Source organism: Thamnophis sirtalis, unplaced genomic scaffold, assembly GCF_051295495.1.
Source record: "Thamnophis sirtalis isolate CommonGarterSnake01/CBP01778 unplaced genomic scaffold, rThaSir2_p1.2 scaffold_6, whole genome shotgun sequence".
Lineage (NCBI taxonomy): Eukaryota > Metazoa > Chordata > Lepidosauria > Squamata > Natricidae > Thamnophis > Thamnophis sirtalis.
In genome coordinates, this window is record NW_028261386.1 from 13,695,635 (window position 1) to 13,983,992 (window position 288,358).

Below are 288,358 nucleotides of genomic sequence, written 5' to 3' on the forward strand. Positions count from 1 at the left end.
TTTGCTTGGGACCAGGAGTTTGCTTCATGCTCTTGGGAAGCCCAGGTCAGAACAGATGTTTGCATCTAATTTTGACTTTAAAATATCTAATGTTGGCTTTAAAGTCAGCATGAGGAATTTGGGGAGTTGATGTCTATACATCTTAAAGCAGGAACTCCCGGTCCACAGCCTGATTCCAGGCTGTGGAAATGGTGGGCGAGCATGCCATGTGCCCACATGCGAAACTGCATTTGCGAAAGCAGTGCGTACGTCTGCACATGAAAGCATCCCCTCTCCACCGCTGCTGCCAGTCAACCAAGTGGGAAAGTTTAGGGAATGATGTCTTAAAGTTCCTGAGGTTGCGACATACCACTTTATTGGTGACTTCCTCATTAGCTTACAGCATCCAACGCTTTTTGTGCCAAAATAAGTGTCACAAAGAAAGTTTTCATTCACTTTGCAGGTAGTAATAATACCAGGAAGAGTCTATAAATCACATCTCAGGAAATGGCCTTTTATTATCTTTTGTCAGAAGGACTCTAATTTTAATCCTTTTAGATTTTTTGAAGCCTGTCACATTTTATTTTCACAGGAAAACTGTCACACTTGATTAGAAGCACGCCTAAATGTGCCAATGGGTAGCCTTTTTTGGGGGGCGGGAACCCCGTACCTTATTTTGCGTTCCTGATGGGTTCCCCCCCCCCCATTTCTTTCAGCCCCGAGTACACCTAGCTTGAAACAGTGCACAGTAAACAGCCTCTTGGTACCTCTGTTGTGGCCAACATCTTGGTCAAAACTCGGTGTGCTTGGCTTTCTGGCGGTAAGGAAAGTACAATGGAGATACATGGAAAATATCCACTTCTGTCTGTGAAACCCACATCTGTGGCATCTGTTTTGCGTAGGAGCAGAAACAGTGCCAACCAGTGAAGCTGGAACTCCTGTCAGTTTTGACCCAGACACTTTGAGGCCTCTTAACCTGGCAGGTGGATAAATCCTCTTCTTCTCTTCCACCGCCACCCAGGTGTATCTTTACCAGCTGCAGCGGGTATTTTTGGTAAGAGAAGCTGCCACAGGGGATGTTCCCGAGATTTAACCTTCAAATGAGATTTAGGAAAGGTCTCCATGACCTGCTCTGCACGTTCGAGCACAGCACAAAATGTACGCCAACGTGGCTGGTGGCTCTTAATCCTTCGGCGAGGTAGGATTTCCATCTGCCTGGAGTTTCAGCACTCGGCATAGTTAACGCTGGAGAGACGTGTAGGTTTCCTCGTAGCATTTAAAATGTGGAAACACAAAAGCACACTCTTGACGTGCGTTTCTTCCTGTGAACCTAAGCTTAGTACATAAAATTGTCTGCCACAACGTCCTACCTGTCAATGACTACTTCAGCTTCAACCGCAATAATACACAGGCAAACAATAGATACAAACGCAAAGTAAACCGCTCCAAACTTGATTGCAGAAAATACGACTTCAGCAACAGAGTGGTCAACGCTTGGAATGCTCTACCTGACTCGGTTGTTACATCCTCAAACCCCCAAAACTTTAAGCTTAAGCTGTCTACCGTGGACCTCACCCTATTCCTAAGAGGTCTGTAAGGGGGTGTGCATAAGTTTGTGCCTACCCGGCCCTACTGTTCCCATTTATTTGTACTCATTTCTTATGTATATACCAGAAACCTCGCCCCCTTCACCAAAATGGCCATGCATAGCTTTTAGGAGGCTTTCTGAAAAAACGGGCCTTTTTTGGGGCCCTGTAGACGCACTCAACAAGCCTCCTAAAGGCTATTCATGCCCTCTTTTTGGAAAAAAAAAAACAGGCCCATTTTTGTGAAAAATTGGCTGTTTTTTTGAGGTTTGCAAAGTGCAAAAACTTTTTAAAATGTGCCTCTTCAAAACCTTGGTGTGTCTTATACTCCGGTGCATTTTATACTCCGAAAAATACAGTATATTCCTTGCAGACAACTGGTCATCTGTATTCTTTCAGCGGGTCATTAAGGTCACCTGAAGCTGAAGAAGCTTTTTGGATGAGAAGCGGGATGTCTTTAAAGAAAAAAACAGAAAGTCCTCTTCGGGAAAAAAAAGCACTTTTGGGACAACCATGACTTGGATGACAGAGAATCTCCACCGACAGCCTTGCAGTGGTTAGAATTTGGAGGGGAGGTTTCCAGAGAATGGCAAGGCTGTGGTTAAATATAAGGTAAAGGTTCTTCTTGCACATATGTGCTAGTCGTTCCCGACTCTAGGGGGTGGTGTTTATCTCCATTTCAAAGTCAAAGAGCCAGCTCTGTCCAAAGACATATCTGTGGTCATGTGACCGGCATGACTAAATGCCGAAGACACACGGAACGCTGCTATCGTCCCACCAAAGGTGGTCCCTATTTTTCTACTTGCATTTTTTACGTGCTTTCAAACTTCTAGATTGGCAGAAGCTGAGACAAGTAACGGGAGCTCACTCCGTTATGCGGTGCTAGGGATTCGAACTACTGAACTGCCGACCTTTCTGATCGACAAGCTCAGTGTCTTAGTCCCTGAGCCACCTATGTTAAATATGAAGGGCATCCTAAAAGAAGGCAAGGGCAAATCCCCTTTTGTGTTATTGCAGGGGGGAAATGACACAGATGCGATCATGATGTCACCATCAGCCAAGCTGCCCTTGTTTCTCTAATGTACATCTTCACAACTGAACTGACTCAGAGTAAATTCCAATTTGAGGGAAATCTCTGACGTCTTTTTCATCCAGTCACAAACACAGGAGGGGTCAATGTCTGTTTTTGAGCATCTTCTCCGTCCGATGCCGGTCACATCGCTAAGGTACAAACTAGGAATCTCGGATAGGATTTACTGCAAAGCTCCCTTGAGGCATCACAGAGTGGTGTTTTGGGCCCCCAGCCGTGACTGCTGATCGATTGGCACCTACGGAGAACACAGCAGCATCCCCTGCATTTGCATTACGAATCTCACACCTACGTAGTGTGTGATGAACGTGCAAGAATCAGGGCTGAGGAGCGGTGGTTATGGAACAATTTATATCTGGGCAAACCAACAGATGCTTGTTCAGCTGGCTTGTTTGCTTACATCCATTTCCTACCAGTTTTCCTCCTAATCAGAAAAGAAAATAAGGGCTAAGATTCCATCTGTTTATGCCTTTGCCCTTTAGTCAATACAGAATAGAATTAGAAGAGAGGAGAAGAATTGGAAGGGACCTTGGAGGTCTTCTAATCCAACCCCCTGCTTAGGCAGGAAACCCTATTCCAGGGGTTTCAAACTCGGGTCATTACGAGTATCGATTTTACAACTTTTTTTGCCATGGTCTCTGAGCAAATCACCTCTGTTGTTAAGTGAATTGCATCGTTGTTAAGCAAACTCGTCTTCCCTTGTGGATTTCGCTTGGCAGAACCATTCTGGGAAGGTCACATATAATGATCACATTGCGCGTATGTGCACACACACACACACACACACACACACACACACAGAGAGACAGAACGATGCAACTGCACTAAGAACACGCTGATTGCCAAGCACTTGAATTTTGATCGTGTGACCCTGGGGCTGTGACTATGGTCATAAGTGCAAGGACTAATGCTAAGTCACTTTTTTTTGGGGGGGATTGTTATTTTGGCCACTAAATGGTTGTAGGGAGTGTCTAATGGCATGAAGGAGAAACCAGTCAATAGCAATTCCCCACCCCTTTTTTTTAAAACAATGAAAGAGTATTTTGGGGTAATTTAAGAGATTGGAGGCTCATAGAAGGGAAATTCAACATTACAAAGGGGTAATTGAATTATTCAGTATTCCAATATTCGGATACTCTGTTATTCTTCATTCCTTTCCCCTTCTCCTTCTTCATCTCCCCTCCTTTCCCACCCTCTCCCTTATCTCTGATAATGACCTTGATAATTAGAATCCCCCTCCCTGTTTCTACCCATCCTCCTGTCCTGCCCTACCACTCTGACCTTTCCCCTTTCCCTCCCCAGCCCACTCCATTTTTTTCCTTCCCCTTCTTCACCCCCCTCCCTTCCTTCCTCCCTCTCCTCCCACCTCCCCTATCCCACTCCACCTTTTTATCCCACTCCCCTTCCCCATCTTCCTTTCCCCCTTCCCTGCCCTCCCTCTCTTCTTTTACCTTTCCTTCTCTTCCCTTCCATCCAGTGGTGAGTTTCAAAAATTTTTGGAACCTACTCTGTGGGTGTGGCCTCCTTTGTGGGAGTGGCTTGCCGGCCATGTGACCTGGTGGGAGTGGCTTGTCGGCCATGTGTTTTCTCTCTCTCTCTCTCTCTCTCTCTCTCTCTCTTTCCTTCCTTTTGTCTCTGTCCCTTTTTTCTTTTTTTCTTTTATCTCTCTCTCTCACTCTTTTTCTTTCTTTTTTATTTTTTATTTATTTCTTCCTTTCTTTCTCTTTCTCTCTCTCTCTCTGTGTCAGTCTCTCTCTCTCTCTCTCTCTCTCTCTCTCTCTCTCTCTCTCTCTCTCTCTCTCTCTCTCTCTCTCTCTCTCTCTCTCTCTGTGGGGCAGGGGTTTCAAAAAATTTTGGAACCTCTTCTGTAGGTGTGGCCTGCTTTCCTGGTCCACTGGTGGAAGCTCTTCTAACCAGTTTGGTAGATTTGACGAACCGGTTCTACCGAATAGGTGCGAACTGGTAGGAACCCACCTCTGCTTCCATCCATACCCATTCCCCTCTCCGTGTCCCTCTACCCCTGATCCTGACTCCCAACTTCAACCTCCCTCTCAGCCTGTCCCTTTCACCCTCACCCTCATCCTCTCGCCTTCACCCCCACCCTAACCCAAACTCCCACCCTCACTTACCCCTCTAAGATTTGACTACTAAAAGAGGGGAGCTTCCCCAGAGTTCAGGCCCTTTCAAGAAGAGAGAGTCAACCTGTTTTCCAAAGCACCTGAACGCAGGGCAAGCAGCAATGGTTGGAAACTGAACACAGGGAGAAGCAACATAGAACTATAAGAACAATCAACTAGTGCAGTGGTTCCCAAACTTGGCAACTTTAAGACTTGTGGACTTCAACTCCCAGAATTCTCCAGCCAGCTCTGCCAGCTCCAGCCAGCTCTTAGACCAGAGGTAACCCAATTCCTGCAATGGAATGTAACAACCAAAACTAGATGGAGCCTTTGTTTTCTTTGCAAACGCATTTTGTAGGAATCCATCCGTAACACAAGAATGCATCAGCTTAAAGGGGGGGGGGCAAGTGGTGTCCAAGAGTAACAAAAAATGATATGGTAGCCATAACCAGAAAATGGAAGCTCCCAAAGTGTTTAAGGGCTTGACTTGCATAATGGTGGATGCCATGTTGATTTTTTGACACCCCCTCTCCCCATGAACACACCCAATAGGGAGACCTCTTTAACTTGGAGTTGAATCCCCACCCCCCGGCCGTGCAAATGGCTGGCTAGACAGTGGTTCCCAAACTTGGCAACTTTAAGACTTGTGGACTTCAACTCCCAGAATTCTCCAGCCAGCTCTGGGAGTTGAAGTCCACAAGTCTTAAAGTTGCCAAGTTTGGGAACCACTGAACTAGTGGAACAAGTTGCCTTCAGAAGGTGCAGGTGCTCCAACACTGGAGGTTCTCAAGAAGAGATTGGAGCCATTGGTCTGGAATGGTATAGGGTCTTGTTTGAGCAGGAGGTTGGACTAGAAGACATCCCTTGTAACTCTGTTTTTCTGTTAATTCAGTTTAGCTCTTATTAGAATTACTTTTTCTACGTTTTTAGGTGCAAGGTACAGATATTACCAGTTTTCCCAGTTGCAATGTGTGGCTGTGAAAGTTGGACCATAAGGAAAACTGAACGCCAAAGAATTGAGGCCTTTGAATTCTGGTGCTGGAGAAGACTCCTGCGAGTCCCTTGGACTGTAAGGCGATCAAACCGGTCAGTCTTAGAGGAGATCAACCCTGACTGCTCTTTAGAAGGCCAGATCCTAAAGATGAAACTCGAGTACTTTGGCCACCTAATGAGAAGGAAGGACTCACTGGAGAAGAGCCTGATGTTGGGAAGGATTGAGGGCCAAAGAAGAAAGAGATGGCAGAGAATGAGGTGGCTGGATGGAGACACTGAAGCAGTAGGCCTGAGCTTAAATGGACTCCAGAGGATGGTAGAGGATAGGAAAGCCTGGAAGAACATTGTACCAAACATCCCTAACTTTTTGCCTCTGTATTAAGCTGAGTGTTGGCTGGAAAAAATATGGGCAAAGCAATTCCCTGTGGACTGAACTGAGAGCTGGTGTGGGAAGAAGGACTCTCTAAGTGGGACTTAGGGCTCCTCTATCACTGAATCCTAGACTTGTAGCATTGGAGGGGGCCACAAGATCATGTAGTCCAGCCCTCTACTAGGTGCAATAAAACAAATTTAAGTAGTTTTCCTAAGCAGGCCCTTGATTCCTAAACAGTAATGATGATGATGATGATGATGATGATGATGATGATGATGATGATGATGAAGAAGAAGAAGAAGAAGAAGAAGAAGAAGAAGAAGAAGAAGAAGAAGAAGAAGAAGAAGAAGAAGAAGAAGAAGAAGAAGAAGAAGAAGAAGATATCCATTCAGCCGTGCCTGATTCTTGGCAATTCTATGGCCGGGGTTTCTCCACATCTTCTAATCTTGCATTGCTTCTTTTGAGTTTTTCTATGTTCTGGCTAGTATCAGCTTTGATGGTGTCCAGCCACCATATTCTGTGGTGGCCTGGTTTACTTTTACTGCTAACTCTTCCAAACACAGTGGCTTTCTCCAGTAAGTTCCCCCCACATGACATGGCCAAAGTGAGAGAGATGCAGTGTTGGAAGAAATCTGGGTTCAGTTCCAAGTGGGGAGAAAGACACTGGAAACATGGTGGCTGTTTGGAAAGAAGGTTTAATGATGAACAGGATCACATGGTTTGAGATCCTGAATAGAAAAGCCAAGGGATGCTGAGATTGCCTGGGTTTTATGCCCTCTCTGGGCTTTTGAATTTGAGCTTGTATTCTGATTGGTTGTCAGATTCCCATGGGGCCGTGCATGGGTAACTTTGTAGGTTGTGTTTTTGAGTCCCAAGCTTGATTGATGTAATGAAAGGGCTTTGGGATTCCTATTATGGCTCTGTTTGAAGGAGGTAGATCTTTGTTATGTAGAAAAGACTGGATTCAAATAATTTAACAACCAGTTCTCTGCCCTAATGACCAGATAGCCATGTCTTGGTGGTCATGTGATTGGGTGGGTGTGGCCAACTCAACATCACTCATGTCGATGGGCGCTTTGCCTTAGCTGTTACAATGTAATAAGAGCTAGCCAGAGAGGCAGTTTCTGTAAGCAGGGCAATAAAGATTAGTCTAGAAACAACACCAGAATGTTTCCTTCCTGCCTTCCTTACAGGATTAGTCCTGTAAAGTGGAAAAAAACAAAATGAGATTTCTTCCAGCAAAAGGTTCTCCGAACTGCTTAGAAAGTTAACAACCGGTTCTCCCGAATAGGTGCAAATTGGCTGAGTCCCACCACTGACTGGCTCAGGCCTTAATGGCCCATTGACAACAGTGAGCAGGGCTGAGTTTCTGCTTCCCTTTCAGGAGAAAAATTCTGTCCTTTTAATATATCCTAAAATATCTCATTTTCCTAGGAGAGGGTGCTAACTTCCTACAGCAGTTTTGTGATTTTTGCCTTCCAGTGACATGTCTGGTGTTATGCATTTCAATATTTGCTAAGGAATACGCAGGAGATTCTTCCAACCGATCATACATGCTTCAGTTTTCATTTGATGAGTTCCCTCCCCTCTCGACATGTATGGTTGTGCGACTGTTGTTTACTTTTATTATTTGTATTTTGTTTTTTATGTTCCCCTTTTCCCCCCTTGAATTGTTCGCCACCCTGAGTCCTCCCGGAGAAGGGCGGCATACAAATAATAAAATTCTATTCTATTCTATTCTATTTAAGGAATAGAAAGTCGTCAGGAGAGGCTCTGGTGAATTAAGTCTAAAAACATACACAAGACAATTGTGCAATTAGGTGACATTTCCCCATCATTCTCCTCCTCCCCACTTTGCATCTTGTTCCTGATCATCAAACTTCATTGTCTATGACCTCATCCGCTGACCAGAATTTAAAAATAGAAAGGAAAAAAAAAACACCAGCTAAAAATAGTGTCCAACTAACTTGGCAGCAGAGCTGTGTTCGAAAGAAGTGGGAAAGGGGGGGGGGATGCAGCAAAGAGGAATCTCCTTTCAATTGAAATATTTTTGGAACAGTCCCCCCCCCCACTTCATGGATCTTGTTGGGAAGGAAACCTATTTGCCTGTGCTTTTTTTTAACTTCCTTTTCTTCCTCAAAACTTCTTATTTTCTCTTTGTTCTTTCCTTCCTTTGACAGCCCAAATGCCCAGGATTAAAAAAAATTATGCCTTTCTGTGTTTTGCCTTTAATTTCTTTTAATCCACTTCTTCCTCGGTGCGGTAGTTGTGTTGCAAGCTTTGATTAAGGTTGTTTCCTTCTAACTGGATTCTTTTTGCTTGATTCTAGATTGCTGGGGCCAGCAACCAGGGAGGAGAAATGTTGCTCCCCCACTTATGGCCTGAACCAGCAAGCAAACTACATTTCGAAAATGTTAATTCCAGAGAGTGATGCACATATGGCTTGCTGTAGCTTACTACCTGGGTGGGCAGATTTTAGGCTTATGAGATCTTTTCTGCTAAAACCCTAGAAATCCACCATCCAGGATTTGATGCAAAAGGGCATGAATGAATAGAATAACAGACCTTTAATGGGACCTTGGAGGTCTTCTAGTCCAACCCTCTGCTCGGTCAGGAAACCCTATACCATTTCAGACAAGTGGTTGTCAAATCTCTTCTTAAAAACTTCCAGTGTTGGAGCATTTACAACCTCTGGAGTCAATTTGTTCCACTGATTAATTGTTCTGTCAGGAAATTTCTCCTTAGTTCTAAGTTGCTTCTCTCCTTGATTAGTTTCCACCCATTGCTTCTTGTTCTACACTCAGGTGCCTTGGAGAATAGTTTGACTCCCTCTTCTTTGTGGCAGCCCCTGAGATATTGGAAGACTGCTATCATGTCTCCCCTAGTCCTTCTTTTCATTAAACTAGACATATCCAGTTTCCGCAACTATCCTTTATATGTTTTAGTCTCCAGTCCCCTAATCATCTTTATTGCTCTTCTCTGCACTCTTTCTAGAGCCTCCATATCTTTTCTACATTGTGGCGACCAAAACTGAATGCTGTATTCCAAGTGTGGCCTTACCAAGGCATTATATAGTGGTATTTACACTTCAAGTGATCTTGATTCTATCCCTCTGTTTATGCAGCCTAGAACTGTGTTGGCTTTTTTGGCAGCTGCTGCACACGGCTGGCTCATATTTAAATGGTTGTCCAATAGGATTCCAAGATCCCTTTCACAGTTACTACTATTGAGCAAGGTAGCACATATACTGTACCTGTACATTTTGTTTTCCTTGCCTAAGTATAGAACCTTACTTGTAACATTTGAAAATTGCTGAATCCACAGATTTACTTCAAATACAAATAGGCCTTGATATTCTTCATTAAAGAACCCTCTTCTCGCTAATCTCTCTTTTTCTTTATTTTTTTTCCAGCAAAAAGTAGGGAAAGGGGCAGTTGTCATTGTTATCTTTAAAGAATATAGTGTCAAAAATTCTTGTACGAACACTTAAGTTTCTCGGAGTTCTGTCAGTAGATCTTGATTTCTTTTCTGCCATTCTCTGGCTTGTAAGCTGCTTGCATCATTTTCATATATGCATAAAATAATTTGTGCATGAAAGAAGAAAGGAGCAATGGGACCCAATGCAACCGATTTAGAGGTAGGTAAGGAGGAGGAGGAGGTTTCAAAACTGCCCGGAGAGATTTTGAAGCATGCTTCAACATTCTAGTGACAACTGTTGTGTGCAAAAATATAGAAAATGAATTCATGCAATAACTCGAAAGAGGCTGTTGGAAGAAATATCCATCTGGGTTCGTTTCCAAGTGGGGAGGAAGACATGGAATCATGGTGGCTGTTTGGAAAGATGGAAAGATGGTTTTAATGGTGAACAGGACAACATGGCTTGAGATCCTGGGCAAAAAGGCATGTGTGTGTGTGTGTGTGTGTGTGTGTGTGAGAGAGAGAGAGAGAGAGAGAGGGAAGGAGGGAGGGAGAGGGGGGGTTATGCCCTTTGTTGGGCTTTGAATTTGAGCTTATATTCTGATTGGTTGTCAGACTCCCATGGGGCCATGCAAGGGCAACTTTGTAGGCTGTCCTGAGTCCCAAGCTTGGTTGATTCTTGCTGGGTGATGATGTAATGAAAAGGCTTTGGGATTAGCCCTCCATGGTAGTGGATCCATGGTAGTGGATCTGGGTACTTGAGAGACCGCCTACTGCCAATTACCTCCACACGACCTATTAGATCTCACCGATTGGGCCTCCTCCGGGTTCTATCTGCGGGTCAATGCCGACTGGCGACCACGCGGAGGAGGGCCTTCTCGGTGGCAGCTCCGACTCTATGGAACGATCTCCCCATGGAGATTCGTACCCTCACCACTCTCCAGACCTTCCGCACAGCCATTAGAACCTGGCTATCCCGCCAGGCCTGGGGCTAAGATTGTACCCTCCCGAATGGTATGAATGTTGTGTTTTCTTTTAATTAAGTGTTGTCGTATACGTAAAAGTTTGTTTCCCCTTTCCCTTTCGGATGTGAGCCGCCCTGAGTCCCCCCAGGGAAAAGGGCGGCATACAAATAAACTCCTGAATCCTGAATTCCTATTATGGCTCTGCCTGAAGGAGGTAGATCTTTATGTAGAATGCACTGGTTCAGGCCTTAATGGCCCATTGACAAAGGGGGGGGGGGTGTTGAGTTTCTGCCTCCCTTTTAGGGGAAATATTCTGTCTTTTTAATATTTCCTAAAATATTTCCTTTTTCTAGGAGAGGGGTGGGTGATAACTTCATACAAGGCTTTCCTAAAAATATTTCAGGCAATATTTTCAATTGTCTTTCTCCCCCAGACTTATCAACACAAGCACAACATCCAAACCCAAAGCTTAAAAATTCCAATGTATGTCTTAACCCTGAGATTTCTTTGTGGTCTCCTGTCCAAATACTAACCTGGTGTGATTAGTATTTGGAAAGGAAACCATTAGGAAATCTCAGGGTTAAGAAATATTTTGGAAGTTGCTAAAACTTCCCGAACTGGTCCGAACTGGCTGAATACCATGTCTGAAAGATTTGTATGATTCGTTTCTATATGTAAACTACATGAATATATTATTGAAAATAAGGATAAAAAAAAGAAAAGCAGCCATTAATTACCATTACCATTTGCACAACCCTGGTATTTTAAAATCCCACCAAGTGTGCTAAAAGAGTGTGGAGTTACTGAAGGGCATTGAAGTACATTACGTGGTTATTCCTCCGCCAACAGCAGGGGGAGCTGCTGCTGTTCTTGATTCAGATCTAAAGAACTTTCTGTTAAATGGATAGATCCAGAGGGCTCTATGAGACTTTTCCGATGAAGATTCGTGCTTAATAATCGTCTTCCTGTCGATCTATAAACCTTCCCCTCCCCTCACGCACATACCTCCAAACCTGATTGTATAAATAAGAACTTGGTTTATGTTTCTGTTGTACAAGATTATACTAATATATGAATTTTAATGCTAGACAGAGACCCTGGTTGACAGTGGGTTTACGTGGATTGTGACAGCTGAAAAGGCCACAGGCATTCCAGGCAAACTTTCAGTGAGCAAATGCCAGACGTGAAGAGGCTGGGCTCATCCCTGCATCCTGCTTGCTTTACGAGAGACATTTTATTGAGGAGTGAATTGCACGTCATAAATCAAAGAATAACAGAGTTGGAAGAGGCCTTGAAGATCTTCTAGTGCAACCCTCTGCTCAGGCAGGAAACCCTATACCATTTCAGACCAGTGGTTGTCCAACATCTTCTTAAAAACTTCCCAGTGTTGGAGCATTCACAACTTCTGGAAGCAAGTCGTTCCGTTGGTTATTTGTTCTAACTGTCAGGAAATTTCTCTTTAGTTCTAAGTTGCTTCTCTCCTTGGTTAGTTTCCATCCATTGCTTCTTGTCCTGCCTTCAGGTGCTTTGGAGAATAGCTTGACTCCCTCTTCTTGGTGGCAGCCTCTGAAATATTGGGGCACTGCTATCATGTCACTTCTAATCCTTCTTTTCATTAGACCAGAGGTAACCCAATTCCTGCAATGGAATGTAACAACCAAAACTAGATGGAGTCTTTGTTTTCTTTGCAAACGCATTTTGTAGGAATCCATCCATAACACAAGAATGCATCAGCTTAAAGGGGGGGGGGGCAAGGGGTGTCCAAGAGTAACAAAAAAAATGATATGGTAGCCATAACCAGAAAATGGAAGCTCCCAAAGTGTTTAAGGGCTTGACTTGCATAATGGTGGCTGCCATGTTGATTTTTTGACACACACCCCCTGAACACACCCAATAGGGAGACCTCTTTAACTTGGAGTTGAATCCTCACCCCCCGGCCGTGCAAATGGCTGGCTAGGCAGTGGTTCCCAAACTTGGCAACTTTAAGATTTGTGGACTTCAACTCCCAGAATTCTCCAGCCAGCAGAGCTGGCTGGAGAATTCTGGGAGTTGAAGTCCATAAGTCTTAAAGTTGCCAAGTTTGGGAACCACTGGGCTAGGGAATCCATTCTTTGCAGAAGTGGGACCTGATAACCACAAAAGGACACATCAATCAGTTTGATTGTCCATTAATCAATTAGATTAACAAAGTTGAAGGGACCTTGTAGGTCATCTAGTCCAACCTCCCACCCAAGCAAGAGATCCTATACCATTTCTGACAAATGGCAGTTCAGTCTCGTCTTCAAAGCCTCCAATGATGAAGCACCCACAGCTTCCGAAGGAAAGCTACCGGTATTCCATTGGGGGATTATTCTCACCGTCAGAAAGCTCCTCCTTATTTTTAGGTTGAATCTTTCCTTGATCAGTTTCCATCCATTATTCCTTGTCTGGCCCTCAGGTGCCTTGGAAAAGAGCTTGACCTCCTCCCAGGATGCAGTTTGACTGTCTGCCGATAAGAACCTGCATCAGAAATGCCCATTAATTATTTTTAGGGATGCCCATTCAATCAGCGGCTTCTGACAGCGACCCAAGGGGGTTTAACTATATGATAAGGAGTGGCAATAATGGATTGCTACATTTCATGCATCTTACTTCCATCCTAAGAAGAAGCATCTTGAATCCAGCAGGAGCTGATTTTAGGACGTCTGCATAAGGCTACCTCTGTGAAATTGGGGCGGGGGGGGGGGAAGCAACATTATCCAATATATGTTTACTTGGAATTAAATTCCATGGCAATCTCTGTGTACCTTAAGATTCGATTCACACTTAGCCAGTCGGTGTGTTGGCTTTCTAAGTTAAGCAAAGTCAGTTTGCTATGGTTTGTAAACCTTTTTTCAATTTTCTTGGCTTCTAACGCTGGGTTAAATCCAGCCTTGTAGCCTATTTAAAAACCACTATTAAAGAATCTTAAAAGCGATGTGCTGGTTAGGTTCACATCTCAGAAAGAGTGAAATTTAAGGCTAAGTGCTGGTGTAGAAATTGTTCCCCTTTATGCCTGTAGCACTTAAGAGCTTCCCTGCCCAAGTGCCAATGTGGCAACCCCTGTTTGGGCTGCTGGCAGGAAAGGCCACTTTACCCATGTTGCAACCTGACATACAGAACATGCAACCAAATCACAGCCTCCCTCTTGAATTCTTCAACCCTTGGCCCCAGCCGACATCCCTGCTGTTTGGGTTTCTGCTACCCAATGAGCCCCTGTTAGCCCATGTAGCTGGCTCTGTGTACCCCTTCCATGTTGTTGTTGTTAGTTGCAAAGTTGTGTCCGACCCATTGTTACCCCATGGACAACGTTCCTCCAAGCCTTCCTATCCTCTACCATCCTCTGGAATCCATTTAAGCTCACGCCGACTGCTTCGGTGACTCCATCTAGCCACCTCATTCTCTGTCATCCCTTTCTTCTTTTGCCCTCCATCGTTCCCAGCATTAGGCTCTTCTCCAGTGAGTCCTTCCTTCTCATTTGGTGGCCAAAGTACTTGAGTTTCCTCTTTAGGATCTGGCCTTCTAAAGAGCAGTCAGGGTTGATCTCCTCTAGGACTGAGCGGTTTGATCACCTTGCAGACCAAGGGACTCACAGGAGTCTTCTCCAGCACCATAGTTCAAAGAGCTCCATTCTTTGGCGCTTGACACATAGGATTTGTTTGGGAATCATGCGAATCTAGAAAACTATTATCTTGGGGTAAGTTACAATTCACTTACCGTGGATAAGCCATGGTTTATTAACTAAGCCAGTTGTAGCTCCAACAGAAGAGAGTATCTGTTCAGATCTGAACTATGAGGTTCCTGGTGCTAAGTTTACTTGCAGATGATTCATGACCCAACTATGTAACAACAGGACAAAGGAGGATAAGGCTTGCTGCCGATTTTGGTAGCGATGGGTGGCATTACTCCCTCTGATAATGTTGGGTCACAAAACACCCACATGCAAACAACCAAGCTCCGAGAGCTAAAAGGAAGCAAATGACTAGCTGTCTGCAAGGAATATAAATCCTTCCATTCCCCACTATCCTGTCAGAACCGAAGAAGCTTCTTGAATGAGAAGCAAAACATCTTCAAAGAAAGACCAGAAAATCCAGTTGCCTCTTGAAAAAAAAACATCATTGGGACAACCGTGACCTGGACGACTGAGAATCTCTACAGACTTTTAACCAAGCTCAGAGAGCACCAAGGATCCCGGCAACCACCTGCATTTACACAACACAGATCAGTCGGGAAACTGGACGCCCAGTTAATATCACTTTACAATGCCTTGGTAAGGCCACACTTGGAATACTGCATCCAGTTTTGGCTGCCACGATGTAAAAAAGATGTGGAGACTCTAGAAAGAGTGCAGAGAAGAGCAACAAAGAGGATTAGGGGACTCGAGGCTAAAATACACAAAGAACGGTTGCAGGAACTGGGTATGTTTAGTTTGATGAAAAGAAGGACCAGGGGAGACATGATAGCAGTGTTCCAATATCTCAGGGGTTGCCACAAAGAAGAGGGAGTCAAGCTATTCTCCAAAACATCTTAGGATAGGACAAGAAGCAATGGGTGGAAACTATTCAAGGAGAGAAGCAACTTAGAACTAAGGAGAAATTTCCTGAAAGAACAATGAATCAATGGAACAACTTGCCTCCATAGGTTGTGAATGCTCCAACAGTGGAAGTTTTAAAGATGTTGGATAACCATTTATCCGAAGTGGTGTAGGGTTTCCTGCCTAAGCAAGGGGCTGGACTAGAAGACTTTCCAACTCTGTTTTTCTATTTCTAAATTAAAATAGAGTCATTCCCAGCCATTGGAGACTTGGGAGAGAAAAACAGGTACACAAACATAGGAGGGTTGAAGACAAAGATACCCTGACCGAAGATAACCTAAATGTATAATACAGGGTACACTGTAGTCCTCAATGTACGACCACAATTGAGCCCAAAATTTACGTGGTTAAGTGAAAAATTTGTCCCATTTTATGACTTTTCTTGCCACATTTGTTAAGTGAATCACTGCAGTTGTTAAATTCGTAACATGCTTCAACACTGGACGTTTTTAAGAAGATGTTGGATAACCTTTTGTCTGAAGTGGTGTAGGGTTTCTTGCCTAAGCAGGGGGTTGGACTAGAAGTCCTCCAAGGTCCCTTCCAACTCTGTTATTCTATTCTACTCCATCTCATATAAAGCTAAAACCAAACTCATCATGGTAGATCGCCTGGCTTCCTCCTCACATGGCCCATCACACCCCCCCCACCCCACCCACCCCAATAAGAGAATCTGCTCCGGGAAGTTGCAATCCAGGCTCGGGCGGGCGCGGCGTGGGCGGACTTCACTCCAAGCCCCAAATCACAAATTGGGAAGCATGAAAAGGGCTCCTGCGGACAGCGAGGGCAGCATCTCCTCCAATCACAGCTGACCGTCTCCTCGCGACCACGCCTCCTTCTCCCTCTCTTCGCCTTCCGATTGGCCGAGCCGTGGGGAAAAAACAAAAGCGGGCACGAGTGCGCCTTTCCTATATACCCCATCTATATATATATGTGTGTGTAGATAGAGAGAGCGAGAGCGAGAGAGAGCTGAGTCGGACAAGGTTGCGTGGAAATGCGGGAAGGGAAGGCGCTGAGTTAGCGGCCGTTCCTCTCACAGTTTCGGGTCTCGTTGCAATGATTATTTATTGCTCTTCTTCTTCTTCTTGTTAAGTGTCTTCATCACGTTGGGCATCATCAACCCTGCCAAGCCGCCGATTATGCCAACCGGGCGCTAATGTTTCCTTTTGGCGGTCCTCCTTTCCACGCAGCGCGCGATTGAGCCATGGCTAAAAGGAGCTCCTTGTTTATCCGAATAGTGGAAGGGAAAAATTTGCCCGCCAAAGACATGTAAGTAAAAAAAAAAAAAAAAAAAGCAGACGCGTTTTCCTGGCCCTTTGCCCCTCTTTATAAATTGCCAGATTTCCCGGCTTTCTGCGATGGGTCTTCCCGTTGCAATAACGCTCGGTGTATTTTGCTCTCCAGGATCCCCTAACTGAGTTAGAGAGATTGTGTGTGTTCCTTGGCCAAGCCTGTATAGGATCGCTTTGCAAGGGCAGCCTTGCAATGGTCTTCTTCGCCCATCCTGGCGGGCGCTAGGGGAGTTCCTGGCTAGCTTAAAGCGGGGAAGGGTTTTTTTTCCTACGCTTGAATAACTTTACAATCTTTCCTCGCATTCAACCGGCGCTTGAGGGGGTGGGGGGGAAACAGCGCATCCCGGGAGCCTTCCTTGCTCTTCTTTTCCTGGAGCTCAAACCTGGGCTGCCATTTGTCAGAAATGGTATAGGGTCCCCTGCTTGGGCGGGAGGTGGGGTGGACTAGATGACCTACAAAGTCCCTTCCAACTCTGTTAATGCGTAAAGTGTCTGAGACATTTGCAACTGTCTTTAAAATAGAAAAGTGCAGAGTGAGGTAGGCTTTTCCTCCGAAAATGCAAGCTTGACAGGTGTATGTATTCATAGCTTTGTGTGAGACTTAAGAGACATTGGCCACATCAATTGGCATCCTTTCAGGGGTGTGGACATCTGGTCTCCAAATCCCAATAATAATAATAATGTTTAATGAATAAAATTATTATTATTATTAATAATAATAATAATACCCATTGTCATCGGGGCACTTGGCACCATGTCCAAGAATTTTACAAGATACATCAACAAATTGCAGTTTCCTGCAATAACACCAGCGGAACTGCAAAAAAACTGTGCTACTCGGAATATCTTATATTTTAAAAAGATACTTGGTTGATACCTAGGACGCTGGCAGCAAACCGTAACAACCATTAGCACCAGTCACTGATATTTGTAATGCATTTTTGAATGTTCAGTTGGCTGAGTTTCATGTTTAATGAATAAAGTATATAATAATAATAATACAGCCTGAATAAAGAAATCATCCTGGGCGGTGTGGGTGGGGTGTTCCACCTGTATTCCCTCACCCGGTAAGTGTCCGTCCACGCCGTTAAGATAATTTGCTGCGGTTTCTAAATCTCTACAGCTTTTTGTAATCTTATTTCTGCAAATTCAGATGGAAGCTCGTGGCATCATCTAAATTCGGTTCAGAATGGTATGATGTGTTCCTCAGATGCACAGTTCTAGCTGGTTATGGCTGTGGTTTTGAAAGGATGCATCTTTTAGTCCTTTCATTGGGATTCTAGCTCAATCAGTTTGGTCTGTTATGGATCCAGTGTGAAAAGGATGTTCAGAAATGGTTAGTTAGTCCAGTCGGCAAGTTTAACTGTGTTGAGTGAACACAGGCAATGAAATGGCCGTCAAAAAAAAGGTAAACACCTTTTTTTTTTTTTGCAAGATCTTTAAAGTTGGATTCGTGTGTGCCAGATTTCAACCTAGCTCTTGGGTCTCTTTTTCTTGCTGAAATTGGGAATTAATGAGCTTTTTAGAATTTCAGCATTATTTGATGTTGGAGGACCAGAAACAGGAAAAAAAAAGTACTATGGCTATCTAGAAAGAAATACGGAGAATCAAAAGGGAGAATATGCAGCAATTGCTATTCTCTATTATCTTGTATAGATCCTCCTGAAGGAAAATATTGGACTTAGAATGGTCTTTGCCATGGCTTTAAGGAAATAATCATGGAATTGGGAGGGTGTTCAAGAATCACCTAGTTCAACCCTTTGCAATTGCAAGAAAATCACTCACTCACTTAATCAATCAATGAACGGATTCTTAAAGACCTCCAGAAATGGAAAATTATATATATAGTGTCACAACCCCTGGTAAGCCCCAATTATAGGAGGAAGCTAACTGCTTCCATCATCTGTCAATCGGCTCGTCACAAGAGTCCATCACGACAGAAACCCAATATTTTTACTGTTGCGTTTGTTATATTTGTGTTTTTTTTTTAATTTGTGCTGATAAATAAATAAAGGGAGACTAGTATAGATCTATTTCAAGCTATTTAGCTCTCATCAGCTAGCCATACCCTTACTGGGATTCGAACCTGTGCTGTATGGTATCTTAGGCAAACGTCTTAGCCATTATGCCACAGGTCTCCTCCTTATCAGCTGAAGCCAGGGAAGAAGGTATATATTTAGTGTCACAACCCCTGGTAATGGCTAAGACGTTTGCCTAAGATGCCATACAGCACAGGTTCGAATCCCAGTAAGGGTATGGCTAGCTGATGAGAGCTAAATAGCTTGAAATAGATCTATACTAGTCTCCCTTTATTTATTTATCAGCACAAATAAAAAAAAAACCACACGTATATATATGTATGTGTGTATGTATGTATGTATGTGTGTGTATAGATGATATAGATATAGATATAGATATAGATATAGATATAGATATAGATATAGATATAGATATAGATATAGATATAGATATAGATATAGATATAGATATAGATATAGATATAGATATAGATATAGATATAGATATAGATATAGATATAGATATATAGATATATAGATATAGATATATATAGATATATATGGTTGAGGCACTAGAACCAGAAGACCCTGAATTTGAATCCTCCCAGAGGTACAAAGCCAACCAGGTGACCACAGTCCAGTCACTCCAAGCCTTAGGAATGAGGCAAGGACAAATCACTTCAGGAAAAACCTTGCCAAGAAAAGTGCAGGGTAGTCCTTGACTTGCAACCATTTGTTTAATGAAAGTTTAAAGTTACAACGGCACTGAAAAAAGTAATTTGTGATCATGTTTCATGCTTACGACTGCTTGTAGCATCCCTGTGGTCACGTGATCAAAATTTGGTTGCTTGGCAACTGGCATGTATTTAGGACGATCGCAGTGTCCCAGGGTTATCTGATCGCCTTTCGCTCCTCTTTTATTCCCTATGGGAGGGGCCATTCACCGTCCACCCATGGTCTTACTCCCAAGTCGACCCTTGTTCTTTAGCTGTTCCCTTCGTCTGGCAACTCTGTGCATGCGCACCCTGGGAACAGGCTCCAGCTGTTTGTCTGCCTCACTGATGTCTGACTCCGAAGGCAGCTGATAACTGTCAGACAGCCCTGGCCCCATCTCTGCCTCTCACACAGAGCCCCCATCAGAGCCTTCCCCAGATTCCAGGACTGGCCCATGTTCCTCCCCAACCTCCTCACTGTCCGATTCTTCTGTCATACTTCACTGGCCACCGGCAGGCCACAACCACACCAAAGACAAATTCCCTGTGTGTCCAATCACACTTGGGCAATAAAGAATACTAAATTTTGAAATTTTTCAAGATCAAGTAAATATTTCCTCCCTTCAGCGAGGAGTTAGAATGAGAAATTCACTGTACTCAGATGTCTCCATCAGTTGAAATCGTTCAAAAAAGGAGGGACAAGGCAAATTCAGGGACAATCGGCTCCTAGTTTTGAGGGTGTTTTGGCATCCCGCCTTCAGCCTACATGGAGGGGAACAACAGTAAAAGCTGTGTCGAAGCATCCCGACCATTTGGCCTGTGTATTGGATCATGCACACGTGAAGAGGGCACATAACACAAGACACGGCTTCTCTCATTGAGATGGAAACCTCAAGATCAGGGGAACAAGAGCAGAAGATGGCTACCACCTTCTGACCACAGAATGACTTTGGTTATTTATGGTGGAACAAAGCAAGGTTTTGGCTTTAAGGTAGACATGACTTTTTCACATTCTTACCCTTTCTGGCTTGATAATGCTAGACAGGACAAGAGCTTGATAGATAATAATAAATGACAAAATCACCACCAGTCAAATGCAGAAGCAGCTTTACTCGGAATAGCTTACATCTTGTGACAATATATCAAACGTCCATATCTGCCTATCTCAGGTCCTTGGGAAAGACTCAACAGGTAGATAAAAGTGCCAAATTCAGTCTCACCATCTGGGCTGACTGTGTGACGGATCATAAAAATAATATCAAACAATTTAAGCAGGAGATACATTAGTTATAGATATACATATATGCAAAATGTATGTATACTGTATGTATAAAGGTAAAGGTTCCCCTTGCACATAGGTGCTAGTCGTTCCCGACTCTAGGGGGTGGTGCTCATCTCCGTTTCAAAGCCGAAGAGCCAGTGCTGTCCGAAGACGTCTCTGTGGTTATGTGGCTGGCATGACTAAACGCCAAAAGTGCACGGAACACTGTTACCTTCCCACCAAAGGTGGTTCCTATTTTTCTACTTGCATTTTTATGTGCTTTCGAACTGCTAGGTTGGCAGAAGCTAGGACAAGTAACAGGAGATCACTCTGTTACGTGGAGCTAGGGATTTGAACCGCCAAACTGCTGACCTTTCTGATCGACAAGCTCAGAGTCTTAGCCACAGAACCTCTGCATCCCATGTATATGTATATAGCATAGCATTTACAACAGAGTATTATTTTATTGGCCAAGTGTGATTGGACACATAAGGAATTTGTCTCCAATGCATAAGTTCTCAGTGTACATACAAACAACAATATGATAATCATAAGATATCAATAGGAGAAAGTAATAGGAAAGATGGAAAAATATAATTTATTTATTTGGTTTTGTTGCTATCTATTCGTACAATTTGCTATTCTGCTGGGGAGGAGGTGTTGGAGAGAAATCCTATTTCAAACAGAAAAACACAATATATGAACAAGAAATTACAATAGGTCAGTTTTTGACATTGTTTCAATGTTGTGTGATGTTTGGCTGTTCCATTTGCACCATTCTTGATATATTAGTAAATTTCAAGTAACGAACTAGTGTATTTTTTAAAGTATTGTTATGATATTATAATTTTATTTTCTTTTTTATGGATGTAAATCCCCGAGAGTCACTTTGAAGTTGACAGTATGCAAATCAGATAATAAATAAGAATAGTCAAGAATATTCACGTTCTTTGCTTACAACAATTTATTTAAATTTATGTTAAGAATCCTGTGGATGCTAGCCAAAATATGGAAGTAAGAAGATGAGCTGAAGCCGAATGGATTAATACTGCAATCTCTTGGAAGGCATTTCTAAAATTGCCTTAAATTCTCAGGAAATATTTTCTGAGATATAAAACAAATACATTTCAGAATAAAAGGAGCCTCTTTTCATATTTTAAAATGAAAAATAAGATGACACTCCTTATTCCTACAAATGTGGCAGTAATTAATTTCTGTTTCATCTACCGGTATTTCTTCAACTTCTTTTAAAAAGTGGTTTCTGGCATACTTAAATTCTTCCGAAATTAACAGATATGAATACTTAATGAAATTAACAAGTTTCAGAAGGAGGAATGCCAAATAAGAAAAAACTTAATTTGAATAAACGGCGTAGAATCATTCTAAAATAATTTAAATTCAGTTTAATTTTTTTGAATATTTTTTTAAAAAATGTTTTATTAGAACTAAAGCTGGTTTGGTAATATTATTATAAAGCTTCTTTCAGATCAGAACAAACAGATCTTCCAAGTCCTATTATGCACAATTGTCATCTGATGGAATCTCAAAAGTGGACCTATGGATAAATGCATTTTTTGAAGGAGTTGCTTTCATTTCATGCTGACGTTGATTGTTAGTGGCCCAAAACCTACAGGAACAGGCAGCATACAAAGTAAATAAATATGCAAATAGAAGCTCAGATGATTTTTCATCTGAAATTAACCCATAATGTAAACTGATCATTGGGAAAATTGTTTGTTTGTTTAACAAATGGTATATCATATATGGACCAGCGAGATATATTAACATTTCACCCAGATTAATAAAACACAATAAAATATAGATGTTAAAAAGATCTATGTTCAAATACCAATGTCTGGGCCTTCTAATCATTGAAGTGCAGTATCAATTTTATTTAAAAAAAAATCAGATACTGGACCAGTATATCTTCTCAGCTTATAGCCAGTCATGATATGAGCTATAGATGGATGGGGAAAAATAATCAAAAAAATTTCAATCTGGTTTTTCCATGTATATCTTGTAGGACTTTCCCTATACATCTTGAAGACCATTGCAGGAGATCCAGGATGGATGTAGCATCCATCGCTGCCCCACCAGAGAGCACCCACAATCGTGATCAATGCTAGCTATATCCTGGTTTTAATAGCAATAGCAATAGCAATAGCAGTTAGACTTATATACCGCTTCATAGGGCTTTCAGCCCTCTCTAAGCGGTTTACAGAGTCAGCATATTGCCCCCAACAGTCTGGGTGCTCATTTCACCCACCTCGGAAGGATGGAAGGCTGAGTCAACCTTGAGCCTGGTGAGATTTGAACCGCCGAACTGCAGATAACAGTCAGCTGAGGTAGCCTGCAGTACTGCACTCTACCCACTGCGCCACCTTGGCTCAGGTGAACCTGAAAAGGTCAAATAATTTGGTTCCAGGGTCCTCTGTCCCATTACCTTATTAATCACCTTACCTAAAAAGGGAAGAATGAACAAAAAAAATTCCAATACTATGGTGTCCCGCAGTAGCGTCTTGAAAAGGGCCAGATCAAGTTCAAGCTGGACCACCCCTCACTCATAGCTGAACTTAGCAACTGTAAGTTTCAATAGGTCTTGATTAGCGAGGAAGGAGATGGCTCTAATACTCAGGTGGTCGTGGCCAAAGCCCTTAGGACAATGTTGGCGAACATTTTCAGCATTTAGTGCTGAAATGGGAGTGTGTGTATGTGTGGGGGAGCATGCAGGGAAGCGGAGCTTCCGGTTTCCGGCGTGTGCTTGTGCGATGGTCACCTAGTCTTCTGGTTCCTGGCGTGCATGCCCGTGCAAAGACCAGCTGGCCAGCGCACCAGAACCCGGAAGTAATGGTTGGCTTGCCCGGAGAGGTAGCTCTGTTTGCCACTTCCGGCATGTGTGCCATAGGTTCACCATCACAGCCTTAGGACTTTGTCCATTTCTACGGTTCTTCCCAAATAATCAATCCTCTCTCAGTGTCCAGCTCAAGGAAGGTCTGAATGACTTTATTCATCAGATACCTTGAACAATAGCCCTGCAGATGTTCCTCTGGCGGTTCCACCACAAAACCGCGGTAGACTAAAGCGCACTCGACGAAAGCGCGTACGTGATGTCATCACAGCGCGACGAAAACAGCACGCTGTGAGCGGTAAACTTAAAATTAATGCGTAAATCTAAACCTAACCCCCCCAAACCTAACCCTAAACCTAACCCTAAGCCTAACCCTTAACCTAACCCTAAACCTAACCCTATACCTAACCCTTAACCTAACGCTAAACCTAACGCTAACCCTTAACCTAACCCTAAACCTAACCCTAACGCTTAACGTAACTCTAAACCTAACCCTAACCCTTAACCTAACCCTAAACCTAACCCTTACCTTTATGTGAATCGGCTTGCTTTAAAAGCGCTTTTTAAAGTACCCTTTTTTCTCCGCGGTCGTATTTGTCGCGCTGCTGATGACGTCAGGTACGCGCTTTAATCGGGCGCGCTTTAGTGGACCGTGGTTTTGACGGGTCACGCCTCTGGCAAGGAAGGATCAGATCATCTTAAACAGGGCGTCTAGCTAACTATCTACATATGTGATGAAGGGAAAATAATTTAAATTTCACCATGCTTATCACCACAAAGAAAGCCTTAATAAAGGCTTTTATACAAATTGGTTAGATTTGCTCATCTCCCAGGGGCATTTCTGCCATTTCATCTCTTAAGAGTTCCTCTGAAAAATCAGGATCTGTTAACAGGGAGAGGTCACACAGGAATAATCCAATCCAAAACTGGACGTTCCTCTCATTTCAAGTGGCATTTAATAATGCAGTTGAACTGCACAGCCTAGCCTCAAGAACCAATGATCTCTGAAAGCCAACAAGGCTTGGAGCAGACCGATTAAACAGGTCCCAATTCTTTTCCGAGTATGAGTACATCAAACAGTGGGTTTCAAAACAAACCTACAGAGGAACTGAATTCTGAAACCCCTTGTACCAGATAAGGTACACTGTTAAATGCTAGGGTTTCCTGCTTGAACAGAGGGTTGAACTGGAGAAGCTCCAAGGTCCTTTCCAAATCTATTATTCTGTTATTCTGAAAGGTGAAAGCCAAAATATATCCCAATGATAAGCTGCAAGAGAGTCAAAAATTAAATCTGCTTTCCCCAAGAGTTGTAATTTATAGATGAAAAAGTTGAAGAATGCCCCTGTCAAAGGAAGCTATTGAATAATGAATAAATGTCCTTAAAGTAATGTGAAGGAATTAAAATAAGAAGAGCTCCTAAAATATCAGTCATACCATTTGGAAGTAAATGAATCTTAATACACAAAATAATTATGGACCGTCTGTCTAGATCTCTTTTCATTTGTGTCAGAATTTGGAATGATTTCAAAACTTGGCAATTAAGGCAGCTTCTTAAGAATCTTTTTGTTTTGCCAAAATAAAGGCATAAAATAAAAGCAGCCTAAAACTCCAATGTTAGAAAAACGCCAGAATTATCGCTGGGACTGAATGACATCAAATCTGATTTATTTCAAATTACAAAGTAACCAAGCTCTCACGTTAGATTAAAAATGGAATGTTCTGGCTTATTTACCGTATTTTCACCCATATAACCCGCCCACGCAAATAACCCGCCCACGCATATAACCCGCGGGTTTTCCGGATCGTGTAAAATATCTTCCGTATACCCCGCCCACGCATATAACCCGCCCACGCATATAACCCGCCCACGCATATAACCCGCGACGAGTAAGAGAGAAGGGAAACAGCTGAGATGGGGGGGGAAGAAACGGAGAAACAAGCCTGCGCAAGCTGGGGAAGAGGAAAGGAACGGAGGAGAAGGAAACAGCTGAGATCGGGGTGGGGGAAGAAACGGAGAAACAAGCCTGCGCAAGCTGGGGAAGAGGAAAGGAACGGAGGAGAAGGAAACAGCTGAGATCGGGGTGGGGGAAGAAACGGAGAAACAAGCCTGCGCAAGCTGGGGAAGAGGAAAGGAACGGAGGAGAAGGAAACAGCTGAGATCGGGGTGGGGGAAGAAACGGAGAAACAAGCCTGCGCAAGCTGGGGAAGAGGAAAGGAACGGAGGAGAAGGAAACAGCTGAGATCGGGGTGGGGGAAGAAACGGAGAAAGAAGCCTGTGCAAGCCTCCGATCGTGTAAAATATCTTCCGTATACCCCGCCCACGCATATAACCCGCAGGGGGGCGCTGTGCATGTAAAAACCGCATATAACCCGCGGGTTATATGGGTGAAAATACGGTAAACGTAATATTATATGCACCAATAGGCATATTCCAGCCACCCAATAGCACATAAGCACTCTGTAAACCCCTTCTCAGAATTTAGACGCTCTAAAGCAGGTGTCAAACTTGATTTCACTGAGGGCCGCATCAGGGTTGTGTTTGACCTCAGGGGACCGGAGTGGGTGTGGCCAGGGTGGGCGTGGCCAGTTCAACATCATTCATGTCAGGGGCGCCTGTCGTAGCCTGACTGCTCTGCTACCCAAAACGGTCTCCCAAGCTCCATTTCAAGCAGAGGCACTGCAGGCTAGTCGCTGGGCCTTGAGTTTGACCGGATCCGATTGCCGGGCCCTTGAGTTTGACACCCCTGCTCTACAGCAAAATCTGAAAGAAAGAAAGAGGAATTCTTGATATGTAAAAGATAAAGATGAAAGAGTCCCTGCGGATCTTTACTAGTCGTAGCTGACTTTGGATGGCAGTGTTCATCTCATATTCTTGATATGTACCACTATTTAAATTTAAGAAGAATTTAACTAAGAAGAAATCAAACCATTAATAACCTAGCGCCGTGATAGCGAAACTAGGGCACGCATGCCACAGGTGGCACACGGAGCCATACTTGCTGGCACAGCAGCTGTCGGCTCCGGTGCACATGCGCACATCGGCCAGCTGATTTTTCGCCCTTCCCAAGGGCCAGGCGAGGCCATTTTCGCCCTCCCCAGGCTTCAGGAAAGCCTCCAGACTGGAAGACTGGAAGTTTGTTCCTGAACTTCCGGTTGGGCTATTGGGGCCGTTTTTCACTCTCCTCAGCGTCCAGAGGCTTTCCTGAAGCCTGGGTACTCTGTAAGAAAAAGATTCACCATCACTGACATAGCAATTCAATTTCTCCTCTAATCTAGAGGATTGTATAGTCCAGGGGTCCTGGGAGTATCATTTGATGATTTTCTGGAAGTTACTCCTCCAAACCCACAGGTGTCTTTTTCCAAAAGGTAGCTGGACTTTCTTTTTTCTTGAAAAAGGTTCGCTTCTAATCCAAGAAGCTTCTTCCATTCTTGGATGAGAAGCAAAATGTCTTGAAAAAAGCACCTTTAAAGAGACAAATATGGCCCGGATGACTAAGAATCTCCATAGACATTTACTTCTCCAAACATGTCTTCCGTTATCTGGAATACTATGTACTGCTTTTAGTTTGAAGGATTTACTTCCTGACCTGCCACAGCATACAGAAATAGCCAGTTTGCCATGCTTGGAAGCACAGTTTCATTTTTTTTAAAATTTAATTATTAGTGGCAGGCATGGTGGCTCAGTGGTTAAGACTCTGGGCTTCTCAACTGGAAAGCTGACAGTCCAGGTTTGGGACCAGAGCTCCATGCAATGGGGTGAGCTCTCATTTCTGACCTAGCTCCTACCAATCTAGCACTTTGAAAGCATGCAAGTGCAAGTAGATAAATAGGTACCACTTTGGTGAGTGTTCTGTGACATCATGCTGGCCACATGACCACAAAAATGTCTTTGGACAGCGCTGACTCCGTGGCCTTGGAATGGGGATGAGCATTGCCCCCTATAAACAGCAATAACATCATCTTCATTGTCATTTAACAATCCGATGATCCCTTGTGGGGTGGACTCTGGGCAACTGAATGGAGCTAGCAGAGTGTTTTAATGGCCAGATGCCGTTCCTGTCGCCAATGCTGAGTTTCATTCAACAGATATATTCTCAGTGTATCCAGAGGGAGAAATGTTTCCTAGGATCCAACTCAGCCTCCTGATCGTAAGATGACAGCTCACACCTAGGCTACTCATTACAATGACTAGTGGAGTAAAATTTGCAGGGACTCCTTTACCTTTATTTAATTATTAAATTTATATGCCACCCATCTCCCTGCCCAGAGTTCCCTAGAATGCTCTTCATAAGTGTCCAATAATCTCCATTCCTTTTGTAGCAAAGCAATTACAAGAGGCAGGCCCTGATTGTCTGATTATCTTTTGCTGAGAAAGGAACTATTATTTTTCAGTTTGGAATCAAAAATTAAGACTTCGAATCTATAAACTCTTTTCCTCTTTGAATCTTGAATAGAAGAACTACTGTAGGATTGTGTTGCTTAATTTATGCAAATCTAAAAGGCAATAGTTTACTGATTTGTCATTTTTCCCTGGGAGCACTGACTGATACAATTCAATAAAAAAATATCCCTGAAGCATAATGTTTCTTCAATTTAACAAAAAAACAGAGATCTATATCATTTTAGAAATAGATTTTGTACATGAAGTGTTAACTCTTTTTTTTTTTTACCCTTTTCTCCTAAGGATTTAACTTTAAATAATTATTGCTTTTTGGATAAGAAGCATACAGTGTACAGTAACACAGCTGAATTAATACATTTGCATATTCCATGCAAAGACAGCAGGATAATTGAATCCCTATGAAAAAAAATCTTAGTGTTCCTGTTCCATCTGTGTAATAAAATCTTTACAGTTCATTAGAGGTACATCTAGAGACAGTTTAAAGGAGGTACAGTATTTAACTTGTTCTTCAAATAAGGGTATCCATTTCCAACAACTGTGGTTGGAGATAGATAATGAGGAACGAAATACCACGACATAACAATTGTTTAGAAGTGGTTTTTGTATGCAAGAGAAAGAAAAGGGTGTTCACATTGGAAAGGACGAAAAGGTGCTTGGAATCCATAAATTAAAATTGTGTATATAACCTATACAAAAATTGTGTGTGTCACAATTGAGAAAGGAATTTGACTTAGATTCAGCAGTACGCACAAAAAACCAAAATGACATCAACACGCAAATATGCCACAATTACATACTTATATCATGATAGCTAATCTGAGTTGCAGCATTGCATGCTGACATCATCATACTCTGTGTGTGTGTGTGTGTGTGTGTGTGTGTGTGTGTACACAGCATGGAGGCGTAATGGTGAAGACGTGCATCTCCTACTTGGAAGGTTGAGGGTTCAATCCTAAATAGTGCAGATGTTTCTCTCCTAGGGTGCAAAGAGAAAATATCTGCTGCGAACTCCACATAGGTGTCAGGAAGGGCATCCGGCCAGTAAATTCTCAGCTCCATCCAGGCGCTCAGCTCTACCTTGAATTAAGGGATTATGGGATCATTAAAAATGTGTGTGTGTAGTTTGCTTCCATTGTTTTTCCATAGATATCCTTTCTCAGTTCCTCCCCAATTGTTGTTTGATCCATTGATACAGAAATGTAAAAAAAAAATTAAAGATGCTTTTTGCATTTATGCAGTGTTTCCACAAAAGCAAGCCCCCCCCCCTGCACACACAAACCAACCCTTTTAACACTAGGCATAATCTGAATTCCATATTCATATTTTTAATTATTTACTTTTTAAAAAGAGATTAAAGTATGGCATAACCATGGATAAACCTAACCCTCTCATGTTCCTCCTGCCATATAACTCTTGAATGCCATGATCTCTTTTAGTTTGACCAGGGGTGGGTTCCTGCCAGTTCTAACCTCTTCTATAGAAGAGGTTCCACAAATCTACGGTGCCGTTTAGAACGGGTTCCAGCTCCCTCCCCATCATCAAGATGAAGAGCGAGAGGAGGAATTCTGGGAGTTGAAGTCCACAAGTCTTAAAGCTGTCAAGTTTGAACACCCCTGGGGTTTTTTTTTCTAAAGGGTTAGGGGTGCAAATGTTTTGTAACTTGACAGCTTTAAGACTTGCTTCAATGCCAGAGTTCCTGAGCCAACATTTTGGTTGCTAAGCAAGAGTGTTGTTAAGTGAGTTTCACCACATTTTACAAGTTGGCCATGCCCACCCAGTCACATGGCTGGCAAGCCACTCCCACCTGGTCACATGGCCACCAAGCCACTCCCACAAAGCAGGCCACACTTACAGAAGAGGTTCTAAAAAATTTTGAAACCCACCACTGAGTTTGTCTGCTATAATTTGGCAATTATAGGGATGAAAAAGGAGACAAATATAGGGCAGAATATAAATCCCCTTCCCCCCACATTTTTTCAAAAGTCTTGAGTCATTCTGCACATCTCCAGAGACATATTTTTCTAATAACAACTCCTCAAGTACAAGACACACAGCGTGGTGGAAACTGCCCTTTGCCTTACAATATCATACCCAAGTGTATAAGAAGAAGAGTTTGCATTACAACACTACAGTCCATGTGTCCTCACTTGTTTCCCCTCTTTCCCATCTCACACGCCTACGCACAACTCTGTGGCTGTCCTTCCTGCCTTGAATTCTTTCTGATACCTGAGAAGGAAGGCTAAGCCTTTTAATGTTTTAAAAAGGACAGCAAGAAGCAACCCTATCTGGAAATGTCATGATGCCCCCTTAAACACTCCAAGCTGGAAAAAAAGAGATTCCTGGGTCTGCCTTTCAATACACAGCCGTTTCCTCACTTTCTTCTACTTACCAGTCTGCATGTGTGACGTTGAGAACTGAAAATGTGCAACCTGTTGCCACAAAATGGGAAGTCTGGCTGGTGTTGACATATAGAAGGACTTTCCTTGGATGATCTCAAGGTAGAAAAACAAAATGCCCAGGTACAGTATATGTGGTACCTTGCTCAACAGTAGTAACTGTGAGAGGGATCTTGGAATCCTAGTGAACAACCATTTAAATATGAGTCAGCCGTGTGCAGCAGCTGCCAAGAGAGCCAACACAGTTCTAGGCTGCATAAACAGAGGGATTGAATCAAGATCACGTGAAGTGTTGATACCACTTTATAATGACTTGGTAAGGACACACTTGGAATACTGCATTCAGTTTTGGTCGCCACGATGTAGAAAAGATGTGGAGACTCTAGAAAGAGTGCAGAGAAGAGCAACAAAGATAACTAGGGGACTGGAGGCTAAAACATGAACGGTTGCAGGAACTGGGTATGTCTAGTTTAATGAAAAGAAGGACTAGGGGAGACATGATAGCAGTCTTCCAATATCTCAGGAGCTGCCACAAAGAGGGAGCGAAGCTATTTTCCAAAGCACCTGAGGGCAGAACAAGAAGCAATGGGTGGAAACTAATCAAGGAGAGAAGCAACTTAGAACTAAGGAGAAATTTCCTGACAGTTAGAACAATTAATCAGTGGAACAGCTTTCCTCCAGAAGTTGTAAATGCTCCAACACTATATATTTTTAAGAAGATGTTGGATAACCATTTGTCTGACGTGGTGTAGGGTTTCCTGCCTAAGCAGGGGTTTGGACTAGAAGACCTCCAAGGTCCCTTCCAACTTTATTCTATTCTATATTCTAGAAGTACATTTGAGTATGGGTAGTTCTTTTTTTTTATTATAATTTTTTAAAAAAATTATTACATAGACAACACATACACACAATAATAGAAACAAAAAACACAAAAAAAAAAACCACACACACAAAAAACCCATCATCACATACAGCATGTTGTTTGGTTACAAGTGCTTTAACATTTATCATTCTTATACATTTATTATTTCATTTAATAGGTTATAATATACTGTTTGGGTTGCTTTGTTTACCATCCCTTCCTCCTGTTGTAACACCACCTTATTTTCCCTTTCTTTTCTCGAGTATGGGTAGTTCTTGACTTACCACCACAATTGAGCCCAAAGTGTTGCTGTGAGATATTTGTTCAGGGAGTTTTGCCCCATTTTACAACCTTTCTTGGCGGAGTTGTTAAGCGAATCACTGCAATTTTTAAGTGAATAACATGGTTGTTAAGTGAATCAGATTTCCCTCATTGACTTTGCTGATTAGAAGGTTGCACAAAGTGATCGCATGACTCCAGGATTCTGCAACCGTCATAAATATGTGTTGGTTGCCAAGCATCTGAATTTTTATCATGTGACCATGGAGATGCTGCAATGATCATAAGTGTGAAAAAATATCATAAGTCATGCTGGGTCAGGAATTTAAATTCACAGATTAAAGGACCATAGTTCCCATCCTAGAGGCGTTATTACATGATGTTTTGAAACCTGAAGGAATGGGCTATTTGTTTTGCCTTTTTAAATAGTTCTTTTATTAAAGATTATAATTACAACGATAAAACTAATACAAACAGAAAAACTAGAAGAATTAAAACAATACAGGACTCAGAAAAGAAAGAAAAAAGGAAAAAACAAACAAAAAAAGAAAAAATAAGCATATAGTAAAAATATAAATAGGTATATACGGGTGACTCCTCATTTTCATCATAATATAAGCAATTTTAATTTATCTTATTACTCTTAAAATAGAACAACTGTTCTTCCATTATCCCATTCCTTATTATACAAAAAATCCACCAAGCATCACCGTTTTATCAGAAAAAAAGTCCATTGAAAGTTACCAGAGTGACATTATTTTAACCTTGATTGAATAAACCAATTTAAATTTCTTTTATTTCTAGCAATATTATTCTACAGTTCCTTCCTTCCAGTAATGTTACTGAGTTTGACTTTTTTCCCCATTTTTCTTTATTCCTTCTCATAAAGTTCTTCAAAACTTTAAAGAAGCCTGTTTTGTAAATTTTGCTTTATTTTGCAACTGTAAATCAAATTTAGATGTTCTCCTTTAATTGCAATCTTTAGTTCCATGTTTAAAATTTTATCGTACTATGTTTCAAAACAATAGCATTTTTCCCACGGGAAGGATTCTTTTTAATTAATTCCAACTCTTATTTCAAGTTTATGTGGACCATTAGTCTATTTATATATTTTTTAAATCAAAGTTTTAGTCAACTTTTTGCTGTTTATTCCAAAAGGAAAGGAAATACGTTCTTAAATTTGTAGGTAAAACTTCTTTCATTAAGGATTGAAGGAACCTCATCAGCTGCTGTAAAAGTTATCAATTCAAAGGTTTCTAATAGCTGAAAAGCAGTTAACAAGCCAATTCTGAAAGTAATTAGAAAAGGAAATACCCATATTTTTCAGACGCCTCCATTCTGTCCCTGACAAAAAGTGGGGGGAGAGAAACCCGAGTGGGTGATTCCACGCAGAGGGCGCGCGCTCCTGTGTTGCACGGTGACACATGGGCTTGTCCAACCGAAAGAGACGGGTGAGGGGCGTGGGAGGTGGGGCGGTCTTTCCCACATGCCAGAAAATGTGCTTCTTTGGTCGCCCCACAGGGAGACTTAGGGGCAAGGCGGAATAAGCTTGCAGGCCGAAGGAGCTCTGCCTTTGCCTCAGGAGAGGGTCGGAGGGGCGTCCGGAGAGTCAGGACGTTTTTAAAACGCCGTGGGACGCGGGACAAATTGTTCAAATGTGGGACTGTCCCGCCGAAAGCGGGACATCTGGTCACCTTAGCCTACCAGCATCCATGGTATTCAGCTGGCTAGCTTCCTGACTTGCAACACATGTTTACAAGGTCAGCCAATGAATAGGTATAGCAACTAAGTCAGCCAATGAGGGCTCTTTGAACTCTGAAACACTATTTGCGTGTGAGCAACAAGGAGACAGGAAGGAGCCTGGCTTAGCTGAGAACCGAAAGTGAAACTTTTAGGTTTAGGTTTAGGTTTTATTAAACATTTATAGGCCGCCCTTTTCCCTGAGGGGACTCAGGGCGGCTTACAATAATAAGGGAGGGGAGTGCAGAACAAAACACAAAAAGAAAATGTGAGTAAAAATAATTAACGGTAAAAACACAACATTCATTCAGCATTCGGGAGGGGCGAGAGTAAAGTCTTATCCCCAGGCCTGACGGGATAGCCAGATCTTGAGGGCTGTGTGGAAGGCCTGGACGGTGGTGAGGGTGCGGATCTCCACGGGGAGATTGTTCCATAGCGTCGGAGCTGCAACTGAGAAGGCTCTCCTCCGCGTAGTCGCCAGTCGGCACTGCTTGTGTTCTGCTTGTATTTACTGCTACCTTGGAAAACCTGATTTTGGTATTGTATTGTATATTATTATTCTTTTGAATCCTGCTTGTGTGTGCTTTCTGAATGTGACTGCTGCTGCAAACTCTGACCAGCCAGGTCAGCTTCAGAACTTATTGCAGCCTGATTCAGCGCATCTGATTTACGGTGGATCGGACTGCCAGAATACCCCCAATCAGCTGTTCCAGGCTGCAGGGATTGCCACAGACCAGCCTGCCTCCATGCCTCACGTTTTTGGCCTCTGGTGGGGGTAAGTGGGGCTACATTCGCTGTATAAAACGCACCCAAATTTTCACTCTCTTTTTTGGGGGGAAAAGGTGGGTCTTGTACTCCCAAAAATATGGTATGTGAATTTAGTGGTCTTTCAAAGATCCTGGATAGAGCAAGATGACTATTCCTTCATCTCTCAGAGCTCTAAACCCGCTGGAGTCTTCTGTCTTGAAGTCCCCTCATAGGGAACAATTGTCTGGAGCACTTCTGGCCAATCTTGTCCTCTCCTTGTCTGGAGAGGAATTATAAAATGTACTTCTTTTTTTGAAATACCCATGCTTTGTTTTCTATAAAACCACTCAAACCAGCTACAGGGAGTTGTAGGAGATGACCAGGCTGACTGAGGGAGGGGTCAAATGCATCATAAATCATGAGTCCGTTTGCACCCACGAGAGATCTAAGTCCAGCCCTCCTCGAATTCATTCTACTCTTATCTCCCGCTAACTTCCCTTGGCCATTAGTAGTTCAGATTCTTGTAGAGAACTTAAGCTTGCAATAAATCTTTATATTCATATGAACTATCCGGATCTCTGATTTTCCTGGTACTTGACAGTAGTCCTGGTTTAATAACTGCCTCATACATCGACTAGTTGCAAATATGATAGTAATGAAAAAGAAACTTTGCAATTAATCATCACATTTATGACCCTCGCAGGGCTGTAAAGCAAAGGAAAACTGTGCTAAGATCATAAGCACAGTTGTAGTTCCACTTACTGACTGCTTCATTTAGTGGGACTGAGTTGCTGGTCCCAGTTATTGTCACTGAACGAGGACTATCTGTATTCTGCATTTGGAGTAGCATTTTGCACATCCTATACATATGGATGGATGTAAATCCATCAGGCTTCGCTCACTTTATGTTAGGCATTTTCCACAAACCTTGCATTAAGCAAATTTGCATAAAGTGAAACACTGAAGCAATGGAAAAAGGGGAATTGTAGAATATGGTGTCAGGTTTTGTAACCCATTTGCATTGACAAATAAGGTTATAAATTTAGAGACTCCTGTTCTTCAGCACTGCATTATTCAAACAGTGAAAGCTTTCCTCCACCTGAATTTCTAATGTGCATATTTATCACAGAAGAGAAAGCAGTAAAACCTATCACCAGAACTACGAATGTTATGTAGCATTCCTTGTTAAGCTACACACAGAACATTTGCTCAGGTTAAAAGCTTTTTTCACCAGATTTGGCATAATACAGGTAATATATAGTACACTTATGACCGCAATTGAGCCCAAAATTTCTGTTGCTAAGCAAGTCGTTAGTTTTGCACCATTTTATGACCTTTCTTGCCACAGTTGTTAAGTAAATCACTGCGGTGGTTAAGTGAATCCCATGGTGGTTAAGCGAATCTGCCTTCCCCCATCGACTCTGCTTTTGACAAAGCTGGCTGGGCAGGTGGCAAATTCCGATCACATGACATTGCTTGCCTACATGCTGGTTGCCAAGTGCTTGAATTTTGGTCACGTGACCATGGAGATGTTTCAACAGTTGTAAGTGTGAGGACTGCATTTAAATCACTTTTTTCCCCTGATAGTGTAATTTCGAAAAGCCAGTTGTGAGAAGAATAGTGTGGTGCTAGAGGAGCATAGAAGCCACAGTAAAAGGACCCTAATGATCTCTTGAGAAGCAAAGATAATAAATGGTTAAATTGTGTGTCACCCATAGAAGTGTAAAACACGATCAAATAAATCAAGCTGACAGAGGAATGGAAAGATTAGGAAAGTAGCAGCATAAATTCTAAAAACAGTGATTCCGTTTATGTTATTCTATAAATATTTTTGCAACATGAGCAAACCTAACATCCATAATTTCCAGATGACGTCAGTTATTGGGAGGTTGTCAGGGTGAGTAAAGTTGCTTTACGTTTTATTTTTATATAATATACAATAGCAGAATTGGAAGGGACCTTGGAGGTCTTCTAGTCCAACCCCCTGCCTAGGCAGGAAACCTTATACCGTTTTAGACAGATGGCTATCCAACATCTTAAAGACTGCATTCACAACTTCTGGAGGCAAGTTGTTCCACTGATTAATTGTTTAACTGTCAGGAAATTTCTCCTCAGTTCCAAGTTGCTTCTCTCCTTGATTAGTTTCCACCCATTGCTTCTTGTTCTACCCTCAGGTGTTTTGGAGAATAGCTTTGTTCCCTCTTCTTTGTGGCAGCCCCTGAGATATTGGAAGACTGCTATCACGTCTCCCCTAGGCCTTCTTTTCATTAAACTAGACATTCCCAGTTCCTGTAACCCTTCTTCATATGTTTTAGTCTCCAGTCCCCTAATCATCTTTGTTGCTCTTTTCTGCACTCTTTCTAGAGTCTCCACATCTTTTTAAAATCATGGCAATACTAAATGCAGTATTCCAAGTGTGGCCTTAACCAAGGCATTATAAAGCAGTATTAATACTTCACTTGATCTTGATTCTATCCCTCTGTTTATGCAGCCTAGAACTGTGTTGGCTTTTTTGGCAGCTGCTGCACATGGCTGGCTCCTATTTAAATGGTTGTCCACTAGGATTCCAAGATCCCTCTCACAGTTACTACTATTGAGCAAGGTGCCACCTATACTGTACCTGTGCATTTCGTTTTTCTTGCCTAAATGTAGAACCTTACTCTTTTCACCATTGAATTTCATTTTATTAGATAGTGCCCAATGTTCAAGTTTGTCAAGATCCTTCTGTATCTCGAGCCTATCTTCTGGAGTGTTGGCTATTCCTGCCAGCTTGGTGTCATCTGCCAATTTGATGAGTTCTCCATTTATTCCCTCATCCAAATCATTGTTGAAGATGTTGAAGATTTATTATTTATTTTATCTTGTAGCATTCTTTGACAAAGTAACTAAAGCAGTGGACCAGTAAAACGCTCCCCCCCCCCCCCCGCTACTACCAGTTTGCTCGTTCCAGGCTGAACCGGCAGCAACCCACCTCTGCTTCCAGTATTTGAGGGTCACAAGGAAGAAGGGGACAATCTATTCTCCAAAGCACTTTGAGAGCAAGAGAAGAAGTAATGGATGGAAACCTATCAAAGAGAGATCCAATTTAGAACTAAAAAGAAATATCCTAACAGTGATAAAAATTAATCAGGGAATTAGTCTGCCTTCAGAAGTTGTGGGTGCACTATCACTGGAGGTTTTTAGAAAGAGATTGGATACCCATTTGTCCAGAACACTTTCCTGCTTGAGCAGGGGGTTGGACTAGAAGACCTTCAAGGTCCCTTCCATTATTCTGTTATTTATTTTTGGGCTTGGAGGAGAATGTTGCCCACTTTTAATCTGTTCACTTTCTGTTCTGCACTCATCTTCTGAAGAAGGGACCCATTTCAGATTTCTACTTACAAGATGAATCCCTTTAAATTTTACATTAGAACTCTATGGCGTCCATTCAGAGCCCTTATTTGCCAGTATGGTTTACTGGAAAGCTCTCCCTAGCTAATTGGAGACCTTGTGGCTTCATCAACAAAGCATAAAATTTTTCAGAGAGGAAATGATTTAACTGTGACCTTTTAAAAACTGTTTATTCAACGATAACTGCGCCAAAGGCCTCTAGGAAGAAAACATGTTTTGTTACAGGCTGATGCGTTTCTCAGTTTATTTAAGTTTGGGGTAGAAAAAAATGAGATAAAGTATGTTTTAAGGTTAACAAATAAGACTGAAAAATTAGGCTGTCATTTACTCTAGAAAGCAACTTACATCTCCTTTTCTTTTATGAACTCCTGCTAATTTTAAGATTGAACAAATAAAGCAATTGCAAATAAATCAATTGCATATTCTTCTCCCTGCCTCTATTTTTTCCTCCAATTTTTGATTATTTTCTAAAGTTTTAAGACCTTTGAGCGGAGTTCTAGCTGATATCTTGTAAACAAGAACATCCATTTGTTTAACTCAAGATGTCATGAATCTACACTCAAATCCCACTTTTTTAAAATACAAGTTTCACAGGTTAAAAAGCACAAATTTTGCTCCGGCAACTGCGGGCACCATAATATCAGGCCCCAAATCCCAAAATGTCAATGTATTGATTCTTCCAAACAGCGCATTTCTACATCTGCAGACCGGGGGTGGGTTCTGGCAGGCTGAACCACACTGCTGGTTCGCTCGTGTGCGTGCTTGATGCTCTCTACATGTGCATGCGCAGTGCAATTAAAATTGTTCTGCGCATGCACAGAACTGAAAAACAAGGTGGCGGCACCAACAGTGGTGCCCTGGAAACTGGTTCGGGGGTGTGGCAGGCCTGGGTCGCTGCGGGTTCCAGTGACCCAGGCCGCCGAACCACTACCGGTTTGGCCGAACCTATCGAAACTGGTAGGAACCCACGACTGCTGCAGACAGAATCTTGCCAGATTGAGTACTCTTTATGCAACTACCATATACTCTGACAATTATTAGGCAAGGACAGTCTTCGCTCTCTTTCCCTCATGCAAAATATATAGCCCACTACATTCCATTATAATATTTACTTTGTTTTACCCTCCTTGTAGATGTCCTTTGTCACAAGATGGTAGTCAAGAAGGGGCGGGGAGTAAATTACAAAAGCAGCATGGCACTGTTGCGATGCAAGCTTTGCAACTTTTGTACTTGTGTTGTGCATCTGGGTAGGAAAGGAGAGGAACTTTTATCATCCTGGTCCGACATTGCTTTCATTGTTTTTGCAAAAGCTTGAGATCTTATGTATGGCTCTGGGTGAAAGAGCTGCCTGCCTGATTGGTTTTTGACTTTAGCCCCAGATACCAGAGGAGCAGAGGTGGGTTGCTAATTTCTCTACTACTACCGGTTCAGGGGCACTCCTGTGTGTGCTCGCGCATGTGCGCTGCTTCTGTGCACATGGATGGGTGGGCGGAGCCTCCTGCAGCTGCTACTACCAGTTCGCCCAATCCGAGCCGAACCGGGAGCAACCCACCTCTGCACTGGTGTGCTTTACTACACTTCTGGCCATCTGTGGGAAAGGAGGAAATGTAGAAGGAGCAAAAGTAGAAGACTCAGAGCAATCACTTTGCTTATCTTGCATTGTACACACAGTCAGGGCTGCAATATTCAACAATGAGTCAAAGCCACATAGAGGCCACATAGGTGTTGTTTACAGTTTACAAATGATTAAATGAAACCGTTGAACTATGGGTACTAAGAATAAGATGCTTTTGTTTTACATTCCGTTGTTCCCTATCTCAACGCTTGCCATTTCCTGAAAACAGTGCGGAAGCTTACAGCACATCTGTGCTGAGTGGATCATAGCTTTGTTGTGTGACTATATGTGCCCATTTCCAAAGCACCTGAAGGCAGGACAAGAAGCAATGGATGGAAACTAATCAGGGAGAGAACCAACCTAAGAACTAAGCAGAAATTTCCTGAGATTGAAAATAGAAAACAGAATAACAGAGTTGGAAGGGTCCTTGGAGGTCTTCTAGTCCATCCTCCTGCTTAGGCAGGAAACTCGATTTCGATTTTATTGTATTTCTATGCCACCCTATTCCCAGAGGGACTCTACACCACTTCAGACAAATGGTTGTCCGATCTCTTCTTTAAAACTTCCAGTGTCGGAACATTCACAACCTCTAGAGGCAAGTTGTTCCACTGATTAATTCTTCTAACTGTCAGAAAATTCCTCCTTAGTTCTAAGTTGCTTCTCTCCTTGATTAGTTTCCACCCATTGCTTCTTGTTCTACCCTCAGGTGCCGTGAAGAATAGTTTGACTCCCTCTTCTTTGTGGCAACCCCTGAGATATTGGAACACTGCTATCATGTCACCCCTGGTCCTTCTTTTCATTAAACTAGACACACCCAGTTCCTGCAGCCGTTTTTTATATGTTAAAACAATTAATCAATCAATTAATCAGTGGAATGATTTGCCTCCAGAAGTTGTGGGTGCTCCAACATTGAAAGTTTTAAAGAAGGGATTGAACAACCATTTGTCCAGAATGGTATATAAGGTATCCTCGGAGGGGCTTAGTCTAGAAGACCTCCAAAGACTTCAGTGATGGACAACTTCTGAAGGCAAGCCATTCTACTGGTTAATTGTTGTAACTGTCAGGAAATCTCTCCTTAGTTCTAGGTTGATTCTTTCCTTGATTAGGTTTAGGTTAGTTGTCTTCATGCAACTTTTGTAGTCTGGCTGAGATATAAACCTGCCCATGTTCATACATCTTGATATCCATTAATCAGTCAAAACAACCCTGATCAATCCTGGTTGCACGTTAAAATGACATCAGAGGAATTGGGAGATTGTCTTGAAATGCCATAGATCTTGTTTTAAGAAGCTCTGCCCCTGGACACAAACTCTGGTAGTTTAAACTAAGGGACTCTTAAGACGGATCTATATATTACACCAGTGTTTCTCAACCTTGGCAACTTGAAGATGTCCGGACTTCAACTCCCAGAATTCCCCAGCCAGCGAATGCTGGCTGGGGAATTCTGGGAGTTGAAGTCCAGACATCTTCAAGTTGCCAAGGTTGAGAAACACTGTATTACACTATGCTTTGCTTCAAAGCTTTTTGAATAAGACAACCTTGTTTCGGTTCAGTGCGGTAAACGATAGTTGCAAAACATAGTGGCTGCGGTTTGCATAATACACTGACTCCAAAAGGGAAATAAATAAGTCATAGCTTGGCAAGATATATATGATGCTGTCTTAGAATAAAAGATTTTACACTAGGAAGAAAAAGATCAGTGGAACTATTTTGGCTGGGGAATTTTGGGAGTCATGATCCCAATTCATCTGCATGACACCATGCCAGGAGCACTGTAATGCCAGCTGGATAACATAGAACCGTGATGGTGAACCTATGGCACCCAGAGCCCTCTCTGTGGGTAGGCGCACCGTCACCAGCTGCTCTTCGGGTTTCCAGCATGCATGTCTTTTCAGCTGGTCTTCGTGAGCGCCGAAAAGCAGCCTGAAAACGCCCCCCCAAAAGCCTGGAAAATGCCCCCAAAACAGGCATGCGCACACCGGGCAGCTGGACTTTGGGGTTTCTGGTGCAAATGCATACACAGCACAGGTACAGTATAGGTGGTATCTTGCTCAACAGTAGTAACTGTGAGAGGGATCTTGGAGTCCTAGTGGACAACAATTTAAATATGAGCCAGCAGTGTGCAGCAGCTGCCAAAAAAGCCAACACAGTTCTAGGCTGCATAAACAGAAAGATAGAATCAAGATCACGTGAAGTGTTAATACCACTTTATAATGCCTTGGTAAGGCCACACTTGGAATACTGCATTCAGTTTTGGTTGCCACGATGTAGAAAAGATGTGGAGACTCTAGAAAGAGTGCAGAGAAGAGCAACAAAGATGATTAGGGGACTGGAGACTGGAAACATATGAAGAACGGTTACAGGAACTGGGACTGTCTAGTTTAATAGAAAGAAGGACTAGGGGAGACATGATAGCAGTGTTCCAATCTCAGGGGTTGCCACAAAGAAGAGGGACTCAAACTATTCTCTAAGGCAACTGAGTGTAGACCAAGAAGCAATGGGTGGAAACTAATCAAGGAGAGAAGCATCTTAGAACTGAGGATAAATATCCTGACAGTTAGAACAATTAATCAGTGGAACAACTTGCCTCCAGAAGTTGTGAATGCCCCAACACTGCAAGTCTTTGTTGGATAGCCATTTGTCTGAAACGGTATAGGGTTTCCTGCCTAGGCAGGGGGTTGGACTAGAAGACCTCCAAGGTCCCTTCCAACTCTGCTATTGTATTGTATAATTATATTCCGGTGGGGGCACTCGGTGCTGAAAAGATTTGCCATGACTGACATAGAACAACATAGAATAACAGAGTTGGAAGGAACTTTAGAGGTCATCTAGTCCAACCCTCTGCTTGAGCAGGAGAATCTATATTCTATATGGTGACATGGTTTCTCAGCGTTTCTCGGTATCAAAACCTTTAAGGGATTTCAACTCCCAGAATTCTCTAGCTAGCTTTGAGAAACACTGGTTCAGTGGTGAGCTGCAGCCGGTTTGGACCGGTCCAAGCGAACCAATAGTTCCGAGCAGTGGCTGGGCCCGGCCACCTGCCCTGGCGCTATCACGTCCTATATAATCGCTTGTTTCTCAATGCTGCATGTGTGCTCACATTTTCAGCTGTGGGCAAACTGGTTTTTACAGTAAGTGACAATAAGTACAATAACCTCTGCACTAGTTTATATATAAACCAAGCCGTACTTTTCTGGGTTTAGGGGAGAGGCATTCCCACTTGTGAGTTTTCCAGTTGCAGCGTGAAGTCATGCAGTCTGAGTAAGTTTGTTTGCTCTTTTGGGAGGGGCCAGAGTCTGGGAACAGGGACTGAAAATGCAGAAATGTCTTGTGACGAGCTTCCCTTTCAGAAATGTGAGGTCTTCATGTTTAGGAGGAAGTCGTGTGTAGGAAAATGCATGATTTTCTACTTGTGTATCCTACTGTCAGAGGATTGAGTCATTGCATAAATTTCTCAGAACCATCATTGTCTCCCATGGGCCACACTAGTCGGGCCATGATGGGTTTTTTTTCCCAAGGGTTTCCCAGAAATTGTGGTATTCTGGATGAAACATCAGCATCAGCCATACAGCTAGTCCTCAACTTATGACAGGTAGCTTAGCAACCGCTCGAAGTTATCATGGACCCCTCCCAAAAGGTACTTATGAGCTGATTCCAAAGCTCCAATGGAAACCCCTCCTCTCCAGGGGTGGGCTTCAAAATTTTTAGCAAAGAGTTCTCTGCCTGGTTGCTGGGTGGGCGTGGCCATGGTGGGCGTGGCCTAGTTGGACTCCTGCACCATGGCGGGGGGGGGGGATTTTTGCCCTCCCAGGGCTCTGGAGGCTTTCTTTGAGCCTCCGGGAGGGCAAAAATGGGAGGTCCTGTGGATGCTGGAAACGGGCCCACTTCCGGCCTTCCCAAATTTCCGGTAGACCTGTTTTTCACTCTCCCCAAACCTCCGTGCGGGCCCTGCACTTACCTGCATCCAAAAGGGGCCACATGGGGACTCCTGGGAGGGGCAGGGTGGGGTGGACGGGGCCAGCCAGGAGTGGGATTTGGGGGTTTTCCGAACGGCACAGAATCTGAGCTAGAGGTTCTCCCGAACCCCCAGCAGCCCCCTCCTGCTGTAATTCAGGTGTTCAGCAACCAGTCTGCATTTGCTGCTATTAGCAGTCAAATGACTGCAATTGACAACATATTTTGCTGTAAACAAAAAGAAAAAGAAAAGTGTTTACTTCTGGTTTTCAGCCAAAACTCTCCATAGCGAACAGTGGGTTAATTTAATTACCATGGTGAGTTGCTTACCCACCATTGCAATAAAAAGTCGTAAAATCAGGTCGGTCACATGATGACCTGCTCTACAACTGTCATGACTTATGACGATAATGGACAAGCTCCATAACCATTACTAACGGTTGCAAGTTGAAGACTATCTGTATTCTGAACACATTATCATTCTGGTAATGTTTTGACCACCTCTACTTAAATCAGACAGAGGTTGGGGTTTTCATTTTCTTCAGTGGAAGAAAAAATAGGAGAGCTTTAAAATCTACTAATTTAGTATAGAAATGTTATTTCTGATTTGAAGTGTTTTAAAGGAGTTTTTAATTAGCACCCCTCCCTGTGGTTTGGGCCTTCTGTTGGACACTTCTCTGAATAATTATGCTGCATGTACTGTTTAAAACATCATTTCCACCCTCACAGTGATTATCTCAGCTTTCTGTAACGTGGTGCTCCCAGAATTCCTAGCAAATTTAGCAAATAATGGCGAATTGTGGTAATTAAAGCAAACACATATCAAAAGCAGTTGTTCATGAAGTAAATTTCTCCTTGTAATATCTACTGTTTTAATAAACCAAACCTTTATCTTCAGACAACATCCTTAATTAAGGCAACCCAATGTGATTGTATCAAAGTGAGATCTCTGATTATGATTTATGGCACAGTGTATTATGAAAATAAGGCCAATAAGGCTTATGGTCAAATCCAACAGATTATAATGTGGCACTTTGAGGGTGTATCTTTGCCACCATAAAAGAATGTCCAAAAATACTTAACATTTGTTGAGCACTTAAGTGTTGCCAGGATTCACATGTTGTATTCAGCCTTGATTATTTGAACTGTGATTTATTGAATAAATCACTATTGATTCAGTTTCTACAGCACAGTGTATTACAAAAAAAACAAATAACATAGTACTAATCAAGGTTTGTTGTTAGTTGCGAAGTTGTGTCCGACCCATCACGACCCCATGGACAATGTTCCTCCAGGCCTTCCTGTCCTCTACCATCATCTGGAGTCGATTTAAGCTCACGCCTACTGCTTCGGTGACTCCATCCAGCCACCTCATTCTCTCTCGTCCCCTTCTTCTTTTGTCCTCAATCCTTCCCAGCATTAGGCTCTTCTCCAGTGAGTCCTTCCTTCTCATTTGGTGGCCAAAGTACTTGAGTTTCATCTTTAGGATCTGGCCTTCTAAAGAGCAGTCAGGATTGATCTCCTCTAGGACTGACCGGTTGATCACCTTGCAGTCCAAGGAAGTTGCAGGAGTCTTCTCCAGCACCATAGTTCAAAGGCCTCAATTCTTTGTCATTCAAGCCTTTCTTATGGCCCAACTTTCACAGACCTACATTGCAACTGGGAAAACCATAGCCTTGACTATACACATTTTTGTTGTCAGGGTGATGTCTCTGCTTTTTTAAAATCAAGGTTAGCATATTGCATATATGCAGCTTCTGTAACTTAAGATGTATTTCTTAACATTTCTCCACCACCTACCGTATTTTTGGAGTATAAGATGCATCGGAGTATAAGACGCACCAAGGTTTTGAAGAAGCAAATTTTAAAAAAGTTTTGCACTCTACAAACCCCCCCAAAACGGCCTGTTTTTCACGAAAATGACCCTGATTTTTGAAAAAAAAAGTGGGGGGCGTGGATAGGCTTTAGGAGGCTTATAGAGTGCTCCTGGGGTTTGAGGGAGGCAAAATTGAGCAAAAAACGGCCCATTTTTTGCTCATTTTTGCCCTCCCAGGAACACTCTGAAAGCCTCCTAAAGGCTATGCACGGCCATTTCGGTGAAGGTGAGGGGTTTGGGGAGGCACAAAATGCTGTATTCAGTGTATAAGGTGCACCCAGATTTTCAGCCTCTTTTGAGGGAAAAACGTGCGTCTTATACTCCAAAAAATACGGTATCTCATTTAAACGACTCGGTTAAGCATATTGTGAAGTATGGCTATTGTAGCAAAGGGAGTAAGAATGTGGTGATGGGAGATGAAGAACAACTGGTACATGTACCACAAAGATCAGGTCTGACCATCAGAGAGGTGGTACGTATTGAGTTGATGAGAAATCCTCTTTTGCAGATCTTGGATAAGAGCCACCAGGCTTGATAACAATAGCAATAGCACTTATATACCGCTTCACAGTGCTTTGCAGCCCTCTCTAAACAGTTTACAGAGCCAGCATATTACCCCCAACATCTGGATCCTCATTTTACTTTGGAAGGATGGAAGGCTGAGTCAACTTTAAGCCGGTGAGACCTGAACTGCTGGCAGTCGGCAATAAGCAGACCTAGCCTGCAGTACTGCATTCTTATCACTGCACAACCACGGCTTGATAAGACTGATGGTCTGAGAAAATGGCTGGATTCCCATGTATCCTAAGAGCTCGTCCACAACAGTGTTTTCCTAGCTAAGACCTTCCTGGTTGCAGAAGAATCTTCAGAAGGCAGTGATCTGCTGGATTGCAATTGACCTGTTGCAGAATCACCCCTTCCCATCCAACTACTTAGCCGTGGTGGTGCTAAGGTTAGAATGCAGTATTGCAGGTTAATTCTACCCACAGCCTGGAGTTCAATCCAGACCAGTTGAAGGTTGACTCGGCCTTCCATCCTTCCAAGGTTGGTAAAATGAGGACCCAGATTCTTGAAGGCGATATACTGAATCTGTAAACCTCTCAGAGAGTGCTGTAAACAGTGGTGGGTTACAACCGGTACGTCCCGGTACCATTCCGGCATGGTGCTCCGGAGGGCCCGCCTGCCCGCCTGCCCTCCTTACCGGGTATTTGAAGTTTTCAGGGCTTCTGTGCATGTGCATGGAGCGTACGGCGCCTGCGCAACACTCCGCCGAGCAGCTGAGCATCGCGGAGGCATTGTGGAGCATTGCGGAGCATTGCAGGCGGTAAGTATGCATGCATGGGTTGCGCGTATGTGCGGCGCTGTGTGCATTCATGTGGTGGATGCCCAGCCCCGTTGCACCGTACTGGTTGCACCGGGATCTGGAACCCACCACTGACTGTAAAGCACTGTGGAGCAATATATGACTAAGCGCTGTTGCTACTAGGAGTTCTGCTTTCATGGCTGCCAGAGGGACTGGAATCTCAGTGATGCAGTCTGGTTCTTCTTTTTTGTAGGTGGTTGATTCTGGGAATGTTGACTTCATAGGAGACCAATTGTGGTTTACTAGGAAGTTGTTATTCTCATTTTATTGAAACCAAAAGATTACAGGGCTCATGTGAATATTCCTGAGAGGTCCGTCACTGATCAGCTTTTGTTAATCCAGACCCAACTGCTATTTTTCATCAAGAAAATGCAACAACTGCTTGATTGATTCCTTGACTTTATGGAGATTATTTAGGCTGTTGTGTGGTTTTTCTCTCTCTCTCCTTTTGTCGTCAGCACAGCCTCCCTGTTCAAAGTTGGTTGGTGGGATGGCGCCTCTCTACACACAAAGCTGCTTTTTGGTAGAACCACTGCTGCTCTGAAAGCAATTGGCATTATTTTCGTGTCTGTGTAGACAATGGCCTCTCCGTTGGCATACTTTCTACCCAGGAGGAAAGCACATTATCTCAGAAATGTGAATGAATCATAAGCCACAGCATTATTTCTTTGATTTGGGGCTTAGCGTCATGCATGAATTCAGCCCTTCTCACTTCTAGCTTAGCAAGTCGTATGTTCCAACCCATGCGACGTGCATTCTGCAAGCCACAGTTTTTGCACATGATGGTTAGAGTGAACCAAGCCAATAAAGTCAGTCCCTTAGGCAGGGTTCTTCCTTTGTGGAAACATGTTTTGAATGCCAAGGTCCAGTACAAGTAGTCCTTGATTTACAACAATTCATTTACTGACCATTCAAAGTTACAGCATACACACTTAACAACTATTGCAGCATCCCCATGGACATATGATAAAAATTTGGATGCTTGGCAACTGGTTGATATTTATGAGAGTTTTGGTGTCCTGGGGTCATGTGATCATCATTTGCGACCTTCTGACAAGCAAAATCAATGGGAAAGACAGATTCTACTTAACAATTGTGTTACTAACTCAGCAACTGCCGGGATTCACTTAACAAGTCTCACTTTGCAACAGAAATGTTGAGCTCAATTATGCTGTAAGTCAAGGGCTGCCTGTATTCTCCATATTGGGCTGACATGGTCCTTTATTGAAAAGAAAGCAAATGTACAAACTATTCAGTCATAACTGAAGAAGCTTCTTGGTGAGAAGAAGGACCAGCCATGTTCCAATATTTGAGGGGCTGCCCCAGAGAGGAGAAGGTCAAGCTATTTTCCAAAGCACCCGAAGGCCAGACTAGGAATAATGGATGCAAACGGAACAAGGAGAGATTCAACCTAGAAACAAGGAGGAACTTTCTGACAGTGAGAACAATCAATCGATGGAACAGAAGTTGCCTTCAGAACTTGTGGGAGCTTCATCACTGGAGGCTTTCAAGAAGAGATCAGACTTCCCTTCCAACTCTGTTAATCTGTCTATCTGATTAGAAGTGATGCATCTTCAAGGAAAAAACAAAGACAATCCAATATCCTTTTGAAAAACACCTTTGGGATAGTTGGGTAATGAAATGCCTGCAAGAAAACAGCTAAGCTCAGACAGCACCAGGGATTCTATAATTCAACCCAGTATTCTCTTCTATTGGAAGATTTTATGTCAGTCTAACAAACAAATTATGTTAAACATACTTGGACATTAACAACAAAGAAAGAAAGAAAAAGTTATTTCCAACCAATTTATGTTAAACCTGATATTTTAAAGATGCTCTCCCACCCTTCTCATTACTGCAAGATGGGGACAGCAGGAATTAGATGCAGGTTCCATTCACACAACACATTAAGCCACAAGCAATCCCATCCCCATCCAACCTTATCTGTAAAACAAACTCAGATGTGTCCCTGCTTAAGGTTTGGCCTATGTGCTGCAAAAAATAATAATAATAATATTTCTGCAGCTGCAAAAGCTATTGCAGTTTTTCTGGGGAAATGGCCTTTATTATCCTGGCTTCCATGAAACCTGTTTATTTGCAGTTCAAAGGAAATTAATCTTATCTACCGCAGATCAGCAGCTTAATGAACTTTCCTGTATCTAGGGAATGCCTGCCAGAAGGCCAAGTGACTAATTGGTAGAAGAAGTTCCAAAAATTTTAATTTGGTAAATGTTCCCTGTTGATTTCTTTCTTTCTTTCTTTTTCTTTCTTTCTTTCTTACTTTCTTTCTTTCTTTCTTTCTTTCTTTCTTTCTTTCTTTCTCCCTCCCTCCCTCTGTTTCTCTTTTCTTGCTTCTCTCTCTCTCCTCCTCTCCCCCCCCCACTCTACATTTCAAGCTATAATCTTGGAAGACTCAGTAGGCAAGTCAAGCAATTATTGCCTTGATCACTTGCCAAAAACTAAGAAATCTGTAGCTTTTAAAAGCTGGGATGAAATTTGCTTCTTTCCTCCAACGTTTGGGTTTAAATATTTCTCTCCATTTAAAATTGAGGAACTCCAAAGAAAAATTTGACCCCAGTTGCTCACATCTCCAAGTATGGTTGAGAAAGTGAAAATTGTGGGGGAGGGGGGATTTGCCAACTGATGTAAACAGTACTTTTATTAAGTTTATCACAAGCTAGATATGAGTCATAAAAACATAAAAACATAAATAGCTCTGCTGGAGGAATACGAGGACCGTATTATGCAGCTTTTGGTTTATTACAGAACCAACTTGATGCCTCTGGGTGCTCAGGGGAAGAAGATGGGGGCGTTCTCTGCTCTCATCTTCGTTCCTTGCAAGTACAGGTAGTCCTTGACTTACAAACAGTTCATTTAGTGACTGTTCAAAGTTACAACGTTATTGAAAAAAGTGACTTACGACTTTTTCACGTATGTGTCGCAGCATCTCTAGGGTCACATGATAGAAAACTCAGACATTTGGCAACTGACTCATATTTATGACGCTTTCAGGTTCCCAAGGTCACATGATCACCTTTTGCAGCCTTCAGTCAATGGGGGAGCCAGATTCACTTAACAGCCATGTTACTAATTTAACAACTGCAGCCATTCCCTTAACAACTATGGCCAAAAGGTCATAAAATGGGGCAGAATTCACTTAACAGCTGCCTCACTTAGTGACAGAAATTTGGGGCTCAATTGTGGTCATAGGTCAGATGTGTGTGGGTACCCGTACTGTATTGGAAGGAATATGCTCTCCAAATCCAAAGTCTTCAGTGGGTAAACCTGTCCTCTATTACTTTAAGACAGTGTTTCTCAACCTTGGCAACTTGAAGATGTCTGGACATCAACTCCCAGAATTCCCCAGCCAGCGAATGCTGGCTGGGGAATTCTGGGACTTGAAGTCCAGACATCTTCAAGTTGCCAAGGTTGAGAAACACTGCTTTAGGATTTTCCAGAGATTAACTGTAATCTGAGTTAATACATAGAGAGGCTGCCTTAGAGTTGTTTAACACAAGGACATTTATGGAGGGAGGTGTGCAAAAAAATCATGATGATGGCTACAATCACATCCCTTTTTTAATGTGTGTTGTACATGCATACCCATAAACAAACCCCACCTGTTTGAAGGACCTGCTTCTGTGGCTGGCAGGAACTGCAAAATAGTACTTCTGAAGAGGAGCAAGACAAGAATGGCTGAAGCCCACTTTTGGTGGGCTGTGAGGTTGAGACTCTAGAAAGGGTGCAGAGAAGAGCAACAATTGGGACTGGAGGCTAAGCCTTATAAAGAAAGGTTGCAGAAATTGGGGATGTGTAGTTTAATGAAAAGAAGGAGTAGGGGTGGCACAAGAGCTGTCTTCCAATATCTCAGAGGTTGCCACAAAGAAGAGGGAGTCAAGCTATTCTCCAAAGCACCTGAGGGCAGGACAAGAAGCAATGGGTGGAAACTAATCAAAGGGAGAAGCAATTTAGAACTAAGGAGAAATTTCCTGACAGGGCAATTAATCAGTGGAACAAGTTGCCTTCAGAAATTGTGAATGCTCCAACACTAGACCTTTTTAAGAAGAGACTGGACAACTATTTGTCTGAAATGGTATATAGGGTTTCCTGCCTGAGCAGGGGGTTGAACTAGAAGATCTCTAAGGTCCCTTCAAACGCTATTATTCTATTCTATTCCATTCAATTCCATTCCATTGCTAGTAGTTACATATACCCGAGCTACAGATATTTGACATTATCGCAAAGTTACATTCAAGTTTAATTCCTACCAATTCCAGTCAAAAGGATTGAGCAATAGAACCACTGCCTCCGCAGTTAAAGATGCTGAGTTTGTTAGCTGACAGCCCAAGTTCGAGACCTGAGCACTGCAATGGGGTGAGCTCCCATTACTTACCCCAGCTCCTGCCCACCTAGCAGTTCAAAAGCATGCAAATGTGAGTAGATAAATAGGTACCACCTCGGTGGGAAGTAACAGTGTTCCATGCGCCACATGACCATAGAAAGGTCTTTGGACAACGCTGGCTCCCTTGGCTAAGAAATGGAGATGAGTAGCAGCGGTTAGAGGCCTACATGACTACATGGAAAACTTTTACCACTGCTACAGTAGTACTTAGAGGTACCAGGCTATTTGACTACCGTATTTTTCAGAGTATAGGATGCACCTTTCCTCCCCTAAAAGAACGTGGAAATGTTGGTGCTTCTTATACACTGAATACAGCCATTTTTGGCCTCCTGAAGCCCTGCCCCACATCCCGTTTTTGCAAAAACAGAGGGGTTTTTGCCTTCCCTCAGCTCCCAGCAGCACTCTGCAAGCTTCAGCAGGACTGGGGAAGGCAAAAACGCCTCCGTTTTTGTAAAAAACGAAGGCATTTTTGCATTCTCCCAGCCCTGCTGAAGCCTGCAGAGTACTCCTGGGGGCCGGTGAGGACAAATTTTTTTGTTCTTACTTACCTATTTGAAATCTTGGTGCATCTTATAGTCTGAAAATTACGGCAAACTGATAGGAAATGTCTCCTTATACTCTGATTATCCCAGCGCAGCCAGAAGTATATGCTAGATTACCCTTCTGGTGACCCTCATTCTTCTGTGATTGTTTATAAGTTCCATTCAGCCCAAATCCTCCTTAATGTTAATTGAAATCTTCCTGTTTGGCTGTGGTTTTTTTCCATCTGCTTTATTGTTCTCCGGCTACGGAGATGAGTGATTACCCTTTGTATAATCAGCTTTTTGTTCTTCCAGTGGTGGGCAGTGGGTGGACGGATGGATAGAAAGGAGCTTGGTATTGGGTGGGGGGGCAGGGGGAGAACAAGCATTAGCTGAAATAGCTCCCCTTGCAACTAGGCTAAAGGAAGAGCGACTCACTTGGTAATTTCTCAGGTCGGAGCAATTTAAGAGAAGGGATAAATAGGCTGCCACAGGCAAGGAATGGAACTGACTTCACTTAATAAGCAGAGGCGAGAATTCATTTGTTAGAACAATTCTGGCTTTTTGCATTGCAGGTAGTAAGCTAGGAAATAAGTTAGGCCCCAGGGTTCTAATTATAATTGATCTGAAATAGCATTATATTCTTTTTTCTTCCTGTCTTCCCTGCAAGCACCTTCAGTTTCTTAATATCTGACCTGACTTTGCTGTATATGTGGGTCACTTTTATTCCAAGGAAAACTTCATCCTTGCCACAAAACGTGGTGCAAAGTCAGAGACTCAGGTGTATCTCTGTCCCAAACTCCATATATGTCACTTGGCTATGAAGACAGGAACACAGTTAGTCCCTTCCTAGTTGCCTGTGATCTGCGCAGCGGATTATCTTGACTCTGAAAATGCCAACTGTCACAATTGCCAACAAAATGTCAGGAAATCCATGGTTACTAAACCCTGAAGCTCAGCACTGCCCTGTACCTGTGAGGTCCTTGGTACTCTCTGAGTTTAGTGGTTTTCTTGTATTGGAAGAAATGTCCTTCTGGGTTCAGTTCCAAGTGGGCAAAAAGACACTGGAAACATGGAGGCTGCTTGGAAGGATGGTTTAATGGTGGACAGGACCACATGGTTTGAGCTCCTGAACAGAACAGGGGGGTCACATGCTTCAAGGTGTTGGGCGAAGAAGAAAAGAGCGCGAGATGCTGAAAGTTCCTGGTTTTATGCCTTCTCTGGCCGTTGATCTTGATCTTGTATTCTGATTGGTTGTCAGACTCCCATAGGGCTATGCAGGGGCAACTCTGTAGATTGTGATTTGAATCCAACTTTGGTTGTCTTGCTGGCTGATGTAATTTTCCCAGGTGCCTTATGGTGAGTTTCAGTGGAAGGTGAATCCTACCTTTGTTATGTAGAGTAGACTAGCTCGGGTTTTAATGGCTCGTTGACAAAGGGGGGGGCAGGAAGCTGCAGCAGGGAGTTACTTTGTCTTTAAAAACATGTTTCTCCCTTTTCACAGCCAAGGAAATATAATATTCTGCTTTTATAATATTTCCCAGGATATTTCAGTTTTCTAGCAGAGGGGTGGGCTTTAACTTCCTACACTTGCAGGCATTTCATTACCAAACTAGGTAATATCATCAGTGCTATAATGGAGAAGGTTTGCTCTTTATTTTTATATATTAGTGGTTTGCTCTGACAGTGTTGGTGGGAGTGTTCTTGGTGGTTCCTTGATTAGACTATTATTTACCGTTAGCTTGTTTGTCTGGATTGGTAGTTCCTTGATTGGTAGTTCCTTTGGCTCTGTCAAATGCCATCCTGTTGTTGTTTTTTTCCAGGAACAATGAGAACTCTTGCCCCTAGATTAGCATATGGGGGGGGGGTGCCTTATCCAAACAATGGTTCGGTATTTGGAATGTTCAGATGAGCTGATAACTTTGCTCAAGGTAGCCAAACAAATTAATTCTAAATTTTATTCCTGTATTTTGAGTTTCTGGGCCTCTCTGAATCATCAAGGTTGACTCAGCCTTCCATCCTTCCGAGGTGAGTAAAATGAGGACCCAATTTGTTGGGGGCAATAGGCTGACTCTGTAAACCACTTAGAGAGAGCTGCAAATCACTGTGTAGCAGATTGTAAGTCTAAGTGCTATCAAAAGCTCTCTTTGCACCAATAATACAACCTTGTTTAGGATGGCTGAAGGAGAAAATGAATCAATGATGGAAAAGAACCATATTATGTAATTGGTTTATTTTTAATTAACTTTAAATCCAATGAATGGGGTTTTTGTTGTACTCTTAACTCCCTCCCTTCATAAGTCCAGCCCACAAAAGAAACAAAATGTTGCCTACTTTTGTTGTCACATATGTTAATGAAAAAAAATCCAGTTATGAGTCCTCAGAGTGCAGAATGGAATCTCCATAGAGTCAAGGAATCAATCAAGCAGTTGCTGCATTTTCTTGATGAAAAAATAGCAGTTGGGTCTGGATTAACAAAAGCTGACCAGTGACGGACCACTCAGGAATATTCACATGAGCCCTGTAATCTTTTGGTTTCAATAAAATGAGAATATCAACTTTCTGGTAAACCACAATTGGTCTCCTATGAGGCCAACATTCTCAGAATCAACCACCAACAAAAAAGGAAGAACCAGACTACACCAGTGAGATTCCAGTCCCTCTGGCAGCCACGAAGGTTCAGGTTGGCTAAAGGAGAAAAATCATTCAATGATGGAAAAGAACCGTATTATCTAATTGGTCTATTTTTAATTAATTTTAAATCCAATGAATGGGGTTTTTTTGTTTTACTCTTCACTCCCTCCCTTCACAAGTCCAGCCCACAAAGCAAAATGCTGCCCACTTTTGTTGTCAAATGTGTTAATGAAAAAAATCCAGTTATGAGTCCTCGGAGTGCATTCCAGTCCATTTTTATCGACTGAATCAGGAAATCACTGAGCTGTGTCTCTCTTCTTGTAGACTCTGGTTCTGGGTTTATGGCATTATTTTCCAGTCCATCAAACAGCCAAGGGGGAATAATTTTCTTGCCTTGACTCCTCTGCTTTTCCAGAATCAAGAGAGAACTTTGTTTAGCAATAGCAATAGCAGTTAGACTTATATACCGCTTCATAGGGCTTTCAGCCCTCTCTAAGCGGTTTACAGAGTCAGCATATTGCCCCCAACAACAATCCGGGTCCTCATTTTACCCACCTCGGAAGGATGGAAGGCTGAGTCAACCCTGAGCCGGTGAGATTTGAACAGCCGAACTGCAGAACTGCAGTCAGCTGAAGTAGCCTGCAGTGCTGCATTTAACCACTGCGCCATCTCGGCTCGGTTTGTCTTTCCTTGTTCCTTCTGAGCAGAAGAAAGCAATTGAGACTTTTCCTTATTGTTGTCTCCCCACTTGGCTTTCCAGTTTTCCTTGTCTTGTTGGAAGAAATATCCTTCTGGGTTCAGTTCCAAGTGGGAAAAAGACACTGGATTCGTGGGAGTTGCTTGGAAATAAGGTTTATTGATGAACAGGATCACATGGCTTGAAGATCTTGGGCAAAGAAAAAAGGGAGGAGATGCTGTGAGTGCCTGCGTTTTATGTCCTCTCTGGGCTTTTGAATTGGAGTTTGTATTCTGATCGGTTGTCAGACTCCCATGGGGCCATGCAGGTGTAACTTTGTAGGTTGTGTTTTGAGTCCCAGGCTTGGTTGAGCCTTGCTGGGTGATGTAATCTTCCCAGGTGCCATGCAGTGAGTTCTGTTGCTAGATGGGTTCTATTATGTCCTGTGGAGAAAATGATGATAGGGTAGGCAGAATGGCACCGCCTCGTTCATGTGTATGGATGTTTAGTTATTTATTTATGTATAAAATTTATTAGCCACCCATCTTACTACACAGTAACTTTGAGACCTAATAAGATAAATACAATACAGGCAATCCTCAATTTAATGACCACAATTGAGCCCAAAGTTCCCATTGTCAAGTGAGACATTTGTTAAGTGAGTTTTGCTCCATTTTACGACCTTTCTTGCCACAGTTGTTAAGTGAATCACTGCAGTTGATAAGTTAGTAACCTGGTTGTTAAGTGAATCTGGTTTCCCCACTCATTTTTGCTTGTCAAAAGGTTGCAAAAAGTGATCACATGGGACACAGCAATGGCCGTAAAGTAGGAACCAGTGGCCAAGCATCCAAATTTTAATCACGTAATCATAGGGATGCTACAAAAGTCGTAAGTGTGAAAAAATGTTCATAAGTCCCTTTTTTTAGTGCCGATTATTAAATAAACTGTTGTAAGTTGAGAACTCCCTGTGGTTTTACTGAACTGCATCACTTTTGATTTGGTGGCAGCAGTGCCTGCGATAGAAAATCCATACAGAGAGTGGTGAGGACAGCTGAGAAGCTTATAGGAAGTTTGTTTCCTGTCATTCAGGATACTGCTTATAAGAGCTATGTGCTTAGAGCTCAAAGCATGGTTAGGGACCCCACACACCTACTCTACGGTCTGTTTCTGTTGCTCCCCTCTGGGAAGAGGTATGTATTTCTAGCAAGACTACCAGATTGTGTAACCGCTTTGATCCCCATGTCCTCCGTCTGGTAAACTCGCAAGATTTATTTATTTTTGCCATGTACATGTATACGTTCGAACTAAACTGTGTTGTTTCTCCGGGTCATATAATACATGTGCAATAATTTTGTATTTATTTATTTGTTGGTTGGTTTGTTTTGTCATGTTTATATAGTGCATGTTAGAGGTGGAGACTCTTTGAGAGCTGTATGCAACAAAATTTCATTTTAATGCATGCCAATCAGTGTACTTTCAAAGTGACAATCAAGTTATTCTAAGTCCAAGTCTACTATTTTAAAAAAACTAACCTAGGTAAAAAAGATGGGAGTATAATGAGAATGAGGGGGGTTGGGCCTGTTAATCTATCAAGCACCCCCAATGTGATACCCCTCCCCTTCCTCCCCTCCTCCCTCTGTAAAACAGCAAGCAGATGATAGTAAGTGTGCAAGAACCCCAGCTATACACCAGCCAGTTGAATGGAGGCATTACCTACAATGAAAGGAAGACCAGAGCAAGACCAAGTACCACTGTGTTCTGACCTAGGCTTCCCAAGAGCATGAAGCAGACTCCTCATCCCAATAAAACCTCTTTTATTTAGGTTAAAAGGAATTCATCTCCAGCAAAGTCCCAGCCAACGGTCTTTCATGAGATTTCACAACTACAGACCTTTATCAGGCTTGGAGAGTTGCCAGGCTGATATCTTCCAAATGTCACTCTCTAGCAGACAATATTTGGCAAGAAGTTAGGAACAGATCTTCACCCTAATGAATTGAACTAATTGTCTCCTGCAAACTCCCCTCCCCTTTTGTGCCTCTTTATTCCCTATGGGAGGGGCCATTCATTGTCCACCTGTGGTTTTACTCCCAAGTCGGCCCTTGTTCCTTAGCTGTTCTCGTCTCCTGGCAGATCTGCGCATGTGCACACTGGGAACAGGCTCCAGCTGTTTGATCTCTGACTCCAAAGGCAGCTGGCCCCATCTCTGCCTCTGACGCAGAGCCCTCACCAGAGCCTTCCCCAGACTCCAGGACTGGCCCATGTTCCTCCCCAACCTCCTCACTGAGTCTGCCACCAGCTTGTGTGAATGGAAGCCAGAACACACTCTTTTTGATAGAGATGGGCCCAGTTTTCCTTCTATGTGGACCAAAAGTAGAAAATGAAAATGGCATGTGGATTCATGTCCTTAACCAGCAGTTAGCAGGAACCTTTCTTCCAACATGTGGTTGGAGTCCTAATAAGTGCAATAGGATCGTGACATGTACATGGCAGAGTCAGGGTTTTAAATTTGGTTTTCTGCTTTTGTTGTTGTGAATTAGAAGAAATCGGTGCAAATCTGCCCTTCGTTTTCAGTACATAGAGAGAGATCCCCAGAGCTTGCAAAGTCTTAAAAACAGGATCAGATTGCCAATGAAAACGATGGTATGTGCTTGTCACATAAACTCAACTTTCTTCATTTTACAACTTTACAAAGCTTAGACAGGTTGGTTGAGGGAGGATTCCTTGGCACTTAAAAGTTGGATAAACGAGTTAGAGGAAACATCTTTAAGCATTAATTAGCTTATGACAAAATGGAAAGGAAAATGATGGGGGCTCTTTCTGGCAAGTTGCCCTTCTGATTTCACTAATAAATGAGTGGATAATTTCTTACATTCATTTAGTTATATATACATGGGAGGGGAAGAATCAGAATCCGAATAGAGTTGGAAGGGATCTTGGAGGTCTTCTAGTCCAGCCCCCTGCTCATGCAGGAGATCCTGTTCAATTTCAGACAAGGGGCTGTCCAGTCTCTTGCTGAAAACCACAGTGATGGAGCACCCACAACTTCTAGAGGCAAACTGTTCCACTGGTTAGTTGTCCTCACTGTTAGGAAGTTTCTCCTCAATTCCAGATTGCTTCTCTCCTTGTTTAGTTTTCATCCCTTGTTTCTTGTCCTGTGCTTTGGAAAATAAATTGACCCCCTCCTCTTTGTGGCAGTTTCTCAAATACTGGAACACTGCTATCATGTCTCCCCTAGTCCTTCTTTTCTCTAAACTAGCCGGACCGAAAACCTGCAACCAATCTTCATATGTTTTAGTGTCCACCCCTTTAATCATCTTAGTTGCTCTTCTCTGTACTCTTTCCAAAGTCGCAACATCTTTTTTGTAATGTGGTGACAAAAACTGGATGCAGTATTCCAAGTGTGGTCTTACTAAGGCTTCATGTGATTTTGATTTTATCCCTCTGTTTATACAACCAAGGATTGTATTAGCTTTTTTGGCCTACTGTCATACATATCCTTATACTGTATGAATTGTTCTTTTTTTCCTTTTCAGAACAGGTAGCAGTGACCCCTACTGTATTGTGAAAATTGACAATGAAACAATAATTAGGTAAGTCAAGAATGCTTTTTTTCTTCCTTCCCTCATAGAACAAAAAGACCACAATCAGAACTTACCAGAATACATGCATGCATGCATGCATGCATACATACATACATACATACAGACAGACAGACAGACAGACATACGGTTGTCTGTGTGTGTGTGTGTTCCAGCATAACTCTGGAACGCCTTGAGCAATTTCAGACAAACTTGGTACACAGATGACTTACTCTCTGGAAACAAATGCTGTGAGGGTAGGACACCCCTAATACCCCTTGGGATGTGCGTTCTGTGAAGATACAGCCTGTTCTGCCTTAAAATGGCTTCTACTGTACTTCCGTAAAATGGCTTCTACTGTACAGCACAGTGGACTTGCCATGGTAATGGCTTCACAGTACTCCACAAGTGGGCTCACTCTGGTAAGGAGGAAAAGGCAATATTAGAAATTACCTTTGGTCCGGATATTTTCCCTCTATAAATAAACACCTGGGCAACGCTGGGTTATGAAGTAGTGGCATATAAAGTTTAGTTTCCCTTAAGCCTGGGATGGCGAGCCTATGGCACCAGTGCCACAGGTGGCATGAGGAGCCGTTTGTCAGGGCACGCAAGGCGTTGCCCTGTCAGCTGGCCAGCGCGTATGCGTGCACTGGCCAGCTGAGTTCAGCCTTTTTTAAAAGCCATTTTTTGCCCTCCCCAGGCTCCAGAGGCTTTATAGTCACTTCCGGTTTGCTCGTAGGGCTGTTTTTAGTACTCCGGAGCCTTCAGAGAGGCCTCTTGAAGGTCCCTGAAGACTCCCGAGGACTAAAAATGGCCCTTTGAGCAAATCGGAAGTGACTTCTGGTTTGCTCGTAGGGTCACTTTTTGTCCTCCGGAGCCTTCAGGGAAGCCTCCGGAAGGCCCATGAAGGCTCCTGGGGGCTTAAACTGGCCCTACAATCAAACCAGAAATCCGTTCTCGAACTTCCAGTTTGCCCAGGGAAGCTCCTGAAGCCTCCAGGGGGCCTCCGGGGGATGGGGGAGGCTTTTTTTGCCCTCCCCAGGCTCCTATAAAGCCTCTGGAGCTGGGGAGGGCAAAAAAAGCATGCAAAAATGGGGGGGTCACGCCTTTATGCTCACATGCACGCTGGAGGGGTCATGTATTGCATTATGGGTGCGGCATGCCCACACGACCCCCCCGCGCTCCCCCCGCTTATGGCACGTGAGCCAAAAAGAGTTCTCCATTGCTGCCTTAAGCTCTCAGAGCAGGGATACAGATGTTATATTACAGCTAGTCCTCAACTTATGACCCCACTTGGGACTGGAAATTCATTGCTAAACAGTGTGGTTGTCAAGTGAGTCACACTTGATTTTATGATCTTTTTGCTGCCATCATTAAGCGAAACATATGGTCATTAAGCAAATCCGGGTCTCCCCATTGATTTTCCTTGTCAGAAAATCCTGGGAAAGTTACAAATGGCAATCATGTGATCCAATTGTCATAAAATACATGCTGGGTGCCCAGCACCAAATTTTGATCACGTGACCACAGGAATCCTGTGACAATCTTAAGGGCAACTACCATTCAAACCATGTTTTTCATCACCATTGTAACTTTGGATGGTCGTTAAATGAATGGGCACAAGTTGAGGATTATCCGCATGCCATGCCCACATGTACAAGGTGTTATGTGACTTCCACCCAATCCATATCCTGGAGGGGTGGGACATTTCTCTATTTTCACACAGTGTGTACTTTGTGTTATGTTTTTCTGTCACGTAGCTCACTTAGAAGGGCCTGCGTTACCTGCCCACTTCCAGTTTTCATCCTTACTGGGAATTCTCAAGTGTAATTAGTCATAGATGAACATCTGGCTGCCAACATCTGATGATTCCCAATAAGGATGAATCATGCAATATTTGCCTTGTGCGTGCTCTGTGGAAGTGAATCAAAAACCCAGCCTTAGGAAGCACCTGTTGTTTCACCAGCCTGGTGAAACTTTATTTAGACGGAAGTTTGAAATTGTAGTAGCTATCACTTCTTCGAAGACGTTGGTCTGTGACCACAGTTGTTTAGACAGATGGTGGATCAGTTGTTTTTTTTTTAAGTCAAACTGAGGTGAGCCAATCCTACATAGCTCTATTAATTCTGCCACTGATATCTGAATGGCAAAACGATGTATCCTAGTACTACGAATTAACTTGAGGGAACAAATCCAACTCTTCCTTCTCTATCTGCTTAATCATTTGAGGTGGGCTGTTCTGTCACCTTCCTAACCTTTCTCTCTCCTGCCCTGAATTTGGAAAGTAATCCGACTATTTCAGGTTCATCGACTCTGGGTAACACCAACAGTCATGGCGAACCTTTTCGGCACCAAGTGCCCAAACTGGAACATGTTTGTATGTGCGTGCGCTGGAGTGCCAGAAACGTGGAGCCCAGCTGCCTGGTGTGCACATGCTTGTTTTTTGGCTGTTTTCAGGCCGTTTTTTCGCCCGTTTTCAGGCTGTTTTTCAAACTGTTTTTGGCTGCCTTTGCAAGCTCGAAAAATGATCTGAAAATGGCCCCCAAAACAGCCCCCCCCCCAAAAGCCCCCAAAACAGCCTGCAAAATGGCCATTTGGGGGGCTGTTTTTAGGCCATGAAGAGCAGCTGGCCAGAGCAGGTAGCAATGGCGTGCATGCCCACAGAGAGGGCTCTTCATGCCACCTCTGGCATGCGTGCCACAGGTTTGCCATCATGGCTATAGGGTTTGCCGGTTCAAAATAAATTAATAACATAAAATACAGCTTCTTCTGTAATAACTCGACTACTCAGGTGTTAAATATATTCCTGGGGCTTTGCTTAAATTATTATCAAAAGTGCATTGTTGTAAAAAATGTATTCTTGTTGGAATTTTTTAAAAACCCTCTTTGTTACAATTGGGCAAAAAAAATGGACCTTTGATTGACTTCCTTCTTCCCTCAGGACAGCCACAGTGTGGAAAACTCTCTTTCCCTTTTGGGGTGAAGAATATGAAGTGCACTTGTCTCCCAGTTTCCGTTGTGTATCCTTCTACGTGATGGATGAAGATGCATTGAGGTATAGTGTTCTTCCCTTTAGAACGATCCCTTCCTCTTGTCCCCTGCCTTTAGTGAGAATGGCTCACATGGTGAAGCAGCAGTGGGACGACGTCTCCCTGCTGAGCCCATCTGCTGCACTGTGTATTTTATAAGAGAGTAAGAAAAGTATCTTTCACATTGGAGCTTGGCTCCTGGTGACGTCATGGAGACCATTCATGTAGTACAAAGTCATTTGAGTTCTCCCTTCTCCTTCTCCCTTCTCCTCCTCCTCCTGCTTCTCCTTCTCTTTCTGCTTCTCCTTTCTCCTTCATTCTCCTGCTCCTTTGCCTTTCTCCTGCTCCTTTCCCTTCTTCTTTCTTCTTCTTTCCCCTTCTCCTCCTTGTTTCTCCTTCTCCTTCTCCTTCTTTCTCCTGCTCCTTCTCCTTTCTCTTTCTCCTTTCTCCTGCTCCTTCTCCTTTCTCCTTCTCCTTCTTTTTTCTCCTTTCTCCTTCCCCTTCTTCTTGCTCCTTCCCCTTTCTCATTCTTTCTCCTGCTCCTTCTCCTTTCACCTTCCCCTTCTTCTTTTTTCTCCTTTCTCCTTCCCCTTCTTTGTTCTCCTTCTCCTTTCTCCTTTTTTCTCCTGCTCCTTCTTTCTCCTTCCCCTTCTTTTTCTTTCTCCTCTCTCCTTCCCCTTCTTCTTTCTCCTTCTCCTTTCTCCTTCTTTCTCCTTCTCCTTTCTCCTACTTTCTCCTTTGCCTTCTTCTTTCTCCTTTGCCTTCTCCTTTCTCCTTCTCCTTCTTTTTATTTCTTCTTTCTCCTTTCCCTTCTCCTTTCTCCTCCTTTCTTCTTCCCCTTCTTCTTTCTCCTTTTCCTTTCTCCTTTCTCCCCCTTTTTCTTCTTTCTCCTTCTCTTTTCTCCTCCTCCTCCTCTTCCTCCTCCTCCTGATTTCTTGCAGGTTCCCTTATCCAGGTACTCAAGAGGTTCCATCCTTATTAGCTTTTCAAGATATTTGAAGGGAACAGTTGTAGTGTGAGGTGCTCTTTTTCAGAATTCTTCATTCTAACCCTTGCTGCCTTCCTCCCTTTCAGGAGTAGGTGTTTTGTGACCAGGGATCACTGTCCATCCTAATCAGACTTTTAGAGGGTAGCATTCTCCTCATTTTTTTTTCTAAAGAGGAGAAAACTGTATACAATACAATGCCAATCAAAGTGGGTGGATAATTGCATTATACAATGTTTACCCACTAGGTGGCATTAGATTTTGAGACTAAATTTTAGATTAGATTTTGTTGGTTTGGGGATGGGTGACTGGATGGAGAAGAAATGTTTTAAAGTAATATAATACAGATTCTTCAGCATCTCCAGCACTTTAGGGTTATGTGAGAAGAAGAAAGCAAATATATTGGCAGAGGCACAAATGATTAAACGGTGAAAGCAGAATCAGAGTACTGTACCATTTTGAAAGATTATTGTACAGGCCATTGTAACCCTGTTGTGGGTCCTGTTTCCATATAAAATATTACCAATATATTTTCAGCTCTAGGCTCCCCAGCTGTATAATGCTGAAGTGCTCTGGGTTGGCCTCTTTGGTTGGTGGTGACATTCCATTTACCTTGTCTTGTCTTGTTTGTCTTCCTTATATCAGCCGGGATGACGTCATTGGGAAGGTGTGCATCCCCCAAAGTTTGTTGGCCGAGCATCCAAAAGGTGAGATTCTCTCTTGGCTGAGAAAGACACCTCTTTATTTGAATGAGTAAATGGAATGGATGCAGAAATGAATGGGATCATTTCTTCTCCCTTTTGAACCTACTGTTTAGAACTATTTCCCGGGTAGCTCATTTCTAAAAATAGAATGATCAATACTTCCGCTTGCAAAGGGGGCGCAATGGCTCAATGGTTAAAGAAAAGCTGACGGCCCAGTTTCAAGACCTGAGTGGCTCACAACAGGGTGAGCTCCCATTACTTGCTCCAGCTCCAAGCAGTTCGAAAGCAAGCAAATGCGAGTAGATAAATAGGTACCACTTTGATGGGAAGGTAACAGCGTTCCGTGCGCCTTGGCATATAGTCATAATGGCCACATGACCATGGAAGCGTCTTCAGATAATGATGGCTCCCTTGGTTGAGAAACGGAGATGCGCATTGCCCCCTAGAGTCGGACATGACTTGACAGGGGAAACATTTGCCTTTACCGTTTTGCCTGCAAGCTCCAAATCTAATTCATTTGCCCAGGTAAAGAGGCAGGCTGAGATGCTTGGAGGCACTCACCGCATCTCACCTCATCTGGGAGTGTCATGGTTAAAGCTGGTTGGAGAGGTTGTAGCTCAGAAGAGGGGGGGGGGGGAGATTGTTAGCTTTTAACAACACCCAGATTTATTGGATGAGTTCACAGTAACTTGTTAAACCCATGTGAATCAAACAAAATGTAGATGTCACAGAACATCTGGTGCTCCATATTATACCTTCATTGGATCTTCTAGTTTACCCTTTGCGCTAAGCAAATGGTTGGGTTCTCACAATGCACTGAATACAAAATCCTATTTTAATTTTGTTGTGGTGTAAACTTCTCCTGCTTATTTACTCTGTCGTGTTGTGGTGTCCTTGCCTGCTAATTATTTAGACTTTCCTTATGTTGTTTGGCCTTGCGTTGTGTTCTTCCAATTCTTCTGATTGCACTTAAGGAATGTGCACGAGCTTTGGCTGTAATTCTGGAGAAAAAACTATAAACTGGGATTGGAGAACAAGTGATTCCCCCAAAGGTTTAGATATGGATCTCAGGGCTCCCCTAGAACAAAGGGAAAGAAATCAGAGGAGTAGTTGTTAGGAATATAATTCTAACGGTTGGGTTGGCAATATATAAATCATATAGCAATGTTATACCTGCTTCTTTAAATCATACTGTAAAATGTGATTGGGTGCTGTTTTCCTCAATTGGCCATAAGAGGGAGCCAGAATGACTTTTAGCTCTCTGTTCATTAGATGCTGGGCTGATCTGATCTGAGTGCCGTGAGCTATTGTAAGTTTTGCAACTGTTAGCAAACTTTGTGTACCGAACTGATTATATGATACTGGACTATATTATTTGGATTATCCCTTAATTGAAAGACATTGAAGACTGACTGTCTTATCCGTGTATGACTTGGACTGTTTGATGGACTCTGATACCTCTATTTCCACGAAAGTAAAAGCCTATTTAAACTGCAGTGTCTCTGTATGCTGGTTTGTGTGTTCTCCAACACAACTCTAACAACGCTTCTCTGAACGTACTCGCTGTCCCAACGGGGAGCTTACCTAACACTGGTTATGGGCCCAGAGTGTACCAGACATAGCTAAAGGAGAGTTGGTGTTGATACGCAATACTGTATACAGACAGCTGTTTATCTTAGTGATTATTACTACTAGAAGATGGCGAGCGACCCATCAACAAGCCTATCTATGATAACCCAGTTGGATGGAACAAACTATGTTTCCTGGTCTATGAAATGCAGTCTACTCCTGCGTAAGGAAGGTTTATGGGATGCTGTACAGAATCCACCAGATGTAACTGCTTGGAATCCAGATAACAATGATGATGATGCCAAGAAGATAGCAGATTTTCAGCGATGCAACGAACAGGCGTTGTGTATAATTGGTCTAACACTGAATGACCAACAATTAATACATATTCGTGGAGAAAATTCTGCTGCAAGATGTTGGGAGAATTTGAAGAGGATTTATGTATGTGACACTGTAAGTGCACACATATCTCTCACACGCAAACTGTTTAGGGCACGTCTTCTGAAAGGTGGAGATATGTTGGCTCATTTAAACTTTATAAAAGGGGTTTTCCAGGAGCTACATGAAAAAGAACTAATTTTCTCTGAGCTATATCAAGTTTATATCATACTCTCCTCACTGGATGAGAGTTATGATGTTTTTGTATCTTCTCTTGAAGTCCTAACCCGAAATGAACTAACATTGACTGACATTGCTGCACGACTGTTGGAAGAGTCAAGAAAAAGGATGGAAAGAGAGCAACTGAGAGAGAAACCACCACAATATGAAGAGTCACCTTCTACTGCCTATACTGTTCGAAAATGTTATTCTTGTGGGGCTAAGGGACATATAGCTAGGTTCTGTAAAAGGGCAAAACAACAGAATGCCGGAAGAACTAGAAAGAATGCTAATGTCAACTTAGCTATGTCTACTTTGGCTATGTCTAGCAATGCACGAGTAAGCCATGATTTGTGGATTGTTGATAGTGGAGCATCACAGTGCATTACTAGAAATAGAAAATGTTTTGTAAAAATGTTCGCGAGCGAGCAACATGTATCTTTGGCAAATGGATGGAAAGTGAAAGCATCTGGTGAAGGTACTGCATATTGTTCATTTGTAAATGAGCATTTACCCATGTTATATTTACCTAAACTGAAATTTAATTTATTATCAGTAAGGGCTCTAGTTAATATTGGCTATGTAGTAACCTTTAGGGGAGATAACTGTATAATTGAAAAAGGTAATAGGGTTACTGCCAAATTTACAAATGGTTTATACGTTATATCTGATGCCCAGATAGCTAGCTCAGTTTATGATAATATGAAACCACATGACGAATGTATACATTTACTACATAGACGCATGGGGCATATTAATTTCAAGATGCTGCAACAAACTGTTAAGTTGGCAGAGGGAGTAAAACTAAAACCATGTAGTAAATATTTAAACTGCAATGTTTGCAATCAGGAGAAGAGTAAAGTTACTCCAGCAAACAGATTGAATGGTTTTAAAACAAAGGAACCTCTGGAGGTTGTTTTTGCTGATTTAATAGGACCTTTGAAACCGAGTTTGGGAGGTGCCTGTTATGTTTTGAGTATCATGGATCATTATTCCCGATACGGTTTCTGTTATTTAATGAAAAACAAAACAGAAACGTTTCAGCATTTCTTTAGTTGGCTGAGGTTTGCGGAGAGAAAGATGAAAGCCAAGGTTATTACTTTAGTTACTGATAATGGGATGGAGTTTACCAATTATAAATTCCAAACAATGTTAAGAACAGCTGGAATCGAGCACAAACGTTCTGCTCCTTATAGGCCACAACATAACTCGTTTGTAGAACCAAGGGGGCAAACATTACTATCCATGGCTCGAACTATGTTAGCTGATTCAAGTTTGCCGGAAATACTGTGGGGTGAAGCTATGATGTGTAGTAACCATGTTTTAAATAATGTGGTGAATACAACAACCGGTGAATTGCCATTCACTAGGTGGCATGGCAGAAAACCAGATCTGAGTTACCTACATACATTTGGAGCCCCAGCATGGGTGCATATATCCTCACAAGTGAGACTGAAAGGGCAACATAGAGCTCGACAATTATTTTTCATAGGTTACGAGGCCAACCATAGATCTTTTAGATTTTGGGAAAAAGGCATGACTAAGGTATACTGTAGCGCCAGTGCTAGGTTTATTGAACACATGGGGTGGAATAAATTGGAATTTAACAATGATGTAGTTATCGACACCCAGGTAGTCTCTAGTGATGAAACAGTAAAACCAGCAATTAAAGAGGAAGTGCAGGTACAGGAGGAACTAGAAGAACGGGAGCAGGTGAAACAGGAGAGTCCGCTGGTGAGCCCTGAGTTGCCTAGACATTCAACCCACGTAACATAACCACCTGACAGATATCAAGCTACTATAGCATGTCAAGTAGATAAAGTTCCTGCTACTTATCATGAATTAACCCTGTATCCTAAGGAGGAGCAGATAGTTTGGAAAACAGCAATGGAAAAGGAACTGAAACCCTTACAAAAGTTAGAGGTATATGAAAATGTAAGGTTACCCCCAGGTAAACATGCCATAGGATGTAAATGGATCTACAAGATTAAAACAATTGTAGAATGGACTGTTACCCATAAAGCCTGATTGGTAGCACAAGGGTTTGATCAGTCAGAGCCAATGACTATGATGAGGTATTTGCATCTAATCTAAAGGCTACAACATTACGTGCATCATTAGTTTGGGCAGCTAGGCCTGGATATGTAGTGAATCATTTAGATGTTGAGATGGCATATCTCCATGCACCGTTGCAACATACTATATATTTAAAGAAGCCTTCAGGGTTAAACACTGGTAATAACACTGATTGCTGGAAGTTAAAAAAGAATCTTTTAGCCGCGAGCTATTGTGAGTTTTGCAACTATTAGCAAACTTTGTGTACCGGACTGATTATATGATACTGGACTGTGTTATTTGGATTATCCCTTAATTGAAAGACATTGAAGACTGACTATCTTATCCGTGTATGACTTGGACTGTTTGATGGACTCTGATACCTCTATTTCCACAAAAATAAAAGCCTATTTAAACTGCAGTGTTTCTGTATGCTGGTTTGTGTGTTCTCCAACACAACATTAACAATGCTTCTCTGAACGTACTCGCTCTCCCAACGAGGAGCTTACCTAACAGTGGTCATTGTCACTCCATAGAATAAATCAAATCCATTTTTAATACAGGCAGTCCTCAACTTACAAACAGTTCATTTAGTGACCATTCAAAGTTACAATAGCACTGAAAATAGTGACCATTTTTCACACTTATGACTGAACAATCATGTAACAATTGCAGTGATTCACTTAACAAATGTGTCAAGAAAAGTCATAAAATGGGACAAATTCATTTTTCACTTAACTACATAAATTTGGGGCTCCATTGCGGTCATATGTTGAGGACTACAGTGTACCTATATTACACATTTAGGTTATCTTCAATCAGGGTGTCTTTGTCTTCAACCCTCCTTGTGTATCTGTTTTCCCCTCCCAAGTCTCCAATGGCTGAGATTTTAATTTAGAAGTAAAAACAGAATAACAGAGTTGGAAGGGACCTTGGAGGTCTTCCAGTCCAACCCCCTGCTTAGACAGGAAATACTACACCACTACAGACAAATAGCTATCCTACATCTTCTTAAAAACTTCCAGTGTTGGAGCATTCACAACTTCTGGAGGCAAGTTGTCCCACTGATTAATTGTTCTAACTGTCAGGAAATTTCTCCTTAGCCCTAAGTTGCTCCTCTCCTTGATTAGTTTCCACACATTGCTTCCTGTCCTACCTAATTTAAAAGAGTTGTACTGATTGAGAAGGCTCTGTTGAGGCTGGGGCACCAAGCCATCTTAAAAGTAAAACTCAGCCACAATCTGGGTTAACCCCTTTGAGCAATGTTTTCCAACCTTGACTACTTTAAGATGTGCAGAGTTCAACTCCCAAAATTCTGCAACCAGCAAGGGAAGCAAGGCTGGCTGGGGAATTCTGGGAGTTGAAGTCCATACATCTTTAAATGGCCAGGGTTTCTATAGCTTTGCTGTCTTCACTATGTCAGTGCTGATTTAGATGTTACATAACATAAGCTCCGGTGGCTTCTCTTCTCAGTCAAAGCTGACCAAGAATCTTTAGAGCTACAAATATTCTTGGTTGCCATAACTTCTCGGTTCTTGATCATCTGTCATTCTCTGGACCATAGCAGCGGTGGGATTCTTTTCCTACCGGTTCTATGGGAGAGTGCTTTGCGCGCATGCACACAGCACTCAAAGACTGCCGTCGGTGTCAGCTCTGGTGAGCTGAGCTGTTGTTTAGCTCAGCTGAGGCGCGGCAATTCACTCTGCCGCACGAATCAGCTGAGCTAAAAAAAGGGGGAATATAGGAAAGGAAATGGCGGGAGCGGGAGAATGGGGCCAACCAGAGGTAGTATTTGCCGGTTCTCTGAACTAGTCAAAATTTCCACTACCGGTTCACCCAAACATGTCCAAACTGGCTGAATACCACCTCTGGACCATAGCAGAGAAGGGAAGGCCTTTTTAAAGCAGGATTCCTTCTTTTTGTGCACAGAATATTTTATTTTATTTTGGTTCTTTTCTAATTTCCATGCTAGACAGAGAACGTGAGATACTTACTTAAAAATCTGGGGGGATCTATTGGAAACAAATTGACTCATCCTTGAGATGGGGGCAGGAAGAAATTCTCTCTCTGCAGTTGCTGGGGCTGAATTTGAAAGCTCTTTTAAGGCTAAAAAAGAGCATAGAAATTCTTGTCTTCCAGCAGAGCGGAGGAGCCGAAGTCTCAATTACACGATGTGCGATCTCAATGCTCTGAGATCGCAGTCGATACTTTTGTCTCTGGGTGGTCCAAACGGACCTAAACCATCCCGCAGAGATGGTGAACAGGAAGAATACATCTTGCTGATCACAGGGACATCGCAAAGTCCAAGAGAAGCTGATCCAAGAGAAGTTCTTCAAGCCAGTGACAAAAAATCCAGCCAAATGGCTGATGAAGTCGGGGCGGCTCCAGAGCAGAAAGAGTTTTGGAAAGAGAAAGTGTTTTCAGCTGGTGAGGAATTTTTACTGTTTTAAAAGTGACTGCCTATAAAAAAAAATTAAAATTAATTTAAATTGGAGAACAGAAGAAATAAGCAGCGGAATTAAATTTGGACTGGTTTTGAACAGTGGGTTATCTTACTTTTTAAATGCTATTTTTACGGATGGAATTTATGCAAATCTTTTAAAACAAACGGATTAGGTTTCCTTCTTCTATTTTTTTTCTTTGACTATTGTCTGTAATCTATGGACTAAAACTCTCCTCTTTCAGTACTTTGGGTGTTTTTCTAACTTATTTAAGAATCAGACCTTTTTTAAAACTTGAAATACAAAAAGATACAAAAAGAAACAAAGAAATGGTAACATTGTAATATTGTAACACTGCTACTCAGAGGCTAGAAGTTTGTGTATTGGAAACGACATACTTTTTTCACTGATTAGCCTGGCTTGGCACTTCAAGGACTCACAGCTTGTTTATAGAGAGTGATAAAAAGAAGAAGAAAAGCACACAGATGTTCCTTTGAAGTAGATTTTTAACCAGAGAAAGGTGAAATGTTATTGTGATGCTTAATTCTGTTAAAACCTTCTAAGCTAGAGCAGCAGTGTTTGTCAGCTGGAAATCATGGTGCAATTTCAACACCAGAAAGAAGTTTTAAATCTGCAAAAGATACTTTCAGAAATACAGAAATGATCAAATACAAGTGAGAGGATAGAGAAGAAGTTGGATTACCTAGTGCATCTAACAGTAAAATATGACGGAGATATTGAAGATGTTCATCAAATGGAAAAAGTGGCTGTTAAAGTCCAAAAAATTGAAGAGGAAAATGAAGAAATTAAAATTGCTGATATTTATGGTGATTGGTTTGTTTCTGAAAACAGAAAGAGTGGATTACTGAAAGAGGAATTAAATGGAGGGGAAACCTACCCCAGATGGGAAGATACAGATGAGGAAAAAATAAAAGAATTTATGGATTTAAAGAGAGAAATCTTATTAGCAATAGTTTTGATAACACCACCAATAATCAAAGATAAGCTGATTAAGAAACAGAAGAAGGGCATCGAAATTACATGAGAGATTTTATAAGCAAAGAGTTTCTAAGAGGAGTCCATACAAAGTTGATTAAGGAGATGATTAGAGGACTGATGCCACAAATGGCAGAAGATATGACACTGTTTTGTTACTGGAAAGATACAGGTTGATAGATGGAAGAGTATAATTTAAAACTAGCTAAATTTAGTGATAATAGATATAGTTAAATAAATAATTGCTAATGATAATAATGTATACAATGTGTAGTGTTATGATAAGTGATAACTGGATATGAATATTGAATGGTACCCATGAAAGGAATATTAGAAACCGTTTTGGATTATAGATAAAGGTTAATAATAATAAAAAAAGAATTAAGTTAGATTCAGTTAAGTCTTTATTAGTAGGGGGAAAATGATATGATGCAGGATATAGTCAAATAAAGGAGGGATAATGATAATAGCGTATATATATGTATGGGTACAACATAAGGAAATGAGATTGTAAACAGTGATTTGGAAAGAAGGATAGAAAACTTTGTTATTAAATATTATGGATGTTTAGCTAGAATGGGACATAAGGATTTAGTGTCATTGGAGGATTTTAGAAATAGTAAGTGAAATGCCAGTATGTGGTTATGTATTAAATCTTGGTATATTTTATGATGAAGGACGTTTAAACAACTATAGTCAAATGAAAATGGAGGTGTGATGACGGTAACATGTATAAATATCTGAGTTAAAATACTTGAGTTAATATGAATTATGCTTGATTGCTGTGGAAGAGATGCACGAAAGTCTTTTGTAACCAACTGATACACTTTCTACAGTGTGTAAAAAAGGAAGATTTTATGTGTTGTGTTTGTTTTGAAAATTAAAAATAAAAAAAACTTTTAATTAAAAAAAAAGAAATTATCGTCTTCCAGTTCAAGTCTCTATTGGGAAAAAAATGACAAAGCAGGTTGACCAGCTTGGGATCAACCCGTGCTCTAACCGTGCAGTGGATTTTGTCAGCTCAGGTGTATTTTTTTTTTTAAGTGTGCCTTGGTGTGTCTTAACATTTGGTGACTCCCTGGACCAGTCCTTGTTGAATTTTTAGCAACATTATTTGGAAGAGCCTTCTTCCTAGGGCTGAGAGGGAGGGACTGGCTCAAAATCACCCTGCTGGCTTCATGCCTAAGATAGTTTTAGGGAGGTAATGTTCAGTGGTGGGTTTCACATTTTGTTACCATGGGTTCGCTGCACACACGCTCACTTTGCAGGCTCACGTACCCCTTCCACATATGCGCCCGGCCTTCCGCGTATGCCCTTTGCTTGTGCATGCGCCTTCCGTGCATGCACCTGGCCTCAAAAGAGTGTCTAAATAGGGCGGCATAGAGCTGGGGCGGGTGGGCAGGCCCATCCACGATTATCGCTACCGGTTCGGGGGAACTGGTCTGAACCAGCTGAATATCACCTCTGGGTATGTTGCTAGAATTAGAATAGAATTAGCAATAGCAATAGCAATAGCAATAGCAGTAGACTTATATACCGCTTCATAGGCCTTTCAGGCCTCTCTAAGCGGTTTACAGAGAGTCAGCATATTGCCCCCAACAATCTGGGTCCTCATTTTACCCACCTCGGAAGGATGGAAGGCTGAGTCAACCCTGAGCCGGTGAGATTTGAACCGCTGAACTGCTGATCTAGCAGTAGCCTGCAGTGCTGCATTTAACCACTGCGCCACCTCGGCTCTTAGAATAGAATAGAATAACAATAGAATAGTAAAGGACCTTGGAGGTCTTCTAGTCCAACCCCCTGCTTAGGCAGGATATCCTATACCATTTCAGAAAAATGGTTATCCAATCTCTTCTTAAAAACCTCCATTGTTGGAGCATTTACAACTTCTGGAGACAAGTTGCTCCTCTGAGTAATTGTTCTAACTGTCTAGAAATTTCTCCTTAAATTCTAGGTTGCTTCTCTTCTTGATTAGTTTCCACCCATTGCTTCTGCCCTCATGTGCTTAATCCCCCTTTTCAAGAAAAGAGAGTAAGCATTCTTCCTTTTGTAACCCCAACTTCCATCTAGTGTACGTGGGATTAGAATAGGGAACAACTGAGGACACGCAGTCTCTGTTTTCAAACAACACCGTTAAGTAAGTTAACAAGAGACCTGGCAGGCTACGGCTTTAAACTTTAGCTAGATGTGTTTGTGCGTGTATGTGTGCACTTGGTTTAATGTGTTTTGCAAACCCTCCTTGTGTTTTGTTTTCAGTTTATGGTTTACTTTATCATCCAGAAAATGAGTCACTTCAGTAACCAGGCGAAGCACATTGGGAGAACGCAGCTGTTGGTTTGGGGTTTTTCGCTAATAAACGAGCCACAAGGCGAGATACAATTCAGCGTAAATGGCTGCTGCACAATGTCACTGGCTGCTATTAGAAGAAGGTTCACAGCACTGAACAAGATTCAGTTTCATTAAGACTGGATACAGATGTTTTAAATAAAGAATCAACCATTTTCATCCCCTAAGCAGAGTGGAAAAGGACCGCTAGGAACTCAGAAAGACTCACCAATTTGATCATATAGAATAGAATAACAGAGGTGGAAGGGACCTTGGAGGTCTTCTAGTCCAGCCCCCCGCAAAGTGTGCACTCACCAAACCGGTTGTAAAACCAGTTGCATCCCACCACTGGATATAAGTCACATTTTCCAGTGCCATTGTAACTTCAAATGGTCACTAAATGAATGGTTGTAAGTCAAGATTTTGTAGTATCCTTCCCCCGGAGTGGGGTGGGAATGGAGATTTTGTAGTATCCTTCCCCCGGAGTGGGGTGGGAATGGAGATTTTGCAGTATCCTTCCCCTGGAGTGGGGTGGGAATGGAGATTTTATAGTATCCTTCCCCCGGAATGGGGTGGGAATGGAGATTTTGCAGTAGCCTTCCCCCGGAGTGGGGTGGGAATGGAGATTTTGCAGTATCCTTCCTCCGGAGTGGGGTGGGAATGAGATTTTGCAGTAGCCTTCCTCTTGAGTGGGATGGGATTGGAGATTTTGCAGTATCCTTTCCCTGCCACACCCACCAAGCCACCCCACAGAAACAGTAGTAAAAAAAATTGAATTTCACCACTGGGCGTCATGTTGTCGTGACATATCAAAACTTTCCTCCTCTTCACTAAACTGGGATGGGCACGCCCAGCATGTGACGCATCTGGCCTGCGGGCCACGAGTTTGACACCCCTGCTCTGAACCAGTGTTGTGGTTGTGGTGGCTCACGTCAAAAGACCATCCACAGATCAGCAGTTCAAAACCCAAGAGCGAGCCATGTGATGGAATTAGCTCCCATTACTTGCTGCAGCTTCTGCTACCTCACCTAGCAGTTTAAAAGCATGTAAATGTAAGTAGATAAATAGGTACCATTTTGGTGGGAAAATAACATAAAAGTGACCCCCTTGGGAGTCCCCTGGGCAATGGTGATGTCACTGGCTACACCTTTCAACGAGGGGTCCTTGGTTCTCTCTAGGCTTGTTGTTTTCTTGCAGACGTTTCATTACCCTAACTAGGTAACATCATCCATGCTCTGATGATGTTAGCTAGTTTTGTAATGAGACAGCTGCAAGAAAACAATAAGCCTAGAGAGAACCAAGGACCCCTCATTTCAACCCTGAGCTACAGATATTCTCCTTTGTTAATCCTTTCAACCCTGAAGCACCTTGTAGGTGCTTCCAACACAAATGGAGTAGTAGTACAGTAGTAGTAGTAGTAATGCCACCGCTTATTCTGTTGAGTAAATCCAACCTTTGTTGTTATATGCCATAGTGGGTTAGGCTACTATTTTGTGCAAACGTATCGTGGCTTATTCATCAACTCAAAATTAATCAACACACAACAACTTTGTGCAGTGTGTGTATACCAGGAGTGGGCTGCTGGGTGTTCGCAGGGGTTCGGGAGAGCCTCTACCTAAGATTCTATGCCGTTCGGAGAACCCCCAAATCCCACTCCTGGCTGGCTCAGCCCATCCCTCCCCTCGCAGAAGTCTCCACGCAGCCCGTTTAGGACACAGTTAAGTGCTGGGCACGCACAGAGGCTTGAGCAGGGAGAAAAACGGGCCTACTTGAAGTTCAGGAAGGCCAGAAAGAGGCCCCTTTCCAGCCTCCAGAGCCTGGGGAGGCTGTTTTCGCCTTCCCGGAGGCTTGAAGAAAGCCTCCGGAACCTAGGGAGGGCAAAAATGCTCCCCCCCCTCCAGCCGTGGTGCCGGAGGCCGATTAGGCCATGCCCACCATAGCCACACCCACCCAGCAACCCGCCAGAGAACTTTGTTACAATTTTTGAAGCCCACCCCTGGTGTAAATCAGACGATAAGCCGGGAACTTTCCCGGAGGAACTTTCTATTTCAAAAATTCTACCTCACAGATTGCAGTGGGATATATAACCATGGCAGGGAATAAATGAATGCTGTCTTGAACTGCAGAAGCAAAGGCAGCACCAAACTTTTAACAGAACAGAAGATAATCATGAGGTGGGAATGAAATGTCAAGAAAGTGTTTGACAATCTTCTTGAGGTCTCGCCTTGCACCGTCCCTGCAAGGTAGACTCTGCTATTGTTCTCATGGTCCCCCCCACCCTTCTCTGCATGCTCCTGTTTTTAGGCTACAGTGGTTGGTTGAATCTCACGGAAATAGACCCTGATGAGGAAGTGCAAGGAGAAATCCACCTGCAGATCGAGATCATCGGCAACGGTGCTGCAAGGAAGTTGCGCTGCGTGGTGTTCGATGCCAGGTAAAAATGGGGCCCCAGGAAAGAAAGGAGGGTCTTGCAAGGAGACAGTACTGAGAATGTTTCACTCATTGGGGAAAGCAGAGGAAGGAGGGAAAAGAAGATGAGGCCAAAACTTCAAGTAACTCCAGTAGAATAGAATAACAGAGTTGGAAGGGATCTTGGAGGTCTTCTAGTCCAACCCCCTGCTTAGGCAGGAAACCCTACATCGGTTCAGACAAATGGCTCTCCAACATCTTCTTAAAGACTTCCAGTGTTGGAGCATTCACAACTTCTGGAGGCAAGTTGTTCCACTGATTAATTTTTCTAACTGTCAGGAAATTTCTCCTTAGTTCTAAGTTGCTTCTCTCCTTGATTAGTTTCCACCCGTTGTTCTTGTCCTGCCTTCAGGTGCTTTGGAGAATATCTGGACTCCCTCTTCTTTGTGGCAGCCCCTGAGATATTGGAACACTGCTATCTTGTCTCCCCTAGCCCTTCTTTTCATTAAACTAGACAGACCCAGTTCCTGCAACCGTTCTTCATATCTTTTAGCCTCCGGTCCGCTAATCATCTTTGTTGCTCTTCTCTGCACTCTTTCTGGAATCTCCACATCTTTTTTACATTGTGGCGACCAAAACTGAATGCAGTATTCCAAGCGTGGCCTTACCAAGGCATTATAAAGTGGTATTAACAGTTTACATGATCTCAATTCTATCCCTCTGTTTATACAGTCTAGAACTGTGTTGGCTTTTTTGGCAGCTGCTGCACACTGCTGGCTCATATTTAAATGGTTGTCCACTAGGACTCCAAGATCCCTCTCACAGTTACTATTATTGCGCAAGGTACCATATATACTGTACCTGGGCATTTTGTTTTTCTACCTTGAGATCATCCAAGGAAAATCTTACTATATGTCAACACCGGCCAGACAGGTTGCACATTTTCAGTTCTCAACATCACACATGCAGACTGGTAAGTAGAAGAAAGTGAGGAAACGGCTGTGTATTGAAAAGCCTAAATGTAAAACCTTACTTTTTTCACCATTGAATTTCATTTTGTTAGATAGTGCCCAATGTTCAAGTCTGTCAAGATCCTTCTGTATCTTAAGCCTATCTTCTGGAATGTTGACTATTCTTGCCATCTTAGCAGAGCTCATGGCCAATTGCTGATTGAACTGTATGTTTCTTCCTATTTTTAAAACCATTTAACTCCACATTACAAGCAATACCTGATTAATTTTGGCTGGTCTTCAATACGCGAGAGGCAAAGTAGTTAGTAGTGGTGTAGAAGACCACCAGAAAACCCTAGAGATGGAGGCCAGAATAGATTTTTGTTAAATTCTGGAAGAAGGCCAAGACATCCCCCATGGTACATACATTATTTAAACTAGGTTTAAAGTTTGAAAAGGAAAGGAAAACCCAAAGAGAAATGGGAACATTATCTAACCTAAAAAAAATCTTAAAATAAATTCTAGTATTCTTGAAAATTGCAAAATTAGGGAAATATTTCAGCTTGACCCTGTTACTGAGGCCTTTGAGTGTTCTTCCTTTTAGTTTCCTTTTTTTTTCTTCCTTCATTATGGGGGATGTACAAAATCAAACCTAATCCTGTTAGCATTAGCAAGATCACCACCTCATTTTCCTTCATGTCATGTCCTGGAATACAAAACAGCGGATTGTTTACATTTACTAGACTTATTTTACAGGAATTCTGCTGCCAGAATTTCTTAATCTTAGAAGTCACTGTGATTTCCACATGTCCTGTTGTTTTCAGGTCTTAAACTTCCAACTAGCTTTAGAGACTCGACCAAACCTTTCCTGTCTGGGAACATTCTGAGCTGGTGTAGCTCCCTTGTTCTACGTGCCCTAACCTCAATAAAAGGAGATTGATAGTAAGAAACTGTGCCTAGCAACATAGAATAGAATAGAATAGAATGGAATGGAATGGACCTTGGAGGTCTTCTAGTCCAGCCCCCTCACAATACATCACGTGATGCCACCATGACGAAGTGAGTTTGATACCCCTGGTCTAAGCCAATCTCTCCCAGTCTGCTGTCTTCTAACTACATTGCTTTCCACCATTGCAGATTTTTAAGAAAAGATTGGCTAGCCATTGGTCTGGAATGGGATAGGGTCTCCTGGTTGAACAGAGAGTTGGACTGGAAGACCTCCAAGGTCCCTTCCACCTCTGTTATTCTGTTTTGTTAAATTCCAAAATGGCCATTGCTGAGAATTTGGAGAATTGGTCCACATATCTGGAAGAAATCCTGGAGTTCTGAGTGTTTTGTGACAGGCTTCTGCCATGACCAAAGAAATGTAATATAAGCTTGTCAATCAGAAAGGTCAGCAGTTCAGCAGTTCGAATCCCTAGCGCTGTATAATCGAGTGAGCTCCCGTTACTTGTCCCAGCTTCTGCCAACCTGGCAGTTTGAAAGCACGTAAAAATGCAAGTAGAAAAATAGGGACCTCCTTTGGTGGGAAGGTAACAGTGTTCCATGCGCCTTTGGCATTTAGTCATGCCACCGACATGACCACGGAGACGTCTTCAGACAGTACTGGTTCTTTGGCTTTGAAACGGAGAAAAGCACTGCCCCCTAGAGTCGGGAACGACTAGCACATATGTGCGAGGGGAACCTTTACCTTTACCATAACAAAGCAGACTGTTTTAATAGGCTAAAATTGGAGCAAAAGATGAGTTTTACTGCGGCGGGGGGGGAATATATATTTCTTCCCTTGCTTTCTGAAAGCAAAGGATCTGGCAACATGAATCAGAGAACTGTGAACTTTTCCATTTCCTTTCTTTTCGTGAGCCTTGGAATCTATCAGGTCACTGCTGGATACAAGCATCCTATATTTTTTCATTAAAATAAAACCCCAGTCTGTAATTGAAGGAAATCACTTTGAAATTACAAGCCGCCTCTGTGAGTAGTGATTTTCTGTTTTGAACATTACAGAGTATCATCAGGAAGGGGTGAGCGAGAAAGAAGAAAGGGAGGGTGAGCAGCCTCCTTACAGGATGCATTTGATCATTATTTTTTAAAGGCTTCTTGATGGGAATCACAAAAGGGGTTCGGGGGGGGGGGGACGACCACACTGGAGCAGAAGGTCTTGTGCCTTTATTGAGGATTTTACCGTTGTTCATTTGTGTTGCATTCTTCTAAATCATACGAACTTCATAATTCCTCTTTCTTTATCGACCAAGTACTATGGGTCTCCAGGATTCCCAGGCCATCTTCCTGTTTTATAAACCTATGTAATTAGAGCCAGGGACCGGTGGCTCAGTGGCTAAGACACTGAGCTTTGTCAATCAGAAGGTCAGCAGTTTGGCCGTTCGAATCCCTAGCGCCATGTAACGGAGTGAGCTCCTGTTACTTGTCCCAGCTTCTGCCAACCTAGCTGTTCCAAAGCATGTAAAAATGCAAGTAGAAAAATAGGAACCACCTTTGGTGGGAAGGTAACAGCGTTCCGTGCGCCTTTGGCATTTACTCATGCCGGCCACATGACCATGGAGACGTCTTCCGACAGTGCTGTCTCTTCGGCTTTGAAACGGAGATGAGCACTGCCCCCTAGAGTCGTGAACGACTAACACCTTTACCTTTTTTTTAAATAAGTTTTTATTTTTATTACACAGACAACACATACACAAAAAGAACAAAATAAAACAACAACAAAAAACAAAACAAAAAGAAAAGCATCATCACATACAGCATGTCGTTTGGTTATAGGTGTTTTAACATCCATATTCTCGAATAACATTTACCATCACAGATTTTTCATCCAGTATAACTAAATACCTCACTTTCATTGTACAGTATATATATTCAATTACGATTAGTATTATTATTTTTCCCCAATAAATCATAGTTCCCTTACATTCTTGATTATCTATTTGATAACAGTATACCTTTATATAATCCCCATGTGAAAGAAAAGGTTTTTTTTTCACCAACCATTTATATTTATATATCACTGTTTTCCATTATACCTAATTCCACCAGTCAACTATTTGGGAGGCACCTTTACCTTTTAATTGGAGTCAGAAAAAAAAACATCATGCAATTAAAAGATGGAATGGGCAAGTTAAAACCAAATGGAGTATGTCTGAACACTTGCAAACTTTCAAGGGTTGAGACCTAGAGGGGCATCCTGGAAATCAGGAAAATGCCATTTTGTACAGCAAACGAAACAAAAGAGTTCAGAAGACTAAAGAATTGATTCCCAAAGGAGGCAGATTGTTACTTATCTGAATGGAGTTATCGGTATAAGAATTCTCTAAAAGACTGACTTGCCCTTGGATGCCCTGTATCCTTCAGGAGTGGCTGTGTTTTCTTGGCAGTATACAAGAGTCTGCAGATGGAAGAGCACCAATTTGATCTTAATCAGAATAGAGTTGGAAGGGGCCTGGGAGGTCTTCTAGCTCAACCCCCTGCTCAAGCCTTGCATCGTTTCAGATAGGGAGCTGAACAGTCTTTTCTTTAAAACATCAGGGATGAAGCACCTGCAACTTCTGAAGGAAAGCTGTTCCACTGGTTAATTGTCCTCACAGTTAGAAAGTTTCTCCTTAATTCCAGGTTGCTTCTCTCCTTGGTTAGTTTCCATCCATTGTTTCTTGCCCTGTCTTCTGGTGCTTTGGAGAATAAGTTGACCCTCCTCTTTGTAGCAGCCTCTCAAATACTGGAACACTACTATCCTTTGTCATACACACACACCAGGGGTGGGTTTCTCGCCCCGTTCCAACCGGTTCGGTTGGAACAAGGCCGGCGGCGTGCACGTGCGCGGTGCACGCATGCGTACTAGCGTCTGCGCGATGCTCCAGCTGCTCCTGGACGATCGCGCAGGTGCTGTATGCGTCCTGCGCATGCGTGGAAGCGCAGAACTTGTCAAAACCGGGTAAGGACCGCGGGCGGGCGGGCGCGCCCTTCGCCGTTCCTGGAAGTTACTTACTTCCGGGTTCGGCGACCAACCGGTTCGCAGGGACCGCCGCGAACCGGTTGAAACCCACCCCTGACACACACACACACACACACACACACACACACACACACACACACACACACACCATACCCAGTCCTTTTTTTTCTCTAGAACAGCCAAACCCAAATCCTGCAACCGTTCTTCATATGTTTTAATCTCCAGGCCTTTAATCATTTTAGTTGATCTTCTCTGTACTCTTTCCAACATCTCAACATCTTTTTTGTAATGTGGTGAATAAAACTGGATGCACTTTTCCAGGCGTGGTCTTACTAAGGATTTATAGAGCTGTAGTAATATTTGGGTGCTGCAGGGTTGAGAGAGCTAATTTGCTGGAGTCAGGGGTGGGCTTCAAAAATTGCAGCAACAGGTTCGCTGCCCTGTTGCTGGGTAGGCGTGGCCATGGTGGGCGTGGCCTAGTCGGCCTCCTGCACCACGGGGAGCGGGGAGAGTTTTTCTCCCTCCCCAGGCTCCAGAGGTTTTCCTTGAGGCTCCGGGAGGACAAAAATTGCTCTCCCTGGGCTTTGGAGGCCCTCCGGACTTCCAGAACCTCTGGTAGGCCCATTTCCCCACCTCCCCGAGCCTCCGTGGGGCCATGCACTTACCTGGCATGATGAATGGGCCACGTGGGGACTCCTAGGGTGGGAGGGGCCAGCCAGGAGTGACATTTGGGGGTTTGCCGAACTGGGCAGAATTGCTGAACCCATGTGAACTCCCAGCAGCCCACCCCCTGCTTAAGGCATCAGATTCGAAACCAGGACATTGGGAGTTCTAGTTCTGCCTTACACACAAAGCCATCTTACTCTCAGCCCTAGGAATGTGGCCATGGCAAACCACTTCTGAAAAACCTTGCAAGAAAACTGCAGGGACTTGTCCAGGCAGTGTCCCAGAACCGGACACAATTTCCACCTTGTATTCAAAGGTGTGCCAAGTGTATATGGTGGACTTTAGTTTTTTGAGAGTTAAACTTGTTTTTTCCCTTGTATTTATGCAAATGGCACCATCAGCATCTGTAACCTTCCTTCTCCTCTTTCTTTCAAGGGATTTGGCTCGGAAAGATCGGAATGGAGCTTCTGATCCTTTTGTCAGAGTCCGCTATAATAGCAAGATTCAAGAGACTTCGGTGAGTTGAGGTTGTGGGGAGAAGAAGAAGAAGAGATGCCACTAATTTTTGAAATTGTAGTTGATTACTTTTGTCTATCCAACTTTGGTTTACAATTTATGAATGCCCCATACATTACAGGCGGTGCTTGACTTACAACCACAATTGGGACCAGAATTTATGTTGCTAAACAAGGCAACTGTTAAGTGAGTCATGCCTGATTTTATGACCTTTTCCCTCCACAGATTTATCATTAGATCTATAAGACTGACAGTTGGAAAGACTTAAGACAACTTAAATTGAAAATTAAGTAAAAGCAAAGCGCAAAAAAAGGGTGTTTTTTTTTGAAAAAAGAAACACTTTGATAAAATACATACAGTTTTCAATCCCATAATCCCCAGTCTGGGTTTAACAAACAGGGGATATTTGGCTTGCTGAACTGGAAAAAACCCCATATATAATATACAGAACCCTTAGCCAGCCATAAACACAGGTAGGTAGGTAGGTAGGTAGGTAGGTAGGTAGGTAGGTAGGTAAGTAGGGAGAGAGAGAGAGAGAGAGAGAGAGAGAGAGAGAGAGAGAGAGAGAGAGAGAGAGAGAGAGAGAGATGGGATAAATGGATGGATGAACGGACAGACGGACGAATGGAAGATAGGATAGATGGATGGATGGATGGATAGATAGATAGATAGACAGACAGACAGACAGACAGACAGACAGACAGACAGACAGACAGACAGACAGGATAAATGGATGGATGAACGGACAGACGGACGCGGATGGAAGATAGATAGAAGGATGGATGGATGGATGGATGGATGGATAGATAGATAGATAGATAGATAGATAGATAGATAGATAGATAGATAGATAGATAGATAGATAGATAGATAGATAGATAGATGGGATAAATGGTTGGATGAACGGACAGACAGACGAATGGAAGATAGGATAGATAGATAGATAGATAGATAGATAGATAGATAGATAGATAGATAGATAGATAGATAGATAGATAGATAGATAGAAAGATAGATAGATAGATAGATAGATAGATAGATAGATAGATAGATAGATAGATAGATAGATAGATAGATAGATAGATAGATAGATAGATAGATAGAGTAGATAAATGGATGGACGAACGGACGGATGGAAGATAGACAGACAGACAGACAGACAGACAGACAGATAGATAGATAGATAGATAGATAGATAGATACTGTAGATAGACGGATGGACGGAAGATGGATGGATGGATCGATGGATGGATGGATGGATGGACGGACAGACAAACGAATGGAAGATAGATAGATAGATAGATAGATAGATAGATAGATGATAGATAGATAGATAGATAGATAGATAGATAGATAGATAGATAGATAGATAGATAGATAGATACTGTAGATGGACGGACGGAAGATAGATGGATGGATCGATGGATGGATGGATTGATGGATGGACAGACGGACGGACAGACAGACAGACGAATGGAAGATAGATAGATAGATAGATAGATAGATAGATAGATAGATAGATAGATAGATAGATAGAGACAGACAGACAGACAGACAGAAAGAAAGACTGACAGACAGACAGACAGACAGACAGACAGACAGACAGATGTGACTGGCCAAGGGTTCTGTGTGCCTAGCTGGATCATTAAAAAAGAGTTTCTGTTATAGCTTCCATTACTACAAATAGCCCTCGACCAGGGGTGGGTTGCTGCTGGCGTTGCTTCCGGTTCGCTTCGCATGAACCAGAAGCAACGGTTTGTTGCGACTTAGGGCAAAATGGTTCTGGTTTTGGCCTGGGTCACCAGAACTTCGCTGCCTGTTCGGGTGACCCAGGCCAAAATACCACTACCAGTTCGCCCGAACCGGTGCAAACCAGCAACAACCCACTTTTGCCCTCGTCTTACAACCATTGTACATAAATCGTTGTGGTCATATTTTGAGTCAGACTCAATTTTACAACAATTTTTAGAGTGATTGTTAAACGAATCCAACTTAGCAACTGTTCTGACCTAGGCTTCTCCAGCAGCACGAAGCCGAGTGTTCGTCCTGATAACCCTTTTTTATTTAATGCACAGTGAATTCCTCTCCAGCAAAATCTTTCCTCTCCCATAGTCTTTCAAGATAGTTCACAATTACTGACCTTTATCAGGCTTTGAGAACAGCCAGGCCGATATCTTTCAGATGCTGCAATGCTTGGCAAGAATGCAGGAATGAACTAATTGTTTCCTGTAAACATCCCTCCCCTTTCGCTCCTCTTTTATTCCCTATGGGAGGGGCCTTTCACTGTCCACTTGTTGCCTTACTCCCAAGTAGACCCTTATTCCTTAGCTGTTCCCTTCGTCTGGCAACTCTGTGCATGGGCACACTGGGAACAGGCTCCAGCTCTTCGTCTGCCTCACTGATGTCTGACTCCAAAGGCAGCTGGTAACTGTCAGACGGCCCTGGCCCCATCTCTTCCTCTGACGCAGAGCACTTGTCAGAGTCTTCCCCAGGCTCTAGGACTGGCCCATGTTCCTCCCCAACCTCCTCACTGTCCGAATCTGCTAGGCCACAACAGCAACAGAAATGTTGAGCTCAATTGTGCCCATACGTTGAGGACTACCTGTACAATGGAATTGTCTTCCGATTTCTTTCTTCAGGTGATCAAAAAATCTTGCTACCCCAAATGGAATGAGACCTTTGAGTTTGACCTGGATGAGTCAGCCGCAGAAAACCTGTGTATTGTTGAAGTCTGGGATTGGGATCTTGTCAGCAGGAATGATTTTTTGGGGAAGGTGAGTTGAAAAAGAAGGGCACGCTGAAGGCAGGTGTTAGCACATCTGAGGAGCGAGGAGTCGGCTCTGTTGAAAGACTGTCCTGTTTTTGCTATATTTAGAAACTCTAACTTGAGAACCCCGGGGGAGAGCAATAACCTGAAGTAGCTGCTTGCAAATTCTTGTGACTAAGACATGGGATACGAAGGCCTGAAAATTAAACATGGCTGCAGTTGAAATCATCAAGGTCTTGGGTGCTTGTATTGCCTCGAACATAGTGGGCTTCTCGATGATGCTGATGTTTGTTTCTTTGTTTTTTCACTTCTTTTTTTCTTACTACTGTAGGAAGGAACCCCCTTCCCCTGATTAAAATATTCTTTATTCTTAATATTAAAAAGAGGCCGGAATATCATATTTCTCCAAAGAAGAAACAGAGAAGCATGCTCTTAAAGGCAGAAAGCAGCCCCATAGCCTCAAGCAGAAGTCTCAAGAGATGGATCTTTTGTATCCATTAAGAAAGACTGGGCCAAACTATTCACAAACAAAACACATTCAGCCACAACCTCCCACAGAAGGCTAGAGTTGATGGGATTAAGAATCTGCATTTCCCCACCCAAATTCTAAGGACAGGACGTGACCTTTAGGACGTAATAGGATTAACCCTTCACCATTGAAATAGTAAAAGACAAAGCATTGTCCAACCTCCATTGCACAACCCCCTGGAGCATCTCAAACCCCAAACCCCAGAAGCCTATAAAGATCCATTCACTCACTTAGCTATTTTGTCAGCCATCCCAGAAACAAGTTGCTGTCACTGAAGTTTCTGGCAATCAAATAAACTTTCTTTCCTTGCAGTCAGCCTCCATTTTATTTCCAGTGGCTTTCTCCCAACTTGGAACAAGACCGGATTTTTCTTCCTACAGCATGCACTTAAATAAAAGAAGAATAGCTGCTGTTTGATAATAATGCTAGGTTCGATCTATCTAAAAGTGTTGGTAGAGACCCATTGTACAGGGCGGGGCATAACCTTTTCCTAGGGGGTCACAGCAACACTTGTAATAACAACACAAATAATTCATACACCATTCGAAAGCCCATCAAAAACTGAGTTTATTGACACGATTTAATAGTCAGTATGACCACCATTAGCCCTTCGAACAGCATTCAAACGAGGTGGATAAGAACACCACAAATCTTCAAACAGTTCCGTTCGATTTTCCAGATTTTTCAACAGTTTCCAAATTCATTCTCAAAGTTCGACAGCAAGATCGACAGCAGTTTACAACTTCCGCGACACCTCATTTTAAAGCCCATAAAAAACTGAATTGAATGAGCTATTAAATGTTAAATTTGTTTCGGTTGAAACTTTGAGAATGAATTTGGAAACTGTTGAAAAATCTGGAAAATCGAACGGAACTGTTTGAAGATTTGTTGTGTTCTTATCCACCTCGTTTGAATGCTGTTCGAAGGGCTAATGGTGGTCATACTGACTATTAAATCGTGTCAATAAACTCAGTTTTTGATGGGCTTTCGAATGGTGTATGAATTATTTGTGTTATTATTACAAGTGTTGCTGTGACCCCCTAGGAAAAGGTTATGCCCCGCCCTGTACAAAGTCATGACTTGCTTTAGCCTGGGTTATTTATTATGTTTTATCTTAACTAGTTTTCCAGAAAGAAATAGGGGAGAAATGCCAAAAAATGGGAAGTACATGAGAAACTACAAAACAAAACACAAATAAAATCAGAAAAGGTGGAAATTATCTAGTTTTGCCACGTATCAATCAAATGTCAAGGAGACATCTAAATCTACCCAAAGCAGTAACATAAAATTAAAAAAATAACAATTCTCTAATGTTAGAGATCATAACAGCCATGTCACAGAAAGACAAGCCAAGTTTTTATATATATATATATATATATATATATATATATATATATATATATATATATATATATATATATATATATATATATATATATATTATCAGCACAAATAAAACATATATATATATATGTATGTATGTATGTATGTATGTATGTATGTATGTATGTAAAAGTTCGTTTGTTCAAAATCTTAAATCTCTGAAAGTTCTTCACCGATTGCTTTGAAATTTTGACACAATGTTACACTCGAATACGTGTGTTTTTATATATACCTATAGTATATAGATGTCACACCTGTGACAGGTAAAAACATGCCTTTTTGAAAACCAGCGCCATCTGTTGGACATAATAGCAACACACGCTATAATAAATATTTCAGGATTCTATTTCAATGTTTCTGATTGTTGAAGTATTCAGTTTTGGAGATTAACCTGGTTCCTTCAAAATTAATTTCATGTCCAGTGGCTTTAAGGTGCTGGAAAAGGGAGGAAGATTTTCTTTTTTTCCTACTGCGTTCTTGTGTTCTGCGATGCGTGCATTTATTCTCCTGTTCGTTTGTCCTATGTATGTTGCAGGGCAGATTTTGCATGGTATTTTGTAGACTCCTTGGTTTTCCAGCTGGATTTTGTCTTTGGGGTTTCTTAAGATGTTGGCTATTTTTTGGTCAGTGTTGAAGGCTGTCTTGATATTGTGTTTGTGGAGAATTTTGCTGATTTTATCTGTGGTGCCTTTGATGTAAGGGAGGAGGGTGATGCCATTATCCTGTTCTGTGTCTCGGTTTTTGGGGGGAGTCTCCCTTTGGATTAGGTTGGTAATTGTTTTTCTTTGGAATCCGTTGGAGATTAATACGTTTGTGAGAGTGTGTAATTCAGTTTTCAGGTGGTCTTTGTCGGCTAGGCGTTTGGTTCTGGAGATGAGGGTCTTGGCTACAGAGTTGATCTGTGCAGGGTGGCGATGGGATTGTGTGTTTAAGTAGCGGTTGGTGTGTGTTTTTTCCCGGTAGATGGTGTGTCCTAGGGAGCCATTGGTTTTTTTGTAGATTAGGGCGTCCAGAAAGGGAAGTTGGTTGTTTGCTTCTATTTCCACCCCACAATATAATTCACCATGTGTGTTTGTGTGTGTGTTCATTCCAGCATAACTGGAAGGTGGAATGCCTTGAGCAATTTCAACCAAACTCAGATGACTTACTCTCTGGAAACAAATACTGTGAGGTTAAGTCACCCCTAAAGCCCCTCAGGGTGTGTGTTCTGTTAAGATACAGCCTGTTGTGTCTTAAAATGGCTTCTGTACTGCCGTAAAATGGCTTCCACTGAACAGCGTAGTGGAGTTGCCATGGTAACGGCTTCACAAGGGGGCTCCCTCTGATAAGAGGGAAAATCCAACATTAGAAATTACATTTGGTCCGGACATTTCCCCCGCTATAAATAAATACCTGGACAACGCTGGGTTATCAGCTAGTAATATATAAAAATGCCTTTTCAAAAACATATCTCTTGAATCCAATCCTTCATAACAAGAACAGTGTTACTTTTTCATTAACCTTTGATTTATGTGTTCAGTAAATTGTTGGGGTCTCACAATACGCAAGCCCAAACCAATAAGCCACATGGCGCAATGTGTGAATGCAGGTGTATTTTTTAACGTTTTGGCAATGCCTGGGAAAATGTGGCTGCGTAATTAATGATGAGTCACTGCACCACAAAGCAGAGGCGGCTTTCCTTTGTTTGCTAGATCACTGCAGAGTCATCTTTGGCGCTTATTTATTAGATTTATTTGCCGCCCGTCTTGGTTCTATGCAACTCTTAGCGTTATGCATGATAGGGAGTGAACCGGGGCCAAACCCCCACCCCTCCCCTCCCCACATGCTCTTGAGAGGCTCTCTGGCCATTTGACTCATTGAGAAAGGATGACACACTACGAGGTGGCTGGGCCACCCACCTGTACCTTTTATGAAGGCACCTTGGTGGAGATGTTGTAAGATGAGGGGGTCTGCCAGGAAAGGGGGTTTGTGAGAGAGGGGTGTTTTTGTTTCAGGCAGTAGGTCCTCTTGTCCACAGTAGCCACTGGATGCAAATAAATGACAAAACAGTGTTCCAAATATCATCCAGAATTAAATCAGAGTTCAAGGCATACCTTCCATCAAAGTTCCAATTTAATAAGAGAGACATGTTGGTACAATCTGTGGGAACCCAAATCTGAAAACTTCCTGGGTTTCCACCCAGTTGAAAGTTCATGATCTTGTCCCCAGACCCACAAGTTCATCACATGGTGCAATCTTCCTCTGCCACACTGGCATGTCCACCCATCTAGTTCCGGTCAGATGCAGAGGTGCAGAGACACAGAATGACCTTGATTTCTAGAAAGGAATTTTTTATTTTGAAAACAAACACGGTCTACTCCTTACTATTCTCCCCTCCCAATTCCCCACTAATTTCCCACTAAAAGAAAGAGAATGAGTGTGGCAGGCCAAAGATCCTAAAAGGAATATAACTGCAGGCCTGACAAACAGATGATTTCAGGGGTAGGCTTCCAAAATTTTAGCAAGGGGTTCTCTGCTTGGTTGCTGGGTGGGCGTGGCCATGATGGGCGTGGCCTACTCGGCCTTCTCCACCACAGCAGGGAGCTGGCGTTTTTGGTATCCCCGGGCTCTAGGGGCTTTTTTCAAGCCTCCGGGAGGGGAAAACGGCCTTCCCAGCAGTGATGGGTTGCTAGTTTTTTACTACTGGTTTGGGCATGCTCACATGCGACACTTCCGATCTGGGCCGAACCGGGAGCAGCCCACCTCTGGAGGCCCATTTCTGGCCTCCCTGAATTTCCGGTAGGCCCATTTTTCGCCCTCCCTGAGCCTCCGTGTGTGCCCTGCACTTACCTGCATCCAAAACGGGCTGTGTGGGGACGCCTGGGGGGGGGGGCAGCCAGGATTGGGATTTGCGGGTTCTCCGAACTGCACAGAATCTTAGCTAGAGGATCTCCCGAACCCCTGCGAAGCCCCAGCAGCCCACCCCTGGATGTATTTATTTATTTCGTGATTTGATTTATATAGATACCCATCTCATATGTGTAATTTTGGGTGGCTTTCAAAGATAAAACACAAGCAATAAACACAAACAATAAGCATTAATAATAAACTCAAACAAGAGTTGTTTAATATGGATACATGCACGTGCTTTATATTGGGTTAAGACGGTGATGATGATAATCATGATGATTTAAAAAAAAACTCCCAACAAAGTCAGTTTGACTTAATAGGTACACATTTTTTCTTGCAAAGTTAAAGAAATGGCTTGATGTTCATTCTCCCAGGATGCCCTTCCAGCTGCCCAAACCTCTTACAATTGGGATTCCCTGATCTACTTGAATTACTAGGCTTGGTTTTTGCTTAGGTTCTCAAATAAATTGACCATGTGTTGCCATCTGGAGGAATTCTAGGAGTTGAAGTCCACTCATCTTGAATTTGCCAAGTTTGAAAAACTCTGCCTCAAAATATTCAAGCCATATGAATAGAAAAACGATGAATAATTTTATTGAAAAAAAATCCAACCAACGCATTTTTATGAGACTCTTAAAGGACAGTTGGTAGCAGTGATTTGGAGCAGGAATAATCTTTTTTAGAGGCTGTTTTTTGCTTTTTCTTACTGTCCTTTCACAGATCTTGTGCATGGGACATACATACATACATACATACATACATACATACATATTAAGTGTTATGTGGGAGGGAGTATACTGCTTCCCTTTTGCCTTTCAGCTCCACCCTAGGAGCCTTCCAGACAGAAAATGCAACACAATATGTGTGTGTGTGTGTTCCAGCCTCGAGCAATTTCACCCAGACGTGGTACACAGATGACTTAACCTCTGGAAACAAATACTGTGGGGATAAGACACTCCTGACATTCCTCGGGGGGGGGGGGTGCTCTGTTAAGATACAGCCTGTTGTGCTTTAAAATGGCTTTTACTGTACAGCGTGGTGGAGTTGCCATGTAATGGCTTCACAGTACTCCACAAGGGGGCTCCCTCTGGTAAGGGGGAAAATCCAACATTAGAAATTATGTTTGACATTTCCCCCCTATAAATAAATACCCGGACAACGCCGGCTAGTTGATAATCAAGTGTTAATTTGCTAGGACTCTAAACTAACTCCTCTTTGAAAAATAGGGTGCACCTCTTTGCCTTCATGGCATTTCTTCTGCCACTCAGCTTCTCCCCCCCCCAAAAAAATAATTAACATGAAAGAAACAATTGAGAAATGGCTTATCGCATCATCTACTTGCCACCTGATCCCTGGTTCATGGATGGTTAATGTCTTTGGGAGGCCACCAACCTCTTTTGAACATTTCTTTCTGATCTGCAGGTGGTATTCAATGTCCAAAGGCTGAAGGATGTCCAGAGAGAAGAAGGATGGTTTTTGCTCCGCCCAGACAAATCCAAGCCAAGATTGGATGAGTAAGTCTGAATTCTCAATACCTACCAGATTATCAAAGGAGAAATGAAAAAGGATGCTAGGAAGCACCTCAGAAGTTCGGAAGGGGTTCCTCCCAAAACATTAAAAGTTGCTTTACAGTGTCTTCATCTTATCTACTTTTACTTTTTGTCTGATTAGTTAATTTTGCCCTAAGGCTATTAGGAACATCTGACATCAACTTTGCTTCTTTGGAGAATAAGTATGGAGATGTTGTGAGCTGACAGCAGATTCGTACAGTGAGGAGATTGGGGAGGAACATGGGCCAGTCCTGCAGTCTGGGGAAGGCTCTGATGAGGGCTCTGTGTTGGAGGCAGAGAGGGACCCAGATCAGTATGCCAGTTATCAGCTGCCTTCAGAGTCAGACATCAGCGAGGCAGACGAAGAGCTGGAGCCTGTTCCCTGCGTGCGCATGCACAGAGTGGTCAGACAAAGGGAACAGCTAAAGAACAGGGGTCGACTTGGGAGTAAGGCCACAGGTGGACAATGAATTGCCCCTCCCAAAGGAAATAAAAGAGGAGTGAAAGGGGAGTGGAGTTTGCAGGAAACAATTAGTTCACTTAATTGGCTCGTGACTCTCTGAGACTCCTTGCCAGGTTTTGCAGATATCGGCCTGGCAGCTCTCCAAGCCAGATAAGGTCTGTGACTGTAAATCCTCCCTTGAAAGACTTTGTTGGATGTGAATGAGCAGAATTCAAAGTAAATTAATAGGAGGGGTTTTTGTCGGGACCAGGAGTTTGCTTCCTGCTCCTGGGAAGTCTAGGTCAGAACAGGAGATGCCTAGGAGAAATATTCCATGAGATCAACCACTGAACTCATGTTCCATGAGACCAGACTGAAATGTGTCTTTAATCCCCAAATGCTAGGAAAATGGTAACCAACTTACAAAGTATATCTAATATCCTTATTTTTACATGTGTTTCAGAGGGAATTTAGGCTCCTTACACCTGCAGGTACAGCTTCGGGATGAGATGGTTCTGCCCTCCATCTACTACCAGCCTCTTGTCGAGCTGTTGTGTCAGGAAGTGAAAGCAGGGATAAAGGTGAGACGGAACAACAGAATAACAAAGTTGGAAGGGACCTTGGAGGACCAACCTTTTGCTTAAGCAGGAGACTCTATATTGGTAGTCCTAGACTAAATTTATGTTGCTTAGGGAGGTATGTTAAGTGAGTTTTGCTCCCTTTTGCGACTTTTCTTGCCACAGTTTCTAAGTGAATCCCTGCAAGTATTCAGTTAATATCACAGTTGTTAAGGGAATTTGGCTTTCCCATTGACTTTGCTTTCAGAAAATTGCAAAAAGGGATCCCAGGCTGCTTCAACCATCATAAATATTAGTCTGTTGCCCAGCGTGTGAATTTTGATCACGTGACCATGGGGATGCTGCAACGGTCGTAAGTATGAAAAAGGGCTATAAGTCATTTTTTAAGCACCGTTGTAACTTTGAACAGTCACTAAATGAACTGTTGTACGTTGAGGACTATTGTACCATTTCCAACAAATAGTTGTACAATCTCTTCTTAAAAACCTCCTTTGTTGGAACACCCACAACATATGGAGGAAAATCATTCCACTGTTTAAAACTGATTTAGAATAGAATAGAATAACAGAGTTGGAAGGGACCTTGGAGGTCTTCTATTCCAATCCCCTGCCTCTTTGTGCAGCCCCTGAGATATTTGAAGACTGCTATCATGTCTCCCCTAGTCCTTCTTTTCCTTAAACTAGACATACCCAGTTCCTGTAGCCATTCTTCATATGTTTTAGCCTCCAGCCCCCAAATCATCTTTGTAGGCCCTTATACCATTCTTGTCCCAGGAAAAGGAGTGGTTGGGAGCCCCATGTTCTTATTCCAAACATTTCTAATGATCCTTGAGTGATTATAGACCAGGTAGTTCTCTCATGCTAACCTATCTCACAATGGAGCCCACTACTGGGGGCGGGGGGTGAGGTGCCAGCTTTGTGATGCTGGGGAAAAGGGCAACAAGCACAGCTGAGTAGCCATTCCATCTGAACCTCCCAATCACTCACTTGAAGAATAAAACTCTTCAGGCCACACAGTCTTTCCTGAGCCTCCTAAGCAGGCTCACTGCACACAGGAGTGGTGGTGGATAGCACTAGCACTTAGACTTATATACCGCTTCACAGTGCTTTTCAGCCCTCTCTAAGCAGTTTACAGAGTCAGCCTATGGCCCCCAACAATCTGGGTCCTCATTTTTACCCACCTCAGAAGGATAGAAGGCTGAGTCAACCTTGAGCCTGGTGAGATTCGAACTGCCAATCTGCAGGCATCTGGCAGTCAGCAGAAGTAGTCAGCAGTACTGTATTCTAATCACTGTACCAGTGTGGATTCAAATTTTTTTACTACTAGTTCTGTGGGCGTGGCTTGATGGGTGTGGTGTGGCTTGGTGGGCATGGCAGGAGAAGGATACTATAACGTGTCCATTCCAGAGGTGGGTTCCTACCGGTTCGGACCAGTTCGGCCAAGAAGTAGTAACTCGGCCTGCCACACCCCCGAACCAGTTCTCTTGGCGGCGCCATAGGTGCCGTCATCTTGTTTTTTGCCTCTGTGCATGCACAGAAGCATGTTTTTTAGTACTGCGCATGCGCCATTCCCACCCCACTCCATGGGAAGGATACTGTAAAATCTCCATTCCCTCCTCACTCCAAGGGAAGGTTGCTGCAAAATCCTCATTTCCTCCTGATCAGCTGGGACTTGAGAGGCGGAGAATGATGGGGGCGAGGCCAGCCAGAGGTAGTATTTACCCAGTTCTCTGAACTGCTCAAACTTTCCGCTACTAGTTCTCCAGAACTGGTCAGAACCAGCTGAATACCACCTCTGCACTGCATCACCATAGCTCTTAATCGTCTCTTATTGCTAATATTGAGCAAAATTGAGCTGCTGGATCAGTTTCTGTATACAGAACAAAGGGCCATGTGTAAGGTGACCAGATGTCCCGCTTTTGGCGGGACAGTCACGATTTTTCAAAATTTGTCCCGTGTCCCGCGGCGTGTTCAAAAAATCCTGATTTTCCAAAAGAAAGAAAAGACGCCAAATCATCAATTTTAAAAAGGACGCCGTTAAAAAAAAAGTTTTTATTTCTCTGAAGTGTCGTTCCCAATGTGGCCTTTAGAGGGCAGTGGTTTCCCTCCCTCCGCTCGACTTGCTTGCAGCACCCGACGAGGGGCGAGGCTCCCTCCCCTCCTGCACGTGCACACGCTGACGCGCAACGTTTTTGTGACAGCCGTGCAGCGGCCTCGGGCAGGGGGGGGCTTTCCGGCGGCGGCATTGCGGCGAGGAGGAGGCTCGATCCCGGGACAAGCGGCTCAGCCGTGAGAAGCTCCTCAAAATCACAGCGGAGGAGGCGGCAGCGGCGGAAGGGGTAATGCTTCATGGTTTTTACAGCCCTCTTTTTTTTTTTTACAGCTCCCCTCACGGTCAATGGTGTCCCGCTTTACCCATCTTAAAATCTGATCACTTTAGCCATGTGCAGAGGGTTGAGTCATGGCAACTAGACTCCTTTTTCTTTTTCTTTCAAACATTTTGCTGCTTGTTGAAGTAGCTTCTTTGCTGATGAAGAATCTCAGACTGAAGAAGCTGCTTTGATAAGCCACAAAACATTTCAAAACCAAAAAAGGAAAGAAGTCCAACGGCCATGATTCAGCTTCCAGATAACTCTGTCTGGAAGACTGAGGCTCTTCATCAGTGTTTCATCTTTTGCCTTAGGCAGGGAAATGTCTTTGTCTCACACTTACGACTCTCGTGCGGCTTGGAATGGACGGCAGCTGCACAAAGGCTGTACGTGTGATGAAAATATGCTTGATAAAACAGAGAACGCAGACACGGTTATGTTCAAAGGGACACATAAAACATCACGTTTTTATGAAAAGTACGCCCTCCCCTTCTGAAATGAATGTGCATTAACTTCTCCTTGAAATGTATTTCCTTGGCTTCCGTTCTTCTCCTTACAGAACCAGAAAGTGCACTTAATAACCCTGATTGATGAGACTACAACAGCTGAATGCAGGCAGGAACTTGCGGTGAACCTAGTCAAGCTCTTCCTGGGCCAAGGCTTGATTAAAGAGTTCTTGGACCTCCTCTTCAAACTGGAGCTGGACAGAACCTGTAAGGACCAGGGCAGGAGGGAGCACATCACTTTATACTATGAGTGGGGGGGGGGTGCCTTTGCTAACTGAGGAACTTTGGGAGTTGAAGTCCACAAGTCTTAAAGTTGCCAAGGTTGGAGACCCCTGATCTAAGAGAAAGATATAGCTGAATCAAAGGGGACAACCAATGAAAGAGGTATTGACCTTTTCAAGAATCAATACAATACAATACAATACAATAGCAGAGTTGGAAGGGACCTTGGAGGTCTTCTAGTCCAACCCCCTGCCTAGGCAGGGAACCCTATATCGTTCCAGACAAATGGCTATCCAACATCTACTTAAAGACTTCCAATGTTGGGGCATTCACAACTTCTGGAGGCAAGCTGTTCCACTGATTAATTGTTCTCACTGTCAGGAAATTTCTCTTCAGTTCTAAGTTGCTTCTCTCCATGATTAGTTTCCACCCATTGCTTCTTGTTCTGCCCTCAGGTGCTTTGGAGAATAGCTTGACTCCCTCTTCTTTGTGGCAACCCCTGAGATATCGGAGATAACACTGCTATCATGTCTCCCCTAGACCTTCTTTCTAGTTAACTAGACATACCCAGTTCCTGCAACCGTTCTTCATATGTTTTAGCCTCCAGTCCCCTAATCATCTTTGCTGCTTTTCTCTGCAGTCTTTCTAGAGCAGTGTTTCTCAACCTTGGCAACTTGAAGATGTCCGGACTTCAACTCCCAGAATTCCCCAGCCAGCGCATGCTGGCTGGGGAATTCTGGGAGTTGAAGTCCGGACATCTTCAAGTTGCCAAGGTTGAGAAACACTGTTCTAGAGTCTCCACATCTTTTTTACATCAAAATGTAATCAATAGATAGAAAGTCTTCCTGTTTTTCTTCATAAAATAAGATGAAGTGGTTGAAAGGGCATAGAGATCAGTGGCCGATCATAAACCACTTTCTGTGTTTCAGCTGAACCCAACACATTGTTTCGGAGCAACTCTTTAGCTTCTAAGTCTATGGAGTCATTTCTGAAGGTACTTTGAGGGATCCTGCCTTCCTTCTACGACGGGTGGTGGGAGGCTTTTCCTACCAATTTCTGATTATGAAGCTCGCTATCTTCTCCTGCTGTGTCTCTAATCTCTGGCTCTGCAGGTGGCAGGCATGCACTATCTCCATCGAATCCTTAGGCCGTCCATCAACCGAGTGTTTGAAGAGAAGAGATACATCGAACTAGATCCCAGCAAAGTGGAAAGCAAAGAGATCGGGTAGGAAGAAGGAAGGAGCAACAGTGGGGAGGCATCTCTGTGAAGGAGAGACTCTAGTCAAGGGCCCCGCCATTTTTGAACCGGTGACACAAAACCTTCAGAAGTGGTTGTGGGTGCCTTCACAAAATGGCAGCCCTTATGAGCCTTATCAATCACAACCCTCCCATTTACCAGAATGGAAACTGGAGTGGTGGATGGGGAAAATGGGGGGGGGGGTCTTGTTCTCCCTGATTGCTATTTCCCATCCCTGGTTCTTCAAAAATGGCTGATTTAATTCCCAAATGCATTCTGGGAAATAATGTTAGTGTGTTTCTTTGAAATATGCCATTTTCTTTTTTAAAAAAAAGTTTTTATTTTTATTTTTCATATAAACAATCCATCTTCCATTAAACAGGGTATCATCTGGGTACTAATATTTTGTGCAATAACAATTAAAATTTACCATCATATTCATTATTTAATCTGTTCCTAGCTTAATACCAATTACCTTAAATGTCTAATACTATAACAATCCTCTTCTTGATTTATTTAAATCTGTTAATTATGTTAACTCTATTAATACATTTTCTATATTTTACACAACTAAAATTCTAATTCTTATATTTATTCTCTAACCATCGATAAAATTATTCTCATATAATATATTATTATATGATTATCCATGTTATGACAGCAGCTAGGATTGTATTTCCACAAAACTGGAAAAGTGAAGAGATGCCTACAGAGGAAAATGCAATTAGGGAAATATTACAATGTGCAGAAATGAACAGATTAACACTGGCAATTAAAGAAATATGCCATTTTCGATGTTAAATATATTTTAGATTAGAAGAACTTTTAAAAAAAATCTTGGATGCCAGCGTGTTAGTGCTATTCATTTTCTTATTAGTGCTATTCATTGTCTTATTGCTTGAGGTGTTGGGATGAAAACATGTATCAGGCAACATAATTTTAGAACATTTGAATCTTATACATACATAAATACACACACACACATATGGAGTTTAAATCCACTCAAGTAAAAATTCCTAAGGTTGAGAAACACCATGTTAAAAAGCCTCCGATTCTAATGAAGTAATAAGTCATTCACCTGCTACTCTCCAGCAAACTGATGGAGTGTTCAGAGCATGAAGCAGCCATTTTGAATGTCTATGGAGATTTGCATGGCTGCGAAAGTTGGACCATAAGAAATGCTGAGCGCCAAAGAATGGAGGCCTTTGAACTATGGTGCTGGAGAAGACTCCTGCGAGTCCCTTGGACTGCAAGGCAATTAAACCGGTCAGTCCTAGAGGAGATCAACCCTGACTGCTCTTTAGAAGGCCAGATCCTGAAGAGGAAACTCAAATACTTTGGCCACCTAATGAGAAGGAAGGACTCACTGGAGAAGAGCCTCATGCTGGGAAAGATGGAGGAGGGCAAAAGAAGAAAGGGACAGCAGAGAATGAAGTGGCTGGATGGAGTCACCAAAACAGTAGGTGTGAGCTTAAATGGATTCCAGAGGATGGTAGAGGACAGGAAGGCCTGGAGGAACGTTGTCCATGGGGTTGCAATGGGTGGGACATGACTTCGCAACTAACAACAACATGGAGATTCTCAGACATCCGAGTCATGGTTGTCCTAAAGATGCTATTTTCAAGAGGCAACTGAACTTGCTTTGTGGAAGACGTTTCGCTTCTCAGAACTGAAGCAGATTCTTAGATGAGAAGCCAAACATTTTCAAGGAAAACAAAGAATGTCCAGTTGCCTCTTGAAAAAAGCACCTTTGGGACGGCCATTTTGAATGTGACATCAGTTTGATGGGCTGCTGCATTTTCGGTGAAATCCAACATGGCTGTGAATGGCATACAGGGAAGCTCTGAGATATTCGATTATTTTTGTTTCTTGCTCCAGATGCTCTAGCCTTCACCGGATCCACAGTGAAAGTGAGGTCATCCAGCAGAGCGGCCAGCTCCTTCAGTCGTATCTGACTGACCTACTGAACACCATCACCAGGTCTGCCAAGATATGCCCTCCTGTCATCCGTGCCACTTTTCAGCTCCTTTTCAAGAGAGTCGGAGAACGGTTCTCCGAGGAGAAAAATCAGGTCAGTGGGGCGGAGTTAGATTCTTTTAACTCAGGGGTGTCAAACTCCATTTCATTGAGGGCTGCGTCAGGGTTGTGTTTGACCTGGGGGGGGGGGCAGAGGGAGCGTGGCCAGCTAGACGTCACTCATATCGGGGGTGCCGGTGGCGCCGCGAGCACTTTGCCAACGAAAACAGGCTACTAAGCTCTGGTTTTGGTTGCCACGGCCTCCTGCGACCCTTTGCCAGTGAAAACGGAGCTTGGGAGGGCTGCATGCGTCCCTTCCAAGTTCTGTTTTCTCTGGCAGAGGGTTGCAGGCATTTGTGGGCTGCTGCTGGTTCTGAAGGGTTCAGCCGAACCAATAGTTCCAACTGGCGGGTATTTCATCACTGTGTTTTTGGACCTGTGCGCATGCACACGTGCTCACATTTTCCGGAGGAATTTTGCAGGATTAGCCAGGATTGGGTATTGTGATGTCCAATTGGCCTCGAGACAGAGTTAAAATTGAAGCCACGCCTCTGTGCTCCCTGCTTCTAGTTCCCAGTTTCAACTCTGTCTGGCCGAAGAAAGACAAGTTGCTTTTGGTTCCTGATTCTTCCAAAAAGCCATTCCACCGAACCACTTTCGGACGTTTTCAGTCATCAAGAGCAAGGATAAGCACTCTCTCATGTGGCAGGCGATCCTACACCTCCTAGAGATTAGGGCAGTGGAACCGGTTCCACTGAACCAAGTGGGGTCAGGTTTCTATTCCAACCTCTTTGTCGTTCCGAAGAGTTCGGGGGGGATGGAGGGCGATTCTGGATCTAAAACTGCTAAATTTTCACTTAGTCTATAGGAGATTTAAGATGGCATCCCTTAAATCCATCTTTGCGGGGGTCAGGCGCAATGACTTCATGGCCTCCATTGACCTGACGGAGGCTTACCTCCATATCCCCATCTTCCCTGGCCATCGTAAGTATCTCAGATTCTCCTATTTGGGTAGGCACTATCAGTATAGGGCCCTACCATTTGGCTTGGCTTCGACGCCTCGGACCTTCACCAAGGTCCTGGCCGTAGTGGCGGCTTCCCTCCGTGAGTGCTCTGTCAGAGTCCAATGCTATCTTGATGACATCTTAGTCCAAGCAGCATCGTTTGAGCGGGCGAGGGAGGATATTTCGTTGGTGATATCCACACTGCAGCAGTTAGTTTGTTAGCCTTAGTTAGACAAGTTAGAAGTCAGCGTTTTGTTCCTGTAGTGGTGCTCTCCAGCTTGCTGGGGAAATTCAATTCTTCCATAGACGTGGTGCCTTGGGCTCGTCTGCACGCAAGGCCGCTCCAGTGACGTCTCCTGTCGCATCAGAAATCTAACTCCAGCAATTCCGAGGAAAAGGTTCCAGTGACACCACAGGTGCAGTTGTCATTGAGGTGGTGCTACATGAGGGCTGCAAGTTCAGGGAGCTGGAGCACCTCATCCTGACAATAGACACCAGTTTGCATGGGTGGGGAGCTCTCTTGGAGTCCTGGATGGCGCAGGGGCGTTGGACCTGGTTGGACCTCCAACACAATATAAATAGGCTGGAACTTCGAGCGATTCCCTTGGCATTGTGGCACTTCAAGGACCATCTTCAGGATCGAGACGTCTTGGTGCTGACTGACAACGTGGCGGCGAAGGCCCACGTCAACCGACAGGGTGGCACACACTCCAGGGCTCTTTGAACTGAGGCGATGGCACTTGGCGCCTGGGCGGAGAGGCATCTTCGATTGCTCAGGGCGGAGCACAACACAGGAGTGAACAATCATCAAGCCGACTGACTCAGTCGGCCCACAGTCGACCACGGGGAGTGGAGCGGGAGTGGAGCCTTTCTCCGAACCTGTTCCAAGCCATCTGCTCCAGGTTCAGCCATCCGGAGGTGGACCTGTTTGCCACACCGCAGAACACTCAGGTGGATCGGTTCTTCTCTTGGTTCCCGGCTCCTGGAAGGAATCGATGCGCTTCGGATTCCGTGGCTGGATGGCCTGCTCTATGCCTTCCCTCCCCTTCCCCTTCTCCCTGGGGTAGTTTGGAAAGTGATATCAGAGAGGGTGGAGCTCATCTTAGTGGTGCCCTACTGGCCGCACCAGGCGTGGTTTGTGGACCTAATGTGCCTGTCAGTGTCACACCCATGGAGGATCCCGGGGAGGGATGTGGACTTTAGACAGGAGAACCTGGTGCATCCCGAGCCACAGTGGCTGCAGTTAGCCGTGTGGAGATTGAGCGGGAGCGCCTGAGGGCCGCTCATCTTTCACAGAGGGTGATCTCCACAATTGAGGCTTCACGCAAGGGTTCCACACTAGGATTTATGATTCCACCTGGCGGATCTTTGCAGAGTGGTGCCGGGTCTCGGGAGCAAATCCCCGCGAGGCTTAGGTATCACACGTCTTGGAGTTCCTCCAAGATGGACTGGATAGGGGCTCTCACATGGCACCCTCAGGAGACAGGTGGTGGCCGTCTCCACGATCATTTGGGGAGAGGGGCTCTTTCCACTTTCCCAAGTTCCGCTAATTAAGAAGTTCCTGAAGGGTGCGGGGAATCTCCATCCCCCAGTAGTCCACAGGTTTCCAACATGGAGCCTCACTACGGTTCTCCAAGCAATGACAGGAGCACCATTCGAACCTCCAAGGATGGTTAACCTGAAGTTCGTAACCCTTAAGATAGTGTTCCTTGTGGCGGTCACCTCGACCCGTCGCATCTCTGAACTGGGAGTGTTGTCCTCCAGGTCGGATCTTTGTACTTTCCACAATAATCGAGTCATCCTGCGACTGGATCCAACCTTTATTCCCAAGGTTAATTCCCTTTTCCACAGATCACAGGAGGTGGTATTACCAGATTTTTGTCCGGAACCGTTTGAAGCGCTCTTCGTTTCCTTTTATCCGTCTTCCCTGGGGAAGAGGGTGTCCTCCTCAGCTATAGGGAGGTGGATCAAACTGGCCATCTCTTTGGCCTATGGGGTTCAGCACCTCCTGGTGCCCCAGGCCATCACAGCACACTCCACCAGGAGTGTGGCTACCTCGGCGGCCTGGGCCACAACAGGCACCTATTGTGGAGATTTGCAGGGCGGCTATGTGGGCATCCCCGTTTCCCTTTATCAGGCACTACAGGTTAGATGCATTTGCATTGGCTGATGCGGCATTTGGTTGTAGATGTTACAACAGGTGGTAGCGCATGAGGGGCCCAGGACCAATAGTGCCCCCCCTGAGGGGCATTAACTTGGGTATGTCCCAATCCTGGCTAATCCTGCAAAATTGGTCTTACCTGAACTATTGTTTTAGGAGGTTTTGCAGGATTAGCCAGGTTCCCGCCCTAGCGTTGGTCCAGAGGTTGGGGAGTTCAGGGGGTAGGGTGTATTCCCTTATAATTTGTTTTCGGGTGTTTTGAAGTAGTCTTGACTCGTTGAAACTGGGAACCAGAAGCAAGGAGCACAGATGCGTGGCTTCAATCTTAACTCTGTCTCGAGGCCAATTGGACATCACAATACCCAATCCTGGCCAATCCTGTAAAACCTCCTAAAACAACCGTTCAGGTAAGACCAACTATCATTTTTGGTGTTCGGCGAACTGGTTGTTACATTATGGAACGCCCACCTCTGGTTGCAGGTGGCCGTAGCAGCCGAAAACTGAGCTCGGGAGCCCGTTTTCACTGGCAGAAGCACCGCGGGCCAGTCCTTTGCTGTTTGCAGGGTGGCCTCACAGGCCAGACCTAAGTACCTCGTGGGCTGGATCCAGCCCCCGGGCCTTGAGTTTGACACCCATGTTGTAACTCATTTCGCTCCCCTTCCAGTAATGTGGGATTATAATTTTGTAAACTCTTGGTAATTCTTTTGTGATTACAAATTCTTTTGTAAATCTTCCGCTTCTTTGTCAGATAAGGCAACTTGTGAGATCTTGTGGGAAGAAAAGGGGCAGGATCTTACAATCCCATCCATCAGGGATTTGAATGTGTTTCTAACCAATATCCTAAGAAAGTTTTTATTTCTAATGTTCTTATCTTAGTCTTACCACTCTCCTCTCCTCCGAGATCACAAAGGAGAGATTCGGTATTGCCTGTCAGATTGTTTTTGTCCTTGGCCTCTTCCCATCCCCTGTCAAAAACTCTTTATGCTTCTGAACTTGCAGAATGTGAAATTCATTGCCATCACCAGCTTCCTCTGCCTTCGATTCTTCTCTCCAGCCATTATGTCTCCCAAACTCTTCCACCTACGGGAGAAGCACGCCGATGCTCACATCAGCCGGGCTCTGCTTCTGCTGGCCAAGGTAAGACCTGTCCCAGGAGAAATGCTCTTAATAGCCTGATGATGTCTAAAACGGGTCCTTCTTTTGACTCTTCTCTTTTCCAGTTTCTTATTTCATCTCATCTTGCTTTCCTTTCCTTCCCCTCCTTCTCTCTCCCCTTCCCCCCTCCCTCTGCATCTCTCCCTCTCCTCTCCCCCACTTCCCTTCCCCCTATCTCTCTGTCTCCTCCTCCCCACTTTCCTCCCCCTCTCCCTTTTCTCTCCCCCTCTTCATCTACTCCTCTCCACTCTCCTCCCCCTTCCTTCCTCTCTCACTTTCCTCTCTCCTCCTCCCCACTCCACTTCCCCCTCTGCCTCTCCCCTTCCCCTCCCCTTCCCTTTCCCCTCTCCATCTCCATCTCCTCTTCCCCACTCCCTTACCCTCTCCCATTCTCCTCTCCCTTCCCTCTCCATCTCCTCCCCCTCTCCTCCCCCTCCCTCTGCCTCTCCTCTTCCCCTCTCCTCCTCCCCATTCCCTCCCCCTCTCCCTTTCCTCTCTCCTCCTCCCCACTCCCCTTCCCCTCTCCATCTCCTCCTCCCCACTCTCTTCCCCCTCTCCCTCTGCCTCTCCCCTTCCCCTCTCCTTCCCCTTCCCCTCTCCATCTCCATCTCCTCTTCCCCACTCCCCTACCCTCACCCTCTCCCATTCCCCTCTCCCTTCCCTCTCCATCTCCTCCCCCCTCTCCTCCCAGCTCCCTCTGCCTCTCCCCTTCCCCTCTCCTCCTCCCCACTGCCTCCCTCCCTCCTTCCCTTCCCTTGAGCCAAACATGACTCCTGATTGGATTGCACCAGGTGGCTATTTAAATCTCAATCCCCTTCATCTCATGACTCCCAGCATTCTCTCCACTGCAAACCATTCTGGCTTTCTCTCAATCTGGTTGAAGCTTGTCCTTGAATTGTGGTGACGTGTTCTGATTTCCTACCCGGCCAGGCTGTCCAAAACGTGGGGAACATGGACAACAGCATCAGCCGCACCAAGGAAGCGTGGATGGCCCCCCTGCAAGCCATCGTTCAGCGTGGTGTTGCCCAGATGAAGCAGTTCATCCTGCAGCTAATTGACATTGAGGAGAAAGATGGTAAATGCTTGATAAAGCCAAACAAATCAAGAAATGTTCTGGTTACTGCAAGCAGCCGAGTGCTTTCTCTGCGTCATCAGCCAGAGGGTACTTTACTGGTATCTGAAATGTAGCGCCCAATCCCATTTCTTTCTTAGTATGGCAGTCCCCAATTGATGACCGTTTGTTTAACAAGTTCAAAGTTATGACAGCCTCAGAAAAAAATGATTTACAATCCTTTTGTGTGGTTGTTGTGATATCACGTGCATGTATAAAAGCTGCAGAGCTTGTATCCCAAGGGCAAAAATTAAGTTGATGACCAAAATAGCAAGCTCCTGTGGATGAGCCTTCCGACCCTTGGTATCATCCAAAGAGGGGAGGGAAGAAAGCCAGGTAGCTTCACTCATGGCTTTGAGTAGGACAGCTTGTATTCTGACCAAGGCTTCCCAAGAGCAGGAAACAAACTCCTTGTCCTGGTAAAAAACCCTTTTATTAATTTACAGTGAATTCTGCTAATTCACCTCCAGTAAAGTCTTTCAAGGGAGGATTTACAGTCACAGACCTTATCTGGCTTGGAGACCTGCCAGGCCGATATTTGCAAATTTGGCAAGGAGTCTCGGAGAATCACGAACCAATTAAGCAAACGAATTGTCTCCTGCAAACTCCACTCCCCTTTTGCTCCTCTTTGGGAGGAGCAATTCGTTGTCCACCTGTGGCCTGACTCCCAAGTCAACCTCTGTTCTTTAGTTGTTCCCTTTGTCTAGCAACTCTGTGCATGTGCACACTGGGAACAGGCTCCAGCTGTTCGTCTGCCTCACTGATGTCCAACTCTGAAGGCAGCTGATACCTGGCATATGGCTCTGACCCCATCTCTGCTTCTCACACAGAGCCCTCATCAGAGCCTTCCCCAGACTCCAGGACTGGCCCATGTTCCTCCCCAACCTCTTTACTGTCTGAATCTGCTGCCAGCTCCACTCGCTGCTGGTGGGCCATAACAGCTTGCAGGGACAATCCCAGTTAACAACAAGCCAGAACAGAGACTATATAAGCAGGACTGAGGTTAGCAATGTGGACAGCAGATTATGTCTCGTGATTTTCTGCCAACTTGTGTTATTACTAATGTTGTTATTATTTCCTGCTCATTCAAAACACATGCATGAATATTGCATTCACTGCTGCGGATGTTGAATTACAGAATTAGACTTGCAGAAGCCCATCTCCCTGCAACCTCAGGTGGTAAAAGAAGGGTACCTCTTCATCCACAAGGCGAGAAGCAAGGGGCCTCTCCTCTCGTTCTCCTTCAAGAAGCTCTATTTCTCATTGACGCATGAGGCTCTCAGCTGCGCCAAAACACCCAACTCCAAGGTAGGTAAAGGACGGAGATTGGCCACTACCAGAGGCTCTGGCCATGGTCCTGAAATCACTTTTCTTGAAACCCTCTGTAAGTTGGGAAGTCCAAGTAAGGAGTGCCCATGAAGGCTAGCCAGTCATCATAGAAACTACCATATTTTTTCGGAATATAAGACACACCTTTTTCCCTCAAAAAAAGAGGCTGAAAATCTGAGTGCATCTTATACACTGAATACAGCATTTTTTGTCCCCCGAAATCCTGCCCCTTTCACCAAAATGACTGTGCATAGCCTTTAGGAGGCCTTTAGAGAGCTCTTGGAGGCTGGGGAGGGCAGAAATGAGCAAAAAAGGCCCGTTTTTTGCACAATTTTACCCCCCCACCCAGCCTCCAAGAGGGCTCTATAAGCTTCCTAAAGACTATCCATGCCCCTTTTTAAAGAAAAATGGGCCATTTTTGCTCATTCCCCCCCCCCCCCCAAGGAGCACTCTAAAGGCTCCCTAAAGGCTCTTCATGCTTTTTTGGGGGGTGGGGGAACGGGCCATTTTTGGGAAGTTTGCAGAGTGCAAAACCTTTTTTAAAAAATTCTCCTCTTCAAAACCTCGCTGCGTCTTATACTCTGGTGTGTCTTATATTCCGAAAAATATGGTAGGTATCTCCCCCCCCCCCCAAAGCAGCAGCCAAATGGTCAGCCTCAAATTATCCTACTTTGATGGTGCAGTGGTTAAATGCAGTATTGCAGGCTCACTCTGCTCACTGCCAGTAGTTTGATCCTGATGGGTTCAAGGTTGACTCAGCCTTCCATCCTTCCAAGGTGGGTAAAATGAAGACCCAGATTGTTGGGGGCAATAGGCTGACATTGTAAACCACTTAGACAGGGCTGTAAAAGTACTGTGAAGTGGTATATGAGTCTAAGTGCTATTGCTATTATGTGAAGATTGAGCTCTCTGGAAAAGGTATCATTTCTAGGAAAGGTGGAAGGGAAGAGAAGTTGAAGATGCTGAGCTGAATTCAGGTGCAGTGGCAATGGGAGCACCATTGTGAGACTCTCCAGGTTAGGGATAGATCATTGTGGATATAATCTACCTACGTAGTCACTAGGAGTAAAAAACAACTTGATGACACATATTCAAATCTTTGAAGCCCTTGAAGCAATGTGTCAGGGTTCCATTGCCCTAACTAAATCATGAGCCTTGAGCCAAGCTTCAAAAGAAATCCAGTTATTTATTAGGAGCAACATGTTGGTACATACCCAAGTGAAGCCAACTCTGACCCCATATAATTTATGGTCGAATTATGGCCCTATTTTACCCCCTTCCCTCAGGGTGTGTCATAAATCACATTAGCCAACAGAGTATTTCATGGGCTGTAGAGATCACTCCCCCTCCAGCTGCTGTGGGTAACCTGGGAGACAGCCTTGAGAAAGAGATGCTTGGAATGTGCTTCTATTTGTAGCCGCTGTGCTGCTTCGTCAGTTTCCCAACCCTCTTGCCTATGGCAACTCGAGAGCAGGCCAAGGATGCTTTGCGAGTTGACATAAACTAGTATAAGAATGTTGGACTAGGAGTGCAGAGATTTGAATTCAAGTCTCGGTTATAAAACTCATGATGTGATTTTGAACCAGCTATTATTGTGCTGAAGAAGAATAACATTCAAGCCAGCTAATTTTCACGCGCAGCGGAGCACCCAAACTCAAAGACCAGCGGGCTGGCGCATGCATGCCTGTTTTATGGCCATTTTGGGGTCGTTTTCAGCCCGTTTTTGGGTTGTTTTCAGGTTGTTTTTCAGCACTCGCGAAGACCAACTGGCCTGCAAAGACATGCATACCGAAAACCCGAATAGCAGTTGGTGACGGAGTGCATGCCCACAGAGAGGGCGCTGCGTGCCACCTCTGGCACGCTTTCCATAGGTTCGTCATCCCTGGGATAGGAGAAACCTTTGCCTTTACCTTTTTAAGTGTTTTTCATTTGAGGGAAACTTTAAAATAGAATTTTTCAGATTCGCGGAGGAAGAAAGCTCTACTTTTAGTACTCTCACCTATTGTGATGATATAGAATCTCCATGATTAGAGACTGTCTTCTCCAGAATACTAGTGGCTACTGGGGGAAAGGGTTGCTGGAAGCATTTGGTTGAATTGACAATGCGAGAGAAAGTTTGCTTCTATTTGACTCAAGGTTTCTTGAATATATATTGATGCAATTTCCTTTCAGAAAAGCTCTTTTGTGCCACTGACTAGCATCCGGGCAGCTGAGAAAGTAGAAGAGAAGAGTTTTGGTATCTCCCATGTCATGCAGATCATCTACACTAACGATGCTGGGCAAGAAGACACAGCTTACCTGCAGTGCAAGGTGGAGACACCAGAAGTCGCATTTTGTTCGGGTGGGGAGGGGAAAGCAAGAATCCATCTGGGTGGCCCCAGGACAGAACTTGCATTGATAGATACAACATGCCACTTGTTTTCTGAAATGAGCAGCTATATAAATTAGACAAATAAATGCAAAGAATCCAGCAGTTTCTCACGTCTGCAAAACTGGGATATGCTTTCAAATAAAATGCAAGGGAATCAAAATGTTTTTAAGGAGAAACAAAAATGCACCCCGTTGATTCTTTCTTTCCCAGCAGGTGTGTGGCACCTGGCCATCTTTGTCTGGGTTTAGAAGCTAAGCAGAGTCAGGTCTGTTTAAATCCCTGGAAGGGAAACCACTAGGAAATCTCAGGGCTATCAAAATGTCAAAATGTTCCCAAACAAGAAAGCAGGAAACTAACTTTGTTCTGCTGCACAAAAAGTATTTCAAAGTATCAATGAATTCACCCAAGAGACTAATTTAGATTGAGAAGCGCTTTAATTTTTATGAGAGTTTAACAAGAGCTTAGGCCTTATTTGCATTGTGAAAATGATCCAGGCATCAGTCAGGCTTAGGGTTAACCACAATGATTCCAGCTTTGTGAGCGAACAGCTAATCTGGGATGACTGGTTGATGGTGTTTCAGTGAGGATGAACACCACCATGGAAAGACTTGACTGCAGTAGATGAAAACAAAGGACAGTTTAGGAGGAACCTGGCTCCCAAACAGTCACTGTGAGATGGATCTCGGAGTCTTAAGAGGACAACCAGTTAAATATGAGCCAGCAGTGTGTGGAGGCAGCCAAAAAAGCCAATGCAATCCTAAATTGCATTAGCAGAGGGATTCAGTCAAGCAGGTCCCTTCCAACTCTGTTATATTATTCTATCTATTCTATTCTAATTCCTATTCCTATCCTATTCTATTCTATGTTGCATTAACAGAGGGATTCAATCAAGATCAAGTGAAGTACCACTCTATAAAGCCTTAGTAAGACCACACCTAGAGTACTACATCCAGTTTTGGTCCCCACACTATAAAAAAGATGTTGAGACTCTAGAAAGAATGCAGAGAAGAGCAACCAGGATAATTAGGGGATTGTAGGCTAAAACATACAATGAACGGTTACAGGAACAAGGCATGGCTAGTCTAGTGAAGAGAAGGACCAGGGGAGACAAGATAGCAGTTGTCCAATATTTGAGGGGCTGCCACAGACAGGAAGGGGTCAAGCTATTGTCCAAAGCACCTGAAGGCCAGACAAGGAATAATGGATAGAAACTGAGGAAGAAGTGATTCAACCTGGAAATAAGAAATTTTCTGACAGGGAGAACAAACAACCAATGGAAGAGAAGTTGCCTTCAGAAATTGTGGGAACTTTATCACCGGAAACTTTCAAGAAGAGACTGGACTGCCATTTGTCAGAAATGGTGTAAGATCTCCTGCTGGAACGGGGGGGGGGAGGGGTTGGACTAAATGACCTACAAGGTCCCTTCCAACTCTGTTAATCTGTTAAAATGACACAGAGACAGAGTCTCAAAAGAAATTCCATTTTTGCAGTTCCTCTCTAGGTCTTGGTCTCAATAATGACTGATAACAAGGCCAGATTACCCTCCAGTAAGTAATTAACATTCCATGAAAGGAATTTATTAAATTAATTTAGCCCCATCCGCCCTGAAAAAAGAAAGGATCTATCTCTAGCTAATTATAATCTTCCTTGAACGCTGGGTCAATGAAATCAGTTTTGCAGTTGGCAGAACCTGTATTAGGCATTGACATTTAATTAGACCGTGAAACCGTTGCATCAAATAAATTTGGAAAATAAATGAATCAGGTGAATCATGTGTGAATCGGGTTGTAATTCCATACTATATTTGTATTTTGTCATTGGTTAATTTTAATATGCATGGTTAAGTATCAACTACGGTTCAAGCATCCTGTTATAGTTCTATTCTCTCGTGTACAAATGTCACAGTGAACAAGATTGAAGGTGTGTATCTTTTAAGGGAATTGAAAGTAGCTCAACATTGGCTTCCTCACTTTCACTGTCCACTGTCACTGTCCACTGTCCACTCTGCTTTCTATTGACCTGCAGTTTTCTCTAGTCAAACAAGTGTGTGGGATATACAGCATTGCCAAACCCACAGCCTGGGCCTTGTAGTATCTGTTTCTCTAGAAGTAGGGCAGAAAAAGGGGGAGATGTGTTAAAGGCCCTGGCTACCTCCAATCAGGAGAATCCATGGCATTTATGGCCTTTCTGCCTTGCCTTGTTTTACAGTGTGTGAACGAGCTGAGCCAGTGGCTCTCAGCCTTACGGAAAGTCTGTGGGAATAACGCTGGAATGCTATGCTCCTATCACCCAGGGGTTTTCAGAGGAGACAAATGGAGTTGCTGCCACCTAAAGAACAAAGCAGGTATTGCACTTGTTGGCAACGCTACTGCACTGCCTTTGTTATCTCCCATATCTCTGGGTGTGAGACTTTGTATCACAATGTTTTCTCCTTAAGTTTATTTTAATATATATCAATATAAGAGGGCTCTTTAAAAAATAAAAACTATACCCATTTTCCCTGAAAACAAGGCAGGGTCTTATTTTGTTTTGACCCCCAAAATAAGCACTTGGCCTTATTTTCGGGGAGGTCTTATTATTTTTGAGGTGCAGGAGGTGGTGAGTGTGGCTGGTGCTGTGTTGCAATATTTTCAGGGAGGGCTTGTTTTCGGGGGAGGGCTTATTTTAGCACATGAGCTCAAAAGCCCAATTGGGCTTATTATCCAGGGAGGTCTTATTTTGGGGGAAACAGGTTAGAAAAAAAAATGTACAGCTCTTCCTTGTGTAACCATCACTCGCTTGCCAGCCATTTAAAATTACGATGGTCCTTAACAGAGCTAAATGTCCATGGAGATTCTCAATCATCCAGGTCATGGTTGTCCCGAAGGTGAAGGTTTGAAGGTTTGAAGGTTTATTGGGATTTATATGCCGCCCTTTTCCCTGAGGGGACTCAGGGCGGCTTACAACCACAGGGGAGGGGGGGTGCAAGGTCAAAACAAAACAATATGTGAACAAAAGAAAAAATAATAAAACACAACTTTCATTCAACAATCAAACACTCGGGCGGGTAATTGGAAGCCTATCCCCAGGCCTGCTGGGAGAGCCAGATCTTGAGGGCTGCGCGGAAGGTCTGGATAGTGGTGAGGGTACGGATCTCCATGGGGAGCTCGTTCCACAGGGTCGGGGCAGCAACAGAAAAGGCCCTCCTCCGTGTGGTCGCCAGTCGGCAGTGACTGGCAGATGGAATTCGGAGGAGGCCCAGTCTGTGCGATCTGATTGGTCGATTTAGGGAGGTAATCGGCAGAAGGCGGTCTCTCAAGTACCCAGATCCACTACCATGGAGTGCTTTAAAGGTGGTCATCAATATCCTGAAGCGCACCCGGAGACCAACAGGTAGCCAGTGCAGCTCGCGGAGGACAGATGTAACATGGGCGAACCGCGGTGCGCCCACTATCACTCGCGCGGCTGCATTTTGGACTAGCTGTAGTCGCCGGATGCACTTCAAGGGCAACCCCATGTAGAGCCCATTGCAGTATTCCAGTCTAGAGATCACAAGGGCTCGAGTGACTGTTGTGAGAGCCCCCCGGTCTAGGTAGGGCCGCAACTGGCGGACCAGGCGAACCTGGGCAAATGCCCCCCTGGTCACAGCTGACAGCTGGTGATCAAAAGTCAGCTGTGGATCCAGGAGGACTCCTAAGTTGCGGACCCTATCTGAGGGGTATAAAATTTGACCCCCCAGCCTAAGCGTTGGTGTATTAGCCAAATTGTTGGGGGGGAAGCACAACAGCCACTCGGTCTTATCCGGGTTGAGTACCAGTTTGTTAGCACTCATCCAGTTCTTAACGGCCTCCAGACCCTGGCTCATCACGTCCACCGCTTCATTGAGTTGGCACGGGGCGGACAGATACAATTGCGTATCGTCCGCATATTGGTGGTATTTTATCCCGTGCCTCCGAATGATCTCACCCAGCGGTTTCATGTAGATGTTAAATAGTAGGGGGGATAGGACCGAACCCTGAGGTACCCCACATGTTAGGGGCCTCAGGGACGATCTCTGCCCCCCGACCAACACCGACTGCGACCTGTCCGAGAGGTAGGAGGAGAACCACCGCAGAACTGTGCCTCCCACTCCCACCTCCCGCAGTCGTCGCAGAAGGATACCATGGTCGATGGTATCGAAAGCCGCTGAGAGGTCAAGGAGAACCAGGATGGACGCATAGCCTCCATCTCTGGCCCTCCAGAGATCATCGGTCAATGCGACCAAAGCGGTTTCTGTGCTGTAACCAGGTCTGAAGCCGGACTGGAAGGGGTCAAGATAGCTAGCTTCCTCCAAGGCCCGTTGGAGCTGAAAGGCCACCACCTTCTCAACAACCTTCCCGATAAAGGGAAGGTTGGAGACAGGACGAAAGTTGTTTAGGATGGCTGGATCTAACGATGGCTTCTTCAGGAGGGGTCTCACCACCGCCGTTTTAAGTACGGCGGGGAAGTGCCCCTCCCGAAGGGAGGCGGTGACAACCGCCTGGATCCAGCCATGTGTCACCTCCCTGCTGTTAGCCACCAGCCAGGAGGGACACGGGTCCAGAATACAAGTGGAGGCACTTACAGCTCGAATGGCCTTGTCCACATCCCCAGAGGCAACTTCCTGGAACTCAACCCAGAGCTGATGTGGCAAATAATCCTCCTGTGTCTCAGCTGGGTCTATTGCGGTGGAGTCCAAGTCCGATCGAAACCGAGCTACTTTGTCCGCCAAGAATTGAGCATAATCCTCAGCCCTACCCTGCAAGGGGTCTCCCGCATCCCTCCTATTGAGGTGCTTTTTCAAGAGTCAGTTCCATTTTTTCTTTGAAGATGTTTCGCTTCTCATCCAAGAAGCTTCTTCAGTTCTGTCTGGGTGGAGGCGAATGGAAGGCCTGCAAGGAGTAAAAAAAGTACTTGTGACCAGCCCATCGCAGTGTCCCTGCAGGCACGGGATCATGATTCAAATCCTGAGCAACTGTCACACATTTACAACAGTTGCTGTGTCCCATGGTCACATGATTGTCGTTTGCAACCTTCCCCGCCATTTGCTTCCCACCTGCAAAATCACCAAGAAAGCCAGCAAAGCAGACCATAAGGCACATTCTGGGATTCTCACTTAATGACTATGGCGATTCATAGAAAGACTACAGGAAAAACACTCATAAAATAAGGCCAGGCGATGCCTCACATAATAATCACATCACTTAACAATGAGTTTTCGGTTCCACCACAAAACCGCGGTCGACTAAAGCGCGCTCGCCGAAACCGCATACCTGACGTCATCACAGCGTGACGAAAAAAGCACGCTGTGAGCGGTAAAGCTGAAATTAACGCGTAAACCTAAACCTAACCCCCCCAAACCTAACCCTAACCCTAAACCTAACCCTAAACCTAACCCTTAACCTAACCCTAAACCTAACCCTAAACCTAACCCTAAACCTAACGCTAAACCTAACGCTAACCCTTAACCTAACCCTAAATCTAACCCTAACGCTTAACCTAACCCTAACCCTAAACCTAACCCTTACCTTTACGTGAATCGGCTTGCTTTAAAAGCGCTTTTTAAAGCGCCCTTTTTTCTCCGCGGTCGTTGTTGTCGCGCTGCTGATGACGTCAGGTACGCGCTTTAATCGGGCGCACTTTAGTGGACTGCGGTTTTGTCGTGCCACGGAGTTTTCTGGTAACCCTATTGTGGCGGTTAAGTCGAGGACTACCTATAGCTTGGGACTAGGTAGGGCTCTCTGTCAGCAAGATGATTCTCCAAAATTGGGACAGAATGCTTTCAGTGGTCCCTTCTTTGCTTTGAAGGTCTTGGTTGTGACAAAACTCGGCATGGAGTTACCCTGCGGGAATGGAATGATCCTTTGGATCCTGACTTGGAGGCTCAACTGATATTCCAGCATCTGCTTGCAATTCAAGAAGTGATGAGGTGACTTGACTGACCATCCCTCCCCCCCCCAATGCTGAAGTATTCTTATAAAATTGGGGGGGGGCAGTGGTGGGTGTATGTTGTGGTCTTTTTAATCTATGTTTTTGTGCTGTTAACTTCTATTTTTAAATGTATTGTCGTAAGCCGCCCGGAGTCCTTCGAGATTGGGCGGCCTATAAATGTATTTTAAAAAGCTTTTTAAAAAAAATTGCTACCAGTTCTGTGGGCGTGGCTTGGTGGGCGTGGCTTGGTGGACATAGCAGGGGAAGGACACTGTAAAACCTCCATTCCCTCCCCACTCCAGGGGAAGGTTACTGCAAAAATCCCCATTTCCTCCCGATCAGCTGGGACTCTGGAGAGAATAGATGGGGGAGGGGCCAGTCAGAGGTGGTATTTACTGGTTCTTTGAACTACTTAAAATTTTCGCTGCCAGTTCTCCAGAACTGGTCAGAACCTGCTGAATACCGTCTCTGGGGTGGGCAGGGGGGACTTTGACTTTTAATTCTTCATAGGTCTGGATGGTGCTACATGAGTCATTTAAAAGAAGGCTATGTGGTTGCCAAGAAATAACACCAACTTAGTAGAATATAATCATCCTCAATCAAATACTCTAGAAAGGGTGCAGAGAAGAGCAACCAAGATGATTAAGGGGCTGGAGGCTAAAACATACGAAGAACAGTTACAGGAACTGGGCATGGCTGGTCTAGTGAAGAGAAGGACCAGGGGAGACATGATAGGGGGCTCTTCTCCACAGAGAAGAGGGGGACAACCCATTTTCCAAAGCACCCAAAGGCCAGATAAAGGATGGAAACTGATCAAGGAGAGAAACAACCTAGAACAGGGAGAAAACTTCCTAATAGTGAGAACAATTAACCAATGGGATAACTTGCCTTCGGAAATTGTGGGTGCTTCATCACTGGAGGCTTTCAGGAAGAGATTAGACAGAAATGGTATAGGGTCTCCTGCTTGAGCAGGGGGTTGGACTAGATGACCTACAAGGTCCCTTCCACCTGTTAATCTGTTAATACCTTCTTCCTGCCAACTTGCCTTGTCTTTTCCTTCCTCTACGAAATTTAAGATACCAATTTAGTTACTGAAAATTTCTTATTTCTGCCCCCCCCCAATCTCCAATGTGTTTCCAGTCTCACAGAATCCAGGAATTGCAAAATTCTGTTATTCTCTTATATTCTGCACTAATTAGGGAATTAATGTTATGACTTCATGCAGCTGAGGGTGGAACTGTTTTGCAACCAAGATTTATAAAGAAAAAGAAAGCAGTTAAAGGAATTAGGGATGAAATGTCGTGAAGAGGGAGCCTGTATAACTACACTGATGAGAAGACAAACGACATGTTGTCCGTTTTTCAGAGAAAGCAATCCTAAAGTGGACTTTAGTAAAACCAACTGATAGAAACATTTATTGATGATAAAAATTAAAAGCTTAAAGCAGTGTTTTTCAAACTTGGCAACTTTAAGAGGGATGGACCTTAACTCCCAGAATTCCCCAGCCAGCCATACTGACTAGGGAATTCTGGGAATTGAAGTGTGGCCTTCTTAAAGTTGCCAAGTTTGAGGTATACTGCTTTTCCCAGTGTGACAGCACGCTCTCTTAAACCTGGAAAGCTATTGAAGTTTTGAAGTGATTATTGTATAATGTTCCTTGTCTTGCAACCCTATTCACAAAATGCATCCATCTGCGCTGTATGATTTACTAACTTTGAACTGTTGTTTGGTTTTTTTACTGTCCAAAGGGAAAAGTATGAGGAATTGTCAGTTCTGGAGAAAAGTGAAAAACATCAGAGCGAAGGTACACAATTTAATTTAATTTAAATTTTAATGTATTAGCTGCCCAACTCTGCCTAACAATGGATTGCGGCATTAAATTTAAAATTATTATTTAATTTAATGCCATAATCCATTGCTAGGCAGAGTTTTGGAAGCTAATACATTTAAATGATAATAGGATTGGTGGATAAAGATGCCAGGTCCAGTCTAAACATCCTGCTGATTGTCCAACAAACCATAATAATGATAGTAAATGGTTGAAATGGGGAGGTTGGGTTGAGGCTGCTTTTGTTCCAAATGGCCAGAGTCCACACAACACCTTTAACAGAGGTGAACAGATATATGTATTCATATCTTACTATCTATATTATCATGACATGGGTTTATGGATAGAATAGCTAGATTATAAAGATGTAGAGTGAATTGAAAGATTGGTGTCAGCCCTACCAGATAGATCACACAGAAAAACATGACCAGACGAGGTCATTCTACTTTATTGTAAGGATACATTAACAGAATCTTGTAAGTGGAATTCTCCCCCATCTCCTTTACATCATGAGAGGCTAGGGAGGGTCTCTTCTGAGACTCTTGCCCTGCCCACTATTCAGCTAATATCAGTGGTGGGATCCTGCCGGTTTAACAACCGGTTCGGAGATCGCGTGCTCAGTTTTACCAAAACTTATCTTCCACGTTACTTCTTGGGCAGTAACAGTTGAGGCGCAGCAATCTGCTCCGCTGCGCTAATCAGCTGAGAGGAGATAGGTAAGTAAAGTCGAAGTGGCGGGCGAGCAGGCCAACTGATTCGCTCTCAGCTGATGGTCGGAACTACCGGTTCGTCCAAACCGGTCCAAACAGGCTGAATCCTACCCCTGGCTAATATGCTGTCTCTTATTGGACCTAGCCCAAGGCAGCATCACTTCGTTCCTTCTCCCAAAGTCTTTTGCACATAACCCTGCAGAATGTCAGTGGGAGAATGTATGTCCCTGTCCACCTCTAGCTTCCCTACTCTGTTGCTTCCTTCAGTCTCACCTGCAATGCTGTTGCAGAAAATCAGCTCTAAGAAAAACAGTCCTTGATAGGAAAAAAAAGGTTGTTCTACATATCAGAGCTGTCCTCTTTTAGGGGCATCAAATGATGACTAGAGGGTTTGGATATCTCTTCCTAGCTGACCTCCCCTCTCGTCTTCTCCCCCTCTCTTGCTACAGATCCTGAAAATGCTGACCGCCCTTTCAGGCTTTTCCAGATACTACATGATTTAGAAGAAATTTACCAAAAGGAGGTTTCCCGGTCTACTGACATGGCCCAGCGGAATCAGAATCACTTGGTGGAACTGCAGACGTGACTCCCCCCCCCCCCAAAATCATTTGGGGGCAAGCTCCACCTTTGCCCTCTTCAAGCAGAATGGTTGCTACACCCCCAGAATGGCAACTACACACTCTGGACGCAATGTTGTCCACTGAGATGGAATGGGAGGGACTCGGAAGGTCCTAACCTCTCTTTCGGGACCCCTGCAGTGGTGGGATTCAGCCAGTCCGCACCTATCCGGGAGAACCGGTTCTTAACTTTCAAAGCAGTTCGGAGAACCGGTTGTTGCAAGAAATCTCATTTTGTTTTTCCCACTTTACAGGGCTAATCCTGTAAGGAAGGCAGGAAGGAAACATTCTGGTGTTATTTCTAGCCTAATCTTTGTTGCCCTGCTTACAGAAACTGCCTCTCCGGTTAACCCTTATTACATTGTAACAGCTAAGGCAAAGTGTCCATTGACATGACTGATGTTGAATTGGCCACGCCCACCCAGTCACATGACCACTGAGCCCCGCCTACCCAGGGCAGAAAACCAGTTGTTAAATTATTTGAATCCCACCACTGGGCCCCTCCTGTTATTCAGTTGTTTGGTCTCTAGTTTCTGTGGATCATAGAGACTGGCTCTTTTATCTCTGTTCATCCACCAGAATTGGACAATTCTTTTTCTTTTTCTTTCTAAAAAAAACCTGGGTTTCTCTTTCTCATGATGCTTTTGATAATACACAACAACAGTGCAGCTACTCTGTGGGGCGGGGGCGGGGGTGGTAGGGTAAAGTTTCTGTGCCTTTCATTCTTCCATCTTTTTTCCTTCCGTCTTTTTCTTATGTCGCTCTAAAACACACACCGTGTTGCATTAACAAGCAGCCTGAATCTTGTGATGTAGCATCTTACACAGAACTTTTTTTCACTAACAATGGATTTCTTGAAGAAGCAACGTTTCCCAGATTCTGAGCTCCGATGCATGGAAGAGCTGCACTAAATTAGAACAAGGGTGAGATTTGAACTTTTGGGAGCCCCATAAAACTGCAGCAAACTGCTCAAAGCTTATACAAAGTCCACAGCTGCAAGATCTGAGAGAGAGAAAAAGAGAGGGGAGGGAGGGAGAAAACGGTGCTGCAATTTTTTTTTTGGCGGGGGGGGGGGGTGCTAAGGGTCATCTAATAAGACAATTGTAGGTGTGGATCTTAATATAGGAAAGAGGAAAGAAGAATTGCTCTATCCTTGATCCTCTGTCCCTTCAAGACCCTCAAAACATTGAATGTACAATAAAGCTTTTTTTTAAAATAAATAAATAAATATCAAGGACTCCATCAATGTCTGACATTTTTCATTTTCTCCCTTTGAAGGACATCAGATTGGCATGTAAATTGCAGAGGAAATTTTGTGATTAAAAACATGGTGATAAAACTTGTATGCTTCCCCTCCCTCACCCCAACCAGCTCAAGGAGACAAGAACAGAGAGAAAGAATGACCGGAGAACGCATCTATTATTTTCTCTTTTAAAAAAAACAGATAGCTTTATTAAGTTTCAAAAGCAAACCTTAAAATACAAGCTAAAATATAAGGGGAAAGGGGAGGAGAATAGGGACATTTTTAAAAAAATGACAAAAAGTCTACACCAAAGGAATTATATAACAAAGGTGACCTCCAACTTATTTCAGTAGAGCAGTGGTTCCCAAACTTGGCAACTTTAAGACTTGTGGACTTCAACTCCCAGAATTCTCCAGCCAGCTCTGCAAGTTTTTGCCAAGTTTGGGAACCACTGCCCTAGATGTTAGGCTCAAGATCCAGATGGATCTTGACAGACTTGGACACAGGGCCCTAATTAATAAAATGAAATTCAATGTAGAGAAAGTAAGAAAAAGCAAAATTACACATGCAGATTGGGTGACACCAGGCTTAATAGTAGTAACTGTGAGAGGGATCTTGGAGTCTTAGTGGACAACCAATTAAATATGAGCCAACAGTGTGTGGTGGAACCCAAAAAAGCAAATGCAATCCTTTGTGGGTTGCCGCAAAGAAGAGGGAGTCAACTTATTATCCAAAGCACCTGAGGTCAGGAGAAGAAGCAATGGGTGGAAACTAATCAAGGAGAGAAGCAACCTAGAACTAAGGAGAAATTTTCTGACAGAATAATTAATCAGTGGAACAACTTGCCTCCAGAAGTTGTGGATGCTCCAACACTGGAAGTTTTAAAGAAGAGATTGGATAACTATTTGTCTGAAGTGGTGCCTAAGCAGGTCCCTTCCAACTCTATTATATTATTCTATTCTATTCTAATTCCCATTCCTATCCTATCCTATTCTATGTTGCATTAACAGAGGGATTCGATCAAGTGAAGTACCACTCTATAAAGCCTTAGTAAGACCACACCTAAAATACTGCATCCAGTTTTGGTCATCAAATTATAAAAAAGATGTTGAGACTAGAAAAAATGCAGAGAAGAGCAAGCAGGATGATTAGGAGGCTGGAGACTAAAACATGAAGAACGGTTACAGGAACTGGGCATGGCTATTCCAGTGAAGGGAAGGACCAGGGGAGACATGATAGCGGTTGTCCAATATTTGAGGGGCTGCCACTGAGAGGAAGGGGTCAAGCTATTTTCTAAAGCACCTGAAGGCCAGACAAAACTGACCAAGGAGAGATTCAACCTAGAAATAAGGAGAAATTTTCTGACAGTGAGAGCAATCAACCTTCGGAAGTTGTGGGAGCTTCATCACTGGAGGCTTTCAAGAAGAGACTGGATTGCCATCTGTCAGAAATGGTGTAGGGTCTCCTGCTTGGGCAGATGGGGTGTTGGACTAGATGACCTAGAAGGTCCCTTCCAACTTGTTAATCTATTATCCCTCCCATAGCATGGGATGCTCTTCCTTCCCTTACCTCAGAGTATTCCTTTGGAGGACACTGCCAAGACAAATTCTCTTAGCAGAATTTCAGAGGTAGCTTCCCATTGCTTTCTTCCTAGGGCTGAGAAGGTAAGATTGGCCCGAGGGCAATCCACGGGCTTCGTGCCTACAGCAGGATTCAAATTCACAGTCTCCTGGTTTTATCCTGGTGCCTTCACCACGACTCTAGAAGATGTTGAGACTCTAGAAAGAGACAAGAGCAACAAAGATGATTAGGGGACTGAAGGCTAAAACATATGAAGAACGGATGCAAGAACTGGGTATGAGCAAGAACTAGTTTAATGAAAAGAAGAACTAGGGGAGACATAATAGCAGTGTTCCAGTGGTGGGTTGCAGGTGGTACGCCCTGGTATGGGCATACCGGAGCCTGCCCAGAGCACCGTCCGGTACGATGCTCCGGAGGGCCCAGCCGAGCTCCTTACCTGTCTTTTAAGGCTTCCGCGCTTCCATGGACAGCACCTGTGCGATGCTCCGCGGAGCAGCTGGACCATCATGGAGGCTCATGGAAGTGCTAAGACACATGTGTGTGCTGCGCATGTCCATGTGAACGCCGCCGAGCCCGTTCCAACTGTACCGGTTGGAATGGGATCCGGAACACACTACTGCAGTGTTCCAATATGTCAGTGGCTGCCACAAAGAAGAGGGAGTCAGACTATTCTCCAAAGCACCTGAGAGTAGGACAAGAAGCAATGGGTGGAAACTAATCAAGGAGAGAAGCAATTTAGAACTAAGGAGAAATTTCCTGACAGTTAGAACTGATGAAAGAGATGTCCTTCTGGGTTCGGCTCCAAGTGGGGAAAAAGACACTGGAGAGACATGGAGGCTGCTTGGAAAGATGGTTTATTGGTGGACAGGGCCACATGGCTTGAGCTCCTGAACAGAAAAGGTGATCACATGCTTCAATGTTGGTGGAGAAAAGAGAAGGGCTGACTGAGATGCTGAGTCCCTGGTTTTATCCCCCTCTGGCCTTTGATCTTGAGCTTGTATTCTGATTGGTTGTCAGACTCCCATGGGGCTATGCAGGGGCAACTCTCTAGGCTGCGTTTTGAATCCAGGTTTGGTTGAGTTCTCAGATGCCATGTGGTGAGTTGGGTAGAGGGCCAATATTATCATGCCTTAATCCCATCCCCTGGAGCTGAAGGGGAGAACTCTTTATTATGTAAAGTGGACTAGCTTGGCCTTCTAAATGGCCCATTGACAAAGTGGGGATGGGCAGGAAGCTACAGGGATCTATTCTGTCTTTTAAAACATGTTTCTTCCTTTTCACATCCAGAGAAATATTCTGCCTTTTCAATATTTCCTAGGATATTTCATTTTTCTGGGAGAGGGCTGGGTGATAACTTCCTACAGAACAATTATCAGTGGAACAGCTTGCCTCCAGAAGTTGTGAATGATCCAACACTGGAAGTTTTTAAGAAGATGTTGGATAACCATTTGTCTGAAGTGGTGTAGCGTTTCCTAAGCCTAAGCAGGGGTTGGACTTCAAGGTCCCTTCCAACTCTTGTTATTCCATTCTATTCTGCACTAAAGAGGTTCCCAAACACCCACTAGGGGGTGCTAAAGGGCAGCCTCTTGGGAGAAAGAGGCAAATTGCTACTGGAAACGCGACGGAGCATTTCGTCCTCCTTGCCGCTGGGTGATGCACCGTCACCATATTGGCACAAGGAACCTGAACCCGGAAGGAGTCGTAGAAATTTGACCCCCGAAAACATATTTCTCCCGGAAGCGGCGGCTTTGCTGAAGAAGCGTCTGCGAGAAGCAAGTGAGGAGAATGAATGCCCCCCCGGCCTTCGAGTCCTTTTTGCTCTTCGAAGGGGAGAAAAAGTCAGTGGGAGAGGGGAAAGGGTCGTGGGGTGGGCGGAGAGGCAGCCAAAGTCAACCCTCCCGGTTAGGAGGGTGGGGGAAGGACTATGCTAGCCCCCTGTATCTCAAACCCTTGCAGAGGGGGATGGGGAGAGCAAATGGGGCGGGTGGGCTCTTCGTGGTGCCTTCAACTCCTGAAAGAAAGATTTTATTCACTTATTTAAAGAACTTAAAGGCAGCTCGCATCAACTGCCTACCCCCTTAGAAGGGGTAGGAATCTAGCCAAAAATACGAGGGCGAGTTTTTGCCTAAAGAAGCCCTGGGCTTTACTTGTTTGACATTTCTAAGTTAAATTCTTCAAGATCTTGGGGAAAAAATCAATGCTCATTGCTATGACTGTTAGTCTTCTCATCGTTCCTATCACCCATCCCCTCCCACTTATGACTGCAGGACTGTAACTTTGTATCCTTACGATTTATATTGATACTGATTGTTTCCTGATTGCTTATGTGTACCCTGTGATTATCATTAAGTGCTGTGCCTTATGATTCTTGATGAATCAATTTTATTTTTCTGTATGGACACTGAGAGCATATGCACCTAAGACAAATTCCTTGTGTGTCCAATCACTTGGCCAATAAAGAATTCTATTCTGTGCTATGCTAGATTTTAGAAAAAGGTCTCAATGGATCTCATCTGTTCTTTTTTTTAAAAAAACTATGTTTTTATTATTTACATAGAAGTATATTGAATCACGCAGTGATTGTCCTGGCATTTCACTTGCCATAAAAACCAAAGTGAAAACAAATAACATATATGCTACTTAAACAGTGCTGCTGGTGTACAATTATTTTAAAGCATTCCTATTCATTCTCATTCCACGTTGCATATATAGATTTCCAGGTCCCCCTACCCTAATTTTTTTCATATTCCAACTTCCACCTCATGTTTCTAACCATTGATAGAATCTGTTCCATGTGTCATAATATTTTATCTCTCCTTTGTCTTTTATTTTTAACATTAATCTATCCATTTCTGCACAGACTAGTATCTTCCTTATTATCTCATCTGAAGGGTATTTTCACTCTTCCATTGCGGTGCATACACCATTTTTGCTGCGGTCAGGATGCGTAGTATTGGGTATATTGTTCCTTTATCATAGCGATCTGTGGTGGCTACTTGCCAGACTAACCAGCAACCCTAAAATATATCTCATTCAAATTCTAATTAGGTCCAACCCCATTTTTTTTTGGGGGGGGTGAGCAGATAAGCTTAGCTATATGCTGCCACCTGACTAGACATACTGGGGTTTGAAAATATATATGCAAATACTAAAAGCTCACTGGCATAGTATAGGATTTCCTGCCTGAGCAGGGGGTTGGACTAGATGACCTCCAAGGTCCCTTCCAACTCTGTTGTTCTGTATTCTGGTGCCTACAAATGGAGATTTGTATGTGTAAATATTTTCCATATTTATTTCATCATGTTTATTTCATCCATTAGTTTTGATGGTCAAATGGATTCTAGATTCTATCTCAGCACACTCTTCTTCAATAAGAGACTGAGTCCAAAGATCATTTAATACAATTTATTAGGGTACTCTGACAAAGGGGTGGGGGTTGTCTCTGAAATAAGAAGAGACCAAGAGGAACCTGGGGCAAATCCTTGGAATACCTTAATACAGCAGAAAGAAATACAAAAGAATAGTTGGTTGGATGGGAAAAAATCATCCTATCCAATTGCATCAGAAAGATGGACATTGCTAAACATCCCATAATATTAAGCATGATCATTTGAATGAGCATTGTTTTAAAAGTAGGAAAAAATAAAAGTTAGTATGGGAAAAGATGTCACACTATTTGAGTGTTGTAAAATGATAACAGTTGCAGTCAGTTGAAATAGTACATAAAGCTGAATATCCCTTTGTTACCTCCGCCTGAGAAAATTCTTATCTTGCAGTTAGAAAGTTACAGAAATTTGGTTGCTAAGGCAGAAAACCTCTGCATTCCATTCTCTACTACAAGGTTATGATAAAATGTAAAAGAAAATACAGTGCAACAAAACCCAACTTAAGAGTTGCGTAGCCCTCAGTTTCTTGATGATTTGTGAATGTATATTTTGCATATTTTTTTCAATTTCCTCTTTTTGTTATATATTTAGCAGGACTATTCAAATTTTGTAAAGGTATCTGTTTTGTGTGTTTTTGGTTTATAATTTGCGTATTATGACTTGGTATATGCTGATTGATTTTTACCAGGTTTTAAGATTTGCTGGATTTTGTTTGTCCCCAAATAACCATGTAGATTGATTTCCTCTAAAGGCAATTTCCTATGCACTAAAAATCATAGCTTTTAGTTAATTAGAATGTTTTTAAGTAGGAAATTTGGATAGAAATATAGACAAATTTACATCTTTGCATCAAAACACTGTGTCTATTATTTTCTCTATTTTTATTTTTAAAAGTGTCATTATCATATAGTGATTGGAGGAGACCTGGATTCTAATCCCCACAAATCCATGGAAATTTACTGGGAGCCAGTTCCTCTTTCTTAGTCCAGTCTATCACACAAGCAAGGTTGCAGAGAGAATTGGAAGAAGGAATGCATGGAGCCTGTCTTAAAAAATGGCAGATTGAAAAACAGATATTTATCTAATGAATAAAAGATTTTTGACAGGCTCTAAATGCTGCTTCCACTCTGAAATGGCTTTGTAAAGCAACTTCAACTTCGTGTCAAGGTAGCTTTATGTACTTAAAGTATGAACAATTTGGCTGAACTTAATATAATCTAGGTTTACATAAAACAGTTGTAAAATTATTGCATGATTATTTGTAAGAGAAGACTGCACAAGCTGGTGTTAATATGACCCCTTTTTTTCTTTTTTTCCTGGTCTGTCTCATTGAAGGATTACAATAAATAAAGACACAAAAGTGCCAAATGCTTGTCTGTTTACAATCAACAAAGAAGATCACACTCTTGGGAATATAATCAAGTCGTGAGTAGCAATGGTTTTTGTTCTTACAAAATAAAGTTGATGAGTTGATTTTAAGAATGCAATTCAATTGGTCAACTGCCAAGGAACGCAGAAAAAATAGTGAGCCTTTCAGTATCCCTACCAAATCTTATCTTACTTGTAAAACCCCAGAGTATATACAGACCATGTGGAGAGCTGGTGTAATTTAAATCTATAACACAGTGATGGCCATACATATTTAGCTTAATTTCCTTTCCAGAATTCTGTTCCACAATATGCTAAAACTTTTCATGTTTAATCATCACACTCAATATAAGCTTATTGATTGGTTTTGTTTCCCTTCTCTAATGGATTTTTTTCCCCTTGAAATTTTGTAGAACCTTGTAAGTTATTGGGATCTTTCAATACTAGTGCATTCTTTTTCTAATCGATGGATGGACTTATTTTGGCTACATCAGTCAGCACTCCGTGTAAATATACAGTGTGTAGAAAAGAGAAGAATAGTCATAATTACCCAAGCAGAAACTTTCTTTTCTAGGTGTTAAAGATCATCCGCAGGCACGGGATTAGATACCATCAATATGCGGACGATACTCAATTGTATCTGTCCGCCCCGTGCCAAATCAATGAAGCGGTTGACGTGATGGGCCGGGGTCTTGAAGCCGTTATGGACTGGATGAGGGTTAACAAGCTTGTGCTCAACCCAGAAAAGACCGAGTGGCTGTTGTGTTTTCCTCCCAAAGATTTGGCCAATATTCCAACACTCAGGCTGGGGGGTCAAATTTTATACCCCTCAGAGAGGGTCCGCAACTTGGGAGTCCTCCTGGACCCACAGCTGTCATTCGACCACCATTTAACGGCTGTGACCAGGGGGGCATTCGCCCAGGTACGCCTGGTGCGCCAGTTGCGACCCTACCTGAATCGGGAGGCCCTCACAACAGTCACTCGGGCCCTTGTGACCTCTAGGCTGGAATACTGCAATGTGCTCTACATGGGGCTGCCCTTGAGGAGCATCCGGCGACTTCAGCTAGTGCAGAACGCAGCCGCGAGAGTGATCGCGGGTGCACCTCGATTCACCCGCATAACACCTATCCTCCGCGAGCTGCGCTGGCTACCTGTCGATCTCCGGATGCGCTTCAAGGTGCTATTAATCACCCATAAAGCCCTACATGGCAGTGGATCTGGTTACTTGAGAGACCGCCTTCTGCCAATTACCTCCCTACGACCTATAAGATCCCATAGACTAGGCCTCCTCCGCATTCCATCGGCCAGCCAGTGTCGGCTGGCAACTACAAGGAGGAGGGCCTTCTCAGCAGTAGCCCCGACCCTTTGGAACGAGCTCCCCGTGGAGATTCGTACCCTCTCCACCGTCCAAGCCTTCCGCATAGCCTTGAAGAACTGGCTCGCCCGTCAGGCCTGGGGATAAGGATCGCTACCCCGCCCGAATGATGAATGTATGTTGTTTACTATTTTATTATATGTTGTTGTCTTAATGTTGTATTCCCCCCTCTCTGGTTTCCTGTGAGCCGCCCTGAGTCCCCTCAGGGAAAAGGGCGGCCTACAAATGCTAATAAACCACTAAACCACTAAACCACTAAAAATGAGCAACAAGAAACATATTTTCTTTGCATTCTTATTGCATAGTTCCAAAGCTGTGTTGGAAAAAGAACTGTGAGATTGACTGGCCCTTAGTCATCCAGCAGCAGTTATCGTTTTAACAATGAAATTTTGTCTGTTTTTTCCCCCCAGGCAATTGCTGAAAGATCCTCAAGTGTTATTTGCAGGATACAAAGTCCCCCATCCCCTTGAACATAAAATAATCATTCGTGTTCAGACAACCCCCGATTACAGCCCCCAAGAAGCTTTTACCAATGCAATCACAGATCTCATCAGTGAGCTTTCTCTCCTTGAGGAGAGATTCCGGGTAAGTCAGCAGATCCTAACATCACATAATTTTGGGGGGCTGAGGGCTGCTTGCCAAAGGCCGAAATGATGAAACCTAAAGCTATGACTGAATTAGGTGAGATATTTCAGCTCTGTTAAATATTTACCATATTTTTCGGAGTATAAGACGCACCTTTTTTCCTCAAAAAAGAGGCTGAAAATCTGTGTGCATCTTATACATCAAATACAGCATTTTTTGCCTCCCGAAGCCCCGCCCCTTTACCAAAATGGCTGTGCAGAGCCTTATGGAAGCTTTCACAGAGCTCCTGGGGGCTGGGGAGGGCAGAAATGAGCAAAAGACGGGCCATTTTTTCCTTTTGGAAAGCTCTTTAACTGATTGATGAGAATTACATTGATCAAGTGCTGTGCCAGCAGAAACGCCTACCTATCTACTGTATTTTTCTATTTCTCTCTCTCTCTATTCCTCTACCTACCTACACACTCTCTCCCTACCTACCTACTATATTTCTCTCTGTCCCTTTATCTACCTTATCCACCTACCTAACTACTCTCTCCTTACCTATCTACTGTATTTCTCTCTATCTCTCTACCTACCTACACTCCCTCTCTCTCCCTATTTCTCTCTCTCTATCCTTTTATCTAGCTACCTACCTACTCTCTCCCTCCCTCCCTACTGTATTTCTCTCTTTCTCTCCCTCTCTATCCCTCTACCTACGTTTTTTAAAAATTTGCCTCTTCAAAACCTTGGTGCGCCTTATACTCCAGTGCATCTTATACTTCGAAAAATACGGTAAGCTTCATTGGGGTTTTTTAATTATGCATCTACCCTTATAGCAAGATGAACTTTGGGGCCGAAACTTGAAATTGAGGCAGGTTAAGCCTTTTGGGGAGACAGAATCTTGTAACTCACCCATAAGATATTAAAGTATATAGTTGTTAGAGAATAAGACATCAAAAAAATTGCCTGTTAATACCATTTGATCTGAAGAGGCTCCCAAGATCCATCATCTATTCCCACCTCTAATATGCGAGTTCTGGGCAATAAAGTCACATAGATGTCAAACATCATCAGAAATCAATGTGTGGGTCTTCTATGGCAGGGAGCTTTATATCCTCGTTACCCTAACCAAGAATGTCCTTTGTGACATTTCCATCAAATTATGTTTCTGGTAATAATGGGGCTTGCCATGAATAATTAGGTACAGAGAAAGAGATATGGCATTTTAAACAGCTGTGTTGACTTTTCAGATGGCTTTGTTTTCTGAGAAGGATAAGAAAAATCACAAATATAAGAATATGTTGCAGTTTCTTTGATAATTTCACCAATCTGCCATTAATGATGGTGGATAATTAAATGGCTTCAGTTATTTGTAAAGAAGAATAAAGGTGGGCTATAAATAAATAAATACATTTTGTCTGGTCAGGTTTAGCTCATGCATTTTGAAGTTCGGATAGACTTAGAATAATGGCAGCTCCTTCCTCCAACAAGGGAACTTTCCTTACTTTTATAATCAGACCTTAAATGAAATTCTCAAGATTTTTATTTATTTATTTTTATTTTTCAGTTACCATGTGCTTATTTTTCTCTTAGGTTGCCATCAAAGACAAACAAGAAGGAATTGAGTAGTAGTTATGTTTATCAAATATATTTGTAAATAAAATTCATTTTTCAATGTAGCAGTCTACAAGAAATGTATTTATGATTACTTTGCTACTTTATAACCTCTAAGAAATTTCAATATAGGTCATTTACATGAAAGTTCAGCTTATGTGATGGCTAATAAATTATACTTCTTAAGTTTTGCTCTGTTTTCCAAGTGATTATACCTTCAGCAAAAAAACATGGTAAAATAGTTGTTGAAATTGTCTCCTAATTTAAAACTGACAATATACTGTGTGCTTTCCATTTCAGTTAGAAATACCTCTTGATTTTCTTTCAGATGCATAGTTGTTTTTACTCTTTCTCAAGATGTGCCTTGGTATAGTTCTTCTCTACGTTACTGTTAAGATACTGGTCTTTTTAAATTATGCAGGCAAACTGTATGTCTATGTACAATATATTTTCCAAGCACATATTTTCTGTGCCTGAGGGTATCCCCAGAGGCAATTGTATATATCAGAAAGGAGCAGGGAATGCATTGCAGAACTGCTATTGTTCCCTAAGAGCAGGCCAAGTAGACAAAGTTAATTACACCAACAGTCAGACGATGATGAATTATAAAATTAAATTTTACTTATATCCGCACCTTATGAAGTAATAGTTTTACTCAAGGAGGTTCTCATGCTTCCCCCTTTTTGCAGTTTCCTCTAAGGGGAATGTTCCTTTATGCAATTGCCTGAATGAAATTATCCTTGTACTGTACGTACAAGTCCACACTGCTTTACAATGAAAAGTATTTCTTTTCAGTGAGTTCAACAGTCCTGCCCGCACAATGCAAACTTGGATAGGTAGCTTTTTCCAAGACCTTTCAAGAATGGGGGCCTAAGTAAATATATTTAACATACTTTGTAAAAAGTGCTTCAATTATGTTGTATCAAGTTTTATTAAATACTGTCCTATAAAACAAATACACTTAAGACACAAATAAAGCAAAGTCACAGTTAAAAGATGTCGGCATTGGCAACAACTTCATGTAGTTCCAGCCAATACCTTTGGTTGATTTTCTTGCATTGAGATATATATATATATCTATATATATGAATTTCATCCCACCAACTCCCATCCCTATCCCCAACCCACCCTGATTATTCTCAGAACAGTCACAAATACTGCACTACTGAAATGTGGTTGAAAAAATGGGATTGCTCCTTCTGGGTTGCCAACCCAGCTAGACTTTCTTCCATATTGCGGCAATGTTGACATCTGTCAGTGCGACTAGATATGTAAAAGTGGGATCTGTGACCACGTTGTTCACCAAGACATCTGTCAGCAACTCACCATTTGCCTTCAATTCCGGCCACTTTAGAATCTATGTGGGAAAAGAGAGTGAATTTTATCCAGAAAGTCACGAGATTCACAAAATTATTTTATTGTGCTATAAAATGTTTAGGAAATCAGCTATTTTCTTTAAAATTGCAATGGATGTTTGTCAAAAGCTAAGACTCTTCTCTATATTAATCCTGACAAAGTTAGATATATGGGCACATAAAGGTTTGTCAATCTCAGCATGTTGGCTGGGGAATTCAGGGAGTTCAAGTCCATACATCTTAAAGCTAATAAGATTGACAGTTTTTCTTGATTTAAGCTGAAACGTGTCCCTGTGCTGAGATCTTCTCATATCCATGTCTGTCAGGCGCAAAGAATAGCAATAGCAATAGCAGTTAGACTTATATACCGCTTCATAGGGCTTTCAGCCCTCTCTAAGCGGTTTACAGAGTCAACATATTGCCCCCAACAACAATCTGGGTCCTCATTTCACCCACCTCGGAAGGATGGAAGGCTGAGTCAACCCTGAGCCGGTGAGATTTGAACAGCCGGACTGCAGAACTGCAGTCAGCTGAAGTAGCCTGCAGTGCTGCATTTAACCACTGCGCCACCTCGGGAATCAGGACCATATGTTAAGTTCCAGTTAAGAAGATTTATTGCTCATGCCTTTGTACAGGCATCTACTCAACTGATGGTCAGCACTAAGAGGCAAAAGAATTTGGAGGGGGGGGGGTTGTAGGTTTTTTTGGACATAATGTGGACATTTTGTGGGCATAAGTCCGCTCTTGACTCCACCTCAGGTTCTGCCTCTTCTGTACCTAATTCATAGGAAAAGGATGTATAGGAAATGAATTTTAATTTTCTTTCAGAGGGGGAAGAGGAGGGTTTTTAATGTTTAGAGGGTCATCATTCTTTGAACTAAATAAAGTATAGCACACTGTATTGTAGATAAATGATGCCGATTTGGGATGGCAGGGCAAGCAGCTGATGAAGCCTGAATGGTAGGAATGGTGGCTAAGAAGATAAAGCCCACTACTGAGATAGGTAAATCATGATTAGTGCAAGTTTAAATAATGCAATATTATTTTAGTGCAAATTGTAAATCAATGCCAGGTTGTGTTTGATGTAACCCAAATTTCAATTAATGCAAAGTGTGTGTAACATGTGAAATGATAATTTGGCAACCATTTGAAGTTATGATGCGAAACGAATAGGGATTACAACTGGTCCTCTGAATTCCAGCCACCCAGCATCCCTATGGACACATGATTATAATCTGTGTGCTTGACAATCAGATCTCATGACCGATTGCAGTGCCTTGGGATCATGATCTCCATTTAGAAGCTTCCCCAGAAAGTCAATCAGGAAGCCAGCAAAGAAGGTCACAAGTCACGGGGGTAAATCTCCCCCACCCATGTACTCTCCCTTAACCCTTCTGCTCTTGTACTATACTAACCATTTGCATACACACCTTACACCCTCCCTGAGCCTCAATGTGCCTTCCTCATACTCCTTCCCACCCTCCAGCAGCCACTTACCTACCAGCCAGCCTGCTTGCAAACAAACTTGGTTGTAAAAACCTGGCCTCTTTAAGAACCATGGGATTCTGTTAATGATGGAAGTCAGGACTGCATGAATTGTTAAGGAATGCCATCATGTGTTACAACTGCATTGCTTAGCAATGGAAATTTAGATCCCAATTGCTGTCATTAGTTGAGGCTTACCTGTGTGCTTTTAAATTTTTAAGTTTATAAATTTAATTTGTAAATTAATAAACAAAAAAAATTATAAGCTGCCCAGAACATTTTGGCATTTGGTGACCTCAAAATAGAATAAATGAATTGTAAACACTTGTTTCTTATTACAACTCAAATCAATCAACATTGGATCATCGTGACCTAGACATCATATCCTTGAGTACCTGGGAAGGCCCTATTCTCTCGGTTGGGCAATCTTCCTTGGTGGCACAAAGAGCTGACAAATGGTTGCTGAGGTCATACATCCAGATGCTTCCTTTCTCATCACCACAGAACACATATTCTTCTGCTGCAAAAGTAAAACAAGTATCACCAAATTGTTCAAATGCTTCTAGGCCAGGCTTGAATTCCACATCTGGAGGCATTTTGCTGGGGGTGCCTTCTCAGTTCACTTACCAGCACCCACCCTTCCTACCAACTATATTCTTACTCTACCTCTTCCCCAATGCTTGTCTGGGGTCCTGGCATGTTGGGGATTGAAACCAGGGAACTAACTTCATCTATTGCCCCAAAGGTAAACCTACATTAATTTGGAGCTGCAGCATTTCATAAAATAAACACCCTGGTGATAATCTGTTACTATTTAAGAGCATTCTCAAGTTTCCAACCCAACTGGTTAAGCTTATCTGGGGGGTACAAAGAAGTAATAGCAGCTGTAATAAACTAAAATGGTGGCAGAGGACATGTTTGTGCCAGAGACACGAATAGAGCTATATATCCATGGCTATTCAGGGATGATACCAGCACTTACTTGGGCATGTACTGAGGGTGAGGTAAGGAAGATCTGTTGAAGACCATTCCAGTTCAGCCAGAATGACAGCCTGTACTGTCCTCCGTCCACCTTTGCCTTGTTTGAAAGAGCGACTCCAGCTCCAGAGGTTTATAGATTCTCTCTTTGAACTCTTGGTAACTGAAGAGGGGGAAAAAAGACACTGGTACCCTTGCTAAACAATGGGTCTGCTGCTAGATCAGCATTTCTTCCTATATTCACAACTGTTTTAAGGCAATTATTACAGCAGGCTCAATAAAAATGTGCAACATCAATGACATTACAACCTTTATTTTCTGGCAATTATGGTGCAATCTTAAAGCCCCTAATAATACAGCTATTACTCATAAGCTCATAACTTACAACACATCCTGTAAAATGCCTTTGACATCAATCAATTGAATTCAGTGGCTTTGGTCCAATGTACACATAGCAATGTTTTCCAACTTCGGGAATAATTTCCAGGAGTATGGACTTCAGCTCCCAGAATTCCATGACCATTGATGAAAATTCTGGGAGTTGAAGTTAACACTCCAAGAAATTCCCAAGGTTGGAGAATCTTGGTGTATAGCATAAAATAATATGTCAGGTATCATTTATTATTCTAAATTAAAACATACCAAGATAGAAGAGTTCTAATGGATAGTAGGAAATTTAGAATTTTCTATGTTCCATACTAAGCATGGAACAGCCTGGAAAAAAACTCCATGCAAGCCTTGTTTCAACAAAGCTTCCTTATTCTCTTTAGAAAAAACAGACTGAAATAACACAGAAATAACACCAAACTGTAACATTTCCCTTCTCTATTGTTACTCTTTGTAAATATAGATGGATCAGCAGCTCTGAGGGAATACTAATCTCTTAGTTTTTCCATTTCATCCTCTTCCACCCTGTTTTCTAAATGTACATGTTAAGACAAAAAATATTTTGAGATTATGTGTTGCTCTTTTGTGTGGGAGAGGCTCTTTATAAAAAAAAATGATCATGCAAAAAAAGAAAAGATGCTCCCATGAATTTCCCTAATTTACTTTGATATATCATAATGCTTATTTCTTACCCACAATGTCTTCATTCAGAAAGGCTAGGCCATCCACCCGATGAGAAGACGTGTCATTCCCTTCATCATCTGGAAATTGAAATTCAACTTCAAAAGCTCTGAAATGTTAGAAAATAAAGAATCAATGTATTGAGCAATTTGTGTAACTTTGACCTACAGTAAGCAAATGCTCTAATAATGAATATATTGGTTTTAACCCTTATTTCAAGTGGACATCTTCAAAATACGTCGGCTATAGATTTTTGTACTGTACATCTTGATAGACATTGGACAATCAGTCCATGAATCTCTAACTAGATAAACCATTGATTTAGATGAAGAACAAATATATCCTAAGACTTGAATAACCACTGATAGAAAATAGTAGACAACTGAAAATATTCATATATTAGCATTGCTCGTTAATCATTTTTGCATGTAAGGAGAATTTAGAAATCATTAAATTTGGCATAACTAACTACAAGTCAGAGTTATATTGTAACTGGTTTGCCATTCAGAGTCCGAGCCACAGATGGCCTTGCAAAAATAGCAAAAAATGCAGTTTTTAGAGTTCTCAAAAAAAAAAAAATCTTTTTTTTCCAACTCCAATTTTAAAATCCAATTTCAGTTTTAAATTCTTTTTATTTTTGCTTATTTTTACAATATTTTGCTCAGCTAAAACATCCTATAAAGACCAGTTTGATATCAAAGAGATCAAAAAGCTGCCAATTGTTTATACAGAATAGGCAAAAAAGAGGTGTAGTTTTCTTCTGATGAAAAGTGTAGTGTCCCAATTACAACCACTAAACACTGGAGAAAAAATGTTCCATAGCGAACAATGACTTCACTTTATGGCCACCATGCTTGCTTAACAACTACCACAAAAAAAGTCATGAAATAGGGTTTGCTGATGTGATAACATGCTTTCTGACTGTCACAATTTATGACTACAATTGCCAGGGTCATTTACTGTTGTAATTTAAGGACTACTTGTAATTTATCTTTCCAATATGCAGCATGAGCTGATTACATGCCATAACATTGGTATAGATTCTTAGCAGCCACAGAGTTAGATTTTCCCAGGAAGACACTTTCTACTCACCTGTTTTTCTGCGGTTTATCATCCAGTCTAATATCCCAGGCGAAGCAGCCCTGTTCGCAACCAGCCACCAAGAACCGATCTGGGCAAGAGGGTACTAGGGCAATACGTAAAGGTGTGGAAATGGTGTCCAGTACCATCAGCTGCCTAACAAATGAAATACATTTCAGTTCCTCTCTTCTATTAATGCAAACACCACTTTGCAGATGTGAAAGGTGGAATTACCTTTCTTGGAAATTATAGTCACAGTCTGGAATTCCAATGTCCCAGGCGCATATTTTTTTGTCATAGGAGGCAGCTGTTGGGAGACAGAGAAGAGAGAGGAAAAAGAGATGTAATGAAATAAAAAGATAGGCTTCCAAATAACAAATTGGGAAAATTTCTTGACTCAAAAAATGCTGAGAAGAAATGAGTGATTGGAGAACATAAGATGTCTTACTGAAAAGGTGTGTTTCACAGGTTGGACTAAAGCAAGCAGTAGCAATGGGTTTCTTGTGAGCCTTGATTTCTCCGTAACAGTAATCGGCAGTCACATGAATTAGCTTTACGATTCCTCTTCTCCCAGCAGCAGCCAAAACGTTGTGTTTTTTCTTTCTCCCGTCACTTGTTACCATTGTTAGAGTTGTCCATGTGACAGTGTAAAACTCCTGGTAAAAAAGGCAAGGTATTGGTGAAGAACAAGCCATGAAAGACGAGAAGTTTGGGTAGACTTGGATAAAAACAACCAAGGGCACCAAACAATCTTTGAAATGGTAGTTTTATGAAAAATTGCCCTTACAATAATTTAAAAAACTAAACCAAAAAGAAAAAATAGAAGTGCATAAAAAAGAAAAGAAAAAAATAAGAAAGAAAACTAAGAATGTAGTAAAGGAAAAGAAATATATAAATAAATTATTTCTCCCTTCATCAGACATATAAACAATTTTAGTACATTATTTTCTCTTTAAATACTGTATAACAAATCATCTCTTTTTCCCATATCTCGTCTCTTTATAAACAAACCCTTGCCATTTCAGTCCTGGTGCAATGTTGATATATTTAATCCCCTTAAATAATGTCTCAGAACTTGATTTCTTTTCCTTTTTTTTCTTTGTCCCACCCCCACATTTTTTCAAAGCTTTAACCAGCCTCTTTTGCAAATCCAATGCAGGAAAATTATGCAGGTTTGCATATACAAGTATCCCTTGGTTTGTTATATGTATATTCCTTTTAATTATTAAGACATCAGCTGGATTATTTTGTACGTTCAGTGTAGCATATTTTTCCATTTCATTCTTGTAGAAATTCACCCTCAACTCAACCTTGGTCTTGTCAGAAAGAACTTGCTACTTTCATAATGACTTTTTGGCATAGTCTAAAGACAGATGCTCAAGTCCATTATTCAAAAATATCCTTTAATATGTCCAATGTTAAAATATTTTGCTTCATTCTAAAACTGTATACTTATTCCATTTGTAACTTTCCAAAATTAAACTTCTAATCACCCTTTTGCTGTTTATTGAAAAACATGTTTTTAAAAAATCCTTAAACTGGTATCTTTCACTAAGGAAACTCATCTAATGTTTTCAGACTTATCTATCCAAAGCAAGGTTCCTAATAGTTGAAGCAGTTACAAGCAATTTCTGAAAGTGATTAGAAAATGAAGTATGCGAATATAGTAGCACCTTTCAATGCCACCAACCATCATTTGAGCAAGATGGTTATCTCCCTCATCACTCAGAGTTCTAAACTCTCTGCTTTGCAGTCTCTTCGCATGGAGCAACTATCTGGAGCCTTTGTGGCCGATCACAAATCCCCTCCTCGTCCAGAGAGGAATTAAGAAGAGCTTGTCTACTTGCTGATTCTTCATTCTGCCATGGTCATTCAATCTATTTTTTTGTGGAGTCATCTTCAGTTTGCTATTTTCCCCCCTGGGAGTCCAAACACTCTAACATATACAAATCTGTTAAAAACTGCACTGAATTTCTAAGGGGCAAGGGCATAACAGTTTACTCGTGTTCCCTTTTTAGAAATTTTCTGATTATAATTTAGCAGCCTCCTGCCACTCTTCTGATGACCTCCCCAGTCAAATTTCCATTCAACAGAAGCTTTATAGTTATAGAATTCGGGTATTTTGAAGAACAGAATTCAACACTGCACCAGTGTTAAGTCATGGGGTGCATCAGGAGACATCACTGCACTCATAAAGCTTTTGAATAATGTCCCACTAAATAAAAAGCAGAAAGGCGAGAGCAATTGTGTTTCCCTTACCTCCCCAGTCACTTTGTACTTTTTCAAAACAATGCCTGTTTCACAGTCAACCAAACAAACAGAATCTCCGCCACAGGTAGCTGCTGTCCGAGAAGAGCTCACCACAGGGTCTGAAAGATAAAAGCACAGTGACTGTAATCCTCTTGTCATCATAAGCCTCCTGTTTTTAATTGCTGTAGAAGTGAAACAGATATTTAAATAAATACAATGTATACATTCCATACCTATTATCTATATAATACTTTTGTAAGTGTGAACCAAGGATTGCTACACTAAATAGGCCGGTTTCTTCTTCATAAGGTAGACTTCACTTAATGACTGCCCTGTTAGTGACTGTCTGAAGTTATGACAGCACTGAAAAAGTAATTCCACAACCAGTCCTTGCATTTACAACCCATGCAGCATCCCCATGGTCCCATGGTTCAAGCATTTTGTAACAAGTGTGTGTTTACGACTGTCACAGTGTCACATGATTTCCATTTGCATACTTCACAACCAATTTGACAAGCAGTCAATAGAGAAGTTTGCAGTGAAATTAAAAGTTGCAGTCATATGACATCTCACTTAATGACATTGATGGAGTTGCCAATCCCAATTGTGCTTGTTAAGTGAGACTACCTGTACAGCAAGAGTAAAATTCCCCAGACAAGCCTGATACTTTAAACTAAGAGTGAGATTAGGCTCTTCGCCAAAGATGACAAAGTCTTTATTTGCTCCTGTCTCTTTGCATTTTTATTAAATTAGGAGTGGGCACCAGCCTGATCACCACATGATAACTGCAACTTCTTTACTAATTTACAACTTCTTTACTATAGGCATACCTTGAATTATGAGTGTATTGAAAAATAGCAGCTCCTTTATAGCAATCACCTTCATATTTGAAATACAAATAAGCAACTTGCTGGAGAAAACAAACATGTAAAAATTATGGAACAATGTGCATAAAAATTCAGAATTCACAAGAGGAATGAGAGTTCCTGGAGAACACTGTGATCAGATTTACTGACTGTCATTTTAATTCTAGGACAGCCCAGGCCACTAGACCATGCTCACCTTTTCTCGTCCCACAATCTAGTGGTGGCTCAAAAACACAGGCCCATAATTGAGTCTTGAAGTCATCCCTGTTGTTGGCCTTACTGTGACATTGTAGAAAATGTACCGGTTCCAGGGTGATTGTCTCCTGTAAGAAGGCAGAAAGCTTTGAATGCAAAATGTCCCATGATATGTGGTATAAAACAGAGGTTTTCTGGATGGAGTTAAAATCTAGGTAGGTACACAACAACATAGCCATGTTTTAAAGTCAAGCTTTTTAAAGTAGCCCTTTGCTACATTGTTATATAACTATCTAACTGACTCACAGAGTTTATATACTGTATATATCTTTGACAGTGGAAGAAAATGGATTACCTCGCCTTCCAAGTCCTTCTCTGGAGTGCTGCAAGCATCTCTTTCATCCTCTTCCTCTTTGTGCTCCTCTTTCTGCTGAGTGGCCTTTTTGTGGCTTTGTGCTTTTGTGGCTTTGTGCCGTCCTCCATTCCGATGAGCTCCGTCAGGATCCGGAGGGGTCTGAGATTCCTTGGTCTGTGGGCGAGAGGCTCTTGTGGCCGCAGTACTGTGCTCCTCCTGCAAGCGGCTGAGCTTCTTGGGGCTGGGTGATGCTTCTTCCTTGGAGCTGCTTTGAGAATGGGATCTCTTGCTCTTTGCTCTTCCTTTGGAACGAGACCCTTTCCTTTTGCTGGGAGTTACTGGGCCCTAGTAAAAATAAAAGATCAGCAATGTTCAACATGATGTTGTCAAAGTCATCTCAATTGTGCAAGATAACTTTCCCAACAGAGAAATTTGCCTGGACTTCTGCTTAAATCTACAAAGTCCCCAATCAGATGAACGTTATTTTCACATTTGAAAGAGCACCATCCACTGTTACCTTTCCTACTGAAATTAACAGAAAATAATCCATTCATAATCCACTAGACCAGTGGTTCTCAACCTTCCTAATGCCGCGACCCTTTAATATAGTTCATGTTGTGGTGACCCCAAACCATAATATTATTTTCGTTGCTACTATGTAACTGTAATTTTGCTACTGTTATGAACCGTAATGTAAATATCTGATATGCAGGATGTATTTTTATTGCTATAAATTGAACATAATTAAAGCATAGTGATTAATCACAAAAACAATATGTAATTATATATTGTGAAATATTTATTTCTAATTACAAATAAATGAAATATTGTCTTGAAGCATGGTGTAGCACAGGGGTCGGCAATCTTAAACACTCAAAGAGCCATTTGGATCCGTTCCCACAGAAAAGAAAACACCAGGAGCCACAAAACCTGGGTGGGTGTGGCCAACTCAACATCACTCCCACCTAGTCACATGACATCCCCCCCCCCCCGACATGCCTATCCAGGTTTCATGGCTCATTGTTTTCTGTGGGAACAGGGTCTCTCTCTCTTCTCTCCCCCTCCCTCTCATTTCTGTTTTTCTCTATTTTTCCTCTCCCTTTCTCTTCTTCCTTTCTTTCTTTCCTTCCCTTTCCTCTTTCTTTTTCTTTCTTTCTCATTGAACATGATAGCAAATCCAAAATAAAGTTATTAATTGTAGGAAATTGCTTCTCTGTAATCTTTTCATAGTTGGTAGAAGCTGGCAAGATTGTACTAACAGCAATAGGATATATATTTTGATTTCTTTTGAGTTTGACAATATAATACGCTATCCAAAATTATAAATAATCTTATTTTCAGATGCATTTTTTGCCATCTCTGTTATTTTCTTTTTAAAATATTAGACTTGTTTCCAATTTGTGCCTTCTGGCAAACTGAGGTTTTCTTGGCAAGAGATCTAGCTTGCCATTGCTTTCATCATAGGGTCTGAGAAAGTTAGTTTCTCTTTCTTTCTTTCTTTCTTTCTTTCTTTCTTTCTTTCTTTTCTTTCTTTTTCTCTTCATTTCTTTTCCCAATTTGTTTCCCTCTCTTTTCCCTCTCTCTCATTCTCTCCCTTCAGCTCTCTTTCATTTCTTTCTCCCTCTCCTTCTCCCTCTAATTTGTTTCCCTCTATTTTCCCTCTCCCATTCTCTCCTTTCAGCTCTCTTTCTTTTCTCTATATCTCTCTCTTTCTCCCCTTTTCTCTTTCTTGCGCGTGCAAGCAAAATACCTGCCTGGGCCGGGAGCATGGCAGCGGGGACAGCCACTCCTTCTGCCGCCGCCACTGAGAAGTGAGTAGCTGGCTGCGCTGCACAGGAGAGCAATGCTGTGCAGGAGACTCCTCAGCGTCAGACTCAGGTCAGCGTCAGCCGTGGTCCCCTTCGTGTTGGCTCAGGAAAGAGCTGGAGCAGCCATCTCTGGATGCAGAGAGGGAAGAGTTCCAGAGCCCTGCGCAAGGAGAGCTCTGTGCAGCGCAGGAGAACTGGAGCTCTTCCCTCCCTGCACCCAACCAGCTGCTGCTGCTCCCCATTCCCCTCCTTGAGCTAACACAAAGGGGACAGCAGCTTGCGCTGACCGTGGCTCCCCTGCGCTGCTTATCCAGTTACTCCCTTCATTGTTCAGTGGCGACAACAGGAGGAGAATCGTTGTCCCCTTCGCCTTGACCCTGGCCCAAGAGGGTATTTTGCTTGCGCGCATGCACAAGAGATGAGAAGCTAACGATCCAGGCCTGTGCCAGAGGGAGGGGGGGAAAGCGATGTCAGGTGGAGACTCGGCGGCCACCGCAGCCTCTCCTCAGCCATTGCCCTTCTCGCTGCCCAAGCCTCCCCCTTTGATTCAGCTCAAACCCGGTGAAGGTGTGCACCCTGTAGGAGTTCCCGGGCAGGAACAGTCACTGAAAAACACCCGCATGGGAGGCTGGCCACACTGGCCTGCTGGGAAGCCTGTCAGTCTACTGGCACCTCTCCTTCCACCGCGCGGGGAACCAGAGCAGCTCTTTCCTTTCGGGCCGGCTCCTCGCCAACCTCTCCATAGGAGGCGACCCCTGTGAAAAGGTCGTTTGACCCCCAAAGGGGTCATGACCCACAGGTTGAGAACTGCTGCACTAGACTATTGCAATATGTTGTACATGGGGCCAGCCTCAAAAATTACCAAGAAGTTTGCTGGTATAGAATGCAGCCTCACAGGCAATCTCAGGCATCCAAAAACAGTTCATGTGACTCTTTTATTGTGCCACCTGCATTGGGTGCCAGGTTTTGAGGGGCGGGGGGGTTGAGTCTCTTGAGTTCTGACCTTAGCAGTAACTTTGTTGTCAGCATCCGTGGTATTTTTCTTAATTTCTTCTTTTTCTTCCTCCTCCTCTTCTTTCTCCTCCTCTTCCTCCTCCTCCTCCTCCTCCTCCTCCTCCTCTTGCTCCTCTGTTGATTCTGCTGCTGCTTCTGTGGCAGACTTATGTTCCTCATTAATCAACGAAGTAAGAAATTCCTCAGCAATCATTTTCACCTAAAATAAGAGAATAGAGACTTCTCAAATTGTTATAATAGGAAAGGAATTTAGAATAGTGTCTCTCAACCTCAGCAACTTTAAGGTGTGTAGAATTCAAAAAAACTCTGTCTTGCCTAACTCTTAACTCTAACGCTAACTACTCTAAGCTTTGTACTGGCTTACTATTAATTAGTGGTGTCTTGATTTCATGCGTGAAGGTTATGTCTCACAAAGCTATTGGTTAAACACTCTGGCTTTGCTGCCCTACTTTTTTTTAAATGTCATCTACTGACCAAAATTCTACCTATTCATGTGACAAGAATGCAAACAATTCATAGTCTGAATTTACCCTCCAACGTGTGAAATCACCAAGGGAGCTGGGACCATATGCTACATGAGCTTGTGCAGACCTGATGAACTTTTTTCTAATTGGCTTCAGTTGTTCAGAAGACAGTGTTTTAGGCATTTGTTTTCGAAAATTTTTCCCCCAATGAGCAGAGACCTAGAAAAAAGACAAGACATAAAGTGATTTGGGAAGCCATACATGATCCTGTACAAAACTTTCCATGATGCAATGTTAGGGATTTTTAGGTAACAGACTCTGTTCAAGCTGTGTCCAGCAGATGAGGTAGCAAGAAAGAAATAGGGAGCGCATCTACAGGGAGCACAAAATTAATAAAATAATAAAATAAAAATCAAGATAGCAGCTACAGCCATATGACCAAGATTCCATCTTTTGTAAATGTGCCTTGTAGATGTTCCACATCTTAAAATTCAGTGGGTTTTCAATTTTACAGTTGCAGGCACCATCTTGACTTTATTAACCTCAGCCATAGATACCCCAGGAAACAGGGCTTTTTCTAGATCCTTATTAATCTGATGTTTGTCATCTTAACTTTTAACCACTAGTTCTCCTTTTTTCAAAACATCCCTCTATTGGATTTCAAAAACTGCTAAAATAAAGAATAGGAAAGGTTAGGGGTAAAAAGAAAAACATGAAAAAGAATTAAATATTTAACAAGAAAAAAATATAAAAATGATTTACTAAAACTTTTACTATAAAATAGTAAAATCACAGGAGATTTTTAAGAAGAGACTGGGTAACCACTTGAAATGATATCAGGTCTCCTCTTGAGCAGGGGTTGGACTAGAAGACCTCTATTTTGATTAGCATTAAAAAGATTAACTTCCAATTTCTTCACTACAGATATAAATATATAATGCCATAAAATAATGTCTTACTCTAAGTTTAAACAAAAAATAAAAGCATAACATGTAAAACATACATAACAACAAAAGCAATAACAATGCACAATGTTTCTATAAAACGAGATCTAATCATCAGGTGCCAAATCAGAGTTTTATTTCAATCCTTTTCGAGCAAGAAGCCCCAAAGTGGTTTCCTAATGGAAATAAGAGTAGACAAATTTTTGTTTTTCACCAAAGTGGTCAGTTTTTCCATCTTAGCCAGTTGTGCTGCAAAGTTTCTATTAAAAAAACTCCCAAACATTGTTATTGTATTTTGATTATAAAAGCAATTGATATTTTAATAATAAAACCATACAAGTTAAAAAAAATCATATAGACCCACTAAGTAATCAATCACTAAATCAATCAATCACCATAACTAAATGTTTAAAATCCATAATTCATTTCATATTTCTTTGGCAGCTTCTTATTTCAATGTTGAAACATTGCATTTTAGGAGCCTATTAATGGAAAAATTAAGAGTATTTTTCCAAATAAATAAATCCACATACCAGAGAGGAAGGAATAAGCTTAAAGACACTTGTCGAAGGCAGCTAGATGAAATAGCAACTAGAACAGACAACTCTGTGCAAGCCCTTCTTCCTTCTTGTCACAAATTTTGATTCTGGATTTATGAGTGACATGTAAAATAATGAAAACTACACAAACACTTTTCATAGATTTGAAATTGTTCTCATCTTATCAGAGTATAGGTTGTCTGCTTTAATAAAATCAGATTCACCAGCCAACATTTTCTTAACAGTCATGAGAACAAGAGAATTAAGCTGCAATTCTAATTCTTACAATACTAACCAACACTCACTCAGTTTCACTGAACTAGTTAAAATTTATATGTAAATGGATATGCAAAGGAATTATGTTGTTAGTTACATAAAGAACTAAATAAAAAATGAGACACCAAAAACATGTTTCTCATGCTTCCAGCATGCTTCTAGCTTTTTATAGGCATGCAAAGAAAATGGAAATTGCTCATTTATTTTATTTATATTTCTGATCAGCAATGTTCTAATACACATAAGAAAGTCAAAGCTATAGTTTGTTTTGCAAAATTGATGAACAAAATATTTATCTAAATCACTATTATACCACTGTTTCAACTAAAAGGTTTCAAGTTTATAAAAAAGGAAATCACTTTCACTTCACTTTCCTCTAATACTTTTAAAAATGCTGTACAATTTTTGATTACCATCTAAGAAATTATTCATACTTCATCACTTACTCTATTAGTCAATTCTCGGCTGTTGACGACTCTCACATGATTGGCCAGCTTGGTGATGTCTTTGCCATTCAACTGACGGAGGTTTTGCAAGAGAAATATAACCTTATAATCATCATTGACCTAGAGAGAAAAAAAGTAGTCTTGACTTAAAAGAAACCTTGAAAGCAAAATCTTCATGTGGTAAGTGCCTACAGTTCAACACTGCCATCTATTGCTGTGTAGAGCATCTTAGATTCAGCGCTCTGAATTTACAATGATCCAGTTAATCTGAATCAATTAGTTAATAAAATAAAACCTTCAGGATCAATCTAAAAAAGATGGTTTAAATAACACTCTGTGGGAGCACCTTCCCTCTGGAATGAGCTGCCCCCGGAGCTTCGCATAATCCCTGACCTCCGGTCCTTCCGATGCGTCCTAAAAAGTTGGCTTTTCCAGCAAACCGGCCTGGCCTGAACAAAATAAAATAAATGATTGATTTAATTGTTAATTTTAATCTAATTTTTAAAATGCTATTGTTAATATTAATTGGGTTTGTTTTTGGATACTCTTATCTAATTTCCTTTTTAACTTTTATAATATATGGGTTTTTTAATGTTGTACGCCGCCCTGAGTCCTTTGGGAGAAGGGTGGCATATAAATCCAATAAACAAACAAACTCTCCTCCATGCAGATTTCTGTTTCAATGATACATATATTTTTACAGAATCCTATGAGCCTTCTGAACCACGAGATAGGCAGCAAGTAAGTTTCATAAATAAAAATGAAAAATAACAAAATGAACCAAAATCTGTTATAACTTCTTTCTATCAAACTTTTATATATATTATCTATTTAAATGTATACTCATCAAAGGCTCTTGGGTTAGCTAGTGGTGGATATTTCAAAACTTTCTCGGAAGGATTCTCAGTCTTTTTAAAGAACATAACATAGCAACTGTTCTTATAAAATGGTAAAAGTATGTAGTTTTTAAACGGTTTTAACTTTATTTACATGCTGAAATCAGTAAATGATATTTCACAAAAATATTAGAGGCAACACATCTGAGCAAATGCAACTGAAAATCAATTAGGATTGAGATTGAGTTGCATTTAAAGAGCTGTATTTTCAGGCAATTCATATACTTTCATATGTTTGAAATAAAATATACTAAATCCCAATTTTTCCTTTCTTTACATTTTGAGCTACAACTCAAAATGTGGTGACAAGACTATTATGAAGATGATGAGTAACTGCAACATCAAATTATCTTAAATAAACCATACAGTTCACTGAGGATAGATGATGAGACTAGAGAATGTTGAACAACCTCAAAATAGGCAGAATTTACTTTACTCTGGGACATGAAGGCATTGTAATTATAGCTCTTATTGCAACTCTTTAGCTGTCTGAGGACAGCAGTTCTTCAAGAAGTACTTGCAAGGCCTAGAATTTCTACTGGCTGCCAGATATACTCACTGTCAGGTATAGATTGTTGGTATAGGTCAGCTCCTCCAGCTGTGGAAACTGCTGCAAGGCTGTCACATCTTCCAAGTGATTGTTGTTACAATTTAGGATGCGGAGGTTTGGCAAACTGAGATTGTCAGGAAGCCGTTCTAACAGGTTGTCAGAGAGATCAAGTTCCTGGAGATGGCGGAGATGAGAGAATAACTGTGGCTCCAAATCTTCAGTGGTTATTTGCAACTTGGACAGGCTGGAGGAGGAAATGATTCCATATATTACTGGTGACCATCCCATTCACATTTTGGAACTTTCTATGTTTTATGTTAAAAATCCAAAAAATGGAAACATCAGACTCTTTTGAGATGAAAAACAGGCAATCCTCATTTAATGACCTTAGCAGAAGTGCCAGAGCAAAGTGCTGCAGTCATTACTAAGATGACTTACAATAGTATTTTCTCAACAATCATTAAGCTAGGACCACAGAGATTAAGAAAGGATTCTACATGACTGCATTTCACAATTTGCTACAGTTTTCCCATTGACTTTGCTTATCAGAAGCTGGCTGGGAAGGTCATAAACAGTGATCATGTAATCACAGGATGCTGAACCATTTGGAAATGCAGGCCAGTCATCATGTGCCTGAATTATGATCCTGTGACCACAGGGATGCAGTGATGGTGGTATGTGCAAGCATCGTCATAACTTTAAAAGTTTATTGAATGAGTGGTCGTTAAGCAAGGATTATTTGTACTGACTTGCACAGACTATTAGGTTACATCAATTGATTTACAATTAAACAGAGTACTATCCTAATTTAATGTAATTAAAATGTTTAAACTCCACCATTACCATAATAATTTGCTGTTCACATAATATATTATCACCTATATTTTATCATTTGAAGCTGCTTTTCAGAGTAATTTCAGGAATAGGAGCCGGATCAAAATAGTTCTTAAAATACTTGGGTTTTTTTAAAAAAATAATCCCAATAATTATTCTGGGAAAAGATGGGGACACTGTTACAGAGTATAGGAGCAACTTCAAATTGGAAGTTGTCCTGATTGTAGTTGATACTGCTATTCATTCATTCATATAATTTATCTGGCAGCCCATCTCACAACAATGATTCTGGGTAGCCAAAAAAGATTACTATCCAACAACAAAATTAAATCAGAATATTATGTTTGTTCTTTTACTTTTACTGGTGATTTAGATTAATTCTATGAACTTAGTATAAAGCTGTAGTTTTGAAGAGAAAAGAGAAAGAGGGCAAAATCACAACTGAATTTGCTGTGAAGATTGAGAAAAATGAGGAACCAGGAGTAATATTGTATGGTTTTGTTTTTAAACGTCAGATTTGTGGAGTTCTATGTACACATACATGCACTTACTTCAGTGTTTTGATCTTTCGTAGCCTTGTAGATTTGGGCACTGCTCTTTCCAACAGAAGTTCTGTAGTTATTTTAGACATTCTTAATTCCTTCCAATATTCGGCAGATCCAAGAGTATATTTAATCTTCCTAAAATGTTGCTGGTAAAAAGAATGAGAGAATTGTTTAAATATTATCCCAATGTTGCAGATCAATGAAAATATTGCTCAGCCAGGGGTACAGTTGTAATATAGGCATTTTATCTCCTTATTTTCTTTAGTAATATTGGACTGAAATGCTGGTTGGAGGCACTCTAAGAAATGTGGCTTGTGTCTCTTTTGAAATGGAAGAAATTTAATCTTCTCTATTTATTTATACATGCCAGTTTAAGATACCACGATCTGTCAAACACTTTATTTAATTTTGGGAGTTTGACTTAAAGTTTTATTTTAGAAAAATAATCCCATGTAAAACAAGGTGTCTACTCCAGCAGTTGACCTCCTACTAGCTATGCTTTCCTGAAATTCTCACCACTCTTCTACCTCAGAAGTATTGTGACAAGTTATTTTACTTTGATTATCACTGTCTTTCTTATGCCAGTTTATTTATTTTTTATAGGTTTTTCAACTTCAGGTCACTCAATTAAATAGCTCATTTAAAAAAAAACCTATTTAACCATTTATTCTAGGTCATTTGGTGATCATAGTATGCTTGGCAGACATTTTGGTACTGTGCTAAACTGATAATCTTTCTAAACAGCTTTAGGATTTGTTACCTGTAAATGGAGGTTTCTCCCACCCTTCCTGGGATTGCTTCTGAGCATTTCATTCACGTACACACTCCTTAAAAATGTGAATTTACATTCAGCCAGATAAGCTCTAAATTAATCAGTATTCTAGTTTTTTTCAGCTTGCTAATGTTAGTTTGCTGGATTCTAGTACTTGCTGACTGCATAGTAAACCATTCTGCACAGCAAATTTGTTTTCGTTTTACCAATTCCAATAAATAAATAAATAAACAAACAAACAAACAAACAAACCATTCTCCAGTGAATTAACTGTTATTATGGGCTTCTAATCTAGGCTATCATCAGTTGGAGTCTTGGGTATATTATGCCAGGCATAGCAAAATTATGATGAATTTATCAAATGTTCTTCACCTGCAATAGCCAACGCAGAGGCTAGATTATGTTCAGGTACCTCTGTCTCTGTTTATACACAGATCTGGTAAAGACCATCATACAGTTGTTGTTTACTGCCCCACTCCCATATGAAATAGGGAAGGGAAATCCTTCCCTTATTAAGATTTCATTCAATATTACTTATGGTCAGTATTAAGCCTTGTTCATGAGTCCTTTTGGTCCTTTGGAATTCATTCAGTCTCACTTTCTTAGGCCATAAACATCTGCTTACATTAGGTGTTCAAAGCACAGGCGTAGCCAGAAGGAAAAAATATATATTCCAAAGAGAATATCCCAGAAAGATAAACAAACCTTCACTTCGGGAGCAGAACATCTTATCCAATCTTGGGAAATTAGACTGAAATGAAGTGCATGTTACTTCCTTTGCAGCATTCCTCCCCAATTGTCATGGAGGTATGGAAGAAGATAATTATTTCTTCCTTGCCCCATTAATTTTAAACCATAACCACACTCTGTGCCTTGGCAAAGCAAAAGTTCAGCCAACCATTTGCTAAATGATCAAGGAAATATTTTAAAAAATATTTTAATAGATATTGTTCCTGGGGTGGATAAAGGGGAAGTGGATTCCTTAAATTTTGCAGAGACTTAAAAGGATAAGCTGAGGGGAGGGGAATTGAAGACCCAAAAAGGGATGCTGGGAGACAAATCTGGCAGGTGGATTTCTTCACAGGTGGATTTCCTTACTTAATATTATCATTTGATGTTACTTGGATATTCAATTGTCATTTTATGAACAATTTTGTTTATTTATTTTATTAACAGAACAATACTTTTAATGTTTTTACTTATGTTTTTACTTATTTTAGATCAGCTGTATCTTCCCCATTTTAGGCAAGCTGCACAGCCAGAAGGAACTCCCAGTTATTCAAGTAAAAAACAAAAATGTCTGATACATAGAAACACCTAGAGTTCTTTATTACACACATAACTTATTTCCATGTTGAAAATGTGCTCCATACAAGCCAGACTTATCTCCCAGCAGGGATCTTCAGCATCAATAGAAATCTCCATAGGCATACACCAAACTTAATGTAATGATTTTTAAAAAGCATTACTATTTTTATGGATTTATTTATCTAGGAGGCAATGTAAATACAGCCTCCGGTGTCATTTATTTCCATCAATACTTATATTTCATTTTTTATAAACGAATACTGATTGCACTTCAGTATTTTGAAGCCTCCTATGATCTATTTACATGCCGCTTCATGCTTTTTTGGGGGTGGGTGGGTGTTGATTTTGCAGGATGCTATTTTATCATAATAAGCTAAAGAGGAAATGAATATCTGACCACAAACAGTTACTTGAAGAAATGATTGTATATATGGGAAGATGAAGCTTGAAATAAGTTGTTGGAAGATGGAGAGAGACTGTGCCCTTTGGCCATCACTTGTGGGTGCCACATTGTTTCATGCTCTCTCCCCTTCTGTTTACCATGAAATTTCTGGGTGAAGTTTATTTGTCAGTTTGGAGTCAGGCACCCCCAATATGCTGATAATATCCCGCTGTACATCTCAACATCAGATAGACTGGCTGCTGCTTCTGAAATCCAGGGCTTGAGACCTCTATGGTTCTTGATGGGGAGAAACAGGATGAATTTTGACAAGACCGAGTGACTATATCTGGGGTCCTCTGGATTTGGAGATACTACATTGTTAACTATTAGTGGGGTAGCACTTCCCCATTCATAATTTGGGGGTCCTCTTAGACTGTGGCTGTTGTTTTTGTAGCAAAATTCGCAACATTTAAAGACCACCTAATTGGCTGGCAGCCCTGTGTCTGAAACTTTGTTTGATACTGCGGCCCATGCATCTGACAAATTGAGTCATAATTTACTTACTGTATAGCTTATACGTTTATGCCTTTTCATAAAGCTTGTTAGTCTGAAAAGGTGCTTACAGACTCTGATATCTGACAGCCAATTTCTATTTACTTTTACAGGTAATCCTTGTTTAGAAACCGCAATTGGGATGACAACTCAATCGTTAAGCAAAGTGGTGACTAAGTGAAAATGCAAGTATGTTTATGATCTTATTTCAGCTGTCTTTTGCTTTACAGACCTGAAAAGTTACTTTTTCATCACCATCATAACTATGAAAGATTGCTAAAAGAAGCCAGTTCCTAAATGAGTTGCTACTTACAAAGACTTTCAATATATTTGCCACAAGAAACTCTTTCTCTCTCGAGTTCTTAAAAGAGATAGTCAGAATTTTAATTTTCCTAGCGGTTCAGTTCTTATTCAGTATATCGCCTTGCTTCACCTTCACAAGTAGTTGCAAATAGGACTTTGTGTATCTTTTTGCTAAATTTAGCAAAATCTTCTAAATCTGAATCTATATTGGAATTTTGTTTAGAGAAAATAAAATATCTTGGCCATGGAATTTTCTCTGGCCAATGTTGTATTTCTCCATCTTGCACCAGGTGCTATTGCAGATTCTTTCATCCAATCACAACCTCACAAGTTTGCTCTTTTCTGATATGTATGGTTACTGTACATTATGGATTCTCACTTATGTCAACCTGCCAAACTGCTATATGATTTTAACTGTTCGTGAACGAACTTTCCTGTGAACTAAAACAGTTGAATCTACAGTTGTTGTTCTGAAATAAGCTTTATTAGCAGGCCCAACATTGGGAAATTTAATTCTGAACCCTTTTCTTGTATAAATGGAATTGGTTAGCCTAGGACTCAAATGATTCTGCAGCTCTCTTTACTTAATGCTAAGGGCAATCAAACACCTTTCCATAATTAATATACATACTGATGCCTTTTTGATATTCTTCTTAATACCCAAACAACAGTAACTCAAATATGAGTTTTAGAAAGAATCTATTATCAATTTGAATTCTGCTATAGACTGTTGCAGCTGCACTCCCTGGTTATACTAATACAGCTGCTACTTTTTGGTCAGGCATCTGCCTCTTTGGTGCATGCTTACATGATTAATAGTGTGTATCTCCAATCTGGAAAAAAAAAGGCCTGTTATATGGTTTTGATGACTATTAGAAGTTCATAGTTCTAACAAAATATGTAAAAATGATAAATTCTGTTAAATCCATTGCAGCTGGTCAGTCATTACATTTCTTTCAAGTCACTGGAATGGACTTGGCACTGCAGAAGTGAATGAGAGAATAAACTATTAATCATCTGTTGTGCCATCTGCCCTTACTCTGAGCAACCTGTAACATCACACTATTTAGCAACCCTACACAACAATTATACACTTATTCAAAGGTTTGGAATGTAAGCTTTCATTACATTGGGATGTAAGTTTTGGGAAAGATGCAGAGAATAATATTTCTCAGTTAATATTACTGCTGTTTTCCTTGTCTCAGCATCCTTTAATGTTAAATCCCCCATGCCCTAAAGTACTTGTTTTTTCTTGTAATCTTACAGGGCTATTCTCCACAATAATTTTAAATTCATACATTTTGTTATATGCAGTTTACTGGTTGAATGCAAGTTGAAATTATCACTGAGACTGTTATTGGACAATGTCAGAACACCAGATAAAAACTATGCATAAGCCTAGGGGCTATCTCCTATTTTATGAAGGCTTTTGGGAAGAATTTACCATAGCAAAATTAAAATTCTCCTTTTTAAATGTTCTAAGTAGTCCCCTCCATTAAGTTTGTTAATTCTTTTTTATACCAATATATCAGCACATTTTTGAATCTTTATATCAACAAGGGATTTACAGTTCAACCATGAGCTACATATAGTCTCTGCTACTGGAACGTTGTGTGTGTGTGTGTGTGTGTGTGTGTGTGTGTGTGTGTGTGTGTGTGTGTGTCTTCACGTCACTGTTGACTCCTGGCTACTGCCTGGATAAGTCCCTGCAGTTTCCTTGGCAAGATTTCAAAATTGGGTTGCCATTGCCTTGTTCCTGACTGACCCAAGTTCACCCAGTTGACTTTGTACTGATTCAAGTGGGCCTAGAACTCATGGTTTCCTGGTTTCTCCACTGATGCCTTAACCACACTAGACAGACTCTACATATTTGTTAGCTGATGATAACACTCGTTTGCTGCCTTTGTACAATAGCAGTTCACCTATTTTAAGTTTGGAGTTTTTAGAATTAGATTGTGAAGAGAACTTTTTCAGCTTGCTTTTACTCTTCAGTTTGTTGCTTTCTTTTATGCTATTATTATTTGTATTTTTTAAAATGTTCAGGCAAATTGCTTGCTCCTCTCCAATTTCACGTTGATTCTCTATAAAGTTTGTTTTAACCTCACACCATCATGCCTCCCATTAGTTGACAGTTTTGTGGACTATGTGGACTATTCAAAAGAATACAGATGTTGTAATCTCAACAAGGACAGGTTCATGAAGTTAACAGTTATTCCTATATCTATCTTGAACCTGAAAGATGACCAAAATACTAAATCTGGACTGTTATGAAATAACATGATGTTGTTATTTGCTGGAGCACTGATTTACAAAATGGCTTCCATCTCCATGAAACAAGTAGTGATATTTTTGTTTTCAACAAGACTTTTCCTCAGGTAACCAATAAGGAGATCCTACCCTCACCCCTCTCTGCACCTTTATGGGCACTTCTAGGAAAAAAGTTATTGTGCCATATCCTTGGATCCATAGATACTGTAGAAGAATTGTATTTACAATCTGAAAGGATACACTGAGCCATGGTAGTGCAGTGGTCAGAATGCAGTACTGCAGGCTAATTCTGCTGACTACAACTGCCTGCAATTCGAATCTCACTGGCTCAAGGTTGACTCAGCCTTCGATCCTTTTGAGGTTGGTAAAATGAGTATCCAGATTGTTGGGGAAAATATGCTGACTCTGTAAACTACTTAGAGAGAACTGTAAAGCACTGCAAAGTGGTATATAACTCAAATAGCTATTGCTAATTTATAATTTATCAATAAAACCTCCTAGAATTGGTCCTTTGAATCTGTGTCATTTTATTCCAGGTCCTACATGTTGAGCTAGAATCAATTAATGATTGAACAAGGGAAAACATCAATCACCTCAATTTATGGTCCAAATGATAAGAATTGAAATTTTATGGGGGAAAAAATCAATCACTTTTTGAAATTGCAGAAAAAGATGTTCTAGTTTTTGGAACATTCTGGATTACAAAAAAAGATATCTGGAAAATGTCCAAAATTCTTATAGATTATATATCATTATTGTCCCTCTCAGACAATAAGACGGAGAGCCACAAGTACCCTTCAGAAAGAAATATACATATTATTCGTCTATTCCTAGAAGTTGTTCAAAGAGTGACATGTTCTAATTCATTCCCAACCAAACATATAGACATGGAAATTGGATCTCTTACCTATGCTGATCATAATCCAATAACTGTAAGCTTACACAGAGGATTCTTCGAGTGGTGGAGTGTTTATTATTATTGCTAAAAGAGAATATTAAACTGAAGGATCAATAAAGATTAAAGAACGTCTAAATCAATTCAACTTCTGATGGTTATTTACAGTATGGAATTCAAATAAAGCATTTATGAGGAAACTATTTCAATAGCATCAAATACAAAACTATACAAACCAAACCAACAACTTGATCAACTGAAGTTAGAACTAAGATTTATTTTAGAACAAAAGATTAAAGCTATCTATACACATATTAATAGAAGTGAATGACACTTATAAGAAGCTGAGCTTTGCCAAACTAAAACATTTTGAAAAAGGTAATAAACTAGATAAATTGCTAGGTATCAATTATTAAAGGAACAAGACAAAATTCTTATAATTAATTGGGATGGCAACAGATATCTTTTAACAGATATAGTCACAAAAATAAATCATCTTCTTAAACATTATTCCAAATTATGTAGTAAATATTAACATTAGAACAGTATGAAAACACAAGGCAGTTTAATAAATTCACAAAATAAAAAATGAAGCTCTTTACAAACCAGTGACAATACTGAAAAGGAAATAAAAAATATAAACACTGAATTGAAGAAATCTGTAGAACCTGATGGATTTTCTACAATATCATGTAAGACTTTCTAAGAAATTCTGGGGACTTCCGGTTGACGTTGTGGTGATATCAGACAAAGGGAACGGGTCTCCGTGTTCCCTGTGCTGAATTCTCCCTGTTTGTGGTAGGGACGGTGAAGCCAAGAGAGGTGCCCTGTGCAGTCACGGAGAATCGCAGCTCTCCTGTCTGACCCAGGGTTCTTTTTCCTTCTCAGCCATGGCGAGAAGAGGCAGCCAAAAGATGGCTGCCACAAAGCTGGGACAACCGAGGAACTACTAACACTGGTGCTGCAGCGAAGTAGGTGAACAATAACTGGAACTGGGGAGAGGATTCTTTTTTGCCTTAAACTCAACCCCAAGGAATAATTTAGAACTATTTGCTCAGAACTATTTGTTAAAATGGTGTCTAAGCATTCTGAGAAAATAGCAGACCGGAAGGGAAAGACTCAAGAGAGAAAAACAATAATCTTGAAATATACAAAAATTGGACTCTTAAACTGGTAAGATGTGGTACTGGGAAGGCATTTTAAAATGCTGGAATCATTTACTTATAAAACTTATTCTGCTTTTATAATTGATTTACAAACAAAATTGATGATTGACTAGTGGCAACACTGAAATTTAAGTTGAGAGTGCCATCTGCTGATGAAAGGTACAAGCCTAGGAATACTTATATGTACTGTGAAAATATCTATTGGATTATTCCCAACTACCTCATGACTACTGGAGTTTCAAAAATGAAATAAGGAAGCTATCTAATGAAAGGGACCCCTGAATATTATACTAGAAGATTGAACCATAAAGAGGCTGCTGATAACCTCTGGGACTATTAAATGGAATTGATTGTTTACCTATGGGATAAAAAGAACTGTGATTAATGCACCCCTTGAAGGGCAATTTAAGGATTGAATAAATAGTTATTGGGCTGCTGGACAAAAGTTGAACTTTTAAAAATAAAATAAGATGCTTTATAAGGAAGAAATGAGTGAAACCTTGAAGGAGATGGTGTTATTTTTTCAAAACACAAAGGACATCATTAAGGAGATTACGGAAAAAATGGAAAATACTATATGAGGGATGTTGAGTAAAGACCAAGACGCCCAGGAAAGGGAGGAGTCAACAGTAGACATGGAGGAAAAAACTGAGGTGAAGATTCAGAGAATAAAAGAAGACAAGGAAGAGATAACAATGAAAATAACAGTGACTGATAAATTAAACCAGGAGGAAAATATATTAAGAGAGTTGAAAAGAGAATTGGAGATACAGGAAGATACTTTTGAAAGGGAGACAGAGGTCTGGGCAGAAATTTTGGAAACTAGGCCCTGAAAGAGGGTAGAGATGGGAGAAATACCTACATCGAACAGCCAAAAAATAGATGCAGACAGAGACAAAGATCCAAGAGAGGAATATGGAAGTCAAAAAAAGCATAGCAATTGAAGTATTAAAGTGAACAAGAGGCAATGGATAGATGATTTCTTTTTAATGTTATTGTTCTGATTTGCTTTTGTTTTTTTCTCTCTCTCCTTTCCTTTTTTAGGCAGATGACATGACTAGAAGTTAGGAAGGATCAAAAGAAAATGTCTTTTAATAAAGGGTGACATAACTAAAAGTTAGAATAAGAGATAGAAATAAGAGAAAGAGGGAATGTTAATGTATACATTTTTATATAATAAAATAAGAGCAATAACAAGAGAAGACATGGACTAATTAAATAATGAGATTGCAACTTAATTTAATTATGTATTAATGTTAGAAATGTACAAGTTGGTTGAATGTAATAATTATGTTTAATTTTTTTTAGTTTTATTTGAATTAGAATGTATGACATCCAGGTGCCACACTGTTCACGCACTGATATGTTTGTAAAGTAAAAAAAAAAAACCTTAAAAGAAGAAGAAATTCTGATCAATCTATTAATATATCTAATTAATGAGATTTAACAATGTTCTCTTGAAAGAGAGTTTTAATTTACAGGTAGTCTTAACAAAGGTAATTGGGACTGGAATTACCATAGCTAAGTAACAGGCATAAAGCACAATTTCACATAATCACACCACTTAGTTATAGAAATTCCAGAAGCCATCATTAAGTGACTTGGACTTGGACTTAATCTTCGTAAATGTCAACGTCCATAAGGCAGTGACCGTTGCATTGTGAAGGCCAGGGGCAGGACGTCACGGATTACAGCACGCCATTGACTCCGATTTAGGGCGGCTTGTTGGGCATCGGTTATCGAGAAATGGAGTGGTTGAAGATCGTGAGCCACTTGGGATATCCACGTTTTCTTTGGGGCATTTCGTGCGATTTTCCATCCATCCGGTCGCAGCGAGTTAATCGATCGGTAAGGTAATCGGCTATTGTCCATACGGCAAACGTGTCCAAACCATCTAAGTCGTTGTCTTCTTAGGTAAAGTTCGATTGTAGTTTGGTTTTTACACAGCTGCAATACCGTTTCGTTTTTCCATCGGTCCCGTAGAGTTATGTGCAGAATGTTGCGCAGGCATCTTAGCTGGAATCGTTCTAATAGGTTCAGGTCGCTTTTAAGTAAAGTCCACGATTCCGAGCCGTACAGTAAGATTGTGCGGATGGAAGCATTAAATATCCTCATCTTGGTCGCAATCGTCACGTCATTTTGGCTCCACAGGCACTTCCTTAAAGAGGCGAATGCGGCTGTAGCATTGCCAATGCGGCTTTTGATGTCATTTGTAGCCACTACACGTTGGCTGTCGATGATCGACCCCAAATATTTAAATGTTTCTACTCTTTCGATAGGGTTGCCTTCGAGGTGCAGTTGAGCTGGTTGAGTGCCCGCGAAAATGAATTTGGTTTTGGCACCATTTATCACCAGGCCGAGCTTGTTAGCATTTGCTTGTAATGCATCCAGGGTATTTTGGGCGGTTTGGGCTGTTTCAGCAAAGAAGACGATGTCATCAGCATAAACCAAGTCCGTGAGAGACAACTGATCATTAAGTGAGGAATGTGTAGGTCCTTTTCTATGCTTATTCCAGAGGTGGGTTGCTCCCAGTTCAGTCCAGATTGGGCGAACTGGTAGTAGCAGCGGCAGGAGGCTCCGCCCACCCACTTGGAGCCTTCTGCGCATGTGCAGAAGCACCACACACGACGATTAGTCGAAAAATTGGCAACCCACCTCTGGTTTATTCCATACTTTCAAAACAATACTTATTATTGAATGGTCTATTATACATTGCATTTTTTCTGCATACATCAGACTGAAGATTTATACATTCTATCTGGAAGTCTTCCTTCTTCCATAGAAGCAATCCAACAATAAATTTTTATAATCCAATCTGTTACCCAAATTAATCAAGTAGCTTAGTTACATAATTTACATTTGGATATTGTTAGTTCACCATGTTCTTTTGAGTCTTCAAAAAACTTAAACCATATTTTGGGTTTTTTATTAGACCATAAAAATCAATCATTTAGAGTCTTTTCCTCAATTCTTTTTAGAGATTATTTGGATCAAAAAGTTGGGCCTTGCAAAACGTTCAGTTTTACTGCTGTGATTCTTCCCAACAGGTCAGTTTCAACTTTTTCCATTTTGAAATGCCTTCCATTGCATTTTTCAAATCTGGAAAATATAATACTCATTGTGAGGAGACTGCAAGCTAATGGTCTCCAGTAGGTTTAGAGTTCTGGGAGACAAGAGAAATCCATTTTTGCTCATACTGCAGTTGACATCTTTCAAAAGGATACTGGTTCCCATACTTTCTTTTCTAATCCGCTTCAGAAATGGCTTGTTAATTGCTTTTCAGTTATCAGGAACCTTTGGATTAAGGCGTTTTACAGTACTGTGTAAAATTTTCTTCAATTCTTAGTGAAAGAAGCTTTAAATACAAATTTGAGGACCTAAGTTATTATTTTTTAATAATCATTAAACAGATGATTAGAACATTGATTTTGGAAAGTAGAAAGGTGGATTTGAAATAGGATTTGAAATTACTATTTTCTAACGGGAAAATGTTTTTGTTTTGAATCTCTTAAAAAACATAGGATGGAACTTTGAAAGTTAGACATTAGAGGAAACCATAAGGAACTAAAGTTTACAATTAAAGGAGAAAACTTTCTCTTTACTATTATTTTATTTATTTTTTCTTTCTTTTTTTTTCTGTACTCTAAGTGGATTCTGTTGTTTTTATGCTTTGGAAGTCTCCTTCTCCAGATCATGCTTGAAGAATGGTGCAAGGTAGCTTTGGTAAGAAAACTACACCCTGCATAGGCTGAGCGTGCCTGGCAGTAGAAGAGAAAAATGCTGAAGTGGGGTGCTTTGTGCCAGGGAGTGGGATAAGACCACTTGGGCTTTGTCAGGCCAGGGGCTGAGATCTCCTGGATCTGGTAGGATGGAGCAGACCAAGGCCTTCTGGGCTTGGCAGGATAGGGAGCAGGCTGGAATCTTCTAACCATAGCAGCTTCACATGCACAGGTGGGCCAAGTGGGTGGCTGAGATGGGAGGATAGGTGGTGGTGGGTAACTGCAGTGCCCTTGCAGTCATAAATACAGGTAGACTACCAAGCACCCATGACCACTGGAGGTGCTGCAATAGCTGTAACTTTGGGCACAGGTAATAAGTCTCTTTGTTCAGTACCGTTGCAATTTAAAATGGTTGCTGAATGTATGGTAGCAAATCGAGGAATATAAACACACATATACATTTATGTATATGCAGGTATCTGAAAGCAACAATTAGCCATTAGCTAGTTTTTCCTATCATCTTTTAATTTTTGTATGTTCTTGTAAATCTTAATATATTGTTTCTATACAGTGACATTTGTACAATATTGATTGAAAATTATTAACACTCTACTGTTTAGGTAACTTAGACTATTGTTAATAAAAAGAGGTATTTCAATTATTTACAATTTAGAATGTCAATATTAATGAGAGTAAGATTTTTTAATTTTAATCTGAAAATGAATATAGGCAGCTCTAGGTAAGATACTTAAGAGATTTTCCTGAATTAAAAAGCTTACAACACAAAATTTAGATAATATATTGGATCTTACTTATAAATTACAGATGATATGATTCAGAAAATGAACAAGTCAAAGATTATGTAGTTCAATGAATGCAGAATCCAAACATTAAAAATATGCAAACATAGGGATAACAAAGGAAAATAGATAATATACCATCAGTATTACACATAGAGAGAAATGGCATAAGATGTCCTGTTGGTGGTATATTACACAGTGTTGAGTGCCAAAATAGATAATGCATTTTGTAAAAATGGCTGGAAATGCAATATCAGATTGGATCGTTTTTTTTCTTCATATTTGATGGCAATGCTATAAAGCCAACAATTTTGGAAAATGATTTGTAACAAAAGGAAACAATGTTGCATTTCGCTTTTCAACCTATTATTTTTACAATTAATATCCATTGTTTAAATTAAAATAAGTAAAAATACAACATGGTGAGGGATGGAATATTCTATTTACACATCAATGATTTCCACATTTTGTTAAAGAAACTTAAATCATAATAGTGATATACAGGCAATCTGGACCCAGATCAACACCTGAAGCTATACCTGTGACTGGAATTAAAACTGAAACCAGGCCACAGAGAAATATAACCCAAGCAGAAAAATACTTGTCTCAAACAATGCTCAGGATCATTAATTTGTTTCTAATCTCTATAAATAGATATCATCCCAACTCTGTCCAAATTCCTTCCAAGTCCAGAAGCCATACTTTTGCTAACATATGTAAAGAGCTTCCTAAAGCTTCTAAGATGCTTTCTTTAGTTTTCTACTAACATTTTCCAATACTTCATTATCTTTATCAGAGAGACAAATGTTTTTTTTAGCTGGCAGTTCAAAGTTATGGCTGAGGAAACAAGTTTCTGAAAAAAATATTACACCTCTTTTCCACAGAAGGAAAAAAGGTGATAGATAAGATAGATAGATAAGATAGATAGATAGATAGATAGATAGATAGATAGATACATACATACATACATACATACATATATACATACATACATACACGCACGCATATATCCATCATTTAAGGAATCAGAAGAATCTACAATAGCTAACATAAAATTGAATGAGAGAATATTACAGAAGAAGCATAATTCAAAATAAATAATAGGCTATTAAAGTGGGCTCAAACTAGAATGAATATTAATAAAGATGAATGCAAAGTTCTTCACTTACAAAAAAGAAATAAAATACACACATACATGATCTCTTGACCATACTAGAACATATGAAAAAAATTTGGGAATGTTATTTGTAAACTATATATGAATCAACATGATAACAGCTCCAAAGGGAAATGCAATTCAGAATGCATCAACAGAAGCAGTTGCCAAAGCAACTATATTCGGCCTTCCTCAGACTCCACTTCATGTACAGTGTCCAGTTGCAGATGCTATATTTTAAGAAGATTCACAGAAACAAATAGAAATGCAAAATGAATGATCAAAAACTAAAAATTTAGTTTTATACCTGAGGGAAATCTGTACTGTATGTTTATTCCCAACAGAAAACAACTGAAAGCAATTATCAAGCAATAGAATGAAGAAGGTTGATCAACAGTTGGTCAGAACTTAAAACACTTCATAGTGCAAAAACATGGAATAAGAATCTTTAAATGTCCAGTTACAAAAAAATTAATGTAAGAGAGTTTGACAGTAAAAATATTTATCCCTCAAAAATGGTGGGCTTCCATTGACTCAATGTTTACAGAAAGAGGCTGAAGGGCCATAGTTCAGGAATATTTTAATTCAAATTCCTAAACTGAACAAGGATTTGATGTTAATGGTCTTAACAGTCCCTCTCACCTCTTTGATTTTCATTTTGCTTACCCCCTGTACATTGCCTTATATAGATTTTCAGAAATTCATGGCTGAAACACATATTTATACATGCATGTATTATATTAGCACCACCCCTATATTATGGACCTTTAAAAAATTAATCTCAGCTCTAACAGTCTTACATATCTGGATAGCAATTCTGGACATACCAGAAAAGCATCAAAAGACAGGGAATGAGTAGAATTTGGGTTAAAATGAGGGAGCGTTTCCAGTTTTGGGAAGCGTTGTCATCATAATTGGGTATTTTGATTTCCAGGTCATTTATAATAGCCGACTTGTGCCAAAATGATGGGCACCTTTGACTCCCCTGTTCCCAATAAAAAAGGGCTTTGTGTGTGTGTTATTACTGAAACTAACTAAATCAGAGAATAGGCAATTTCAAAGGTATGGGGAGGGGAATAGAACATGCCTAAGCATCTTGGAGAAGGCGGCTTATTTTTTAAGAGCAGTTTTCAACTACGATGATGTATACCTGAGGTGGCGGAACAGCAGGGAGATGCCGAAAAGGAAAAAACCGACCCACTTATCTCTGAGGCAAACCTCAATCTGAAATGAGATGGAAGAGGGAAAAACTGCATGTCCGTCCCCCCACCCCAAAAAGGGGGGGTTATTGTTTCAAAAGGAAAATGAGCAGCTTAGAGGGTCTGGTTGCCGCCTCGTCTTCCTAACACCCTACTGAACAATGGGGGGAAAAAACCTCTCTCCTCCGACAGACCGACATCTACCAATATGTAAACAAAATTACACATCATCTCACTACGGAGGGACAGATTTTATTAAAAAAAAAAAAAAACGAGCCCGGAGAGAAAGAGGCGCCGTGTGGCGGCGAAGAGGAAAACCGGAGAGGGGAGGGTAAGGCAGGAGAGCAGCGGCATCTTTAAATGCTCGGCCGGCCTCGGGACCACAATTCCCATCACGCCCCGGCAGGAGGCGAGGATGCCTTTCTTAGAAACAAACCGCGCAAAGCGCTGCTGGGAAGGCGAGTTTCCCGCCAACAACATCGCTCCTTCAAGTCAAGGCGGCCGGTAGGGCCTTGAGGAGAAAAGTCCAAAGAGGGAGGCGGCTCGCCTCAATATTTCCCGCCGGGCGCGCGCTCGCTTAACGCCCCATCGGCTGCCGGCCCCTTGTCCCCACGCCCCCGGGCTCCGTGCCAGCCCATCTCTCGCCGTGCTCGGCCTGAGCCTTACCTCAGGCGGGCGCCAGAACCTTCTGGTGCTGCTTCTGCTGCCACCGCCGAGGCTCGCCGAACCGGAAGCGCGGAGGGGGGCCGACGGCGGCAAAAGCTACCGGGGTCGGGTAGGATGGCGGCTGCTAAAAGGCGAGGAGGAGGAGGAGGAGGAGCAGAAGATGGGGCCGGCCTCGGAGAAGCCAGGGGTTGCGGGTGCAAGGGGATCCGCTCTTGCCTGCTCTGCGAGGCCGCCCCGCCCCCGCAGGTAACCCACGCGGCCTCAGAGAAGGGGTGGAGAAGGGGGTGGGAATTGAAGGGTGGGAGGGGGAAAGTTTGAAGCGGGTGGTGGTCGTCGCCCGAGCTTCGGCGTAAGAGTGGCTCTGAGGACGTGCAGAGTGCTCGTCTCTCCAAGAAAGGGAGGAAGGGTATCCTAAGCCGAGTTTACTACAGAGGGAAGAAGTTCCCACTTCAGGTTGCCGTCGTATTTTTTAAACATTGTATCTTTTAAAAATCCATTTTACTGTTATATATTAGGAAAGTTCAAAAGGATAAGTGGCAATTTCAGGCAGGCAAATTTGGAGCAATGGAGGAGAGATGGAAAATCTTACAAAGAAACTTCCCAAACTCCAGTGAACATCCAGAAAAGTCTTATCCAACACAGATGAATCTTCTGTCCAAGTATTGCCTTACCCATTGTATTTCTTCTTCCCCTCAAATGTTACCTATGATCCTAGCCATCAACGGATTGCCTAGACTTTATTTATGCTTTGGCAAATTGTGTGAACTCAGTCCAGAAGCTCAAACCTTTTAGGAATTTGATAACAAATATATTTACAACCCAAGGTTAGGAAATACAAAGGTTGCCAAATCATTTTTTTCGATGATTTTATCTAGACTATAATTATATGTATTCAAATCCAGAAAGCCTTAAAATGGGATCAAATTATTTCAGTTATGGATCATCTGCAATAATTGGGAACATAACTAAAATAGTATTGAAGTAGTTAAGTATTTTAGACAATTCATGGAAAAGAATATTTTCATTAATAAAATTAAAGAAAGGTTGACATGAATGTGTTTCATTCTACAAAAACAACAACAACCAAAACAAACCATGTGTATATTCATATGACACAGCTTGAGGATCGATATGATGAATTTAGCAGGATTCTGATACAGATAGTCTATTTTCTCCTGTTCTTTCTGCTAAGGCAAAAAGCTGAAGAAAAATTGTGTTTTGTCAGAATTAGGAGGCCATTATTGTGAATAGATTTGTTCTTTCTAAATCATCTTGTTTTGTTTGGAGCAACATGTTCTTTCAAGTAACTATCATGTTTCCAGCAGATAGGATATATCCTGCCTTGATCCCAAAGCCAGCAGTCTGCCCATTGTTTTAAGTATCAGTTTTTTTAGAATTTTAAATTAGTACCAAAGAGATACAAAATTACAAACCTCACTGAGGCTATGAACATCCATGATGATACTGGATGATTTTCTGTCAGATTCATCTACGGTATCAGTTGTAAAATGGAGGAAGAGAGAGGGCAAATTATTTATTCATTCATCGTATATTGTTCTAACTTTTCACAAAGCTGAATAGTTTTTAAATAGTGAACATTAATACAAATAAAAAGGAAAAATATACACAAGTTGGCTTGAAACTCAAGAAAACTAAGATCATGGCATCTGGCCCTCTCAATTCCTAGTAAATAGATGGGGAAGAAATTGAGGTAATGACAGATTTTATTTTCCTGTGCTCCAAAATCACTTCAAATGGGGGCTACAGCCAAGAAATTAAAAGACGCTTGCTCCTGGGGAGGAAAACTATGGCAAATCTAGATAGCATACTAAAAAGCAGAGACATCACCATGCCAACAAAAGTGTATATTGTAAAGGCTATGGTTTCCCCAGTTGCAACGTATGGCTGTGAAAGTTGGACCATAAGAAAGGCTGAGCGCCAAAGAATGGAGGCCTTTGAACTATGATGCTGGAGAAGACTCCTGCAAGTCCCATGGACTGCAAGGCAATCAAACTGGTCAGTCCTAGAGGAGATCAACTCTGACTGCTCTTTAGAAGGCCAGATCCTGAAGATGAAACTCAAGTACTTTGGCTACCTTTTTTCAGAGAGCTTTCAGACAACTTTCAGAGAGCTAACCAGATGACCACAAAGAATTTAAATCCTTCCATTAGAACTAATGAAGGTTTTTGGATGAGAAGCAAAATGTTTTCAAAGAAAAAAAAAAGTCCAGTTGCCTTTTGGAAAATGCACCATTGGATAACCATGACCTGAATGATTGAGAATCTCCATAGATATTGCAACTTGTTCACACAATAATAAGGAAGCTGGTAGCCATTTCTATCTCCATTTACTGGTCTAAGCTGTCCCTTTTTCGCAGAAGAGAGAAGTGCTAATTCCTCTACATTAAAAAGAAAAGAAAGAAAAGTTGATTCTAACTGCTTAGAATTGCTTCTATATAGACATCTCAATTGAAGATAATAGTATTGACTAGAATCCTTGCGTGGTCACTTTCATATAATAAAGGTTGCTAATTTGAACAATGAGAGGGTGGTTCTTTGAATTTATCATTTCAAGTTCTGATTGTTGTTAGAGTCTGATACTTGGCCACAGTATCATCCCACTACTCAAAGAATAAAATAGCAAGGTATTACACTGGTTTCTGACTATATTGTAATAAATATTTGAGTCACGGAGAGCTGGCAGGACCTCCACATCACAAAACTGTTTTTTTCAAGGGGAATACAACCCTATCCAGAGCAAATTTAGGATATGAGAATGAGCCAGATACTCACTTATGAAGAACTATTCTGCCCCATGGGCTTTAATTTCATTTGTTGTGATCGGCCTAACTCTTTATAGTGCTGTGAAGTGCTAAGTCAGGTCTGGGTATGGTTAGTTTTATTAGCATAGTGGTTATTCTCAATCCTGAACTGAAAAAATTACTTTTTAGAAGCTTCAGGCAGATGTTAAAGAGCAGAAAAAGAGAGAAGACTTGCATAGCACATATGGGAGGAACCAAAAGGCCAGGCCATAGAAAACACTCCATCCAGATCTTAAGGCAACTGGTACTGTTTTTGTGCATTGCCTAGTCCTGAATCCCAGTCAACACAATCCTTTTTCTCTAGGATCCTCTGTGGCTAGAAATCTAATGTCTTTTCCACGTTCAGAATGTAGGTAACCCTCAACTTACAACCATTTGTTTAGCAATTGTTTGAAGTTACAACAGGGGTGAAAAAAAGTAACTTATAACCGATCCTCACACAACTATCAGCATCCACATGGTCACATAATCTTGATTTAGGTACTTGGCCACCAGTTTGTGTTTATGGCTGCAGCATCCCAGGATCACATGATTGCCATTGTGTCCTCCCCAGCCAGTTTCTGACAATCAAAGTCAATGGGAAAACTAGATTCACTTAATGACTATGATTTGCTTAATGAAAAAAGCCATAAAATTGGATATGATCATGTGATGACTCACTTAATGACCACATTAAGGAGTTCTGGGTCCTAATTATAATTGTAAGTTGAGGGCTACTTGTAATCACATTTGATCTTGCAGAATGTTACCCAAGTAATTTCACCAGACTCTATCCAAGTGGTATCTAAGCCCAAGGATTTGCAACGTAGTGAAGAACCTTGCAAAAAATATAATGGTGTTTGAGTCGATATTATTGTGGGAGCTTAGAATAGACTGCTTGAACTGCCAGAGATGAATGAGACTTTTTTGTGACAAATGACCAAACCTTTAATGAGATATCTTAAATACCCTTACATTTGCTGGAAATCTTATTCTGCCAAAGGTTAGAGGTCTAACAAAATGCTCTCCTCTCTTGCCGAGTACATAAAGGACAGAACAAGGAGATTTGTTATATTTAATGATAATAATTTTATTTTTGTCCTGCCCCTGGAAAATATTTGTATTCCACTGTTTAAAATACTGAACCAATAGTTTAAATAACCTGTTAATTTTAAATGTGCTGTTGTTTATTATTCTTAATTTGTTAATTTGTCCCTATAGTTTGATTCAATATGGAACATAATTCTTAATTTTCTCAAAATTACATCTTTACGCATGGGATATAAATTACATCATTATAATATCAGCTCTTGAATTCTGCTAAAAGAAACATTGTGAAAATAAAAGATTAATTATACAACACATTTATGTGCCTTTTAAAAGAATAGGAAACTGGTTATCTTAAAACATTTAGAACATACTCAACAAAACTATGGCATAAGCCAAATTACCAAAGCCCATCTTCAAAATGTAATACCAATTATAGGTAGTCCTCAAGATATAACCATGATGGAGCCTGCATATTTGTCACTTATTGCCTTAGCTATTAAGCAATATTACCTCACTTAAATACCCCTACTCTCCCTGATGCAACTCTTAAATTAATGCAAGGGTTGTTAAGTGGAGTACAGGTAGTCCTTGACTTACAACCACAATTGAGCCTAATTGCTAAGTGAAACATTTGTTACGTGAATTTGCCCCATTTTACGATCTTTCTTGCCACCATTGTTAAGTGAATCACTGCCCTTGTTAAATTAGTAGCACGGTTGTTAAGTGAATCTGCCTTCTCCATTGACTTTGTTCAGAAGGTCACAAAAGGGGATCAGATGATCCTGGGATACTGCAACCATGATAAATATGAGTCAGTTGCCAAACCTTTGAATTTTGATGACGTGACCACAGGGATGCTGCAGCGGTCGTAAGTGTGAAAACGATCATAAGTCACTTTTCTCAGTATGTTTGGTCACTAAATAAACGGTTGTAAGTCGAAGACTACCTGTACAAGCTGCTTCAGGGATAGGAGTTGCCTGCCCTGGACCTCTCAAGGCTTATCCTATCCCTTAAGGCACCCATGCTCCACTTCCTGCCCCTCACGTCCTTCCCATCCAGTGAGCAAGAGAGATCCAAGCCAGCTGTAGAGCTTACAAGCCTTTAGCTGTCTTCCCACCCAGAAAACCTGGCACAACTCTGCTCTTTTGCATTAGGTTCTACTTTTGCAATACTGCATGGTGGTTTTTTTGTTTCATATTTTTAAGGAGGTTCCATTTCTTTATGGTGTTTATGGAGCCTCCTTAAAATTACAGGTGCCTGAGAATTAACACCTGCGTTGTTAGAAGGCTATGTCTATAAATCCTGTAATCAGGGCTGAATGCCTCTCTCTGAAGCTTCAAAAAACAGAAAGATACATTGGGTATTGTTGGGCTCTGGAGCAGGCTGAGTCCTGCAAGTTCCTGAGTGGGAAAGAAACTGGAGGCTCCAGACAGCCTATTCTCCCCTTCCTTGCTGAAAGTTGCAAACTCCAGAGGCCTGATCTCCCCTTGGTTGCTCATTGAGAAGGAAGATGGAGGCTTGGGTAAATAAGTGGCTGCAGGAACCCAGCGGGGTGGGATAGGGGGTGAGCACTACAGCATCCCTGGGTTGGCCATAAGGGCAAATGATTGTGGTGGCACTGCAGTTGATGTAACTTTGAAACTGGGTCATAAGTAGCTTTTGGGCCTGTGTTATAACTTTGAATGGACACTAAAAGACGTGTTGTAAAGGAGTAGCTTTAATATAACACGAAGGAATTCTGCACATTTAAGCAAGTGATTAGAAGGCTGTATTTCTGCAAACTAGAACATTTGACAAATAGCAAACGTGAAGATCACATTCGGTTACTAGTTTCTCCTCTCACATTTCCATTTTTTCCTCAGAAAAGTGCAAACTTTATTTACTGCCCACTGACCGGCTTCGCTGTGGGAGAGAAACAATCAGAATTTGAAGGCTGGGCTTTCCAGTTTCCAGGAGTTTTTTTGCTGGAAGACTTTATAAACCCAAATGAGGAATATCAAATGGTTGAACTAATGGATCGGAGCACATGGAAGCCTTCACAATCTGGCCGAAGAAAACAGGTCTTGCCTCAAACTTGAATTGCTCCTTAGTTTGGGACATAGGGATGGGGTCAACTTTCAGTGTTTATCTTTGGATATTTTTATTTGGTTTGTGAGTTCTTCCTTCTATTCTCTTTCCCTGTGATTTTTTTTTCCCAAAAGAAAAAGTCAAAGCGACAGAGAAATGTTAGTAGCATCTGTGGTGCAACCACTTTCATTCTGTTTTGATCATGATAAGTACTTGGTTTATTTTATCAGGGTTTATTCAATCCAGTTTACTTGGTTTACATGAGAAAATGAATTATGAACACACCATAGGCTGTATTTGCATAACAGATGGTTGAACAGAATAACAGAGTTGGAAGGGAGCTTGGAGATTTTTTTAATTAACAGATTGTTGGAAGGATCTTGTAGATCTTCTAGTCCAACCCACCACCAAGCAGGAGACCCTACACCATTTCTGACAAATGACAGCCCAATCTCTTCTTGAAAGCTTCCAGTGTTGGAAAATCTACAACTTCTGGAGGCAAGTCAACCCACAGATTGTTTTAATTCAGGAAATTTCTTGTTAGTTCTAGGTTGCTTCTCTTCTTGATTAGTTTTCATCCATTGCTTCTTGTCTTGCCTTCTAATGTTTGGAGAATAGGTTGACACTCCCCCTCTTTTTTCTAGCAGCCCCTTAGATATTGGAAGACTATCATGTCAGTTTGTGATGCAGTGTGTTATGCAAATCACCTTCTACAGAAGTCTGTGTGTTTGCTTATCTTTCAACAGAAACAGCAGTGAAAGGGAGAAAAGCTAGAACAATATTTTTTTTAGGTGAAGGAATAGCTGCACTGAGAAAAAAAAGGGAAACAAAACTGAGCTAAAGATGCATAATTCAAATCTCATTGTCAGAAAATCTCTAGACATGCTTAAGCAAGTCTTTTTTATTGCCATTTGACCTATTAAAATTAGCTATCATAAAGTCAATTAAGAAAAGAAAGAGCAAAGGGGTGGAAAGAAAAATATCCAACCACTACAGAAAAGTAACGTATGTTTCCTTGTAGTTGCAAAACTACTCATAATAAGCAGATATTTAAATAGGAAGTAGAGCAAGAGTTACAATTTGATTATGTGCAACCAAGTCAGTGTTAAACTCATCACAACCATATAGATTTTCTTTGTGACAATATGTCCTGAATGTGACCCTTTTAGGCCACCTATCACCATTGTAACTCAGTCCATCGAACTTGCTCCTGGTCACTCCTCTACTTTCACCTTTCCTCCCAAATATAGAGTTCTCCAGAGAAATAAATGTTCACATAATGTGTCCAAAGTATGATAATTGGAATTTGGTTATTTGTAACTTGAATGAGAAACAAATCCTAGTTTGCTTTGTTTGAAGATGCATTTGTTTGTTTTCTTGGTTGTTGATGGTGTTTCTTAAGAAAGCAAATTGAGGGCAGAAATTTCTTAGGTACTAGCCAGTTAAGCAATCAATAAATATTCTTCAGTTGTTAAACAGGAAATGTTTCAGGTAGCAATTTCAGGAGAAATTAAAGCACAATTAATCACCAGGATAAAATCCCTGCAATATGTTGATGCTTGACTGATTATACTGCCATATTGCCCAAAATCATTGATAGTCTGACATTTTAAACCATTAAACAGATGCAAAACAGATATAAATTCTTATACTGAAATCGAGTTTTCCTGTATAAATATTTATGGTGGATTTTGTTTTGAAGATCATTTGTAGTAAGAGATACCTCTTTTAAGATGATATTTTCTACAATGTATGCAGAAACCAAATATTTTAAACAGATTTGTTTTCAAAATTAGTTTTAGATATACAATATATAATTTTAATTAAAATTATAGCCAAGAGTTTGTTGTTCAGGAAACAGCACTGTTGGACTGTGTTTGTCAATCTCAACTAGAATCTTATCAATTAATATTCTAACCCTGTTATTGCAGGTGGTGGACTAAAAATAGCAGCCTAAGCCTGCATTTTTTTAAGCGATGCAATCTGAGTTGGGGATTTCATTGCTCTCAGTGTTCAACTTTTAATTCAACCCTCCTCAAATATTCTTTGTTCTTTTTTAATAGGACTATGGCCCCAAAGTGAACTTCAAAAAGCAGAAATTGAAAGCTGGCAATTTTTCTGGGTTGCCCAGGTTCAGCAAGGAGATCGTGGCCCGAATGAGAAAATATCCAATTCTTGAAAGTTTTTCTCCTGTTGAGCAGTGCAATTTAGATTATGATCCTGAGAGGGGATCTGCTATTGACCCACATTGGGATGACTGGTGGCTATGGGGAGAAAGGCTGGTGAGTTTAAACTTGCTCTCAGATACCGTACTTTCCATGTCCTGCGACTCAGAGGACAATGTCCAGTTATTTCCTCTAGTTCTTCACAAAAACAAGCAGATGCACGGGTATAAATCTCCTGATATTTCTCAAGATTACCCGATTCAAGATTGCAGTCTTCTAGAAAGACTAGAAAGCACCTGTTGTTCACCCACAAAGTTAGTCCCACTCAGAGAAATCCTTGTGGCGATTCACCTACCTCAGAGATCACTTGTCGTTCTCAGCGGAGCTGCTCGCTACCAGTGGAAGCATGCCATTTATCGCAACCATATTAAAAGTCGTCGCATATGTATCACCTTCAGAGAATTGACTGCTGAGTTTGGTCTTGGAGGAGAACAGGAAGAGCTGGGTAACAATCTCTTGGACATTGCTCTAACATTCAAGGGATCACCTGTATAACCCCAAGGGGAAAGCATTGAGGCTTTTCTTTGGCTGCTGGATATTAACATTCAGGGATTTCATAAACCTGCTTCCTTATTTCCCTTCCCCAGAGCAAACTTATACAGCATTCATTAATCTTACAAGGGTGTTTCTCAAAGTTATATTCTAGAATTATTTACTTACTTACTTCCCCACTATAATTAAAATAATTTGAATTAATTTTTTAATCTACAGTGTGGCTCTCCAGATGTTTCTGAATTTAATTAATGTTAACAGTGAAGCGAACACGTGCATCTTTGGAATCAGAAGATTTCTTTTTAAAGTCTGTTTTCAGCTCATACTCTGTGGCTTATGTTTCAATGTTGGGGTACAGCACCCACAATCCTCTTCCTTAGCTGACTAACTTGGGCTGTTGAGAGTTGTAATTCACCATCTGGAGGACCGTAGGTTATATGTTCAAATGTATTAATTAAGAGTTAAATTTCTTATCCCTAACCCTGTTAAAATCATTAGTTTTAAGGGTGGGTATACATTCATTTCTCTTTTTATTTTATTTAACTCAAACTCAAAACTTCAATATAAGAGAAATAAATTAAAAACAGAGTTTATTAATCCTTCTCACAATTACGGCATTTGTCCAAGGATGCCATCCTTGATATATAACCAATAAAATATCTATTAATCACAGGATGATCAGTATCTAAGCTGATTTTTAAAATGTAGTGAATTCACATATGCATAAATACCAGAGCATTCATATTTTATCTTTACCTTCCAATCTCTATATCACAGAGTTCCTGGTATAGATTTTTTTTTATTAACCATTTTTTTTTAAAAAAAAGCAAATTAAAAAAAAATCATTAGAAAATTGAGAGGAAACAAAGCTGAACAAAGAAATGAAACCATAAATACATTATTTTGTGTTCTTCAAGTCGTTGACTCCTATTGACTGCCTGGACTTGTTGCTGCAGTTTTCTTGACAAGATTTTTGGAAGAGTTTCCCATTGCCGCCTTCTTGGGGCTAAGAGAGAGTGACAGGTCCAGGTTATCTAGTTGATTTTGTACCAGGCAGGACAAGAACTCAAGAGTTTCCTGGTTTTTAATTTGCTGCCTTAACCACTAAAGTAGGGGTACCGAACCCCTGAGCCGGAGCCCACCACCACGATTTGGCCCATTCAGAACTAAGCTGTGTGAGTGGTTGGGCACTTACACTCATGTCCATTTGTGTGAGCGGTGGGCATGTGCGCCTGCTGTTTGCACAAATGGAACTGCATACATTCATCCGTGTGCCTGCCACTCTCACATAACCATCCCCTCTGCTCCCCCAACCAGGTCACGAAGATGGATAGGTTGGGATCCACTGCACTGCAGTAAAGTGGCTCCCAATAGTCCTCATCCTTTTCTAACTAGGTTTATAGACACATGAATAAATTGATGCCACAATTCATTATCTTCCATAGCTGTTCTTAATTGTGTCCATTTTCTTTGTCCAAAAATAAAAAAAATGAAGTAATTTCATTCCCATGGTAGCACGGTGGTTAGAATGCATATTGCAGGCGAATTCTGCTGACCATCAGGGGTTCAGTCCTTACCACCTCAAGGTTGACTCAATCTTCCCAGCCTTCCGAGGACCCAGATTGTTGTGGGCAATATGCTCATTCTGTAAACCACTTAGACTTAGACAGTGCTGTAAAGCACAGAAGCAGTATACAAGTCTACATGCTGTTGCTAATGCTATTCTCAATAATATAAATGCAGTGAAGTGATTTGTAAAATATTATTTCTTGTGGAAAAAGATATAATTAAAAATCTGCTGAAGTTTCTTTAAACACTTTTTAATTGAAGTTAAATACTTTTTAATTGAAGTTAGTTAAACATGCAAGCAAAACAAAAGATAGATACATACATACATACATACATACATATCGGTACATGTGACTTATGACCGCAATTGTACCCAATTTTTTTCTGTTGCTAAGCAAGACAATGGTTAAGTGAATTTTGCCCCATTCTATGACCTTCCTTGCCATATTTTAAATGAATTACTGCATTATTGAGTTAGTAACATGGTTGTTAAATGAATCTGGCTTCCTCATTGACCTGGCTTGTCAGAAGGCTGCAAAAAGTGATTGTATGATCCTGAGAATTGCAATATGCCAGTTGCCAAGTGTCTGAATTTTGATCATGTGAGGATGCTGCAACAGTCAGGTGTGAAAAATGGTCATAACTCATTTTTCAGTGCTCTTGTAACTTTGAAGTCACTAAACAAATGATCATGTGTTGAGAACTACCTGTATGCGTACTTAAGGTATTTTGAATTTGTAGTTATATATACACAGGTAATCCTTAATTTACAACCACAATTGAATTTCTGTTGCTAAATGAGACAATTGTGATGTGAGTTTGCCCAGTTTAATGACTTTGTCACAGTTGTTCAATGAATCCCTGCAATTTGAGTTAGCACCATAATTAGCAGTTACTTATATACCGCTTCATAGGGCTTTCAGCCCTCTAAGCGGTTTACAGAGTCAGCATATTGCCCCCAACAACAATCCGGGTCCTCATTTTACCCACCTCGGAAGGATGGAAGGCTGAGTCAAGCCTGAGCCAGTGAGATTTGAACAGCTGAACTGCAGAACTTCAGTCAGCTGAAGTAGCCTGCAGTGCTGCATTTAACCACTACGCCACCTCGGCTCTAATTGTTAAATGTAATTGTTAAATGAATCTGGCTTCCTTGTTGATTTTGCTTCGGGAAGATCCCAAAAGGTGATCACATGACCTTAGAATACTGCAACTGTCATAAATATGAGCCAATTGCCAAGAGTCCAAATTCTAATCACATGACCATGGGGATGCTGCCAACAGAAAAAGTCACTTTTTTCAATACTGTTATAACTTTGAATGGTAACTAAACAAAAGGTTGTAAGTCAAGGACTACCTGTATGTGTGTCCATGTATGTATATTTTAGCTTGCATACCTACATGAGGTGCTGTATATAAGGGAACCATTCCTATTTGAATTTCATTAGATATCTGCTGCATATATGTACTTTTCATTGCTGCATATTCTTCGATTTTAGACTTCTTGTATTGATGGCCAGGGTCCCTCCCCCAATATTGTGTCAGATTGGTTTTTGCCACTATCAATATATAGGTTAATAAATTATGATACCTTTTACTTATGTTCTCTGGAATCATCCTAATAAAAATATTTGCTGTTTTAATTAATAATTTTCTGAATGTTTTGGTGTATTTCCTTTTAATAATTTAGTGGGTTTTTTTTTAGCATAACCACCATATATGAAAGAACATTCTTGTCGAGATGTTTCCAACATTTATTTATTGTTGAGGCATTTCCAACATGTAGTGCTAAAAAAGCAGTACAAAGGGTTTATTTCTTAACTACCGTAATGTAAAATATCTTCATGAAGAAAGTAGCATTTGTATTTATACAATTAACAAGATTTTTATAAGTACATGTCTTTGATAGATGATGAAATTATTGTATAGTATGCTTGTGGTTTTTCTGATACAGACTAGTTACTCCTAAATGTAGTCTAATTTTAGCTGTTATTATATACAAAGTATAATGTAACTTATTTACCGTATTTTTCAGACTATAAGATACTCTGGACTATAAGACACACATTAGCTTTAGAGGAGAAAAACAAGAAAAAAAAATCTGCCTCTGTGGCCCATTTGCCGTCACCGTGGCCCATTTGCCATTGCTGCAGCCCATTCGCCATGGCCTGTTTGCCGCTGTCGCCCATTTGCTGCCACCACAGCCCATTTGTTGCCACTGTGGCCCATTTGCCGTAGCTTCGGGCCATTTGCTGAAGCTTGTTTGCCATCCCTGGTTCACCATGAGCAGGCGGCGGCGGCAATAGGTGACATTGATCCCAACTATCTAGAACAGCTGATCAGTTCCACACCAACACCCCGCTGCAATATTCACTCTATAAGATGCACCACCCACTTTTGACAGGGGTGGGGGAGAACTGCGTCTTATAATCGGAAAAATATGGCTTGAGGAATGGCCCTATTTTCCATTATTACTATTTTTGTATTATTCAGGGAATATATCCCATTAGCATGAAACAACTATAGTACCATATTGCAGTAAATTCACAAAACTCATCTCCTATGCTTCCTTAAAACTGCAAGACTAAAATATGATTTATTCTTGTACAGGTAATCCTCGACTTACAACAGTTCACTTAGCGACACCACCACTGAAAAAGTGACATGACCATTGCAGCATCCCCATGGTCATGTAATTTACATTTGGATGCTTGACAACTGGTTCATATTTATGACGGCTGCAATGTCCTGAAGTCATGTGATATCTTTGATGACCTTCTGACCAAGCAAAGTCAATGGGGAAGCCAGTTTCACTTAATTGTGTTACTAATTTAACAACTGCAGCGATTCACTTACCAAATGTGGCAAATCGTAAAATGAGGCAAAACTCACTTAACACATTTCTCACATAGCAACATAAATTCTGGGGTTAATAGTGGTCGTAAGTCGAGCACTACCTGTATACTAGCAGATAAAACATGGCAAAACTGCAAAAGCAGGAAGCCAGGAGGATCTGCAGGAAGTCAGTCATGAAGGACTCCTTGGGAGGACTGGATGTCTCTGTAGTTAATGAGGTTAATTTGCTGGTGTCATTTGCACGATGTGGCTGCAGTATGCAAAACGTTCCAATGCATCCAGAGTTGAGGCTGGACATTAGGCATACAAATTTGAGACACCAGAAGGCCAAAATGGGCAAATTAATGATCAATAAGATTGATCAAATGAGAGTGAAAACAGCAGTCTGGATGCTGATAAGATCAGTTGCATTTTGGACAAGGAGACAGGGTGTCCACAGCAACTTTAAGATGTGTTCATCCTTTCCTTACATGTTGTTCAGAGGTGGGCTGCTCCCGGTTCGGGCAAATGGGTAGTAGTGGCAGCAGGAGGCTCCGCCCACCTGCTTCTGTGCATGCGCAGAAGAGTCACACGCGAGGGAGCACACCTGAACCGGTAGTAAAAAAATTGGCAACCCACCACTGATGTTGTTTCCTGAATCTCCAGTTCACTTTGCTGGGATTCTAGTTCAGTTTATCTCCTAGCTTCATCCTGCATTTTTGTAATCCTGCTTCAGGTTTGCATACAGTGCTTTAAGAGGGTTCTGCACAAGATACTTTGCCTAAAGTTGTGCGTTTCTGGAACAATTGCATAAATTAACATGGAACATCTATCTAATGATGTCTTATACTGTAAGAAGGCAACTCCAGAATAAGACTGGAGAATGGAGGAGAGATGGTCACAGAAGATAAAAGTGGTGGCTTCATTGTTTAGTGAGACCACAGAAAAGCTTTTTACAGTTCATATTTTACACTTTGAAAAGCCTTCTCAAACATTGGGTAATCCTTAGTGGTGGTGATTTGGATTTGTGAAAATAAAATAAAAATGATGGTAATAAAGGTTTTGGTGTCTTGTGTTATCATGTTAAAAGTCTTAATACTCAAGACATCAGTGGAACAAAGTGTAATTAATCAAACTTTCTTTTCATAAACGTTCAGAAATTCAGTTCCTTATACAAATGGCAAAAAAACACATCTCTGCAAAAGGTTTTTTTTGCTTCAAGTAGTAATCAGAATCTAGTACTATCTCTGATCAATATAGCAACCCCAAAACGAGATAAAAATTCCATTTCCCTTCTACATCTTAGCTGGCTTCTTCTTTCTTTCATTTTTTAAAAATATTCTTCTAGCTACTGTATACTCTCTGTAAGATAGTGGTCCCCAACCTTTTTGGGCCCATGGACTGGTAGCAGCAATGGCAACAGTAGCAGGGGGAGAGGGAACGGTTGCACATGTGCAACCTAATCCTGCGCCTGCGCAAATAAAGCTTTGTGCAGTTGCCCACCGATTGCAAGGCTCCATTTCCCAACAGGCTACGGACCGGAACTGGTTCACAGCCCCGGGAGGTTCATAACCTCTACTGTAAAAGAACCAAACCTGTGGCATTTAAGAGTAGGTCAAATTAATTCATTAAATTAATGTGCTATACAGAATTAAATAATATGTTGGTATTTAATAAACCATAGTTTACCAAGATATGAGACCAGTGTCCTTCCCTCCCTTTTCCTCTCCTTGCTAGGAATAGAAAATCAAATGCTGTACAGTCCCAAATGTGCTTTTTTTCAAGAGACAACTGGACTTTCTGGTTTTTTCTTTGAAGACATTTCGCTTCTCATCCAAGAGGCTTCTTCAGTTCGGGGTGGGGGTGGGGGGAGGAGCACCTTTGGGACAACCATGACTAAGAATCTCCATACTGTACAGTAGTGGTCTCCAACCTTGGCCACTTTAAGACCTGTGGACTTCAACTCCCAGAGTTCCTCAGCCAGCTTTGCTGGCTGAGGAACCCTGGGAGTTGAAGTCCACAGGTCTTAAAGTGGCCAAGGTTGGAGACCACTGCGTACAGTATTTTTATTTTATTTTCTTCTCATCTTATTCCATCTAAATTGAGTCACATATAATTTTTTTTAAAAAATATACTTGATAGCCATGTTCTTGGGCAATATTTGACGCAAACCTAAATTAGAGTTTACAGTTGGTTTGCTTGATTACACTGGGCTGCATATACTGTGGAATAGATTGTGCTAGATTTCAGCCCTGCTGATAACAAAGGACACGAGATTAAATTGTGGCTAGCTTGTCCCAATTATTGTAATGAAACTAAAGTGGAACTTAATCCAGATCCAATCAACTGCTCTAAGAAACTTTTTTTTAAACTACAGGAATATATGGCTCTTCTATTGCCATGTAAATATTGCATACAATCTATTTGTTGTACTGCAGTTTTCAGAGAATCTCAATTACCAGCTATAGATCAGACTTGTGATTTAGGCCTAATTTGAAGATACACAAATACTCACACCATCTCCAATACACATGTTATTTAAATCATTAATGACAAGAGATTAAAAAAAGCAGTACAAAAGTTGTTTTGAAGTATCCAAAACTGGTATTTTATGTAGCTTCACAACTAGTATGTCTTTTGCAGAAAATACATATACAATGGATATATATATATATATATATATATATATATATATATATATATATATATATATATATATATATATATATATATATATATATATATATATATATATATTAATTATACTAAAACAAATACATCTGGCAAGCAAAAGTAAGGGATGACGTATTACCTTTGAACAATTTACCAGCAGAGATTATATTTTATGATTATATTCTATTTTTCCTTTTCAAAGTATCCCTAAATTTACATAAGAAAAAACTTTGGGGAAATTTTGTCTTTGTAATTCATCATACAATTATCCTCTTATTTGCAAAATACAGTAATTTTTGAATATATATATATACTGTAAGGTGTGTGAAATAGGATATTGATGTATGTGAATATAGGGCACACGTTTTGAAAGATACCTGCTACAATCAACTCTTATTAAATTAGAATACATAAGGTAAAATTTAATTTTCCCACACTGAATAGAGCTAAATGAAATCATCCACATTTCACTAAGTTAGAATTCTGTGAACACACAGAACTGCTGTGAATCCTTTGAACAAGGATTCTTGGACTTGTAAAAAGGCCTTTTCCAAATACTATCCATATTATATCACCACTACAGTATTTCTACATCGTAAAACAACTTTGTGCATTAATCAGAATTTGTACTTTACATTCCAGCTGTCTTCTGATATTGGAGAATAGTATCAGCTTGGAGGCCTCCTGCAGCGTAACAAATTGTGTCTCCAGGGCTGTGTTGTTTTTAAATTACAACCTTATACATACAACTGTTGTGCAATCAGAGGAGATTTCTAAATTTAATGTACTGTATATTCCTCTTTTAAATCTTTCTTTTATAATTAGCATTTAAGAAGAAAAAGTACTGCTGTACTTTCCCCAAAATTCTGATTAACCAGAAACATGGGGATTTCTTGGCTAAGGGCTGTTTTTTCTTTTTCTTGCGAAAAAATACTTTATAGAAGCAATATGAAATAATAAACGAAGAAAAATAATGCAGGCAGGGTAAAAGTTCTTGGCTCAATCCGAATCTATCCTTGTCGGTAATCCAGAAATACTCCTTGGGTGTGAAATCGCAAAGCAGACACATTTCACAATTTCCATAGCATCTATTTGCATGTGACGATGTACAAACTCATTCCCAAAGCAATGCTTGTAAACCTTGCCAGTAAGAGGAGAGCAGTGGCACCCAGACTTTTCCCTTACTCCATACATTTCCTCAAAAAAATACTACAAAGAGCAGCAATTAAAATGCATCACAACCATGCAGCTAGATAGGCTGTTTTCAAGTTATGGAAGTGGAAAGAATAACAGCCCAGATGTAAGTAGCCTTCAATTTTATAAACATGGTTATGTTGGCTGCAGGATGAAGAACCGAAGGGAAGTTGATCTGGGCCTCAATGAAAAGCAGCCAAATTTTTGACATCAGAGAAAGATAGGATTCTAAACAGCCTATCATGCCTTTCTGCTGCTCTGCTGCTGCTGCTAAAAGAACCCTCAGCTGAACATGAACGTAGGAACCAAAAGGCATTTGTTTGTCACACAACTTGCAAACCCCTATCATGCCCATCTAGCTGCACTTTCAATTTGTGGAGCTCTTCAATCTCTCGGTTGTGGCGTTCTGTTTTGTGGAGGACAAGCGACCGGTAGAAATGGATCGTGAAGACAACAAAGATGATCCCCACAGGAACCATAATTATAGTAGAGATGAGGGCCGCATGCCAGCCTGTATGCTGGCTGGTCTTCTGGATAACAGTGCTATCATTTCTGAACGCAGAGTCCACTGGCAGGAATTTGATCCAGCATAGGAGGACAACCTCAGCAAGAAAGAGAAGGATGCCCAAAACAGTGGAAAAACCCCATGCCAACTCTATGTATAGATGCATACGTTCATGGGGAGACTCACTGATAGAGTTCAGGTTGTGGATGTTACTCACTGCTTCCACATTAGGCAAGATGCAAGTGCTGATAAGTAGAGCAAAGAGATGGACAGCAACTAAAATGGTGGTGCAAGCACTAAAGGCAATCAGCAGCATTGGGGGATACTGGTACTGCATCTCAAGCTGGACTTCAACCATTGCCACCTGCAAAATAACATATGAAGAGGTGACTATTTGTTTGACCTGAAAGACCAGGTTAAAGACAGATCATCATGGAGAAAATGTATCTACCTAGTTGATAAGAGTCAACACTGATCTGATGGCATAACCAATCAGTTTGATTGGATTTAGATTGGAGTTCCATTGGAGAAACCAATTAGCATGTTGCCAGGATAGAAGGGAAGATAGTCAAATGAAAAGAAGTCATCCACTTAATGCTATCTTTTTAAGCACCCATAAACCTAATAGTATTGAAATTTGTTTTAATCCATGACTCTGCTGCTAACATGGTTTTATGTTTTGGGAAGGAAGGTTCCTAAACATGGTGTGGTGTGGTAAGGAAAGGAAAAGAAAAGAATGGCAGAAGTTTTTTGCACCTAAGGGTTGCATTTTTCCCCAATCCATAAGGTAAATGACACAATGATGTCATTAAGCACATTAAATGGTGCAAAGCCACAATTTCCTTCCTTCCTTCCTTCCTTCCTTCCTTCCTTCCTTCCTTCCTTCCTTCCTTCCTTCCTTCCTTCCTTCCTTCCTTCCTTCCTTCCTTCCTTCCTTCCTTCCTTCCTTTACCACCCAGAGTCACATTTTGTGAGATGGGCAGCCATATAAATATGATAAACAATATACCTATTTTTACCCTTATTTCTTTTTCAAAATAAAGAAATTATCTTTGCTGCGAAATGTTAGTGCTGCGATACCAGACAGCTTTAGGGTTCTGAAGGCTGGGGAGTCACATAGTTTGTATGTTGCCACCTCTGATGTAACAGGAATCTTGAAAGTTTCATTTACTTTATTTATTTCATTTCATTTCATTTACTTTATTTGTATGCTGCCCTTTTCCCTGAGGGGACTCAGGGCGGCTCACAATTCAGGGGGAGGGAGGGACAAACAAGTTACAAACATGAAGACAATACATCATTAAAAAAGCACAACAGTCATACTATTCGAGTGGGGTTGGAGTCTTTAGCCCCAGGCCTGTCGGGACAGCCAGGATTTAAGGGCTACGCGGAAGGTCTGGAGAGTGGTGAGGGTACGAATCTCCACGGGGAGTTCGTTCCAGAGGGTCGGAGCAGCCACCGAGAAGGCTCTCCTCCGGGTAGTTGCCAGTCGACATTGGCCAAGTTGGCCATTTACGCCACCAAGTGCAACTTGCTGCACAACAGGAAGCAAGACAAATGAATCCAAACAACAACCTTATAGCTTCTGAGCACATGCAGTGAAAGGGAGCTCAGAATATGCCCCAAATCTAGATCTATGTGACAATTCTTAAAAGTATTTTGAAAGTATCTTCCAGCAAAGTAACTGGACATGCAAGCTTTGCACTTTTTATTGAAAAGAAAGTTGACAAACAGGATGTGAAAACAATGGAATACAGAAGTGCACTAGCATTTAAAAATGAGCATATACCGTATTTTCACGACCATAAGCCGCACTGAAAATCCTAAAATTTGATCAAAAACCGGCAGTGCGGCTTATAACCCGATGCGCTTTATGTATGGAAAAAGATCGAAAATCTCTCCCTCCCGATTTTACGCTCAAACTGGAAGCTCTCCCACACATCCCTCTGATCTCTCCCTCTCAATTTTACGCTCAAACTGGAAGCTCTCCCACACGTCCCTCTGGTCTCTCCCTCTCAATTTTACGCTCAAACTGGAAGCTCTCGCACACGTCCCTCTGGTCTCTCCCTCTCAATTTTACGCTCAAACTGGAAGCTCTCCCACACGTCCCTCTGGTCTCTCCCTCTCAATTTTACGCTCAAACTGGAAGCTCTCGCACACGTCCCTCTGGTCTCTCCCTCTCAATTTTACGCTCAAACTGGAAGCTCTCGCACACGTCCCTCTGGTCTCTCCCTCTCAATTTTACGCTCAAACTGGAAGCTCTCCCACACGTCCCTCTGGTCTCTCCCTCTCAATTTTATGCTCAAACTGGAAGCTCTCGCACACGTCCCTCTGGTCTCTCCCTCTCAATTTTACGCTCAAACTGGAAGCTCTCGCACACGTCCCTCTGGTCTCTCCCTCTCAATTTTACGCTCAAACTGGAAGCTCTCGCACACGTCCCTCTGGTCTCTCCCTCTCAATTTTACGCTCAAACTGGAAGCTCTCCCACACGTCCCTCTGGTCTCTCCCTCTCAATTTTACGCTCAAACTGGAAGCTCTCCCACATGTCCCTCTGGTCTCTCCCTCTCAATTTGCAAGCAAATGACCGCGCGCAGGCACGCACACCTCCCTCGTGTGGGAGAGCTTCCAGTTTGAGCGTAAAATTGAGAGGGAGAGACCCGAGGGACGTGTGGGAGAGCTTCCAGTTTGAGCGTAAAATTGAGAGGGAGAGACCAGAGGGACGTGTGGGAGAGCTTCTAGTTTGAGCGTAAAATCAAGAGGGAGATTCAGATTCAGTTCGTGGGAGATATTTGGTGCGCTTCTTTGAAAATCTCCCTCCCAATTCTGCCCAACGCCTCCCCGACCTTACTGGACGAACGGTGCGGGGGTGTGTGTATCATGTAGTGCGGAGTGCGAGGAGTGGCAGATGTTGCAAAAAAAACGTGCGGCTTATAACCCGGTGCGCTTTATATATGAAAAAAGTTTGAAAAATTAACGTTAACTGATACTGCGGCTTATAATCCGGTGCGGCTTTTGGTCGTGAAAATACGGTACTTATCATAATTCTGCATGCAAAGACTGGCTTTATGCTTATATTGCACTTTTAATGCTCCTCTGGATACTTTTGATTGCAGGTCAGGTTTGTTACATCCAGTGGTGGGTTCCGGATTCCGTTCCAACCAGTACGATTGGAACGGCCCCGACGTGCACCCACATGCATGCATGCAGTGCGCATGCACACACACGCAGTGCGCACATGCGTTGTAGCTGGAAACGACGCTTCCACAAGCCTCCACAATGCTCCAGCTGCTCAGCGGAGCGTTGCACAAGTGCTGTATGTGCCATGCGCGTAAACACCGACAGCTTTAAATCACGGTAAGAAGCGTGGGCGGGCGGGTGGGCCCTCCGGAGCACCATACCGGAACGGTATCAGGTGCTCTGGGCTGGCTCTGGTTACATCTGAATACAGGTAGTCCTCAACTTACAACAGTTCATTTAGTGACGATTCAAAGTTACAATGGTCCTGAAAAAAATGACTTATCCCATTTTTCACACTTACAACCCAATGATCATGTGATCAAAATTCAGATGCTTGGCAACTGACTCACATTTATGACGGGTCATGTGATCACCTTTTGCAAGCTTCTGACCAGCAAAGTCAATGAGGAAGATATATTCAGTTAACAATTATTACATTACTAACTTAACAACTGCAGCGATTCATTTAACAACTGTCTCAAGAAAGGCCGTTAAATGGGCAGAACTCACTTAACAAATATCTCACTCAGCAACAGAAACTTTGGGCTCAATTCAGGGGTGAGCTGCTGGGGTTCAGGAAAACCTCTAGCTAAGATTTTGTCCAGTTCGGAGAACCCCCAAATCCTACTCCTGGCTGGCCCCGCCCACCCCTCCCCTACCAGGAGTCCCCACGCGGCCCGTTTTGGATGCAGGTAAGTGCAAGGCGTGCGCGGAGACTCAGGGAGGGCAAAAAACAGGCCCACCAGAAGTTCAGGAAGGCTGGAAACAAATCTGTTTCTGGCCTCCAGTGGGCCTTTGGAGCCTGGGGAGGCTGTTTTCACCCTTCTGGAGGCTCGAGGAAACACTATGGAGCCCGGGGAGGGCAAAAATGCCCCCCTGCCATGGTGGAGACCGACTAGGCTTCGCCCACCATGGCCAGGCCCATCCAGCAACCGGGCAGAGAACTCCTTGCTAAAAAATTTGAAGCCCACCCCTGGCTCAATTATGGTTGTGAGTCAAGGTCTACCTGTATTAGAGAACCCAGTGAAGATTTCAAGGAACTCAGTTCAACAGTAATAGTTACAGATCTGAAAAATCGTGATAGCCCAGCAGCTATAAAAACATACCATGGCAAATCCAGAGAGGAGGGCAGAGGTCCGGCTGGAAGCTTTCAACTTGGCTCGACTCAAGTATAACTTCCTCCATGAAAGGGCCTGAACAGAGTGATGATTGGAGGTGACCAGCTCCAGATAACTACGACGGACCCAGTCCCGGTAATCCATGCCCTTGCCGGTGGGCTCAGCACAACAGGTAGAAGAAGGAGGGTCTACAGGGACATTTAACTCGGAACTCATGATGAAAGTCAAGCTACAGAAATTTTAAAAATCCAACCATTAGCTACTGTTTATAAATAAAATATAAGCTAGGGTTGATCAAACACTGTTTTAGGCAAGGAGGATTAGTGTTTCTAGAATTACTTTACATATACTAATTTGTATACCCACATATATATTCACTGATTACAAGTGATTAAATAAAAGCATTTATTTAAAGAATTCCCAATGCAACCTGCATAAATGTACTGATTAGTGCATTTTAATGCAGCACAAGCATTTCAGTCGCAGGAGGCAGAAAAAAGCGAAACTAAAAACTAAAGTAATATAGAAGGGAAATATGAAAAAGAGGTCAGTTGGCATGACAATTACAGGATTAAAATTAATACTTAAGAATGAACCTAAGGTAAAGTCAATCTGCATACCTGTTGTGGCCCAGCGGCCAGCAGAGCTGGCAGCAGACTCAGACAGTGAGGAGGTTGGGGAGGAACATGGGCCAGTCCTGGAGTCTGGGGAAGGCTCTGACGAGGGCTCTGCGTCAGAGGCAGAGAGGGGGCCAAGGCCGTCTGACAGTTATCAGCTGTCTTCAGACTCAGACATCAGTGAGGCAAACAAACAGCTGGAGCCTGTTCCCAGTGTGTGCATGCGCAGAGTTGCCAGACAAAGGAAACAGCTAAGGAACAAAGGTTGACTTGGGAGTAAGGCCACTGGTGGACGGTGAATGGCCCCTCCCATAGGGAATAAAAGAGGAGCGAAAGGGGAGGGGTGTTTGCAGGAGACAATTAGTTAATTCCTGCATTCTTGCCAAGTATTGCGGCGTCTGAAAGATATTGGCCTGGCGACTCTCCAAGCCTGATAAAAGTCGGTAATTGTGAACTAACTTGAAAGACTGTAGGAGAGGAAAGATTTTGCACTGTAAATTAAATAAAAGGGGTTTATTAGGACGAAGACTCGGCTTCGTGCTGCTGGGGAAATCTAGGTCACAACAGTACCCTGAAATGGCAAGCTTTAAAACCAAATGAAAAGGAACTGATGAAAAAGTATGATAAAAGAAGTAAGGATGAATGCACCCCTGATGAAAGAGCAGAGCTGACCTGCAGTTATCAAAACATACATGTACCATTCAAATGCTGGTAATTTGCAAAATCAACAATATTCTGAAAGAAGGTGCCTTTGATGCATGTAGGAATAGAAATTATTATTAAATAAAATTTGACTTTTTCTGAATATAGCCATTGTTCTCAAAGGCCACTTCCAGTATTGCTCTTTAACAATACTGTAGCATAGTCATTGTTTGTCATTCCTCTTTGGAATTAAAATCAGTTAAAATGATGCAACAAAAACACTGTATAAAACTACGTAGCTTACAGCTGTTTGAAGCCCTGGGAAGAAAAATGAAGCAAAAGGTGAAATTGCACAAGTTAGTTGATGAAAAGTGAAGTAATGGGAAAAGCACATAGGAATATTGTAATTAGGCTAGCTGAATAGCAACAACAGCTTGACTTACAACAGTTTGTTTAGTGACCACTGCAACGGCACTGAAAAAAGTGACTTTGACCATCTTTCACACTTATGACTGTTGCAGCATCCCCATGGTCACGTGATTTATGGATGCCTGACAACTGGCTCAGTGTCCCAAAGTCATTTGATCCCTTTTTCTGACCTTCCATCAAGCAAAGTCAATGTGGAAGCCAAATTCAGTTAACATATAATATGTGTTATTAATTTAACAACTGCAGTGATTCACTTAACAAACATGGCAAGAAAAATTGTGAAATGGGGCAAAACTCACTTAACAATTGTTTCACTTAACAAAATAAATTTTGGGCTCAATTGTGGTCATACATTGAGGACTACCAGTATTTACATATTACCACTTTTCAACAGATATGTTCTATTTTTTAAAAATGGATTATACAACAATGCCTATTACATTCAGCAATGACTGATATAGCAAAATGTACATCTTGTGCCTTGATTCCTCCCCACCAACTTTAGTTTCTTTCCCAGAAAATAGTGCTTGCTTGATTGATATATTTTTTTTTTGTGCCGTTTAATACAATACTTATTTCTTCTGTTTTCAACTTTACCATTTGGACTGTCTACCTTGTCTAAGCAAGTATAAAAGGTGATAGATTTGCAATTTCATTGCCAACTAACAATAGTATATTGAAATAAATTTAAACAATACGCTCATAATTATTGCCTTCAAATATATTTTTCACTATTATGCACAAAATATAGTTTTATGGGCCGATGAAGTAATACACAATACGTTTTGTAAAATAGTCGCGTAACTTCATATTTGTCGTAGTTGTAAAAAGTGCTTAAAAGCAAGCACTGTATATATTCCAAGTTCTTCCACCAGAATTTTCTGAAATTTGAATTTTGTATGTGCAAGAAAAACCAAATGAACAATACAAAATTGGAATTTGCGAAGAAAGAAAAGGATAAAAGATAAAACTCATAACTTCTTCAGAAACCAAAAGACATTTCCGGTTGAAAGAGAAAAAAAAGGAAGTAACAATTTAGAGCAAAACATAAATCCTGTATCTTTTATTTCAGGTAGTAATCCAGCCTGATAAATGATTATCTTCACTTAATTAATTAATCAAGTTCTCCATTAAGCTATAATATCATGTCCACCTGAACTGATCTGAGATACATATTTATTTATTTATTTTATTTTATTTAGTTTTGAAACATGTATGAAGTAACAGGTATGTATAAACATGGGCATGAACACAGGAAATGGGTACGAATAAATGGGGACAGGCATGCTGGTGCGCTTATTCACGCCCCCTTTATGGACGGACCTCTTAGGAATGTGGTGAGGTCAACAGTAGACAGCTTAAGGTTAAAGTTATAGAGGTTTGAGGATGTAACAACAGAGTCAGGTAGAGCATTCCAGGCATTGAGCACTCTGTTGCTGAAGTCGTATTTTCTGCAATCGAGTTTGGAGCAGTTTACCTTGAGTTTGTATCTATTGTTTGCCCATTTATTATTGTGGTGCCACCACAACGTTGCAGAGTTCCTAGGAGGCTTGGGAAGCCGAGATAAATAACTTATTGGCTTAATTTAGGCTTCACAGTAAATTTGTCAAAGACAGTTTTGTAATTTCTTTGAAATTACAGGATGGGATATTCCCACTAAGGGAAATTCCTACCTCCTTCCAACTCCTCCTAGGATTTCCCCCACCCGCTTGGGGCTTGCCTCCATTCCCCAGAGTTTCACCAGGGGGCAAGTTAGTGGCCATTTGTGATTTTAATTTCACCATCTCCATGAAAAGAAATCACAGCAGGGAAAGGAAGGGGTCACAACTGGTTGCTGCTCTTTGAGGTCAGGAAATGGGAAGGCTAACAAAGCAGTTAGAAGAGGGATGAAGCCAATGGCTATGAGGAAGCATCTTTGTCTTTTAAACATTTTCTGTAGATATAACACCAAAAGTATTATCAGTCAGATGGTATACAAGTTTAATAAATATTAGAGCCAAAGAAGAGTTCTGATGCAGCAGACCAAATACAGACAGTCCTCAACTTACGACCACAAATGAGCCTGACGTTTATGTTGCTAAGTGAGAGATTAGTTAAATGAGTTATGCCCTATTTTATGATTTTTCTTGCCACCTTTGTTAAGTGAATCACTGCAGTTGTTAAATTAATAACACATCTGTTAAGTCAATCTGGCTTCCCCATTGACTTTGCTTCTCAGAAGGTTGCAAAAAGTGATCATATATCCTTGGTACACTGCAAACCGTCATAAACCTGAGTCAGTTGTCAAGCATCTGAATGTACATTAGATGACCACGGGGATGCTGCAATAGTCCTACATGTGAAAAATGGTCATAACACTTTTTTCAATGCAGTTGTAACTTCGTAGGTCGCTAAGTGAACTGTTGTTAATCAAAGACTACCTGTATGCTTCTGGACAAGTATCTGACTGTCCACTGCAGCTCTCCAGATATTCCTGGGAAATCCAAAATCAATTTCTATTCCACCCGTATGTCACAACAAACAACTGGTAAGTTAAAGGTAAAGGTTCCCCTCGCACATATGTGCTAGTTGTTCCCAACTCTAGGGGGCGGTGCTTATCTCCGTTTCAAAGCCGAAGAGCCAGTGCTGTCCAAAGACATCTCTGTGGTCATGTGGCTGGCATGACTCAACACCAAAGGTGCACGGAACGCTGTTACTTTCCCACAAAAGGTGGTTCCTATTTTCCCACTTGCATTTTTATGTGCTTTTGAACTGCTAGGTTGGTAGAAACTGAGACAAGTAACGGGAGCTCATTCCGTTACGCGGCACTAGGTATTCAAACCACCGAACTGCCGACCTTTCTGATTAATAAGCTCAGCGTCTTAGACACTGATACAACTGGTACTCAGTCTTTAAACATGGATTAGATGATCTATACAGTCCCTTCCAATTCGATGCTTCTATGAAGCACTTAGCTATCATAAGTACAGGCTTATCAATCTACATCTTGTCCCACTTTAAAACTTTGAACCTAAAGTAAAAGATTCTAAGGTTTTAGTGTTTTCAAAATTTTCCCTGCAGGCAACTCTTAGATCATTTGCACTGCCATTTTAGTACATCTATAGAGGTAGTCCTCGACTTACAAACATCCATATAGTCACCCTTTGAGATTACAATGGCTAAACTGGTTTTTACACTTACAACTGTTGTAACACCCCCATGGTCACGTGATCAAATTCAGGCGCTTCACAACTAGCATGTATTTATGACAACTGCACTGTCCTAGGGTTCATGTGATTAACCTATGCAACCTTCCCAGCCAGCTTCTGACAAACAAAGTCAACGGTGGAAACCAGATTCGCTTAACAACTGTATGATTCACTTAACAACTGCAGTGATTCATTTAACAGCATGGCAAAAAAGGTCATAAAATGGGGCACAACTCACTTAACAACCAGCTTGCTTAACAGAAAATTTGGGTTCAACTGTGCTCGTAAGTCAAGACCTGTAGCTCCAATACATATTTTGAGAATGTGGAAACCAAACTTTGGTGACCAGACTTCCAAAGTAATGGGAAATTACTCTTTTCCCAAGAGTTTATGGTTAAGTGAAACATGGCTTTGGTGGTCAGATCCAGCAACAATCATGATCTAACACAGAAGCACTCCCACACACACAAAAAGTAGCGATTTTTCTGCTCAGAACTTGACAATCTCTCTTAACCTCCCTGGCTATCTTACCTTTCATCTGATTCTTTGCAGCTGTGTCTTGTTCCTTCTCAACCATACCTTTTTTTTTTTCTTTCATGGTTTCTGAGTCACATAGAGCAGCCAAACACACTCACATTTTTGCAAGCCCTACATAAACATGGATATAAACATGGCTCTGAGTGAACTTATGCACTGTTGCATAATTTCCTCTGAAAACAGAAAGTGAGGCAGGAAAGATCGATAAAAGAGAAAGAGAGACAGTTTATTAAAACCTTAGATTTCTGGGCAAAACTCTTCAGCACTGTTCTTCTTCGCCATTTTACTCCAGCTATGGAAAATCTCAAATCGCTTAGCAATACGATTCTGGAACAAAGACTATTGATCTCCATCTTGCATCCCTGTGTACTGTTGAATATTTTAAAATGTGTTGTTTGGTCCTAAATATATCAATATTTAACCTAAAGGAGTCTAAATTAGTACTGTATATACTCAAGTATAAGCCTAGTTTTTCAGCCCACTTTTTGAGCTGAAAAAAGCCGCCTCGGCTTATACTCGAGTCAGTGAAAAATTTGCCCGAAATGGAGGAGAAAAAGGGGCGGGGCCATGCCGCTGGGTGACGCTCGTGAATGGCCCAGCGCCCCTGAGTTTCCCCTCCCTCTGTGTCAGTTTGCCGCGCAGCGTGCACCGCACCATCCCCCCTCCTCACGTTCTAATGTAATGCAGGGCTATCTTACGATTCCCCTTCCTCCCCCTCCTGCTGCTCTGCAACGATGTCCCACCTCCTCCTTGTTATGGCAAGCAGCCACATAGCGATGTCCCACCTCCTCTGGTACAGTGATCCAATGATAGGAATCACTGTGCCGTGTGTCATAGGAGGCGGGACATCATCATCACAGCGGGACATCAGCATCATGAGGTGAGTGAAGTATTTCATTGAATACACCGGTATTGTGTGATAATAATTTGTTATGCAGAGCAAATTTTTACAATGGCTACTGTATATTTAATGGGCACAGGCAGGCTGTATATGTTATTCAATGGGCAATGGCATTATTGGTATCTATTTTTATTTTTGAAATTTATCGGTAGCTGCTGCATTTCCCACCCTAGGCTTATACTCGAGTCAATAACTTTTCCAGTTTTTTGTGGTAAAATTAGGTGCCTCGGCTTATATTCGGGTCGGCCTATACTCGAGTATATACGGTAATCCTCAAAGAAAACAGAGATTGTTAACATTGTTTGCTAAAAGAGGGTAGGGAAAGAAGGATGTCTGTCTGTCTCTCCCTCCCTCCCCCCCCTCTCTGAAAAACAGCATTTTAGGGGAAACAACATACAGTAAAAAGTATAGTTTTTACTTTAAAAAACTAAATTGTTCACAATACATCAATTAATTTACAAGACAGCTAGGACTTCAGTAACTGAAAGGATGTACTGCGACTGATTTTGCAGAATATAAAAAAGCATTTCCAGAGGGGATGCAAAAAAATTCTATCTGCATTTCAACTTAGAATTATGATTCTGTTTTTTCCTTACTTAAGAGGCCACTGTGCAAGAATAACCTTGTACTCCCAGGCCACTTATAGCAATAATATTTAGACATACAGTATATACCACTTCACAGTGCTTTACAGTCCTCTCTAAGTGTTTTACAGAGTCAACATAACCCTAACCCTAACCCTCAACAATCTGGGTCTTCATTTTACCCACCTCGGAAGGATGGAAGGCTGAGTCAACCATGAGCCTGGTGAGATTCCAACTGCCGAATTGCTGGCAGCCGGTAGTCAATCTTAGGCCATGCATTCATTTATTCAACTAAAGAAAATTTAAAATATTTCACCCAAATAAACCAACTGGTTGGATCCATTTACAGGTGAAACTCAAAAAATTAGAATATCGTGCAAAAGTTCATTTATTTCAGTAATGCAACTTAAAAGGTTAAACTAATATATGATAGACTCATTACATGCAAAGCAAGATCAGTTCAAGCCATGATTTGTCATAATTGTGATGATTATGGCTTACAGCTCATGAAAACCCCAAATCCACAATCTCAGAAAATTAGAATATTGTGAAAAAGGGCAATATTCTAGGCTCAAAGTGTCCCACTAATCAGCTAATTAAGCCATAACACCTGCAAAGGGTTCCTGAGCCTTTAAATGGTCTCTCAGTCTGGTTCAGTAGGAATCACAATCATGGAAAAGACTGCTGACCTGACAGTTGTGCAGAAAACCATCATTGACACCCTCCATAAGGAGGGAAAGCCTCCAAAGGTAATTGCAAAAGAAGTTGGATGTTCCCAAAGTGCTGTATCAAAGCACATTAATAGAAAGTCAGCGCACCACACACAGACGCATCCTGGACATGGGCTTCAAATGTTGTATTCTTCTTGTCAAGCTGCTCCTGAACAACAAACAACATCAGAAGCTTCTTACCTGGGCTAAAGAAAAACAGATCTGGTCTGTTGCTCGGTGGTCCAAAGTCCTCTTTTCTGATGAGAGCAACTTTTGCATCTCATTTGGAAACCAGGGACCCAGAGTATGGAGGAAGAATGGAGAGGCACACACTGAAAGATGCTTGAAGTCCAGTGTGAAGTTTCCACAGTATGTGTTGATTTGGGGAGCCATGTCATCTGCTGGTGTTGGTCCACTATGCTTCATTAAGTCCAGGGTCAACCCAGCCATCTACCAGATTTTGGAGCCCTTCATGCTTCTTTTCACAGACGAGCTTTATGGGGATGCTGACTTCATTTTCCAGCAGGACTTGGCACCTGCCTACACTGCCAAAAGCACCAAAACTTGGTTCAATGACCATGGGATTACTGTGCTTGATTGGCCAGCAAACCCGCCTGACCTGAACCCCATAGAGAATCTATGGGGCATTGCCAAGAGAAAGATGAGAGACACTAGACCGAACAATGCAGAAGAGCTGAAGGCCGCTATTGAAGCATCCTGGTCTTCCATAACACCTCAGCAGTGCCACAGGCTGATAGCTTCCATACCATGCTGCATTGAGGCAGTAATTGCTGCAAAAGGGGCCCAAACCAAGTACTGAGTACATATGCAGGCTTATACTTTTCAGAGGTTCGATATTGTTCTATGTACAATCCTTGTTTTATTGATTGCATGTAATATTCTAATTTTCTGAGATTGTGGATTTGGGGTTTTCATGAGCTGTAAGCCATAATCACCACAATTATGACAAATCACGGCTTGAACTATCTTGCTTTGCATGCAATGAGTCTATCTCATATTAGTTTCACCTTTTAAGTTGCATTACTGAAATAAATGAACTTTTGCATGATATTCTAATTTTTCGAGTTTCACCTGTATACTGTCAGAAATCAATCAAATGGGATGTTGGCAATTTTTGTCTTAGGAAATTTCCATTGATTCCAGTGAGTGTACTTGGCGTTTGGCCACATCTGGAACCAATGGAGAATAAAGACAATAATGTCAAACGCTAATATAAAACAGATCCTTGAAGCACCCAAAAAGCTGACTCAGAGCCAGCCTCATCGTAAGCCACGAGGCTCACTGCAAGCTACTTTTTGCTAGCTGATTTGGAGCTTACCTGCTATACTTCCCATGCCACTGTTCTGAGTGTGTATCACACCACTGAAACAACGTGACTGATGTGCCACAATCTTCTGGCAATTTGCAAGGCTGCAAGCAGTTTCTAGGTCACTTATATACTCTGCTGACTATGGTTCTGCATCTTGCTGCTGTGTCACTTTCTCTTCTCATTTTAAACAAAGAGAAATGGAAATCAGCCATAAGGACCGCCTACATTTTACAGCCACGCTCAGAAAGAATACACAACTAAATCTATTAAAGGGCGGGTGTTTGCTTTTTCCCAATATATGGCTTAGCATATAGGAAAAGCCTGGGTTGCTTAGTTGAAGATTCAAAGAATTGAGCTACTGTAATCTGGAAAATTCAATAGCTCCCTGTTAGAATACAACCAGCAGCTGCCAACATCTAAATCAGAAGCTGACGAACCAGATAGGAAAAAAAATGATGTGATGTGGAAGAAAAGAGTTTAATAAACTGGGAGCCACAAGAGAAATGGACTTGATCGTAATTGCCCCCTGCCTTTCCTCATCTCTAATACTTCCAGTCCTCGACTTCTGACCATTTGTCTAATGACAGTTCGAATAAATAATAGCCTTGGATTTCAGAGTTTGTAAAGCACTTCCAACTGTCACAAAACACTGCACTACACCTCCCCACCCCGCAGTCATGTGATTGTAATTCGGATGCTTGATAATTGGCTCGCATTTACCAGCTGTGGCCTAGTCATGTAATTGCGAATTGTAATTATTTTTGTCGGTTTCTTGTTAAAAAGCCACTGGATTTGTACTTACAACTGTATGAATTGATTTACGACTGCAAGGTGACTTGAATTACGACTGTAGTAAAAAATGGTTCTAAAATCAGGTTGGTTCCATGGTGACTCAACTTATCATGCAATGACCTATGACAGAAATGCCAGCCCCTTTTGTGGTTGTAAGTCATGGAGAATCTGTAGTAGTATCAATTATAATGTAAGTGACACTATAGTAGTATCAATTAAAATGCTGCACAACAGCCAGGCTCGTATGGCAGCCACTGAATATCTGGTTGAATCTCACTTATTTAAAACATCATACAAGTATGACAGTGCTCCAGATTCTGCAATTTAACAATATATGAAATGAGATGTCAAGGGGACAAAGCTAGTCCTTTTTTAGCAGCCACAATTGAGACTGGTCTTGGCACCATGTTTCTGTAATTTTTTGCCCAACTGTGGGGCAGCAGTAGCCTTTGAAATACTGCTGGCTTGTTTTTTTCCAGAGAAACAAACAGAACAACAGAGTAAGAGTTGGAAGGGATCTTGGAGGTCTTCTACTTCAACCCTCCCCACCTCCTCAAGCAGGAAACCTTATACCAGGGGTGTCAAACACAAGGCTTGGAGGCCAGATCTGGCCCACAGGGTACTTAGATCTTTCCAAGTAGAAATTTTAAACCTTTGGGGGAGAGAGAAAGAAAAGAGATTGAGAAGCCAATCATTTCTCCCTAACTGTAAAATGACTTGCAATAACAGCTTAATGAGATCTTGAGAATGTAGCGGTTGAGATAGGTCTCTGGCTTCATGAGTTTTGACTGCGAGAGACCAGGGGTGGGCTGCTACGGGTTCGCCCGGGTTTGGGAGAACCCCCTAGCTAACATTATGGCCAGTTTGAAGAACCTCTAAATCCTACCCCTGGCTGGCCCCGCCCACCCCTCCCCTCCCCAGAGTCTCAACACGGCCTGTTTTTGGATGCAAGGTAAGTGCAGGGCCCGCGCGGAGGCTTGGGGAGGGGGGAAAATGGGCCTTTGGAGCCTGGGGGTAGGCAGTTTTCGCCCTCCCAGAGGCTCAAGGAAAGCCTCTGGAGCCTGGGGAAGGCAAAAACGCACCTCCCCCACTGTGGTGCAGGAGGCCATGGCCACACCCACTTAGCAACGGGACAGACAACCCATTGCTGAAATTTTTGAAGCCCACCCCTGGGGGAGACCATTTGGTTTTGCCACAAGTCATGCCAACCAGGCTCTCTAGAGACGGGGAAACATTTTGAGAACACCAGAGCACTTGAAGCTGGGTATGGTTGTAGTTGGTTTCTCTGCTTTAAAGCCAGAAGGGAAACAATGGTGTAAAGGTTCATGAGCAACAAACAACGAAGAATGGAAGAAAATATCTTCATTACCCAACCTTTCCCAGTTGGGGAATTCTGGGAATTGGGAGTCCACATATCTCAACGCTGTCAAGCTTGAGAAACAGATGATGCTGTGCTTTTATTTCTTCAAAGTAAATTTTCTTCAACACCCTCCCAATTTGCACAATTATTGAAAAGAGGGAAGGGGGAGACTAAAATATGGCATTTCTCCAAGGATACTCAATGGGTTTCTTATCTGACAGCATTTACTATCACGCTAGAAAGCTTTTCCCCTCCCTGTCTTCACACTCACACTTGCCATCAGAGACCAATTCCCTTTTTATTTCGGAGCAAATGTTGAGGACTATTTATTTCATTTCTCTAGCTATCCTACTCAACCAAGTGATTCTGGGAGGCTTACAATTCTAAAATTCTAAAACAATGACATAAAAAACATTAAAACAATAAAAATATCCACAAAATGAATAAGCAGCAGCTGTGAACTAATAGTAAAGTCAAATAACAGGGCCCTTTCTGAGCCCCAGGCCCTGGCACATTTTTAAAACTTTGGGAAAAGCCAACAGTACTGGAACCATTTTAATCCCCAAATGGAGAATATTCCACTAGGCAGCGGCTGCAGCAGAAAAAGCCCATTTTCTAGTTCCCAAGAGTCAACATTCTCTGGCAGCCAATCTGTTGGACTGGATTGAACAGGTAAAATTCTTGGGGAAAAAATAGCCCTTCAAGTACCCCGTCAATGTTGGTCGCAGATTCCTACCTCCAACATGTCATATTCTAATATCTTCATAGGATGCTTCACATATGCAGGATTATTTTTGTTTTGACACAGTACATTTATTTAAATGAGGTAATAACTGGCCATTAGCTGACCAAGAAGAGAATTCTGCATCCTTTTGCCACCATCATGTACCCACCACTGAAAATTTGTAACTCCACATCCCTCCCTGCAAAGAAATTTGTTTGTTCCAGTATCTCACCCCTGAGAATACTGTGGGCAATCCAGAAAAGAAACCGACGCATCATTAACCACATCAACCCAGAGTTGTTATTCAAGGCACAAATGTGTCCTGCTTTGGACACATTATGTGAAGCGCCAGTTCTCTGGAAAAGGCTCCGAGGCTGAGAAAGGTGGAAGGAAAGAGAATAAGACAACGACCAGCAGCAATGTGGATGGTCTCAATTACAATGGTGATGAGTGCACCATTGGGAGACTTAAAAGAGCAGGTTAGGGAAGACTGCCATGGAGAAAATCTATCTATGCGGTCGCCAGGAGTCACCATGGACGATGGCACCTCATCAATCAATCTGAAACGGAGCACTGTTTTTCTTGCTAGAAATACACCCATCAATACGCTGCCCACATATAATTATGGAAATTACTCCGCTACACAGATGCAAATAATCAAGTGACAAATAGATTCTTGTGTTTCCACCTTTCCCTGGTGGAGTTATTGTGATTAATATTACCTGCTTTTAGCTATCTTTCCCTGTGTTGTAAATTCTTGCGTTGGACTCCTTATCCTGTCAATATCAGAGCACTTCTGGGTGGGGCATCTTGCCGTGTGGGCAAACGTTCTCACAACATGTTGATTTCATGCAGAGAATATGATGTGACTTACAACTTAATGATCAGGCATGCTAAGTCTACAGTGACTTGCCTAGGAATAAATCTCAGAAGGCTATTTTCTCACTTTTATTCCATCCAAAAGCTAGCAAACAAGAAAACAAAATGAGAAGGGGGGGAGAGAATATTTAATGCAATGCTTGCAAGCACATGTTGAAGTTGAATTGGAAGACTAATAACATACTGAGCAAATGGTATAGAAAAAATATGCAGACACACGTATACATACACACCCCCTGCCAGGAAATATATATATTTTTCCATTAAAATTACAGCACCTTTCCCCAATCTGGATTGGATAACTACTCCATCCTCCCTCAGCAGCTAATATCACCCAATATATTTTATCAGAAACCCTTTGGGGGGGAGCCTGATCCAGCTAAAACAAGATTTTTAGAGATTTCAGCAGAGAATATCTGAGTATCTCATCTTGAGTATTAAACACTTACCTATTGAAATCCATAATTCTCAAACGGAGCTCACATCTGCATTGTGTTGGGCTGATCTTCTGAGACCTTCCAGGCACACATGCGTGAACACCCTATACCACGCAGAGAGGGGCTTCTAGCTTTTAAAAGGTACTTCTCACTCCAGATACTTCCTGCCACTGGGAGCTGCTTCTTTGTTTCAAGTCCATTTTTGATGCTGACACTCAGCTGGTTCCTATTACAAACGCTGAATGCTCTTAGCATTCCCCAATCAATATTGCTTCCTCATTGCCTATTTCAGATAGTAAGCTCTTAGCACATACGGACCGCTCCTTTTCGCCTATAAAACTTTATAAAGCAGTACGGTACATTGCTGGCCCTTAGAAATGACAGAAAAAGATGTTGAGATGTATAGGTATATAGCAGTGATGGTTAACCTTTTCGATGCGGAGTGCCCAAAGTGTGCGCACAAATGCACGCACCCATGCCCCAATCCCCAAAATGCAATGCGAGCACTCCCCACGCTTGCTCTTTGACTCTCCGCGCATGGTCCTCGTCATGCCCCATTTTGGCTTCCAAGTTGGTGCAGGAGAATTTCCAACCCCAAAACGGGTGTCGCACGAGCCCTCCACATGCCCTGTTTTGGCTTCCAGGTTGGTGAGGGCAGCAGAAATGGAGGAGAAAGGTAGGGCATGCTGGGGGTTGGGGGAAAACCTGCGGGGGGACCCAAAAACCATCTGGCCAGGGGGAGGCACGCGTGCATGCGCCATAGAGCTGGGCTGGTGTTCCAGCAGAGAGGGCTCTGCATGTCACCTGTGCCACATGGGTTTGCCATCACAAGTATATAGCAATGTGGTTTTAGAGATTAGATAAACCCAAACTATAAGTTACAATCTTATGGTAAACTCCAAGGTGGAAGTAAATGGCTGTGTGTTGGCAATAAGCCAGAGCTCTGTCAAATTCAATCCCATTTTTTCCCAAAGGGTTAAACAGAATTTGACCCGAGTCTTTCAAAACTCACAATTAAGATAAGTGATACTGGATTGCTGCCACAAAATACACAAACTGTTCCTTTACTCCTGTAAACATACAGTATATATTTAAGATTTTGGGGAGTAGAATGGTTTTTATAGAATTATGGGACATAACGGTTGAAAGGGACATTAGTGATCATCTAGTCCAACCCCCTGTCTAATCCAGGAATCCACCACAACACTATAGAATAACTTCTCCCCCCCACCCCATCTTTTAAAGAGCTACAGCTTCATTTGCCCATTACATTAAGCTTGGTTAGTGTTCACTTTTGTTAAGTTCCCAGGACTTTAATATCTTCTGTAAATCCAGTCTAGTTAATTTTGTCTTTCGCAAACCCAGAAAATGAATTCAAAAGCAGCTTAAGAATACTGTGGAAATGCCTTTACTTATTAACAAATTGCGGAGGCAATGACTTGAAAAGTATTCCCAGCAAGTGAAGTAGGCGGTTATGATATCTACCGGTATGTAGATTCTTGCAGGCAAGGCAGTTTATAAAAATAATAATAATTTTACGGTAGTTTATTATCAATTATTATTTGTTGCATTACAGTAGAAATAACGTTACTCGCAGGCCGACCTCTACATACAACCTTAAAGTTCAGATTTTATGACTCCGTTTGCAGAACACGGTTCCTAGTTTAACCACTTTCCACACAATACACTGAACACAAGCGGGTTCTGGATTCGCGGCACCCACTAAGCCACGAAACACAGAAGCAGGCTTCATGCTAATCTAAGTTCAGCGTATTTTGCCGCCTCCCGGAGTCTTTACTTCGGCTGAATAAACGTGTCCAGCGAACAGGAGGACCTCGGTGCAAAGAGGAGGAAGCTCTTCTGGACCCACCCACGCCTTGCCAAAGCCGCCACTTTTTTTGCGTCGTGGCGGACAGAGCCTCCCGCCAGCTCTTACCTACCTCTTTGTGCATCTATGAATATGCGAATATGCAAAGTAGGCACCCACCTCCACCCTCCACCCCCCCCCGCGCGCCGACTTACCCCATGGACGACGGGACGACGGGCGGCAGAGGCAGCTGCAGGAACGCCAGTGCCGTCGCCTGCGGTGCTGCCAAGGCAACGCCAAGGCCTTGTCACGTGACCTCGCGATAGTAGCAGGCATGTGACGGAGGGAATAGCTCACTTTTCCTTCTCCCGCTTAAGAATGTTCATATATATATGGGGAAAAGAACCGACTCGAAACGAACATTTCCCATTATATCTATCTCTGTGTGTTTGTGTACACATACATACACACGTACTACATATATATCACGTACTAGATACACACACACATATATATACATACATCATACATCATTTATACACACACACGTTTTCATAGATTTTCACAGGTGTAGGTATGGTGGTCGTCTTGTATTCGGGTCTTTTCCCGTTTAAGATTGAGATTGTCTTGGCAACGTTTCGGCGAGTTCTCACTCACCATGTTCAGGCTGGGTTTGGGGCTTAAAGTGTGGTGGGAGCTGCCATCTTTCTATAAAAAAAGGTAGATAAGATGTTTGCATTGAACAGCTTGAATGTCCATAGTTCTTGGCTCATTTCATCATTATCTTCCACTTCAATTTCATGATCATCATCTGTACCAACTTCTGTCTTATGCTGTTCAATTCAAACATCTTATCTACCATTTTATAGAAAGAAGGCAGCTCCAACCACGCTTTAAGCCCAAAACCCAGTCTGAAGATGGCGAGTGAGACCTCCACGAAACATTGCCAAAATAATCTCAATCTTACACTGGAAAAGACCCGAATACAATACAAGCCTTATATTAATCCGAGCATGTGGAAAACGCATTTGAATTTGGAATTTTAAAAATGGACTCTGACCTAAAATTAGTCCTGAAGCAATAACATTCCCTCTCCTCAAACCAATCAGTCAATATTTATTTAATCCAATTTTAACAACACTTAAGTGTTATTTTTCTAGAGCTTGGCACAACTATTCTAAAATTGGCATGAATTGGTCCCCAAAGACCTCTGTTCCCAAGTAATACCATTTATTTTACTTTTTCCACAGAACCTGTCCCTAAAGGCTCATAACTAATTCTGTCTCAAAGGAACCCAGTTTTGGCTTGAATAGATTTATTTTTATACAAACTATAATGAACATTCAAATTAGGCATAGTTGGCCTATAAATTGAAGGCTGCAGAAAGGCATTTGATTTCTCTCTTCAATGCAGGAAGGATTTTAACTTCCTGGTAATCAGTTTCTGCATCAACACACAGCTGAGTCAGAAAACAATTTCATCAGACAGGAATCAGTTAAATACTAGGATGTGTTCTGTTGCAAAGTTAAAGTCTTTATTAGAATTTTTTTATCAGTATCATTTTTTTATATTACAGTTTTGTAGATGAATCAAGTAAAATGGGAGTCAGAGAAGCTCCTATTTTTGCATAGGCCTCAGCTGCAAGTCACACATTAGATGAAAACATATTTGATTTTGGCAGACCATGTATATAAACATAGCTGATTTACCACTCTGTAGGAATGCGACAACTATAAGATGGAAAACCCACTTAAAGATTATACCAAAATTAAAAACTGAGAATGACATATTTGAGTATCTTCCCCCACCCCCCCGCACTGATCAGCCAGATAACCCTAGAAAACTCATGACAGTGAGTTTAACAGTGCTGAAATATATAGCGGAGTGAGTATGAAAGATCTATTTATCTTAAATGGCTACATGTTTTTGGCAGGCAAATTCATGGATGAAAAGTCCATATAAAATGCAGTGTGTATCCTTCAGAGGCAAACAAAAACACATGGATGTCCTCTTTTATTCAGAAATGTTTATAATAAAAATGAACAACACACTTTTGAAGTGAAACACTAGATCTTCTTAGTTGTTGGAAAATCTTATCTTGCAGCAGAAATGCAAGGAATAAAGGCTAATTTAACAGAGACTCCTCAAGAAATTAACTTTTTTTCCTCCAGGAAATAAAGGCTATTTCCTCCCTCAAAGTCAAGTCCATTTTTCAGCCACATAACTCCATTTTATATATTTAAGTCTCTCCGGAGAAGATCTGCTTACAGACATAAGCTGATGAAGAAATGTCACTTTGGAGCAATAGCAGAGGAATTAAGAGTTACATAATGCTGACACTTTTCCCTGAAACCCTGCACAGCAGTTATACAAGAAAGTTTGAAATCAACTTTCATTTGATTTGGATCCAGCAATGATATTCCATGGGACTGTTATGGCCATATCAACAATGCCACAATAAAGTCCAAAAGAGCAGAAAAACCCTCTTGTTCAATTCAGTTTCAGTTCAATGCTAGCTGGCTATTAACTACAGTAGCACAGCAAGACCATCATCTCTTCATTACAAAGGTGGTTTCCTTCCCGTCATCTTTCTCTTCTTCCTCGGAAGTCTCATCTTCACTGGTCTGCTGTTTGGGGGAATGATCAGAATCCGCAGCTGTAAAATGCAAGTATAAGAGAAAAGAAGGTCTGGTTAAAGTAATGAAAGTTTAATATACTGGCATTCATTACCATCAGAACCAAGCAGAATTTTACATTCAAAAGCGGACTGCATCTGAAAGGAAACGCTATTCTTTTTATGTTAGTTAGCATGATGGTGTAAGATGATTATGCCACCCTGGGGGTGGCAGTGACTTGGGCACACTTTCACTACCTCGTTAACAATTTAGGCTTCTGCATTTTTTAACTTTGATTTTTACTTGTAAGTTTTTACTTGTTCTTAATTCTGTTTTAATCTGTTTTTATTCACTTGTTTACATGGTTTTATTATGTTGCTATAAACCACCCAGAATCACTTATTTAAGATGGGAAGAGTAGAAATTTAATACATAATAATAATGTAAAAATACTGGAAACCTCTGCAGACTTCTTAGAGATCTAGTCCACAGTCTTCCTCAAATTGGATTAGTCTTTCTTCCTCAAGTTGGCAGGCTTGGACGTAATCAATCTCTCTCTTTTAGGCTGACCTCAAGCTTACAACTTTTTGAGTTACCTGCATGTTCATCCTTTTGCTCAACTTTATTTTTCTTTGCCAGCAATTTCTTTTCTTTCAATTTCTGACTGCAAAAAAAGAAAAAGAGAAATTAAATACTGATTAAATGGGCAACTTGTTTTAAACTTTGCAGTTTTTACTCCAATTTTAGTAAAGATGTAAGGTTCAAATATAACCTTTAATTTGCAAACAAATTCCTATTTAATTGAAATAGTTGAAAATAGCTCTTAAATGTTTTCTCTTCCATCTCTTCTACTCTGGCTCAAAATCCAAAATATTGGGTTTATCTTATTCATCTTATTCTTTACATGATGCTGGACCAGGAAAGCTGGGCTATAAATGAACTGCTGTTTCCAGCAGCTTGCAAAGACCTGTGGCCACCCACAGGTAAATATATGAATTGCATCACATAATTTGTATCATCTCTTTTAAATGAAAGCGTAATGTAAATTTCAGTCCTTTCAGCCACATATTTTCCCATTGTGCCATCGGTATATTATGTCCAAAGTTCTTAGCTCATTTCATCATTATCTGCCACTTCTTTCACTTCAATTTCATGATCATCATCTGTAACAACTTCTGTTTTATGCTGTTCAATTCAAACATCTTATCTACCTTAAATCTTTCTCTTTAACTGCATATAAAACCATTGAAAAATAAATCCTTCTGTAGTCAATTGACTTCTTGATTTTGTCTTATTTTCACCTTGCTCTTGTAACAACTCTCACTAGGTTAATTATCTCACTTTGCCAGCTCTTTCCTATAAATTGCTTTTTGGACTGAGACTGATAAAGGCATTTTCAGACACAATTTGGATTTATCTCTATTCCACATTCTCAATAAGGCATTTCTATTATAGTGATTTTTAAAAGCTGCATTAAATTTAACTTTATTGTATCACAGAAATCCATGCTATCAAAATCTTCAGCCATGCCTTTCTGTGTCAGAATTCTCTTTTTTCTCTCAGCATCATCCACTCTTTCATCCAAAATAGGAGAAGATTGCAAAATACCATTTTGAATCAGTCAGTCCCAATTCTCCTTGTTCCTTTGCATCTTCCAACACTTTATATTTAATCCTTGCCTTTTTCCCTTAAAAACTAAGATTTATCTTTTTGCCATTGCTTAAATGGCACATCAGTTGTCCAAATAGGTATTAAACAAGAACATTATTCTAAGCAACACTCATTTTATCACAGAAATTCTTGGCAATAATAACAGTAATTTCTCTCATCTTAGCATATCCTTTTTAATTTCATTTTATGTTTTAACATAATTGTTTTGAAATAACATCCAATTCATACTAAACCCCAAATGTAGTATTTTACCTTTGCCTCAATTTTAAAACAGTATTTTTCATCAAATCTTTTTGTTCTTAAATCCTCATGTTTTTTTTGCTAGCATCTTCATTTTCATTACTAATTTTAAGTGAAGGAGATGGGCCAAGTTTAATTTTGAACTTAAGAAACTCATATTCCTGGTCAAAAATAAAGAAAAGACAAGCATGATATAAGGCTCATGATATAACCCTCAATTAGGGCAATGTAGAAACTAATAAGACAGCACGACATCCAATTTAGTTATTAAAATTATTAAATGGAAAAATTAAATTGGAATTAAAAAACAGTTTTGCTATGGCTAATACAGAAGCCCTTTAGAGTTTCTGTATCAGCCACCAAAAACAGCTTGACCTTACCGCTTCTTTCTACGTTTGGCTGTCTGTTCTTCTGCAACCATCTTATTCGTTTCAAGCTTCTTCTGATATTCTTCATCTAATTTTTGCTAAGAGAAATAGATGCAATACATTAAATCTGAAATTAAAACAATTCAATGTAAGTATATTTATACAATTTACCAAAAAATCATATTTCAAAAAAAGCCACCTTATTTACCATAATGCTACCTGGATTTGCATAAAGTATCTTTGAATATATGAATGTTATTTATTTATGTCCTGGTTCTGGACTTCCCAGACACATAGCTGGAAGTATTGGGAATAGAACACTGCATGTGTTATACAACAACATAGTCATCAAAAAAATAAGGAACTATATTTTTCTGCACACTCAGAAGATAAGTACTCAGGAAACAATTAGCTTGTAAATATAAGTTTTGTACATTTTGAAGGGAAGGAAAAATGGGCTAAAAAGGAAAAAAATCAGTAAAGATGGGAAGAAAAGAGCAAACAAAAGAAAATGAGAGAGAGAGAAAACGTACAAATGCCTGCATCAGTATTTAATACTTGGTTCTTGGAGCGGATCGAAGAGGGAAGGGGAGAGAGGGGAGAAAGTAGACCTCTTTGTAGTTTACATAGCAGCAAGGATTCTCAAGGTAATCAATATCAAAGCTTTTGAGGAAAAGTCATTTTACCTTCTCAGCCATGGCATCCATAAAATCTTGTCTCTGATATTCCCGCCGCCGAAGATGTCGATAGACATGAAATTCCCCACTTCCAGCCCCAGCACTGGAACCTGTCGAAAAAGAAAAGGTAAAAATATATAGGGCTGAAGCAAAATATTCCATCTCAATCTCCAACAGTTTAAGGGTCCCAAACAGCTAAGTTAAGTAAAGTCTCTCTTTAAATCTTTGGAAAGTTGTTACCATTTAGAAGAAACAAGTTGGATCCGAAACAGTGAAAATGATTTCATTCCACATAACTTACCCCAAATCTAACTGCCAAGAATTTGTGATGTGGTTTCACACCATTTGGACATAGGAAATAAAACAGCTCAAAATTCAGGAGGAAAAAAAATTAATATCCTGGCTAGGCTCACTTGTATGATCACTCTACTTGCAAGGCCCCACTACCAATGGTAAATGTTCCCATGTTCATTGTCACCTACAGTGATCCCCATGGCAACTTAAAAAAAATACATATGATATATGACATATTATGAATTTGAAATTACTTAAGAGACTGAATAAAATAGTCATGTGAACCTTATGACCTTTTCTCATGAGATTTTCTATGAAGCATATGCTACTTTATGAAAAATTAAATACAAATGGAAATATGGGTTATTTTTCATTTTCCTAATACCAGCTCAGAATGAACTTATGTGGACATTTAGAAAACTGTTCCCTCCTTTCACTGCTCTACCCTTCTTATACCTCCTCTAGCTAAAAAGGGCAAATGTGATGAGTTATGTTCCTAAGTTTGTTGTAATTACACTCTTTGTGTTGACAAAGGCTGTTAATATTCCCAAGGAGGAATGGAAAAAGTTTTAAATTTGTTACAAGTAGAAGACTGTGCATTACATAATGTAAACTCACATGTTTTATAAATTATTTTACATAACTTACCCTAAATATGTTAGATATGAAGATCAATTACGTGAAGCATTGAAGTAAATCATGCAAAGCAAAGCCCCAGTCATCTTATTTAGAAAATGTCTTTGGTTATGCACAGTGCAGGCATTTCTTATCATCTATGCCATAAGAGTTACTTTAGCTTTGCTTTTAAGTAAAAGGCAAGATTTTGAGAAAGCAGCACCTTGTTAAAATCATACTACAAATTCACATCCCTGGCCATCAAAATCTCAGATTTTCTCTGCAATATCTCACAACAAACAGAGGTATAAGTCATTCTTCAAAATCTCTTCATTTACAGTTATAAAATTGAAACATTGTTTAAGAATCAGGGGATTCATAGTTGTAAGTATCTCACTACAATAATATCCATGGATCAGAGAAATTTAGTGAGTTTATACAATACAATAGCAGAGTTGGAAGGGACCTTGGAGGTCTTCTAGTCCAACCCCCTGCCTAGGCAGGAAACCCTATACCGTTTCAGACAAATGGCTATCCAACATCTTCTTAAAGACTTCCAGTGTTGGGCATTAACAACTTCTGGAGGCAAGCTGTTCCACTGATTAATTGTTCTAACTCTCAGGAAATTTCTCCTCAGTTCTAAGTTTCTTCTCTTCTTGATTAGTTTCCACCCATTGTTTCTTGTTCTGCCCTCAGGTGCTTTGGAGAATAGTTTGACTACCTCTTCTTTGTGGCAGCCCCTCAGATATTGGAACACTGCTATCATATCTCCCCTAGTCCTTCTTTCTATTAAACTAGACATACCCAGTTGCTGCAACCATTCTTCATATGTTTTAGTCTGCAGTCCCCTAATCATCTTTGTTGCTCTTCTCTGCACTCTTTCTAAAGTCTCCACATCTTTTCTACATCATAGCGATCAAAACCAATGCAGTATTCAAAGTGTGGCCTTACCAAGGCATTATAAAATAGTATTAACACTTCACTTGATCTTCATTCTATCCCTCTGTTTATGCAGCCTAGAACTGTGTTGGCTTTTTTGGCAGCACATGGCTGGCTCATATTTAAATTGTTGTCCACTAGGATTCCAAGATCCCTCTCAGTGTTACTACTATTGAGCAAGGTACCATTTATACTGTACCTGTGCATTTTGTTAAGTTTGTTAAGGCTAATAACAAAGTACAAAATGAGTCCAAAAGCTGCCTGTGAAACAAGTTTCAAACATTTCTTTGACACCATAAATAAACTCCTGTTTTTTCTCCTTTTCTCTAGAAATAATGAACAAAACCCAAGAAACTACCTAAACATACACACCCCTCCCCACAACTTACCCATAACATCTCTGACAAATTCTGGAGGTGCCCGGGGTGCCCATTCATTCAGCTTTTCAGGAATTGGAACTGTTTTATCCTGCAGTGAAAAATAAGCAATATTTTGATGCTTCAGAAGGAAGTAATTATTTAGAGCTATTTAATTGCATACATATTCCAACAGTGGAGAGAAATCAAGACTGATTTTAACCCATGTAGAAATTCCATGCTTGACTATACGCTGCGGATCCAAACTATCATTATATTGAAGGTATAAACATCAGACTGCCTTGATAGATCCAATCCTATATTCCACCAACCAGTAGCGAAATGAGCAGGATCAGTGACACTAATCTTCATGCTGAGGAAGGGGAAGACTTTAACTCTTCTGCTCAGAGACGTAATATAAGTTTTCTGAAGGAGAGGATGCCACCACAAACTTGAGGAAAAAAACTGGGATCAATCTCCCTCTTCAGCCCTCTTTAGTTCGATGATTGTAACAAGGACCCACGCTGGGGGAATTAAAGCAGCCAGATCTCATTTGTCAACCTCCAAAAAGCTGGGGAGAACCAAGGGTAGGTAGCCACGCCCACCAACACATACCCCGCCCCCTCACCGGATTCCTCATTAGCCTCTCTAGCTTGAGGCGCTGCTCCTCTGCGGCACTCCGGGGAATGACCAGCGGCTGCGGCTCCTTCCGGGGCCGAGGGGGCCGCGTCGGCTCCGCCGCCATCCTACTCCCAAGTTTCCCTCTCCCTTGTGCAAAAGGCCGCGGCCCCGACCGATGACGTCACGGAGGGCGACGGTCACACAGACTCGGTCTGGAGGCGGAAGAAGGCGGGGATAGTGATATTCCCGCCTCTTCCCCCTACAACTCTTCCTTTTATAGGAAGAGCGATCCATTACTTTCTTTAATATTAATGAGGGCGGGAAACCTGAGGAGACGTGTCTCTCCTGAGGCGAATGGAAAGCGGCTCTGTCCGAATGGGTTTCCCAGGATTCCTCGCGGCTGTTGTGGTTTCTCCTAGTTCTGTTTATTGTAAGCGTCTGTCATCTTATTTATAGGTATGACAACGAGGACGCTAATAATTGCATTTGGGAATAAATCAACCAGCTTCTAAATATTTCCCTGTTCAGTAAACACACTTGTCCACATAGAATTGTTATATTTCTCGCGGGTCTAATGTACATTTTATTCGTTTATTTACTTACTGAATTTGTTCACTTGACAGAAGCTTTGAAATTGGTTAAGACGAGTTCCGGTAGTTTTCAGATACGAGAATCATTATGTTAACAATATTTCTGTGTAGCTGCCTACCACACGGGCAGCAATAGCTATTGACTTAGAAGAACAGGCAGAAAAGATTTAGCATTTAAAGTTTAAATCTCGAGTGAGTTCTTGTGCTTTTTATTGTGGTGAACTGCAGTAGGCAAATATGTGATATCACACTCTGTATGATTTTAGACCATTTTAGTCTGCAATGAGTTGAGTTTTCTGCAGAATAAGCAAAACCAAATCCTAGAAAATTCGAAGTGGAAAGCCTTCATTTACAATTGTGAAAGGTACAAACTGCCACAGGTCTTTTTTTTAAAGCATATATTTTAGAGTGCTTGCTCCAGTTTCCAAAATAATACCTTTGAATAAACATTCAAAAAGATGCTTCACGCAGTTTGTCAGGTATTTGGATGTGGGCATATCAGTCCCTGTTTCTTTAGGTATTTATTTTGTGTATACAGTAAGTGTGGGAATAACAGGAATTTATTTAATAACTACTCAGTAGGTACATGTCTTATCTACAAGGAAACTAAATTGGTTACTCTGGCACATGCATCTCTGGAATGATCTTTCCCATCATTGCAGGACCTTGAATGATCTACGCTGAAATCAGGGCCAGTTTCATCAACAAATCATTTCTTGTTTTGTGCAACAGCTGTCTGCACATTATAGCCACATCCTCATCATGTGTCAGAAAGTAGAGCAACAGTGGATAATACAATTTGTACAATCCTTCAGTTTAGTCCTGAAGAAGAGAATGAATAATACAATACAATAGCATAGTTGGAAGGGACCTTGGAGGTGTTCTAGTCCAAACCCCTGCCTAGGAAGGAAACCCTATACTGTTTTAGACAGATGGCTATCCAATATCTTAAAGACTTCCAGTGTTGGGGCATTCACAACTTCTGGAGGCAAGCTGTTCCACTGATTAATTGTTCTAATTGTCAGGAAATTTCTCCTCAGTTCTAAGTTGCTTCTCTCCTTGGTTAGTTTCCACCCATTGCTTCTTGTTCTACCCTCAGGTGCCCTGGAAAATAGTTTAACTCCCTCTTCTTTGTGGCAGCCCCTGAGATATTGGAACACTGCTATCGTATCTCCCCTAGTCCTTCTTTCTATTAAACTAGACATACCCAATTCCTGCAACTGTTCTTCATATGTTTTAGTCTGCAGTCCCCTAATCATCTTTGTTGCTCTTCTCTGCACTCTTTCTACAGTCTCCACATCTTTTCTACATCATGGTGACCGTGGTGAATGAAAAAGGTGAGGCTGCCCCAGTTTTGTATGAGATAATTTTTTTGTCAGACTTTTGGATTCTGTTATGCCCTGTAAAGTGCATATCTAATGTCCGTTTCCTGGCCTTGAAGGGATGGCATAAAGGCCATACAAAATAGAAATGTCTAGGACCTACACAGAATTTAATCTAGTCTTGGTATGTCTTTGCCTGGTAAAATGTAGACTGAGATAGATACCAAGGTAGATATCCTTGCTCCTTTTTTATTTTGTCTTAAAATCCTCTTGCCAAAACTATACAAACTGAAGTTCTGAAAACCACGCCGGTACCAGATTTACAGTAGGGAGAAGAGCAACAGATTCTACTGCAATCCTTTGTAGCCGTTATTGCACACATTTGATCTTGTTTAACTTGCATAGGTTACATGGCTGAGGAATTCTGGAAGTTGAAGTTCAACCATTGCCCAGATTGCCTGCTATCTTGCTGCAACCTTGCTAAAAACAGGACTGATTCTACTGTACTATAAAAGGGGACAGACAGAACAGTTACATTATGTCTTTTTATTAAAAGTATGAAGGACTGAAATTACATAATTTACAGAGCTGAAGAAGCTTCTTGGATGAGAAGCAAAACGTCTTCAAAGAAAAACCAGAAAGTCCAGTTGCGTCTTGAAAAAGCACCTTTGGGACAACCGTGACCTGGATGGCTAAGAATCTCCATATTTACATAATTTACAATCCCACTTTCCCCCCATGAGATGGCACTAGTGCATTTCTACAATATTCAGCAGTTATTTTAATTTGTTCTGAAAACAGTCCCTTTATTTTGTGACCATTTAGATCTGAAGAAAAACCAGTGTATTTATTCTATTTAATCTATTTCTTAATGCAAATGACCCTTTTGCAATAAATACAAGAGAGAAAAATCAGGAGTGTAGTAACAACTTTTCTGATTAACAAAATTTTGTTTAAAAACAAGCTCATGAAATCTTTCAATTTGTGAATTAGAAAAGGAACGACCAGACCACTTAACATATGCCATAGATATCTCCTCCTATAGTAGAGAATAAAAGATAGGCTAAATAGAGTCATTTAAGTCCCATATCAGTTTCAGTACTGGCAATGTAGAAACTTTATTCTCTTAATTTAGTTGAGAAATTATTGTATTTTTCCAGTTTTATAAGTTGTTATTTTGTTGTTTATAAAAACATCTGGGGAAGAAGGTAGAATGTGTACAAGTTGTGCTCAGTAGATGCCACTCCAAATATTTCTAATAATTTTCAAGAGATTTTGATAAAAATTAACAAATGTGTACAAAGTTTAATAAGTGTTCTTGTGAATGTGTCCATAGTGCACTGATTTAATAACTGCGGTGATTCACTTAACAAATGTGGCAAGAAAATGGGGCAAAATTCATTTAACAAATTTCTCACATCATAAATTCTGGGTTTGATTGTGGTCTTTAATCGAGGACTACCTGTATCCAGTTTAAAGAATCAGATTCTAATGATTAAGGTACTGATTTTGTTCCCACAAATTTGCTACCCAAAATTAACTAATATGCTGTATTAGACTAGTTTTATGGTTTAGTGAATCACAGATATTATCTAGGTCTGTTTCAAGTGGCAAGTAGGCTTGGCATAGTTCTGCACAGGGCTTTGGGTCTGACTCATCTATCTATGCCTGAACTATGGAATGAGTGTTGTTACAGTTGACTACACAAATCAAAAGACTAATAAAACTTATCAGACCTTTAAAATATTTTAATTTTAAAAATAAGATTTCAAAATAGTAAAACTTTAAAAATAACCATTTTTCAAGCAACTATTTTTCAACATATTCTTCAGATCTTGAAAGTATCCTTGCTATTGCCTCTTTTGTTCCTACGATTATTGGATTAGTTCCAGTGGTGGGTTTCAAAAATTTTTAGAACCTCTTCTGTAGATGTGGCCTGTTTTGTGGGAGTGGCTTGGTGGTCATGTGACTGGGTGGGAGTGGTTTGGCAGTCATGTGACCGGGTGGGCATGGCCAACTTGCAAAATGTGGTGAAACTCTCTTAACAACGCTCTTGCTTAGCAACCAAAATGTTGGCTCAGAAACTCTGGCATTTGAAGCATGCAGGTCTTAAAGCAGTCAAGTTACAAGACCCTTGCACCCTAACCCTTTAGAAAAAAACCCCCCAGGGCTATGCAAACTTGATAGTTTTAAGACTTGTGGACTTCAACTCCCAAAATTCATTCATACATACATACATACATACGTACGTACGTACGTACACACACACACACACACACACAAATGTTTATGACTCACCAGCATCTGCATCTATAGATAAAAGTAGGCCAATAAAATGTACATTCATTTCACTGTCTCCCATCTATGATCCAGCTAGAAGTATTCATCCATCTACGATTTTTTTCCACATTTAAAATGACCTTCATCTTGACAATATTCATGTTACATTTAGCATAAAAGATAGGTAGTTGATATTGCATATCAAACATTTTGTATATCATCTTAAAACATGCTCACTAAATATCGGAATTCCATATACCAAATAGAAAATTCTTTTTCCTATAAAAAAAATTGTACTGAGAAAATGGAATTAATTCATTGCATCATATTGTTCTTACCTTGATATGTACTTTAAAAAAATATTAAGATGAATGATAATCTAACTAGTTTCCTCCTCTTGCTTTTTTAATGTTATCACATTTCAGAACCTAAAAAGCCTCCGGTATTTGATGTACCTCTTAAACCACTCACAATAGATGAAGGCAAGATCCTGCAACTTGCTTGTCATGTAGTTGGATCACAGCCCATTAAGATCCAGTGGCTCAAAGCTGGGAGAGAGCTTAGATCAGTGTTTCTCAATCTTGGCAACTGAAGATGTCTGGACTTCAACTCCGAGAATTACGCAGCCAGCGAATCTGGCTGGGAAATTCTGGGAGTTGAAGTCCGGACATCTTCAAGTTGTCAAGGTTGAGAAACACTAGCTTAGATCCTCTGATAAATGCAGCTTCAGGTTGGCAAATGGAACAGCTGTCTTAGATCCAAGCAGTTACTAAAACTGATTCTGTGGAATATGTGTGCAAAGCCTCAAACGCAGCTGGAAGTGATTCTTCTAAATCAAAAGTGGCAATGAAAGGTACAGTTAAATTGAATATTTAGAGAGAAAACAATTCAAAGGCTTGATCTCCATCGCTCGCTCGCTGTTTCGCATGCCCAGATTGCCTCATCACCACTCTGGCTACCTACGTCCATCCTCGCCCGGCAGCTGCAGCGACGTTGTCCAGACAAAATGGCTTGGAAGTGAAGGGTCCTCGGAGCCCTGCCTAAGCAGTGGCAGGGCCCTCTCACAGCCAGGCTCTTCCCTCTCGCTCTTCATCTTGATGATGTCGCTGCAGCTGCCAGGCGCGGATGGACGGAGGTAGCCAGAGTGGCACCGAAGCGGTCCGGGCAGGTAAAACAGCGAGCGAGTGATGGAGGATCAGGCAGCCTGATCCTCGCTTGCTTGCTCGCTCGCCGGGAGGTGCAGATAAGACCGCAAAGTCCAGTGGAGGCAGGAAGGATCTCGGCACTCTGGGAAGCCACGAAAGCAACTGGGGAGCGCCAAGAACCTTCCTACTGGACTTTGCGCTCTTCTCCATGCGCTCATTGTGACTGCAATAATGTCCAGAAGTGGTTTTTGGGGCCTGGGCTTCCAGCTCGACAGCCCCCGCCGCTTCTGGACGTCTATTGTAGTCGCGAGGACTGCGCAAAGAGTGCAAAGTCCAGTGGAGGCAGGAATGCAAAAATGACACCTACTACTCCCTTGCAAGGGAGCGAAGGAAACCACCTGGGTCTCTGCTCCCCGCCTCACCTGTCTGGAGCCGCCAAAAGCTTTAGACTCTGGCGGCGGTGCTGGTTTCCCGCCACTTCTGCATCTCTGAAAGGCGACTCCGCATTCTCCCTTTCCTTCGCCCCTCCTCCCTTCAAAAGCTGTGAGGCACTTTCTTAGTGCTGGTTGCCCAGCTGGCATGGCCCCGCGTGAGCACCTCCTCCTCCTTCCCCCTCCCCAAAGGCTCTTCTCCTTCCCGGAGCTAAGCGGGAGTCAGGTACAAGGGATGGGAGGCTGCTTCTGAAACCACACCTAGGAAGGGAGGTGGAAAACCAGTGGGGGGGGCGCCCTGGAACGCCCCCGTGCTTTGCTGGCGGCCATGCCTCCTAGGCAAGTTCAGGGAGGCCCTAGAAGGCTGGCCGCGCCGCACAAGCTACCACATGCCAGCGGTGACGGAACGGGCGGGAGAAGCGATCAAGGGGGCGGGGCAGGTGCTCTGTGAGGAACCTCTTCTAACCGGTTCGGTAGATTTGTGGAACCTCTTCTACCGAAGAGGTTAGAACCGGCAGAAACCCACCCCTGATTAATTCCCAAGATTATTGTGTGTCCTTTAATGTCCATTTACATTTTTAATTGTATGTTTAATGCATGTGATTAAAGCCTTTATTTTCAACTCCCAACCTAAAAGGAAAAAAGCTGAACCATTATTTTTCCAGATCCTTTACAAGTTTGTAAATAAAATTTATTCTACTGCACATTAAAACTTTTTCACAGTTTTTAAAAAATTGTATTTACAAATTAACATTCAGTTTGCAGCTTTTGGAGGACTTTCCCCCCTTTGTTTTAATTGGCACAGAAAAAATTAAAATCCATAACTTTTTCATTACCTAGTTAGTACCACCAAATGATTCTTCATTATGGAGAACATAGGTGATTGATACAAGCTTCAATAACATTGTTTGTCATGAGATAATTACACAAATGACATAAATTATGAAATCATGGTAACTATGAAAGTCACCATTGATTCCTTGAGTACATTTTTTTTTAAAAGAATCTGAAAATTAAGTCTGCATTTAAAATATCCCCTTGTATTATATTATATTCCATGTATGAGTCTTTTATACTTTTATTTAGAGGAGAAAATATGGATTTTGCTCTAAAAATCATGACTTTTTTTTAGTATTGTGATGCTCAAGAAGCATCATTTTTATCAGTGTTTTTAAAAAGAGAAATACATTCTTAGTAAATTGTTTTTCCAAATTTTCCTATGAAAGCAAAGGCTAAGAAATACAATAGTGTTAAAAATCAAATTAATTTGGTTTATTTTAGGCCAAAGTTGCAAAACCTATAGCCTTCCAGATGTTATTGAATTAAAATTCCCAACATCCCTCACAGATTTCATGCCAGCTCCAACAATAAATCTCAGTTCTTCAAATACTCCATTCTCAGGAACTTGCTTACAACTGAAGTTCACAGGGTGTGTACAATATAAAACCTATATGATAAAACTCACAACATACATTTTGTATCTGAGCATGTTTAACTTTTCTGTCTAGCTGTTTGCCAGTGACAACTTTGTTTGAACATTCAGGGCATAAATTTACTAGCTTTGCAATTAGGTCTAGCAGTCTTAGGCAGTCTCTTGAACCTTTTAATTTGTGAACTATTAACAGTGACTTAGTCTGCAATACAAAAAAAATACTGTATTGAATATAGTGCTTAGTCAAAAAACATTGCACTAGTTATGTTCTGAATGAATGTTCTCTACTATGATTTGAAAAGAATTTCAGTGTTAAGAACAAGTCTTAGGGCAGCATAGTGATTTCCTCCCCATGACCAATTTCTATTCCTTGGCAATTCAAATGGTTGCAGAGTTTATATGTTGCAACTCAAGTGGATGCAGTTTTCTGGTTTATTTTCTGTATTTTATAAAATATTTTTTTACATTACATTTTGCCTTTAAACTTTTTTCCTAATACTTTAGTGAGTTTGACATTGAAGTATTATATTAATACAGAACTGTGTAATCATTTTCATGTAAATCAATCAGGAAAATTCTGTAAACTAGCGAACTATAGATTTATTGGAAAATAGCTACATTTTTCCATCTCTTTGTTACAAGCAAATTTCATTCTTTAAGATTAAGTGATGGAATACACCAGGAGCTTCCAAAATATATCTAAAATATCAAACTGATTTTTTTTCCTATGGCTCTCAGTTCATAGAATTTCAGAGCTCCATGCCGTTATTTTTTTTTTGTTTTTTGAAGAGTATATTTCAAAGTTTTTCATGTAAACTCATTGTTTTTCAGTTCAGTTCAAAAGATGTTTAGGGATTCTTTTTTAATTGAAACGACTGCCATTTCATTAATGCCAAATTAAAATTAAAAGGCAGTGTTATGCACTTACCAACTTTACATTTTTCTTCAAATCATATAGAAAATACAATAACGAAAGTTACTCAAATTAAGTTGCAACTGAATGCTTTCACAAGATACTGAAGAGAAGTTACTAAAGGGAAGTTACATGCTACAAAAGAGAAGCTGCCCATTTTCAATATGATTATAGTGAAGATCAATTCTTTTAAATCATATTTAATGCAAATGCTAGATTGTTATCAGCAAACAGAAACTTATAAAGAACTTTAAGCAACATGTGGCTTTGTTGTGGGATAATAGATTGTTATCTGTCCAGAAATAACATCTGTACCAATTGTAAAACCAGAAGCCTTCAGATCCTCTTTCCCCCAATCAATATGAATTTCAATAAGTGGGGAAAAATTGTAACATGTCTTGTGAAGTACAGTAATGCAAAGTAAGAGTAAACTATCTGAAGTGGAATCAAGATATTAACTATAATCCATCAACACTGAAAGGCAAAAAGTGGTGCTGATTTTTTGAGAGGTGTTACTTTTCATACACACTTGATGTAGATAGACCTCTGTTCTTACAGCAGGTTAGGCAGCAACTACACTTCAGACACTTACCATTTTGTTTGCAAAAATGTAAAATACGGGATGAGTATACGATTAAAAAAAATGAACAGAGCAAACAATTTACAGGATGTATACAAGAAAATCACTTTTGCTAGTCATTCCAGCATTGGCCTCAAAGTTCACATCTCGACATTGCTGATTATAGGGCAATATGAAGTCTTAGCAACAATTAGCTACAATTGCCCAGCTTCAGTTCACTTTTTAAATCAACATTTCCTGGTTCTAATTTTCTGATTTCATCCAAATTCAGGCAGCCAAAATAGAAGAAAAAAAAAAGTGAAATGACCTGACTCCATGCAGATGCAGTTTTTTCCCCATAATTCTAGATTGTGCTCCTGGACCCAAGTAAAAGAGAAAGATTGTGTTTCACTCTGAAGTTTTGTAGCTGTATGAAGGTGACCACCACTGTACCTCTTCAGGAATAGGAAGGACTATCTTTACTTTTTATTATGAAAGAATGTGAGAAGGTATTGTACACATATTCACAGGCCTGGAGAAAAGCAATAATAGATGCAATATAGAAGTAGCCAACAAGGAGATGAAGACCTCAACAAGCTTTTCAATTCTCCAAAATTGCTGATCCAAATGAGAGGCATACACTGAAAACCACCCCATCAGCGAAGTCAGTAGAAAGAGTATTGGTTTTCAACTGCTCTGGTTCTGTTGCGTGAACCTTCACTTTCATGGTAATCTTCTGTGCCAACAGCAGCCGAATCAAACAACCGCTCTGTGCTGTTACTTCGGCTTCGGGCATTCAGAGTCCCTTCCATCCTATGGTAAAGTGAATGGCTGGCTGAGGAAGAAGAGGAAGATGTAGTGCCCTCTGATGGAGATGCTGGCTGGAAAGTGACTGGAACGAAGCTGGAAAAGTAATGTTGAGACTGGAGGTCATTTCTGCAAGCAGGCTGCTGGGAAGCTACTGCTGGAGATTGAGCGAGCTCTGAATGGAAGAAGAAAAAAAAGGCTATTGAATCTACCTTTTTTCTGTTCTATGAATATTCCAACTACTACATACTTTCCCAACATTTACAATCAGCTACATTTTCATATGAATTGTTTCATTTATTTCTATTAGTTTTTATACTATGGTTTCTTTTCCATTGTCACCTTGAATTTATTTATTTAAAGAGGTCCCTACTTCTTAAAACTAAATAATCTGATATCCAGTTTAACAGAAATCCAACTTAAATTTAAATGCACTAACATTCTTTAAGCAAGAACACAATTACTTGCTGGGTCTACCCAGCAAGCTTCCAGTAAATAAAGGTTACAATGATTGCTATTGTTTCTTTCCATCCACAGTGGGATTTCATTGCAATATTAAAACCTACAATACATTTAAATCAGATGCCAATAAACTAATAGATTAGATACCAATGAAATACAAAGCAATATTAATTAAGCAAGTTCATTAAAATTGGGATAAATTGCTTTTGTGTTTTGAGTTTCAATTTGTTGATATATTGCAGTATGCAAATCTCCTCTCAAGGCTTTTAATACTTACCAACTCCCATTTTGCTAGTATTTTTAGTAAAACAAATAAAAATTAAGTTTTGGCTAAAGTTGGAAAATTGAGGGGAAGAGGTACCTATTAAAATGGATGGAATTTATTTATACCATGTTTATAAGGGGTATGGTGGCCTAGAGGTTAAGATGCTGGATTGTCAACGGGAAGGTGGGCAGGGTGAACTACTTACTGTTCCTGCCCCAGCTCCTGCCAACCTAGCAGTTCAAAAGTATGCAAATATAAGTAGATAAATAGGTACCACTTCAGTGGGAAGGTAACCGTGTCCCCTGTGCCTTGGCATACAGTCATGCCAGCCACATGACCATGGAAGTGTCTTTAGACAACACTGGCTCCCATTGGCTGGGAAATGGAGGTGAGCACTGCATCCTAGATTTGGACATGATTGGGCAGGGGAAATCTTTATCTTTACCATGTTTATAAATTACTGCAATCAATCATAGTTTTGGACAACAAACGATAAAACAACAAAGCACAACAAAGAATATAGTCAACCATACAATAAATAAGAAGACCTTAGATGCCCATAATGAATTAGTGGGGAAAGCACACTGGAGTAGTAAAGCTGTAACAGCAATGCAAAATTCAAAGAAGGAAACTGCCAAAAGATGTCAAATGCAGAAGCTGCCAAGAGTACCTGTTGCCTAGCCATTCACCCTGTACTTCATGCCTCAGCTGGCCCTCAGATGTTCAAACTGGATGGGCACATTTGATCCTGGCAAAGTGGTGCCTGATATAAAAATAAAGGTTTCCCCTGTCATGTCTGATTCTAGGGGGTAGTGCTCATCTCCATTTCTAAGTTGAGGGAGCTAGCATTGTCTGAAGCACTTCCATGGTCAAGTGGCTAGAATGACTATACACTGAAGTAGTACCTATTTATCTACTCATGTTTGCATGCTTTTGAATTGCTAGTTGGGCAGAAGCTGGGGCAAGATTGGTGCTCATTCCATGACGCAGTGCTCGTGTCTCAAACCTGAGCTGTCAGCTTTCCAGCTAACTAGCTCAATGTCTTTAACCACTGAGTCATCATGCTCTGATATACTTTGGTACTACACAGTATAGGGCTTTATAGGTGGTAATCAGCAGTTTGAACCAGGCCTAGAAAACAACTAGCAACCAATGCGGTGATTTTCGAATTAGCATATTCTGCAATGGAAGAATAGTTTCACCAGGAATCAGACAGCCCCATGCTGTATCAGCTGCAGTTTCCAAATTATCTCCAAAGGCAATCCCATGGAGAATATGTTACAGTAAACCAATCAAGGAGTCATCACAACATGTTTTGATCTTAAGTAGAAAAATGTTAAACTATGGATGTAGTCTGCTTACGGAGTAATTATATGACTTGTTTAACATGCATGTGAAAACTGCATCTGTCCCTAATGATTGAAAGAAGGCCATTATTGTTTTCTTTACAACAGAAAAATGACAAGTGAAGTTGCATGTAATTGCAATACGGGTGTTTGGCAATCAGCTCACATTTACAATCAGTTGCAGCTTCCTGCAGTCATGTGACTGTGATTTGTGACCTTCCCAGCTGTTTTCCAACAAGCAGTGTCAATTGAGGAAGTCTGATTTGCTTAACAATCATTTGATTCACTTAATAACGATGGTACACATGATCATAAAAGCAGGTCTGGGCTTTTGATGACTTACTTAACAACTGCATAATTTAACCACCAAGATTTTTATTCCAACTGTGGTCATAAGTTGAGGACTACATGCATATAAACTTGTATGGATGTGGAAGATGCAACAATGGTTTGCAAGGACTAAAAGAATAAAGAGTGAATGGTATAGGTTTCGTTTCTTGGTCTCTTATGTTCCGCATTAACTTTTTTGCTAATTACCGGTACTTTTTTCCCCTGAATTCCGCACAATGCTTCTTACCCTGGAAGTGATTATTAAGATGAATATGAATAGGTGTGTATGCATGCATGCTGTGAAATAATTTTCAAATAAAAAATAACCCCTTTTGAATATATATTCATTCAGTAAAACTTACATTTCCATTCACTGATCAAGTTTTTATTTTTGCAGAAGAATATGAATAAGCCTCAAGTATTTGCGAAGTACTGCATGGTTTTATTCTTTGTTTTACCCAGTTACAAGATAAAATTGCAAATATGAGAACTTAACTCACCTGGCAGTGGACTCTGGGCCATTACAAAGCTGCGGAGGGTTATGTCAGCAGAACCACCTGACTCCAATGGGATGGGATGCATATGAAAATGCCGCAGCATATCAAAAATACTCTGGAACCAAAGATGTTGGACGTGGCACTGACCATTTTCATTTAAGGACAAACGCAGGTGCTGAAAAGAAATCATTTTTTTAAATTGATAAGTTACCATAGTCCCTGTTGTAAGCATTTGATAATTATTTTAACACATGAAATACCAGAGACGGATTCTCCCAAATAATCTTCAAGCAGTTTTATCTGTTTTTGCCTACCATTTCCTTTATAGTCCTATTTCTACAATAATAATAAAGTTGGATTATCTATTTAGGCCAGAGTTTCCAACCTTTCCAGCTCTGCGGACTGGCAGGGGAGGAGAGGGATGATGGGTCTGCATGTGCTCACCTGCTGATTGTGCAATTGGGGAGGTGCGCAGCCCAGTTCAGGATGGTTGAAGGACCAGTAGTGGGCCATGGCCCAGGAATTGGGCACCCTTGATTTAGGCAATCAAATTCAACTCCTACTCCCTACAGGAGTAAAAATTTTCAGACAGATGGCTATTTAGCTTCTGCTTGATTGCATCCTATAAAAGGGATCCTTGCTCCCTCTCAAAAGGTTATTTACCCTTACCTATATGCCATGGGAGGGAGGGGGGTTCCTTTCCTTTGTTTTGTTTGGTGATGGTGGTACTGGTAAAACAACACTTGTGAAATGCCGCTTGACTGAATTTAAATTTGAAAAAAATTAGGAAGCTACTCTGGGAATTGAAGTTCATCCCCTGGTGTTCCACACTAACATAAATTTAATGTATGGGACACAGTTGGTCAATAATTTACATTTTATGTATGGGACACAGTTGGTCAATAAAAGTTTGGAGGATTAAAGGGATGGTTACCACCTTCAAGCTCAATGTAACATCTTAATGTTTACTAATGTAACATCAAGGGTAACATACAAGAACGTACTCCACTATTACACCCTTCTTATTGTTAAATTTTTTCAAATATTAAATAGGAATCTGCCTGCCTGTACTTCAATGCTCCTATTCCATGTTTTGCACTTGGGATGCTAGAGAAGAGGTCATGGACTATTCAGGCTATCATATCCTTTTCAACCCTATTTTTTCAAAGCTAGAAATAAACTAAGTAGGCTCAATCCCTCGCTGTACCATTTAGTTTCCAGTCCTCTGATCAATTGCCTGAATTATTATTAGTGGTATGCACACAAATGAGCATAATACTGAAGGTCGCATATGGCTAATGGAGTATAAAGTGGAATTATTAATTCCCATGATTAGGAAACAATATCTCTGTTGGTGCAATCTAACTTGCCTTTGCCGTTTTAGTAATCATATCATACTACTGACTTGTATTCAGTTATTATCAGCTACTAGTCCAGTATCTTTTTCACAAGTATTGCCAGGGCAAATATTCTTCATTCTATATAGAGCCGAGGTGGCACAGTGGTTAAATGCAGCACTGCAGGCTACTTCAGCTGACTGCAGTTCTGCAGTTTGGCTGTTCAAATCTCACCGGCTCAGGGTTGACTCAGCCTTCCATCCTTCCGAGGTGGGTAAAATGAGGGCCCGGATTGTTGTTGGGGGCAATATGCTGACTCTGTAAACCATTTAGAGAGGGCTGAAAGCCCTATGAAGCGGTATATAAGTCTAACTGCTATTGCTATTGCTATTGCTATACTTCTGAATTTGACTTTGGTGGCATTAGAGGAGGATCTGGAGGCACTACTGTACGTATAGGAACATCACCAACTGCAGATAAGAAATAATACTGTTTACTTTCTTCCAATTAGCAGCAGGTAAAGCTAATTACACTTGCTTCTTTCTATTGTGCTCAGTTGTGTCAGCACCTTCCAGTCTAGGGATGTGAACAGAATAATGGGGCTGTTGCATCTCTCAGTGTAGTGCGCTCAGAATTGTGAGTCGGGTAGTTACAGAGGGGGTAATAATAATTATAAGCTAAAAGTAAATCTTTGTAGCATGGCAACAGCTTGTTTCCAGTTTTAGCTGGGAGAAATAAAAGGTGTCACGGGAAGCATAAAATTGGCAGATATAGATCCAATATGCTGGATTAGAATAATGAATCTGTTTACAGCACCAGTCAAAGAACAGACAACAAATGTATAAAGGGCTGCTATTTTAAAACATTTTTTAAAATTCCAGATGGCAGCAAAAGAAAAGAACAAGAGAAAGCTCTGTCTGTGTTGATTTACTTATCTCATAGTTCTGGCATATGGATACAAAAATTAACAGGATTGTATCTGTTCTGCGCATACACAAATATATAATCACAAAGAGTTGTTGCCAGAGCATAGGTTCAAACTCCACTGTATTTTAAGATAAATTCTGTCATTCCTATCATCTCTTTCCTGTAGAAATGAATAGACTGCACATATCTGGTTCCCAGATTAAATTTTTGGCTCAGTTTGTAGACTATGTTAAACTAAAATCAAACAAACCATGATATGTGAGCTTAGTATCTTGCCAATTTTCTTTCAGTTGGCAATCAGGAAACAGTGCACTCACTTCAAAGTAGCTGGTGGTTTCTAAGGTTTTTTCCTTATTTTATAACTGTACTCAGGCTTGCTGCCATGTTCCACTTTGAACAGATGGCTTAATTTTCAAAGTGGATTAAAAACTAAGGGAAATATGCCCCCATATTTCCTGTGGTTTTACTTTAAATACTAGAAGAAAATAAGAGTTATTCATTCATAAATAAAGATCACTTGCCTTGGCTTTTCCCTGGAAGTTAAAGGTCAGCACATATTCACCAGGCCGTGTTTCGCTCTGCCGAATGACAAATAATCCATGGCTTTTGACTCCACCAAAGAGTACTAGCTGGGCTGCTTTAACCCGCGATAGTGTCCCATGGAACCAAGGGAACTCCAAGAGATTGATTTCTGCTTCCAGGTCATTTTCATCTCCTGTCACAGTAAGGAAACAGAAACAATAAAATACAAAACCTGAATGCCTTACATTCAACGTAGCATTACATTCATTGCAATGCAATCTGGATGGATGTTTGAACAGAAGATGCAGGAGAAATTATTGTAGATTTATCAAGACCAATATGTGTTTGTACCTGAATGCTCTTTCAGCAAAGAGATATAGTTAATGTTATCTTTTCAGCAAATCAAAAGTGTCTGAATGTACATTACAGTATATACTTTTCTACTTCATAGATCAGAATTAGAATAGAATAGAACTGGAAGGGACCTTGGAGGTTTTCTAGTTCAGCCTCCTGCTCAAGCAGGAGAACCTATACTGTTTTATATAAGTGACTGTCCAGTTTCTTCTTAAAAACCTCCAGTGATGGAGCGCTCACAATTTCTTAAAGCCAGCTGTTCCACTGGTTAATTGTCCTCAGTTAGGAAGTTTCTCCTTATTTCCAGGTTGTTTCTCTTTTTGGTTAGTTTCCAACCATTGTTTCTTGTCCTGCCCTCTGGTGCTTTGTAGAATATAATTTGACCTCCTCTTCTTTGTGGCAGCTCCTCAAATACTGGATGAAATTTTTTAGAGGTACGCATAATAACTCTGGAATATAAATGAGTGCACTTTATATTTGGAAGAGCTAATGAGAGAGCCAGTAGGAGCTTGGTTGTGGAACTCGGCAGGAGAAAAGTGGGAATACCAAATAACTGCTTTCTTCTGTGTGCTTCGCTGTGTGGAATGAAAAGATTATCTCCTGCATAATTGGTAATGGCAAAGGTATGTTCAGAGGACTGTTGATAGTTCATTGTGAATGACCCGAGTGAATGATTCCTTCATGTCACTCAACAAGCAGAGGCTGCTGCTAAAAGAATACAGCCCATTTTCAAACAATGAACAAACAGAAAACTAACAAGAATTTGACAGGAGAGCTTAAGAGGAACTTTCCTAGCCTATTTTCCTTCCAAGTGGTCAGTAGGTATTCAACTACTAAGTTGGAGCAAGAAGAAATAAAAGTCTTTTGTCAAATACAGGAAAATCAGGAAGTCCAGGTGGTTTAAAATGAATATAAAGGGTTATTGCAAGCTCATACTCTCTACAAGAATCTGAACTACTAACTAAAGCAAATTGGTGGTAGTTAAGAGTCAAAGGAATTCAAGTCCAATTCTTAATACAATACAATACAATACAATACAATACAGCACAATAGCAGAGCTGTAAGGGACTTTGGAGGTCTTCTAGTCCAACCCCCTACCTAGGCAGGAAACCCTATACCGTTTCAGACAAATGGCTATCCAACATCTTCTTAAAGACTTCCAGTGTTGGGGCATTCACAACTTCTGGAGACAAGCTGTTCCACTGATTAATTGTTCTAACTGTCAGGAAATTTCTCCTCGGTTCTAAGTGGCTTCTCTCCTTGATTAGTTTCCACCCATTGCTTCTTGTTCTGCCCTCAGGTCCCTTGGAGAATAGTTTGACTACCTCTTCTTTGTGGCAACCCCTGAGATGTTGGAACACAGCTATCATGTCTCCCCTAGTCCTTCTTGACTTAGATTTCTTGTGAGTGTGAAGGGACTTGAAACTAATGATACATTTCACCCCTTGGATTCAGCCTGGTCATCTTCCTACTTATTTCTACTTGTAAACTTTAAGAAACAGACCAGTGCTGGGTTCCGGATCCCGTTGCAACCAGTACGCTGCGACAGGTCTGGACGTCCACTTCGGGCATGTGCACTGTGCACGCATGCGCACATCACTACCCTGTGATGCCCCAGCTGCTCGTGAGGTCACACAGGTACAATTATGGTGTGCACACGTGCACAATTGGCCTGTTTCCCTCAAAAAGAGGTAAGGCATGTGTGCGGGCCTACCAAAACACCGTTCCGGTACGGTGGCTGCTGCTCCCAGCTACCACCAGTACGCCCATACCGGGCAGTACCGCCCAGAACCCACCACTGAAAAAGACATAAAGAGAATGGACATACTTCACAATTAGAGTGATGCTATTGAATAGAGGATGCATCTATGTAATTGTAGCTTGCAAGAAGACACTGAGAAAAGCCTTTGTACTTGGAAACTTATAACTACATGGAACAAACATGTTGACTGATTTAATCAGCTCATGGAAGCAACTGTCTACCAGAATCAGAGATTAGCTGTTACAGAATTACCTTTAAATCTTATCAATTTTACAGACAATTATCTTCTGTAACTCGACTCTGAGTTTTCTAAACAAAAAACTACTGGCAGGAGATAGTTATACCTCATGAAGACTGGGCATATGGTGTTGGCCAAAGCACATTAAACTTGATTAAGAGGGATTTAAACTGATTCTGGTGGGGGTTGAAGCTAAAACTCCTGAAGTAAGGACCTTGGAGAATGATTCTGGCAGTGTAAAATGATGTGAGAATATTCCCTATTAGCCCATTTTGTGAAAAAATCTCAAGAAACATTGTATTGTATTGGCTCATAAATGTAATCATTTTCAGTGTCTGTACATTGTTATCATATGGGAAATAAACAAGATGAGCCTAAACTCATAGCACAGGAAGTCAGAATGATTTAACGTACATCATTTGTTGCAATGGAATGCATGGATGACCTTGGGGAATGAGAGGCAAGATGCTGCCTAGGAAACAATCAGAGGAGAGATGCAAGAGCCCCCAATGGCTTAACAATTAGAGAAAGAAATTTAGGAAGGACATGCCCTAATGGATCAAGCAGTTAAAATTCTGATAACGTAGCCTTGCAATAAAGTAGAATTAGATCATCTAATCCTGGTTTACTTGGGAGGGTAACCTTTGTTGATGTAGCAATTGAAGAACACAATTTATTTAAAAGAAAACAGTATTCCAATTCCCAGCATTATAAATACTGCGAATAGATTAGAAAGATGAAACTACTACACTTTTATTGAAGCTCAGTCTTCTCCAACATAGGGTTATGAAAAATTGTGAGGAGCAGGATCAAAAAGTGAGATGTGATAAGTATATCTCCTTTTGAAGACTAGAGTTGAGTAGCAGAAGGTAGCAAGGAATGTGCCGCTGAATAGTCACACTATCAATCACAGCCGCCAAAGTTAAAACAAGGATAACTTTACTTGTTTTAACAAAAATAAAGTAGGATAAACATTCTCCAAAACGAGCGATAAGTAGATTTGAATTATATACACAGTCTATGATACAACACGTTGGTTTACAGATGCTCAACTCATGATTCACCATGTAGACAGGTAACTAACATACAGAGTAGCCACCATCCAATATACAGTATTTAACTCCAATAACAAGCATGGAGAACATACAGGAACAACCAGTAGTAGTTCCTATTCCCTCTTATGGCTGATTAAAGCAACAGCATCCAATCACATCTCACTTGAGCATATATATATAGCCAACCCAAGACTAGGATTACATCCCTAACAAGATGGATAAACCTTTGCACATTATCTCTGAAAAATTATGGAGAATGAGTGAAATGTCAAATGAATAGAGAAGGGCAAATTTTCTGTTATTAAAAAGAGGGGGGGGGGAGAATCCAAGAAATCACAGAGTACTCAAAAACCTGGTAAAGCCCTAGACCAAATACAGGTAGTTCTCGATTTACAACAGTTCATTTAGTGACCGTTCAAAGTTACAACATCACTGGAAAAAGTGATTTATGACCATTTTTTGTACTTCCAACCATTGCAGCATCCCTGTGATCAAAATTCCGATGCTGGCAACTGACTCATGTTTATGCTGGTTGTAGTGTCGCAGGGTCATGTGATCACCTTTTGTGATCTTCTCATAAGCAAAGGAAGCCAAATTCACTTGACAATTGTGCTACTAACAACTCCAGTTATGTGACAAGAAAAGTAAAATGGGGCAAAACTCACTTGACAAATGTGTAGCTTAGCAACAGAAATTTGGGCTCAATTGTGGCCGTAAGTCGAGGACTTCCTGTAATAAATGATTAAATTCTGAGCACCTAAAGAGGTGTGTACCAGAAGACTCCATGAAACCTTGATTTCAGGGTGGCACCTGACAATGATATTCAGTTCAACATGGAACGAGTGGAATGTCTGTAAGATGTTTTTACAACCAGCTGAAAAATTAAAAAGCGTCAACAAACTGGAAGAAAGTACAGAATATATGAGTGCCACAAGATTCACTTCTGCAGATTGTACTCTTCAACATTTTTATTAATGACTAGAATGAAAAGATGGAAGGAATGTTTATTAAATTTGAAAATGACACAAAATTGGGTAAGACAGATAATATAACCGAAGACAAAAATAATATTCAAATATACTTTCTAGCCATATGAAAAGTTCAACAATGCCTGAAGAGATTATGAAATTATCTTCACAGGATATCATCATATGGACGCTACACAGTTGTTAGGCTTCATACTGGACTCAGCTCTCCAGGTATTTAACTACGTATAAGCCATATAAGTTTCTGCACTCCATGATTTTCATTGACTTTTTCCTCCTAATTTCTTTCCTGTTCTCTTGATAGCCTTGGTTGACAATGTTTCTGTCTAGCCTGAGAATCATAGTATTCTACGTTACCAACTTTATTCATTACAAAAGCCAACTTGTCAATATTGTACAGAGCACAAGTTGGATCTGAAGGTTTAAGTAAGCCTATCCAACCCTATGAATCTGTCATTCTAGACTATTTACCCATCTAGCTCATTATTACAACCTAGTCTCACTTAGCAGCCACTTCAGGATTTCAAACTGTTCCTAGTCTATTTGTCATAAATAATTGGAACAACATTGAAACTGCGAAGAATGTGAGAAAATAATGGGCGTTAATAACAAAACACAACTTTAGGAAAATTGTTAATTGTTGACATGCATGATTCAATACTTTGTAAGGTACACACTGTTATCAATATATCTAAAAAGACGCAGAAACATACTTTTTGGATGGGAGAATGAACAGCTGATCTTTTCTAAGCTGTGAAAAACATAAGCTCCAGATCATCTGAGGAACAGAACTACTATACCTGTTGTGTGACTGCTATTGGCTGGAGACTCCAGTGTCTGCAGGAAGTTCTCTAATGGCACATGTGCTCTATATTCCCCTGCAGAGATCCTGCCATGTGGTGCTGTTACAATTGTGGTAGCATTTGATATGCTATCTGAGGCAGTTGAGCCAGCACATCTGTCCTGGCACTGGGTCACATCTGGAAGATAATTTTATTTCCTTTTTAAAAAATCCATACTGTTTTCCAAACCACATTTTCCTATGACAGAGAATTTATAGACTCAAGGCTGCCAATTGCTTCAAATCATTATTACTTTCATTACAATTTTTTTAAGGTACTCTTTCAGATCCTTGAGATACCCGTTGAACCCGGGATTACAAGACAAAAGAAAAGTTTATGGATGCCCCAAGCTTTTTGATATCACTTGCATTCTGTTACAGTAAAAATTAAAGACTCCGATTGGAGATTGGCAAAGTTCAGGTATGTGTGAGGACCTAAAAATTAAACTTTTACCAAAACCAGCATTTAAACCAGGGATGAAATTCAGCAAGTTTTGACAGGTTCTGGAGAACCAGTAGCGGAAATTTTGAGTAGTTTGGAGAACCAGCAAATACCACCTCTTGCTGGCCCCAGAGTGGGATGGGAATGGAGATTTTGCAGTATCCTTCCCCTGCCACGCCCACAGAACCAGTAGTAAAAAAAATTGATTTTCACCACTGGTTTAAATGGAATAACACAGGTCTAATTTTTAAAACAATCCTTAAAAAAATATCTTATTACCATCAGCCAGGAACTCACAGCTACAAGATGACACTCTGCTTGGCAGGCAAGCTCCTTGGGTACAGGAAGAGAGTTCAATGTCATCACCACTGTCCCTGGAAAGAAGAGAAGAGTGGGCGTTTGGACAGTGGATGGTGCTGCACCAGTGAGTTTCTGCAGCTGTATGCTGAACACTGGAAGGAAGGGTAGAGCAGAGGAGGGGATGCAAAGTTATCATTCACCAACTGGAGAGGATTCCCATAAAATATGTATTTTGCACTCTTACACAAGGTCCAGAAATGGTAACCTTTTGAATACTGCTACATCTGTTCAAAGCTGCCTATGGGAAAGTTCTCCACTGTCTACTCATTTTCACATTTCTCATTTTCACACACTAACTCACCCTCACCCCATAAATCATGACTGTAAGAGGGGAAGCTAACCCTTCCCAAACCTGGAGGAATATTATCTTGGTTCTTATACATGGTGAGGCTTTTAATGGCAGGAAGAATTACTGCTTAGCCAGTCTGTGGGGAGACCTGATCCCATAGAAAAGGGGGCAGGAGAGCAGTTAAAAAGGTTAGCCACTTATTTCCTTCCCTTACGAAAAGCTAAAATAGTACTTTCTTCGTCTGTGTAAAAGCTGGGGTGTTGGCTTTTTGTAAGCCCCTGCCCTTTTTTTGTGAATTCTACAGTTCTGACCAATTAACGCTACCAAGGCTACTGCATCTGCACCACCACTAAAAGGCAGCAGAGATGTACAGAAAACTCTCTTTTCAGCCATCAATCCATTGCAACCTAGATCTGGGAGCCCTATACAGAAGTTCTCCCATTCACTTCACAGCATTTAACAAAAAATAAAAGACGACCTGTAGGCAGTTATACTGTAGTTTCAATCAATAGTGCAATGACACAAAACCTGTGTTGATTGACTGAAAGGCAAACACCCAGTGTTTTCATATGGAGAGTCAGCAGGTAGCTCTTCCTGTTCTTATCAAGCCTCTGAAGAAGCTGATCTCTAAATACTAGTTGATTTAGAGTGCTCTATACTGAAAAAAGATAGTATATTTTTACTTCTGTCTGGGCCCATTGGGAGTTTCTTTGTCACAGTGTTATGCTATCTTTTAAAATGTACCTGTATATGATAGTATTCATTAGTTTGCTGTATCAGAGTAAATGGGGAATTGTGGCATTGGTTTTTAGTAGTTATAATCAGAGAAGGTTCTGCAGTAAGGATTAAAATGCACTAAAGTTTAGGGGCTAAAAATGGCCCATCTATGACCTAAAAGCTGTTTTTTTTCCTTGAGCCATGTGGTTGATTATTCTGAGAGACAGAATGATAAAACTTTTATTCCAATTTGGCAGGACTGTTATCAGCCATCATAGGAAGGATTAGAAGCTCAGTGCCCTGGGTTGCCAACTGTTAGGGACAAGCCATAGGGGAAAGCCTCCTTAAGAATACCTATATGACCTATTTCTCCCAAAGGAGAGAAGAGTGTTTTGATATTATCAGATGTCCATTCTATTGCATATTTTGCTGCAGTAATTCTTATATCTTTGGATTCCAATTTTTTAAAAAATAAATGGGAATATTTTTAAAAAGTTAAATGGGCAGCTAGCAAACAGCAAAGCCAAGTGCCATTGTTCCTAATTTGAGGAAGTTTCTGCACCCCATAGAATCTGACAAAACAAAAATTCTACCTAGCTGTAGGCTAAAGCTTTGTTTTAAAAGCTATCCATCTGCTCAGAGAAAAATACAAAAATAATATGGAAATGGTAAAAAAGCATATACCTCAATAGTTTGTCTTCTCATAAGTGAGTATTTTGAAACTGCCACACCCACAAGTATCCCTTCTACAAATAAGTAGGTCTATTCTAAAAGCTATTTTGATTACACCTGTTGCACCCTCTCAATAATTCAAAATGTGCGTAAATGGCCAAAAAAGAGGTTTCTACTCTTGTTCTGCAAGTTTATTTTTCCAAAATAAATGGTTTTACAAATGAGAATAAATACTCTCCAGTATACTGCCAAACAGCACCCATTAAAAATGGTTAACAAAGGATTTCTTTGCTAAATGCTCAACAGTCACCAAAAATAAGTTTCTTTTTTCAATCTGGGAGAAAAGTTGGCAAAGAAGGAGTTAGAAAAGAGTATTTGAGCTCAGTAAATCCATCATAGAGTGACAGCAATGCACACACAAAAAATTCTTTTTTGATGAACTGGTGCTTACATGCCAGGCCTTCCAAGGTAATGACTAAGAGGAATGGCCCTGACATAGTTCTTAAAACCCAGATAAATGTAAGCAATACAGAAGATAACTTGGTAAGGAAATCCTCGGATAACAGGGTACTGCTAATCATTGAGATATTCTCATTTCCACACACAACTATTCTAGCAACACTTGTTAAGCATGCTCAGTATCAGATCACCATGATGTCTTACCCAGGATCTATGCAATCTTGTATATCTGCCACCCAGGAATGTTTCTGCAACGAATCTATCGTTTCAAGGATATATTCAGCTCCATTTTCTACCTAGATGGAAAATATAGATATTTATGAACATGCTGACCTTACAAAGAGCTATTGTTTTGGATACTTTTAGTGCAAAATGCATTTTTCCTCACAAGACAACAACCTGTCTGCACAAAGATTTGGAGTAGGGTCACTGAATTCACACCTAATCCTACATTACAAATAAGCAAACCACATTATATCTAATTATGAAGTGTTACCCTTTCAGAGAAGAAAAAACTGACCTTACGGGAGGTGCAAACAAACAGGAAATTCTGTTACCGAAAGATTATTTGACAGCTGTTTGGGTGAGGGGACTTTCTGCTGGATTATGCAGACATCTTGGTGGAAAATAAGATAGCTATTTGTGTGTATTAAAGACATCAACAGAGTTGGAGTAGCTAAGCAAGCAGCAGAAAGATAGCATAAAATTAGAATCCTAGCTCCCAACATTTGATCCTATAGCAAAAGGGATTTTTAATGTCTCCTTTCCATCTAGTCTGGTATAAAATCTATTACCAGCTCAACCCCAAAAAGAGAAGAGCTATAAAAATCTGTGCTGAATGGTTCCTGACAATCTGTGCAGAGACAACTATATAGGTTTTCAGTTCAGAAGTTCTCAGTCTCTTTTCAAGAGTACAACAATTGTTTTGCTGGGTTGGGCCAATCTTAGCTCAAATATAGTGCCACCTTATAGAAGAGATGGGTGGCATAAAATTTAATGAATAAATAAATATGACAAAATAAGATAATTAAATTTCTATTCAGATTTTACTCAAAGTAATATACAACTATCCAAGTTCATTGCAGAATGACACTGTGAGGGGCTGAGTTATAAGGTAGGTTACTTATCCTGGCTTATTCAATGAGCTTTATTGGATTTGAATCTGGGCTGTCTTTAACAACTACCTGCCACCATATTGCATAGAACAGTATTTCTCAACCTCAGCAACTCAGATGAAGTCTACACATCTTAAAATGGCTGAGGTTGAGAAACCCTGAGCTATAAGAGATGGTAAAATAGCATGTACCATTCTGGACTGCAAATGAAAGAACGCTTGCGAAAGCTCCCTAATGCTAGAAATTCTTTGCAAACACAAAGGCAATTAGCAGGCACAGAAGTATGTGAAATATATGTAGTGCTACCTTTCTTTTTACAGGGTGCTCTTCTACAGACACTTAGAGAGGATTTACAACTGAATCTAAAGATTTCAGCATAGCAAATATATAGTTACTTGATACAGGCTGCAAAAATACAATCACCAGATGGCAGGAATGGGTTATAGTTTTAGATACTTTTTTGCTTTCTTGCAATGATCATTCAGATCTTTGCAGCCAGATATGATGGCCAAAACAAGAGAAACTAGGAACTATTAACATGTCCATTCAGCTTCCTTCTTTTAGATTTATCCATTGCTTTCCAGCATTTTATAAATTTGCTGTAAATGTGGGCAAAACAAAAAATATGAAAAATATTCAGTAGCAATGAAGTCCTCAAGTTAATTAATGCATCAGCTCCAGGAGAACTGTTTGCTTGGATCAGTGTCAATGTTAATTACTCCTGAGGGCTGAATTAAGTGATACTGTTTGTCCTTCACAACTCTGCAGAATTAAAAACAAATAAATCACCAGCACAGGAACTGGATGTGCAGTGAAATCAATGCCTCTTTTCCTGCATGCCCAGTTTGGCTTCCGCTCATCTATTTTATGACAGTAGCACAAATAAATATTTAAACGATATTATGTTTTACTTTGAATTTTAGCAGATTCAAAAATCGATTAATAAAAGGAGCAGAGGAGGAAAGACTAGCTTTTCAGACACCAAAGATAGGCCGGTATGAATTAGGATGGATAGATGTGGAAGATGAAATAAAAATATAATAATTTTCTGCTAAATTAGCCTTTCCCAACCTAGTGCACTCTAAATATGTTGGAAGAACAGTTCCTCAAATTCCTGACCAGCAAGGAACATGGACTAGGAATTATGGAAAATATAATTCCAACATATTTGGAGGGCACTAGCTTGGGGAAGGCTCTGCCTTTTATTCTATGAACAACAGATAATTCAGACAGACTGCATAACATGTTTTTTTTTTCAGGAGCTCCCAAATAGAAAACAAAATTAAATCCAGCGCCCAGAGATTTCTAAAGACAAAGCAAACACCAAGGATCCTGCTCCTCACAAAAGCCCCTTGTATTCTCCCTGAATTGGGAACTGGAGCTTGGATGGAAGTTTGTTGATTTGTCAGAAAACTGCTCAGGCAGCAGCTAGGCCAGTTGCTATGGCAACAGCCAAGGCCACAGGGCATCCTTTCAGTCCCATTAGTTCGGGGTTTATAAGGCAATGCTGCAATTTTAATGAAAAGGGGAAAGGAAAGCTCATTAAAATACATAAACTAGAAGGGAGGGACTGGGCAAATGCTTGAAAACAGCTCTGCATTTCCTGTTTTGAAAATTAAGTAGTATTGTGATCTAGACGTAGAGGTTCACAGTCTGAATGCATCTATCTCTTTCTCTCTCGCCCCCCTCCCTTTAATCCTGAGCATTAAGTGTAAATTTCCTTTGTTTTCATATGCAACTAATAGCATTTCCCCTTCCCAAAGGGCCTTGGAAATTGTTGCAAAGGTAAGATGCTCCAAATTCCTTTGAGTAAAAATAGCAGAAAATAGGATAAAAAAACCAACGAAAATAAAATATTGTCCAGAAAGAAGGAAAAATCATTGGAATACATTGTATTTGGGGGCCATCTATAGTTTTTTCCAAATAGAAACTTATGGACTCTGATATATTCAGTAATTCCATGCAAGTGCAAAAAAGTAAAGACAATACAAGTGACAAATGACAAAGATGATCCAAAAACCTCAGAGTTCCTTCTAATCTTGTGGCTGAGAAGCATAGGCAATTTATTATTTGGGGAGGGGCCAAAGAGAAGTATATTTTAATCCCACCACATCCGTCAACCAGGATCTGCAAGATGCTCTTAGTATTAATTTGTAGAATGTGTCATGTAGAACAGTGGTCTCCAACATTTCTAGCTTTGTAGATGGCAGGGAAATGGGGGGGGGAGGGGATGGTTCTGTGTGAGCAGTGGGCACAGCTTGATTTGTGAGAACAGTGGGCATGCGTGCCTACCGCTTGCACAAATAAAGGTGCCACGTGCAAGTGGAGCTGTGTGCTCATCATCCTCCCCCACCGTTTTCACAGCCTGATTCTGAACAGTCCACAGCCTGGTAGTGGGCCATGGCTCAATGGTTGGGGACCCCTGATATAGAATACATGCAACACACACATCCAGAATATTTTTCAGGCCATGCTGCCTTACCTTCAGCACAAAGGTGTTATCTTTGTCTGGCATCTCCAATGGCATAGTTGTGCGCACCTCAATAATAGCCGAGAGAGGGATGCTGACCTTCGCTTTGGAAGCCTGAAAGGCCAAACGGATAGAAAAAGATTTAAAGAATTTAAATTTAATGACAAAAACTAACATTTTGCTCTGAAGCATACCAAAGCAGTTACAAAGAATGCAAATGTTATACTAGCCTCTGCCATTATTCAAACATATCACTTCCCTTGAGCATTTCAGTAATTCCAAATACTTTTAATTAAAAACATGGTATCCAGTGGGAAATAAAAGTTAATAAATTTAATTTTCATATCTCTGCACAGTGTTGTATTAGGGCTTTAGCATCAATTTCTCCTTCTTTCAAAAATAAAAATTATTTTGATGTGGATAAACAGAATGCAATTACTTTTCATTTCTGTTTTAAAAATAATAATTAAAGCAGGGCAAGCTAAGAGTCAAAGAAAGCTAAAGTAAAAGGTTTTGATAAAAACAAAAAAGCCCGTTATAAATAAAGTGAAAATGACTGGCTCAGATGGTACACTTCCCGGTAGAGTGTATGCACAAATGAATTCCATGTCAAGCTATTTGAATAATATACTTTTTAAAACAAAAGAAATGAAGACTGCAAGTCCAAGGAACAAAAGGTTGAAGAGACTGGAGCCAAAAAGCCTCAGAAGACACAAGCAATTCTTTTATTCTGGCAAATAGGGAAATTTTCTTAATGGGATGTTTCAAATAAAGACAAAATATTTATCCAGTCTAAGAGGAAGCAATATTGTTCAGTATCCTAGCAGTAACTTGTAACTGTTAATAGCTGTTTATAACAGTTATGATTGCACACTTAATTGTTTTTCTGTTCTCATGCCCAAAACAATTATGTTTCTTAATGCTGGAAATTACCATTTAAGTCAAATCAGCATAACAGCTAACTGGGGCAAAGGTGAAGGCCTAAGGAAAAAGGGACAACATTCGCTAAACGTTATTCTAGTTCAGTAATTTCCACCCTTTTGTGCTTTTAAGCTTGAATGAGAAATTCCATAATCCACTATGGCAGAACTGGTACAAGCATGTTGCAAGAATATACTAACACTTCTAGAATGTTGATTTTTCTATGTTGTTCCTATTGAAATATGGGGTACATCATACCTCATGCTATTTCCCCAAAGGAAGAATACAATACATCCCATTTCCCAGAAAGAAGTGTAGGATCAGATCTTAATCTGAAGAGAAGTATGGAGATATGTAGCAGCTGTTGGGAAAACAGAAAGTGCAAGAAAGAAACTCAAGATTTTCCTTCCTTGATACTCTTTTGTATAACACAGAGGGAAACATGAAAAAGTTTCAATGTTCTGTTCTTATTGCCTACATCAGTGTTTCTTAACCTCAGCCACTTGAAGCATTGCTGGCTGGGGAATTCTGGGAGTTGAAGTCCGCACATCTTCATGTGCCTGAGGTTGAGAAACACTGGTCTACATCAATAAAATAGAGTTCTAGTACTCCTTGCAGTGTTGATTTCTTATTTTGATCTACTTCAAAGGACTGATATAATCTTTGCTATGTCTTAATCCTTGAGAGCTATTGTACTTTTTCTTCAAATATATTCAATCAGTACAATTGGAAGATGTGTTTTAAACGGGCAAGCTGCCTTCTTACCAGAGGAAAAAGCTCCCCACATCATATGGGGCAGAGAACTTTTTTGTGGGCAGGGATGATTTTTATAGTTGACATTGTGTCCAGGACCACAGAGCCCAGCTGCAATGTAATCATATCCCTTTAGTAGGCAAAGACAGGAACTATTGCCTCCCAACTGTTTTCAGTGAATTCAATCTAATGGAAACTTAGTACACCTACTGTATTGACTTCCAAGCCAAAAGTGGCAGGAAACTGTGCGCCATTGAATAGTATAATGTAGAGATGGGTTGGCAAGGATAAAAGATTCTATGTAATGACAGTCGCTTGTTAGAGAAGAATTTTTGATGGAATAACTCCTCTATGATGGTGCCTGTCAGGCGCAAGAAATCAGGAGTCAGGATAGAGCTCAAAAACACTACAAGTTTATTCCATGCTACCTATATACAAGAATCTGATCTACTAACGGTCAAGTCAAATTGGCGCCAGATAATTCAATGCACTTCAAGGAGGCGCTTGACTTAGAGTAGGTTTCTTTCCACGGTGAGTGGTGGGGGTGGATGATGTAGGGACTCCAGACTGCTGATGCATTTGATCCTGCCTGGCCATCTACCCAGCTTTGGGAGTCTTTCCTGGGAGAGAATAAAAATGGCGTTGATCTCCTAATCTTTCTGGGATCACCCACATATTTTCAGAGCACCTTGAGCTTGATTGTTTTCTTGCAGACATTTCATTTAACCAAACTAGGTATCATCATCAGTGCTAGCACTGATGATGTTACCTAGTTTGGGTACTGAAATGTCTGCAAGAAAACAACCAGGCTCAGAAAGGAGTTACCAATATTCTCCTTTACTGATTTTCAGAGCAACTTCTTTCCCTTGTCCTGCTGGTTTTAGCAATAGCAATAGCAATAGCAGTAGACTTATATACCGCTTCATAGGCCTTTCAGGCCTCTCTAAGCGGTTTACAGAGAGTCAGCATATTGCCCCCAACAATCTGGGTCCTCATTTTACCCACCTCGGAAGGATGGAAGGCTGAGTCAACCCTGAGCCGGTGAGATTTGAACCGCTGACCTGCTGATCTAGCAGTAGCCTGCAGTGCTGCATTTAACCACTGCGCCACCTTGGCTCTTGGCCAAGGTTTCCACACTGATCACTGACTTTATTGATGTTTACTCTATAATTCTGTACTATCTATGAAAATGCAGGGCAATATGAAAACATATATTTATGCAGTCTTATTTTCTAGGCCAAATTAAAAATTATCCTAAATCTGCCTGAAGAAATCGGTCTTTCCAACTGCAGCTTGGCCTTCCTTGGAGAGTAAGGAAAGACTCAGAAGGGGAGGAATGGACACAAGATCTCTCGCTTGTTTGGTGCCATAAAAGGAGTTCACCTGAATGGGATTTTCCATACACACACTTGCAAATTCCCCTTGGCTCAATTTTCAGAGATCACCACAGCATGAAGAAGACGCTCATGTAAAATTGTTGAGCACAGCATTTCTATCCTCTCTCTCAAGGCTGCAACTCTCAAACCGCTTACGGCCAACGGTATGTTTTACACTCAGCTGCTCGGACAGCTGGCCTAACAAGAGTCTTGCAAATCCAAAAAGGAAGCACACTTCACAGTTCAGTGGCATCAAAACCCTCCAGTTGTAGGGTTGGTTCTTCCTCAACACCCACAGTTGACAAGTAGAGGACAGAAAAGGAACAGAAACAACTCTAGGACACAGGAAATTCTTTCGATCAAGTCATGCCACCAGGTCAACATTTATTGTCTCCCTTTGACAGCTGCCCTTATAACACTTATGTAACTAAACATTCATTCTAAACCCAACTGGCAATATGAGCCTTTCTTGATCTTCCAAGGGCCTTGACCTTGGAAACTGCTTGCATGCAACACTCTGTGTTTCACACTTGTCCATTTGCTTCTAGGCAAGAAGCACCAATGTGATCTGAGACATGGTTTATTTGCAGTAAAACTCATGTAGCTCCCCAAAACTCTAGATATTCTCAACCCTTCCACTTAAGGGCCATGGTATACAACTATTGTGAGAGCACTCAAAAAGAAAAAGCACCCCCTGTTTTCAGTGACAGATATGTATTTCTAAGGCAGATTAACTGTGAAGCAGAGATGCTTTTAAATGTGTCAGCATAAAACCCTTGCTGAAACTACAGGAGCCAGATTACAGGTTTAAAGGCTTTTACAACGGATCATTGGAAGGGAAGATGTGTAGTTATCCCAATATTAAAAACATAAAAACAAGAAGGAGAAGGAAGGAAGACAATACTTCAGCAGGTACTGCATCCTGCCATTCCAATAATGGTCTTTCTCTACAGTTCAGTTTTTAAAATATTTTAACATGGGCAGAGGTTTGAACCTCAGGATGTTTGAACATCTCATCCTCTTTTTTTATTGTAACTCTAATTTTTTTCTCAAATTTTGGAGAACCATTAACACCAACGGTTTAACAAACATACATGGGTAGGGAAAGGCAATATAATGAAATCCAGAAATATTTGGGACTTCTGTATATACTAACAGATTAGTTTTACTACAGTTTTGATTGCAAATTTCATTCATCTGATCATTTCAAATGCTAATCATGCTTTGAATGAGCCAAATTATATGGCTAGAAAAAGTGGCACGTTCACTCAAACGTTGCCTGCCAGTTTTTGCAATGTTCATAAAATAACACAATATAGGAAAGAAAGGGTATAGACCAGTGATGGCTAACCTTTTCCAGACCGAGTGCCCAAAGCATGTGCCCGAACCCCCAAAATGCAATGCATGCGCAGCCCTGCACATGCACCACGCCCCTGTGCATGTGCATCCCCTTGGATGCGCCCAATACATGTGCGACAGAGACTCAAAGACCAGCTGGCTGGCGGGAGGTGCATGTGCAGCGGAGCTGAATTAGGGTGACAGCTCACGTGCCCACAGAGAGGATGCTGCGTGCCACCTCTGGCACATGTGTCATAGGTTCACCATCACAGGTATAGACTGTGTTGCTTTTTCATCATTCACAAATCCAGGGTGAGTAACAGTACCATCAAAAGAGAAAATTCATTATAAGCAATAAAACCCAAGTGATAGCATAATGACAAACTAGAAAGAACAATAGTAGCAAATAGACAACAATTACCCAGAATTAATATTAATTAATAATAAGTGAAATCAATATTATATACTGCAGCATGGATTGTCCTACTGAGGATGCTAGCAGCCAGGTTTTCTTTCTAGGATGCTTTTTTTCAGTTATTGGAAGTATTTGCATATAGGTATGGATATAGAAAATCAAACTAGTTCACAGTAATCACAAAAACAGCCTATAAAAAACAGTAAGAAGGTAAAATCAAAGAAAGATACTCTATTTCCATGCACGTTTTAGGAGGAAGCTGGGAACGGCTAACCTAAAAAGGCAGGTTTTTAAAGTACACTTTAATGAAGTCAGTGTTGAGGTTTGGTATACCGCAGAGCGAAAGCTATTGCCTAGGCTGGGATCTACCACAATGCAGACCTCACTACATTTCACTAAATAGCCATTTGTAGTTCTGACATCAGGGCGCCCTGGGAAGGTCCTAGATGTCTTTTTGAGGCCAATTTAATCCAAGGCTTTTAAAAAGAATGTGATTCCTAATTGTTTAAACATAGTAGACCCCCATCATTAAATTGGGTCCTCATTTTACCCACCCCGGAAGGATGGAAGGCTGAATTAACCTTCAGCCTGGTGAGATTTGAACTGCCAAATTGCTGTCAGCCAGCAATCAGCAGAAGTAGCCTGCAGTACTCCACTCTAACCACTGCACCACCATGGCTAAATTTAACAACTGCAGTGATTCATTTAACAACTGCAGCAAGAAAGGTTGTAAAATGGGGTAAAGCTCATTTAACAATTGTCTTAGAGGGAATATTGTATGTCTGGTGCCTTGAGTTATTTATAAGAATATTAAATGTGGGATATAAATAAATAAATGGCATGGATTTATTTATTTATTTATCTTGGAAATGGGTAGAATATGATTGTTGATTAAATACCAGTTTCTAATGGTTTGAGCACTGCATAATGAACCATATTCCACAGAACACTTGCTTTGCATATTGAGAACTCCAAATGTAATGCTTCTACAGTAAGAATTTCAAGTAGCAAAGCTTTAGAAAACATTTGCCTTATGGAGAGCTGCAAGTATTACAACGGATATTACTTGGCTGAATGCATCAAATACTCTGTTCACAAACACAGTATCTCAGGTTTTCATAACAAGTGGGAAAGTCCAGGGTTTTTACATGCAGAAGATCCCAGGTGGCCTCCACTAGATGTGCCAATGGAAATTATTTAGATCTGCAATGTTTCTAATTCACTTTTGTCAGAAATAGTCTGGAGAGCAGCTAGTCAATACTGTGCTTGATGGATCTATAATCCGATTCAGTATATATAATTACATAGATACAAGGAAGATGCATTTGCAAGTAATAAACAATTATTTGATCATCATAGTGATGAGTCAAGGGGAGCCCTGAGCTCGTCTCTTCTCTAATCCCCTTTCCTCCTTCCATGCCACTGCAAGGAGATGGTGGAACAATTTTGCTTGCAACTTAGGAATTTGCTTTGCTTCATTTCATTTTGCTCTTGAGAGCTACAGTCATCTTTTATGCCAACAGATAGCAGACTGTTTAATCTTTTCCAACCGGATGACCTCCAGATGGATTAGTACTACAGCCGCAGAATTTCTAGCAAGCATGATCAAATGCATGATCAAATTCCAGAGATTGTCTGGAAAGTACCTGGATGGAGAAGACTAGGTCGAGAGTGGGAGTGTCTCTGCTTTTCTGAAAAAAAGTTAGCCTGGTCAACCAACTTAAGATTAAATTGCTAATAAAAGGGACTATCCTATCTGAGCCATATATTTTAAAAAAGCTACGTATAGGTAGTCCTCGACTTACAACAGTTCATTTAGTGACCATTCAAAGTTACAGTGGCACTGAAAAATGTAATATGACCATTTTTTCAGTTATGACCTTTGCAGCATCCCCAAGTTCATGTGATCAAAATTCAGATGCTTGGCAATTGGTTCGTGTATGTGACTGTTGCTGTGTTACAAGGTCATGCGATCACATTTTGCAACCTGCTCACAACAAAGTCAATGGGAAAGCCTGATTCATTTAACAATCATGGTTACTAACTTAACAATTGCAGCAATGGTGGGTTTTAATTTTTTTTAGAACCTCTTCTGTAGGTGTGGCCTGCTTTGTGGGAGTGGCTTGCCATCCATGTGACTGGATGAGAGTGGCTTGCCGGCCATGTGACCAGGTTGGAGTGGCTTACCAGCCATGTGACCGAGTGGGAGTGGCTTGGGAGTCATGTAACTGGGTGGGCGTGGCCAACTTGTAAAATGTGGTGAAACTCACTTAACAATACTCTTGCTTAGCAACCAAAATGTTGGCTCAGGAACTCTGGCATTGAAGCACACAAGTCTTAAAGCTGTCAAGTTACAAGACCCTTGTACCCCTAACCCTTTAGCAAAACAACCCCAGAGATGTTTAAACTTGACAGCTTTAAGACTTGTGGACTTCAACTCCCAGAATTCCTCCTCCAGTCATGTTGGCTCAGGAACTTTGGCATTGAAGCACGCAAGTCTTAAAACTATCAAGTTACAAGACCCTTGCACCCCTAACCCTTTAGAAAAAAACCCCCAGAGATGTTTAAACTTGACAGCTTTAAGACTTGTGGACTTCAACTCCCAGAATTCCTCCTCTCGCTCTTCATCTTGATGATGTGCAGACAGGCGCAGGGAGGGAGCTGGAACCGGTTCTAAACGGCAGTGTAGATTTGTGGAACCTTCTATAGAAGAGGCTAGAACTGGCAGGAACCCACCCCTGCATTGCAGTGATTCACAACTGTGGCAAGAAAGGTCGTAAAATGGGGCAAAACTCACTTAACAAATATCCCACCTAACAACAGAAATATTGGGCTCCATTGTGGTCGTAAGTCGAGGGTTACCTGTATAACTGTGGTGAAAAATGAGAATAAAGCAGATTCACAACTGCTACAGAGAAACCTGAGGGAAAAATATAACCAGACTTTCATTTTTATCATGAAAGAAGTATTCAGCGATCATCCAGGATCTGCACAAATTGTCCATATGGCTCACAAAAAAAAGGTGGGGAAATCAACATTACTCATCTCACGGAGCTGGAGACCTCTCAGGTTGCACTCTGCACTATTTTTGAACACTGACATCTGGAAGAGCTGCACGCCAAAGCAGCTTGAGAAGGAAGCATCTGACACAGCGCTTGCTAATTTCACGGACAACAAACTGGAAGTTGCCAAGACTATATGGGGCTCCAAAAAGCAAAGGCTGGCATTATCTATCCCAGAATAGTCAAGTCACCCAAGAATCTTACAGGTGCTGAAATAACGAACAACTCAATTAAGAGCGCTCAGATGGAGATACAAGATATAGAGTTACTGAAATGGGAGAAGCTACCATATCATCTGAAATGGGAGAAGATACCATATCATACATCAGGACCTGCTTAATTTTAAACATGGAAACAACAGCAAAACATTTCCCCACCATCTATTTTTTTTTATAAATGTGGATGGACAAAAAACAAGTGGCAAAGGTTGACCACATGTTGATATGACATTACAACTCTGTATTTTGTCATTTGTACTTAGCTACTTTATACAGGTAGTGCTCAACTTACAACATGATTCGTTTAATGACAATTTGAAGTAACAACAGCTGCGAAAAAAAACAATTTATGATTGTCCCAAAGGTGCTTTTTAAAGAGGCAACTGGGCATTCTTTCTTTGAATACATTTTGCTTCTCATTCAAGAAGCTTCTTCTGCTCTGAAGCGTAACATCTTTGCCTCTTGGAAAAGCACCCTTGGGACAACGATGACGTGGATGACTGAGAATCTCCATAGGCATTTGACTAATTATTGGTTTTCACGCTTGCAACTGGTTCATATTTATGATGGTTGCAGTATCCCAGGATCATGTGATCACCTTTTGAGACTTTCTGACAAGCAAAGCCAATGGGGAAGCCAGGTTCACTTAACAACTGTGCTACTAATTTAACAAGGGCAGTGATTCATTTAACAATGGTGGCAAAAAAAGGTCGTAAAATGGGACAAATTCACTTATTAAATTCAAATATTTCACTTAGCAATTGGGCTCAATTGTGGTTATAAGTAAATAAAATAAACAACCGCAGGAATCCAGTATGGTTTTAATGAATACGATTAATCAATATGGTCAAGTGTCGGGCTTTAAAATAAACTTAGGAAAAACCAAAATATTAGCTATAAATATGAATATTAAACAAAAGGAAGAATTAGGAGTGATGCTAGGATGTGAGGTAGTTAAAAAAGTCAAATATCTTGGAGTTAACATTTTAACTTCAAATGGGAAATTATATAAGCATAATTATGAACCACTTTGGCATAGCATACAGACAGAGATGAAAAAATGGGAGAAATTGCACTTATCTTTGCTGGGTAGGATAGCGGCAGTGAAAATGAACATTTTACCAAAATTTTTATTTCTTTTCCAAATGTTACCTATACTTAAAAAAGATGCGAACCTTTTAGAATGGCAGAAGGGTATCAACAAATTTGTGTGGGCAGGAAAGAAGCCGAGGGTAAAGATGAAAATAATGCAAGATGCACGTGAAAGAGGAGGATTGAAACTACCTAATTTAAAACTATATTATGATGCAGTGGCTTTATCTGTAATTAGTGATTGGACTCATTTAACCAATGATAGAATATTGAATATTGAGGGACACGATCTGGTATTTGGTTGGCATGCTTACCTGTTATTCAACAAAAAATTGGATAAGAATTTTAAAAGTCATATTTTAAGAAATGCTTTATTGCGGGTTTGGAGGAAATACCAATATAAATTAAATGACAAGATACCCATGTGGGCAATTCCTAGACACGCAATTGAAAATATGAATACAGCACAAAAACAGGACAGAATTACTTACAGACAGCTTCTTACCTCGGAAAGGGGGGTATTACAATTAAAATCTTTAGAGGTATTAAAAGAGGAGAAGGTAGTTCAAACATGGTTCCAGTATGGGCAATTACAGGCTAGGTGGAAAATAGATCAAAAAATTGGTTTTATCCAAGTTGAGGATAATCTGTTTAAACAAATAAGAGATCAAAGCTTAATGCATATAAAGAGGATATATAATGTATTAATACAGATGGATTCGGAAACAGAATTAGTTAAAGATTGTATGATAAAATGGGCTCAAAATATTGAGGAACCAATAATGTTGGATACATGGGAAAGAATCTGGGTAAGAAATGTGAAATTTACACAAGCTCAAAATCTGAGAGAAAATTTTTACAAGATGTTCTATAGATGGCATTTAGATCCTAAAAAGTTGGCTTCTATGTATCCGAATGTACAGCCTAAATGTTGGAGGTGTGGTTCTCTCGATGCTACATATTATCATATATGGTGGCCCTGCCAAAAGGTTAAGGCATTTTGGATAAAAATATGGTGGGTCATGCAAAATGTTTTTAAAAGAAGGATAAAGTTTATTCCTCAGTTATTTTTACTAGGTATATGTACTGACTTTACAGTGGTAGAGACCAATTTGATTCTGCACCTGATAACTGCAGCAAGACTGTTGGTGGCGCAATATTGGAAGAAGGAAGACTTGCCTACAATCCAAGAATGGACATTGAAAGTAACAAACTTAGCCGAGATGGCTAAAATATCGGCATATCTCAAAGATCATTCAAATGAGATATATAAACGAGACTGGAAAAAATGGATTGACTATATACAAAATAAATACGGGACTAAGAAATTCCAGTTAGCCTATGCTTAAGATCAGAAATGATTTAAACTGTTAAAAGTCAGTTCAGTAAGAAGAAGCTAAGCTCAATCTAGAATGTCATTAATTTCTTTATTTCTTTTTTCTCAATAGATTTTAGACTGTGTTAGTTAAAAATCCATACCGTGTACGGGTTCTGGGAAGTCGGGGGGGGGGGAAGGAGGAGGGGGGGTGGGGGGGTGGAGGGAGGGAGGGGCACACACAACAAAAAAAATGTACTTCAATGGCTTAATGATTGACAAATGATGACATATTTGTGGTTTTTTTTTTAAAGAAAAATAAAAAAGTTCTGTTTTTAAAAAATTGTGGTTATAAGTCAAGGGCTACCTATATTAGATCACAGGAACATTTTGGATGTCGGGATGCTTTCAAAAAATTATCCAAAGTGATAAGTGATTCAGAACATGTCCCCCAGTTGTTGAGCCAGTGTCTCTTAAGGTCATAAATGTCATGTAACAGCACATGTCACATCGATATAACCAAAGTGTGAGATCCTTTGCTATCAATTAGTTCTCCATTTAGGTATGCAAAGTCTTACAAATGCTGAAACAATAGCTTACATTCCTGAAAATACAGGTAGTCCTCAACCTACGACCACAACTGAGCCCAAAATGTATGTTGTTAAGTGAGAAATGTGTTTTTGCCCCATTTTACAATTTTTCTTGCCACCATTGTTAAGTGAATCACCGCAGTGTTTACATTAGTTAAGTGAACCTGGTTTCTCCATTGACTTTGCTTGTCAGAAGGTCACAAAAAGGCTAGGATATTGCAACCGTCATAAATGGGAGACAGTTATCAAGCATCCAAATGTAAATCACGTGACCACGAGGTTGCTGCAATGGTCATAAGTGTGTGTGTGTGTGTGGAAGTGTCATATTTCCCTTTTTTCAGTGCCATTAAAACTTTGAACGGTCACTAAATGAACTATTGTAAGTCGAGGACTACCTGTACCAGCTAAAAGGAACTCCTGAATTTCACTTGTAAACTGGAAGCTGGCCACATGAAGGAGTGTTTGATTCTCCACTGTTTCTGTACTTTTTAATCTGCTGGCTTCTTTATGGCTAACAACTGAATTACCATATTTTTCAGAGTATAAGACGTACCCCCCCCCAAAAAAAGAGACTGAAAATTTGAGTGCGTCTTATACTCCAAATGTAGACCCACCCACACACCGGCCCCCACCCTTCGGCCTCTACGCATCCTCTTCCTGGCTGCAGAGATTGCCACAGACAATGGCTTGCGTTTTTGGGGTCCACGCCTCAAGTTTCCAGCCTCTGAATGCTCCATTTGAGACCCATTTAAGGCTGCTGGGATCGCCAGAGCACATCGGCGCCTCTGCGCGTTGTGTTTTTGGCCTCCGTGCGTCACGTTTTGGGGTGGCGATCAGCAGCGATGTGCTTTGGCAATCCCCACAGCCTTGAACGAGTCTCAAATGGAGCGTTCGGAGGCTGAAAGAGAGGCGCGGAGCCCAAAATGACAACCCAGAACAGTTGCTGCCTTGTCTTACTGCTTCCGCCATCATCTGCTTTACTAACTAAAGCTTCCTGTGACAATCAGCTGTGCTTTAGAAGCTGCTTTTCAGCCCCAACGAGGCGCTGCGCTCACTCACCACCAGCGAACTAATGTGTTGAAGCTGACCAGGCTAAGAACACTAACCACATGAATACCTGGTAGGCAGAATTATTTTTCCCCTATTTTCCTTCCCAAAAACTAAGCTGTGTCTTATACTCCGAAACGTCTTATACTCCGAACAATATGGTACCTGAAAAAACGACATGCAAAAACTTCAGTAATGAAGACTGTTACCTTAGGAGGAACGTAGAATTCAAGAAGGAACCTTTCCCCTTCCATCTTTACTGCTTTCCTTAGCAGCAAACGGCATTTTTGCCACTGAGAGCTACCCACACAGTTTGTGTCATCGGCAACCATGTAACGAAGGGTTCCCTCTCTCTGAATGTCCACTAAGTCCACTTTAGACGATTGGCCCTTGGAAAGCCAGAGTTTGTGGGTCCATTTCTCGCTATGTTCTTTGCTAACAGGAGGGCAGTGCTCCCTCTCAGACTGTTTGCTCTGCACGGCTTCTGCGCCTGGCTCGGGGGAAGACCTCCGATGCCACATCTCCTTCATGCCATCCACCACGCACAAGCTCATGTTCCTCAGAGAAAAACCTTTCTTGAATTTCGTCTTAGAAGAACTGTGGACAGAGACATCTTCGGAGCTCCGGGACTGGCCGTAGGAGGAGACTTTTCTTGCCTGAGCCTGTTGGGTTTGGCTCAAGTACCTGCTGGAGGTGAGCGTGTGGTCCATGCTGTCTAGAGACTCCACGGACGTCTGCTCTTTTCGGGGCAAGAGATCCCGCCCGTAAGGCATGTGGCAGTTCTGAAGGCCCACAAACGGGACAATGTTATACTTCGTCGGGGAATTGGACACAAACACCCTGTTGACCTCCAGGCTGAAGATGTCCAAGAAGTTTGCTGCAAAATGATGAGAGAAGGAAGTCTCGGCTCCGGGGGTGTCGTAGTGGGGATTTTCCTTCAGGAACTGGCAGAACTTCTGAGCAAAGTCCACAGCAGCAGCCTGGGCGTGGAGCTCGCAGAATTCCCGCCAGTCGGGAAGCTGGGAGGGAGGTTCTTGACAAAGAGCATCGCCATTCATGACTGTTCCATTCCACCTACAACCAAGAGGAAGACAGTGAGTGAGTGAGAAAAGCAAACAAGCTCTAACCACCGGGTTGGGTTCTGGCTAGCACTACTGCCGGTTCACTCGTTTGCGCGATTCGCATGCATGCTTGATGCACGCTGTGTGTCCATGCACAGTGCAATTAAAATGGTTATGCGCATGCGCAGAACTGAAAAACAAGATGGTGGCGCTGATGGAGCCGACCAGGAACCAGTTTGGAGGCATGGCAGGCCTGGGTTGCTGCCAATTCCAGCAACTCAGGATGCCAAACCACTACTGGTTTGGCCGAATCGGTCCGAACCGGTATAAACCCAGCACTACTAACCACACACCACTACTAACCACCACAGGTAATCCTTGACTTGCCACCATTCATTTAGTGACCATTCAGTGTTAAAACAGCGCTGAAAAAGTGACTTATGACTGTTTTTCACACTTATGACTGTTGCCGCATCCTCACGGTCACACAATTAAAATTTGGGTGCTTGGCAACTGGCAGGTATTTATGTCGATTGCACTATCCTGGAGACATGTGATCACCATTTGTAACCATCCCAGCTGGCTTCCAACAAGCAAAGACAATGGGGGAAGCCAGATTCGCTTAATGGTCGTATAATTCACCTAATGATTCGCTTAATAACTGCAGCAAAAAGATCATCAAATGGGACAAAACTCATTTAACTGTCTTGCTTAGCAGCGGAAATTTTGGGTTCGATTATGGTTGTACATCAAGGATTTGCCTGTAACAGAATAACTTGATTGGCTTGTACTGGACTATTTCAGAAGAAGTGGGAGGGCCTGGAGGAGAAACAGGAGCCCTAACCGTAGTAGTAGCGATTAAACCTCTCAACAAATTCAGCAAAACATTAGCCTTCATAACGTCTAAGATCCATTGAATAGGCCAGGGATGGCGAACCTTTTAGACACTGAGTGCCCAAACTGCATGCGCGCATGCCCAAACTGAAAGGTGCGCAAGTGTGCATGCCCATGCATGGACATGCACAAACGCGGACATGTGCACATGCGCAGCAGAGATGCAAAGACCAGCTGCGAGGCGGGGGATCCCAACACCGGCAGTGCAGCAAGAGTTAACATCTTTTTCTTTCGTGATCTTCTGTTTCGTTATTTGCAGGGAAACAGAAGCTCACGAAAGAAACGCCACGGAGAACTGACCTGGGGCAGCGGTGCGCATGCCAGCAGAGAGGGCTCTTCCGTGCCACCTAAGGCACACATGCCACAGGTTCACTATCACGGAAATAGGCAAACACCCCAATTCTCTCTCAATTTTTAAAATGATATTGGGCTTCAAAATCTTAACTTCTCAGTTTATTCATCCAGCCACTTCATACACTGCAAATTAACACTATACAAAGGTAATGGATGGGGATATGCATCTCACTGCTCATATATTTTGGAGATGTAAGAGTCTGCAGATGGCACTTAGGCTGCAATCTTGTGTCTGTCAAGATCGCACTGCTAAAACCTAACCACAAACTCTTGTACTCAATGGCCCAAATTATAGCAGGAAACAGTTACACAGACCTACAGATATTAAAAATACTACTCCAACCTTGGGGGGGGGGGGGGGCGGAACTGAAAATCTAAGCCAAGTATTCTGTCCTGTTGCCATGGCAACATTGCTACCTTGTCTCCATGTACGTCTTTCGCATGGAAAAAAAAAGTGATTTTAAAAAGTGAGCCGGAACCCCCGCCTGCCTTTGATGCATGCATAGATAAATGCACTCACATGAACATTAAATCACCAACTATGCTTTCCTAATGTGGCTTTTATAACCAGAACACAATATTGAAAGAGAAGAAAATCGTCTCATCCTTTCAAGGACATTCACACCTAAATTCACCTCCCTTTCCTGGCTCTGAGGTGGCCTATTTTCTGTGTGTTCCTGGAATACGTGTGCTTCCCATGGAGCTTCTATCTCACTGCCTGCCTGTCACCAAGGCAGGCTGGATCTGGATCACGATGACCCATTTCTGACAAGGCTGCTGGACAAAACACAACCTCTCCCGGAAGCCTTGTCTCCTCACATCATGGAAATATTGATTGGGTGAAATATAAGTCGGTCTTCCCATCAGGAAACTCCCTTGCCTTCTCCACTTCATTTGTCTGCCTGCCCATTAGCCTTTCTCCCTTCCAGTAATGCAGAAATCAAATATAGGTAGTCCTCAACTGAGCCCAAAATTTCTGCTGCTAAGCAAGTCAGTTGTTACGTGAGTTTTGCCCCATTTTACAACCTTTCTTGCCATTGTTGTTAAGTGAATCACTGTGGTTGTTAAGTTAGTAACACAGTTGTTAAGTGAATCTGGCTTCCCCACTGACTTGATCACATGAGCTCGGGATACTGCAACCATCATAAATATGAGCCAGTTTCCAAATATTGCTCATATGACTGTAGGGTTGCTGCAAAGGTCATAAGGGTTAATTATGGTCATACATTACTTTTTTCAGTGCCATTGTAACTTCAAACTGTCACTAAAGGGGTGTAAGTCGAGAACTACCCAAAGAGCTCTCCCATTTTGGAGGAAGAGAGCACATCCTTGGGGCAGTGTATCTTCACCAATCCTTTATTTATTTAATAAATACAGCCACCCATCACAGATATTTGACTAATCATTAACAATAGGGTAAAAACAGTACAAAAACACAACCAAAATTGTAAATAACATAAAATAGCAGCCAAGAACACCCACAACATCCCACAATCAAGTTTGTTAGCAACTTGGTTATGTTGATTGTGGGATGTTGAGGGTTAAGATCTGCCAAGTTTGTTAGCAACTTGGCAGATCTTAACACCGATCATAATGATTAGACCGATGACAATACAGTATCAACAGAGGAAGGGGCTAGTGATGCAACTCCATGGTCTCAAATGATAGAGAACATGTCTATACTTCAAGAAGGAAGAAAGCTCTGAAGGACACACAGCCCTCTATCTATGGAGATTCTCAGTCCTCCAGGTCATGATTGTCCCAAAGATGCTTTTTCAAAAGGCATTACCTTGTTTTTCTTTGAAGATGCTTCACCTCTCACCCAAGTAGCTTCTTCAGTTCTGACTGGATGGTGGGGAATGGAAGAATTTATATTCCTTGCAGACAGCTGGTCATTTGCATTCTTTCAGAGTCATTGAGGCCAGTTGGATGTTTGTCTGTGTCCTCAGGTAGTGCAATGGGTGTGGAACCTTCTTGAAACTGTTGAAAAGATTGTGATCTTGTGAAGCTGTGTTTTCTGTAGGATGTTTTCTGCCCTGTGTTCCTTCACTGTTGAACATAGGTGCAGGCTGTTGGGGATGAATCTGAGTTGTCTCCATCTCAAAACTGAATCACAAATGGTTCCTGTAGTCTGCAATTTTTCTGGAAATACATTCATTCTCCCGCACTCATGGATTTCCAGAAAAACTGCAGAGGGAGATAACATAGACTCATCCCCAACAGCCTGCGCCTGTGTTCAGTAGGGAAGGGAACACAAGGGCAGAAAACATCCTACAGAAAGCCCAGCTTTCTGACAAACCTCCAAATGGCCTCAACGAGTCTCTAAAACAATGCAAATGACCACATGACTGTAAGGAATATAAATCCTTCCATTCCCCACCATCCAGTCAGAGCTGAAGAAGCTTCTTGGATGAGAAGCGATACGTCTTCCAAGCAAGAAAGTCCAGTTGCTTCTTGAAAAAGCACCTTTGAGCCACACAGCCCTCGTTTTTGGGAATGGCAGTTTTAGAGAAGTGCAATTTCCTTTTTTCCTTCCATGGATTCATGGGAATGGGGACTGTGGGTGTTTCAGCAACATGGACAAATGTGCTAATGTTTTCCTTAAGGAATGAGAGTTGTCAACTATCTGGCAGATTCAGGCCATGCTTGAAATTTGCCTGTTTTGGGTTAGGACACGGCTGATTAACAATGACAACTTTACAAGTTGTGGACTTCAGCTCCCAGAATTCCTTATCCAGCCATGCTCAGGAATTGAAGTTGAAGTCCACAGGTCATACAATTGCCATAGTTGGCCACCTCTAAGTAAGTGGGATTGTGGTTTATTACCCCTGGTTTATTTGCACGCCATTCAAACTATGTCTTAGCACAATGGATGAAACCAGCCAATCTCAAAGCAAGCATTAAGTGGACACAGAAGTCGTTAAGCAAACCCATTTTAGCTAATGGGCAGGTTTTGCTGGAAATCGGAAGTAAATGCTGGCTTCCAGCAAAAAATAATAATAATCATAAATTGTGATCATATGACTGAGAGATGTTGCAAATGGCCACAAATACGGGGCAACTGCCGAGTGCCCAAAAGGCAATCGTATGATCGCAAGGGGGAAAGGCACAGCTATTGGAACTTTGAATGCAGGTCATAAATACTTTTGGCGGTGGATAACTTCAAATGGTCACTGTGACCCATTGTAAATCAAGGACTATCTGTACTAAGCTGCTAACGGGCAGAGTTTGTGAATCCAGTTTATGAGTAGTATGTGCTTATTCTGTTAATCATTTACTTTGGAAGATATCTTAGATAATTTAAATCCGGTCTCCTTTATTTGATAAATTGCTTTATGCAGAAATAGATTGCAATTTGACTATTTTTTATACAGAGAAGAAGAGCACCATGATGAGCCATTTTATATTAAGACACAATGAAGATAATTTTTCCTCCTGACACTACTGCAAGTTATTTTAATAAACGTGGCAGCACCTTTTTAAGTTGTCTTTTTGGTTTAACTCTAAAACAAAGCTCTGGTTTGTGGCCCGTAGTCATATAGCATTTCATGATGTAACACAAATAGCATGCACATTTGGGCTATTATTTGGTGATTCTAGAATAGTTAGGCTGGTCCTGCATTCAGAGGAGGAAATGATGTAAGCCTGGGCCAAAAACCTCTCGTTGGGGAAGCAACAGAACTGAGTACATGCAAATAAAAAAGGGGTCTATACCGTATATAATTTATTATCTTTAACCACTGATAAATCCCCCAACAGTAACTGTGATGCCTTTAGAGCCATAAACCAAGATGAGTTAAGAATAAATTATTAAATCAGAATCTGGGTAAATTTTTAAATCAGAGTCTGGCCCTTAGTCCAGGGCCCAATTATGAAGAAAGCAAAAAAACAAAAACAAAAAACCATGGTTCTATAGATTAAAACTCTAACGAGCTTGGCTTTAACTTAATCTGATGGATGAATCCATCTATTATGGTTTAGGGCAGTGGTTCCCAAACTTGGCAACTTTAAGACTTGTGGACTTCAACTCCCAGAATTCTCCAGCCAGCTCTCCTCTGCTGGCTGGAGAATTCTGGGAGTTGAAGTCCACAAATCTTAAACTTGCCAAGTTTGGGAACCATTGGCTTAGGGTAGGGTGTGTGACTCAGGTAACTCTAGCATGTTCCATGCCATGGTCTAAAAATCTACTGTAACTCTAGCACTGTGAATGTCTACAATCACATCTTATTTATATATCTACATGTGTAATATATGGTGACAGGCCATATATGACACATGTAGATACAAGTGCTATGGATTTATTACTTGAAACCCTGACACCAGGGGTGTCAAACTCGATCGTGTCACAGGCCAGATTGTGACGTATCACAACGTTTTTTGCCTTTGCAGAACTGGGGTGGGCGCAGCTTGCATGTGACATATCCGGCCCACGGGCTGCCTGTTTAACTGGCCTATAGAGACTGTGGTTATCAGTATCCCAAGAATTTGTATTATTCTCACAAACTATTGAATATAATTCCTATAGGAATACAATGGATTCAAGCCAGAGTTTGGAGAAAATGCTGGCCAAGAATTGCTGAAGAATTTTTATTTTATTATTTTATTTTATTCATTTTCATTTTTATTATTTTATTTTATTCATTTTTATTTTTATTATTTTATTTTATTTTGATATGACACCCGTTTCAGTGTTGAAGCGACAACTCTGGGCAGCTTACAGAATGATAAAAGCACAATAAAAACAATTAAAATGAGCCAGAATTAAATAAGAGACTAATAAGAGGGTGAATGGTATGGGGGTGGAGCCCTCTCTCTTACCCTGTCAATAATTATGGATTCTCATTACCAAGCAGAAGATAAATTAACTGATATACATGCATGATTGTATTACAGAGGGGGAGAATCAATCTCCCACTCACCAGCATTTGTCATATTTGCATATTTATTGCTGGGCTCTAAATTTTAGCTACTCTTTCAAAGAAATGCCATAGATGATTTGCTTATTACATGGAACAAAAGCTGGGAACAGAAAAAAACATTTAAGGTGTGGACTAATCTGATGAATTATAAGGGTAGCGGTACCAACTGAATGCCACATTTGCAATTAAGAATTGAATATGGGCAGCATTTGACCGCTTTCATTGAAGTTAATAAATTGGGCTACTTTTATTAGCATTATTATACTTGCTGTTTTATTAATTTGTTCACAGGGGTTCGTCAAACTTTTGTTACATGCTACAGTTTAATGTGGTTTAAACTTTGCATCCCCAAGTGAGATTCAGGAGGAAGGGAGGCGATGGTGGTCGGCTACTGGCGGTTGAAGTGAGATCTGCATACACCTTTTCTTTTGGGGACAATGCTATTTCAAGCATTACAACAACTCACTTTCAGTATCGGCTTCTTTATTGCATGGAGTTGTTCAGAAAGCTTTTCAACTGCAAAGCTCGCAGGGTCTGGGTGCCAGAGAAGTATTTCTGTTTCTGACCGAAGATAACCTTCCAAGCTGACAAGGCACAAAGGCTTATAGAGAAGCTTCAAGATGTAAACTAAGGTTAGAGGATGCAGCAGGAAGAGGAGGAGGAGGAGGAAGGGGGAAAGCTTCCATTTAGAGCTCAGGGTGCGCAGCCAAATTAGTGGAATCCACCAATATATTGCTGGCACAAGCAACAATCAAGAAACCGTTGCTATCTTTTTATAGCTGGCTGGCTCCACTGCTCAGCCATGTTTGTCAAGTTGCCCAGCCACATTTATGCAGCTGTGAAAAGAAGGATCCTAACTATGATTTCCTCACACAAGCCACAGATTGCTATCAGTTTAATTTTTGGATTTTGACGGGGTCCCACAACCCTGTCTTGCTGTTCACTTCCAGGCTGGTATTCAGAGCAGAGCTGCCTCCAAGGCAGCACGGCGACAGCTGTATTTCACTATGATGGCTGATTTGTCAATCTCCAATCCTTGACGGTCTGGCCAATTGTTCAAAGGCCCTTTTGTTTTACTGGTTATTGGATAATGTTGCTCTCATCTTCCGTCTTTGTGTTTTTTTTCATTACTAATTCTAGCAGCGGTTATGAAGTTAGAACACAAAAAAGGACGTTTAATGTCTTGGATTTTCATTGTGCCTCCCTTCGGCACCTGTCACTCTCTGTGAACCATCTGATTTTTTAAAAATTAAAACAAAAGTCTCTAATTCTAAAAAATAAGGGAGTAAAATTGGTAGCCTTTCAATTTAACTATTTCCAAGAACGGAAACGGAATGGCTCTTACATGCTGTTCTGACCTAGGCTTCTCCAGCAGCACGAAGCTGAGTCCCTTTTATTTAATTTACTGTGAATTCCTCTCCAGCAAAGTCTTTCCTCTCCCACAGTCTTTCAAGATAGCTCACAATTACCTACCTTTATCAGGTTTGGAGAGTGGCCAGGCCGATATCTTTCAACGCTGCAATGCTTGGCAAGAATGCAGGAATAGCAATAGCAATAGCAGTTAGACTTATATACCGCTTCATAGGGCTTTCAGCCCTCTCTAAGCGGTTTACAGAGTCAGCATATTGCCCCCAACAACAATCCGGGTCCTCATTTTACCCACCTCGGAAGGATGGAAGGCTGAGTCAACCCTGAGCCGGTGAGATTTGAACAGCAGAACTGCAGTCAGCTGAAGTAGCCTGCAGTGCTGCATTTAACCACTGCGCCACCTCGGCTCCTGATATGAATGAACTAATTGTCTCCTGCAAACACCCCTCCCCTTTCACTCCTCTTTTATTCTCTGTGGGAGGGGCCATTCACCATCCACCTGTGGCCTCCCTCCCAAGTAGACCCTTGTTCCTTAGCTGTTCCCTTTGTCTGGCAACTCTGTGCATGCGCACACTGGGAACAGGCTCCAGCTGTTTCTCTGCCTCACTGATCTGAAGGCAGCTGATAACTGTCAGACAGCCCTGGCCCCCATTCTGCCTCTGACGCAGAGCCCACATCAGAGCCTTTCCCAGACTCCAGGACTGGCCCATGTTTCTCCCCAACCTCCTCACTGTCTGAACCTGCTGCCAGCTCTGCTGGCTGCTGGCAAACCACAACACATGCTCTCTTTTAGAAAGTAAACACAGGTAGTCCTCAACTTATACCAGTTCATTTAGTGACCAGTTGAAGTTACAGCAACACCGAAAAAAATGAGTTATGATTCATTTTTCACACTTATGACTGTTGCAGCATCCCCATGGTCATGTGATCTACATTCAAATGCTTGACAACTGGTTCACATGTATGACGGTTGCAGAATTATGTGATCTCCTTTTGTGACCTTCTGACAAGGTAAGTCAATGGGGAAGCCAAATTCATTTAACAACCGTTACTATTTTAAGAACTGCAATGATTCACTTAACAAATGTGGGAAGAATAGTCATAAAAAGGGAAAAAATTAGCTTAACAAATTTCTCACTTAGCAACATAAATTTGGGGCTCAATTGTGATTGTAAGTTGTGAACTACCTGTATGAATTGCTATCCTCTACTGCTTCCTTTAGAACGGGGGTGTCAAACTCGCATCCTGCAGGCCAGATGCGTCACATGCTGGCCACGCCCATGCCCAGTTTAGCAAAGGGGGGGGGAAGTTGTGATACGTCAGGTGATGTCGCGAGTTTGACACCGCTGCTTTATAAGTATGTTCACCTACCAAGAAAAAGAATGAAGGTAAGCAGAACTAGTAGAGCAGGCCTGTCAAACTAGCGGCCCATGGGCCGCATACGTCACATGTAGGCCACGCCCACCCTGGCTCCACAAAGGCAAAAAACCTCACAAGATGTCACAATACATCACGTGACATGATTGAGTTTGACACCCGCGTAGTAGAGACATCCTCGGAGGAAGTAAGGTATTAGTATTCAGGTAAAATGCATGTTTTACAACTGATGGTAGCCTCACGGTAACTATTCTATGAAGAGATTTTTCCCTGTAAAGTCATTTTGCACAACTGCCTATGATAACTCTGTATACGGCCAACAATCTCCAAGTATGCATACCAGCTCATCACATTTACAATACAATAGCAGAGTTGGAAGGGACCTTGGAGGTCTTCTAGTCCAACCCCCTGCCTAGGCAAGAAATCCTATACCGTTTCAGACAAATGGCTATCCAACATCTTCTTAAAAACTTCCAATGTTGGAACATTCACAACTTCTGGAGGCAAGCTGTTCCACTAATTAATTGTTCTGTCAGGAAATTTCTCCTCAGTTCTAAGTTGCTTCTCTCCTGATTAGTTTCCACCCATTGCTTCTTGTTCTGCACTCAGGTGCCTTGGAAAATAGTTTTGACTCCCACTTCTTTGTGGCAGCCCCTGAGATATTGGAAGACTGCTATCATGACTCCCCTAGTCCTTCTTTCTATTAAACTAGACATACCCAGTTCCTGCAACCATCCTTCATATGTTTTAGTCTCCAGTCCCCCAACCATCTTTGTTGCTCTTCTCTGCACTCTTTCTAGAGTCTCCACATCTTTTCTACATCGTGGTGACCAAAACTGAATGCAGTATTCCAAGTGTGGCCTTACCAAGGGGGACCAGTAGATCCACCTCCCTAATCAATGCACGAAGCATTCAAACATATTTGAGAGATGTCAGCCTCTTCCTGAATCTATCCAGGGACCAGAACCTTTCTCGGTAATGAGATACCCTGACAACTAAATTCAGCTAAGATCTCCCTTCCGAAAACACAAAATCTCTTTTTGGTGTTTCTCTGATCATCAATGGGAAAATCAGTAATGGCAGAAGAACTCCAGAGCTCCATCCTGGTTACATACATCTACAGCTCCAAGCAGTGTCTTGGCTCAAGGATAATGGAATCCAATTGCGTGGTCTGGAGTACATCCATGGACACGTTCCAAAGTCTTCACTTTCGATGGGTGATAAATTTTATTCCTGAGATGCCGGGGTCTGAATAGAGGACCTTTTGCATGCCAAGCATATTCAGTTCCATCATGCTACGGCATCTGACATCTATTCCAGAATACAGTTACAGCTATGACTGGAAATACCTATAATGGAGATAGATACTGCTTATTTCTGTACAGGACTAGAGAGTTGACCTTGAAGAAGGAATGAAAAGGCTATCAGCAAAATACGAAACTTAAGGCTGCCCCACCAATTGTCGTTGGTTTAAGAGGGAAGGAAGTGGGCGCCCTATCAGGTTTCAAAATTGTTATTATAGCCTATAAAGTACCAACAATGAGTCCTGGGGGTGCAGTGATTAGAATGCAGTGTTGCAGGCAAACTCTGCCCACAACCTCGAGTTGAATCCTAATGTTGACTCAAAGTTGACTCAGCCTTCCATCATTCCGAGGTCAGTAAAATGAGGATCCAGATAATTGGGGGCAATATTCTGACTCTGTAGACTGTTTAGAGAAGGCTGTAAAGCATTGTGAAGCAGTATATATGTCTAAGTCAGTGTTTCTCAACCTTGGCAACTTGAAGATGTCCGGAATTCAACGAATGCTGGCTGGGGAATTCTGGGAGTTGAAGTCCAGACATCTTCAAGTTGCTAAGGTTGAGAAACACTGGTCTAAGTGCTAAGTGCTGCTGCTATTTCATATGGAGTCTGCTGCCTGGCTTGGCCTCCCTCAGAGGTCTGACATCAGTTTTGAAGGTCCCCCTACTCTCTGTTCAAATAGGCAGTCAAGCTTGCCTTTGGTTGTAGTGATGTCAGCTCCCTTCCTTCTCGAAGTTAAGTTTCTGTGGATTCTTTACCATTTTCTTTCTTCGGTATGATTAACAGTTACGTTTAATCAGACTTAAAAAAAAAAATCTTCAGCACGCTCCATGTGAATCCAGTTTGTTTACTTATAATCTGATTTTTTGGAAAAACACAGAAAGTAGGTGAACTCAAATGTCTACAGGTAATCATTGATTTATAACCGTAACGGAGCTTGCTCACCAGGGTCATAGGACAGGTCGGTGAATGATTACAGCATCACAGGATTACAAGATAATGGCATGAATAAAATTATTACATCTATACTCTGCCCTCTGAGACCGCAACAGGACTTTCCCAATTCTGTAAGAGGATGATTGGGCTAAGAGACAGATGTCACGCCTGGAAGCAAGTTTTTGCATTGGGCTTTCTGGCCTGCCAGATTTAATGCTGTGGGGAAATGGGATTATAGGGGGGATTATATGGAGTATGGGAGATATATAGTCATAACAACATTTCTTTCTCAGAGAGTAAAGGTCATCCTGCCCTGCAGCTTGAGTGGCGTGACTGGGAGGCATCTCCAGTTGGGATGGTGCCTGATTGGACCATGTGATGGACATGTGGGTGCTGAGCAGGGACCTGGACTTTCATTTGGGTGGGGAAAACCTGGAAACTTTTATTTCAGGTTTTCCCAGATGAAGCAATATGACATCTCTAATAAAATGGAACTTTGAGGAACCTTAAGCCTCAGAGTCTTCTTTCATTGTGGGTGTTACTTGGAATCCTGACAACAGTCACCTCATGAATGTGTGGCCTGCACCAGCCTTCCCATCCCATAATTTAAAAAAAATAGATCCAGCTTCCATCACTGTGTCCATGAATATCTACTTCATCTTCCCATTGCTGAACTACCTCCTTCACATGCGCTTATCTTTTATTCCACCTCCCCTTTCCACGTTTACCGGAACTAAATGAGAATGACAGTCAGATTTTTCATTGTCAGATTGATTCTCCGTCAGATAAGACGCGGCTAACTGACCAGGTCATAAGGCTTTGGAAATCAACTGCCTCATCCAGTGTAATATTGAATATCTTTCCATCCTTCACTGGGTTTTCCCTTTCATATCACGCAAGAGCGACAGGTTTCCTTGACGGACGGCTTCATCTACTTGAAACTCATCACTCGGATGACTGATCATAGAGCCATGGACTGAAGCATTTAACATATTGTATAGCCATCCACTTCCTGCACACACAAAATCCAATGCTTTTAGCAAGTCAAGATTCCTGCAGATCACTTTGAAATAGAACTCTATTAAAGAATACACTATTTGTAGCTCAGGGTTGACATGAGGGGTCCTTGGTGCTCTGTGCTTGGTTGTGTTGGAAGAAATGTCTACCTGGGTTCAGTTCCAAGTGGGGGGGGGGAGAGAGACTAGAAACTTGGAGGCTGTTGGAAAGATGGTTTAATGGTGGACAGGACCATATGGCTTGAGCTCCTGAACAGAAAAGGGAGAGTCACATGCTTCAAGATATTGGGTGAAGAAGAAAAAGGGGCAGAGATGCTGAAAGTTCCTGGTTTTATGCCCTCCCTGGCCTTTGATCTTGAGCATGTATTCTGATTGGTTGTCAACACTCCCATGGGGCCGTGCAGGGGCAACTCTGTAGGCTGTGTTTTGAGCCCAGGTTTGGTTGAGCATTGCTTCTTCCCAAGTGCCCTGTGGTGAGATGGGTAAAGGGCGAATACTATCATGCCTTAATCCCATCACCCTGGAGCTGAAGGGGGGGAGATCCTTGTTATGTAGAATAGACTGGCTGGGGCATTTTAATGGCCCATTGACAAAGGTGGGGGCTATTAAGTGTGAGTCTGTTTCCTGCCTAAAACATGTATCTCCATTTCCTATCCAGGGAAATATAATATTCTGCCTTTTCAATATTTCCCAGGATATTTCATTTTTCTAGGAAAGGGCTGAGTGGTAACTTCCTAAACTTATTTTCTTGCAACCCTTTCATTACCTAAACTAGGTAGCATCATCAGTGTTAGTAAGGAGTGCAGTTTTCTAACAGTTTATATTCTGGTAGCTTGCCTGTCAGTGTTTTGGGGGGTGGTCTTAGAGGTTCTTTGGTTGAGCTGTTTGCTGTTGGCTTCTTTGGCAGTTTCTTGAAGTATTGTTTACTTGGTTGTTGGTCTGATGATAACCTTGAAGTTAATTTATGCTAATTTGGGTGCTGATTGTTGGTGGAGAGGTCCTTGGGTCTTTTTCTTCCTTTTTTGGGCCTGGGTGATTGTCTCTTTTGCATTGTCTATTGTCTAGTTAATGTCTATGTGTCTATTGATGGCTGATTTGTCAGTGCGCCAGGCTTCTGGAAATTCCCTAGCATTTTTGGACTTAACTTAGTCTAGGATGGTCATATTTTCCCAATTGAAACAATGGTTAAACCTGTCGTGAAATTAAAATAAAATTAAATAGAACTCTGTGTTTTGAGGGTGAGGCAATATAAGCAAGAAATCAACATTTCTTATCAAGGAAATACACCAGGGTTTGAATTCTTCTGCATGGAAAGCGGCTTCTGTGGAAGTGATAAACTGGCACAGGTAATTCACAACTTATGGCTATAATGGAATCTGTCCATTTTGGTCATAAGTCGTTATGCTGTAAAGAGGGTCACTACATGGCCCAGACCTAATTCAACAGGTCATTTGTTAAGGAAACTTGGCAATCCTTAAACATACCCATTGTTTGCGATAGGGAATTCTTCCCCCCACCCCCAAAAGCAGAAGTAAACACCTGTTTTGGACAAAAAATTATAAATTCATGATCACGTAACTATGGGACCATGCAAACAGCAGTAAATGCGGGCCAGCTTCTGAGCACCCAAAATGCTCGGTTGTTGGGACTTGGGAACTCAGGTCATAAGTAATGTTTGTGGGGATCCATCATAACCTCAAACGGTTATGTTGTTGAGGACTATTGCCAATTAGAATTCTTGCTGACTCAGCTTCTGTGATTTTCCCCATGTATTTTTTTTCTAGTCAAGAACCATAAGGACTAGAATTCAGTTTAGGCAGTTTTGATTCATTTTGTCTTAGAACGGCGAATTCACAAACGATGAAACTAACTCCAAATCTGTGAAGAGTTAGCATGCCTGGGGGATGGGTGGAAAAATAATCTCAAGGGGGAAATGGGTGCATATTTGTTGTTGGTGGTTGCAAAGTTGTGTCCGACCCATCACGACCCCATGGACAACGTTCCTCCAGGCCTTCCTGTCTTCTACCATCCTCTGGAGTCCATTTAAGCTCATACCTACTGCTTCAGTGACTCCATCCAGCCACCTCATTCTCTGCCGTCCCCTTCTTCTTTTGTCCTCAATTTTTCCCAGCATTAGGCTCTTCTCCAATGAGTCCTTCCTTCTTATTAGGTGGCCAAAGTATTTATTTATTTTATTTTATTTTTATTTTATTAGACTTATATACCGCTTCATAGGGCTTTCAGCCCTCTCTAAGCGGTTTACAGAGTCAGCATATTGCCCCCAACAACAATCCGGGTCCTCATTTTACCCACCTCGGAAGGATGGAAGGCTGAGTCAACCCTGAGCCGGTGAGATTTGAACAGCTGAACTGCTGAACTGCAGTCAGCTGAAGTAGCCTGCAGTGCTGCATTTAACCACTGCGCCACCTCGGCTCTAATTTGAGTTTCATCTTCAGAATCTGGCCTTCTAAAAAGCAGTCAGGGTTATTCTTCTCTGGGACTGATCAGTTTGATCCCCTTGCAGTCCAAGGGACTAACTGGCGTCTTCTCCAGCACCATAGTTCAAAAGCCTCAATTCTTTGGCGCTCAGCATTTTTTATGGTCCAACTTTCACAGCCATACATTGCAACTGGGAAAACCATAGCCTTGACTATATGCACTTTTGTTACCAGGGTAATGTCTCTGTTTTTTAGTATGCTGTCTAGATTTGCCATAGCTTTCCTCCCCAGGAGCAAGTATCTCTTAATTTCCTGGCTGCAGTCGTCATCTGTGGTGATCCTGGAGCCCAAGAAAATAAAATCTGTCACTCACTACCTCCATTTCTTCCCCATCTATTTGCCAGGAATTGAGAGGGCCAGATGCCATGACCTTAGTTTTCTTAATGTTGAGTTTCAAGCTAAATTTTGCACTCTCTTTTTTCATCCGCATCAAGAATGCATACAGGGCGTACATAGAATTTTTTAACTGATCAAAGCAGCAAGTGATCTTTGCACATTTTATTTAAAAATATGGAAATACTGCAACATCTGCACTTGCATATTGGTGTTCTTCCATCAAGCTCTAGTGCTCTAATACCCCCCCAGACAGCCTGCAAAAAAATCACAACTGATTATAGTGGGATACACCATCCAACTCCATCTTTGAAAACTTAAACTGGGAAGGGGAAACACAGGTAAAGGTTTCCCTCCCACATATGTGCTAGTCATTCCCAACTCTAGGGGACAGTGCTCATCTCTGTTTCAAAGCTGAAGAGCCAACGCTGTCCAAAGACATCTCCGTGGTCATGTAGCCGGCGTGACTAAACGCCGAAGGCACACATAACGCTGTTACCTTCCCACCAAAGGTGGTTCCTATTTTTCTACCTGCATTTTACATGCTTTTGAACTGCTAGGTTGGCAGAAGCTGGGACAAGTAATGGGCGCTCACTCCATTATGCGGCGCTAGGGATTCTAACAGCCAAACTGCCAACCTTTCTGGTCGACAAGCTCAGCGTCTTAGCCACCAAGCCACCGCATCCCTTTATTTCTGAGACACCCCTGGTCCAAACAAACACGAATCCTAACCAGCAGCCCATTTTTGGCTATGGAGATTAGAAGGAGAGTTCATGAAAAGCAAGAATTACCAGGGAAAAGGTTTTTCAATTTTCAAGAACAGCGTTTAATTGCGAAGAAGAGATAATGACATAATCTCTTCCCCCAAAGGAAAAAGATTTCAGTTTTACATAAAAATGGAGGAACGACAAGCAAGAGCTTCAATGAAGAGTCATAATCGGCTGCTTTTCAGTCACAAGAAAGTCAAGGCTTTGTTTCTTTTTTTTCTTTTCTTTTTAAGGCGAATAAAAGGGAATTGTTGAGACTCAGAGCCTGCCAGTTTACAACTCAGCATTCAGGGAATTTCACAAGAGTTTCAACTATTAAACAGCCCAGAGGTACAAGGCGGCACCAAATGGCACCACAAGAAGATTGGCTCGCAGTCCGGTGCAAAGCAGTGCCAGTAAGAAACAGAGAGAAAACTCTAGTGTGAATTTTGTTGCTCTCTCCAGCAGTTCCTCAAATACACCAAACACCAAGACCATCCATTTCAATAAAAGTCAGAAAACAAGGACTAGCCGAAGGCCTAGCTTTATCTCAGTTTCATTCTGTTGAGTACAAATGTTGCAAAAATTCAAGGCTAAAGTCTTCCATTCTTCAGGGATAGTTTGGACATTTAAATGAGCAGAATTCTGCTACCCCTGGCTAAATCCCATTCTGGTTTAAGCTTCTGCTTTCTATGTGGCCAAATAAAGGAGAAAAGGAAGCCCAATTCACCACTTTGCAGTCCAGACTAGCAAAACCAATAAAGGAGAATATTTGTAGGACAGGTTGTCTCAAAGGTATTTTTTTTCAAAAGACAACTGGACTATTCCCTTGAGGAAAATGGTTCTTTCTAGATTCTGAGAGCCAGGATTTCAGTTCTTAGATGCATTGTGAATATATTCTGATGTCTTGCAAAGTGCAAAATTATAGTCATGGGTTCAAATAGGAGGATTTGATTTTACCCCCCCTCTCTCTCTCCCCCCCCCCTCTCCCTCACCCCCTCTCTCCTCTCTCATCCACCCCCCCTTCTCCTCTTTCTCTCTCTCTTGCCAGTCTAGCACTGACTAGAAATATTGATGGTATCTAGTTTGGGTATCAAAATATCTGCAAGAAAACAACCAAGTTCAGAGAGCACCAAGGACCCATCATTTCAACTCTGAGCTACAAATATCTATAGAGATTCTCAGTCATCCAGGTCATGGTTGTCTCAAAGGTGCTTTTTCAAAAGCCAACTGGATTATGTTTTTCCCCTTTGGTGGAGGGGAGGTCAGAACTAATTCTTCCATCTCTCTCCCCCACCCCTGCCAGGGAAAACTGGTGAAGCTTCATGGATGAGAAGCGAAACTTCTTTCTCAGCAAGTACAAGTTTTTAAGCATAGATATTTGAGAAACATGCAGCATGATGTCTCAGTCCGTTTAAAAGACCGAAACACTCTCAATGTTTCCAAAGCTATTTTGATGCAACCTGTGGTGTTGGATTTCCCAGATTAAGTGTCATGGAAACAATAGTTTTTCTGTGGTCTGATCAAAACCTGCCAATTTTGACAGATGACTCAGAGCTGTACTATAATGAGAGAGGAAGTAAATCTTTTTTCAATTCAATGTTGATGCCAGACATTACCGTGTGAATTCTTACGGTACTTCTCTTTTTTTCTTTTCTCTAGAGTAAACAGAAATATAGAAAACTGATGGCAGAAAAAAATATTCCAGTAATCCATCAAGTCTGCCCGTTGAGTTTGTTGTTTGCTTTCTTTTTATTTTGTTATTATATCTAATTATTATTGTTATATTTTATCCATTTTTATTTCACTTTTATTTTTTGTCAGATGATGGACATGTGTTTGTCTCAAGCATGTTTAAACTCAGTTACTAATGATTGACCTCTACTTTTGCTGGAAGTTGGTTTGAAGCTCCAACTACTTTTTCTTTTGAACTTCCCTCTTGTCAGTTTGAGCTAATGCCGGCGGTGTTCTTGATTTTTGCTTCATTTTGAAATTGCCTTTCGGTGTTTCAATTTTGCTTTGTGTGGAGAGTGTTCTTTTATGTAGTCACCTGCTTGCCAAGCTAAGGAAGAAAAACAACTTAAGAAATAAGAGGAAAACAGAGACAGTGGTGAAGAATTGGGCAAAAAAGAATATGACCAAGTAGTGCCCTTCCGAGTAGCTATTTCTACTGAATTAAGGGTGGTTACATCATTTTTCAAAGAAATTTGCATCATCTGTCTTTTTTCCACCACAACCTTCAAATCTGCTTCTAGACCAGGGGTGTCAAACTCGATTTCATTGAGAGCCACATCAGGATTGTGTTTGACCTCAGGGACATGGCCGGTGTGGCCAGAGTAGGCGTGGCCAGCTTGACCTCACTTGTGTTGGGGGTGTCTGTGGTTGCCCAAGCGCTCTGCCAGCGAAAACGGACTTCAGAGCTCCATTTTCAGCTGCAACGGCCTCCTGCCACCCTCTGCCAGTGAAAATGGAGCTCGCGGGGTGGTGGGGGTGGCACGGGGTGGTGGTGGCAGGAGGCCATTGCAGCCAGGGAGGGCTGCACACAGCCCTCCTGAACTCCGTTTTTGCTAGCAGAAAATCACAGGCCAGTTCTTCGCTGTTTCTAGGGCAGATCTAAGAGCCCTGTAAGCTGATTCCAGCCCCTAGGCCTTGAGTTTGACACCCATTCTAGACTATCTCTTGCTAAACCAAGAAATCCTTGTATGTTTCATATTACAAACAAGAATCATTTCACATATTAAGAAGATGGGCAGAACGTTCGCTCTAGTACTTCTCAATGTGGCTGCCTAAAAGAATGATGGTCGTCGGTCACAAAAGGACCCATCGAAGTCAATGGGGAAAACCAATTCTCTTAACAACCATGTTACTAACTTGGCAACTGCAGTGATTCACTTCAGGGTGGCAAGAAAGGCCGTGCAATGAGGCAAAACTCACTTAACTGTCTTAAAATGGAAATTTTGGGCTCAATTGTGGTCCGGAGTCAAGAACTATGTGCATTGGTTGTACCTAACATCACATAGCACACATGAGAAGGTATAAAATCTTCAGAGAAAAAAAGTCAATTAAACAAAATAAATCCTATATAGATGGAAGGAGGGCAGGAGCAATATATATAAAGGTATCTTGTCTTTTTATGTACACTTAGAACATATGCATCAAAGACAAATTCCTTGTGTCCAATCACACTTGGCCAATAAAGAATTCTATCCTATCCCATCTCATCCTATTCCATCCTTCTAAAACCAGAGGGGGGAGAGCATTCATCATAATACTGAATAGGGCATTAAAATCACTAAACATTCAATGCAATAACATAGTCCAATGTTTCTCAATCTTGGCTGCTTGATGATGCGTGGACTTCAACTCCCAGAATTCCACAGCCAACTGGCTGATATAGTTTATTGACTATCTCAAACACAGTAAGATAGGGCAATAAACAAGTAATAAAAGATAACGCAGACGTGTTTGATAAGCCTATAATATTAATGTTATTTGCATATTGTGGACTTTATTGTCAAGAACAGGCAAATACCACCTCTGGCTGGCCCCAGGAGTGGGCTGGGAATGGAGATTTTGCAGTATTCTTCTCCTGCCACGCCCACAGAAACAGTAGTAAAAACAATTGAATTTCACCACTGTCCAGGAGGCTGCAGGGAGGCCTGCTAGGCCCAAAATGGGGAGCGCGGGGGGGAGGGGGTTGCATGCACATGTGCAGGGGGCAGGGTACATAGGGGGTGTCATGCATGCACTGTATTATAGGTGTGGGCACATGGACGCACGCTATTGCATGCGCGCTTTCAGCAAGCAAGGACAAAAAGGTTAGCCATCACTTTAATGTAGGGTCTCCTGCTTGAGCAGGGGGCTGGACTGGAAGACTTCCAAGGCCCTATTCTGTCCTGTGCCATCAACAGGTACTGCCAGATGTGTTAGATTTTTTTTTCTTGCTGGAGATCAATAACAAATTTCTTCGCATTGTCAGGCACAGCCTTTGTGTACAATTGTAGGTGTACAGCTACTACTTTTTACCAAATCATATCATTTAAACTTGTCTCCTTTTATATCATCCTCATCTTCAAATTGACTATTTCCCAACATTTCACAACCCAGACATCCCTCAACTAATGACCACAATGGAGCTCAAAATTACTGCTGCTAAGTGAGACATTTGTTAAGTGAAATTTTGCCCCATTTTATAACTTTTCTTGGTTATTAAGTGAATCACTGCAGTTGTTAAGTTAGTAACACAGTCGCTAAATGAATCTGCTTTCCCCATTGACTTTGCTGGTCATAAGGATGCAAAAGGGGATCACGTGACCCCGGGACTCTGTCATAAATATGAGTCAGTTGCCGAACATCCAAATTTTGATTGTGTGATCATAGGAATGCTGCAACAGTTGCAAATGTGGAAACTGCCATAAGTCCCTTTTTTTAGTGCCGTTGTAACGTCGAATGGTCACTAAATGAACTGTTGTAAGTAGAGGACTACCCGTATTTATGGCTTTCTTTCTGAACACATTGTATTCTTTCACGTTTTATTTCCTTCAAAGAATTTCTCCTCCCATCACTTTGGGCTTCATCCCAAATAATTTCATTATTTGCATTCCATTCGTTCTGCTAGAGATTTCTTGTTTATCGTCTTCACCCACTTCCCAAATTATCGCTTGTGGCTATGAAAATCACTCTCCATTTTCTATCTTTTAATCTTAATTATGCCTTATTCTTGTTTGCCAGTCTGTTTTTCCACGCACATATTATACAACAGCTTTCTCTCATTTTCAATTTTTCAGCCCATTATTCTTTGGTGTATAGTTTATCCCGCCCCCCACTCCAAATCCTCCGTTTCTGTCATTTCATCATTAGAAGAGGCACAAATTTGCATGCCTCCTACTATCACAATTCCAAACATTTCTGTGGGCTCTGTAACATAATGCATCCCTGTCCATTCCAGGCAGCTTCCACACCCTCCTCCTTCACGTCCACTTTCTGCTCGTTTTGTAAAGAGAGGAATCAATTTTCCAACATTCTTTTCTGGGACTCGTACCATCTCTTCCTACAGTTGTTCTACTCTCGTTATAGTTTAGCCACCAAATCAAATTTATTACTACGATCAAGGATCGACATAAGAAAGAAAATCAAACCAGAACAATAAAATTAAACGAAACCAGATTGGCAAATTTGTCACATTGGTAGGAATGGTTGCCATGTTTTCACTGCAGCCTCCCAGGATTTGAGTGCTGGGTTGGAGATGATATTATATATGGCTAAAGTTAAATAAATAAATAAATAAATAAATAATAAATAAATAAATAAATAAATAAATAAATGCACACAAACACACACAAGGTGCATGCATACATACACAGATATTATATAAATGAATGTAATGTATCTTCCCTAGGAGATGTTGCAGCAATGATAGAAGCATTTTAAAAAGCCATAATTGTTTAATAAACCACAGCGCTTGAACTTGTTTAGAATAGTAAATAGTCTGCTTTCTCCTGTCTGGCATCTCCTTTTTAGCCTCCTCTGAGCACCTTTAGATATGGCAGATTCTGGCTGGGGGAGGGGGAATTCGTATATATAAGAGGATTAAAGGGCAAAATGCTTGGCTTAAAACATACATTTCATTGCTTGGAAAATCCCATCTCGGAGGGGGTAATTTCTTGTATGTTGTGTTTAGGATTTTAACAGGCAAGCAGTATTTTAAGTTTCAACCACAGACATCTGACGTTTGAGGGGTAACTCAGCTCCACTCCCTCCGCAGATGTTGGGTGGACAAAAAAATCAAGGTGCGAGTACAAAGAAAATCTAGCTACACCTCCATACTTAATAAAGTCCTTGATTTACGACAATTGAGCCCAAAATTATGTTGCTAGGTGAGACCGTTAAGTGAGTTTTGTTCCATTTTACTACAGTTGTTAAGTTAGTAACATAGTTGTTAAGTGAATCTGGCTTCCCCATTGACCTTGCTTGTCGGAAGGTTGCAAAACGTAAATCCCATGACCCCGGGACACTGCAACCGTCATAAATATGAGTCAGTTACCAAGGAGATGCCACAATGAACATAAGTGTGAATAACAGTCATGAATCACTTTTTTCAGTCCCACTGTACCTTTGAACTGTCACTAAATGAACCTTTGTAAGTCAAGGACTACCTGTACCCAAACAGCATCAAATATGGAGACGTATTCTCTATTATTCTGTATGTTCTCTGGAATTCTCTTCTTTCTAGTGTCCATAAAGTGCCTGTTTGTACAACTGGGGGGCGCCTCCTAAATTCAGCAATTTAACCTTGTCTGCTCTCTGTTAATATTATGCCTCTTTTCCCTCTCCTTTCTCTTCCCATATAATTCATGGGTGTTTACAGTGCATTCATCATTTGACATTTATTTTAATGCCATTGTTGTACTTTATTTTCATTTTGTAATCAGCTTTGAAAGGATTATCTGGAAAGCGTCACAACAATGCATTAAATGAATAAACCATAACCTGCAAGCCACTCAAGCCCAAACAACAGTACTTCAACCTTCCTAACTTATGTGAAGTCAGCCTCAAGCTCTGGACTGCAGTCCAGCGCCTCCCAATTTGTGCTGGGTCTCATCTTATGTTGTAAAAAACACCAAGCATGCTAAGTGATCTTTATTAATAGCCACTTACTTGGATAGTCACCAGCCTTACTACAGCAGGTTTGATTTCCAAGCATTTATGCTTTGAACTTCGGGTTGAGCAGAATTAAAAATATAAGCGACATTTATCTCTGGCCATGCCATGCCGGATCCTCCCATCACCTCTTTGTTGAGACATAGCTTTAAAAAGAAAAAGAAGAAAGAGGCCTAAGAGAGAATTCATAAAATGTTACATAAACAGGGCATTAGCCTGGCTTGTCCATGTGTATTTGCGTTAAATGCAGGTTGTTAAGCTCCTGCTTTTTCATTCTAGCTTCTTCCACCCAAAAACACCCCACTGCTTAATGTGAATATTATGACTTCCCATTCAACGGCTTACTCCCCCAGCATCTACCCGTTAAAATCAAGCTTTGACTTCCTGCCCAGACTGGCTAAAGGGCCCGTCTGTCATTCAAGGTTTAGAAAACATTTGTCCAGAGAAGCAATAAAAAACCTCTCAGATTGTTTCTCCACTGCCCTATTAGGAATAGGTCCAGACATATAGTAAATAATAATGGTTCCCAAACCATACAATTTTCTCCTCTTCCTCCCACACCCAATTTCCCCCCCTAGCAAGAGAAAAGGAAACAAAAAGCAGCAAAAACTGAAAATTTGCATCCAGTGCACACCATCAAGCTACATCCGACTTCTGAATAAATTTCTGTGCAAATTTATTTATAGATGACCATGTTGTTAATGGACTTTCACATGGCCTAGAAATGTGAAATTTGATACAAAAGGAGCTACAGTGAGATCACCAAACCACGCTAAAAATAAAGACCATTTCCCATTTTTGTTCCCCTGGGCTTTTCAAAGTCTTTGATTTTATCCCTGCTGTTGCCTTTCCGGTGCTTTTTAGTTTATTTATGTTGATGCTATAGCTATTTATTTTATCAGAGTGAGCTGGTCAGAAAATATGTTTTCTGGATGTCCAATATAAATGCTGTGCAGAAATGTTTTGTTAGAGAAAAGGGAAGATGTAAACACTCAGATTTTACACTTTCAGCTCACCAAAATGCTAAAAATGCGTAGATTGAAAATCAATTGCTAGAAATAGGCAGGCATTAAGCATGACATTTATCTTCTAACACAAGGGTGTCAAACTCAATTTCTTTGAGGGCCGTATCAAGGTTGTGTTTGACCTGGGGGGCCCGGGGTGGGTGTGGCCAGCTTGATGTCAGTCGTGTCGGGAATGCCTGTGGTAGTCTGAGTGCTCCGCCAGCGAAAACAGGCTCGCAATCTCAATTTTTGCTTGGGACAGCCTCCCAAGGTCCATTTTTGCTGCAGAGGGTTGCAAGAGGGAGATCAGGAGCCTGTTTTCGCTGGCAGAGGCCCCATGGGCCGGTACTTCACTGTTTCCAGAGCGGCCCCATAGGCCATAACTAAGCACTAAACACAGCTTGCAAGGGGTTTTCCTCAGGAACTAGGCTACTCTTCAAATTTGACTTCTGCTACCTTGTTTTAGAAAATCTACATATCTTCTAGGTTCAATGAAGTACATTTTTATTCAAATCAGCTTTAGACCCAGGGGAACGTACAGATGTCTATGGAAGTTGATCCAATTAAATCCATAATGAGATTGTTAAGGGTAGACATCCAGTCAAAGAAGTCTAATAAAACCAGTATTTAGCAGCATAGCAAATGTAAGCCTATCACCCTGCAGAAAACATGTCTGGTATCTCCTATTCGGTCCCCACTGTGGGTAGAAACACAAGGGAGAAGGATTTATGCAACACTGGGAAACTTTAAGGCAAATATAATCCTGCCATTGCATCATGTTACAGAGGCAGTGCCTTAATGTAGGAAATTCAGTTACATTAGGCAAAAGGAAGCAAGGCTGCACTAATCAGCAGCAATATAACAAAGAGCACATTACACAAGCACATTGTGGGACTTTGAAATATCTCAGAAAGCATGCATTTCCAAGAGTATCCCTATTGCAACAATTCCCTGATTTAACCCCAACACCTGCTCCTCCGTTTGAAAGCTCTTGCAGTACAGTTTCTGAAGCATCGTCCAATTGTGTTACCTTGTTATGAACTACAAGGCAACCAGTAAGATTTGGTTTTCTAACCATTCAAAGCAGGGGTGCAAACCTTTGTTCCCTCCAGTAGCTTGCAGATGTTCTCACTTTGAGGTATCACTTAATGAGCTGGCAGTGGGAGGTGAGGTGCATTTAAGTCTCTGGCATTTAATTTTAATTACACGCATACTTCAATTTTTGCACTGTTCACTTCAGCCCTCCGCACGTCAATCAAAGTGTGGCTTTGGGTCCCACTGAAGGCTGTTCAAGATTAAAGGATTTATGAGACATTTAGAATTGATAAAAATGCATGTGGATGGTTTGCACGCACACGCGCACACACACACACGATTCATTTTGGCAACTCCCTAGATTCTCCAGTATTGTGTGCTGCTGAAATCCAGGGGCACGAGTGTTACTGTTTGGGGTTGGTCTCCTACTATAACTACTGCTCTGTATTCCACATCTGTTACAGGGTCAATTTTTAAAATGCTGATGTATAAAAAGTTACATCCAAATGAAATTTTATGACAGGTGTTTTTAAACCATGGTTTATTGAATAAGCTACAGAGGCCTGGCTTACACATAACCAGTAAGCTTTAAAAGGAAGGATTCATATATCATACTAAGCCCAAACAAATCACATTATGGCTTAGTATCGTGATGGCCAACCTATGGCACAGGTGCCAGAGGTGGCAAGCAGAGCCCTCTCTGTGGGCACATGCACCATCACCAGCTGCTCTTTTGGTTTCCAACATGCATGTCAGCTGGTCTTCGCGGATGCTGGAGCACTGGAAAACAGCATAAAAAATGCCTTTCTTGGCCATTTTTGGCCTGACAAATGGCTTGAAAATGGCCTGAAAATAACCCCAAAACAGTCCTGAAAACAGTCCGAAAACCGGCCTGAAAACAGTCATGCATGTACCAGCCAGATAGCCTTTGGGTTTCTGGCGCTCTGCCACATGCACACGCATGCACACATGTTCCAGTTTGGGCACTCAGTGCCGAAAAAGTTTGCCATCACTTAGTGTAATAAGCAACTCATCTGTAATTCAAAGGATAGGATTTTTTTCCCCCACGTACTGAGATAGTCTCTCACAGAAGAGGTCACTTTTTGCTACTAGTGGTTGCCAGTATCTTTTTCTCTCTCTCATTTTTTATTTTATTTTTATAACATATAAAAAATCAATTTCCATCAAACAGTGCGTTGTCTGGGTACAACTGTTTTTTAAGCAATCATAATCAAAGTGTTTACAATAGTATTCATCACAATAACATTAAACTTTAATGACAATAATATTTCACTTATCTACTTTCACAAATCTCCATTTTAACATTTATCCTTTTTACGTCCCCACATTTCTAACTTCTGTTTCTTTTATCTAACCATTGGTAAAATAGATCCCATATAAAAAAAATATTCAGTTTCCTCTTTGTCCTTCAAAGTAAGCATTAGTCTATCCATTTCTGCACATTCTAACATTTTCTTAATTACACTCTCACCTGTCGTTATCTCATCATTCTTCCACTGTTGTGCAAATACAATTCTAGCTGCAGTTAATACATGTAAAATCAAATATACTAGTGATTGCCAGTATCTTTATGGGACTCCAAAAACCATCATTATCTGGGTTCACAGAAAAATAATAATCCATGCTAAGCAGTTTCTATCAAACAATTTGCCATTAGTGCCTCCAATGTAGTCTGGATCACCAACTACTTTAGAGATACACTTCTTGACATTCTTTCAGCTCAAGAAAGACCATTGTGGAGCACCAATGAATTTCAGAAGAGCTTGATCATATATAACTTAACACAAGACGTGACCTCTCAGTGAATGACGTCAAATCATTGTTAGCCTGCGATTCTGTATTAGGCAGTGCTATCTCCAGATATTTAAGGTATTTGCACATTTTGGAGCCCTTCCCTACACCAATGGAAGCAGGGTCCTTTTTCCTACATGATAGAGCCTTCTACTAAATTAATAACCCATTCTGAATTACAGCCCAGGGCAATGTTGATGACTCAGCCTGCCTATGCCTGTACAACTTGAGCTGCATAAATCTTTTGAAAGGGGGGCTTTAGAATGTCAAGACATGTATCTCTCTTGGGGCTTCATGGCTGCTTCAGAAATGATTTCTTGATGTCCGTAGAGGTTATCTGCATTTGCAGAGATAGCATGAAGCAGCTTCTGAAACAGTTTTGATTTATTTTATCAAACCTGTAAAACTATTATGCTTTAATTGTTTGAAAGGAGGTGCTTAGATGCTGAAATTAAAATGCCGAATTTAAACATGCCGAAATTTTGTCCTACTGTCAGGTGGTATACATGTGTGTCCCAGAAGCTGTCCGATCAGATTGTTCAAAATTAATTTTTATTTCCTTCCTTGGAAGCTAGTTACTCTCCTAAAAATCTTGTGAGATACAAACTGTCTTGTCTTTAAGCAGTTGATAGAAAGTAAAGACCACATCTCGCACAGGTCCCAGGGAATTGCTTTGTAATAAACAACATATAAATTCAATAAATAAAATAAATAATATTTTCAACAGTTAAAGATGATGATAAGAATGAGAAAATTAAGTCTATGTTCTGTCTGATCTTGTTTTTAAAAGTGAAATTGACCTTTTCTGATTTCCCTCTTTTAGAATCTATATTCTTCTTTATATATATATATATATATATATATATATATATATATATATATATATATATATATATATATATATATATATATATATATATATATATATATATATATATATATATATATATATATATATATATATATATATATATATTCTTCTTCACATATATAATATCCTCCCATATTTGGGCATACCAGGGGTTGTGACTTTAAATATCTACCTTTCACCCTGGCCTGGCTGAGAAGGAGTCGAGCCCTGTAGCTCAATGGTTAACACATCTGCCTAAGAGGCAATAGAGCACAGGTTCGATTCCCAACAAGGGTATGGCTAGCTGATGAGAGCTAAATAGCTTGAAATAGATCTATACTAGTCTCCCTTTATTTATTTATCAGCACAAATATTATATATATATGTGTGTGTGTGTGTGTGTGTGTGTGTGTGTGCGCGCGCGCGCGCGAGCACAGATGTGTTCTGGCATAACTCTGGAACGCCTCAAACAATTTCAACCAAACTTGGTACACAGATGACTTACTCTCTGGAAACAAATACCATGGTGGCAAGACACCCCTAAAAACCCCCCAGGGTGTGTGTTCTGTTAAGATACAGCCTGCTGTACCTTAAAATGACTTCTACCGTACTGCCGCAAAATGGTTTCTACTATACAGTGCATGGAGTTCCAATGGGAATGGCTGCACAGTACTCCACAAGGGGGCTCCTTCTGGTAAGGGGGAAAATCCAACATTAGAAATTACATTTGATCCGGACATTTTCCCACTAAAAATAAATGCCCAGGCAACGCTGGGTTAGCGACTAGTTTTTTAATAAATTGAATTGGATCCTAGTATTTTAGTCCTTGTTTTCCGTCTGACATTTTCCAAGTATGAAAGATTGATGGAGGGGCTCAATTCTTAAGGGAAAGGAAAGAAAAGCCCTGGGAAAGATGTTCAACTTCTGATGTGCCCAAGCCGTGAAGTTTGCTACTTGCTGTAAATGATATAAATGACAGCACTGCATTTATCTGTGAAATGTGATAAGTGATCTCTGACTGCCTGTCCTACAGCACAGGGCTGAACATGCATAGGCCTTGGTGCAGGATTGTTCATACAGGTAGTCCTCAACTTACAAGAGTTCATTTTGTGACCGTTCCAACAGCACTGAAAAAGGTGACTAGGGCCATTTTTCACAGTTACCACCTTTGTAGCATATTCCCATGATCGTGTGATCAAACTTCTGGTTCATACTTAGGATCATTGCTGTGTCTTAAGCGCATGTGATCACCTTTTGCAACCTTTTGACAAGCAATGTCAATGGGGAAGCCCGATTCACTTAACAACCGGGTTTCTAATTTATCAACTGCAGTGATTCACTTAACAACTGTGGCAAGAAAGGTTGTAAAATGGGGCAAAACTCGCTTAACAAATGTCTGACTTATCAACCGAAATTTTGGACTTAATTCTGGTCATACATCGTGGACAATACAATACAATACAATAGCAGAGTTGGAAGGGACCTTAGAGGTCTTCTAGTCCAACCCCCTGCCTAGGCAGGAAACACTATACCGTTCCAGACAAATGGCTAGCCAACATCTTCTTAAAGATTTCCAGTGTTGGGGCATTCACAACTTCTGGAGGCAAGCTGTTCCACTGATTAATTGTTTTAACTGTCAGGAAATTCCTCCTCAGTTCTAAGTTGCTTCTCTCCCTGATTAGTTTCCACCCATTGCTTCTTGTTCTACCTTCAGGTGCTTTGGAGAAAAGTACAACCCATACGGTGTTCTGACAAAACCTTAGGTTTCCATTTGATAGAATTTCATGAGATATTGCGGGGAGGATTCATTCAGATATAGCCACTTTTTAAAATCACTATAGGTTTACCTCTTGTTCAAAGGTTTTTTCTTAACTAAAAGACTTCACAGAGAGGAAAACTGATGTTTTGTTGATTACAATCCCTCTCCCTCCATCTCTTTCAGGGCCCCAATGCATTTTCCCAACATCAGTGGTGAAATTCAATTTTTTTACTACCGGTTCTGTGGGCGCGGCTTGGTGGGCGTGGCAGGGGAAGAATACTGCAAAATCTCCGTTCCCATCCTACTCTGGGGCCAGCCAGAGGTGGTATTTGCCAGTTCTCTGAACTACTAAAAATTTCCACTACCGGTTCTCCAGAATCTGTCACAACCTGCTGAATTTCACCCCTGAGCTATTCCATTATGTCCACTCCAGTTGGTGACTTTAAATTGTCTTATTAAAATGGTCCTTCTGTAAAACTACATTCCTGGAAGCTCAAACCAGCAACTCAACTTCTATTGAGCCAAAATAGATTTCAAATCAAAGTGACACCTGAGCAGATTTTGGACCAAAACAAATAGTTAAGATGTCAGGCTAAAATTTGGGATGAAAGATTCCAGATTAAAATCCCCATATAGTGATCCGATTCTGACACCATTACTGTCATCCTTTCCCAGAAGCATAAATTAGGGATTGAAAGAGAAAATTACCCATCCTCTCCAAGCTTCTTGGAAGAGAGATCACAGGTGGGTAACAAAATTAAAATGAATCTCAGAAGTAACTTGATACAGAGGCACACAGAATTAAGATCCTTATATTCATGCAGTCATGAAGAGATCGTTAGTTGAGGAATAGGAGTATGTTATGTTGTTTCTTCTGCTATGTTTTTTCCTTTCTTTTGAATGTTCCCTGATGTAATCTAAAATTCTAGACCACTTAACTATCTCAGCTGGCACTGCCAAATCATTAGGAGGGTCTAATATTAATTTAGTGAAAGGCTCTATCAAGTAGGAAATAGAAGTTTGCTTCCATCAACAGTAGGGGAAGGAATACAAAATGAGCAAATTTCTTAAAGATCTGGAGGGAGACAATTTGTTCTAGAAGGAGGGGTGTCAAACTCGCGGCCCACAGGCCGGATTAATCCCGCGCTGGCCACGCCCACTCCCAGTTTAGCGAAGGGGGTGGATGTCCCTATACGTCACATGACACCACCATAACATCGTGAGTTTGACACCCCTGGTGTAGAGGTTAAGGCACCAGGCTAAAAAGTGGGAGACTGTGAGTTCAAATTCCACTTTAGCCATGAAAGCCAGCTGAGTCACTCTTTCTTGGTTGTTGGGGGGGAAATAAGAGGAGGAAGATGTGTTGGATATGCATGTTCAATATGTTTACTGCCTTGAGTTATTTATAAAAAATCGTAAATGTAGAATGCAAATAAATAAATAGAAATCTTCTACTCGTATGATGATAAAAAAAGGGATTTATCTGATCTGATTGGATTGGAACTCTTCCAGTTGGGCCATACTGACACAAGGTACAGCAGCAAGGCAGACTCAAGTCCCAAAGAAGTACAGGTAGTCCTCGACTTACAACAGTTCATTTAGTGACAATCTGAAGTTACAAAAGCACTGAAAAAAGTGGTTTATGACTGTTTTTCACCGACCATTGCAGTATCCCCCATGTATCCACAAGTGACCAAAATTCTGACGCTTGGCAACTGACTCATATTTATGACAGTTGCAGAGTCCCGGGGTCATGTGATTCCTTTTTGCAACCATCAGACGAGCAAAGTCAAAGGGGAGGGCGGATTCACTTAACAGCTGTGTTACTAACTTAACAACTGCAGTGATTCACTTAACAACTGTGTACATGAAAAGTTGTAAAATAGGCAAAATTCACTTAACAAATGTTTCATTTAGCAACAAAAAATTTGCTGCTCAATTGTGGTCGTAAGTCAAGGACTGCCTGTAGTGGTGGTTGGCAGCTTAACCTAACCAATACTGGTCTAGGAATTCTGGGAATTGTGGTCTTAATATACTGGGGGGACACACTGTTGGGGAAGACTGCTGCATGGTCTTTTCAGTGGTGGCCCCCTAACTGAGAAATTGGACAACTTGGATAAATGTTTATGGAGATCCTCAATCATCCAGATCATGTTGTGCTTTTTTCAAGAGACAACTGGACTTTGTTTTTTCTTTGAAAACATTTCGCTTCTCATTCAAGATGTTTTTCTGTTTTAGTAGGTTTTCAAAGGAAAAAAAACCCAAGAAAGTCCAGTTGTGTTTTAGAAAAAGCACCTTTGGGTTGTGCATTTGCAGACCAAGTGAAAACTATTATTAGATTACTGCATTAGTTATAAAACCTGCAACCCTCTTTGCTGCTGCAAGAAATCTAAAGCAGCCTAAGCCCTCCAGTCTTTAGAAAACGTGAGTTTTCTTGCATGCTGCTATCTTTTTTTTTATTCCTTACTTTAAGAATGGATGTTGTATTTTATATAATGTAATGGATTTATCAAGCAAATTTATATAGCCATCCAACTCATGTGTAGGTGACTTTATGAGTTTATTGCCATTCTATGAATTACTTGAAGAGTTTTGGCATCGCAGACTTGCAACTACAGATAGTCCTCAACTTAGAACGATTCATTTAGTGACCATTCGAAGTTACAAGGGCACTGAAAAAATTAACTTATGGCCAGTTTTCACACTTACAACCATTGTAGCATCCCCATGATCACATGATGAAAATTCAGGCATCTGGCATGAATTGATGATAGTTGCATAGTCCTGGGCTCATGTGATCACCATTTGTAATCTTTCCAGCCGGATTCCAAAAAGCAAAGTCAAATGGGAGGAAAATCAGATTCACTTAATGACCAAATGATTCACGTAACGACTGTAGTGTGGCAAGAAAAATCATAAAATGGGGCAAAAATAACAAGTGCTGCCTTAATAATTAAAAGTTGGACTCAATTTTGGTTTTTAAGTTGAAGATTTACCTGTAATACATTGATAGAACACACACCTGCTTTTTCAAAAATCTGTTTGGCCCTTTTCTTTCTTTTAAATCTAATACAAAAGGCGAACCACTTGCCAACAGGAGTCAATATTTTCTCAAATGACGATCAATGATTCATCCACAATACGCAACAAACATTGATCCTGAAGTCCAATTTCTTTTCCCACCAGGCAATCCCCAGGCTACTATAATTCAGAAAGAGGGAGGGCAAGCTGCCCATTCTTCACTTCCCATTGCTGATCCACCCTCTCTCCAGGTTTAAGGGACGGAAAATCCTGTTTTTCTTTTTTTTACACACAGCAATAAGCTCCTTTAACTTAGAGTAGAAATGTATTCCCAAATTAATGATTTATGTATGTATCGTATTTAGAGACTGCCCATATCTCCACTTACGGAATGACTATTAATATCACACCTGTATTATTTTTATAAATCACTCAAGTCAGTGTACATACCTAATGTTCCTTCCTCTTCCTATTTTCCCCACAACAATCCTGTGAGGTAGTTTGAGCTGAAAGAGGGAGAGAGAGACTGTCCCAGGTTCACCCAGCCGTCGTTGATGCCTAAGGCAGGACTAGAACTCACAGTCCCAAAAGACAAGAGATCTGGGAATCCATCCACAGAATCTAACTCACTTCTTAAAAGCATCTAATTTTACCCTATCCAAGCAGAATTCCTAAATGTGGCTTTTTTTTGTTTGTTTGTTTAAAAGAGAGTCAAAACTCATGATTCCTTTCCGGGGAGGAAATGAAATCTCTGTGCAGTGCACGAACTCAGGATTGCAGCAAAAAAGCCCCACTGACTTCTACCTTCCATGGACGATGTTTGCATGCAGAGCACATCGTAGGGAGACACACAAATGTGCGCGTGCACACATATGGTCTTCTACAATGCACCGTCTTGCACAGACCAGCCAATCATATTGACGGCCCTTTTTGCTAGTAAATAAATAATGCAGCAAGGTGCGGGTTGAAAAGCAGGGAGGTGGGAAGTCGAAGGAAAAGATCAGGGGATGCTGTGGTCTCTGAGTAAAGGGGTTCCCTGCATCCAATCACACAGCATAAAAACGCTCCTTGCACAGCCATACACACCTACAATGAGAGGGCCAAGCCATTTTGCTGTTCCAGGCAGAGAAATGAATATTGTCTCTTCCGCAGAGAAGATTCAAGGCGATTTTAGCACCCGCCCTCTGCCCCCCCCCCCCCCGCAGAAAAATCCCACAAGCAACTCCCTGGCAATTAAAATAATCCAATAACATCAGATCATCCATAGTCTGCTGTCCCTTCGTGACACCCATTACCAGTTGTCTGAAGCCGCCAGCTCAACTCCCATCTAACCACAGAAGAGACACAGCACGTGGCTTCTTTGGCGAGTCATTAATAAGGAAGCCCATTGATTAAGAACCGAAGGGCGGGTAGAAACGTGCAGCCCCATCCGGAACCATTTACAAACCCGCCTCCATGCAGCCAAACAACCATCCATCAGTCAGGCAGCCATCAGGATGGGACAAATGCCATTTCTGAAGCCTGCCAGCCAGCCAGCCATTGGCACAGGTGGAAGCACAGAGAAAAAAGGTCAAAGGGAGATTCCCCCTCCCATCCCTTCCTCCCTGGCATTTTCGGATATTCTTGTGAATGACTCCCTGCTTCCATTAAGACTCATGAGCTTCTCTCAGGAATTGATTCACAGAAACAGGGGAAATTATTAGCTTTCCCACCAGGAAGATGGAAAAGGTGGATCTAGCTAAATGTTGTGTGTATCCCTGTCTATGCAAAGAATCCTGATGCTGCATGCAAGAATAGAATAGAATAGAATTCTTTATTAGCCAAGTGTGATTGGACACACAAGGATTTTGTCTTTGGTGCATATGCTCTCAGTGTGCATAAGGAGAATAAAATACATTCCTCAAAAATAAAAAGATACAACACTTACTAATAGTCATAGGGTACAAATAAGCAATCAGGAGACAATATCAATATAAATTATAAAGATACAAGGGAAAGGGAGGGTTGCATGCATCTTTCTCTCAAACCCCACCCCCCCAGGTAAACACTTGCTATTCAAAAACAAAATGATGGGGGAGGGGGGAAACTAGCCACAAATCAAAATATAAAATAACATCTCTCTTCCCCTCCCACTCCACCTCCAAATACCCGGCTTAACGACCACCTACACTCCCCAGATCCTTAAGCAACGAAGAGAACAAGGGAAACGGAAAGGAAGGGATGGGAATGTGCAGGATGGGGGAGTGGGGGCAGCGTGGGACGTACTCACCGCCCCCCCCCCGCTTCAACAGCTTCACAAATAGCCAAGCAAAACACACACGTGTGTCTGGGAAATGGCTTGAAAAGGTTCGAAGCCGGGACCCGTAAAAGCTCTACACTCTGCGGGTGCAAATCTTTCACTAACCGAGGCGCCGCATAAGGAGAATAAAATGCATTCTTCAAGAATAAAAAGATACAACGCTTACTGATACTCATAGGGTACAAATGAGCAATCAGGAAACGATATAAATTATAAAGATACAAGGGAAAGGGAGGGTTGCGTGCATCTTTCTCTCACCTCCCCCCGCCAAGGAAAACACTTGCTATTCAAAAGCAAAATGATGGGGGAGAGAAAAACTAGCCACAAATCAAAATACAAAATAACATCTCTCTTCCCCTCCCACCCCACCTCCAAATATCCGGCTTAACGACCACCTACACTCCCCAGATCCTTAAGCAACGAAGAGAACAAGGGAAACCGAAAGGAAGGGGTGGGAATGTGCAGGATGGGGGGGAGTGGGGGCAGCGTGGGACGTACTCACCCCCCCGCTTCAACAACTCCACAAACAGCCACGCAAAACACACACACGCGCGCGTGTCTGGAGAATGGCTTGAAGAGGTTCGAAGCCGGGACCCGTAAAAGCTCTGCACTCTGCGGGTGCAAAGCTTTCACTAACCGAGGCGCTGCCAATGGAAACAGGTCGGGGGTGGGGGGAGACAGAAGGGGAAACCCGCGGCTAGGCAGTCCGGCTATCCACGCGGGCGCCCGGCCCCACACTTCCCCCTTTGCAAAAAGGCAAAGGCGAAGCGGGGAAAGCAGAGCCAGACCCGAAGGCGGTTTGAGGGGGTTAAAGAGGACGCGAGGGGCCGGAGAGGAGCGGGGCGCAGCTCTTCTTACCCGGCTTGGAGAGGCATGGACGGTGGGGTGGGGGGCTCCCGGCTCGGTCCTCCTCCTTTAGCGGCCTCTGAGTCAGGGCGGAAGGACGGCCGGAGAGACTCGGGCGAAGAAGCCGCGCACAGCGCTCCGAGAAGCAAGCGGCACAAGGGGCGCCCCCGCTGCCGCCTTCCAGCCTCCCTCCGTCTCCTCCCAACTCGCGGCTAAAAGAGGGTTTAAAGGGACCGGCGGGCGGCGAAAGAGAAAGCCGTCACGTGACGACGAGCCCGCTTGCCGCTCCCGCTCCAGTGTGCCTCTTGGTTACAAAAGCGAGGAGGTCCTCTGGGCGTGTGCAGAGTGCCGCCTTCATTAAACCCAGGTCGGGCCGAGTTTCCTTTTTTAAAAAAAAAACCGTGAGGCGGTTTAACGGGATGGAGCGGCTGCACTGAATTGGGAGGGCGCACACACAATAGCAGTTAGACTTATATACCGCTTCATAGGGCTTTCAGCCCTCTCTAAGCGGTTTACAGAGTCAGCATATCGCCCCCAACAATCCGGGTCCTCATTTCACCGACCTCGGAAGGATGGAAGGTTGAGTCAACCCTGAGCCGGTGAGATTTGAACCGCCGAACTGCAGCTAACAGTCAGCTGAAGTAGCCTGCAGTGCTGCATTTAACCACTGCGCCACCTCGGCTCTCACACACCGCTGTCTCTGGTGGTCGTCCGGATTTTTGCAGCCCCCACTTGGTAGTTTTCATGCGTGTACTCCCAGAATTCTCTGGAGTTGAAGTCCACCAGTATTAAAGTTGCCAAGTTTGGGGACCTCTGGTATACTGCTTCAATCTCTTGGAGGAAGGGTTTATGTGGAAGTCTGGACAATTTGTACGAACTGCAAGCAAACGGGTTGCACTTTGCTTGCAGTTCGTACAATGCAATGTGAATGGGAGTGAAAGTCTCTGTTTTCAGAGGCAATGGGGAAAGGTCCAACTCAACCTGGTGAACTGCTTTAGGCCACAACGGTTATCTTGGCTTCTTGGAGATGGGGTTGCTACTGTTTCTGAAGATGAAGGAGACTCTTCGTGGATCCCAGAGGAGTCTCGATCTGGCCTCCTGTTTCTGGTCAACGTTTCCATTCCAAATCTACCATAGTTTGTGACGATTCCTTCCAGGGTCCTTGCTGAGAAACCTGATCTGGTTAGGAGGCGGAAGTGGCCGAGAAAAGCCAGTCTTATCTGACAGATGGTTTGCTTCCTTCACTCACACGGAGGTCAATATTCTGTTTTTTTGTGACACAGAGATAATTTCCAAAGACGCAATAAAGGGGGCTGCCATCCATCAGCCACACATTGGCTAAAACTTTTTGTGGATGAAACCAAACCAGTTTAGTACCTTTGATGTTGTGTCCGATCCATCGTGACCGGATGGACAACGTTCCTCCAGGCCTTCCTGTCCTCTACCATCCCCTGGAGTCCATTTAAGCTCAGGCCTACTGCTTCAGTGACTCCATCCAGCCACCTCATTCTCTCTCGTCCCCTTGTTCTTTTGCTCTCAATCATTCCCAGCATGAGCCTCTTCTCCAGTGAGGCCTTCCTTCTCATTAGGTGGCCAAAGTACTTGAGTTTCCTCTTCAGGATCTGGCCTTCTAAAGAGCAGTCAGGGTTGATCTCTAGGACTGACCGGTTGGATCGCCTTGCAGTCCAAGGAAATTGCAGGAGTCTTCTCCAGCACCATAGTTCAAAGGCTTCCATTCTTTGGCGCTATGTTACATGAGTGCAGATGCAAACTTCATGGACCCGGCTGTGCAAACTATGAACACAGGTGTTTACACACACACCCCAGGTACCTAAGCACCAGTGATGCTTAGTATTGTATTGGACGGAAACGTGTTCTAGTGCCTTGTGGGGTGATTCATGTTCATGATGTAGAACATGATGGTTAACCTAGTTTGCTCCAAATGCATTGGACCTCAATTTCTAGAATTCCTAGTATCAAAACTGGCCATAATCACTAGAAATTGGGGCAGTTAAATTTTAATACAGGTGATCCTTGATTTATGACAGCAATTGGGACCAGAATTTCAATTGCTAAGCAATTGTAAAGAGACGTGGTGGCTCAGTAGCTAAGACACTGAGCTTGTCAATCAAATGTTTGGCAGTTCAGCGGTTCGAATCCCTAGCGCCTAGTGAGCTCCCATTACTTGTCCCAGCTTCTGCCAACCTAGCAGTTCGAAAGCATGTAAAAATGCAGGTAGAAAAATAGGGACCATTTTAGTGGGAAGGTAACAGCGTTCCATGCGCCTTCGGCATTTAGTCATTCCAGCCACATGACCACGAGGACATTTTCAGACAATGCTGGCTCTTCGGCTTAGAAATTGAGATGAGTACCGCCATCTAGAGTCGGGAACGACTAGCACGCATATGCAGGGGAATCTTTACCTTTAAGAGAGTTATGTCCAATTTTACAACCTTTTCCCCACAATTGTTAAATCCAACTATCCTAAATACATTTTGAACGTGTAACTATAGGGCCATTGCAATGGTTATAAGAACAATCAATGGTCATATGTAGTTTTTTTCCCAATACCATTATAACTTCAAATGGTTGCTTAAATGAACAGTTGTAAGTTCAAGGACTACCTGCACATTTGGAGAGCACCATATTATGGCATAGAAATTCCCAACCCTGCCCCAAAGGATAATAGTGGAATAATGGGATAGATCTGCATACCTGCATGGATGCATCATGTGCTGGCCACCCCCATGCCCAGTTTAGTGAAGGGGAAAAGTCCCGATACATCACATGACGCTACCGTGACGATATGAGTTTGACACCTCTGACTTAGGACAACCATTTTGTTTCCTAAAATTTAAGTGCATAATTTACAATTTTAACAGTTGTAACTTCTTCAGCAGGGCTGCAACAATGAAGAGCACCGTGGTTCGCCCACATAACACCTATCCTCCGAGAGCTGCACTGGCTACCTGTCGATCTCTGGGTGCGCTTCAGGGTGCTACTTACCATCCATAAAGCCCTCCATGGTAGTGGATCTGAATACTTGAGAGACTGCCTTCTGCCGGTTACCTCCCTCCGTCCCATCAGATCGCACAGATTGGGCCTCCTCCGAATTCCATCCGCCAGTCAGTGCCGACTGGCGACCACGCGGAGGAGAGCCTTCTCAGTAGCAGCTCCGACCCTTTGGAACGATCTCCCCGTGGAGATTCGTACCCTCACCACCGTTCAGACCTTCCGCATAGCCCTTAAGACCTGGCTAACCCATCAGGCCTGGGGATAAGATTTTAATCCGCCCCGCCCGAATGTTGAATGAATGTTGTGTTTTACTGTTTTGTTTTGTTTTATTTTATTCACATTTATGTTTTTTCTTGCACTCCCTCCTACGAGTTGTAAGCCGCCCTGAGTCCCCTCGGGGAAAAGGGCGGCCTATAAATGCCAAATAAAACTCTAAAACTCTAAAGAGCAGCTGATGATTCTAGTCCAGTGTTTCTCAACCTTGGCTACTTGAAGATGTCTGGACTTCAACTCCCAGAATTCCCCAGCCAGTGAATTCTGGGAGTTGAAGTCCAGACATCTTCAAGTAGCCAAGGTTGAGAAACATTGTCCTAGTCTAAATGGATAGAAATCAGGAAGGGGGTGGGAGACTGCATTAAAAGCTCCGATGAAACCTGGGCACTAAAGAGGAATGGACATGCTTTCAGGGGACGGAAGGCCGGCCTTTTCAAAATGCCTGGGAGGACCACAAATAGGTTAAGTTAATGGTCTAGTGAGGTTATACCAGTGGAGTGTGATACTCAAGGGAAACATTTTGAAAAGGGAGGTTTGGATTTCCTCTCATTAAAAGCATTGAGTTTTGACAGCACAGTGTTGGGGTCAAGGGTTACAATATAGTGGTTTGTTGTCCATATTCAGCTGATGGGCTCTGGCTTGCCCTACCCCAGGGGTGTCCAACCTTAGCCATTTTAAGACCTGTGGATCTCCAGAATTTGCCAGCCAGCTGTGCTGGTTGGGGAATTCTAGGAGCTGAAGCCCACAAGTCCTAAGGTTGCAAGATTGGATGCCCATGCTCTCCGTATTGGCTGGGTTCAAGCAAATACGCCTAACCAGGAGAGAGCGATCTGATGCTTCAGATTGTTATTCCTATCAGCCACCTAGGTTGCAATCAGACACCTGCATGCTGAGATTGCCTTCTCCTCTTTAGGATTTTATTAGCATATATTTGCTACTAAACTACAATCCCAAACCAACAAGGAACGCTTTAATTGGAAATCAGGAGGCCGAGAAATGAGGGGGCACTTTCATGTCTGAATCACTTTACGGTATTTTTTTTAATGTCTGAAGAACATGCTGCCTTTTTGGAAGAGATATAAATTAGACATTTTTTGGGGGTGGGGGCAAAGGAATCTTGATATTGTCTCTGCAGAAAACAAACATTTCTCATGGTTTTATCCTGCCTATTTTGGACCACTTAATGCAAGAGAATCTGGAATTGCTTCCACTTTATGGAAATGCTAATAATGTAATCCGATATAATCTAGATTTGTTTGTTCTGACCATTCTGCAGAATCCAAAGCAGAGCATTTTCTCTTTTTGATTCCTGGGTCTTTTAACTTGGAGGAGCCAGAGATTAGAAACCCCGTCTTCATTACAAAGTAGGGTCTTAATTGTCAGAATAACAGAGTTGGAAGGGACCTTGGAGGTCTTCTAATTCAATCCCTTGCTCAGGCAGGAAACCCTATACCGTGATGGCAAACCTATGGTACGCGTGCCAGAGCTGGTACACAGAGCCCTCTCTGTGGGCACATGCGCGGTCACCAGTTGCTCTTCTGGTTTCTGGCCAGCTGGTCTTCACAGGTGCTGGAAAATGTCCAAAAAATGACCAAAAATGACCAAAAAACAGGCATGTGCGCACCGGCCAGCTGGTTTTCGGGTTTCCAGCGCTCTGGCATGGGTATGCACACACATGCACGCACATGCACGCGCACTGCGGTTTGGGCACTTGGTGCCGAAAAGGTTTGCCATAAGTGCCTTATACCATTTCAGACAAATGGTTGCCCAATCTATTCTTAAACGTTTCCAGAGTTGGAGCACCCACAACTTCTGGAGGCAAGTTCTTCAACTAATTGTTCTAACTGTCAGGAAATTTCTCCTTAAGTTCTAGGTTGTATCTCTCCTTGACTGGTTCTGTTGCTTCTTGTTCTGCCTTCAGGGGCTTTGGAGAATAGGTTGACTCCCTGTTCTTTACGGCAAACCCTTAGATGTTGGAACATTGCTATCATGTCACTCCCAGTTCTTCTTTTCATTAAACCACACTTAGGGATATGAGCAGGGGTGGGTTCCGGCAGGCACTACTACCAGGTCGCTCGTGCGCACTGCGCACATGCACAGTGCAATTAAAATAGTTCTGTGCATGTGCAGAACTGAAAAACAAGATGGCGGCACCTACAGTGCCGCCCGGAGAACCGGTTCGGGGTCGTGGCAGGCCTGGGTCGCTGCCGGTTCCAGCAACCCAGGCTGCCAAACCACTACTGGTTCAGCTGAACCATTCCGAACCAGTAGGAACCCACCACTGGATATGAGTATAGTTAGTCCTCCCTTAACGGTGGAAATTGGGATCAGCAGCTCTATTACTAAGTCATGCAGTTATCAAGAGTAATATGTGAACACACCGACTTACAATAGCAGTTGGGTCAGTTTGAGTTGCTGTTGTTAAGCAAATCTCACGTGGTTGATGAAAATATTTTGTAACCTCTTACTGGTTTCCCCATTGACTTCCTCACGGAAGCCAGCAGTGCAGATTGTCAAATGTGTCATCTTTTGCATTGGGCCTTCAGGCCTGCCACATTTAATGCTGTGGGAAATTTGGAGGGGGCGTTATATGGAGTGGGATAGATTATAGTCAAAATAACATCCCTTTCTCAGAGAGTCAAGGTCATCCTGCCCTGCACCTGGAGTGGCATGACTGGGAAGCATCCCCAGTTGGGACGGTGCCTGATTGGGCCATATGATGGACATGTGGGTGCTGAGCAGGGGCTTGGACTTTCATTTGGGTGGGGAAAACCTGGAAACTTTCAGATTCGGGTTTCCCAGATGTGCCAATATTGCATCTCTAATAAAATGGAACTTCGAGGAAACTGAAACCTCTGAGTCTTCTTTCGTTAGGGGCGTTACTTGGAACCCTGACATTAATCCAATCACATGACCTATGACCTCATGATTGTGAGCCAATTGCCAAGCACCCGAATAATAATGGAGTGAATAGTTGACTGTTGCAACAATGAGGAATGGGTCATAAGTCCCCTTGTTCTGCACCAGTGGTGGGATTCAAATATTTTTACTACCAGTTCTGTGGACGTGGCTTGGTGGGCATGGTGTGGCTTGGTGGGCATGGTGTGGCTTGGTGGGCATGGTGTGGCTTGGTGGGCATGGTGTGGCTTGGTGGGCGTGGCAGGGGAAGGATAGTGTAAAATCTCCATTCCCTCCCCACTCCAGGGAAAGGATATTGCAAAATCCCCCTTCCCTCCCGATCAGCTGGGACTCAGGAGGCAGAGAATAGATGGGGATGGGGCCAGTCAGAGGTGGTATTTACCGGTTCTCTGAACTACTCAAAAGTTCTGCCACCGCTTCTCCAGAACTCGTCAGAACCTGCTGAATACCACCTCTGTTCTGCACCATTGGAATTTCAAATTGCCGCTGAACAAGTGGGTTGCTAAACCCACTAATCCCTTTTGTTTCCTACGACTTTTGTATTTGTGTATCTTATATTATCAGCTAATTAAAAAAAATAGTGAATGTGAAAAAAGGATAGGGACTGATTGTACAGACGTGGGAGCCATCTTGACTTTTTTGACCCATCCTGCCCCCGCCCGAAAAATATTTCCAAAACGGTTGAGATTTTTCGCATAATCCCAATTGATAAAAAGTTCCAGGTGTCATTTATGCGCAGCAGAAAATGGAGGGAGGGGTCCAGAGGTAAACGGATGCGAACAGCAAGCAGACTGCAGAATATTAGCTTCCTGAATTTATCAGACTTCAGTGCTTTCCACGGCCCCACAGAAAGGCAATCAATACTAGGGCCGAAAAATCCTTAATGAAATCTCAGGCTAAGAGCCTATTGATCGCTCTGCTCTTCTCTTTAAAAATGTATATGAATGGGAAAGGAATTCTTGCATAGGGAGGGAGGGAGGGAGAGGAGGGCGGTAACTGAGCAGGGAAAGTTTGATCAATGGCTCAGCGCAGACAGTACTTCGCTGAGAGGAAGATGCATGATTCAGCAAAATGCTCTTTGTAATAAGGAAAGGCAAAAGCAAAAAGCCACCTGGAATTGTTGCAATAGGCAGCATGCAAATGCTGGCAAATAAATAAATACAGCCGTGGAGTAATATCCCCTTGAAGTGTCATCCTTTTGCAGCAATTTGAGGTGACTGAAAATGTCAATACTGGCTGTCAATCATTTAAAAGTGCATTTGACAGGCAGAGCGAGCATGAGCTGCAATCTGTGCTTGCCTTCTAACAGGGCTGGCTGTTCCTTTTCTAGACTTTCAGCTAACATTTATTCTGCCAGTGCTAATCATGCTAATCGTAATACAGGTAGTCCAGAGGTGGTATTCAGCAGGTTCTGACCAGTTCTGGAGAACCAGTAATGGAAATTTTGAGTAGTTCGGCAAACCGGTAAATACCACCTCTGACTGGCTCCGCCCCCATCTATTCTCTGCCTCCTGAGTCCCAGCTGATCGGGAGGAAATGGGGATTTTGCAGTAACCTTCCCCTGCCACGCCCATCAAGCCACGCCACACCCACCAAGCCATGCCCACACAACCGGTAGTAACAATTTTTGAATCCCACCACTGAGACAGTCCTCGACCTATGACTACCACTGAGCTCAAAATTTAGGTTCAGTGGGCGTGGCTAGATGGGGGGACATGTGACTGAGTAGGTGAGGCCAACTTGATGTTATGCACACTCTGTCACATGACCCTCTCACTAAGCCATACCCACCAAAAAATTTTGACCGGGGGGGGGGGGGGGGGGCTCCAGCCTTGCCGGAACTAAGGGACCGCCTGCAAACTACCCAGTAAGAAAACAAAGTTTTTGTCCTCCCCAGCCCCCAGGAACATGCACACACGACAATCAGCTGTTCTTCGTACGTGCGGCACTGCTGGAAACCGGTATGCACATGCGCGTCAGCCGGCTGATTGTTGGGTTTGCATGCATGCCAGAACCCAGAAATTTGGCTTTTCCAGAGCGTGATCCCTTCG

General features: G+C 41.5%; 7 protein-coding genes across 15 annotated transcripts; 3 read left to right on the forward strand and 4 right to left on the reverse strand.

Annotated features, from left to right (window-relative positions):
* The first annotated feature begins 16,095 nt into the window (after nucleotides 1-16,095).
* Nucleotides 16,096-115,579, forward strand: LOC106542536 (ras GTPase-activating protein 4). Its single transcript, XM_087717226.1, has 21 exons — nucleotides 16,096-16,398; nucleotides 57,652-57,708; nucleotides 60,638-60,751; nucleotides 62,356-62,417; nucleotides 74,702-74,831; nucleotides 80,819-80,900; nucleotides 83,539-83,673; nucleotides 89,890-89,981; nucleotides 90,923-91,040; nucleotides 93,965-94,118; nucleotides 95,063-95,127; nucleotides 95,246-95,358; nucleotides 97,249-97,441; nucleotides 101,551-101,688; nucleotides 102,637-102,781; nucleotides 103,956-104,125; nucleotides 106,319-106,456; nucleotides 108,726-108,861; nucleotides 112,323-112,443; nucleotides 114,194-114,249; nucleotides 115,433-115,579. The coding sequence occupies exons 1-21, from the start codon at nucleotides 16,334-16,336 to the stop codon at nucleotides 115,567-115,569; spliced, it is 2,421 nt and encodes an 806-aa protein (XP_087573352.1). The 5' UTR covers nucleotides 16,096-16,333; the 3' UTR covers nucleotides 115,570-115,579.
* Nucleotides 115,580-120,131: 4,552 nt separating this feature from the next.
* On the forward strand, nucleotides 120,132-126,922 carry POLR2J (RNA polymerase II subunit J). Of its 2 annotated transcripts, XM_014067628.2 has the most exons (4): nucleotides 120,132-120,262; nucleotides 123,146-123,235; nucleotides 124,964-125,138; nucleotides 126,711-126,922. In XM_014067628.2, exons 1-4 carry the CDS (start codon nucleotides 120,210-120,212, stop codon nucleotides 126,744-126,746), a joined length of 354 nt encoding a protein of 117 aa, XP_013923103.1. In that variant the 5' UTR covers nucleotides 120,132-120,209; the 3' UTR covers nucleotides 126,747-126,922. The 2 variants fall into 2 exon arrangements, with proteins under 2 accessions (XP_013923103.1, XP_013923102.1); XM_014067627.2 differs by lacking the exon at nucleotides 126,711-126,922 and having other exon boundaries at nucleotides 124,964-126,622.
* A 721-nt stretch (nucleotides 126,923-127,643) lies between these two features.
* On the reverse strand, nucleotides 127,644-160,007 carry LRWD1 (leucine rich repeats and WD repeat domain containing 1). 2 transcript variants are annotated; one of them, XM_087717229.1, is made up of 17 exons: nucleotides 159,866-159,983; nucleotides 151,172-151,246; nucleotides 144,686-144,825; nucleotides 143,310-143,544; nucleotides 141,855-141,974; nucleotides 139,716-139,868; nucleotides 139,175-139,384; nucleotides 136,364-136,708; nucleotides 136,010-136,136; nucleotides 134,957-135,066; nucleotides 133,146-133,353; nucleotides 132,932-133,004; nucleotides 132,710-132,853; nucleotides 131,629-131,726; nucleotides 130,554-130,712; nucleotides 129,967-130,091; nucleotides 127,644-128,088 (listed from the first exon to the last, which is right to left on the reverse strand). In XM_087717229.1, the coding sequence occupies exons 3-17, from the start codon at nucleotides 144,763-144,765 to the stop codon at nucleotides 127,948-127,950; spliced, it is 2,328 nt and encodes a 775-aa protein (XP_087573355.1). In that variant the 5' UTR covers nucleotides 144,766-144,825; nucleotides 151,172-151,246; nucleotides 159,866-159,983; the 3' UTR covers nucleotides 127,644-127,947. The 2 variants fall into 2 exon arrangements, with proteins under 2 accessions (XP_087573355.1, XP_087573354.1); XM_087717228.1 differs by lacking the exon at nucleotides 151,172-151,246 and having other exon boundaries at nucleotides 159,866-160,007.
* On the forward strand, nucleotides 159,980-171,708 carry ALKBH4 (alkB homolog 4, lysine demethylase). The gene is made up of 3 exons (XM_087717230.1): nucleotides 159,980-160,111; nucleotides 165,578-165,775; nucleotides 167,846-171,708. Exons 1-3 carry the CDS (start codon nucleotides 159,980-159,982, stop codon nucleotides 168,500-168,502), a joined length of 987 nt encoding a protein of 328 aa, XP_087573356.1. The 3' UTR covers nucleotides 168,503-171,708.
* A 3,933-nt stretch (nucleotides 171,709-175,641) lies between these two features.
* ORAI2 (ORAI calcium release-activated calcium modulator 2) lies at nucleotides 175,642-194,939 on the reverse strand. Of its 2 annotated transcripts, XM_087717231.1 has the most exons (4): nucleotides 190,575-191,694; nucleotides 187,035-187,151; nucleotides 181,616-181,856; nucleotides 175,642-177,636 (listed from the first exon to the last, which is right to left on the reverse strand). In XM_087717231.1, exons 3-4 carry the CDS (start codon nucleotides 181,841-181,843, stop codon nucleotides 177,091-177,093), a joined length of 774 nt encoding a protein of 257 aa, XP_087573357.1. In that variant the 5' UTR covers nucleotides 181,844-181,856; nucleotides 187,035-187,151; nucleotides 190,575-191,694; the 3' UTR covers nucleotides 175,642-177,090. The 2 variants fall into 2 exon arrangements, with proteins under 2 accessions (XP_087573357.1, XP_013930334.2); XM_014074859.2 differs by lacking the exons at nucleotides 187,035-187,151; nucleotides 190,575-191,694 and adding an exon at nucleotides 194,770-194,939.
* Nucleotides 194,940-198,076: 3,137 nt separating this feature from the next.
* Nucleotides 198,077-205,120, reverse strand: PRKRIP1 (PRKR interacting protein 1). 3 transcript variants are annotated; one of them, XR_015696865.1, is made up of 7 exons: nucleotides 204,968-205,120; nucleotides 204,373-204,451; nucleotides 202,145-202,245; nucleotides 201,471-201,556; nucleotides 201,109-201,251; nucleotides 199,776-199,843; nucleotides 199,152-199,220 (listed from the first exon to the last, which is right to left on the reverse strand). XR_015696865.1 is itself a non-coding variant. In XM_087717233.1 (6 exons), exons 1-6 carry the CDS (start codon nucleotides 205,082-205,084, stop codon nucleotides 199,114-199,116), a joined length of 558 nt encoding a protein of 185 aa, XP_087573359.1. In that variant the 5' UTR covers nucleotides 205,085-205,120; the 3' UTR covers nucleotides 198,077-199,113. The 3 variants fall into 3 exon arrangements, 1 of the variants encoding a protein (XP_087573359.1); XR_015696864.1 differs by having other exon boundaries at nucleotides 199,153-199,220; nucleotides 201,103-201,251; XM_087717233.1 differs by lacking the exon at nucleotides 201,109-201,251 and having other exon boundaries at nucleotides 198,077-199,220.
* Nucleotides 205,121-211,978: 6,858 nt separating this feature from the next.
* SH2B2 (SH2B adaptor protein 2) lies at nucleotides 211,979-280,347 on the reverse strand. Of its 4 annotated transcripts, XM_087717236.1 has the most exons (10): nucleotides 280,113-280,347; nucleotides 267,472-267,620; nucleotides 244,222-245,086; nucleotides 231,898-231,999; nucleotides 228,505-228,596; nucleotides 226,083-226,255; nucleotides 225,321-225,500; nucleotides 220,125-220,318; nucleotides 217,343-217,514; nucleotides 211,979-214,614 (listed from the first exon to the last, which is right to left on the reverse strand). In XM_087717236.1, exons 3-10 carry the CDS (start codon nucleotides 245,068-245,070, stop codon nucleotides 214,298-214,300), a joined length of 2,079 nt encoding a protein of 692 aa, XP_087573362.1. In that variant the 5' UTR covers nucleotides 245,071-245,086; nucleotides 267,472-267,620; nucleotides 280,113-280,347; the 3' UTR covers nucleotides 211,979-214,297. The 4 variants fall into 4 exon arrangements, with proteins under 4 accessions (XP_087573362.1, XP_087573361.1, XP_087573363.1 ...); XM_087717235.1 differs by lacking the exon at nucleotides 267,472-267,620 and having other exon boundaries at nucleotides 226,101-226,255; XM_087717237.1 differs by lacking the exon at nucleotides 267,472-267,620 and having other exon boundaries at nucleotides 226,083-226,177; nucleotides 280,113-280,346.
* Between the last annotated feature and the right edge of the window lie 8,011 nt (nucleotides 280,348-288,358).

What these genes read in the sequence shown, in the direction of transcription:
- LOC106542536 (XM_087717226.1), top strand. Translation starts at nt 16,334, where the DNA reads ATGGCTAAAAGGAGCTCCTTGTTTATCCGAATAGTGGAAGGGAAAAAT. An exon ending in GTTGGCCGAGCATCCAAAAG is followed by an intron (nt 62,418 to 74,701) that starts GTGAGATTCTCT and finishes TCCTGTTTTTAG; the next exon opens with GCTACAGTGGTTGGTTGAAT. An exon ending in GGAATGATTTTTTGGGGAAG is followed by an intron (nt 83,674 to 89,889) that starts GTGAGTTGAAAA and finishes TCTGATCTGCAG; the next exon opens with GTGGTATTCAATGTCCAAAG.
- POLR2J (XM_014067627.2), top strand. Translation starts at nt 120,210, where the DNA reads ATGAATGCCCCCCCGGCCTTCGAGTCCTTTTTGCTCTTCGAAGGGGAG. An exon ending in CTCTTCGAAGGGGAGAAAAA is followed by an intron (nt 120,263 to 123,145) that starts GTCAGTGGGAGA and finishes GTCTCATTGAAG; the next exon opens with GATTACAATAAATAAAGACA. An exon ending in CTTGGGAATATAATCAAGTC is followed by an intron (nt 123,236 to 124,963) that starts GTGAGTAGCAAT and finishes TTTTCCCCCCAG; the next exon opens with GCAATTGCTGAAAGATCCTC.
- LRWD1 (XM_087717228.1), bottom strand. Translation starts at nt 144,765, where the DNA reads ATGTCTAAAATAACTACAGAACTTCTGTTGGAAAGAGCAGTGCCCAAA. An exon ending in GCCGAGAATTGACTAATAGA is followed by an intron (nt 139,869 to 141,854) that starts GTAAGTGATGAA and finishes TCTTTTTTCTAG; the next exon opens with GTCTCTGCTCATTGGGGGAA. An exon ending in ACAACAAAGTTACTGCTAAG is followed by an intron (nt 136,709 to 139,174) that starts GTCAGAACTCAA and finishes TATTTTTACTAG; the next exon opens with GGCCCAGTAACTCCCAGCAA.
- ALKBH4 (XM_087717230.1), top strand. Translation starts at nt 159,980, where the DNA reads ATGGCGGCTGCTAAAAGGCGAGGAGGAGGAGGAGGAGGAGCAGAAGAT. An exon ending in AGGCCGCCCCGCCCCCGCAG is followed by an intron (nt 160,112 to 165,577) that starts GTAACCCACGCG and finishes TTTTTTCCTCAG; the next exon opens with AAAAGTGCAAACTTTATTTA. An exon ending in AATCTGGCCGAAGAAAACAG is followed by an intron (nt 165,776 to 167,845) that starts GTCTTGCCTCAA and finishes CTTTTTTAATAG; the next exon opens with GACTATGGCCCCAAAGTGAA.
- ORAI2 (XM_014074859.2), bottom strand. An exon ending in TCCTCTCTGGATTTGCCATG is followed by an intron (nt 177,637 to 181,615) that starts GTATGTTTTTAT and finishes GTTATTTTGCAG; the next exon opens with GTGGCAATGGTTGAAGTCCA.
- PRKRIP1 (XM_087717233.1), bottom strand. Translation starts at nt 205,084, where the DNA reads ATGGCGGCGGAGCCGACGCGGCCCCCTCGGCCCCGGAAGGAGCCGCAG. An exon ending in AGAGGCTAATGAGGAATCCG is followed by an intron (nt 204,452 to 204,967) that starts GTGAGGGGGCGG and finishes TTTTCACTGCAG; the next exon opens with GATAAAACAGTTCCAATTCC. An exon ending in GCCAAACGTAGAAAGAAGCG is followed by an intron (nt 199,844 to 201,470) that starts GTAAGGTCAAGC and finishes CTTTTTTTGCAG; the next exon opens with TCAGAAATTGAAAGAAAAGA.
- SH2B2 (XM_087717234.1), bottom strand. An exon ending in AATTCTACGTTCCTCCTAAG is followed by an intron (nt 232,000 to 244,221) that starts GTAACAGTCTTC and finishes TTGGCCTTTCAG; the next exon opens with GCTTCCAAAGCGAAGGTCAG. An exon ending in CAAGATTGCATAGATCCTGG is followed by an intron (nt 226,256 to 228,504) that starts GTAAGACATCAT and finishes CCTTCCTTCCAG; the next exon opens with TGTTCAGCATACAGCTGCAG.